The following is a 288358-nucleotide window of genomic DNA, read 5'->3' on the forward strand; positions in this document are numbered from 1 at the left end:
CCTACGTGAACATGACTCTTCGTATTGCAAGAGTAACCATTTTAGTTATGCATTAAAACACTTAACGGTGCTTGGGTTTAACGATGCTTAGAATTCGACAGTCACTATATGTTGTTTTCTTTAATCCGAATAAGGCTACATTCTTAACATTTAGGTTTTACTATTTTTACTAAGTTCAGCAACTACTCAGAATGTGGTTAAAATCACTTTGGAAACACTTACTATTTTTAGCAGTGTGCTATTTTTAGTAAGTACTATTTTTAGTAGTGCTAATTTTGGCAGGGGTTCTGCAACTGAGCTCAGTGGTTATTTTTGGCAGGCTCTTGTGTTCGAACTCAAATGATTATTTTCGACAATGCAGTTCAGTGCCTTGGCCTCAGCTCATTTTGGCAGTATTCAATATTTGGAAGCAAAAGTATTTTTTAATACTTTATTATTTTCCCCTTGGCCTAGGCATAACTTGTGTATGACATAAAGGGGGTCAATTTGATATTTAAATTATCAACTTATAACCTAAGTCTGGATGCCCATGGAGGTATTTTTCATTAAAAAAAAGATTATGACTTTACATTATATATGTGTATTTGGGCGGCCACTTAAGGGAGAAATCCATTTGTTGCTAAATGAAATATTTTATTACTTGGGCGATTTGGTGAAGGAAGGAAACAAAATGTAAATTAAAGGAAATTTGAATGCCATTGTTTAATCCCATATTGGAGGGAGGAGAAGTTCGACTTGGGGAAAAATTTATAAATAAGAGTGTTGGGCTCTTGTTTTGGTTATCCAAGAACAATTTTATAATGAAATGTTGTTGAAATGCAGAGTGAAAGCTTCGGGGAACGCTTACCTCCTAGCCATAGCTTGATTTCTTGCTTGCAATACAACAACTAGTCGAGCCAGAGACTGCTCTTCATTCAGAGGAGTGGATTGAAGATAATTTTTCAAATTTATGTATTAGATTTCTGATTTTTGGGAGTGTTGTAGTGTGTTTCTAGGTTTCAGTTTTCCAGTGTAGCTAAAGCGTGTTTTTGTTTGTATCTCCTTGTGTGTACGTCAGATCATTTTGGGTATTCGCTCATTCATCGCCTATGTCATGGGCAATTCATCTTGTAAGTTTTCATTGGTTTTCTTGGAGTATTGGATTTTATTATGCAAGTCAAAGTTTTCTATTGTAAAGGCCTTATACTGGGAGTGCTTTGGGTTGTGTGCCATGGGTTTGGGCATTGTTAGCTGATGTCTTTCATTTCCATCCTCATCGCCATCATTATATCTCTCATTTGCATTTGTTTGGAGGTGATTATGTCAAGTGTGGAAAAAGATGAGTAAATTTGTGAGTTCCTAGCTTGCTAATTTATGCGATTTCAGCATGTTGGGAGTATATCAGATTTAGAAATTTGTCATTTTGGAGTGTCTTCTTGTGTGGAGTTGGTCATAGGGTGTGTGGGTTCTTCGGTGTGGAGAGAAAGTGATCTTGGTAATTGTTTGTAACTGTTGGTTCTTCATTCTTATCTTCTATGATTCATATTGTAATGCTAGTAGTAGTACTAACAATATTTTCTTTGATCTCTCCTAGTCCCACTGCATAAGTGGAAGAGGTTGGCCTTGCCACCTAGTTTGGATAGTGATTCTAATAATTTTGTAATCCATGTTTGCATTGTAAAGTTGATTAGTAGTACTAACAACTATATATTTGGGTTGTTCTTTGGCCCATTGCATAAGTGGAAGAGGCTGGCTTGTCGCCTTCTTATCTATTGTAACAATGTCCTCCCGTTGAATAAGAAGTTGAGTAGATTGTACTCCCATTTTCAATCCTCCCGTTGAATAAATGGTTGAGTTGATTTCTATTCCATTTCTAGTCCTCTCGCTGCATAAGACGTCGAGTGATTGTTGTTCTTTAGTTTGTAATATTTTAATTGGTTGGTTGCACTGCCATACTGTTGTAGTAGTTCTTACACTTGCTGGATAAGCGAAAGGGGTTGGCTTGCCGCCCAGTATTGTATTTCAGATTTCATTTCCAGCAGTTATTTGAGCTAACGATCCCCTTGACACTGTATGCTCTCACCCTCCCATATTGGACTCCCAGTGATCAGAAAGTGAAAGGGTTACTTTCAACATTTTCTTTATGTGCAAGTTTGATTATTCTAACCTTAACGGGTGAATCTTGTTGTGTTAAAAAATAAATAAATTGAGGGGGATATTACAATAGACTGTTCCTGCAGCCACTGCAAACTGAGTAGAATCCCATTTGTTGATCATGGATAAAGTCCTGTCTTTCTTAGTCATTTCTTAGAAGTTAGTTAGTTTTCCTTTCAAGCATTTCAGTTACTTATTTTCAGCATTTTTCTTCGGCAACATTTCATTTCCAGCAATAGGAAAGGTGGTTGTTTTGGTCTTTCTAGTGCATATACTTTGCAAACCCATTTCAAGTATATGCCTTGGGTTGAAAACTAAATACATCTTCATGATGAAAGATAATTACTTAGTTGGATGTCCAATCCCTGAGGTATGATTTCAAGGTCTAATTGTTGAACCATTAAGAAGGTCAGTCACCATACAAACTCCTCACTCTTCATAAGGAGGTAGTGGCACGTTCTTGTTTCTTGTTACATTTAAGGAGAAGAATATCCAACACTAATTATTGGCACAACTGCATGTTCGCTAGGGACCTCCTAAAAAAAAAATTCCTCTTCATAGAATGTGACTCTTGCAAGTGGCGAGTCACAATATAAATAGAGTGTCAATTTCTCCATTTCCACGTTATATCTCTATTGAGGTGGTATGCCTCATCTTTCTAATCCCTTTTTACAACCTCTTTGACATATTTTTTCATGCACTCTACCTCTAAATGTTATTTGTAACACCATTTGTAAAATGATCATGAACATGATATAGCCAAATACTCCATTTCACATACATGATAACATGTATAGGGACATTGATATTATGTATGTTGTATGTGAATAAATCATGGATAATCGAGATAAAGACCAATTGTGTAATGCCCACCAAAATACCCCAGAGAAATATAGCTAAAAACACGCTAATTCAATTTTTTTTAAACAATACAACACATAACATCACTTAAGAAATGCAGTGAGCACACAACAACAATTAAGTGTTATGAACATAGAATAATTCACTCAAGCTATTCAAACAATTATGCAAGCAGAATACAATAAATCAATACTACTAACTCCCTAGGGTATCTCAACAACATTACTTAATCTACCTACATAAGAAATAAACATTTACTTTCTTCTAGATTAATACCTCATAATATTAATCATTATACACACATAGGTACATCATAGAAATACCTAATACCCATGATATGCAGCCTACCTAATCTTCCATTTAATATGAGATTCTATCTTTTAATGCATAGCTATTTCCCTTTTTCTCTTAGGTTCATTTTATATACCAAGTCCAAATGTTCCTATTACCATTAACCAACCTTCGACTATGAACATCACCATCCATATATGAAGACTAACCCTTTCATTACATTAACATAATTTCCATTTACAATTAACTTCTACATAATCATTTATAATTCTATTCTCCTAGCATACTTTTTACTTCATCGTGATTCCAAAAGCACATATTGCAATACTCACAAAGTCTCCTTAAACATTTAACCCATAGCTCGTTTAGTACTCATAAAATATCTTACACTGTATCAATTAACCAACAATCATCTCATTACAAATCAGGTAACTACATGAATTCATCTCAACACAAACTATGATACAATATCCTAATTCCATAACCACTAATAGCATCCACCAAATGGAGATATAATTCTTAAACTATAACACATGATACATTCTAATCCTTTCCTAAAAGACAAGAACTCATTTAATCGTCTTCCATACACTTACTAGTAATTTCCATTAATAAGATTAGTAATTCATTCATTAAGAATATCCATACAATATTTCATAAGGAACCTTCAACTGCATCCCAAACATTATAAGATTTTCAATTCAATCATTAGGTCACTGTCTACGAAGTATGATACTAGAATTTCAAATTATTTAATCACAACTCATAAACATGTCCTAAAATATCTTCCAACATTACTCAAAACTCATACATCCTATCAAGACATAACATTTCTTCTACTTAAATCATTAGTTAAAGACATCATTTCAAATCTAATACCATTATCATAACATTTACCCGATTTACTTTTAACATGGCTCATCAAGAATACAAAATACATCATTTCATTTTAAACAACAATACTTATCCACATCTCATGCATCTATTTCATTTAATATAAATATGTTACAATATAGCTCAAGTTCATCATTACAATCACATACCGTAACCAAAAGCTATCACTATAACTAGAACAACATAATCATTTCTCATAAGCATGATTTCTTTTACAACCATTACATAAGAATTTCATTACATAAATCACACCATCATTTACATTCTTGCTGCAATTATTATCCATGAACTATCTAAAGAAGCATCTTCATCCACGCAAGAAGAATCCAAAAATAGGAACATCCCAATGGTTTAAAAGCACCAACCACCCGACCATGTGGAACCAAAGGAACCACCCTCCGTGCTAGGAGATGACACAAGGTCCCATCACACACTCTACATCTAGGCTGACACTCAAAACCAAAGAGACTAACCAACAAGGACTCTCAAGCAAAAACTCACACAGAGCCACAAGAATAAACTCTCAGAGGCATAAAACTCATAAGGACATAAATGCATCCAATAAGCATATTCATAAATCACAAAGGGGGAATGCATGTAGGAGTGGAGTGTCATCACATGCCATCCTCATAACATAATAACACAAGGCACTAGCCTGATGGACATGTGGAGCCATCTCAACCTATGAGAGACCAAGGGAGATTAGCTTTCCGTCTTCACGACCTTCTCATGCTTATCCTAAAACATCCTCCCTAGGACATAAGTCGTTAGGCTCAAAACTATTCATTATCTTGTTTAAATGAGTTATAATTTTTCCATCCCAATTAATTCATTATCAATGTTATCACTTGTTTACAAATCATCGAAAACTCCAATGTGCCCTGGCGGTCTAGACTTCATGCATCCTTACAAGGAACCTCATGCAAGCCTATCTCTCATGACCCCGGTCATCACAAGGAAGCCCACTCCCCCTAACATGGCCCAACAACACATCACAAGAGGCTCTATCAACATAAATACATGAAAATAATACTCAATGCAGTCAATAACTTCCACACATACTCTCACAACATATGCAAGGCTACAACAACATCAATATAACAAAATGAGCCTCTTTTCTAGCAATAAACAAAGGCATATCAAGCCATTAAATTTGCTGCCATTAATGAAAGTAAAACCACAGCAAGGCCAACTCACTTGCTGCCCCAAAACAACAACACTTCCAACACACCAACCATAGCACATCAATATGGATGAAAGCACAATTCTTTCCCCAATAACATAGGAAGGTAAATATGCTTGAAACCAACAAAATACATCAAATAAAATCAGATATAAAACTAGAAATCATCAAAACCCTCAACAATGCCTCTTGTACAAGAATTAATCCGGAAAGTACCACACAATCAAGCAACTAGCAAATGAAGGCCTATTTATCAAAAATAAAAACAAAACAAAACAAAACCAAGCAAAACCATGCTCCAATCAAAATATTTCAAAAATATTATATTCCATACCTACCTTCCCAAAGTTCAAGAAAATAAAATATATTTTCTACCTACCATAGACTTCTAGCCAATCAATTCCAAGGGTAGGTAAAATAAATTAAACCATTGCCTTGGGGTGAAAATAACTTTTAAATAAAAGAATACAAATTACCCCCTTTTAAATTACTTAATGGGTAAAATAATATTACCCAATAAATAAAAATCCACTTCAACATTAAATAAATAATAAACACTTGAAGGCCAATATTAAATCAATACTCCATGCACAACACAGACTCAGAAAGACACAGAAGGCTTTCAGTAAACCCAGAAATACAAATATTTCCCACAAACTATAGAATAAAACCTTACATCAAATTTATGCCTTCATATATTTCTTTCCTCACTATACAAATTTTAGATTCATTTCCCCAAGCTCACACATTCAATCTGCAAACACAGAGCATACAGGAAACTGTAAAATAAAATATAAAAAGGTAGAATACATCTCCAACCTGCAACCTGTGTTATGGAAGAAGCTGAAGAAGAGATTCCACCAGCCAAACCAAATCCAACCCAAGCTCTAGCCAAAATCCAAGAGAGAAGAAAACCAAAACCAAGAAGAAAACTTGCTGGAGAAAATTTTCCAGAGAGGAACCAACCCACGAAAAACTTCACGGAAAAGAAAATAAAAAGACAAACATTAACCAAAAACCCTGCCTCAATCTCAGCCAATCAAAATATTCCAATCTATAATATATTTTACCAACCCCACCACAATATAATTTTACCTCTCTTTTTAAATTCAACCAATAAGAGAAGAGGGTAGGTGAGGTAAATATAAATCATGCTTTTACAATTTGGTGGGAATGTTTTATCATTTTATTATTTATACAACCCACTTAATATAAAAGTCAAACTAATAAATAAAACATGAGCCACAATTAAATAAATCAAATGGGGAAATTAAATAAAATAAACCAAAGGCTCATAAATGAATTAATGAACTAGATAAATATTAAAAGGCAAATAAATATTAAACCACAGGCAATTAAATAAATAAATAAATACCAATAAAGGTCAAATCACAAATAAATATAAAACACATCATAAGCTAAACAATAAAAATTAAATAAATATTAAATCATCATTAAAATAAATAAACAAAATATCAAATAATCAAATAACCAAAAAGGAAAGAATCCAATAAATTAAATTAAACATTAGATAACCAAATAATCAAATCGCTATTAATCAAAATAATTAAAATAAACATCATTAATTATTTAATCTCGCATCAATAATCAAATAGTCAATCTCAACATAAAAGGAATAATCAGCCAATACTAACATACTCACAACACAGAAGAAACCCAACTTACTAACTATCATGACAACTTGCGCTAAGACTGACGACTCGTAGTGAACAACTTAGATCTAGAGTATGTGAGGGGAAATTGTGCCAACTCCGAATCACATACCATTGGGATTTAAAGACACACTCAGACCTGTGGAGCCAGGTGGAGTCGATGTCAGGTACCTGCAAATCCTGCATCCACAAAGCAACGATACGACACACACACACACACACACACATATTAATATTATAACAGACAAGGGTTAGAGAATTGCAACAACACATCCCGCTCGCAATGAGTGATGTGGAATTGTATCCCGAAGATAGTCATACAACAATCAAACGCACCATAAGATGAACTCATCATAGATAATCATTAAATATGGTTAGTACATAAAAACATCATCAAGTGCATGATTAGTATAATTCACAATTATAGTAAGGCATGTAAAATCCATCAACAATTATGCTCATCAAATCACATGATCAATATAAAATTTCGATAGTCAATCACATAATAAGCATATAGTGTTTAATAAATCACATGATCATTAATGATAGTATCAACATCCTATAAATCATCTGAAATAGCCTATGCCCAATAGTGCCTATCATGCATGAATTAAAAGTCAACTCTAGTCAAAACAAGTCAAGTTGAGGGTGGACACTACAAATTGTTTTTGCAACACATAGATCTACCAAATACTAGAAAAAACACAAGACCCTTCTACGACTCTAGGTTCAACAACATAGTCAATACATGGATAAAAATGCTCCAACAAAGAAAATAACTAAGATTTCTTCACCAAAAACCATAGCTACCTAGTGTAACACGTGTAAAAAATTACTTCAAACTATAGATTTCTTATAATTTTCACTCAATTTTTGGATATATTACAAAATTGTTCAAGGAAATCCTTGAAAAGTGGAGGCCTAAGAATAATAAATTCATGAGAGCTTCAACAATTGACTCACACAATGCATGGAAAAAAATGATGATCCAAAATAGCATTGGTTTAGAGGTTGGATCTACTAATTTTGGAGCAAAAACACTCGTTAAGAGATTGGATATGTCTGCCTATAGACAAGGCTCAAATGTGCAATCTATCTTTAGAGAAAATACTAATCTTAGTTAAAAATTGCAAAGAAAAGGGTTAGGTGGTAAAGGTTTGCAAATAAATAAAATAAAAAGAGATGATGCACCAAAACAATAGATGAATTGGATATCTATGGTGTTCAACCATCTATTTATTCAAAACATAACTATTAGTAAAGCTAGTTTAACCCATTTTGTTTGAGGGCTATAAGCAAACAACCAATATACACAAAACAACAAGACAATATTAATCATTAATCTAGAGGACAATCCAACAAATGAGATTAAATAACATGTTTTTTATTGTAAGGGTACAACAGGTTTTAAAGAGGCCCTAAAGCCTTCAAAACAAATGTCAACTAGCACAAAATCCAAATAACAATAAAATTGCAACCAAACCACCTCACTACAACAACACCCCGTAAAATAACCAATTTGCTTATTCGCTTAAACAATAGTTACATATTAGAAACAAGCTACACAAAATCCAAAGGCATTGAAGGAACAACACTAACACAATCCCCAAAAGAACCAAGTTCAATAGAAGAATAAACTCTATTGACAGAATAAGGTGTTGACTCAACACTAACTAAATAGGGAACCTCCCTTATAGTTATCCCATTATGATTTGGAGGACCTCAACAGTCCCACAATCCTTAGAGATTAAATAACATGTTGACCTAAATGGAACTCCTTATTAGATCACTTGCCCCACACTCATATAAAAGGATAAGTATTCCATTAGATTATAAGGAGTCCACTACAGATAATAAGAATCGTAACTGTCGTGCCTGTGAAGTGTATATCTGCAGCTGTAACACAAAACACTCAATAGATCATTACAAGCATGGTTAGCAAATTTAAAACAAATAAAGATAAAACCATGGCTAATTGATCTATTGCCTCCTAATAAATGCGAGTGTAGATTTGCTCTCAGATCTAGATAAGCAAATTCCAGTGACTTGACTACATCCAGATGGAGGATTTAAGATGATAATGATGCATTTAAGCTAGAAAAGATAATGATTAAGCTACATGATTCAACAATTTATGCTAGAAAATAAGCTAGATCTAAGAATGCAATTGCCTATAATAACAATGCTTTAAATGATATGCTAAGATCAATATTATGCCTATAGTAACAATGCTTGAAAATGCAAATGAGATGGCATCATTATTACTCCAAAATGGGGTCTATTTATAGGATTTCCAAGGCCATGGGTGAGTTGGCAAGAATCAATGGTCAAGATTAAGTCTGAAGATATCAATGGTGAAATTGGAGGAGGTTGGAAAAGAGGTTGGATGAAAGGGAACATTTGCCATCTCTATGGTGACAAGTGTCAAGAAGCTTCTAGAAAGGTTGGATGAAAGGGATCATTTGTCATCTATATGGTGACAAGTGTCAAGAAGCTTTGCTCATGAGAGAGCAAGTGTCTAAGGAAAGGGGACATATGGCCCAAGAATGCCATGTGTCTCAAGGAGAGTAGGTTTAATTAAACCCAGGGTTAGATGAAATGGAGTTAGGTTTAGAAGGGGTTAGGTTAGGTGGTTAGAAGTTAGGAGGCATGTGGGTAAATTTGAATTTAAAATTCAAATAAGACTAATTAATTCTCAACAACTCATAAATTGATTTGTTTTAATTAATTAGAAGATTAGAAGAATTAATTGAAGATGGAGGGAGAATTAATTAATTTGAATTAATTAATCAAAGGAGATTATGAAAATGAACTTATTAAATAAATCCTTAGATTTATTAATAAGTAGATGAAAGGGGGAATTTAATCAAATTGCTTAGTGAATTCAATTAAATTGGGGAGGGGGATTAATTAAATAATTGCTTATTTAATTAATTATCTTCAGACCATTTTTAGGTGTATACATTTTGCCCCTCTTTGAAGCGAGGTGTGATGACGCGTTGATTCAAAGAATAATCTCATTTTGATGATGATATTGGTTCGATAGAATGCCCCAACTCTTGATTGATAAATTGCGATATGATGATGCCCCCTCGGGAGATCAATTGAGATAATTGATCTTTGGAGTTTTTGGATATTTGTGAAATTGATATCCCGATTAGAAATGATTTGATGTCTGCAACTATGGTTGATGAAAATGCGAGTTCTATAATCATGGTGATGTGGTTCTTGATTATTGATAAAGATTGATTGATTTGATTGATAAGATTTGAGATTTAGTTTGGTTTCAGGAATGACACCTCCTATATAAGATAAAGATGATCAAAGCGTCTGGTTTCAGGAACAATATATCCTGTATAAGACATGATCTGAATGTCTAGTTTTAGGAAATATACATCCTTTATAAGACATGTGAGAATCGATTTAGATGTGAGTGATTGATAGAATTGATAAGATTGATTGGATAAAGAACTGATAGTTTGTTTATATCAAGTTGCAAAAAGATTTAGATATGCTGATGTTGGTTCTGTTGAGAGGGTAGCATAAGATTTTCACTGGGTCGACAATATCTGGAGGAATAGGAGTCATTAGTCTGGTTGCGTATACACTTATGATGATACCTTGATGATTCCTGCGATAGATTTAACCTTGGATAAAAGGAGCATGCGAGATCCCATGCAAGAATGAAATGCAAGCTAAATGCAAATGAAAATGCAAAGCTATGATCGGACCAGTCACTGGATTATTGCATTTTGTCATCATTGAGCTTTCTAAATGTGGGAAGTGAGTGCAAACATCGATGGTATAATTAAACCATGATGACTTGAGCACTGCTTTCTTGGATTTTGATATGGCAAGTTAACACAAGCATCGAGGTATAATTGAACCAAGATGACTTAAGTGTTTCTTTCGTAAAATAGGTAGTATTAATCATTTCAATACGCAAATCAAAAATATCTTCAATGATACTCCGATGATCATGTCCCGAGAAAAATTTGCACATATTAATGATTAATTTTCAGACAACAAACAAGAAAAATATCATGTTCCTTCCTTGTTCCTCTAGTCAAAGACATCCTGGAGTCACTCAGAAATAATGATAGTGAAAATTAAGATAAAAAAAAGTTGAACAATCATGCTAAAATCATTATCCAAAAGATATCATCCATGCGTTTAGACTGACTTTGTGATAGTTTGATGGTTGATAATATGATCTCATGTTCAATGTTGGATATGTCTCAGTTTTTGCTTGATGAGGGTTGTCTAACCGTTTGTTCTACTTGTTTGATTAAGCTCAAAATGATCAAGAGTTTTTCCCTTAGCTAAGTGCAGGATTTTGCCCCAAGCCTAGAACAAATTCGTTATGATATACCCAATGATCCAAACCATGGCAAGAGAAAGGCTTCATGATGGATAATGAATGCAAGTGGAAAGATACATGAACTAATAGATGGAAGAGCTAGCGGACAAATAGCGCCTGTTTGCCAGGTTCTCACCATCTGTTTTTATTGCACTTTTTCTCATATTTGATTTTTTTTGTTTGGATTTTCTGCTTTTTACTTTTTTTTTATTTTTCTCTGCTTTTTCACTGTTTTTGATTTTTTTCTGCTTTTTCAAACATAAAATTTCTTCAAATGCATGCTATTGATGGGTTCTTCAATCTGATCTTCGTCCTATGTTGATAGCTGATATGCTCTTGATCCAAATATTGTTGTGACCACAAACAGACCTAATCAGTTTGGTTCAAACTTTCCTTTCTTTTCTCAATCTACCTGGTTGCGTGGATTTTCTTTTAGTACTAGTTCCCCTACTTGAAAGACTCGTGGTTTGACCCTGTGATTATAGCTCCGACACATTCTTTGCTGATATACCTTTAAATGATCAAAGACATTTTGTCTTCATTCATGGATCAATTCTAACTCTTGTAATCTAGATACTTGTTGTTCTTCATCTGGGATGAGACCTTTAATGATACTCGTAGAGAAGGTATCTCTACTTCTATTGGCAGTATTTCTTCTGATCCATAAACAAGAGAGAAAGGTGTGGCACCTGTTGGTGTGCGGATACTGGTACGATAGGCCCATAGAGCAGGGTTTAATTTAATATGCCAATCTCTTCCAACATCATTCATTGTCTTTTTGAGGATTTTCAGAATAGTTTTGTTTGATGCTTCTGCTTGCCCATTTCCCTGTGGATAGTAGGGTGTGGAGAATCTGTGTTGGATCTTGGATTTCTCAAATAGCTCTTGTACATCCTGATTCTTGAACGGTCGCCCATTATCAGTGATAATGGTCATTGGTATTCCATAGCGACAGATGATGTAGTTTAAGTTAAATGCAACAATTTGTTTTCCTGTGATGTTTGTGAGAGGTACTGCCTCAATCCATTTTGTAAAATATTCAGTAGCTACAAGGATGAATTTGTGACCATTAGATGAAGAAGGATTTATCTTTCCTACGAGATCAAGACCCCATTGACAAAAAGGCCAAGATGTTGCTAAAGCATGAAGTTCTTGTGCTAGTGCATGAATCAAATTCCCATGGATCTAACATTGTTTGCATGTTCTAGCTATCTGAAAAGAATCTCGTTCCATAGTCGGCCAATAATAGCCCAAGCGTATGAGTTTTTTCGAAAGGGTAAGACCACTTGAATGAGTGCCACAAATCTCATTATGGACTTCATGTAAGGCCTTCTTAGATTCTTCATATTCGAGACATCTTAAAAGAGTACCGTCTAGCCCTCGTTTAAACAGGGTATCCACGACAAGAGTAAAATGGGAAGATTGGCGAATAAAGTTTCTCTTTTGGTTTTTTGATAAGTTGGGAGGTAAGGTGTTATCTTTCAGGTATGTGTAAGTTTGACCATAGCGGGAGGAATCATGCCCAACAAGATGACAGATAGTTTGGGAATCAGGACAATTATGAGCAGGGTGAAACAACTCTTCTACCAGGAATTCATAACGCTGTTGATTTTCTTGTGTCTGAAGTAGAGAAGCAAGTGTAGCCATGGTGTCTGCTGCTTTGTTGTCATTCCTTGGAATCTGCTAAAAAGTTATTTCTACAAAGTATTTCTTGATATCATCAACCATCTTTTTATAAGGCATCAAATTTTCATCCTTTGTTTGATAGTCATCATTAATTTGATTGATGACAAGCTGAGAGTCTCCAAAGACTTGAAGTTGTGTAATGTTCCATTCTATAGCCATTTTGATACCTGTTACCAAAGCTTCATATTTTGCGGTGTTGTTGGTGCATGAAAAGCTTAATATGTATGCTTTTGGGATTGTATGACCTTGTGGTGTGATGAATATAATACCTGCTCCTGATCCGTGCTGTGTTCCATTATTGATGCTTGCTCCTAGACTAATATTCGAGTGATGTATTGTAAGATATGGATCGAACCCTGGAGTGTTTGTATATGAACAAGTAAGATTGATTTGCCATCTTTTGAAGGGTTCCAAATATTTCTGTCTTGCTAGTTTTGATAGAGAGATTGCTGGATGTAGATCATTTGTGCCAATGATAATTGCCTCTGCTAGTTCTATTAGGATAGATGACCTCTTTTGATAGAATTCAAGTAAGGTGTCAAATCTCCTATCCTCCGATGCCTCGAGGAGGTTTTCACCATTAGATGTGTCCTTTATTTTTACTTTTTCCCGATCTAATGTTGCTAAGAAATGGTTTTCAGCATTAGACTTGATATTGTTTTCTTTATTTTCATTTTTATGACTAGGAGATTTAACACCCACTTGACATGAAGATACGTTAGCGGAATCCCTGGTGAAAGTTGCGGGTTTCATTTCATTAAGATATAAGGATATGGCCTGGTCATTTGGTAAGGTATCAATGGCAGTATGTCCTTCATTTTCCCAGTCCATAGGTTCAAGAGGGATTATGTTGAATTATGTCAAAGGTATTAGGGGACATGATAGAGATGTCAAAGATTTCAATATGTATTTCCTTGTCTAGAACGATACTCTCGTCAGAATGACCTCACATAAGAAACTCCTGATCATCCTCGGCTAATTCCATGTCAGCCGAATGTGATTCTGATTCAAGTAGGATAGTTCCTAACGTTTGTCTTGCATACGTGTGAATTATATCGACTTCTACATCTTCTTCTTCCCTTTCAATTTCAAGTTGCTCTTGTTTATTTTTCCATGATAGCAAATATTCTCCGGTCCCTCGGTCTCTTAGCTGACTTTGTTTTTCCATGTTTGACAAAATTGATGCAAATGATTGTTCTTTGGATTGTGTGCTTGAAGATGTTGCCTCTCTGTTATGTGAAACTATGACCTCTTGAGCTGATTTCAGATTATTACAACACTGTAATGGATTTGAGTCTGCTGATATTGTGATTTCTTATCCATTGTATGAAAATTTTAAGCACTGATGAAATGTTGATGTAATAGCTTGTATGTCCTGTATCCATGGTCTTCCCAATAGTATGTTGTATGATAAGTCCAAGTCTAGAACTTGGCATGCTATGTCTTTTTGCAAAACTAGTTAGGTTGCCAAAAAAGCTCATAAACAAACCCGGATTAGTGTTAATAATGATCGGATTAAAACCTGAAAAACCCTAAAATACAGTCTATTTAAGAAAAACAGAAGCATAAAGTCGTACGACACGCTTTACCAACTCGTACGACAAAACTTTAGATCTCATGTGAAATAAGAAGCAGGTTCGTACAACATAGAAATGAGCTAATACGAGTAAAGAATGATCATTGTGCCAAATCACAAAGAAGTTCGTACGAGTCAACAAAGGAGCTCGTATGAGTTTGTGGTTCTAGCTCGATCAGAAATGAAGGTTGATGAAGCTTGTGAGGCCAAAAATGATAATTCCGACCCCACAGTGGGCGGCAAAATGTCGTGCATATGAAGTGTATATCTGCAGCTGCAACACAAAACACTCAATAGATCATTACAAGCATGGTTAGCAAATTTAAAACAAATAAAGATAAAACCATGGCTAATCGATCTATTGCCTCCTAATAAATGCGAGTGTAGATTTGCTCTCAGATTAGAACAAGCAAATTCCAGTGACTTGACTACATCTAGATGGAGGATTTAAGATGATAATGATGCATTTAAGCTAAAAAAGATAATGATTAAGCTACATGATTCAACAATTTATGCTAGAAAATAAGCTAGATCTAAGAATGCAATTGCCTATAATAACAATGCTTTAAATGATATGCTAAGATCAATATTATGCCTATAATAACAATGCTTGGAAATGCAAATGAGATGGGATCATTATTGCTCCAAAATGGGGTCTATTTATAGGATTTCCAAGGCCATGGGTGAGGTGGCAGGAATCAACGGTCAAGATTAAGTCTGAAGATATCAATGGTGAAATTGGAGGAGGTTGGAAAAGAGGTTGGATGAAAGGGAACATTTGCCATCTCTATGGTGACAAGTGTCAAGAAGCTTCTAGAAAGGTTGGATGAAAGGGAACATTTGTCATCTCTATGGTGACAAGTGTCAAGAAGCTTTGCTCATGAGAGAGCAAGTGTCTAAGGAAAGGGGACATGTGGCCCAAGAATGCCATGTGTCTCAAGGAGAGAAGGTTTAATTAAACCTAGGGTTAGATGAAATGGAGCTAGGTTTAGAAGGGGTTAGGTTAGGTGGTTAGAAGCTGGGAGGCATGTGGGTAAATTTGAATTTAAAGTTCAAATAAGACTAATTAATTCTCAATAACTCATAAATTGATTTGTTTTAATTAATTAGAAGATTAGAAGAATTAATTGAAGATGGAGGGAGAATTAATTAATTTGAATTAATTAATCAAAGGGGATTATGAAAATGAACTTATTAAATAAATCCTTAGATTTATTAATAAGTAGATGAAAGGGGGAATTTAATCAAATTGCTTAGTGAATTCAATTAAATTGGGGAGGGGGATTAATTAAATAATTGCTTATTTAATTAATTATCTTCAAACCATGTTTAGGTGTATACAGTAACATATTGAACTCCATGGTATTTTAATAATTTAACGAATTTTATTAGAATATGAAAAATAGTTCAAAATCTACTCCAAGATTTGCACTATTGACATCTTTGATTTAGTCAAGTAGTTGTAAATACCAAAAAATATACAACTTTTTATTTTAAATAACATTATCACATACCATCTATAGAAAATGCACTTCTTTGCAACTACTTCGACGTGTAAAAGCAACATTTACTTTCCAATTTTATCATAATTGATTGAAATGTGAAAGTAAAGCAATTAGTATGACAAATGGTGTTGTTAACTAAATACATGAGACAAAGAGATAGACCGAATTGTAGTGCCTAGTACCCTTGCATGCGATGCTATTTTATTATCATTATAAGTAGTAGATCAATTTATCCTAGTAGTTACACAAGATCTTTTGACACTTTCCTTTTCTATTCATGAAGTTCACCATTTTTACAATGATAAACCATGCATATGGATGTGTTTAAGTTGGGCAACATGAGGGATTGAAAGATATGTTTATGATTGAGGTAGTATCATTTGGTCAAGAGACATAATATATGGTTTTAGGTAGTTTCAGAAGTAGAAGATTCTTCACAATCCTCTTTATGCTATTAGATTTTTACTTGATCTAAGTTTCATACAAAATCATGGTTGGATAATGCAATTTCTACAAAATGGACAACCCATAAGAATATAGTTTAACTAAATAAAGAGGACTAAATAATTAAAGAAGAAATGCCAACATATATTAATTGAGTATATAATCTTTTTTTTTTATAGGTAATAGGCTGTAGCCGAATAATTTTATTAATTAAAATATTTTTACATCCCAGTTCAATGTGGGCACTGGTAGAAAAGAAACAGGTAAAGAAAACCTTTGGTCTTGCCCAAGGAAATTCTTCCTAGTAAGACTAACAAATAATACATGAGCTACTCTAGGCTTTATTGCCTAACAGTGGCACAAATACTACATGGTTTTACTGAGGAGTTTTCTCCCCTAGTACAACATTATAAATACATATATTACATTGTATTCTGCCTTAAATACTTCTTTTATTACAGAAGTAGATGCTTCTCTGCCAACCTTTAATTTCCATTCCTTCGACTTCACCTTTCATGTTTTTTCGACCGTCCTCGAGTAAACCCCCAAGCGACTCATACTCACACACACACACACACACACTCAGTATACACATAAGAACATAGCCATAGATAATAAAACCAACCTATAATCCTATTAGGATCAGCTAAGTTGCTAATAATAGTTAGAATGACTAGTTATATAAGGAGGTTGTGTCATCCCTTGTTAATACAAACGACTATCCTCTATACCCTTGTTTGAATATTTGTCTATATTGCTCTCAATTTTACTAGTTTTTCTACGACTACCCTGCTCTCCCAGATCTTGATCTTTCCAAGGATTTGAGATTCTCACTAGGCACCCTCATTACATAATGGTGTTCCCATCTGCCCCCATATTTGCTAGTTCATATGCACGGGAGTTGCCCTCTCTATATATGTGTTTAAATATTGTCTTCTTGAATGACTGGACTAAGTATAGGGCTCTTGTTAGTATTGCATTAAGCCTTCAGATTGACATAGATCCTTTTCTTAAAGCATTAATCACAATTGCAGAATCGCCTTCAATGGCTAGTTTCTCCACCTTCATATCTTTACATATGAGAAGCCCTTCCACAAGAGCCATCAACTCAGCCATGTTATTAGTATCAATACCAATTGATTTTACAAATCTTGCCACCTCTGTTCCATTTGAATTATGAAGACAACATCCTATGCCTTCTTGACCTGGGTTACCACATGATGCACCATCGAAGTTGAGCTTGAACAACCCTTTCTTAGGAGGCTGCCACATACATTATTCTCTCTTTCATTTATTTTCCTCAGCTCTAGGCCCTACATAGGGGGGAATCTTAAGCCCAATACATCTGCCTCTCATCTTCTCATCCCAGTAAGTCATATTGGCCATCATTTTTTGTTGATTCATAATCTTACTGTTCACAATTTTAGTGATGGCAACCTCAATTTTATTTGTTAGTTGTACCCATCTCATCTTCTTATCCTTGAATACACATCTATTATGTTCCTTCCATAGCTCCCATATAATAATAGAGGGTGCTACTATCCATAGACTACCATACAAACAACTCTTTTTTATGACAAGCCAGGCTTGGAACATACTCAAGATGGAATTCGTCAAAGCTAAGCCCCATCCCAACTTGTTGCAAAGCCACATCCAACATTGGTTAGAGAACTTACAAGTTAGTAATATATAATCTACATCCTCCTCTTCCTCTTCACATAGCAGGCATATGCTTGGGCCCTCATAACCCATTTTTTTGAACTTGTCAGCTATTAGAATCATGTTTTGTAAAGTCAACCATGAAAACATGTCGACCTTAGGTGAACAATTCTTATCCCAACAAAATTCCAACGGGATATTAGTCTTGGGCCTTAACTGTCTTCTAACAAGGTAGTTACACCCATCCTTAGTGTTGCAGTCTCTAGATTTCGAGCCATCCCAAACCAGTCTATCAACCTAGAGTGAAAGGTAATATTCCTATTTCCAAGGACCCTAGTGATCTCTTCTTTTTCCCTGTCTGGGATGTTAATGTTAGATAAGAATTTCCATCTCCATCCTTTAGTGATTTCCCCATCCACTAATTCAATGTAATCCTTAACATGTTTGCCCCATAGAGTTTCCAAGAGGGTTTTAGAGGTTTCAAAGTTGGAAAGTCTCTCTATAGCTGTATAACCACCCCAAGAGTCTGGCCAAAATAGGGCATGTTCTCCATTGCCAAGGTTCCAAGTTAATTTCTTAGTAATATTAATTCTGCATTCTAACATAAAGTTCCATACACGCGAGCCTCTTGGGGGGGATGCAGTCCTAAAAATACTAGTTGAATCATTGTTATTCAGGTATTTGTGGCTTAGGATTTTAGCCCATTTTAAATGAGGGTTTTTGTACATTCTCCATATTAATTTAGCTCCTAAAGCTTTACTATGTTCCTTAATACTTTTTATTCCAACACCCCCTTCCTCCTTGGGCCTACAAACCTTATCTCATGGTAATAATGAGATTTTCTTTTTTCCCCTTGCTCCTTGCCAGAATAAGATTCTTAGGTGTTTGTTCAGTTCCTCCTTCTTTGCCATAAGGAGATTCATGCAAGACAATTGATAGATTGGCATGTCAGATAGTACTGATTTTAACATAGTTGCTCTACCTATAGAGGAGAGCCATATACCTTTCCAAAATTTTGTTCTATTCTTTATTCGAGACACCATCTGATCCCATAATTTTGTGGCTCTACAACCTTTATCTAGGGGCAGACCCAGGTATTTGCATAGCAGATTGCCTTTTTTAAAGTTCAGAATATTGCATATTGCATTTTCCGTGTTCAAATCCGTATAAAAGAAAAAAAATTATGATTTTTCCTTGCTAATTTCCTATCCTGAGGCCTTAGTGTAGAAGTCAAGAATATTTTTAAATGCTTGTGTGCTTCTTGTCTACCTCCTTGGCCATATAGCATGGTATCATCAACAAATTGTTGGTGCGTGGTAGGGGCTAACTCACTAGTTATTTTCATACCCTTAACAATATTCATTTATCTAGCTTTTGTTATAGTTCTACCCAAAGATTTTGCCATAATAATGAGTAAGCAAGGAGATATGGGATCTTCCTGTCTCAATCCTCTAGATATGCTAAAAAAACCTTCTGGGGTGCCATTTACAAGGATTGACATTTTTGGAGTGGAAATACATTCAAATATTAGGTTGATCCATTGTCTAGCGAAGCCAAAGGATTTCAAACATTTGCAAATGAAGTACCATTCTACCCTATCACATGCCTTCTTGATGTCTAACTTAATTAGCATGCTCAAATCACCATTCTGTTGAATAGAATGAATAACTTCTTGGGATATGATAACCCCATCATATATAGACCTCCCAGGGACAAAGCCCATTTTCTCTTCACTAATTAAGGAAGGGAGCACCTTTTGAATTCTATTTGCCATGGTCTTAGTGAGTAATTTATAAATGGTATTACATAGTGCTATTGGCCTAAAATCATCAAAACTTTCTACTTTATCTTTCTTGGGTATAAGGGCTAAGAAAGTATTATTAATTTCCTTTAGCAAGCTTCCTGAGTTCCTCACCCCTTCTAGAGCCTCTGTCATCTCATCACCTATGAAATGCCAACATTTCTGGAAGAAGGAAGTTGGGAACCCATCCGGTCCTGGAGCCTTGTATGGGTTCATTTGCATTAGTGCTGCTTCAACCTCAGCTTCAGAAAATCTAGCCATCAAACTCTTGTTCTGATCTTTCGATATAATCTTCGAGATACTTGCTAGAATTGTGTTCTGATTGCCCAAATTAGAGCCCTCCCAGTTATTTAGAATATTCTCAAAATAACTAACAACCTCATCTGCTATCTGAATAGGGTCCTCTATACTAATACCATAACAGTTTTTTATCTTAGTTATTCTATTAATAGTTCTCCTCTGTTTAGAGCTATTATGGAAGAATTTTGCGTTCTTATCCCCCGCATTTAGCCAAGTTTTTCTAGACTTTTAATGCCAAAAAAATTCTTCCTTAGCTAAGATATCTTCATATTCAACTAATAACCCCTTTTCTCTAAGATAGAGTGTCTCATCTATTCCATTTTCAATTACCACATTATTAACCCTTTCTAATTCTTCTTCTAATTTTATCTTTAACTCAAAGATGTTACCGAAGTGATTTTTATTCCATGTTAACAATTTGTTTTTTACTATCTTTAGTTTGCTAACTACCCTTGATAACTTGGACCCTGAAATATCTGCATCCTTCCACCATTGCTCTATTAACTCTAATACTTTATCATCTTTCAACCACATTTGTTCAAACTTGAAAGAGCATCTTTTGGGCTTAGTATCTTCTTTGATGGTTAGTTGGACTGGATAATGATCCGATCTAGATACAGGGATAATTTCCATAGATAGGGTATAAGGGAATTTAATCAGACTTCCTTTAAGAAAGAATCTATCTAATTTATCTGTTATGTTACTAAAACCTCTCCTCCTACTATTCCATGTGAATCAGACTCTAGCAGTTTTAATTTCCATAAAATTATTTTTATTGATCCGGTCCTTAAAATTAGTGGCCGATTGAGATACTTTTCGGCTCCCTCCCCATTTCTCTATATGATTAGTTATGGCATTAAAGTCCCCTCCTAAAATACAAATCTGGTTTGGGATTGCTAGCAGATATTGATCTATTTCGCTCCAAACCCTTCTTTTGTCCCTATTCTGTGTTGGTCCATAAACATTTATCAAGAGGAGCTGCAAGTTATTCTTAATGCTCCTCACCCATCCACTCATCCAATTTTCTTGATATCTATCTTTAGTGAAAGAGACACATCTAGGGTCCCATTCACTGCAAGACCCCCAGAGGCTCTCATTGTCGAGGAGCCTACCAATTCCATGACACCTATTCTTTTCCTAAATGTATCAATGTCCCATGTGTTAAGTTTAGTTTCTTGTATCATTATGATGTCTGATTTAGTTGTTGTGATGCAACACTTTATGATACGCTACTTGTTAGGGGCATTCATGCCCCTAACGTTCCAAGTTAAGAGCTTCATGGCTCGTTGGGAAGACCTTCCCCTTCCCTGCATAAAACATAGAAGTCAGTTTAGTCGGGCCCTCTACTCACCCATATATAATTCTCAGTTCAGATAGGGATTTTCTCTCTTTCTTCTTTTGTTGCTTGGCACAGTCAGGGGTTGCTTTCCCTAATTCAATTTGTGCAATTCCTAGGGTTTCAACAACTCCTTCATTTTCCTTATTATTTATTTCTAACATCATCTCTGCTTCATCTATCTTGTCTTGATCATCATCCCCTAGTTCCATAATTTTTGCAATTAGCAACTATTTTTGCAGAGCCATTTCGTCCTCATCAACAATTTCCTCCACAAACCTATCCATAACTGATTAACTCATTGCATATTTGGTTCATTGCCAGATTAATGTTATTCTCATCCTTCTCACCTCTCTCAGACATAGATTCCTTAATTGTCCTGTCTAGTGAAACCCTTTCTTTAACCTTATCCCCTTCTTCTGAAGGCATCTGGTTATTGAATGTTATGGGTATCTTTTTAATAGTAGTGTGTCCCCATTCAATACATTCACCGACTGCTCATGAGCCTGTAGTGTTCTTTGGTCAATTTGTTCTGCAGTTCTTGCTACCTCTTCTATTAGCAATGGGATTTTATTTTCCAAAGCAAGGGGCGTTTCCATATCCTCTTCCCTTGCTTCAGTCACTTGCGAGACCTCATTGTTAATGATTGTCACATTTCCTTCTATAGGGGTCAATAGTACAAAAGCTTTTTTTGCAAAATTTCACTCACAATCTCCCCTTCTTCTATCTCAGTTGGTCTACAAGGAGGATTGCTAGCAACTTCTTGCTCAGATTGATGATCGTTTACATTGGAGCTCCCCATCGACATGTTAGAGCTACTATTGACACCATTTTCCTTTATGGGAGACACATAGGTTGGGCTCTTACTTTTATTGACAGAGGAGTTGCTTAGTCTATATGCAATGTTATCAGATACAAGACCATTATAAAATTCAAAGTCAATGCAGTATCTAACATTTGTTGTAACAAACTCTATGGTTTTTAATTGAGTTAAATTAATGTCTATGTTAACTAGCATTTTTAAATCTGAAGTGCGTGTCCAATATTTTTCTAGGCCTACAAAAGCTCCTAGTTTATCTCCAATTTAAAATAATATTTGAGAATGCATAAGCTTAACATGTAGGTTTCTTAATCTTATCCATTTTGATATCTTCTGAAACTTATGTGAGTAAGGGTTAAAATTCGGTTCCCAATCAAAGAATATAAAGTTATAGCTCTGATAAAAAACACAGTCCCCAACTAGAAGTTCATGTTCTAAGGCTTCCTTTCCGCAATCAATAAAAAGGAAATCATTAGGGAGGATAGTAATAATTACCTGGCCTGTGCATGTTTGTTCCAACCAACTTGCAATTGATTCAACAGGTTGTCCATTCCCGCAACACTTGGCAAAAAGACCAAATTTCCTGCAATGGTCCCTCAAACCCTTGGCATATTTTTCTTCTCTGATTACCAGATTGGAATGGTTTCCATCGCTTAAAGGCCTAGGGTTTGCTTCTTTTGCTCTATTCTGCCAAACGCGTGCATCAAACATATATATCCTATTGAATTGTCTCGCCTGGTGATTAAACATATGCCAAGGCTCATGATTCCTGAATTTTTCATGTGATATGGGAATTGCATTTCCCCTAATTTGATCCGCTCAGCTATCATGGCGCCCTGATATATGATTTCTATCGGGATTCAGTTGACCTAACCCTCTCCATATTTTATTCTCGGGTTGGGTATATGGCAAAGGTAGGTTTGAGGAAGAAGCACCACCAAGGTTTCACTGCTCTCCTAGGGGAATCAAATTGGCTCCAAAGACACACCTAGAGATCATTGAAGGGATGGGAACTGTTGGCATTATAACAGACAAAGAGAGATTGTTGGCATTTCAATAAGGATATTGAGAAGGTTGTTGATGATCATGGATATAACTGATTAAGGATGTTTTATTGTCTTAATATTATTATTTTGTCATTGATGTCAAGAAATTGATTTTCCAATTCAGTATGATGTTGCCATATCTTGAGAAGTATGATTTGATGAGTATAAAGATGTTGGTAAAAGACACAGAAAGAATATGATAAATAAGGGGAGGAATAAGTTATTCAATGGGCAACTATTATCGAGTTAGACAATGATGAGATCATGATGTTTAGATTGTTTTGATATCATACATATGTTATTGATCGTAAGGTTAATACTACACTATGTTACCGAGCAAAGAACCTAGTCGGTAAACCCTAAGGAACCTAATCGGTAAACCCTAAGGTTATCGCTATCGGTTAATAAAGGCAGAATGTCTACCGAGTGAAGTTTAGTATTTACCGAGTTGCAACAGAGTGCATTAAATGATTACATGCATTATTTAATGAAGGAAGTTGATGAGCTAGCTATGATTAAATGATTGGTATGCCGTGAATGAAGTTTGTTAAAGAATCTATGGCAAAGGAAAATCGATAGGAAGATCTACAGCTCAGATTGAACCGCAATACCCTAGCACAAGTTCCAAGAAATGTATGCAAGTTCCAAGGCGGGGTAAAACGTTTTCAGATCGAAGGATACATTGAACCTGGTCAAAGTTTGAAAATCTGATGGCTATGATTGATCATGGGAAATGTGATCAAGGAGATTAAGCGGTTAGCTATTGTTTATAAATAAGGAACTGTTGATAAACAATGTATGCGAGCAAGTGTATGCACATGGATGCTACATAGTGATTACTGAACACAGAAGCTTGAAGACCTGTTTTGAATAACAAAGTATAGAGCCCAGCAGATGGACAAGATTAGTTCTATGTCTATATTGTATTGAGCAAATAAGAATCCGCTTTAGCATTTTAGATGTGAAGTTGTAGATAGATTTTTATTACTGTTATTTGTGAAGTGACAGAAAATCTCTTAACCGAGTGGACTTAACAGTCTTATTTGTAAAACCCTCTAACAAGGTGACATTCTGATTGAATGTTTGAAATCCTTTAACAAGGTCACTTCTAACAAGGTGAAAATCCTAACAGATCTGAGGGAAATCCCTTAACCGAGTCACATCTAGCAATGTGTTTGTAATCTTTAACAGGATTTGCTTTTAACCGAACATATTCTAGAAGAGTATATTTCTTAGTGGGTCCGAAATCCCACAATGGTTTTTCCCTATTTGGGTTTTCACGTTAAATCTAATGTTATGAGTGTTATGATGTTTATATGTTTTGGTTATATTACTGAAGTATATGTTACCGAGGTTGAATCTGTTGTTTTTATGGAAGATTAAGTTTGTATAATTCACCCCCCCGCTCTCATCTTATTAGCTTGGCATCTGTACTTATCTTTAAGTATCAGAACTATCAGGGAACAATCCACACTCGGTTGCCCAGATTTCTTCTCACAAAATTTTCATCCCTGCCATTTTGATTAACCCTAGCTTGAGCGAGCATTGCCCTTCGTTCTTTTCTGCCCCTAACAACCTGCCATCCATGGATATTTTGCCCTTTATAACCAAATCCAGAGTGTAGATTCTGAGGCCGCAATTTCCTCTTGGAGTTATCCAATGCAGAATGGAGGTTCCCATGATTTACCCCCAAGGCAAAAGGAGGATGACGACCCAAAATCTCAAATATATTTGCAATGTCCAACACTACTTTGAGCAAGATCTCTCGACTGAGCTTGACAGGAAGCCTTTCTCTGTTTTTCTGCAATTTTTTGCAAGTTGCGAGCCATGTTTTTTTTGGCTTAAGAGTTTTTTAAAGACATCCCATCCTAATTGAGTATATAATCTTGTTCATTAAAACACTATTTGATTGGATGAAATTTGAACATGAAATATTGTATGAGTCAGACATCATTATGAAGCTTTATCATCCATATTCATGATTAAAATTTTAAATATGTTATCTTATAGTATTTGAATTAGAATTATTATTATATTTAATCTTAAAATGTTAATATCTTTTTACTTTCATTTTATATAAATAGATATCTAATATCTACATGTGAATGAAATTGAACGTCTTAGACTAAGTAGCAAAAAAAAATGTGGATGATCTTTGTGTCTATACATTCAAATCTTCATTTTGGCTTTGTTGGATGTGAGACTACAATAGCTCAATAGATTACATCAAACATAGCGAGAGATATTAAAAAATAATTAATAATTCATCATATTTTTTATATTACATCTTAAAAAAATTAATTTTAAACTACTTGTATAATTACAAACAATTATCATAACACAATTTTATTTCATTTTAAAATTAAATGCTTTAAATAACTGTACAGTGATATATGATTTATTGTTTCTTGCATTTTCATTATCTTGATTATAACAACATAGACAATAGCACAGGGATACTCTTTTGGTTGTAATGAAGCTTGCTTTAATTTTGCGGCCACACTTCCAACATATACTAGGACTAGGAGATCAATGAGTCTCTACTGCTGCAACAATATGTTATTAACTACAATATATAATTTAAGGCAACTCAACGCTATACATTGATAATCATTACATTTATACTGGAAATTGCTCATGCCGAGATTCTGCAACACTCCTTACAGCTGCTTTGCCTTTGGAAGCAGCTAAACCAGCTAACTTTTTTATTAAACCAAAATCTCTAGTGGCCATTGCTGTTTTACTAAATATGGCATCAGACAAGACTACTGCTGAAACTCCCATTCTGATATACAAATTCATCGTCTCTGTAAAGAAAGCCAAGAATGAATTTATGAATATCTCAAATGCAAATGCGTAATTCACGGACCAACAAGTTTGCAGTCAAAGTAAACACTACATAATAAATCCATAGGATTGCTTCTGACCCTACAACGGATCTACACTGGGCATATGATAGAGACAAATGATACCAAATTCAAAGCATAGCGAGAATGACAAATCGGCCTGCAATATATAGCATGAAAAAGAAAATAATAATATTACAACCATTAAATTACTGACAGAACTTTGTAAATAATATGAAACAGAGCACATTTATCATAAAATTCTAGTCAAGGATAGAATCGTTTCAAACTTTCCGAAGTAGTCACTTTAAGTTAAGGGTTGAGTGGGAAAAGTACAAGACATTACAAACAGAATTAATCGACTTTTCGTTAAATGATTTGTGTAAAAGTCTATAAGTAGCTCCAGCATCTTGAATAATTAAAATTTTTCCGCTGGCTGTGTTTGAAATGAAATTTTTGGAATCCTAATAAGAGAAAGAAAGACATTGTGTTACAATGTCTACAATGGATCATATTAGATCAGTGTATCTGAAAAGTTCATCTAATTACGAATGGAGCAATAAAGGGTAGAAAAGAACCCTAGAAGCTGAAAACGGGAATGGGCCTAGATCTTAGCACAAGAATCAGAGGTACACTGAAGATGGGAAGAACCTAGAAACTGAATACAAGTGTACTTTAAATAGCCAAGCGAGGGGAGGACCCCATTTATAAGAAAAAGAAGCCAATGAAGATCAAAGATTAGTATGGGGGTAGAAAATTGCCCCACATGTATGTATCCATGCTGGAAGTACGAGTGTTTCCAAAACCATTATCAACCAGCACTACAGATGATCGATGTAAGATCTAATAATATTCATGGTAGAATCTCCCGAGCTAAGGGTTTTGATAGGGCAATTGTAGGAAGAACCAAGACTCTTCTGAGACCTCTCCTGACATACAATGCTGACGAATCTCCCCAAACTGGAGTTCAAACTTGTGATACATGCATATCTCAGAACTAGAAATCCCATGGTGAAAGAAATGTGGATTTACAAACATTGAAGAGACAAGTTGTTGAAGAGATGTAATGGAAATGTATCAAAAATCTCTTGCACTCTAAAAAGTAGGACATATCCCTTGGAAATATATGATTGAGAAGCAGGCTTCTAAAATGAGATATCAACCAATAATTGAATTCTACAATTAGTATATGTTGTAATGTTCAAGGTTCCTTTAAAAAAGAGTCGATACCTGAATAAAAAATGCTCAGAGATCTTCAAAATTAGCCTTAGTTTTATGAAGGTTGACTTCATGTTGGGAAATAATGCAAGAGTGAAGACGTCTAACTGTCTTTGCAAAATATCAGGTGAATGAGTAAGGCACCCGTCATAAACAAACAAGAACATAATGTTAAGAATATGATGCAGCATACAACCATTATCGAACACACCTATGTTGATCCCTTTACCAAACTTGCATGCTCTTTTCTTCAGTGTTCCACGGAAATGCGTTTCCCCCCTCCAAGCCCAAGTCCCCCCATCCCCGAAGCCCATCCCCGCGTCCCCCCATCTCCCCATCCCCAACGGCCGTGGAACACTGCTTTTCTTATTAAAATTTGTCACATTGGGAGAGTTAAGAGTGTTTTAAGTCACATACTTATTTGTTTGACTAATCAATAAGAACTTACTAAGCTAAACATACCAAACATTGTACGATCCAATTCAGTTCACTAACCTTTTAGCTCCTCATTGATAGGTTTTTGCAAAAACCTCAAATCAACGTGCTACATTCTTCCACTTCCTCTTTCATGGGCAACAACTCAAACCTGTTCCCATCGTTGGACCAATGACTGCACTTCTATTGAACAACCAATGTATTCCCAACATGTGGCATGTATCTATTGCTACCATATCAGACACTACATCATAGCAATTTCCAATATGGAGATTCACCCTACACTACTTATTCACAAGTACTTGATTACTTTTCTACGACCATGTAACCATTACCGATTTGGTGTGTGTTACATTCCAAACCCAACTTCTGCACCATCAACAATCAACTTGCAATAGTTACCTCATGATTTGTACTTAGTTACCACTACTGCATCATCAACAATCAACTTGCAATAGTTACCTCATGATTTGTACTTGATTCTAAAAGTACTTCTTTGTTGCCAAGGACCATCATTCTTCTTTGGTTTCAAAGACACTCTACACAAATTCAAATTCTTACCTTCCTCCACTTGAAAATATAAATAATGTTCGCCTTCTGCTTCAGCTACATGATCTATCATCTAGCCTCTTCTATTTTTCTTTCACCTTCCAGACATCTGAATGCCTTCTAGCCATACAAGCATTCTCTAGAATTTCCTTCAAGCTTTCAGCCACTACTTCTTGCTCTGTATCCTCATCCTCCATAAGAAAAATAGTGATCACCTCTGTGATTGTACCATGAAAAGCTTGATTCATCTTTTTCTTGTTTCCCAAATTCTCTGTCTTCCATCACTTTCCTTCCACCTCTATGGTCTCCGACTCTGTTCCACCTTGACTTCTTAACTTCTAATCTACCTTAAAAGTGCGTTTCTATTCTGCTTCTATAGATTGCACTTTAAGCGTACCAAATTAATCTTGAGTGGAAATCTTAAGGAAATTTATACACCTAGCAAATTTCTCTTCATCATCTTCTACATTACCTGCTGATACGGCTAACTAATAAAATATCTTGTTGCAATCCTTTGTAGCTTTGTGAACAAACCCAAATGATAATACAAAAGAAAAGAAATTCCCTACAACTTTCTAAACATCTTACTCTAAGTTTTATCTTATATTTTCTCTTTCTAGTACTTCCTAACTACATATGAACACACCAAAGAGATGCATGACCTTTCAACTTGGCATATGAAAACTTTACTCTCTTCAGGTCATCTATTTCCTCATAATCAAATTAATTTTAAAAATCTGTAATCCAATTTATCAAATCTTCAAGATCAACTTCTAGAAATTTAGGAGTATCAATCTTTGATGTACATTCCAGTTTAGAAATGGCATTGCTAATATTTATGATGGTGGGATGGTCAAGGGTTGGATAGGTTTTAGCATTCAATAAAAATTTTCTCCAAGCTTAGTGTCTTATAGGGTTGTACTTTGTATTCCTCACTCTTGTACAAGTTAAGGTTTTTATCTCATGTGAAGAACCCAACTAAATTTTTTGTGTTTTTGATAATTGTTCAATGAAATGACAGTTGAGGCAGCAATGCATAAACAGATTTTACATTTTACAAGAACAATAAAGGTTTACAGTATACTTTTCAGTGGTAACCAGGTTAGAAAGAATTCTGAATTTTACGATAAAATCATTAATTGACCAGCTATAAGTATTTGGTGATACCAATATATTGAACTAGAAATGAATATAAAATGCTGACCTTTAAACCTAATACAATGTGCTAGAAAAATTCTTGATATTATAATATTTGTTGCATATATTCTCCTTCATTCCCATAGGTTGGGTGGCCTCCTTAAAGAGCTAAAATTATTGAGGAGTCTTCACCTGTTTGCAGCGACCGCCTTGAAAATAAATCCCCTCCCTTCAATCACCACTCCTTATATTATAGTGCTTCCTTTTTGACGTCTCATGCCACCTCTTATGCTTTTGGAGGAGCAGCTGATGTAAGCAGCCAGCAAGGTATTGCTGCAGTGACCCTTTTTCCTCCACCTTCCCTCCACTTTAGACTCCTAAACCCCCACGTCACCTTCCACTTTGAGGATGCCACTTTTGATAGCAAGGCTAGGATTGTCGAATCCCACTAGCATTAGGAAACTCACCAATTATTTTCTTTTTACCTTTTAATCACTAAAAGGAGGTGCAGCTAGGTTGGCCCCACTGAATATCATTCCCAACTCCACTATTTCCATTTACATAGTTCCCACGCTCTCCTTAAATATATAGAGCAGCCTCACAAACTAAGAAGAGGTGCGCCCTAGTTTTGAGGATGCTACAGCTCATTTAGGGCTCATTACTCTCCCATAAAAAAACCATCTGGTTTCATAAATTGCTCCTGTAAATACGCTATTATTACACAGTTGAAATTGATAAATTTATGATACCTGAATAACACTCCAATTTTGAATATTTATTTGCTCTACAAATCCTTTTGATGTATCTTTGTAATCTCCAATATCAAACACACTTACGAATCCTAAATGAATCTACTAAAGAATTGGCTAGGAAGGATTTCATCCCTCAAACCTATTTCGCCATAGGTTTTTCATCCTAGCGTAGAAGAAAAACAATTGTTCACTCTCCAAACTGAAGTTTTTGAAATGAAAATGTCAAGAATACCCTTTCTGGTACAAGGAACCTATTACTCCGTGCAAATTTTGGTTTGTTCTTTAGTCTTTTATGTTGTCTTTCATGTTGTAATAAGTGGACCAACCATTTGGGACTTAATGAAGTCTAGGTTAATTTGTCCAAGCTTTTGTTGTGTTCAGGATGTTGATATCCTAGAAATATGTAATGTTGATGTTGTTCACAGGTGCACTACTCTAAAAATAGAGTCATCATGTAATAAGGGTGTAATGCAATGTTTTAGGTCTCCTAGAATGCATAGAGGGCCTTTGGAGCCTTGGAGTACACTTGAATGCAAGGTTGCATCCTAAGGATCAAAAAGATGTAAAATGCTAAGCAACATTTGCAACATTGCAAAAAGTTGCACTTTATGTTGTTGGCGGTGAAGAAGTTGGTTCTAACCAACTGAATCATGATGTTAAAAGCAAAAGACAACATCATTGTACAGGTTAGAAGAGTTTGGAATGCAGAGCAAGTTTTGTTTGTGAGGAAAAAAACCTTGTTTTGACACCGCTTTCACTGTTTTCCTTGTTTTTTGCTGTGTTGTACGGTCCAGTACGGACTTGTCAGAGGAACCTACCTGCAGGGCATGAAGGACTGGTGAATCTACTTTCCATCAAGGTAGATTTCAAGGTTTGATTGTGTCTAGTTGCAGAGATTCAAACCATTCTCTGTGAACTAGGTATAAAACCCTTGTAGGCTAGGGTTTAAGCAATAAATGGCTCTAACCTGAGAACCCACTGATGGCATCGGTTGAAATCCAGTGGAATGCTAGGTTAGGGTCTGTAAATATGTTTAGTGTAGGTTTTTTGGCTTTGCAGACCTTTTTGGTGGTTTTACAATGATACCCTAGGCTCACAGCTAGGAGTTGGTGAGACTAGGACAGCAGAAGATGTGCGTTTTCAGAGAACACATGGATTGGTAGAGAAAAAGTTGATACATGTTTGGAGACCCCATTGAATGCCCTTTAAGAATCCATGATTAGTTTGTGCAGAGGTTTTGACTAGTAAAGCTTTCTAAGGCCAAGTTTGCAAGTCACCCGAGTAGCCTTAAAACCCTTAAAAATAGGACAGTTCTAGAAACCTCATGTGTACGGAGAACCCAGATGCCATTCTGCAATAGTGTATGTAACTAGGAAAAGGGTACTCATAAATGTAATTTGTTTGGGGCCTTGTGTGGGTAGATGTGAACTTAAGCCCTAAAAACAATAAAAAGAGGCCTAATTGAATTAGGTCTGTTTGGAGCCCGATATAGACAAAGTGAGCTTGAGAAGGCTTGACAATGGGTTTAAAGGTGATCAAACCCTTAGAAGACACCAAAGACACTGTGTCAACTTCATTTACACTCATGGAACAAGTTTGTGATTAAAGATCCCTTGCAGAGGTTGTTGGAGCGTTGGGAAGGTGTGATAAGGATTGAGGTGGAATCCTCAATAGGAAGCGTTGTTGTAAAACATTTGTGGCTATACCTTGGAGGCAAGCTAAAGTGGATTAATTCTTGGAGGTCTAACTACCAGTACCCTTACCAAGTACCATTGTATGGGCTTGAGGAGTTAGAAGGTTGGAGAGAACAAGAAAGACAACTAGGTGACTAAGAGTAACTCCAAGAATCTCTGCATCACTTTCCCTTCTCAATTCTCCTTTTTATAGGCAATAATAGGGCTCTCAAAGCTAAGGAATGGATTCAGGAAAGTCAAGACATCCTTAAGACACTTAAGGATAATATTTAAAGTGCCCCAAATCAACAGAAGATATATGCAGATAGGCACAAAGTTGAGAGAATTTTTGAGGTGGGTGACATGGTTTTCTTGCACCTTCACCCTATAGGTAGTCTTCCTTGAAAAAGAGTGAGTGGGGTAGAGAAGTTGAATCCTCGCTTCTATGGCCGTTACAAGATTATTCAAAGAGTGGGAGAAGTAGTTTATGAACTTGAGCTGCTGAAGAACAAAAGGATTCATAATGTGTTCCATATTTCATGCCTTGAAAAGGCACCAGGATAGCATATATCAACGTCACTTGAGCTTCCACCATTGGATGAGAAGGGAAAATTGGTTCTAGTTACTGAGGAGATTCTGGATGCAGGGAGAGGAGATTGAGAGGCAAAGTGATTAAGGAGTATCTAATTAGATGGAGAGACTTGCCCATTGAGGATGCCACATGGGAAGGTGAACAGATTTTTCGGCATCCTAATCTTCAATTGCTTGAGGGCAAGCAATTTTGAGAAGGGAAAAATGTAATGTCCGCTTCCATGGAGTGGCCCAGGACATCACTTAGCCCATTTTATTCCCATAGGCTAGGGTCTAGCAATAAGGGAATAGTTTAAATTAGAGAAACAGGACTCGCCTGGACTCGCCCAGACTCGGCGAGTCCGAGTCCGAGTCAGGCCTGCCGAGTCCCAGGGGCTCGGACTCGGACTCGTTCGAGTTTGGCGAGTAAACTCGCCAGACTCGCCGAGTTGGCGAGTTTGGCCCAAACTCGCCAAACTCGGCGAGTCCCGAGCCCTAGACTCGGCCGACGTTGGCATAAGTTAAAACACAAAAAAAAATTAGTTTGCAAAGTTTTTTAAATCCATTTTTTAATGTTAATTGTCTTCTAGCCCTAAAAGTGACTTTCATTTCATTCACTTGCAAAAAAAGGAAGAGTAAAGTGAGTTGGGAAGAAAAACGAGGGTGCATAGAAGAAAAACCAGCAAGGAGGAAGCTCAAGTTTTCTTCAATTTGTCACATTGGAGTTGCATTGTGTTTCGATTTGGTGCATCAAGAGTTGGATAGGAAGAGTTTGCAGCTCATTTCAAGCTTGTTGTAAGAGGTAAGATTGTTTTTTTGACCATTATTTTGTTTCTTGTATGCAAAAATTCCATTTTCTATTCATTTATTTTGAAAGTTTTACATTTTCTTGTATGCAAGATCTTTTGTATGTTTGTAATTTGTATGTAGCATGTAGTATGTAGTTGTACTATGTAGGGTTGTATGTAGGGTTTGTAAATTTTTTTTTTTTAAAAGTAGGGTTTGACAAACCCTACAATTTTTTTTTTAAAATTTTACAAACCCTACTTTAGTTTTTTTGAATGTATGTATTAATTTTATTTTATATTTGTAATGTTTTATTGCAGCAAACTTCACTTTATTATTTGCCTCAACTTCAAGTTTCCCAAAACTATCCTAAAATGTCTACTTCAGCTTCTAGACCCGCCATTAGAAAGGACCTTGCTTGGAAATATCATGAGGATTTTCTAGGGCAAGGAAAGGGGCAAACAAAATGTATGTTTTGCAAAACAATATTCCATGGAGGTATATATAGGCTGAAATACCATATTGCTGGTGTGCGTGGACATGATGCCGAACCATGCCTAAAAGCAGTCCCTGAGGCCGTACGTGATTGTTATGTAATGGTTGAGGAGATTGAAAGAAAAAAGAAACAAAAGGAGGATCGAGCGGCCATTGGGAGAGAGACATTTTTAGGAAGAGGGACACAGTTAGGTTGTGTTGGAGGCCCTTCTTCCTTACCTCCATATCGTCCCACTCAGTTTGCTACTGTTGGTGCTTCCGTTTCTGCTTCTGCTTCTATAAGTGGCAGTGGCACCGCCACTTCTCATGCTCCTACTTGTTGGTTGAAAATTTTGTACACTTGGGGGAAATATACAAAATTGTGGTTACAACCACAGCACACGAGTAAAAACTCTCCTAATTAAGGGAAGGCTCCCCCTATCTAACTAAAACTGAAATAAAACAGGATGGGACAGTAGTCTTCCTTCTTTCTTTAAGAAAGACAATATCCTTTTCTCTTCACAGAAAAGGATAGCGATTGAAAATGAACAGCAGTAACTACTCTTAAGTGAAATGAGAGAAAGGAAATGAAGTTTCCTGAAAGCGCAAAGACTTCCGTCACTTCCTTCGGGACGGGACAGCAATATCAAGCTCAAAGACTTGACTATTGGAAGTCCTATCTACCCTTTGCTATACTAAATTTTACAACGAATAAAAGACAACAGCTCAAAGACTGGAATAATTTATTCTTTTAACACAAAGACAAGAACTAATGCAAGCTCAAAGACTTGCTGCTATTTCTTATCAAACAGTAATTTTTCCTCAAGAATAGACGCAAGCTCAAAGACTTGCCGCTCCTTCTAGAGATTTTCCTATTTTAATTAATCTTCTTTACTAGCAGCTCAAAGACTTCAAATCAGATTGGACTAAGCTCCTTTAGAAACACTTTGCATAGAAGAAATAAAAAGATTCAAACTCAAACATGTAGCTCAAAGACTCAAAACTTGAGTAATCCTTCTTTCTTATTCTTCAAAACCTTCAATTCACATACATAAGCTCAAAGACTTCTTGCTATAAATTTGACAGAGTTTTTGCTTGCTTTCCAAAAGATATATTTACAATGGACCTCTCAAGAATTTATAGAAGAGGAGTCTCGAGAAAAAGGTGGGAGGATCCTAACTAACTTGAGAGATTCTCTCAACCACCAAGACTCATTCAATAAATAACTGAGACTTCATTAATTAACTAAGAGTTACTCTAACTAACTAAGACTTATTCCAACTACAGTCCTAATCGGACACGACTTGTAGTTGCCTTACAAGTAATTACAAAAGTACAAGTAATGTGTAACTTGTATTTTACAAAAATTACTTTTACATGTAACTTGTCAAAACGAAATTACAACTAAAAATTACAAAAGAGGGAAAATTCAACTAAGTGTTGAAAAACACTTAAGTTGCCTTTTGTGAAGACACGAATCTTTGAAATTTTCTGATGCTCACTTGTAGTTCCTCGGGATTCGGTTCATGGGTGTTCTTAGCAACAACCATAGTCTTCACAATAGTGTCGTGACAGCGGAGGAGCGCAGAATTGTCTTTATCCAGGATAGACTGGATATCATGCAAAAAGGCTTGGTGTTTAATCAATGCTTGAATTGAAGCTGCCGAGAATTGTTCGCTCCTCCATTCATTATGAATCCTCATTTGTAAATCAGCAAGAACTTCTTCTTCTGGAATCAGCTCTCCATCCTGACTTACTATATTGTATGAGGCCCTTTCACAATGTGAGACAATACCTCGATAGACTTCATCCCGGAATCTCCTTGCATCACTGATCTCCTCAATGAGGGATTTAAGAACAAGGGTTTTGTTTTCCATGAGTTCCTCAAATTCCAAGTACATGACTCTGGAAGAGATGATGGCGTGCTCCTGCAGAATACTCAGCTGTTGTTGGGGCATAGTACGCCAGATTGCCAGACTTTTCTCAACACTTTCTAGATTCTTTTTGAAAGTGTTAGAAGTCTGATCCAGTTTCTCCTCAATGGTTTCCAACTTAGACATTATTTGAAAAATGTCTTTTACCACTTGCACACATTGATCATGAAGCTGATCAACCCAGGAATCCAGTGCTTGTACTTTCTGAGCAGCTCTTTCCACTCCACGAATCGATTCTTGGGAACCAGAAGAACCTATACAGTTACTCCCTTCAGCAGCAGGTTTTGTGATTTTATGGATGGCTGCCATGAACTGTCGGTTCTCTTCTTCTAGCTTGTCTTTCTTTGCAATAAGATCGTCACACGTTTGCACTAGTGAAGCAACAGAAAACTGAGCATCATGTTTAATGACCTCATGTGTTTGCTTGCCCAATTCTACCCTTGTAACCTTATAATCACCAGCTGGCATTTCATCAAGTGGTTTATCTGTAATAGGTTCCACAATTTCAGCTACTTTCATCTTGTTGCTATCAACAGTTACCCTAGAGATAGTCTTTGCCTTCTTAGCAACTTTTGATCTGGACTGTTTGAGTTGCTGGTAATCAAAGGCATCAGGTGAGATCTCCTGCTTCTTTCTTTTCGGGGTGAAAGAACTAAGCCATGGAGGCAAAGTCATCAACTCACTTCCAGTAGCAGCCGTAGGCAAAGGAGAAGTAGTTTCTGTTTGAATTACCGTGGTCACCCTGGGAGGAATATCTGTTTGAATAGCGACCACGGTTTGCTCAGTTACCAATGGGCATGAAGATTGTCTCATGAATTCTTCAAAACCAGAAGTGGAAGTATCAATTTCTGATAACTAAATGCAAGTGGGATTATCTTCAGGAACTTTCAACACACTTTCTCGTTGTTGATCAGGAGAAGGCTCGTATGCTGAAATGGGAACTGCATTCTGAGGAGACTCATCAATGAGCAGATCAGGAGGAGAAAGAGGCGTCTCAATGGAAACTGGAGGAATGACCTCATTAGGCATGTCTGAAACTGGAGACTTAGGCGCATCATCAGATTGCTGCCCCTCTTCTGGATTATCCAGATTGATCACCCGAACATGGAACCGTGATTTCTCCTTCCCACGAGTAGTTGTCTCCTCAGGAGGAAGCACTACTGCACGACTAACTCGTAACTTGATCCTTGTGCCTGAAGATGAAGCACCCTCCTTATTATCAATCTGAATCTCAGACTTCCGTCCAAGAGGCCCTGGAGAATCATCTTCTTTACCAACATTGATTTTGATAAGTCTAACAGCATTACTTTTCAGCCATGCGTTAGTGTTGGCCAAGATAGGCTGAAATCTGTCAAGGATGGAGACGCACTCCTTGTGTGACCATTGGATCAAAGGAAGTGGAGCTTCCTCAACCCTTCGTGAAGTGTATTCAGGATCAAGTATATGCCCGTCATCGATCATCCCTTGTGGGATATCTGCCAAGTTCAAGTCAACAATTTGCTCAACAGTGAGCCTGCAATAATCCTTCTTCAGAACTTCGGCTTCTGTGCGGAGATCTGCCCAGATGTCTTCAATGCGATGAACATGCACAAAGGATTTCTTGATCTTCTTCTTCATACTTCTATAATCAAAATCAGCTCTAGGTTTGAACCTCTTAAGCTTGATTTCCTGCAATTCAACCTCCATGGCCTTAGCCTTCACAGATGTGACAAGGGAGTATCGACCAATTTTCAATGGATTTGTGCTGGAGATCCCCATCCCAACCTTGTGTCTAGCAGACTGAAGAGTATGAATAGCCATAATCTGTCTTCCCAACTCCATAAGAATTATCTTATCGGTTGGATATCTTGGAAGCATTTATGGTTGTCCATCATAGCACCCAATCCTTATGTAGGTGAAGGTGGGAAATTGCAGGAATAAACACCCATCCTCAGACACCTTGACCCATGCCTCATCTGATACTCTTTTATTTCTGAGATCCATGTCAAACTGACACATGAAATATCCAAAGAATGCATCTTGGACTCTTCTGAAATGCAGTCTGCTAGGTTTCAAAGGCAACTGGTCATAATATTCCCAAACTGGTATAAGCGAGCGATCACCCTTGGTAGAAAGACCTGGAAAGTGTCTAAGTGACGCTGCTAAATATACCAAATAAGAATTCATGAAGGTGGTCATAGTGGTAGGAACTGCTGCAAGTTGTTCGCACAAAGCATCGCTGATGATTTCACCCCATGAAATGTGATGCGACTGCCGTATGAACATGATGAATTGATACATCCACGGCTCAAAGACATTGGAGTGCTCAAGGCCCAACATTCTGCTGAGAAGAGTGATGGTGTCTCCTATCTCCCACTTGAAATCACAAGGGTACAACTTTGCCCATCTTGAGAAGGAAGGACGTGGCTCTTGAATCCACCTATTGATGTGTCGCTTGCAATCTTTTTCCCTTTTCACATAATACTCTGCTGCACTTTCTTTGGTGATTTCCATATAAACAGGTGCAGGAGGTGTTTTGAAGACCTTCTCGATTGTATCCGCATCAAGACGAATTATAGCTTCACCATCATTATTTTTAATGACTCTTGACTCTTTGTCAAAATGATGGGCGCATGCGAGAACAAATTCAGGTTCTAGGGCAGCCACTGGGAAAGAAGATGCATGATGGATATGGCTGTCCAACAGCCGCTGCAAGTTGTTATCCTGTGGATCTTCTACCCTGTGAATGAATTCTGCCATATCAACGTGCCCTATTTCTGTGTCCCTGATGCGATCCAATGGAGAAGATACCTGGGAAGGTGTAACCTCATTCTGGTATTTGTCATATTTGTATTTCATTTTCTTTGGAGTTGGCGATGCCGGCAAATCTGACATTGATTGTGAACCTGGAATGCTCTGATGAAGACTTAAAAGAGTTAAAGCCACATCATAATCAGCTGCAAATATCATTCTTTCTTTTTCAAATGGGTAAAACTTTGATCTCTAAATTTCAAGGTTTTGTGAGAGGAAGAGGGGAGATATGTAGAAATGGGAAAATCTTGACTTTGACCAATTTCGGATCTTGGGAGAATTTTCGCAAGTATACAAGTTGGAAAGTACATACATGCAATCGGGGTTTTAAAACCCGAATACACGTACACTTGTAAATTCGAAAATGGAGAAATGGACGAAAAATGGGATTTTGACTTGCGGGAAATGATGGAAATGGAAAGTACGGATATGGAGAACGCGAATGGATAGAAACGGGAATATCCGGGAAAGTCATTTTCATGAAAATGGGAAGATCTTTTCAACATGTAATCCGGTTTTTAGAACCCGAATTTGCAAGGGAGGTGTATTTCACACTTTATAAGGTTGGAATTTTAACCAAAAATGATTAAAATCCTTAACCGTAGGGGAAGAACAAGAATTTCCAGCGAACTTGTAATCGAGATTAAAAATCCCGAATACAAGTTTAAGATGGATTTTTAGGAAGAATAATGCGATTCAACAATTGCATTTCAAAGGGGAAGATTTCTTTCATGAAAACCAATTTTTAGGGGAAGAACATCACATGCCAAAAATGCAACTAATAACGAAAAATGAAGAAAACAAGAAAATAATAAAAAGAAGAGAAGAAAGGAAGAACATACCTTTATTAAAAATGCAAAATGTTTCTCCAACAATGCAATACTTCTTGAGATGAAGAAGCAAAACCGGACTATCAAACCCTTAACACGTTTTTTGTAAAAATGCCCCAAATATGGCAGCAATCTTAAACTTGGAGGAGCAAAATGCCAATGAAAGTGTGCATTTCAAGTTTATTGGAGCAAAACGCCTTAGGCATTTGTTGGAGCAATGACGCCTTAGGCATTTGTTGGAGCAATGACGCCAAAGGTATTTGTTGGAGGCAATGACGCCAAAGTTTTAAAAACGCGGCCAAAGAGAATCACGTTTTTGCAAAAAACGTGGTATTCAATGCACCATTAATGGATCATTAAATGTCTTGAAACCTATCCCATACTCCACGCCTAAGTGGGAGAGGGCAAAACGCCTTAGGAGATTGCAGGTTTATGGAGTGAAAAACGCCCAAAATGTGGATTGGATAAACCACGTTTTTGCTGATTTAGCTCCAAAAACCAGTAATAACAAACTCTAAATGGCGAAAAGTGTGTTTGAAAATGCTTGAGAATAGGATAGAATCCTAAACGCCTTGCATCTCTAGCAAATCTCCCCAAAAAATCGCTTTGACATCTTCAACAAATCCATTTTCCTTGCAAATCGGGTTTTAGGAGACAAACAACAAGTTCGATTTACCCAAAAACATGCAAATCGGGTTTTAAGGAGAAAATGACAAGTTTTATTTTCACTTTTTCCATTTACAAGCCAAAATCGGGTTTTAAAATACAAATGACAAGTTTAATTTATCACTTTTTCACTCATCAAGCCAAAATCGGGTTTTTTTGGACAAATGACAAGTTTAAAATTTTCAAAAATGCACTTCTATGTCAAAATCGGGTTTTAAAAGACAAACTGCAAGTTTAAAAATACTTGTAAAAGGGAAATAAAATCCCTACAACAAGTTAAAAACACTTGCACATATGTAATGGGGATTTAAAATCCCTATTACATGCGAAAACCATTAAAGTAGGGGTTTTTTGAACAAACTGCAAGTTTACTTGCAGTTGAGCCAAAAAACCCCTATTTTAACTAAAAATGACCAAAAAACAATAAAAAGATAAAAACATTTAAAGGGGAAACTTAAAATAAATTACAAGTGACATATTTGAAACAAAAGTGCACATGTAATTGATCAAAAATTCCCCTACAAAGACCAAAACAATGAATATCATTAAAACTTGCAGTTTGAAGAAAATTCTCCACCTGCAGTCTGGGTTTTAAAACCCGAAATTGAAGGAAAGGCATAGCAAACGAACCCAGAATTGGACGAAATTCGAAACGTAGTTCGAGAATGGACTGAGGATCAAGCCAGTCCAAGGATTAGTTGAAATTCTGCCTTGGGAAGCATGCCATAGAGTAAAAATTTCAATTTTTTCATAAAAATTTCACTGTAGTGGTCCTTCATTTTTGAAAACAAAAATGAGGACAACACTACCACTAGTAGTTGTAGTGGGAATGTTACCATTGGACCTAGGATTCGTAAATCTAAGTTGGATTCCTTCTTTGTGCCTCGCACTACTCCTGGGTCCCAACCGTCGCTTGAGGGCATGGATTGGAACAAGGAGGTCCATGATGCTGCTAAAATGGCAGTTGGCAGGTTTTGGAGCTACAACTGTATTCCATTCTTTGTAGCTAGGTGAATGTTTTACTAACTTTTATGTTTGATAACTTTGATTTTTTTAATTTTTATACTTAACTTATCTCATTGAATTTTTATACTTAACTTATCTCATTGAGTTTCTTTGCGACAGGTCTCCTTATTGGCAACAAATGGTTGATGCCATTACCATATGCGGGGCGGGGTTCAAAGCCCCTAGTGAGAGTGATTTGAGGGGACCCATTTTGTCTCAAATGGTGGATGATGTGAAAAAGGATTTAGATGAACAACGCCACATATGGAGCACTAAAGGTTGCACCATCATGACTGATGGTTGGATGGATAGGAGAAATAGAACTCTCCTTAATTTTCTTGTTTCTTCCGCAGGTGATTGATTAATTTTAGTTTCATATAGTCTTTAATTTTTTATTTTTTATCTAATGGTTTATTGAATGATCATTGACCTAGCTTTATTTTTTTATTTCAGGGGGCACCGTTTTCATCAAGTCCATTGATGCCTCCACCCGTTGCAAGAATGCCACCTACCTATGTGAGCAGATAGAGGAGGTGATTGAAGATGTGGGTGAGGAGAACGTGGTACAGGTGGTGATTGACAATGCAGCAAATTATGTTGCTGCGGGTAAACTTTTGATTACAAACTAATTTTGTTTGCAAATTAATTACTATCTTGTAGTTTGTACCTCCATTAATTACAATTTACAATGCAACAAATTATGTTGCTACAGGTAGACTATTGATGGAGAGGCACCCATCTATAGTTTGGACTCCATGTGCTGCTCATTGCATTGACCTCATGTTGGAGGATATTGGAAAAATCCCATGGGTCAAGAGATGTGTAGAAAGGGCAAGAAATGTCTGCAAATTTGTATATAATCATTCATGGGTGTTGGCTCTTATGAGACAATACATAGAGCAGAAGGAGTTGCATCGTCCAGGAATCACAAGATTTGCCACAAACTTCCTCACATTGCAGTCCATGCTTAGGTCTAAGTCTGCCTTGAGATGTATGATTGTTGGTGAGGAGTGGTCTTCCTCATCCTATGCTACCACCCCTGCAGGGATAGAGATGGCAGACTGCATTTTTGATGAGCAAGGCTTTTGGGTCCCTTGTGATGAGATAGTGAAGGTAATTTTTTTATAAATTCTACAATTTAATTTCATGTTTTATAACTTATTATATGTATTCTCTTATTTGCTCATTTTTCTAAATTACACAATATTTTCAATTTTGCAGTTTGTTAAGCCCTTGGTGGTTTTGTTGCGAGTTGCGGATGGGATAAGCTCGCAATGGGCTATATATATGAGGGCATGGATAGGGCGAAGGAGGCCATCAGATTCGTCTATGGAGCAGATGAGAGCAAGTATGGTCCCATTTGGGAGATCATTGATAGGAGATGGCATCATCAGCTTCATAGGCCCATCCATGCGGCAGCCTATTATCTGAATCCGGCATTTCGTTTTATCCCTTCTTTCAAGGCTGATGCGGAGGTCCTTAATGGGCTATATGCAATCATGGAGAAGATGGGACCTGCTGGTACTTCTCAGATAGACCTTTTTTGAGAGCTACAGATGTTCTCAGATGCACAAGGGGAGACCTTCTCTCGTCCTGTCGCCAAAGACAATAGGACAACTATGATGCCAGGTAAAAATAAATTGTTAGGCTTAATTTTAGTTTTATTCAATACTATATTGTAACTTGTTAAATGAGTTCATGAGTGAGACTGATTTTATTTATTTTTCTCATTTCAAACTCAGATCATTGGTGGAACTTTTTTGGCCCAGAGACACCAAATATTCAGAAGTTGGCCATTCGCATCTTGAGCCAACCATGCAGCGCATCAGGTTGTGAGCGCAATTGGAGTATGTTTGAGCACATACACTCCAAGAGGCGCAATAGATTATCTATGGAGAAGATAAATGATCTCGTCTTTGTTCACTACAACCTCTGCCTGAGAATGAGAAAGAATGCAACAGTTGACATGTCTCCTATCATTCTAGATGAGGTTGATCTTGAAGCAGAGTGGGCCAATGAGAATCAGACAGCTCCTGGGACTCCTACAGCTGTATTTAGTGATGATGACATTGATTGGATCGACCAGGTAGATATAGAGGCTGAGGCTGTAGCCATGGTAGAGGAGGAGCAAAGAGCACGAGCAGAGACAGGAAATACTGAGACTCAGAGTGACACAGCTGTTCCTGATGTTGGTGAGCATGACACAGTCGTTCCTGATGTTGGTGAGCATGGCATGGTGTCACGGGGAGCGACTATGGCTGCTGAATCATCCAGGACCTACTTTAAACGCCTTCGCAAGGGGCCAAGGTGAGAGGGTGCACGGCCCTCTGAGCCATAGGCTTGTACACTTGTAGTTGTATTTAGTATTTACTATTTACCTTTGGTATTTGTATAAAACATTTGATGATGATGATATGATGACATGGATTTTTTATTCCATGAGTTTTGTAATATTGTATACATTTGACAATATTTATATATCTATGTTTGTTATTTTCTTCAGCTACAATTTGCGTTTATGCTTATGTGATTGATGTATACTTGTGTATGTAATCAAATGAGCCGAGTTTAATGATGTTTTTGTGTCTTTAAGGTGTATTCAATAAAGGGTGTTTGAAACAAGTTTTAAATCTTTAAAAATCTCTAAATTTCTTGAGTTTTTCACTTTCCCGAGTCCAGTCGAGTCTGGAGCCAAGACTGGAGCCGAGTCTGACGCCGAGTCCTGAGTCCGAGTCTGAGTCCCGTTTCTTTGGTTTAAATTAATTATTTAATATTATTCAATAAAGTACATATATGGGTAATGTTATTTAATTTAATTTAATAAAGTGACGTAGGTGAAATATTAAGTCACTTTACTATTTGGACTTTAATGAAGTATTTAGGCACGAATTGAAAGGTTTTCAAGAATGTTCCTTGGGATGTTATAAAAGAGCACTGTGGAGCTCATTTTATTTGTGCTTGGATTATTTCTTTTAATTTGTAATTTGGAGAGCTTCCTGAGGAGCTACAAACCGTAGGATGAAAATCATAAGGGATACTAGTTTCGGTAGTTCAAGGTTCTACCCTAGCTGGTGTTGGAGAAAAAACACAGATTTTTCACTGCACTTCAACAATAGGATTTTGAAATTTGTGAAACTTTTTAAAAAGGCAAATTTCAGATTTTATTTCTTTGGAGAGTCACAAGGAAGAGATATTGGATGCCATTATTTTCTCTTCCTGGCTGGGTGCTTAAGAAGTTAAAAAAATCATTTGAAAATGGGATGCCACGTATTGAGGAATGCTTATAACTTTCGGACAAGGATACCTTGGACGACATGGTGAAGGAAGATTTGGTTACTGTGATTGGGTATTAAGCTTTGTGGTGGCGTATGAAGACTCTAGAGTGGTGATTTATTCCTTATGCTGGTTGCTCAACACTATATACTGCTGGATGTTAAGGCAAGATTGATTGAAGGTTTGAAGAAGCAAGAAATCATCATTCTAGCAACCCATTTCTCCTTTGTTCCAGACGTGGTACACCTTCATGCTAGCTGTGGGGCTTTTACATATAAAAAATTTGTTATTTTTCAGGCTGTAAGTATTATGGTCTGAACATTAAGTATTTTATACCAGGAAAGGAGGTGATTGAAAGGTTGCTGAGCAGTAGCAGGCTCGTGTGGACTGTGGTCACTCATATTTTCTGATAAAGACTGCTATTTGAAGGTTTGCAGATTATAGAAGATATTCTGGGATCATAACTTGTCTGAAAATCAAGTCTATACTGGATGGTTGGAGGTCCTCGTGGTTAAACCAAATCCCTAGACTGCTGTATCTGTTGACACAGGAAATCAGTTTGATATCTCTGTAAATTTGTAGCAGAAATCTAAATAAAGAGATTTACTGTTATTTCTGTTATGCAAGTTATTTGTTCTTTGTATGTTTATGATTTTGTATGCAAAGAATTTACAATATAAACATGCCCAAACAATTATCATACTCATTGCAAAAATTAGAAACTATAAAAACCATTGGTCTGATATTTCCGATAAGAAAGAAAAGCAAGAAAATTTGGGTCAGTTTTGGATTTGGGATTTTAAATGTTACTAGGAAGTTAATGAGTGTAAGGATATCAACTAGTTATATAAAGATAATGAAAGGTCCTATGTTTTTACATCAAGTGTCAAATACTATAATCCCATTGATGAACATTGCCAAACACTCCACAAAAAAAACCTAATATTAAAACATCGGAGTTTGAATTGTACCTATTGTTCTTAAAGAATGTTGCATAAAGGAGAAACTGCCATCTTAAAAGTTCATAAAGGTGTAGAAATTTTACCTAGGAAAGAGACATTCAAGGTTCCACAAATTTCTATTGTATATTAGGCTTATCTCTCAGGATACTAAAAATTGTGGACCACAAATATGCATGTCATATTACTTTATTCTCATCTCTAAGTAACTACAGCACTGTTATGTTTTGAATACTTACAGCTTACAAAGCATTGTGTAATCAATACTTTTCCAGAATAAAAAACTTACCTACACAGAAATGTCAAGAAAAAACCAATCACTTACTACCGATTGGAATACAAACCCATTGTAATTCCCTGAGATGCAACCATAGGAATATGATGGAAAGGTCTTCTCAGTGTTTGTATATATCGTTCACCACCTAGAACTGTTACAGGATAGATCTGGGCATAATACCAAATCCACAAGGCCAATATTAAGTGCCATAAGTCATAAATTAAAAATAATAAGAGGCATTCGAAATACCAATAGCAACCAAAAAAAGCATTCCTATTTAATATTATTGTCTTAACCATGATAATATAAGATTTTGCAGCATAGGCATCATACTGGAAAATTAAAAACACCAGGCTTTTCTGTATGTAAGCTACTTGAAAATGAGCTCAAACATGTATTATGTGTGTTTCTCTAACTTGGGCAATTGTTTGGCTACTGATTTATGCAAACTGTGTGTATTTTCAAGATTACAAATAGAAAATTACAGACAAAATGCAGAAAATTTGTTCTGCAACAATATCATGTTCAAATATTTGCAATAATTTTCCAAAATCATGAAAGATCATTTCAGTTTTAAAAAATTGTCTAAAATAATTTGACCATACTATAACTCTAGCAAAACATCATACATTTCTGTCAATATTTTGTACAGAATTTAATTTTATTAAGGAATGCAAGAATAAGTCTCATAGAAATAGAAAAAGAAAGACATAAAAAAGACACTAGAATGTGCAACAACCAAATATTATATTGCATAACATTCAAGTGGCAGTTATATCCAGTGAAATGAACCGATCTAATTTTCCTTATATTTTTGCCAAGTATTTGATAAAATACCTTAAGCTAATGCTGTGATTTTTTTATTGTTTACCCTCTTGGATGTTAATTTCATCAGTTTATAGATAGATTGCCCATTACAAGATTTAAGAAATTACATGAAAATTTCATAAGGAATCCCAGTAATATATTTATTATTCACATAACATCAATTGTCATATTAAATGTCAATATAGAGATAGCAATTGCTACAATTTACTATTAAATTAACAATCAGGCAGTTATGGAAACGCTCAAAAGAAAGAGGATGGTAATTTTTCTAATAGGAATACTCTAAAAGGTTCTGTCTAAAACTAAAATCTTTTAACAATCTACAATATAATCATATAGTGTGACAACAAAAATAAATCACTAACAGAAAGCATACGGTGACAAAGAAGGAGACCTTAATAATTCTAGCACCAAAAGCATGAGCATTGAGTACCTGCACAATTGAATAGGTTACTTGCAGAAACAGAAAATTCAAACTTCTGATAGCTAGTCCTTTGGAATTTAGATACATAATTGGAAAGACTGTAAAAACAAGACATTCTCCAATGCATACTAAGACTACAATTTGCAACATAAACTCTTAAGAATAATGAAAATAATCAAGAAAACAATTATCTAGTGTTTGTTTCAAGGAAAAACTAATATTAGAGTAAGTCATCACCTCAGTTGGTGTCATTGCACCTGGGATGTATAAAATACACGTGTCTTTGAAAACCTCCAAAATATCCTGCGGATGTCAAAATTGTAACCAATTGCTCTTAATGTTGGCAAAAAATTATTGAATATAATAAAAACTAAAATATCTGAAGTCTTATCTTTACTACGAATACTGTAAGGAGTATTTACTATTTACCACTTATAATTCAATCATCTCAAAATCATACAATATTAATTTAGTATTATCTTCTAGGTTTTGCACTAATTCAATCATCTCAATCTAGACAATTGTAAGCTTTGATAAAGAGAACGGAATATATTTGGAAAACAAGTATTGCATTATTTAGATTACAAGCAAAATCAGCTCAATCTTTCTCTCACCTGTTGTGATTTCAAACAGGTGCTATGCATGTTGAAAACCATGTACCCACAGCAAATTGACCCTAGGACCGCCTCTCACTATGCTAGGTTATCTACCACCAAGCTATCAGTCATTCATGGGTTCTCTTTTCCCAAGTATTCATTGACCAAGTAACACCCAGCCTAAATCACACCAACTTGAGCTTAAATAGCTTGCCTTCGATACCATGTTGAGAAGGCATGGACTAGCTGGAACTCAAACCTAGGACCTCCATCAGCAACAGTAGGTTGTTCTCATGGAGCCACCAACCCCTCACATGTTCTGTTTTTCATAAAGTGTTTACTGACCTTCAAAAAATTGTAAGCATTTTATAGCTGAAATGGCAAATAAATGGTCCAAATAACATGGACAAAGCCAAAAGATGACACAAAATCATGAAGAAACCTCATGAAAGGGCTAGAAAGCCACTTCAGGAAGAACATAGAAAGAAATGACTTTTGTTTAAGCAAATATCATAGTCTAGCATATAAAAGTATTAGACAAATCATAGAAAAGACACAAATAGCATCCTTCACTAGAAATTTAGGCCCACTTGATATACAACAATACAGCAATTTTGGAGAAGTAGCAAGCACCATGCAACTTATATATAAGCTCATATATTTGTGAAATTGGATACCTATTCTTGATGTTTTTCTTATTAAGAGCCCTATAATCAATACACATTCTCATTGTTCCATCCTTCTTTTTAACCAAAAACTATTGAACATGCAAAGGACTCTTGGCCTAATTTGTCCCATCTCTAGCAATTCCTTGACAAAGTGGGCTCTTAAAGTTGTCACTGCATCTTGTTGAGCACCAAGTAAAGTGTCTAACTGAGGAGTGATTAAACTCCTCAATTCTCCCACTTTGTCTATTAACCGCTCCTTCTCAGCACTCAAGCTCCTCATCTTATCTGTTAGATTCATGATTTGGGCTTCTAAATTGCTAGCAAAAACTGAAAGAGGGGCAAAAGATTTTGAAATTGTAGTTCTACACCCTTAAGATCTGTCGGGACATCAAAGTTGTCACTACATCTTGTTGAGCACCAAGTAAAGTGTCTAACCGAGGAGTGATTAAACTCCTCAATTCTCCCACTTTGTCTATTAACCGCTCCTTCTCAACACTCAAGCTTCTCATCTTATCTGTTAGATTCATGATTTGGGCTTCTAAATTGCTAGCCATAGATTAATACCCAAACTAATCTAATTCATGATGCATTTTCCATTAGAAGATAACGGTGGAGAAGTCTCTCTTAAGAGGGTGGAGAGACTTATCAAACATGACCAGGAAGTGAAAATTGACTTCCTCGGAGCCATAGTAGTTTGGGTATTAATCTATGGCTTGAACATTAGGATCCACCCCATATTGTTTACACTATTTAGAGCGGATATTTAGATGATTCAATTTTCACATCCATTTTCAAAAGAGTTTCTTTGGCATAAATCCAATTGCCTGTAGTGCCGACTGCAATGTTGGCAACACGTAGCATGCAAACATCGTGTGTTGCACCGGCTCGTGTTGACCCGCCCACTGGTGGTAGATCCCTCTTTTTCTCTCTCTTTCGTTATGTGTTTATTACCCTTGAAGTGTTCTTTCTTGCAATGGCACGTCTATAGAACGTCAAATGATATGGATAAAGTCTCTTGATATGTGAACGTATAGGAGATAGAATACTTGTGTCTTTTGGGATGCCTGTATGTGGTGGTGATAACTATTTTGGCACCCTCCTCAAGCTCTATGGCATGCTCAATGCCTCTATCTAGAGGCCTCCCAAGAGGTATGCTACTAAATACTTTGTTGTGCTTGGACAACAAAGCTTCAACATCAAAATGGTGACTCTTCTTCTGCTGCTCCATATTTGTAGGCATAACAATGCATTCCACTACCTACTCTACCTGGTCATGTTTGATAAGTCTCTCCACCCTCTTAAGAGAGAATACTTATTGCCCACCATTAGACATACCACTAAGCAAAAAATTCTCATCTCCTACTTAAAATTTCATCTCCATGGTTTGCAGGTTCATATTAAATTCTACAATATATTGAAGCCATTGGATACCAAGAACCACATATGTATCTCCTATGCTCACCACATAGAAGTCATCTCTGAGCTCATACTCACCCAGCTAAATGCTTAAGTTTGAAATCTTTATGATACATGTGAGGGTGAATCTATCAGCAATCATCACTTTGAATCCATCACAATCCTCCGTTTTGAGCCCTCTCCTAGCCACAACTCCCTCATCAATAAAATTGTGTAGCACTTGTATCAATGAGTGTGACTATCTGTAATATTCCCTTTAATTTTTTTCAAATTATTTCAAGTTTACAATCAACACAAACACCCGTTAGGGTTAGAAAATGAAATCCCAATACTACTGAAAGTAACCCTTTCCACCTTTTGATCACCGAGAGCTCAATCTAGGAGGGTGAGAGCATACAGTGTTGCAGGGATCGTTAAATGCAAGAAACTGAAATTGATTACAATAATTGGGTGGCAAGCTAGCGCCTTCCACTTTTCAGTGAGATAATGAGAATACTGAAAGATCACTTGGCGGTAAACCAGCCAAGGACAAGCCAAGAACTGAAGAAGCAATCACTTAACAGCTTATCCAACGGGAGGACAAGAAATTAATTACAAATCAACTCTACCGATTATACAGTGGGAGGACAGTATTACAATATTCAAAGTAGGCGGCAAAGCCAACCTCTTCCACTTATGTAGTGGATCTAAGAGCAATAATCCAAAGAGATAGCGGTTAGTACTACTAACCGGCATTACAATGCATAATATGGATTACAAACTAAGAGAAATCACTATCCAAAGATAGGCGGAAAGCCCGCCTCTTCCACTTATGTAGTGGGACTAAGTGTAGACAAAAGACTTTTTGTTAGTACTACTAACCAGCATTACATGATAGATATAAATGAAGAACCAAGAGCTGATACAAGTCCAACAACTGCAAATTACATCAAATATTCACTCCCAAACCAAAATAGGCAAACACCCCCAAGAAAACTCTATACTCTTGTTGGTTGAAAATTTTGTACACTTGGGGAAATATACAAAATTGTGGTTTCAACCACAGCACATGAGTAAAACTCTCCTAATTAAGGGAAGGCTCCCCCTATCTAACTACAATTTTGAAAATAAAATAGGATGGGACAACAATCTTTCTTCTTCTTTCAAGAAAGACAATATCCTTTTCTCTTCACAGAAAAGGATAGCAATTGAATATAAACAGCAATAACCACTTTCAAATGAAATGAGAGAAAGGAAATGAAGTTTCTTGAAAGCACAAAGACTTCCGTCACTTCCTTTGGGACGAGACGACAATATCAAGCTCAAAGACTTGATTATGTGAAGTCCTATCTACCCTTTTCTACACTAATGCTATAAAGAACAAATTATAACAGCTCAAAGACTGGGATATCTTATTCTTTTCTACTTTAAACAATGGGAAGTAGTGTAAGCACAAAGACTTACAGCTATTTCTCATAGAATCTAGACCTAAATTCTCTTAAGAACAAGTGAAAGCACAAAGACTTGCAACTTTTCTCAACAAAATATTCATTTTAATCTATATTAAACTCAACTACTTGCAGCACAAAGACTACAAATCAGATGTGATTAAGCTCTTTAGGAACACTTGCAAGAAAGATAATATGGAATACTAACTCAAGAATGTAGCACAAAGACTCAAAGCTTGAACAATTTCCTTCTATTTATTTCAATTCTTGAATTTACACATGAAAGCTCAAAGACTTTTTTGCTTGCTTTCCCAAAAGATAAAAATTACAATAGACCCCTCAAGTATTTATAGAAGAGGAGTCTTAAGAAAAAGGTGGGAGGATCCTAACTAACTTGAGAGATTCTCTCAACCACCAAGACTTATTCAATAACTAACTAAGACTTATTCCAACTACAGTCTTAATTGAACACAACTTGTAGTTGCCTTGCATGTAATTACAAAAGTGCAAGTCATGTGTAACTTGCATTTTACAAAAAAAAATTTTACATGTAACTTGTCAAAACAAAATTACAACTAAAGATTACAAAAGCGGGAAAATACAACTAAGTGTTGAAAAACACTTAAGTTGCATTATGTGAAGACACAAATCCTTTAAATTTTTGGATGTTCGTTTGTAGTTCCTCGGGATTCGGTTCATGGGTGTTCTTGGCAACAACCATGGTCTTCACAATAGTGTCATGACACCGGAGGAGTGCAGAGTTGTTTTTATCTAGGATAGACTGGATTTCATGCAAAAAGGCTTGGTGTTTCATCAATAGCTGAATTGAAGCGGCCAAGAATTGTTCACTCCTCCATTCATTATGAATCCTCATCTGTAAATCAGCAAGAACTTCTTCTTCTGGAATAAGCTCTCCATCCTGACTTACTATGTTGCAAGAGGCCCTTTCACAATGCGAGACAATATCTTGGAAAACTTCACCCCAGAATCTCTTTGCATCACCGATCTCCTCAATGAGGGATTTAAGAACAAGGGCTTTGTTTTCCAGGAGCTCTTCAAATTCCAAGTACATGACCTTGGAAGAGATGATGGCATGCTCCTATAAAACACTCAGCTGTTGTTGGAGCATGGTACGCCAGATTGTCAAACTTTCTTCAACACTTTCCAGATTCTTTTTGAAAGCATTAGAGGTCTGATCCAGTTTCTCCTCAATGGTCTCTAACTTAGACATCATCTGAAAAATGTCTTTCATTACCCGTGCACATAGATCATGAAGCTGATCAACCCAGGAATCCAGTGCTTGTACTTTCTGAGCAGCCCTTTCCACTCCATGAATTGATTCTTGGGAACCAGAAGAACCTATGGAGTTACTCCCTTCAGCAGCAGGTTTTGTGATTTTATGAACGGCTGCAATAAGTTGTCGGTTTTCATCTTCTAGCTTTTCTTTCTTTGCTAGAAGCTCATCACACCTTTGCACCAACGAAGCAACAAAAAATTGAGCATCATGTTTAATGACCTCATGCGTCTGTTTGCCCAACTCTATCCGTGTAATCTTATAATCAGCAACTGACATTTCCTCAAGTGGCTTATCTGTAATAGGTTCCACAATTTCGGCTACCTTCATCTTGTTGCTATCAACAGTTACTCTGGAGATAGTCTTGGCCTTCTTAGCAACTTTGGATCTGGACTGTTTCAGTTGCTGATAGTCAAAGGCATCAAGTGAGATTTCTTGCTTCTTCCTTTTCGGAGTAAAAGAACTAAGCCATGGAGGCAAAGTCATCAACTCCCCTTCAGTAGCAGTTGTAGGCAAAGGAGAAGCAGTTTCTGTTTGAATCATCGTGGTCATCCTAGGAGGAATATTTGTTTGGACAGCGACCACGTTTTGCTCAATTACCAATGGGCATGAAGATTGCCTCATGAATTCTTCGGACAGTGGAAGTATCAATTTCTGACAGTTGGATGCAAGTAGGAATATCCTCAGGAACTTCCGACACACTTTCTTGTTGATGATCAGGAGATGGCTCGTATGCTGAAATGGGAATAGCATTCTGAGGAGATTCATCCACAAGCAAATTAGGAGGAGAAAGAGGTGTCTCAATGGCAATTGGAGGAATGATCTCATGAGGCGAGTCTAAAACTGGAGACTTAGGAGCATCATAAGATTGCTGCCCTTCTTTTGGATTATCCAGATCGATCACCTGAACATGAAATCGTGATTTTTCCTTCCCACGAACTGTCGTCTCCTCAGGAGGAAGCACTACTATCCGACTTACTCGCAACTTGATCCTTGTGCCCGAAGATGATGCACCTTCCTTGTTGTCAACCTGAATCTCAGACTTACGTCCAAGAGGCCCCGTAGAATCATCTTCTTTTCCAACCTTGATTTTTATAAGTCTATACGCATTATTTTTCAACCATGTGTTAGTGTTAGCCAAGATAGGCTGAAATCTCTCAAGGATTGATATGCACTCTTTGTGCGACCATTGGATCAAAGGAAGTGGAGCTTCCTCAACCCTCCTCGAAATGTATTCAGGATCAAGTATGTGCCCATCATCAATCATCCCTTGTGGGATATCCACCAAGTTCAAATCAACAATTTGCTCAATAGTGAGCCTGCAGTAATCCATCTTCAGAACTTCGGTTTCTGTGCGGAGATCTGCCCAGATGTCCTCAATGCGATGCACATGCACAAAGGATTTCTTGATCTTCTCCTTCATACCCCTGTAATCAAATTCAGCTCTAGGTTTAAACTTTTTGAGCTTGATTTCCTGCAATTCAGTCTCCATGGCCTTATCTTTCACAAACGTGACAAGGGAATACCGACCAATTTTCAGTGGATTTGTGGTAGAGATCCCCATTCCAACCTTGTGTCTAGCCTACTGAAAAGTGTGGACAGCCACGATCTGTCTTCCCAACTCCATAAGAATGATCTTATCAGTTGGGTATCTAGGAAGCATATATGGTTGACCACCAAAGCATCCAATTCTCATATAGGTGAAGGTGGGAAATTGTAGAAACAAACATCCATATTCGCACACCCTTTTCCATGCCTCATCTGATACTCTTTTGTTCTTCAGAGTTCTGTCAAACTGACACATGAAATATCCAAAGAATGCATCTTGAACTCTTCTGAAATGCAATCTGTTGGGTCTCAACGGCAACTGGTCATAATATTCCCAAACTGGTATAAGTGAGCGATCACCCTTGGTAGAAAGACCTGGAAAGTGTCTAAGTGATGCTGCCAAGTATACCAAATACGAATTCATGAAGAAAGTCATGGTGGTAGGGACTACTGCAAGTTGTTCACACAAGACATCGCTGATGACTTCTCCCCATGAAATGTGATGAGACTGCCTTATGAACATGATGAATTGGTACATCCATGGCTCAAAGACATTAGAATACTTCGCCCACCTTGAGAAGGAGGCTCGTGGCTCTTGGATCCACCTGTTGATGTGTTGCTTGCAATCTTTTTCCCTCTTCACGTAATACTCTGCTGCACTTTCTTTGGAGATTTCCATGTAAACAGGTGCAGGAGGCATTCTGAAGACCTTCTCAATCATATCTGCATCAAGACGGATTATAGCTTCGCCATCATCATTTTTTATGACTCTTGACTCTTTGTCAAAATGATGGGTGCAGGCGAGAACAAACTCAAGTTCTCGGGCAGCCACCGGGAAAGAAGATGCATGATGGATATGGCTGTCCAACAACCGCTGCAAGTTATTATCTTGTGGATCTTCCACCCTCTTGTCAAATTCCGACATATCCACGTGCCCTATTTCCGTATTTCTGATACGATCTAAAGGGGAAGAAACTTGGGAAGGTGCTACCTCGTTCTGATATTTGTCATATTTGTACTTCATCTTTTTTGAAACTGGAGATGCCGACAAATCTGACATTGATTGTGAACCTGGAATACTGTGATGAAGACTTAAAAGAGTTAAGGCAACATCATAGTCAGCTGCAAATATCATTCTTCCTTCTTCAAATGGGAATTCAAATGGGAAAAACTTCGATTCTTGAACTTCACGATTTTGTGGGAGGAAGAGGGGAAATATATATAAATGGGAAAATCTTGACTTTGACCAATTTCGGATCTTGGGGAAATTTTTGCAAGTATACAAGTTGGAAAGAACATACATGCAATCGGGGTTTTAAAACCCGAATGCAAGTACACTTGTAAATTTGCAAATGGAGAAATGGATGGAAAATGAGAATTTGACTTGCGGAAAATGAAAAGTACGGAGATGGGAAACATAAATGGATAGAAATGGGAAAATCCGGGAATGTCATTTTCATGAAAATGGGAAGAACTTTTCAACATGTAATCTGGTTTTTAAAACCCGAATTTGAAAGGGGGGGGGGGGGGTATTTTACACTTTTCAACTTGGAATTTTGGTTAAATTCATTAACCGTAAGGGAAGAACAAGAATTTCCAGCGAACTTGTAATCGGGATTAGAAATCCTGAATACAAGTAAAGAGGGAATATGGGAAGAACAATGCAATTCAAAAATTGCATACCAAGGGGAAGATCTCTCTCACAAAAACCGATTTTTTTGGGGAAGAACAACATATTTTCAAAAATGCAACTAAGAAGGAAAACAAAGAAAGCAAGAAAATAATAAAATGAAGGAAAGAAAGAAAAGAGAACATACCTTTCTTCAAACTGAAAATGCTTCTCCAAAAATGCAATCAAACTTGGAATGAAGAAGAATATCCAATAAATAGAAGCAAACCGCAATCCCCAAACCCTTGCCACTTTTTTGGAAAAACGTTTTTAGCTGCAAAAACGTGGTTATAGATGCAAGAAAATAGGGCCAAATCCTTAGGGAAATACCATGTATGAAAGTGTCAAAGCCAAACGCCCAAGGAGGAGATGAAGAAATGGTATTAAATCCTTCCAATACGCAGCCAAAGGTGGGTCACGTGGAAAAAACATGGCAACAAATGCTTCTTAAATGGCTCATTAAATGACTGAAAATTTATCACAAAGTCCACGCCTAGGTAAGAGAGGTAAAAACGAACTAGGAGATTGCAGCTTCATGAAGTCTTGATCCCCCAAAATGTGGCATTTTGGAAACACGTGGTTGTTGATTTGGACCAAAAAACCAGTAAATGCAAACCCCAAATGGCGTGATAAGTGTTTTCAAATGCATAAGAATAGGGTGAAATCCAAAACGCCTCTCCTTCCTAGAAGATCTCCACAAAAATCGCTTGAAAACTTCAACAAATTTGCTTCCAACTGAAAATCGGGTTTTTTGGAGACAAGAACAAGTTCGAATTTGCACATATATGTGAAAATCGGGTTTTAGAGAAGATATGACAAGTTCGAATTTGCACTTTTTCACTTACAAAGCCAAATTCGAGTTTTTGGGAATGAATTGCAAGTTTAAAATTGTCAAAAATGCACTTTGTGTAAAATCGGGTTTTTTAGACCAAAGTGCAAGTTTAAAATTGTCACTTTTTCACTTGCAAGGCAAAATCGGGATTTTTGGAGAGAGATGCAAGTTTTACTCACTTGTAAAGGGGAAATAAAACCCCTACAACAAGTTATAACTTACTTGCACATATGTAATAGGGGTTTAAAATCCCTATTACATGTAAAAAACCATTAAAGTAGGGGTTTTTGGAGAGAACTACAAGTTTACTTGCAACTTAACCAAAAAATCTCTATTTTAACTAAAAAAGCCAAAAAACAATAAAAATAATAAAAACAACAAAGGGGAAATTTAAAACAAATTACAAGTATTCATCTTTTAATAAAAATGCAAATGTAATAAGCTAAAAATTTCCCTACAAAGAGCAAAACAATGGACATCATTAAAACTTGCAGTTTGAAGAAAATTCTCCACCTGCAGTCGGGATTTTAAAACCTGAAATTGAAGGAAAGACATAGCAAACGAACCCAGAATGCGATGAAATTCGAAACGTAGTTCGAGGATGGACTGAGGATTAAGCTAGTCCAAGGATTAGTTGAAATTCTGCCTCGGGAAGCATGCCATAGAGTAAAGATTTTCATTTTTTCACAAAACTTTTATGTAATGGTCCTTCACTTTTGGAAACAAAAATGAGGACAACAATTGGCTCTGACTGGGGAATTCTTTCATTTATCCTTCAAGATTGTGAAAGAAAAGAATCCAGAACTCTAAGTGCCTTCCTCTTATCCATTGGGTCACAGAGTCAAACAAAACAAAAACAAACAAACAAAAGACGAAAAATAAACAAGAAAAAGACATTATTTACAAGAAGTTACCTCGAATCCTTATTCAAAGTAATGCTTCAAATGTTGACCATTATAAGGCAGCGCAAATGGTGTACCATCATGATAAGCCAAGATAAAACTATCTTCTCCAGCAACACGGTGAATAGTGAAGGGTCCTCGCCAAAGAGAATCAAATTTGCCATGTAAACCTTTCGGTTCCCTTCGCTTATCCCAAAGCAAAACACGATCACCAACTTGGAATCCTCTTTGCTTTGATTTCTTATCAAAAAGAACTTTGACTTGTTGCTGATGCTGAGCAATTCGGTCCACTACTTGTGTTCTTTGTTCTTCGAGCTGAGAAAGATACATGATCCTTTTGTCTAAAGCATTCTCATAAGTTTGATCTTCAATCGCTTTAGCCAACTTGAGAGCAGGAAGTTCCAAAGTGATGGGTATTTCTGCATTGATCCCATAAAGAAGCTGAAATGGTGACATACCAATAGCCCTTTTGGGTGTAATTTTGTCCGCCCATAAAGCATCAAAAAGAGCCTTATGCCAGGACCTTTGATTTTCCTCCACAAGCTTGCGAATAATAGTAATCAAGTTTTTGTTACTTGATTCCGCCTGACCATTACCTTGGGGATAATAATCAGATGAATAAGTTAACAAAATACTATATTCAAAGCAAAATTGTGAAATTTCAGAGGAAGAAAAGGTGGCTGCATTGTCAGTCACAATTTTGAATGGAACACCAAATCTAGAAATGATATTCTCCTTGAGGAAACTGCATACTATCTCAGAAGTAGCGTTCTTTACCGGTATTGCTTCCACCCACTTGGTGAAATAATCCGTAGCAGTAAGGACATACGAATGACCTGCACTTGAAGAAGGATTGATCACCCCAATGAAGTCAATGCCCCATTGTCGGAAAGGCTCTTCAACAATAACCGGCTTCAATGGTAACGCTGCAAGCTTTGGTTTGCCTACAAACTGCTGGCAATGTATACATTTACGCACCCATCGGAAAGCATCTTGAAAGAGCGTAGGCCAATAATACTTAGCTCTCAAAATTTTGTGAGCAGTCACTGGTGCAGAAAAATGTCCTCCACAAGCCTTGTCATGGAAAGCTTCCAGCAATTTAGTTTGTTGTGCTTTGTCAACACAACGGAGGAAAGTACCATCAATTGCTCTTTTGTACAAACCAGTATCCCATAATACAAAGTTCGCAGCTTTCAGCTTGATACTTCTTTTTTCCTTGAATGACAAATGTTGTGGACATTCACCATAAGTCAAGAAAAATGCTATAATAGAGTACAATTCATCAGTAGTACTGACAAACAACACCTTGGGAAGATCTTCAGAATCATCTAATTCTCACTCCTCTGGAATACCTTCCGCCATCAGCTGACAGAGTCTTCTTCCTCGAACAAGCTTTGTAGGCTTAATCTCCAAGTCATACTCTTGGATTTTAGCAATCCAATTCCCTCTTTTCGTGCCAAACTCCTATTGTGTTAAGATAGATTTGGGTGATGTATCAGGAACTAACACAACTGTATGAGAATTCAGGATGTAAAAACGGAAGTTCTTGACTTCTTTAACAACCGCATAAGCATTCTTCTCAATAGAGGAATACTTGAGTTCATGAGACTTTAAAGGACAACTCATGAAAGCAATAGGAGATTCAATCCCTTCTGAATTTTTCTGCATCAGAATAGCCGACATAGTATGCTCGGAAGCATAACTATACATGATGAACTCCTTGGTGTAGTTGGGGCATACCAATACGGGTGCATGAGCAATTGCATCTTTGATTTCATTGAATGCTGCTTTTCCTTCAGAATTCCAATGGAAAGCAAACTTTCCTTTCATCATATCCACAATATGACAAGTCTTTTCTGCAAAGTCAAGAATGAATCTTCACAGAAAATTTACCTTAACAAAAAAGGAATGAACATCAGTCTTATTGGATGGCAAAGGCAGATTCTGAATAGATTTAACTCTTTCAGGATCAACTGTTATTCCTTCCTTGGAAACAATATGACCAAGGAGTTTTCCCTCAGTCACCCCAAAAACTGACTTCTTGGGATTAAGGGAGATGTCGTGCTTGCGACATCTTTCAAGAACATCTTGTAAGTGAAAAAGATGATTCTCACGGTCTTTAGAAAAAACAGTGAGATCATCAAGATACACTACAATATATCCTCCAACAGTACCATGGAAAGCCAAGTCCATAGCTTGTTGGAAAGTAGCCCCTACATTGATCAACCCAAAAGGCATTCTGCGGTATGCAAATGTACCCCATGGAGTAGTAAATGCAGTCTTATGTTGATCAGGTTCACTAACCTCAATCTGATTATATCCTGAAAATCCATCTAGCATAGATAGCATTTTGGAACCTGTCACCGTTTGCAAAACTTGATCCATGATTGGCAATGGATAATTACCCTTGAGTGTTAGCTGATTAAGATTTCTGAAATCAACACAGATACGTATTTCTCCATTCTTCTTACGCACCGGCACTATGTTTTCCAACCATGTTGAATAATGGATGGGAAAGATAATCTGAGCATCAAGCATTTTTTGAACTTCAGAAAGAATGGTACCTGAAATCTTCGGATTATACTGGCGATGCTTCTGTCTGAAAGTGAGGGGAATATCATGCTGCACTTCCTTGGATTGAAAGGATTTTAGATCATTGTATGAATATGCACAAACTCTTGCCACGTTTTTGAAAAACGTCTTTAGCAGAAAATCGTGGCACAAAATGCAAACTTGGAAGCACAAGAAGAGGTCAAATCTTCCTCAAACCCCAACGCCTTAGCATGGGAAGCAAAAACGATTCATCTTGTTAAAGATTTGTGGCATTAAACCCTTCCAATTTGCAGCCAAAGGAATCACGTGGAGGAAAAACATGGTATTCAATGCATCTTTGATGGATCATTAAATAGCTCAAATCTTATCCCAAACTCCACGCCTAGGTAAGATAGTTCAAAACGATTTAGAAGAATGCAGCTTCAATAAGTTCTAATCCCCCACAATGTGGCATTTTGGAAACACATTTTTGCTGATTTGGGGCAAAAAACCAGTCAATGTAACCTCCATTTGGCATGAAAGGTGTCCATGAATGCATGAAAATAGGGTAAAAACAAAAACGCCTTTCCTTCCTAGAAAATCTCCACAAAAAATTGCTTTGAATTCTTCAAAAACCGTTTTTTATTTTGCAATTCGGGTTTTTGGAAGACAAGTGCAAGTTCGATTTTGCATAACAAGTGAAAATCGGGTTTTTTGGAGCAAATGACAAGTTCTAATTTTCACTTTTCCCTTACAAAGCCAAAATCGGGTTTTTTGGAGCAAACTACAAGTTTTATTTTTACTTTTTCACTTGCCAAGCCAAAATCGGGATTTTTTGGACAAATGACAAGTTTAAAATTGTCAAAAATGCACTTGCAAGGCAAAATCGGGTTTTTTGGAGAGGAATACAAGTTTTAATTACTTGTAAAAGGGAAATAAAATCCCTACAACAAGTTAGAAATACTTGCACATACGTAATGGGGATTTAAAATCCCTATTACATGCAAAAACCATTAAAGTAGGTTTTTTTGACCAAACTGCAAGTTTACTTGTAATTGGGTGAAAAAATCCCTATTTTAACTAAACAAGACCAAAAAACAATTTAAAAAAAACAAAGAAAGGAAGGGAAATTTAAAACAAATTGCAAGTAACATTTTTTAATAAAAATGCACATGTAATAAGCTAAAATTCCCCTACAACAACCAAAACAATGAATATCATTAAAACTTGCAGTTTGAAGAAAATTCTCCACCTGCAGTCGGGGTTTTAAAACCCGAAATTGAAGGAAAGACATAGCAAATGAACCCAGAATTTGATGAAATTCGAAACGCAGTTCGAGAATGGACTGAGGATTAAGCCAGTCCAAGGATTAGTCAAAATTCTGCCTCAGGAAGCGTGCCATAGAGTAAAATTTTTCATTTTTTCACAAAAATTTCATATAGTGGTCCTTCATTTTTGGAAACAAAAATGAGGACAACAGGCCTATCCGGAGGTCCAATCATAATAATAGTTTACCCACAGACTCATGATTGTTCCCATGTTATCCCAAAGTGCTAGGTATTAATACCTTAGTTTTCGGGTGCACTTTTGGGCCTTAACAGTTTTGGCACGCCCGGTGGGACCTTTTCCTTAAGGTTAGAGATTTTTATTGTTTTAATTGATATATTTGTATATCTGGCGACTCTGTTTGTGAAAAAGAGTGGAAAAGATCAATGTTTTTCATATTTTATGAGACAGATCCAGACTTGGAGCTCAAGTTCTTTTGAGTATTTGCAGCTAGAGCCTCCTAAGAGAAGAGGAAGAACACTTGCAAGGGCTCAGCCTTTGAACCGTTTTCAGTTATCAACAGCTGATTTTCAAGTGTACAGAAGGAGAGAAAGACCATCCAAAGGAAAGGAAATCAGGCATTCAGCAAGTCCAACTTGCAGATCAGCAGCATTTGATCCTCAAATTTCAGTAACAAGAATCTCAGCTCCTTGAGTACCGTATGATGATGACACCATGATAGAGATATTGCACTTGATTATTGACAGCTTTCAGAGCCTTGATGACATCAGCAGTGATCCATTTGCTAGGAGATTTACAATACTGGATATCTGTGCAAAGATCAAAGTAAGTAACCTCCTCTTAGATCTAGGATTGCAAGGTCTGATCCACGATATGTTTCATCATTTTTTGGTCATGATAAAGGAGCACCATGATAATAAGATTTTCCCTGCCATGGAGAGTATTATGATTTCAAGTATTGAGGAGATGGATGTATATCCCAACCTATCATATCTATGCTATGGGCTATTCATAATCAAGAATGCATCCCTTCTATTGCGGCATGTAGATTGGTCAATAATTTATTCAAGCATTGTGAAGAAAAATTGAAGTCTCAATTGCACAAGGCTAAGGAGGTTGGTGACGACAATAAGAGTGATGAGGAAGATGAAGAGCCACATGAGGATATGCAAGAATCTTCTACTACACCTACAAGTGGAGAAAACCCAAGCCTACATGACAACAACACGATTGAATAGGGTACTTGTATGGAGCCTACCAAGCCAACATTGACCAATCAACTTGATGGAAATGCCGACTCTATCAGTGATCCCTCAAATGAGCAGGCTCTACCTGTGGTTAATCAGCCTCATAAAGATGCAAACTCTACCAATGATCCGTTGCAGGAGCAATCTCTATTGTTGGTGAAATATGGAGTTTACCCTTTGGCTAGGCATGAGGCGTGCATGATTTCCATCTCATCGTATGAGGGTCTTCCTCATGAAAATAACAAGTTGTACCTAAGCTACAAGATTCTAGAAGAGATGGATGGACATGATAGCATGAAGGCATTGGATCTGATCACCTATGAGTTTTATGTTTGGCTTCAATGGGATCCTGGTGACTCCATACATGGCAACGATTATACCAAAATGGAGCAGCAGAAGCCTGATGGAGATTTACTCTTGTCGCCTACATCCAAGTGCGTGTACGTGATCATGATGTAGCATGGAGATTTCAATGGATATAGCTACCAACGTTTGTGCATGGTTTGGGATCCTGGAGTTTGCGAATTGCTTGACAAGCAATCTCTGGGCGGCGAGGATTTGTAATGTCCCGAACTAAATTAAATAACTTAATAATATTAATTGTTTGTATGGCCCCGAAATTTAATTGTAATACCTTTCGGGCCCTTTTTATTTAGTTATTTTTATTTTGGCCGTGTCGGCGCATTTTGTAATCCTTCGGGAAGTTTCCTTGAAGCCATATAAATGACTGAGTTAGTCATTGTCATAGGTATGCGAATTTAGTAATTTTCTTTGTATGTCCGAATTCCTGTTGGAGTTCTGTTGTCTACCATTTCGGGGGTGAAAGATCCTTCCTACTTGGTATCTGCAGTTTCGGTGGGAGTAATTCCCCACCCTATTTTGCTCTACTCTTAGTTCAACATTATTGTAATCTAGAGTACCTATCCTATCAATCTGAAATGCTACTATTATTTCCTCTTGTCGTGGTTATTCTTGCTCCAAAACTATTGTTCGTTCATCATTTCCTCTTGCATTTACGAATCTCTATCCCGACGCAATACACCATCTCCATGGCTTGAACTATATTACTTTCTGGCAATCATATTATCGACGAAGGCAAAAACGTAGTGGAAGAGTGTGCGGGTGTAAGGTACGCGGAAGGAGAGAAGCCACCATACGGTTGACCTTGTCACCGTATGGCCACCCAGCCACTGTACGGGTGTCCCTCCACAGTACGGCAGATTAGTCCTTCAAAACCGTACAGGTCCGAAACATTACATGGTCAGGACTTTCAAACTTCAAACAACCTCTGCTCAAGCGACCAAACACAAGACAAAGGGACAAGTTGGATGATGGGGGACTTCCAAAAATTCAGAACCCCACGACAAGTTTAGGAAATGCGAAGGAAGGGCAACATGGTTCGAAAACACACAAAAGCCGCGACTTGGGGCATAATTTAATTTTCAAGGATAACAGGATTCCAATACCCCTTTGAATCAAAATGTGTCGGTTTGTGTGTTGTTTGAACTTTTAAAACCCGTTGCTCACTCCATTAAATTGTTTCTTATCACAACTAATGGACATAATATCTTAATTTTAAAAGATTTCCCTTTTGTTGCTACTGCAGCAAACAACTAGGGCACAAGGTGGCTGACTCCTATTCAAATTCATATCTTCGTTACGACCTTTTTGTCCTCGAATTTGGTAGAAAAAATTGGGTTCTCCAACTGAAGAATTTACGTAGACAGGCCATGGGATTTGTTTTTTCTGATAATTCATCCCCTCCTCAAACTACTCATTCAAGTGAGGGACATGAAGCTGAAGTGACTATATCCGAATTACAAATACCAACCATTACCATTGTTCCAAATCATTCTATAAATTATGGGGAAGGGTTTCTCAAGGGTGTTCAATGTATGAACATGAAGGATGCTGATTTGGAAGGTTTTAGAGGCATGCATTAGTTAGGGAAGGAGAATTTCAGCTAGGTTCCACAAAAATCCTCACTATTGCTCAATCAAAATGCAAGAAGAGAAAATCTAATTGTATGCTCACGATTAAACATAGTGGGAGGAGAAAAGAGGTTGAAAGATTGGGAATGGAAGCTCGAGATTCAATGGATGTCAAAACTCAATGGACTATGGAGGCCCTTCAATCCATAAAAATAAGGAAGACTTCTGCCCGCTTCTAGCCTCTTTTTTGAAGAAGGATCTTGTTGAGGTTTTGCTTTGTTAGAATAGCTGATGATGTGGGTGGCGGCTAGTTTTGTTATGTCTCTCTAGTCCTTTTTTCACATGTTGGGGGACTGTATTATAAATGTAAGATGGCACTTTTTCATTTTTTTGTGGGTAATGGATCCAATAGTTTCAAGGACAAATCAACAAGCTCAATGATAAAGATGAAATATTCCCCTTAATTTTTTTCAATTTTTTCCAATTACAAGCACCACAAGCACCCGTTAGGATTAGAAAATGATAATTAGAAACACTGCTGAAAGTAACCCTTCCACTTTCTGATCACCAAGAGCCCAATGTGGGAAGGTGAGATCATACGGTGATAAGGGGATCATTAGCTCAATGATCAGCTGGAAATTACAATGTAAGTACAATATTGGGCGGCAAGCCAACCCCTTTCGCTTATCCAGCGGGTGATAGAACTTCCACAACAGTTTGGCGGTGCAACCAACCAATTACAAGATTACAAGGAAATGAAAAGAGCAACAATCACTCTCCCACTTATCCAGTGGGAGGATTGAAAATGGAATTTCAATCTACTCAACCGCTTATTCAGCGGGAGGATAGTGTTACAATAATAAAAGAAAAGCGGCAAGCCAGCCTCTTTCACTTATTCAGTGGGTCCTAAGCAACAATCCAGAAATAGATAGTTGTTAGTACTACTAATCAGCTTTACAATGCATAATATGGATTTTCTAATTATGAGATATCACTGTCCAAAGATAGGCGGCAAAGTAGCCTCTTCCACTTATTCAGTGGGACTAAGAGTAATCAAGAAACTTGTTGTTAGTACTACTAACTAGCATTACAAGATGAATATGAATGGTACATCAAGTGCTGATAACAAGTCCAACAACTCTAAATAATAAGATATACACTCCCAAAACCAATATAGACCTACCACACCAAAAACACCCTCCACACTAACAATTTCAGAATCTGATATGCAAACAACTCACTAGGAAAACGCAGACCAACAACTACAAAACTCACAAATTTACTCATAACTCTATCCACACTCAACAGAATAACCCCCAAACAGATGCAAATGAAAGATATGAGATAGGTGATTAAGATAGCCCCAAAAAAATGCATCAAACACCCACAAATGATTTTTTGCATGCATCCCAAGGTAGCCCAACATAGTACGGCTAGGGAAAAAATTCGACTTGCATTATAAAAATGAAGGCACAAAGTTAAGCACTACAAACTTACAAGAATGATCGCCTAGGACATAGGAAGAGAACGAACCACTACCCAGAATGAGCTGACACCCGGACAGAGAGTTATGAACAAAAACAAGCTACAACCACACCAAACCAGCAACTTGAAACACACTTACAACACTCAAAAAAATCAGAAAACTCGAACACACACTTGCAATGAATCCATCCATTCTTCTGAGTGAAGAACAATCCCAAATCTCACTAGTCGCTATCTTTCAAGTGAGAGGCGAAACATACAGTCTAGGAGGTAAGCATTCCTTGAAGCATTCCAACAACATTTTGATAGCACTTCGTTATAATTTTCATGGATACCAAAAAATAAGAGCCAAGGTGCATATTTATAACTTTCTCCCCAAGTTGAACTTCCTTTCCCTCCAATATGGGATTAAACATTCACATTCAAATCTCCTTTAATTTGTATTCATTTCATTTCATTTCACTTCCTCCACAAATCACCCAAGGGATAATAATATTTCATTTAGAAACCAAAGTATTTTCTCCCTATAGTGGCTGCCGCACATAGACAATATTAAGTCAATGCAAAGATATAATTTTAATGAGAAAATACCTCAAAAGGGACATCCAACCCAACATTAAGAAATAAATAATTTGAGCACCAAATTGACCCCCCCTTAATGTCATACCCAAGTTATGCCTAGGCCAAAATGAGTTGAGGCCAAGCTACTGAATTCCATTGCCAAAAATAGTCATTTGAGTTCGAACACAAGATCCTGCCAAAAATAGCCACTGAGTTGGGCTGCAGAACTCTTGCAAAAAATAGCACTGCTAAAAATAGTACTTATTATAAATAGCATACTACTAAAAATAGTAAGTGTTTCCAAAGTTGATTTTAACCCCAATTTGAGCAGCTACCGTACTTACTAAAAATAGTAAGTCCAAAAAAGGTCTTCAGATTGATTTGCATGTTATACCATCGCGAAGCTCTCAGAAAACTCGGAAAAACCTAGAGAAATAAGCTGTCTTCGGCACTTACTAAAAATAGTAAGTTTACCAAACTTTGTTGCTTGCTATGCATGTACCATCATCGCGAAGATTTCCGAAAACCTAGAAGGAATCCGGAACCCAAACTGACGAACTCCAACATGCAAGCCTTTGAAAATGCTGAAACATCTTGCCAGAGGTAGGAAACCCTCATTTCTGCTTCTGACTAGCCTACGGGTCTTCGAAATAGGCTAACAGACAACTAAACTGATTACTGCTGAGGAGGTGACATTACAAAAGAGTTATTCAATTAACCAAGAAAAGTTGTGATAAGGGTGGGGAAATTTTGGGTTAGAGTTGGTTTTAGGAAAAAATCAGTGAAACCATCACAAAAATCAGAAAAACCATCACAAAAATCAGAAAAAACATCACAAAAACCAGAAAAAGAAAAAATAATCAGAAACCCTTTTTCGGACCAAAAAACAATGATTTTTATAAAAATCATGATTAAATGGCAATTATTTCTTGATTAAATCACCAAAAAAGGTTGAATTTTAGGTTGAACAATTGAATAAAAAAATTGTGAATTTTAGAATGATAAAAATTGGCAAGGGTGCAAGTGGCTATTACTATTAGGATAAATTTGTGACATTTGCTACTATTAGAGCCTTGTCAAAACTCTATCAATACTGGTTCCTAGACCATTCATTCTATTTCCTAAATGAGTATTTTATGATAGAAATTTACTAAAATAACCATCAAGGTTAAAGTACTAGTGCTATTACCAAGTGAATATTATTTGTATAAGTTGTACCCTATCATATACATATGCACAGATCCTTTGTGATTTAAATGCTTGCACAATAACACTAATTTTGGATTTCTTCAAAAGAGGCAACGAGAATCTTTGGAGAACATACACTGACTAGTGCAGGGCTCATGAGGAATTTAGCTCCGGCCAATTCAGCACTTTTTGCATCTTCACATGTTAATACAGTACCAGCCTGTCAATAAAACCCATCCATGGATGAACCATGCATCATATTAGCTATCTGAAAACAATTGCAGTTTACTACAACTCATCATATAAAAACATCAACAGAAATGTTTCATCTAAAATATACAAATATGCCCCATAAGAAATTAGTTATTAGGAACCCAACCATTAATACAACAGAGATAATGTTACCATTTTCCATTACAAATACAAATTTCTGCATAGAATACATCAAATGCAACTATGAACTAGGCCCATAGAAAGATATGGAGAATAAGGAACCCGCCTTCAAATAAGACCAAAAGTTGATGAATAACTACTTTCTACAACAAAACCATCAAAATCTTCCTTGACACTTAATAGACCTATACACTTGTTGCAAGGCATGACACTATAAGATTGATAATATTAGTAGCAGCACAGAAAAGATGGGAAATATACTAGATACATGTGAAGAGTGCACATTTTACAAGATACATGTGAAGTGCACATTTTACTAGATACATTGAAGAGGAAGCTGTTGACGTGTCTAAAGTTGTATCGCTACAACTCTATCCGGCCAATGCAGAATAGAATTTACTCGCTGAGTATCCTATCCTCTCTTGTATAATTAGGAAAATAGGTAAGGACATCCACAGGACATCAGATATGGGAGATTGAGCAGAACGAGGCAAGGAGTGAAGGACAAAGTGAAGAATAGGTTGAGACAAGCATTGCTAGATAAGACAAAAAAGAAGCAATATATCAGCTAGTTCAAACCTTTATTTATTTCTGTTGTTGACAGTGCAGCATTCAAACTTGTGACAAGAGCTTAGGACTTTTGAGTGGGGCATGGGTCTGCTGATTTTCTTCAAAGTGTCATTCATTAATATAAGTTACTGTGCATTACACAAAATATGTTGACTATCGAACAACTGAACTAGCATGTCATTTTCAGACTTTCACTAGCAAAATCGCTGAATAAATAAGGTCATAATTATATCAGATCTTTGCATGATTCTTTCAGTCGATATTCAGCAATTAGAAAAAAGATTGAAGCTTTTCTCCTATTAAGGTTCAAGTTCAGAGTTTATTTGTCATTTCAGCTATTCAATAGAAATTTGTTTGGCATTTATGTTTCATCATGCAAAACAAACTGAGGAACCAAACAATTTGAAATATAAAACTTCACAAACTAGTATTCTCCCATAAAGTATGCAAGTTGTTTGACAAAATTATTATGTGTGGAAAGGTAAAAATTTATAGCAATCAAAGTAGGACTTTACATTTTATGAGTCCATGATCTCAAACATTTCATTCTGGTTTTGACAAGTAGTTGTATTAAGGTGCAAATAAAATATTTTAATTAATTTTAAGCAACCTTAGTAAAATAATTATAAATAAGTAATTAATACCCCCTTTTTGTGGAAACTAATGAAACGCATTGGAATCAAAATTTGACTGCACTAAAGTGATCCCAATGATTACAAATGAGATATGAAGCCAACCGGTTGACTCGTTATAAATAGACGCCCTCACCAAAATTCTAGAGAACACACCAAGAACAAAAATCATCTCAAAAGTGGCATAAGTGTCCTCCAAACTAACTGATCTCACTAGCGACACCAATAACTCCTCTGACAAAACATATGCCCACCAAAAAGGACAAAGTCAATTGCAATGCAAGAGAACCCTAAAATGAGGACATTATGTTCCTCCCTCCCCAAAACAGAGTGACCTGAGGCTGACCTCTCATAGAAAGTCTTTTTCTTTATATGAAAAAAGCCTATGAAATATCCCACCCTCTGTGGATATTTAATATTCTGATTTTTTGTCATTTTTTAATTTTTTCTAATTTCTAGTTTTTTTGATATTTTTTGCATGTAATGGAAATACAAGAAATAATAATGAAAATATTGAAAATACAATGCCTGGACCTTTTCATAAATAATCACCCCACAAAGTAGAGTTAAATGTGTGCTTAAATCTAGAATGATTACATACCCAATTTGTGTGCTCTGTTTGGTACAAAGGATCAGCAAGGGATAGCACTTTTTGAAATTATTTTAACTTCAGCCAATAATCAGCTGTGACAACAAATCTATACAGCCTAGGGTTTAAACTAAAAATCTGCGATTTTGTTACCCTAATTTTGATCCAAATCTGCTTTGATTTGAATCTAGAAATTCTATGTTGGGTCCTTGAGATGAATCAGCTAGCCCTTGAATTGGTACGACCAGCAAAATGAATGCTTAACTCCACTAATCTGCAATTCATCCTCTTCCAATCTGCCCTCTGTTTTCCTCCTATATGCTGATAAAAAAATTATTAGACTGAATTCCAATGAAGCACGATGTATTGTCCCCATTTCCTAGGCCTGTATTTTTCGCACAGATTAGCCTATTAATAGGGGTTCCCGTAGGCTAATACAGTGGATAGGGGACCCATTCAGGGGGTTAGGTGACTTTGGAAAGATCTATGAGGCATTTTCTGAGCTCAGAGCTAGTTTCCTATTTTTGAGGAAGGGACTAACAGTTCACTCGGAGCTTGTGGAGCATAGCAGGAGACACTATGAGCATTGGAGAGATCTACGAGGCATTTTCTGAGCTCAAAGCTAGTTTCCTATTGTTTATGAAGGGACTAACAGTTCACTCGGAGCTTGTGGAGCATAGCAGGAGACACTATGAGCATTTTCAGTTGTTTAAGGATTGTCTCCTATTTTTTAAGGAGGTTCCTAATTTTTAGGAGCAGATTGGTAGTTCACCTATTGACCTTCCAAAGGTCCGGATTGGCAAGGCACTAGAGAAGTAATTTCAAGTGACCAAAGACAATTCCATATTTTTTAGGGGAAACTAGGATTTGGCCCACTACATCCAGACATCACCCTAGGTACCAGTGGCATCATTAGATTTCAGTTGGAGGTGGTTAGGGGTTGGTTCCAAACTAAATTTGGGATATTAAAATAATAACTTTAATATTTCAATTTAATTAAATAATGTGTATTTTAATAATGTCATTTATATTATTATAATAATAAAGTGGTTTAGTGAAGGGGACCACCTTGGGGAATGTGCTTCCTAGTAAGCACAAAGTTGTTTTTAAATGCACATTATAGTAAATTAAAAAAATGAATGCTCGTGAACGGGTTTGAACCAAATTAGAGAGCATCTTTGAAGCACATTAAAAAGAATATTACATAAGATACCAAGGAACCCTAAAAAGGGTATGTGCAAGATGAGAAAAGTATAAAGAGACTTTCAAGTTGAATTTTGCCATTATTCATATGTCATTTTTTCAGCTTGGCATCTCTCATTTTGGAGCTCTGGAGCAAGGGTTTCAGCAGTTGGATTGTGGAGACAAAAACCTTCAGAGTTTGAGGGCCTATAGAAGTACAATACCTTGCAAGGGTCTGATTTATGGTCTTTTTCAGTGTAATCAGCAAAGAGAAAACACACAAAACAGGTTGCAGCAGGGAAGAATCAGTAAATTATTGCAGATCCAGTCAGTTTTGGACATTTTATCAGCTTGGCAACCCATTTCCAGCCCAGCCGTACCTTCCAGGAAGAATTACTGCAAACCCTAGTTGGGATGTGGGGTTTTGAGGCATAATTAGGGGCTGGTCAGAATTGATTTAGGTCTGATATTGCAAATCAGACATTAGGGACGCTGTCAATGTAAAGAAATCAGGCCCAGCTATTAATTCATTGGCTGCTACAGTTAATAATCAGACCTGTGCCTGAATGTATGGGTATGTAACTCTATGGGAGCAAATAAAATATCAAGATTGTCTTTCCTTGAATTTACATTTCGTTTAATTTATTTCCAGCATTATATTTTATTGTCAGTCTCCATTGCATACCAAAACAGAAGCATAAACTCCCAAAAAAAAATCAGAAAAAAAACCAGCAAACACAAAAAAATCAGAAAACCATTAAAACGAAAAAAGATCAGCAAACTTAGAAAACCAGATAAGCAGATTGGGATGGCTTATTACACACAAGCACAACCCTTGGAATGGATTTATCGGCAGGGTATTCTTGGGTGATCTTTCACACCTGCAAATACCATTCCTCTTGAGGGATTTTGTCCTCAAAAAGTGATTGCTCTCAGCACAACCAACAAAACCTTCTCAGTTTTCCTCATAAATTTGCAAACAAGAATGAATTAATGAGCTCTCAAGAGCCCTTTTATAACCTTCTAAAAAAACCACAACTTGAAGGAAATGAAATGCACTTTTCTAATTTCATTTCATCTCAATTAATCATTTAATGTAGTTGGCACCCCAATAAAGGCTTAATAAATGACTTTATAATCATTAAAATAACTTATGCAATTAATACTCCTTATATCCCCTTAATATAAAGTCATTAATTTAATTAAAATTATTAAAGTTGAAATTTTAATATATTAAAATAAATCATTAACTCCAATAAATGCCAATATCGGAACATTTAATTAATTCTGTCAACTACCTAGTAAGTATGGGTAACCTCCAACTGTCCAGATGACTTACTATTAATAGTAATTATGGGGACCAAATGCTCAAAAGACTTGCTAAAAATATTATGTACAAACGGAGACTGAAAGACCTCTAGAAAGCAAACCACAAAAGAACTGAATCTCTAAGATGGAGAGTGTTGATGAGGAAATTCAGCACTTCCATCAACACAGAATAGAATGCACAAAGTCTATCCTATTCTCTCTTGGATAAGGGAACCTTGTATGCTTTTGACCGTCCAAACAAAGTAACCTCAATATTTCTAAAGTCAGAGCATGACTAAGCTTAGGAAAACTCAGGGCTAATGTGATTTGCTAGTAATCACAAAGGGACTTATGCCTATTCTTTGGATGGATTTTTAGGACAATTGCTTCAAACAACCTTCTAAATCTAAGGGCCTTATGAGCATTAGGTTTTCAATATATATGATGCTTTGTGAGATACTTCCACGACTGATTTTAAAAGAAATAGCAAAAGGGTAAGGGTTCAAGGAGTCAATCTAAGCCTAAATAAAACAATTTCCAAAACATTAGAGAAAACCCTTAAAAACCAAACCCAACTTTGCCAGTATAACAGAACTAAGCACAAGTTGGTACAATCTTCAAATGATTAAACAAATTTTCAGATTACCACAATATATATATTGAACTCAAAACAACAAGCAATCCTATACATGCATTCAGCAATTGAACTAAAGCTCTTAAAAGTTAAAACTAACCATACACAAAAATCAACATTCAGCTAATCACCAATGGTATGAATAGGGTTTCATCAATTACTAGCTTAGAAATCATTCCATACTAACATGCTTAAGGAAAACAAATAAATTAAATAAGGGAGAACCATAAACTCACAAGAAATAAAACATTGATTACTTTGCCAATAATTTATGTATTGATTTCAACAAAGCTTCTACAACAATTTTGAAAACTTCTTACAAAAATGAAAGAGGGCTTGCCCCTTTTATAGATTTTAGGAACTAGATGAATGGCCAAGATTTAATCCATTCAATGGCTCATATTCATCCCCTAAGGACTACACCATAACCATTTAAGAGTTCACATCAAATCTTAACTAACTTTCAACTACTTTCAATTAATCTCATCAAAAAGGGAAAAGTGCACAGGGCGCAAGATACAAAAAGATAAACTTTTAGTTGATAAAATAACTAACATTGGGCACTGTATTTTTATCTCTATTTTAGCCCAAAATAGATATTTCCTTTATAATTAAAATTCCTATTCATCCTTCGAAAAAAATTTCCATATGCCTCAGCTTGTTGTTCGCTCTGCTTGCACATGTTCCTGGAACTTTATCATGATTGATCTTAGTTTCTAATCAGAGGGCACAAGAATGCTATTGAACCTGTATCTATTGGCCTCTATTTTGTTATCCACCTTCATTTCGTTGTTCCAATCTACCTTGTTTGTGTCATATGTGCACATTAAAACACACAATCTACTAGCAGTTTCCATATCACCCTTGGAAAATGGGATCCTTTTGTGTAACAGCTGATTATTCCAAACAGTCCTCAACATGTCAATGTTCATCTATGGGTTCCTATCACCAATCATTTCTTCCAAGAGTATGGAGCAACTTTCCTTAACATACTCAATGGAATCTTTACACCCTTTGCACTTGCGGTCAATAGTGACAACATCTCTTTTAAATGTCAGTGACTAATACCACTCCATGATGGTGCCGAATTCATGTGGCTCTATGATCTACTTGCCGATGGGAATTTTAGTGAAGGTCTTGACTAAGGCAGTCAAAAGAGGAAGTGCGACATTGATGGACTTGTTGAATTTGTCATAACAGTCCCAAAGATACTCTATCGATTGGAGATATTGGTCCATTCCTTCCTGTAGTACCATAAACTCCTTAAGCACGTCACTCCCTTTTGCAGTCAATTTTTTGAACCATGCCTTTGTTATTTTGGCACAATCCCTTATCTCTTCGACAATTTAGTTGTCGTTCTTTGTGCAAGTGCTATGGGAGGGGCCTAAGATTCTTTCACCTGTTGCAGTGGCCTAAGCAAATGATCAATGTACCTCTTAGCTTGTTCAGCGCGGGCCTTGTACATTTCCTTATCTTTCGTTTCTTTCTTCACCCTTCTAAGTATTGCATCAGAAGAGTCCCTTAACTCCTCAACCTCTTGCTCCCTTGCTGCCTTCCCCATGTCTAATGATAAGATCTTGTAATCTACGAGGGTGAGCTCTCTAGCTAATTTGTCTAAAGGCAGAACAACAACATGCACAACCCGATTTTTCTCTGCATCTCTAGTTATCGGCGAGTAGGTCTTGGGGTTCTTCCTTTCCTTAGTCTTGAGCTGTCCTACCCTTGTGACTAAGTCATCAAGACTTAGAGATGATGGTCTTGTTGTTCCTTTCTCTCCGATTCGGGTTTGCAACCATGTGGGAGGTGCTGATTGACCAGTGGTGACCATAATCTCTTTCCCTTGCTCTTCAAAAACCTTAACTAGTCCAATGTTTATATTCTCTTCCTTATCCGTGGAAGGAGGTTGATTTTCAGTAGTGTCTTGATCCCTTTCTCCAATTGAACTCTCACCAATTTCGTGCAAGAGTCCTTGGTGCATCCCAATGATGCAAGAGCATCCCCGGTTCTTGGCAATCTTGCATCAACCAAAAATATTTCCTTTTTATTTTGTAGTTTCAGCATTTCATTATGCATTTTCTGGCATTGGCTCACCAGATCTTGAGGAGTTGGATTTTGCTTGAGGACTTGATCATCTACCTTATTCCCAAACCGCGAAGCATTTGGATCATTTTCCGCCAAGTTATCGCTACCGGTTTCCGAGACAGTTTTCTGGTACCGGTTGCCTGGACCTATTTGCATTAGTGATCTACCGAATCACTTCCATAGCTTGCAAGCCCTGAGCGTTGATTTTGATGTTCCTTGGCGTGTGGCAGACCTTTCCTTTGATCTAAACTTCATCCTTTGGATTTTCTAGAGGAATTTCTTTGGCGGAGGCTGATCTTGTTGTTTTTAAACGTTAGGTCTTGTTCTTCAGCATTTGATCCCTTTTTGGGCTGATCGAATCCCTTGGATCATATCAATCATTGTAATTAAGCATTAGAATGCAGATCGAAGGTGGTAGACAGAACATAGAGGCTAGATCTTACGATTTAAGGTCTCGATTGTGACCTGTTCTATAATTGAGCATGTTTTAGTAGGCCAGTGAGCCGTTTTCTGTAACCCGGATGTTAACGATTGATTGAGATGTTTTCATGATATAATTCATTATGTTCTGCATTGCCTCCATCATATCCTTGTGTTTCCATTGTGTTTACTCTTGCTGACCGGTTCGGATTGATCTCTTTGAGGTCCCTCGTAACCAGTGACTGCACCAAGTGGTATCAGAGCGAGCTTTAGTTCTGGAAATTGCGTTCACCTGAGAATTGTGTTGTAGGGTGGCAGATTGTGGATCCAACCTGCAGCTGCAGAGGACTGGCGTGAAGATGGCACGAACACGAAATAGGAATGGTGGAGCGCGTGAGAATGCAGACCCAGTTGTGATGGAAATGTTGAGAGGAATTGCAACCCAGTTGGAAGTCGTGGAGACAACACAGAGAAGAGGCCGACATATTGAAGATGTGAGTGAAGATGAAGGAGAAGAAGCCCCGACAGAACAAGTAAACCCACCGGCAATTGATCCGGATGAAGAAAGATTCTTAAGGGTTTTGAGTAGGGCGAATACTAAACCACATTTTACCCCCCCGGAATATCATGGAAAGTTGGATTCGGATGAATTGATGGATTGGATCTCGGAGATGGAGAAATATTTTGATTTTGAGAACACCGCAGAAGAAAGAAAGGTGAAGTATGCTTGTACCCGGTTGAAAGGACATGCATCTCTTTGGTGGGAGCATTTGCAGGTTGATAGACAGAGAAGAGGTAAAGAGAAGATCAAACATGGGATCGGATGGTTGCTAAGTTGAAATCAAAATTAATGCCAGCTGATTATCAAGTGAATCTGTTCCGGAAGTTGCAGAATTTGAAGTAGAAGGAATCTAGTGTAAAGGAGTATACCGAAGTATTCTACAAGTTGAATATCAGATTTAGACATATTGATGATGAAGTTGAACAAGTTGCAAGATATTGGAATGGATTGTGGATGTCTATACAAGATGAACTCAGTTTGATCAAATTGCAGAGTGTTGAAGAGGCTTATCAGTATGCCCTAAAAGCAGAAGAGAAGTTGAACAAAAGAAATGAGCAGAGACAAAGAGGTAGAGGTGGAAGGTTTTCCGGAGGAAGATCTCAAGGAGGAAGAGGAACCTGTACGGATCAGAACAAGGACAAGGAAGTAAGCAAAGAAGGTAATTCATACGGAATGGATGATAGAAATTTCTAACGGAGAAGAGAACCTGATGGTTACCGGAATGAAAATTTTGGAAAAGATGATAGAAGACAAGATAAGAGAGTGTTTAGAGAAACTTGCTATAAGTGTGGAGGAGAAGGACATCAAGCTTTCGAATGTAAGAAGACAGAGAACACTAGGAGGACAATAGTGGTGGAAGAAAGCCCCACCGGATCAGCTAACAAATCAGAACTTGGAGAACTGTTGATGATGAGGAGAGTTTTGTGTCATACCGGAGGAGATGAAGAGCCCTTGCAGAGGAGGAATTTGTCTAAGACCAGATGTAAAGTATCCAGTAAGTGCTGTAAAGTTGTTATTGATAGTGGTAGTTCAAATAACCTTGTTTCAGAAGAGATGGTGCCTAAGTTGAATTTGGAAAGATTGAAACACCCTAAGCCTTATCAAATAGCATGGATTCAGGATGAACATAAGTTGTTGGTAAGTGAGCACTGTTTGGTGAAATTGAAAATTGGGAATTATCGTGATGAACTCTTGTGTGCTGTTATGCCTATGGATATTTATCACCTTTTGTTGGGTAGACCTTGGCAGTTTGATAGACCGGCAATACATGATGGGAGAAAGAATACATACACTATTGTGGCCAATGGGATGAAACAAACCTTGTTGCCCTTGGAGGAGCCTTTGAAGAGTGAAGTCTGTACGAATGCTAGACTTTGTTTGGTGGATGGAAGGAAATTCCTGGATGGAATGAGACATGAGAATGTGTGTTTTTCCTTAGTTCCTAAGAAGACTGAGAATCCGGAGCATGAAGAAGAACAGCCGGAAGAGATAAAAGAGTTGCTGACAGAGTATGAAGACATCATATCAATTAATGTGCCTGATGGATTACCACTTGTGAGAAGTATCAGTCATTGCATGGACCTGATTCCCGGAGCTAGTTTGCCTAACAAAGCTGCACATCGGATGACACTGGCAGAGAATGAAGAGTTGAATAGACAAGTGCAGGAGCTGTTGAAGAAAGGTTTGATCAGAGAAAGTTTGAGTCCTTGTGCAGTACTAGCAGTATTAGCACCTAAGAAGAATGGAGAATGGAGGATGCGTACCGATTCCAGAGCAATGTGAAATACCGGTTTTCTTTGCCTAGGATGGATGACATAATGGACTGTTTGAGTGGAGCCAAATACTTTACAAAGATAGACTTGAAGAGTTGATATCATCAGAACAGAATCAGAGAAGGAGAAGAGGGATGTACAATGGAGGACTTAGAGTAGTATCTTTGAAGAGGATGGAGAGGTTGATCCACCATAACCAAGTGGAGCGGGCAGCGAAGTGTTTGATATTGCCTTCAGATACACTTGAAGATAAGAGGGGCTACTCTACAGACATTCAAGCTTTGATCACGGAGAGGAGTAAGACTCCTGGGGATCCACTCCTTGGTAAACCTGCAAAGTCCATGTTTATGCCTTCCAATCCACTTGAAGAGAAGAGGAGTTATCTTGAAGACATCCAGGCTTTCATAACCAAGAGGAGTAAGGTGTTTGAGAACCCACCTCCTGGTAGACCTCTTGAAAGAGGTACAGAACACATCATTGAGCTTGAAGAAGGAGCTAAGCCTGTTATGACTACTCCCTATTGGTACCCCAAGAAGTAGAAGGATGAAATAGAAAAAGCTATTAAGGAGCTTCTTGACATGGGTTATATTCGGCCAAGCAAAATCCCTATTGCTTCGGCTGTGGTTTTGGTGAAAAAGAAGGATGGGACCATGCGCATGTGCGTGGACTATCGAGCTCTGAATCAGAAAACCATCAAGAATCGGTACCCAATTCCGATAATTGATGAGCTACATCGAGCCGTGTTCTTCTCAAAGATAGATCTCAGTTCGGGCTACCACCAAATCAGGATGAGGGCGTCAGATGTGGAGAAGACTACTTTCAGATGCCACTTTGGGCGTTTTGAGTTCCTAGTCATGCCCTTTTGCTTGACTAACGCCCCGGCCACATTCCAGTCATGCATGAACAAAATCTTCTAGAAACAGTTGAGGAACTTTGTGCTCATATTCTTTGATGACATACTCATATTCAGCAAGTCTTGGAAGGAGCACTTACAACACTTGGATGAAGTGTTGAGCATACTGGAATCCGAATCCCTGTTTGCAAAGGATTCCAAATGTGAATTTGGAATGGAAGAATTGCTCTACCTTGGTCACATTATCAATGCAGGAGGTGTAAAGGTAGACCCTAAAAAGATCAGAGCTATCATTGATTGGCCTCCTCCGGAGAACATAACACACTTGAAGGGATTCTTGGGTCTTTGTGGTTTTTACCGTAGGTTTGTGAAGGGATACTCTCAGTTGACTGCCCCCCTCACAGATATTACAAGGAAAAGAGCTTTTGAGTGGTCAGAAAAGGCACAGGCAGTATTTGATTGGTTTAACGAGATCATGAGCTCGTGCCCTATTTTGGCTCTACCTGATTTCACTAAGCCATTCGAGCTACAGTGTGATGCTTCTGGTGAAGGCGTTGGTGCAGTCCTCATGCAAGACAAGCACCTTATTGTCTTTGAAAGCAGAAAATTAAGAGGAACGGAAAGCTTGTATTCCATCTATGACAAAGAGATGCTTGCCATCATGCATGCTCTTGCGAAGTTCAAGCAGTATCTAGTGGGGAGTAAGTTTGTGGTTAAGACTGGTCACAACAGTCTTAAACATTTCATGCACCAAAGGAATTTGAATGAGAGGCAATAGAAGTGGGTGAGTAAGCTACAAGCTTACGACTTTGATATCGAGCATGTCAAAGGAAAAAATAACATTATGGCTGATGCTCTGTCCCGAAGGCCCCACTTGAGCTCACTGTGTGAGCTTACTGCTGATTGGAGGGAGTTGTTGCTTGCTGAATATGCCAAAAATCAGTTTGTAACCAGCACTGTAGAGGGTACTTTTCATCATGAAAAGTACAAATTGATTGAAGGGTTGATTCTATACAAGGGAAGGATCTTTATTGTGGCTGAATCTAAGCTTAAGGAGAAGATTTTGAAGACTTTCCATGACATTCCCCTTGTTGGTCACCAAGATTACTTCAAGACTTACAGGTAGATCTAAGAGAGATTTTCTTGGAAGGGGTTGAAAAATGATGTCTTGAGGTACATTAAAGAGTGTCATACATGTCAGAGAAACAAAGATGAGCACACTCTGCCAGCTGGTTTGTTACAACCCTTGCCCATTCCTAGTCAAAAATGGGAAAGTGTATCCATGGACTTCATCACTGGGTTGCCATGGGCTCAGGGGAAGGATTGTATATATGTGGTGGTGGATAGACTAACTAAGTTTGCTCACTTTATCGCCATCACCAGCTCATTTACAGCAGCTCAAGTTGCTGAGGTGTTCTTTCGGGAGGTGTTCAGGTTATGTGGATTGCCAAAGAACATTGTGAGTGATAGGGACAACAAGTTCCTAAGTGCTATGTGGTACTGTGCTCACTCCAAGCACAAGTTATCACCCACAAACTAATGGGCCGACTGAGATAGTGAATAAGTGGTTGGAAGGATATCTCAGAAACTACGTCTCAAAGTAGCAGAATGCATGGGTGAGATGGCTTCACCTAGGGGAGTATTGCTACAACTCCTCCTATCACATGTCCATCCAAAAGTCACCATTCATGGTACTATATGGTTATGAAGCTCCTAGCTTCGCTAACTTAATATTTGGTGATAGCAGAACCCCTCAGGCGAAGGATATGATGCAACAGAGTCAGGATATTTCGAGGTCCTTGAGGGACAATCTCCAGCATGCATAGAATCAGCCGAAGTTGTATGCTGATCAGCAACGGGTTGAGCGCACCTTTGAGGTGGGCGACATGGTCTATTTGAGGCTCCAGCCCTACAGATAGTCTTGTTGACATTGCGAAAATCGTATCGCTACAACTCTCTATCGGCCAACACAGAATAGAATTTTGTGGTTGAGTATCTTATCCTCTCTTGTGTAAGGAAATCCCTAATGCTGTTTTAGTTGATCAAAGGGGACAACCTCAAGGTTCCAAATGTCAGTTCTTGACTGCGGGATAATTCAGTGGTTCAATGTGTTTTGCTAGGAACACAAGGGGCCTTACGTTTTGCAACAGGTTGGTCTGCATCCTAAGATGCTGCGTTTCTAAAGCTGGGGAATAAAAGAAAACGGGAAGGGTTTAGGAGACCTACAATTAACAAGACTGGTATGCGGGTAGATGGATTCGACATAACCAATCCCTGCTTGGCCAGAATAACTCACAACCTCACAAGAAACGTGCAATCTTCAAGGGAGACTTAGAAGTTTTTCAGACTGCAGGTGCATACCTAAGCACCCAATTCTGGTGCAACTCCGATGGACACCTGCAATTGAACTAAACACAATTTTAAAGGCTCAGAGTAACCATACAAAGGAATACACAATCAGCATATCCCCAATGGTATGAACCCGAATCCATCAAATACCTGCACACCAAAAAGGATCTATCTAACCTGTTGAAGGAAACCATGCAAATAGAATAAAACCAAGATGAAAAACACCAAATCAATGTCCATATATTGATTTCAGCTGCTATTATAACAATTTCTGCAACAGTTCTACTGTATTCCTAACTACTAAAATCTAACAAGAATCTAACAATCTAACCCTTTATAATGAGAGGCATCCTGCCTTTTATAGATTTTACAATTTGAATCGATGGTCAGGATTGACTGCATCCAACAGCTGCAATCTGCCTTCTAGAACCTGGCAGTTTAACCCATGCCTATTCAATTCTCAATTATCCCCCCAACCATATTCTCAACTACCTACCACTGTTTGTGTAATGTCCCCTTTTCTAGGTGACATAAGATGAGTAGGGGTTGACCTACCATTCGAGTTCCCGTAGGTCAATGACATGGTTAGGGGACTCATTCTGAGGGTCATGGAGCTTTGCAGGGGCTCTGTGAGCCATTTTGGTCCTTCAAACAACAGTTCCTATTTTTTAGGGAGAACTGACAGTTGATTGAATGACCACCTGGGGGACCAAAGAGTAGAGCAAGATCCTTTTGAGTAGTTATAGGTGTTTGGAGTGAGGTTCCTACTTTTTAGGGCGATTCCCTACTTTTTAGGAGGTTGTGGCAGTTTCCATATTTGAGGTTCCACGGGACCATACCATGGTTTCAATTTCAAGAAGATTGGGTGTGTTTCCTAGTTTCTAGGAGTATCCCTAGATTTTAGGGATGGGACTGCCAGTTGGCCCATCTTGTCCGGCATCAGTCACAGACAGGTGACGAAGTCAGATTCATGTTTGGTTGGTTATTTTGGGCTATTATTGGATCTATGGAAATATTTTAATATATTTAAATATTTCCTAAGTTAGCGATTAAATAAATTAAAATAAGGCTATGTATATAGCCATTTCGAAGTAATAAGGGGTTTTTGGTTTCATCTGGTTTGATATGCCTATGTGTTATAGCTCGTTGGAAAGGTCTTGAACTTTGCTACATGATTCTCACCTCCTGGAGTCTTTTTGGATGCTTGAAGTTATTTATTCGCAATAAAGTGATATTTTTATATAGTTTGACGCCATAATTGGGAAAGTGTCACTTTAATTATAAAGCGCAAGCTTTATTATTCTGTAGGGTTCAACTTGCAAAGGGAAAGGAGTTATAAGGAGATGAAAACCTAATTGATAGCATCTTTGATCATTTTGAAACTTGCGAATTTGGGAATTGCTCTGGAAGAGTGATTTTGGTCTGGGACGTAAACCCCAGGTCTGAGTTTGCTGGGACGTAGCCCTCAGCAGGAGTTGACAGTGGATTTATCCAGGATTGCACAGAGATTGTCAGAGGTAGAAGACACATCTTCTTGTCCTGAAGATTCAGCATGCATATTGGGGGTTTCAACAGGGTGGCTGGTCTATTTCAGCTAGCACGTGATTTGCAGCAGCTTCCACGCCTCCTTTGCAACCACGCCTTGTTTGTATGTTGGCTTGAAGGGTTGTATTCAGCTTATTTGGTCTTCCTTGTTTGTTGCCAGTAATATTCCTCCATCTGGCATCAATCCAGATTGAGAATAGCTCCAAATAAATGTATGGATTCTTGCTGAATACAAAACTAGGTTATTTGCCTGGTATGATTTGTAGTATTTTCAGATTGCTTAAATGTTCTTACATATGAACATTGTTTACTGTTTTATTTCACAGTTGTTGCTATTTATCAATTACTTTACTTATAACATCAAAACCCAAAAAGAAACAATCCCTTTCTGCAACTTTTGTCTATTCTATAAGATCACCGGAAAATTACAAAAATATAGTATGTTTAATTAAGAATTTACAGTAGCAACAACAAAAGGATCCATTTGGGATCTTTCAGTTTGTTATCAATTCAAGTCTATCTGGTAGTTGGACATAACTGACCTATGTCCCCTCACTTTGAATTCATTAGGTGGGGCCCACATGCAGTCTTTTACAATAAAATAATTCAGTTTTTAAACTGATTTTCAGGAATTACTTCCAGCCTTGCATTTCTGACTTTGCACATTTTGAGTGTTCTTTTGCTTGTTGGTCTTGAGGGTAGATTTCAACTTGTCCGGTGGTGGCGCGTTTCCCTGTGTTTCGTCATTTTGGTTCTACGTACAGCATCTTTGCTTTCCTAGATTTGATCGCAATCAGGTCTACACTTTGAGTTTTGCGTTTTAGGTGGCCGCATTAGCTCGTCGATTCTGCAAACAACCAATTTCGACCTAAATTAATCACTTTGAAAAACTAAATAAATTAATTTAACAAATATTAAATTTAACTTTATATCCCTTGTTGAAGAGAACTCGGCCTCTTTAAGCATTTTGAAAGTTCGGCCTCTTTTATGAAATGCACACCGCACTCTATTTTATTTTATGAAATTCGCGATTAAGTTTTGCAATTTTAATAAAATCATCAAATTTTAAAATGCCCCCCTCCTAAGTTGTAATTTCGGCCACTTTGCCTAGAATGGGCGACTTTGTCTTAAACTTCCCTTTTACTTTATGAAATTCGGGGCCTTTTAATAAAAATGTGTGATTTGGCATTTCAAGTTTATTTTAAATGAACCCCTTATTCTATGTTCTCTCCCCTTTATACGCCCCTTTGCAAAACATAAATCGGGCCCTTTAGCAAAATATGTGATTTTACTCTCTGATTTAAAATGCCCCCTTAAGTGAAATTCGAGCCCTTTGACAATTTGGTGCAACTTTGGATGAATTTAGTCTTCCACCTCACTTTCGGCCTATGAAGGCGAAATGTGTGACTTAGCCTTTTTCGGCTTATTTGGGAGATTTGGGCGAATTAGAACTTTTGTTTCATATTCGGTTTGTGAAGACCTTTTGCGCTAATTCAGACTTTTGTTTCATTTTCGGGTATTGAAGTTAAAATGCGAGATTTTGAACTTTCGGTTAAATGGCTCCATTCACACGACTTGAGATTTCATTTTAGCGATTTGGACTTTCGGCATAATGAGGCGATATTGTGAGTTTTGGTGAATTTCGGATTCTAGCTTTTGAGCCGATTTTGGTGAACTTGGCATTTTTTTTCCTTTTCGGCTTGTTCAGCCTCAAGGCACGACTTGATTCCCCTTTATCATTTTTGGCTTGGGGGGCGAATTTGAAAGTTTAACCTCTTTTTTAAGATTTTCGAGGCAAATGGGCCATTTTGCGCAATCTAGGTATTTGAATGATTTTCGGCCTCATTAGCTCAACTGCGCAAATTTGATGCTTTGTTTATTTTTGCCCATTTCGGCATGTGTGCTTCCCTTGCAAACTTGGGCATTGTGATAGAAGGGGTGATTTGTAAACTTTGTTATTCCTTTGAAAAAATCCTGAAATTCGGCCATTCGAGCCGAAATGTGCGACTTGGGGCTTCATTTCTCCTTTCCAAGTAATTTCGGGCCGATAGAAGAAAATCTGTGATTTTCTGAAGGCGTTTTGACTATTTTGAAACTTGGCACTTCACACAATATGCGTGATTTTTTCTTTTGTTTGCAAACCCGCGATTTTGGCTCGAAATGTGTGATTTCCCTTTCTGCAAATCTCTAGATTTTCTATTTGTCTTAAACGTCCAACCCTTTAAGCTTGCAAACTCAGGATTTTGAGTGCATTCACGCGAATTCGTTTTGGGATAGATTGGGCCTTTGGAGATGATCCACAAAAACCTCTTCACATCTCTCGAGCAGACTGGAACTACGAGGTCCCTTGTGACGCAAGGGTGTGTGTGCAATGAGCACAACAAGTCTACTCTCAAGAAAAGTGGAGTTGAGAAATTGAAGCGACGATTTTATGGGCCCTTCAGAGTTAACAAGAGGATTGGAGAAGTGGCCTATGAGTTGGAACTTCCGGCGAGCAGCAAGATTCATAATGTATTTCATGTCTCTCGCCTTAAGAAGGCTCTTGGGCATAATGTTGTTGCTTCAACAGAGTTACCTCCACTTGATGAGGGAGAGTTCGTCTTGATTCCTAAAGCTATCCTTGATGTCAGGGAGCGTTCCTTGAGGAAAAGGGCGATCATGAAGTACTTGATCAAGTGGAAGAATTTGCCAGCTGAGGATGCTACATGGGAAAATGATGAAATTTTACTACATCCAGCCTTTCAGTTGCTTGAGCACAAGCAATTTTGGGGAGGGCGGACTGTAATGTCCCCTTCTAGCCAGTGACCATTCCTGGTGAGGAATAGCCTATTCAGGAAGCCTGTAAGCTATTTTTGGCAAAATTAGGGTTTCCAACTCCCGAGTGGTTTTTAAGTAGGAAGCAGTTGGAATTTGGGATCTCTGTTAGTGGAGTCTTTTTGGGTTTTCAGAGAGCTACTCAGTGATATGACATGCATTTAGTTCTGAGAGAATTTATGAACTTACTATTTTTAGTAAGTTGGTGTTAGCTAACCAGATTTTTAGGGTTTTCTGGATTTTTCGTGCTCTCTCACAAGGTTCCACAAGCATGTCTTTTGGTGATGATTTCATGACTTACTATTTTTAGTAAGTATCAGTTCAAGTAGTTCTATTTTTAGCAGGGCAATTCAGAGCTCTAGTTCAGCCCAGCTAGTGGTTCAGCACTTCGGTCCTCAATTCATCTGGTTTTGATCAGTATGAGGGTGTAGAACGATTTATTAAATATTAACATGACATTCCAAGGTTAATATTTAATTATTTTTTGGACGACTTTGGGAAATAGAAGTTTATTTTATTCAAGTGATTTTATTAATTTTCCCTATGTCAGTGGCATAAGAGAAGTCGAGCTTATTTCATGAGCATTATTATATGTTTCTTTTTGCAAGTTTTGTCCTAGACAAAGTTCGAACTTGCCTAAGTGGAGGGGGACACCATTTTGAGGGGACATATTTAATAAAATTCAAATGTTTTTGGGCGCCCTTGGAGTGCAATGAAGCGACATGTAATTTGGGTGTATATGGTGTGCATTTGCATTTGAATTTGGTGGGGCAAAAAGTTATAAATAAGAGCCTTGGGCTCTCATTTTGATCATCTGAAGAATTCACATTGTTATGCTATCGAAATGGAGATCAAATCTGAGCTTCGGAGTTGAGGCTTCCTAGCTTGCACGGTTTCGTACTTGCAATATAGTACCTAGTTGGTGGGTGTGTTGAGAGAGGATTTTGGTGTGAGGAATTTCAATTTCTAGAGTTTTGGTGAGTTTTCAGTGTTGCTGGTCCAATTCCGGAGAGGCTGGTATTTATATCAGACATGTTGTTTTTATGTTGTAGCTTGAAATCAGTTATAGTTTATGATTGTATGTTTGTAGTATTTTGTAATGCCCCGCCAGGAAACCCCGAAGGGATAAGCCAAAATAACACAAGAATGGAGTGCAAAATTTTTTTTTTAAAGTTACAACACATAAGATGCAACAAGATACCAAAGATTCAGATAACATAGCGGAAGACATTAACGACAATCTCCTAAAGAGTTTCCCAACGAGATTACTTAAATTTTCACAATACACTTTACACACACAATTAATCCAAAAGCTGAATATCTTAATAACGAGATAATTCACAATCAGGATAATTTCTTTCAAAGGATGGAAATATAAATCACAAGCAAGATTCATCATTTAAGATCCATTCATAAACTTCATTCAATCTTTTCATTTTAAAATTACAACCCATACATCTACCTTTTCTAATACACTAGGATTTCATCATGACATAAGAGATCTTTCCAAGCACATCTAAATTTCTTAACAACAACTGAGTATAATTCGTTACTCTAAGTTACATTCATTCATATACCAACTTATTGCATTTAAAGGACGATTTCACACATGCATTACGATAAATCGCATCTCAACCAAATATGCATTCGATCCACATGGCATTCAAGATAGAACTGAGTATAAGCATTAACAGTTAATTCCATTTATCCACTTAACCATTCAACATAAATTAATCATACATGAAAAGCTGAATAAAGAGACATAAGAGAATGCATCACATAACACCATACTGATCTCGGAGTTCACCCCTAAAGGGCTACATCTCCGGGTCTGCTCAACTGCAAGACCCCCTCGGATAAATAATAAGGTTAAGAGTACAAAAGGTTACACCATACAAACCAGCCATCAAGGCGATACATAAATAATATACAGATGACCACATCGGTCCATAATACATAAACGATCCTTACAAGGAACAGGATCCAGCTGAACATAATCAAGCTAATGACATAAGAGTCCATGAGAGCATCCATAAAACTGATCCATCACCACCCAAGGGTCTAACATGAAACTGATACTCACAAGGGCAGCGACAAAGGACGACTCACAAAGGTACTCAAAGCAGGACAAAACGACAACATACTAGCGAACGTAGGGACAAGTGTCATCACACAACCTGGTATGGATACCATGGCAAGTCTTCATAGGTCCCGGCCCATACACTGGTAACCCTGGCAACCTAATCCGAACTTCCGGCCCATCCAAGCCTCATGTGGACCCACACATCCTCTCGTGAAGACAAGGAAGGTAGTTTGCCATTTCAGGCCTTCTCACAGCATGCCGAATCTATGATAGCATTCGTCCCATGTGTGAGGCACATTATCTTATTTAGAGATTATTTTCTAATCTACTTAGGTTATCACTTATTAGACTCACTTTCGATGGGTTACCCAGCAGCCACTTTGGGCGCGGCCCCCAGTCGAAAGCCACTTTCCCATACGACACTAGACTAACTCAGACGAACTCAAACCACGGAATACACATGGTAAGATGAACGGAGTTCAAGAAGATACAAACATCAGGTCAAACACGACTCAAGGGTAATCACTTACTGACGGTACTCTAACTAGAGACCTGACAACTAAGGTTAACCACGAATCATCATTCGACTCACTCAAGAGGATATGACCAATAATGACAACATCACAATACAACAGTCAACTCGGAAATCGAGGACTAAAACGGGAACACCAAATCATCCTTACAACAGGGTCCTTTAGACAAGCAAAACATGCCATTTCATAATTAAAGGCGAATACAGAAATTAAACTCGCAATGCAGTAATCAGAAAAGACAATATTTTCTCAAATTGATTTAATCATTAAACGACGATCAAGTTTTCTACAAGATCCAATCAGATTACAGTTATCTATCTCATCAAGGGATAAGTCGTTCTTGGTTTTCTAACTCCTAAGGTTCAAGCATCGAACAGGCAAATTAAGCCAGGAGGAGTTTTAACCAATTCATATTATTAAATCTCAGACAACCGTTAACCAACTCAAATAAGGTATTTAATCTCCCAATCAAAACGTCATTACATACTGGTCTAAAATCAGTCTCTACAGATTCATAATTTCAATTCCAGTTACATAATACGGATTATGGAATTAAAGATAAAGAAATTCAGTTGTAGATACTCATTTCCAATGCACATGATATAAACTTATTAATCTAAGATTGGACCAAAATATAGCCAATTAGATTCAATGACGAAATTATCAATTTTAGAACTTAACCACAAAAGTACATAAGCCACAAAATGAGTTTGGATAATAACTAACTTATAAATTTTCATTATAGAATTACTTAATATCCAAATTTACATTGATCCAAATATTGCCTCTTAATCATGATTATGAGCAATTAAAAAAACTTAACATAAAAAAATAACTTTTGTCAACATGATACTAAAATTCATATGCATTTTTTTTTAATACAAAAAAAATACATAAAAAAAAAACGATATTATAAACTATGTTATCTTTTATACAAAAAAACGCATAAAAGAAAACTAATTTAAAAAAAAACATTTTACCAAGGCTGGGCGGGCCGTGCCCAACCCTAGCCACAGGCACAGGGGATGCTTGTGGGCGGCGCTCACGGTGGCGCCCGCAGGTGCCGCGGCGCCCTGCGGCCACCGCCGTGAGCCGCAGCCGAGCGGTTGGCAAACGAAAAGGGGCGCGTGGGGAGAGAGGGGTGGAGGGCGGGTGGAGCTCCGCTCCCCGCCTCCAAACCCCAACCACTGATTGTTATCTTTTAAAAAACCCAACACGCACGGTGGTACGAATATATGCATTTCGATTCAATACACAGTTAAGAAATAAGCACAAACGCCCAGTGCGATGAAAAAAAAATAAATGTTTTCTTTTCCATTAAAACACAGTTCGGCATTTAATATTATTTTGCTAATTAAAAACCACACACAGTTCGGTTACATTCTCAGAATGAAAATTTAATAAAAAACACATTTGATTCAAACGCCCAGGGGTTTCAAATGCCCAAACCCAAGAGGAATTAACAGCACCTCTAAATCACTTCCAGCCAAGCTGGTAATTTCCCAAATCGATCCAAAAAAACATGGCATTCGAAGGAGAATTTAAAACCAAGATAAAATCTACATTTTCATTTTAAACCAAAAACTAAAAAAAAGAGTTGGATCCTACCTGATCTCGCAATCCTGGCAAGATCGGTTGAAGAATCTCAATCTCAGCTGCCAAAGCCTCCAATTTTCCATCTCCAATCCAAACCTTCCAAAAATGTCCATCCTCTCCAAATTTCCCAAATTGGGTTATATGGAAGAGTTGACCCAAAATTTCCATTTTTTGGAATAAAAACTTTTATTTAAAAATAATACTCAAATTAATACTTTTCTAGCTATTACAATAATTTAAATTGCTTTAACAATTCAAAATTCGATTTCTCATATCAGATCAATTTAACCTTTCAAATTAGCAATCTAACGAAATACAATTAACTCTATGGCGATAACATATAAAACTTCCTTTTCAACAGCATATATAAAATGCATTAAATATTCAAAACAGTCATTAAATCGAATCTACTCCCAATTAAAAACAGGCAATTCATTAACAACGAAAATCGCATAACGAAAGCCAGATTAATTTAATCCATTAATCCTCAATGCACAAACGCATATATTTAATCAAGAAATTACTAAGGACTAATTCATCAATTAACCAAACACACCAGGCACGCAAACCGAGGAAGCCAACCAAACAGACGACTCGCAAACCCAAACCAACAGGGATTACCGGCGACGACTGGCGATGCTCACTAGAGCACGACGAAGGTCAACTAGGGTCTCACGACCACCTAATCCGACTCTAGGGATTAACAAGGGTACACTCAAACCTGCAAAACCAGGTGACGACGAACCTCGCACTCATGCGACTTCGTACCTGAAATCTCCTGCAACAAAAGATCATACATGCATACATTTATAAAATCTAATGAAATCATTAGTCCGATACTAACATCACGAAATAGGTACACTGAATAACCTGCATACAACTAGTGTGAGAACCACATCAATAGCTATGCGTTAAATCAAACATCTGATTGTAACATCATATTACGATTAACTAATTAAGATTAAACCAAGGTTAGAGATCGATTACGGTAGGGGTACTACATATTTCATTGTAATCATCTTTGTATCATTGGTTAGTAGTACTAACCTCTTATTTGAACTTGAAGTGCTCATTGTAATCCCCACTGCTTAAGTGGAAGAGGCTGGTTGGGCCGCCTTGGTGCTTGTAATTTCAGTATGTACATCTGTCCTCCCACTAAATAAGTGGTTGAGTGATATTGTCCTCCCGCTGAAATATGCGGTAGTGATTAGTTTTATGTATTATCCTCCTGCTGAAATACGTTGTAGAGTGATTGTGTTAAGTTTCTTGTTGTTTTCCTTGGCTGGTTTGCCGCTCGTGCATTGTAATTTTCAGTTGGTTTTTGGTGCTAACGATCCCCGGAACACCGTATGCTCTCACCCTCCCAGATTGGGCTCTCGGTGAACAAAAGGTGGAAGGGTTCCCTTCAGTTGCTTTGGATTGTTTCTCTAACCTTAACGGGTTATTGTGTTTGATCTGTTAATCTTATTGCAAAAATAAATAAAAAATTTAAGGGGAATATTACAATAATCCACACACATGCGCATGGTCCCATCCTCCTTCACCAGAACTACAGCCGAAGCAAAAGGGCTCTTGCTCGGCCGAATGTAACCCATGTCAAAAAACTCCTTAATGGCTTTCTCAATTTCATCCTTCTACTTCTTGGGGTATCGATAAGGAGTAGTCATGATAGGCTTAGCTCCTTCTTCTAACTCAATAATGTGTTCAGTACCTCACTCAGGAGGTCTACCAGGAGGTGGATTCTCAAACACCTTACTCCTCTATGTAATCAAAGCTTGAATGTCATCAGGATAACTTCTATTCTCTTCAAGTGAATTAGATGGCATGATCATGCACTCAAGAGATTTACCAAGAGGGGGTTTCCCAAAAATCTTACTCTTTTTTGTGATTAAAGATTGTATGTCTGCAGAGTAGCTTCCTTTTTCTTCAAGTGGACTTGATGGCATTATCAAACACTCTACTGCCCACTCCACTTGGTTATGGATGATCAGCCTCCATCCTCTTCAAGGATACAATTCGACGGCCTCCATTAGACATCCCTCTCAATACTACCCTCTTTCCTTCAAACATGAATTTTAACTCCATGGTTTGCAAGTTAAGGGTGATCTCTCCAAGAGATCACAGCCACTAAATGCCAAGGACCACATCATTAGTCCCTCCAATGTTGACAATGTAGAAGTCATCCTTGACTTCATAGTTACCCAGCTTCATTGACATGATTGAAACCATCCTTTTGCAACAAATGGTTGATCCATCAATCACCATGACCTTGAAGTCTTCAACATCATCAGTGATAAGACCTCTCTTTGCAACAATTCTAGCATCAATGAAGTTGTGAGTTGCTCCGGTATCAATTAGAGCAACAAGTTGATGCTCTCCCAAGGCTCCTCGGACTCTGAATGATTCATTCTTATGAAAGCTTGAGAGTTTGGCAACTATACCCCTATCTTCATGGTCACTTTCAGGCCCTTTTGGAGCCTCTTCATACTCACTTCCCTTCGAATCAAGCTGTTGTTCTGAATTTTAGAAAATCTCATCCATCAGTTGAATATGCCTCCATTTGACGAGCATTACTCTTCCCATGGCATCTATGACCCGGAACCCAAGGTTATTTGCAGGAATAGCACAAATTCTTTCTCCAAAGCTCTTGACGGAGCTCATCATCCATTCGGGAAGGAAACTTCTTAGGCTGATTAAAAAATTTCTTCTTGTCTTTACGAAATGAGAAAGGCTTTGACTAAAATTTGGACTTAGGGGCAGCCAACTCCATGCTCCTAGCCTTCTTGATTGCTTCAGCCAAGGTGGGCGGGTCAAAGGCTTTTACCCAACCTTTCAATGGTTCTTCAAGTCCCTCGATGAATAGGACCACTAACCTCTTCATAGAAATACTACTAACCATAACTAAAAGACTTTGAAACTCAATTATGAAAGTATCCAAAGTTGCTGATTGAGTTGTGCAAGCTCTCTAAACTTCACCTCCGGATCCTTGGTATCAAATCTTTCAATCAACTTGTTGGTGAATTCCCGCATAGGTATTGATCAAGTTATGGCCAAGGGTGACCAACCCATGGTACCACCACTCATGAGCAGCTCCATCCAAGTGCAAGGTGGCGAACTTGATGGCCTCTTCTTCGGGCATAGGCCTCAAGGACAAATAATTGTCCAACTTTTTCACCCACGCTCTAGTTGTGCTCTTACTGCTTCCATCAAAATGCGCTAGAGTAACCTTCCCAAGAGCTTGTTGATAGTCTCTTGGAGTGGAGTATCAATTGTCATACCTTCCTTCACTCCTCTTCTTCTGATTCATGTACTGGTCAAGAGACAAGACATTTCGAATCTCTTGGGCAAGTCTTGCATACTCCACAAAACTAGCCTGGATCTCATCAACCACAGGGACTTCTACTTCAGGAGGTGGTGTTTCCTTTGGAAGGAAAACTGGTTGCAAAGGCCTTGACACTGATCCAACAGGCATTCCACCATTGTTGCTACTATTGTTGATGCCATTCCCATTTCCACCTGAATTGTTGGAAGTGTTGGCATTATTTCCACTAGTATTTTGATTCTGGTCTTGACTATGCCCTCCTCCAACATTATGTCTAAAAGTGGCTATCATCTGGGACATCATGTCCATCATAGTATCAAAATTTTCTCCATTTTCTCCATAGCCACAATTGCATCATTCTGACCGAATATTCTCTCTCTCCCATTGAATCCACAAAATCTACTTAATCAACTTCCTTATCTCTATTTCTCAAAACCTCTGAAAAGGTTTCCTCTACTGGCACTGATGGTATCTGATACTGCTACCTTCTTTGTTCACAATTGTAGTATCTGATATCTCTGTCACTCATGGAATCCCTGTTGTCACGCAGACTGGCAGGATGTGTGGCTCTGATACCACTGAAATATCCCCCTTAATTTTTTCCCAATTTTTCCTACAATTACATTCAACACAACACTTGTTATGGTTAGGAAATGAAAACCAAATGCTGTTGAAAGCAACCCTCCACTTTTTGATCACCGAGAGCCCAATCTGGGAGGGTGAGAGCATACAGTGTTGAGGGGATCGTTAGGTGCTTGAAAACTAAAATCGATTACAAATTTGGGCGGCAAGCCAGCCCCTTCCACTTTTCAGTGGGATAGAAAACCGGAAGACTTGGCGGTAAACCAGCCAAGGAGAAACACCAACACACAAACAAATCAACTCTACCGCAGTATTTCAGCGAGAGGACGGAACTCACTTCCTGATTACAAACATAGAAGGCAGCCAAGCCATCCTCTTCCACTTGTGCAGTGGGAATTACAAATAAGATCCAAATAGTGCTAGCTAATGGTACTACCATTTAGCTTTACAATGAATCATTCTGAAAAATGGCAGCTAATATGAAATATAAGCTATTACAAACATAGAACTGAAGGAGAAGCACGAGAACAAGGAAAAGCTTTGCAAGAGAGTAAAAACCTGTAATGTCCCCTTCTCCGCAGTGATTAGTTTTGTTGGCCGTTAGCCTAGTTTGGAGGCCCGTAGGCTAGTCGGGGGCAGAAATTAGGGTTTCCTATTTTCTAGGAGGATTCTTTGGTGATTTCAGGGGCTATATGTGGGAGTTTGATAGTTTGGATTCTGGATTCCTTCTGGTTTTTCAGAGAGCTTCAAGATGGTTCGACATGCATCTGCATCAGGTGACTTTTTACAAACTTACTATTTTTAGTAAGTACGACGATTGCTCAGAATGTGGTTAAAATCACTTTGGAAAAACTTACTATTTTTAACAGTATGCTATTTTTAGTAAGTACTATTTTTAGCAGTTCTATTTTTAGCAGGATGTCAGCAGGCTTGTTCAGACGGCTATTTCCGACAGGTTAGTTTGAGCAGTTGGTCTTCCCTCATTTTTTGGTGCTATTCTTGGCAAGGGATCCTCAGCTCAGTTCAGTGACTATTTCTGGCAGGGCAATTCTCTCAACTTGTTTCCCCATATCCTTGGAGCTTGTTTTGGCAGGTTCAGTATTTGATGAAAAATGGTGTTTTAAATTAAATTATAACTTAAGGCAAAGGTTGGACGATTTATTTAAAAGGGGTTGTTTAAGTTATATTGATATATAAGTCATTTCCTTAATTATATACTGGGTGATTTATTGTTGAGGAAAAATACTTTATAAAGTGAAATATTAATACGGCAAGATGGACGCCTTATGGAGAAATAAGTTAATTTTATAATATATTTCACTTATCTACCTTGGATGCCACATTATGATTTTATTGTCATTTTTATAAAGAATATTTGCTCCTATGAGAAGGTCGATTTGGAGAAAGGAGAAATGAAATGTAATTTCAAAATAATGTGAAGTGAATGTGCATTTGGATTTGGCGTTCATTTGGAGAGATTGTGAATTTGAATTTGAGCCCTCAAAATCTATAAATGAGAGTGTTGGGCTTCTCATTTGGTATCAAATGAATTTGCATCATTATGCTGCCGAATTGGCGATTGAAAAATCTGAGCTTCAAAGTGTGGCTTCCTAGCTAAGTCTCAATTTCGTACTTGCAAGATAGTACCTAGCTGTGTTCATGTATTCCCAATGCTGTTGGTGAGTGAGTTGCAAACTGTGGAGTGTTTTGATTGAGATTGGAGTTCTTTCTGGTTGCTGGTCGCGGGACTGCCGAAAGTGTATTTTGCTCGCACCTCTTGGCCAGGCGATTCCATCATTCTAGGTACCGGCTCATCCTTCCTTCCTACCACTGGCGATGCATATTGTCAGTTTTTAGCATCTTATTTTGAGTGTGGATTTTTATATTGAAAATCGAACTTCCCAGGTTAGGCGTGGGGTTTAGTTAATGAATTGGGAAGCGTGCAAAATAAATATGGGTGTTTCGATGGCTTTCCTTGGGTTTGTTCTCATTGTGGCGGGTATAGTAATTGTTTAGAACAGATTTTGGGTGAATTGGGTGAGTAATGAGAGAGTTATGAGCATTTTAGTGAATCCACAGGCTGCTGGTTTTGCAATTCTAGCCTGCAGATTTTTGATGTTAGCAGAAATTTCATGTTTTTAATTAGATGTTCAGCATTACTCTCTTCTCACATTATCTTGATTATTGTAAGGTTAAGTAGTAGTACTACTAACCAATTCTGCCTTGTAAATCTCACCCCGCTGAAAAGTGGAAGAGGCTAGCTTGCCGCCTATTTTCAAGTAAATTGTAATTCAGTCCTCCCACTGCATAAGTGGTCGAGTGATGTCTGATTGTAATGGTCCTTCCGTTGCATAAGTGGTTGAGTTGAGTTTGTTTTGTAATTTCAGTCCTCCCGCTGAAATATTGCGGTCGAGTGATTTGTGCCTTGTGTGTTTCTCTTGGCTGGTTCACCGCCAAGTTTCTTGCATTCCCGCTGGATAAGCGGAAGGGGCTGGCTTGCCGCCCAGTATTGTATTTCATTTCATCTTTCAGTAGTTTGAGATCTAACGATCCCCTATTCACTGTATGCTCTCACCTTCCCACATTGGGCACTTGGTGATCAGAAAGTGGAAGGGTTGCAATCTTCAGCAAGTTTTCAGTTTATGCTTTCTAACCTTAATGGGTTATTTGTTGTGGATGATTGTTATTGGCCTAAACAAAAAACAAAAAAAACTGGGATACTACAAAACCACAATACCGAACTGCTCTTACAGAGAACGGCTTGCTACAACTCCACCAATCTGCCACCGCGAACCACAACAAACTAAGGAAAGCCACACCAACAAAGCACAAACAACACCGAAGATTTGCACACACCCAAAAACCAGAATCACTGAAATCTCCCACACAAAGCACACCAAACACGTCCAGCAACAAACACCAAAAGGTACGGCCAGGTACGGCCTGCAATGAAAGTACGGCCTGTAAGGTAAGTACGGCCAACAATGAAAGTATGGCATGCAAGGTAAGTATGACCAACAATGAAATCCACACTCTTCACCAAAAATCGTGCCCTCCAAAGGAAGAAGACACCACACACTCAGCTCTCCAACAAACGCTACCCATAAGAATCAAACCAAGCAATCCAAAATTGAACCACAGCTAGGAGTGATGTCTCACTTGAAACTGCAAAACGCCCTAGGAGGTTTTCACCCTCGAAAAAGTCTAGAGTCAATCCGACAACATAACAGTATAAGTTTTCAAAAGATATCCAAATGAGAGCCCAAGCTCTTATTTATAACATTTGCTCACTGAAATTCAAATTCAACACCTGCAAATTCGCCCACATTACATGACATTTCATTTCACCCAAATGAGCATTGCATTTCATTTCATTACACCAGCATATGACCACCCAAGATGTATTTTTTTCTCTCCTAGACAAGTTCGAACTTGTCCAAGGTCCACAAGTAATATTTCAAAATACTTTTCCCTTTTTCGACCCCTGACTTAGGAGAAATAATAAAATCTTATGAATAGAATATTTTTCCCTCTTTCCTAAGTCGTCCTCTTTCCTAAGTTGTCCAAATTAATAATTGAATATTAAACTTGGGACAAAGTATTAATATTTAATAAACCATTTTGCAAACCAAATGTCATAGAAATATTAACTTAAGTCATTTTAATGATAAATGACCAAGTCCATTAAACTACATTTTGAACTTAACTATGCCTGCTTGAAATAGAACTGAGTCACTGAGCCATCAGCCATCACATAACTGCCAAAAATAGCCGGTGTTGCCAGACTAGACTGAAACCCTAAAAATTTCCACACTTACTAAAAAAAGGAAATGACTCCCGACTCCGTTAGGGCACAAACTGGGATCAACTATTACTTACTAAAAATAGTAAGTCCATTGAAGAGTAGTCAGAAGAAGTTGCATGTCATATTGTCAGAAAATCTTGAAAAACCCAAAAAAATGTGCTACTCAGACCCTAATTACTAAAAATAGTAAGTATGCAAACCTCAACTGAACGCAATGCTTGTACCATCACTGCGAAGCTCTCTGAAAACCAAAAAACTCCACAATCAGAAATCCCAGACTCCAAATGCTTCCCACTCAAAATCCTCCCGGAAGATGGAATCCCTAATTCTGCCAAAAATAGCCTACGAGCCTCCTAAATAGGCTATTTTCCACCAAGAGTGATCACTGACTGGAAGGGGACATTACATTGGCACCCCCATGAAGGCTTAATAAATGACTTTATAATCAATAAAATAACTTATACAATTAATACTCTTTATATTGTCTTAATATAAAATCATTAATTTAGTTATTATTAGTAAAGTCGAAACTTTCATAAATTAATATTAATCATTAACTCCAATAAATGCCAATATCGGAACATTTAATTAATTTTTCCAACTACCCAATAATAGCCGTGGTACCCTCCAACCGTCCAAATGACACTATAAATAGTATGGGGACCAAAAGCTCAAGATACTAAAAATAGCATGTACAAACGAAGCTTGAAAGACCTCTAGAAGGCAACCCACAAAAAAACTGAATCTCTGAGATGGAGAGCACTGAAATAAACAACCCAAGGGTCAACCTAAAAGCCCTGAATCACCCACAAAGGGTGCTCTAAACACCACATTAGCCTATGGGGACCACTAATAATAAGCTAACCTTTGAAAATAACCAATGCTTGGGAAGGCACAAAAATGGGGGCATTACAACCTAGCATGTAGAGATTCATTCATGGGAGTTGTATTACAATAAATTAATAAAAAACCTAAATATAGTGGAAATGGCAAAATTTTAGAATGTCCCTTTTGCATGACATTCAATCAAGATGCTAGGTCCTATGCATTATAGTTTTCTACTAGTTTAGTACTGCAATGGCCCATCATACTATCAATCACTAATTCTTTATACTTGTGTATTGCTATTCAGTATGCATGAAATGTCCCCCTTAGTTTTTATTTTTATTTTTAACACAACAAGATTCACCTATTAAGGTTAGGATAATCAAAAACTTGCACTGAAAGGAAATTCTGAAAGTAAGCAATCACTCAACCACTTGTTCAACAGGAGGACTGAATTAAGTAAATGACAATCACTAGACCACTTTTCAATGAGAGGACTAGGAATAACAAAACTATCACTCAACCACTTATTCAACGAAAGGACAGGAGAACAATAAAAAATAGAAATAGGCGGCATAGCTAGCCTCTATAACCAAACTATCACTCAACCACTTATTCAGTGGGAGGACCAGAGTACAATATGAAATAGAGATAGTCGGCAAAGCCATCCTCTTCCACTTATTCAGTGGGCATTGAAGTTGTTGTTAGTACTATTAATCAACATTACAATAAGCAACATGAATTGCAAATCAAGAGGTATTGCTATCCAACAACTGCAAATGATGTCCAATGTTATTCTCAAGTTTCAAGATACCCTCCACCAAAGAAACAACCCCCCAAACTCCAAACACTAAATCTGATATACTTAACCGGCAAACTGAAAAATATAGACCGGCAACATAAAAACTCACTAAAATGCTCATAACTCCTCCAAAACTCGACAGATAGGCTTGAAATCAATGTTGAAGAAGGCTAGAGAGGAGACGCCAAAACCCAAACCCCTAACAAGCAGCAAATATCACCTAACATTTCTTGCACGCTTCCCAATGCAAACACAAGCATGGTACTGCTTGGGATAGAGGGCGAACTTCACTATAAAATTCAAATCTCCATTAAAACCTCTGAAAATTTGCAAAAAGGATCGCCTAGGCCACAGGAAAACATAGAGAGAATACCCAGAAGCAACAAAAACCCTCTTGAAGACATGATTGAATTTCACTTTCAGCACCCTGGAAGTTCACAAACACCCCAAATATCAGAAAACTGAAAAAGCCTTGCTAAAATCCATCTCCATATAGCTCAATCTATTCCCCTGGATGAGAAATAGAGTCTCCAATCAGCTATGTGCTATCTCTCAAGCATGAAACTGACACAAGCTTGGAAGCTCTCAACTCCGAAACACAAGTTTAGCACAAATTCGGCAACACTTCGTTACAAAATATTCATGGATGCCCAAATGAGGAGTAGAGCCCTGTATTTATAGAAAAGATCTCCTCAAATTCAAATTCAACTCCCTCCAAATTGACATGAAATCAAATCAAATCAAATGCCAACTTGGACGCCCAAGGCAAAATAATATTTGACTTTAGTTTAAGTCACATATTCCTCCAAAGGGGATGCCAACTTAAACAATTGTTTACACATTTTTAAGAATAACATATTTAATTATATATCTCCTAAGTGGACATCTAGCCTTAAGTCTTAAAAATAATTTATCACCAAGTCGACCCCTTAAGTCATAACATAAGTCACACGCCTAGGCCATGGGGAAACATTTAAAAAATATTAAAAAATACTTTTTCAATATACTGAGCAATTGCCATAGTGAGCCGAAGGCCAAAAGTACTGAAAACTGCATTGCCAAAAATAGCCTCTGAACTAGACCATTGAAATCTGCCAAAAATAGCACTGTCAAAAATAGTACTTACTATAAATAGCATACTGCTAAAAATAGTGTCTCCACAGTGATTTTAACCACATTTTGAGCAGCTGTCGTGACTTACTAAAAATAGTAAGTCCGGAAAAGTCCCCAGATTCAGTTGCATGTCACACCATCGCGAGGATCTCTGAAAACCCAGAAAAATAAGTTGTCCTCTCCCCCACTTACTAAAAAATAGTAAGTTTACCAAATTCCACTGATTGCTACGCATATACCGTCATTGCAAAGCTTTCTGACAAGGATGTAAATATCGTTTAAAAATAGGCTAAATCGCGATTTATCGCGATTCAAAAAGGAAAACAATTTAATCGCCTTTAAAATCGCGGCCGATTTTTTCTAAAAAATCACGAACTTTTGATAGTTTAAATCGCGAGTAGAGCATAAAAAATCGCATGTCGAAAAGCAGATTTGGTGTTAATGTGTTATCTTCGTGCAACCCTAAAAAAGTGAATATCTTTTAACGCCCGATAAAGTCCACGTATTGGTTTTTTAGCGCGCGCGAGTCTTCACGCGACGGTGGCTGAAGGAAACAATAGTTACAGACTTACAGGTGTGCGAATTGGTTTTTACCTTTTAGCGCTCATTTGTCTTCATGGGAGTCTTCTGGCAAATTTGCAGTCTGAGTCAAGATTCGACGGGACAGGTAAGAGCACGAATTTCTCTATCATAGTTAATATTTATTATTTAAACTCTATCTAAGTCTGCGATTCTGCCTGCCAGAACTAGAGACCCTTGATTAAATGTAATTCTTAATCTGTATTGTGTTGTATATAATTTTTATGGCCAAGAGCTTCATTCATAATGTAACAATAGTTACAAACTTACAATACTGCCCAAATTTTGTAGGAATTGTGTGCTTCCTGTATGAATTTGTAAATAATTCATACAGAAAGCACATAATTCCTACAAAATTTGGGCAGTATTGTTACAAACTTACAATCAGTGTACGAATTATGTACAAATTCGTAAATAAAAATAGAGATTTTGTAACATAATGTGCTTTTTGGGCAGTATCTGTCCAAAAAGCACATGGAAAATATAACAATCAGCAAATACTGCCCAAAAAGCACATTATGTTAACAGAAGAGAAAAAATTAGAAGAAGAAAACACACAACTACAAATACAATCTCCTCCTTTCTTTCTTATTTATTGATCCATAAATATAACAACAATCAACAATCAACAATCAACAAAGTATATTTATTGATCCATGTTTGGTCTCTTTTGCTAGGTGTCTTTCGAATTTTTATAAAAGATAATGGCTTCTGCAACTAGAGGTGGTACAAGTAGAGGTGGTGGTCGAAAGAGGGATCCTATGTGGAAACATGGCACACCAGAGGTGTAGTGGCAAGAGAGGTTATTTGTAACCATTGCACGAAAACTATGACCGGTGGCATATGCCGACTCAAAATTCACCTTGCACAAATTAGTGGACAAAATATTACGGTATGTGACAATTGTCCTGAAGAGGTTCAAAGGGAGGCAAAATCAAGGCTTTCAGAATTTGAGCAAAAGAAGGTAGAAAAAAAAGAGGACAGCAGAGGCAATGGCAACCCCAACGAGGAATATCAATTCTACAGAGTCAAAAAATATTGGGGTGGGCAGCAATACATCTGGTTTTTTCATTCCTCGTAACACTCCTGGTGCACAACCTGGATTGTTAGGTAATTCATGGAATAAGGAAGTGCATCAACAGACAAGAGCGAAAGTGGCTAGATTTTGGTTTTACAACAATATTTCATTTAGTATGTTGTCCTCATTTTTGTTTTAAACAATGATGGACCATTACATAAAAAATTTGTCAAAAAATGAAAATTTTACTCTATGGCACGCTTCCTAAGGCAGAATTTTGCTTCACCCTTGGACTGGCTTAATCCTCAGTCCATCCTCAAACCACGTTTCAAATTTCATCGTATTATGGGTTCGTTCGCTATGTTTTTCCTTCAATTTCGGATTTTTTCTCCCTGACTGCAGGTGGGAAATTTTCCTTAAGTTGCAAGTTTTAATGTTTTCCTTTGTTTTAGTCTTTGTAGGGAAATTTTTAGCTAATTACAAGCGCACTTTTTGAAATTAGAACTTGTAACTTACTTTTTATTTCCCCCTTGATGCTTTTTGGCTTTTTAGGTCATAGTAGGAATTTTTTGGATAAGTTACAAGTTAATTTTAACTTGCAAATTTAAAAAAGTCACTTGTAATTCTTTTATAAAGTTCCTATTTTAATGTTTTTCACTTGTAATGGGGATTTTATTCCCCTATTACATGTGTTTAGTTATTATAGCTTGTTGAGGGGATTTTATTTTCCCCTTACAGGTTATTATAACTTGTCTTTCTCTCTCAAAAACCCGATTTTGCCTGGAGTGGAGATAAAGTGACATTTTAAACTTGCAATTAAGTTTTAAAAACCGGATTTGCTCAATGAATGAAAATAAAGGCATTTTAAACTTGCTAAAGGGTTTTAAAAACCCGATTTTACCTTGTAGAATGAAAAGTGACATTTTAAACTTGCAATATGAAGAGAGAAACACGATTTTCATTATTGCATGTAAAAAAGAAACTTGTTACATCTCTCCAAGAACCCGACCAGCCAAGAAGGCGAATTTGTTGAAGTTTTCAAGCAAATTTTGTGGACGAATTTAGGAGGTAAGAGGCGTTTTGGATTGTCTCCTATTTTCATGAATTTATGAACACGTCCCACGCCATTTGGAGGTTCAAATCGTTAGGTTTTAATGATATAAACAGCAAAAAACGTGTTTATTAATGCCACGATTTTCTTTGAAATTTGTCACAATTTCAACACTCTCCTAAATCATTTTTGCTTCCTTCACCTAGGCGTGGGGTTTGGATAGAGATTTGACCCATTTTTCTTGCATCTTGAAACACGTTTTTGCTGTTATTCTCCAAATCCGAGTTTGGAAAAACGTGGCACGGGTTTTGGAATCTATTTCTATTTAAAGGATTGTCTTCTTCATTCAAAGATTGTTTCATCTCTTGAAGAGGCATTTTGGATTGAAGCAAGGTATGTTTTCTTTTCTTCTTGTTCCATTTTCTTGTCTTTTTTTTTGCATTCTAGTTGTAAATTTGTATATATGTTGGTTTTGCCCTAAAATCGGTTTTTGTGAGAGAGATTTTCCCCTTTGCAAAGCAATTTGTGAATTGCATTGTTCTTCCCTGTTTTCCCTCTTTACTTGTATTCGGGATTTTAAATCCCGATTACAAGTAGGATGAAAATAACTGATCTTCCCTTATGGTTATAAGATTTTAACTATGTTGCACGGAGACGCATCTCCACCCCCCTAGGACGCGTCTCCAATACTGAGACACGTCTCTCGTGTCCAAAACATCTCTAGAGACGTTTTACTTTGCAGGAGACGCCAGTCAAACGAATCCCGCCGAATCCTGCCGAAAGCAGAAAAAAAAAACCCTAAAAAGCGTGTTTTTTCACGAAAACAAAAACCAAAAAAACCTAAAAATTCGCGGTCAACGGAAAATAGATGACGTGAGACACAGGCAAACACAAAAAACCTAGACGTGACAGAAAAACACAGGAAAAACGTGGCGCGACACAAAAAATCGCACGAGGCAAAAACGCGATGGAAATACACGAAAAACTCGCGCGACCCAGGGAAGAAATTCGCAACGTAGGCGAGCAGGTGAGGGCAGGGAAATTGCAACGCACGCAAGGGCATCTGGTCCACGGGAAAGGTATGTTCGATTTTTATTTTATTTTTTTCGATTCATGTTATTCATATTTTCGATTCATTTTTTAAAATATTTTTTGATTTTCGATTCATATCTGGTCCATGGGAATGTGTGAAACAAAGCAAAATTTTATAATATTTGATAGAAGTTTAGAACAGGTTAATACTTAATAATAAATATAAAATATTTAATCCTATGTTAATGTTTTTTTATTTTTCAGTTTTGGTTAATAGACTCAATATTTTAATTTATTAACAGTATGAACTTCATACTGTTAATAAACTAAAATATCTAGTTTATGTTAATTTAGTAAATTAAATTTACTGTTGCTAAATTAAAATTTTAACAACAATAAATTAACAGTAAATCAACAGTAAACAGTAAATTAACTGTAAATTTTAATAACGGTAATTTTAAATTTAACAACAGTAAATTTAATTTACAAAATTAAGTTAATTAACATAAACTGGATATTTTAATTTATTAACAGTATGAACTTCATACTGTTAATAAATTAAATGTTCAGTTTATTAAAAAAATTAATTTAACAACAGTAAACTGACAGTTAATAATTTAATAAAATAACAGTTAATATTGTGATGTTCCAGTTTATTAACAGTATGAGTATCACTGTATCTTAAATTTATTAACAATATTTTAAATTTAAGATACTGTTAAATTGTTAATAAATCTAACAAATGTCAAAATTTAAATTGACTCAAATCTCTAATATTTTTTTATTTTATTCAGTGATTAAATTTTCTGTCAAATCTGATTTATTTTATTTTATTTTCCATGTAGAATGTCGGGTGGAGGAAGGCAAGGCTTGTACCCACTATGGAAGTATGTTGACCGAGTTCTGGGACCAAAAGGAACAGGTGGAACAGCCACTATCTGTTGTAAACTTTGTCCACTGCATTGGAAATGCACCTACACTAGGGTGAGAGCTCATTTCCTTCACCAACCAGGAAACGGTGTTGAAGGTTGTCAAAATGAGTCGGATCGATATGATGCTGTGAGGGAACAAGAAAGGGCTGATGGTAAAGTTTCTATGCGAAGCTCTCATGCTTCAACAACAGGGGCAACTACTGTAGCTGGAAGTTTTAATAGAGACTCGGAGGTAGATATAACTTCTAGAGATGAAACAAGTGAACATGCTCACAAAAGATCACATTGGTAGCTCAAACCCCATTGGAAGATTGTTTGATGTGCAAAGTCAAAAAGCAGTTGATGCGGCGATTGCACGATTTTTCTATGCAAATGGAATACCATTTAATGTTGCTCACTCACCTTTCTATGGAGAGATGGTCCAAGCGATCAACAATGCACTAGCAGGCTATAAACCACCTAGATATACAAAACTTCACACTACTCTAGTTGATAAAGAAAAAAGTCGATTAGAGGAACAAACTGCACCATTGAAAAAAGTGTGGGCTACAAAAGGATGTAGTATTGTGATGGATGGGTGGACGGATGCTAGGAATCCTCCACTACTTAATATCATAGTAACATGTAGCAAAGGGCCTTATTTTTTGAAGGCAATAGATTGTTCAGGGGAAGAAAAAAATGCAGAATTTCTTCATAACCAATTATGTGACAGCATTGAGGAGGTGGGGACATCACATGTAGTCCAAGTTGTTACTGATGTTGCCCATGTTTGTAAAGCAACAGGCATGTTGGTGCAAAAAAAGTACAGGCAGATATTTTGGACACCATGTTGTGTGCATTCGTTGAATAATGCACTCAAAGATATTGGCAAGTTCCAATGGATTACAGATCTCAGAGAGAAGGGCAGGAAAATATAAATGTTCATATGTAACCATCACCACACACAAGCCATTTATCGTAAATTTGCCAAGGTGGAACTTCTCAAACCTGTTGATACACGTTTTGAATCTTACTTCATTCTTCTTGACCGCTTTTGTGAAGTCAAAGGAGCTTTGTGTTCCACAATTGTTAGTGATGCATGGGCAGCTTGGAAGCAATCTACATCAGATATTGCAGTTGAGGTGAGAGGTATGGTCCTTGATCAGCATTTTTGGGCTGATATTAAGTTTGTTGTGGACTTTAATAAGCCCATATGTGAGGTGATCAGATTTGCAGATTCAGACATGGCATGTTTGGGAGAGGTTTATGAAGCAATAGATTCTATGTGTGAAAGAGTCAAGAAGATAGCAGATGCAAAAGATATTTCTCTATATCCTTTGATAGAGGAAAAGTTACATGGAAGGTGGAACAAACTTAACACACCTCTTCATTGTGCTGCCTATGCCCTTAATCCTAAATGGTATGACATAGAAGTGACCAAAAAGAGGGCTCCAAATCACGATAGAGAGGTAATGAAGGGATTTTGGGCAGCGGTTAAAAAATTTATGGCCAAGGTGAGGATGCTTCAGTTTTGAGGACTCAATGGAATAAGTTTTCTCATGGGTGAGATGATTTTGGTTCCGTGGAAGCTATATATGATATGAGAGCAAAGAAAGACCCTATAGAGTGGTGGTGGAACCATGGAAGTGAAGCCCTTGAATTGCAATCATTTGCAATACAATTGCTCTCACAAGTAGCCAACTCTTCATCTTGTGAGAGAAATTGGAGTACTTATGGGTTCACTCATTCCCTAAAGAGGAACCGATTAGGATCAAAGAAAGAAGAGAACCTGGTGTACATTCATAGCTCACTTCGTCTTCTCTCTCGTGTAGACCCTGGATACAATGAGGGTCCTTCAGCAAAATGGGATCAAATTTCACCTGATGGAGAAGCTGCAGCCATTTTGGATGAAGTGGTTGAAGCAGATGGACTAGCTGATTTACCCCCTGTTATTCTACCATCAGAGGAACTTGAACTTGAGAGTGATGACTATTTGGATAGCCTCATAGATGAGGACCTTGATTATGATGTGGGTGATCATGGCATAGAAGAGTAGATGATAGATATAAGTTTTCTAATTTTTGTTTTCAGCTTTTTGTTTGCGTATCACTGTATCAGCTTGCTACTTATCAAGCTATTTAGTACTTTGAATTTTCAATATGTAATCACTAATCAGTTTGAAACTTTGATACAATGATTGTAAGACATTTCGATTTGACTCGTTTCACATTTATGTACCTAAACTTCGAAGTTAATAATGTTGAATGTTAATTGAAATTCTTGCTTCGAAAGTTCAATGTCATTACATTTTCCGATTTTCTATAAATTATTAAATTATATTAAAAAAAAATTGGCATCTCCAAGTACCCCTGTCTCCTATTTTGAAAAAATAGTCCTACCCGTACCAGTACCAGTCTCCGACATCTCCAATTACCCCCGTACCCGTACCAGTACCAGTCTCCGACATCTCCAAGTACCCCCATACCCGTGCAACCTTGGATTATAACCATCTTTTGTTGAAATTCCAAGTTGCAAAGATGAAAAATACCCATTCTTCCAAAATCAAGTTTTTAGAACCGGATTGCATGTTGAAAGTTCTTCCCATTTTCTTGAAAATGACATCCCCAAAATATTTCCATTTTTATCCATACTCATTGCCTATATCCACGCATTCCATTCACGTCATTTCGCGCATGTCCAAATCTCATTTTTCACTCATTTCTCCATTTTCCGTTTTACAAGTATACTTGTATTCGGGTTTTAAAAATCCGATTGCATGTTTGTTCTTCCCCACTTGTATACTTGTAAAACTTTCCCCAAGATCCGAAATTGGTCAAAGTCAAGTTTCCAGCATTCCCACTTATTTCCCATCTTTCTCTCACAAAGTTGTGAAGTGCAAGGGCTGGAGTTCTTCCCATTTGAAGAAGGAAAAATGTTAGTTGCAGATGATTATGATGTTGCTTTAACACTTTTAAGTCTTCATCACAACATACCAGGTTGTTTTTCGATGTCAGATTTACCATCATCTCCCATTCCAAAGAAGATGAAGTATAAATATGACAAGTACCAGATTGAAGTTTCGCCTTCACAGGTTTCCTCTCCTTTGGATCATATCAAGGATACGGAGATAGGGCATGTTGACATGTCAGAATTCATTAAGAGGGCGGAGGATCCGCAGGATAGTAATATGTAGCGGTTGTTGGACAGCCACATTCATCATGCATCTTCTTTTCCAGTGGCTTCCCTAGAACTTGAATTTGTTCTCGCTTGTGCTCACAACTTCGACAAGGAGACGAGAACCATTAGAAATGATGATGGTGAAGCAATAATCCGCCTTGATGCGGATATTATTGAGAAAATCTTCAGAATACCACCAACACCTGTTTATATGGAAATTTCAAAGGATAGTGCAGCTGAGTACTATGTCAAGAGGGAAAAGGACTGCAAACATCATATTAACAGGTGGATTCATGAGCCACGAGCCGCCTTCACGAGACGAGCTAAGTTGTACCGTTGTGACTTTAAGTGGGAAATTGGAGACATCATTACTCTCCTCAGCAGGATGATGGGTCTTGAACACTCTAATGTTTTTGAACCTTGGATGTATCAGTTTATCATATTCATAAGGCAGTCCCATCATATATCATGGGGAGATATTTTCAGTGATGCTTTGTGCGAGCAACTTGCAACAGTCCCTACTACCATGACTTTCTACATGAATTCATACTTAGTGTATTTGGCAGCATCACTCAAACATTTCCCTGGTCTTTCTACCAAGGGTGATCGCTCGCTTATACCTGTGTGGGAATACTATGATCAACTACCTTTGAGACCCAGCAGATTACATTTCAGAATGGTTCAAGATGCATTCTTTGATTACTTCATGTGTCAGTTTGACAAGACTCTAAAGAACAGAAGGGTGTCAGATGAAGCATGGGAAAGAGTGAATGAGTATGGGTGCTTGTTCCTTCAATTCCCGACTTTCACTTATGTAAGAGTCGGATGCTACAGTGGGCAGTCATACATGCTTCCTAGATACTCGACCGATAAGATCATTCTTATGGAGTTGGGAAGACAGATCATGGTTGTGCAATCTCATCAATCTGTCAAACATAAGGTTGGGATGGGAATTTCTACAACTAACCCATTGAAGATTGGCCGGTATTCTCTTGTCACATCCGTCAAAGCCAAAGCTATGGAGACTAAGATGTAGGAGATTAAACTCAAAAGATTTAAGTCGAGGGTTGATTTTGACTACCGAGGTATGAAGGAAAAGATCAAAAAATCCTTCGTACATGTGCATCGCATTGAGGATATCTGGGTAGATCTCTGTACAGAAATGGAGGTTCTCGAGATGGACTACTGCAGGCTTACTGTTGAGCAGGTTAGTGATATGAACCTGGTGGACATTCCGCAAGGGATGATTGATGATGGGAATGTGCTTGATCCAAAGTTTGTCTCACGAAGGGTTGAGGAAGCCGCACTTCCTTTAATCCAATGGTCACATAAAGAATGCACTTTCATTCTTGAAAGATTTCAGCCTATCTTAGCTAACACCAACACTTGGCTCAAAGGTAATGCTGTTAGACTCATCAAGATCAAGGTTGGAAAAGAAGATGACTCTACAGGGCCTCTTGGACGTAAGTCTGAGATTCAAATTGACAACAAGGAAGGTGCATCATCTTCAGGCACTAGGATCAAATTACGGGTTAGTCGGGCAATAGTGCTTCCTCCTGAGGAGGCGACAGTTCGTGGAAAAGAAAAGTCCCAAATTCACATTCATGTGATTGATCCCAATAATCCGGAGGAAGGACAACAATCTGACGATGCTCCTAAGTCACTGGCTTTGGAGTCACCTCATGAGATTCCCTCCTCAGTTTTAATGGAGCTGCCTCTATCTCCTCCTGACATAATAGTGGAGGAGTCTCCTCAAAATGTCGTTCCTATTTCAGCAGTTGAGCCACCTCTTGATCATCAACAAAAGAGTTTGTTGGAAATCGGATACTCCTACATGTATCGATTTGTCAGAGATTGATACCTCTACTTCCAACTTTGAAGAGTTTATGAAACAATCTTCATGCCCTTTGGTTACCGAGCAAACCATGGTTGCCATCCAAACAGATACTCCTCCCAGGGTGACCACGGTTGTTCAAACAGAAACTGCTTCTCCTTCATCTTCGGTAGCTACTAGAGGAGAACTAGTCGTTTACCTCCATGGCTTAGTTTTTTTACCCCAAAGAAGAAGAAGCAGGAAATCTCTCTTGATGTCTTTGATTATCAGCAACTCAAGCAGTCTGGGCCCAAGGTTGCTAAAAAAGCCAAGACGATCTCAAGAGTAACTGTTGACAACAACAAGATGAAAATGGCAGAAATTGTTGAGCCCCTTGCAAATAAGCCGCACGAAGAAATGCAAGCTGCTGATTATAGGGTTACAAGGATAGAATTGGGTAAACAAACACATGAAGTGGTCAAGCATGATGCCCAGCAATCCGTAGCTTCATTAGTACAGCAGTATGATGAACTTCTAGCAAAGAAAGACAAGCTAGAAGAGGAGAATAGGCAACTTGTTGCAGCTGTTCATAAAATTACAAAACCTGCTGGTGAAGGGAGTAATCCTACAAGTTCTTCTAGTTCACAAGAATCAATTCGGGGAGTTGAAAGAGATGCTCAGAAAGTGCAAGCGTTGGATTGTTGGGTGGATCAACTCCATGATCTATGTGCACAAGTGCCGAAAGACATTTTCCAAATGATGGTTAAGTTGCAAACCATTGAAGAAAAATTAAATCATACCTCCAAGACTTTCAAACAGAATTTGGAAAGGGTTGAAGGTAGCTTGACAATTTTGCGCACAATACCTCGACAACAATTGAGTGTTCTTCAAAAGCATGCCATTATTCCTTCCAGGGTCATGTATTTGGAATTTGAAGAACTTCTAGAGAACAAAGCCCTTGTTCTCAAATCCCTCATTGAGGAGATTGATGATGCAATGAGATTGCGAGTTGAAGCATTCCAAGGTGTTGTTTCTCATTGTGAGAAGGCTTCTTGCAATATAATGAGTCAGAATGCAAAGTTGATACCAAAAGAAGAAGTGCTCGCAGATCTACAGATGAGGATTCATAATGAGTGGAGGAGCGAGCAATTTTCAGCTGCCTCAATTCAGGTTTTGATGAAACATCAAATCTTTTTGCACGAAATCCAATCCACTTTGGAGAAGAACGACTCTATGCTTCTTTAATGCCATGACACCATCGTGAAGACCATGGTTGTTGCCAAGAACACCCACAAACCGAATCCTGCTGAGCTACGAATGATCATCCCGAAATTCAAAGGATTCATGTCTTCACATGCTGCAACTTAAGTGTTTTGTTTTCAACACTTAGTTGCATTTTTCCAAAATTGTAATCTCTTAGTTGTAGTTTTTCTTTTGACAAGTTACATGTAAAAACATTTTTGTAAATTGCAAGTCAAGTCTTTACTCGCACTTTTGTAATTACATGTAAAGCAACTACAAGTTGTGTTCAGTTAGGACTGTAGTTGGAATAAGTCATAGTTAGTTATTGAATAAGTCTTGGTGGTTGAGAGAATCTCTCAAGTTAGTTAGAATCCTCCCACCTTTTTCTCAAGACACCTCTTCTATAAATACTTGAGGGGGTCTATTGTAATCTTTATCTTTTAGAAAGCAAGCAAAAACTCTGCCAAATTTGCAGCAAAGAAGTCTTTGAACTTTCATGTATGAATTTAAGAATTGAAAGAAATAGAAGAAAATTGCTCAAGCTTTGAGTCTTTGTGCTACATTCTTGAGTTTGTGTTCCATATTATCTTTCTTGCAAGTGTTTCTTTAAGAGCTTAATCGAATTTAATTTGCAGTCTTTGTGCTACAAGTATTGGAGATTAATTTAGTTAAAGTAGAAGTTCTATTGAGAAAAAGTTGTAAGACTTTGTGCTTGCACTTGATCTTAAGAGAGTATAGAAGTAGATTTTGTAAGAAATAGTTGTGAGTCTTTGAGCTCTTACTAGTTCTTACTCTTTCATGTAAAAGGAAATAAGTTCTTTCAGACTTTGTGATGTTATAATTTGTTCTTAATATCGTTAGAATAGAAAATGGTAGATAGGACTTCACATAATCAAGACTTTGAGCTTGATATTGCTGTCCCATCCCAAAGGAAGTGACAGAAGTCTTCGAGCTTTCAGGAAACTTCATTTCCTTTCTCTCATTTCATTCCAAAAAGTTGTTACTGCTGTTTTATGTTAAATTGCTATCACTTTTCTGTGAAGAGAAAAGGATATTGGCTTTCTTGAAAAGAGAAGAAAGACCGTTGTCCCATCCTATTTTAGTTTTAATTTGTAGATAGATAGGGGGAGGCTTCCCTTAATTAGGAGAGTTTTACTCACACACTGTGGTTGAAACCACAATTTTGTATATTTCCCCAAGTATACAAAATTTTCAACCAACATAGTATTATTGAGAGTCCATATTGGGAGCAAATGGTCAGTGGATTGACCATTTCTGGTAAGGGGTTCAAGTCCCCTAGTCGTTATGAGTTGAGTAGGCCATTATTGCAGAATGAGGTCCAAAACACACATCAGCTAGTGGAACAACAAAGGAGGAATTCGGAAAGGAATGGCTGCACCATTTTATCTGATGGGTGGAGGGATAGTAGGAATAGGACACTCATAAACTTTCTAGTTGCTTCAGGGGGACAGGTGGTATTTTTAAAATCAATTGATGCCTCAGATCAAGTGAAGAATGCAGAAACCTTGTGCAACATGTTGGATGAGGTCGTGACCAAAGTGGGAGTGCAGATTGTTGTTCAAGTTGTGACCGATAATGCAGCTGCATATGTGGCAGTCGGTAAACTTCTACAGGCTAGGCATCCGTCATTATTTTGGAGCCCTTGTGCTGCTCATTGCCTTGATTTACTCCTCGAGGACATAGGGAAACTTGGGTGAAGAAAGTGGTTGAAGATGGAAGGGAAATTTCAAATTTAACTACTTGGGTAAAGTATTTTTCTTTTTTCCCCTCATTATTATGTGTATATTTAGGTGGAAATCACTGCCATGAAAATCTATAATAGTTTTTGTTTTGTTCATGGAGTTTCCATCAAGGTTTTAATTTGAATAATGTTTTTGGTATTTGCGAGTTCAGATTCTTAATAAGAAAAGCTTACAGAAACTCATTGAATTATTCTCAAGAATTTTTATTTATAGAAATCTTGCACATGCTTCCAAGTGTGAATTGTTCTCTGCATATGCTAACATGTCTCCAAACACAATATGGCTGGTACGTAAGTCTCCTAATCAGCTGTTGCAAAACAACTGATTATCCACAGGCCAACTAAACTACTAGGCAGCGAACTCTGCATTCTCACCTTGCCAACCATTATCCCACCGCACCTGCTGAATCTCTACTTTATTCCTTTCTTTATCAGGATATGTTGTTGTACATTTAGGGCATGCATATAAGAAAAAATACTTCGTAAATACACAAAGACATCAGATGACTTGAATTCACACTGCTAATGGACCCCCACATGATGTATTTCTAAATACAATAACTAGCAAATTAGCCAAATCGAGGCCCAGACACTCACCATTGACATCTTGGCTTGAGACTATGTGAGTCTTAGAGACTTGCAAACTCTCAAAAATATTAATTAGAGTTAGAGCATCTCCTCATTTTGCTTAAAAAGTTCATATTTATTTCCATAACTCAGCAGAGCACTGCCACAACAATAAATTATGCACACATACGAATTAGTTATTCCATATTTTTTACATCTTACAAGTTCAAAGTAGATAAAAGGGAGGTTGAACTATAAATTACCCCAATCACAGCTGAGGGATACTCAAGCACAAGTTTTGCTATCACCTGCACTACATCCAGAGATCGTAAGTTAATTGTAAAATAAAATAAGTCCACTGTATAAACAAATAAGATGAATCCCTAGTCTAAACAGAAAGTTCTTCACTAAATACAAAAACCAACCTGCAATGCATTAGGTGTGGTCATCGTTATCTCCAACTGTTAGTGTGCACTCCACAAAACAGAATTCAAACAGTCAGATTCCATCAAATGCAAAGATAATAATGAAAAATGAAAAATAAAATCTTAAACAGAAGAACACAAACTCAGAACACAGATGGACTGATTTGATGGACACAACTTGAAAATTATTTATGGCTATAAAATAGATTAGTCATTAGACAATTAATCAGATTAGCTTGAACCATTTTTTGAAACAAATGACCCACTTATATTGGTGGATGTGAATTGTAGTGCTTCTTATCTCACAAAATGAGGCTCCCTTGATCTGAACAGGATTTAGAAACCTTTGAATACAATCTCTAAATATTTGAGATGGAGAAAGTGATTCAAACATGGCTTAGACCTTGGCAGCAGTAATATCTTGTGTGCTTCTAAAGTTCTATGTTGTTCTCCTCGTTTCCCCTCCCATGCATGGAAAGTATTTTCAAGCAGGAGATCTGTATCTGGAGTAACTACAGGAAGTAAGGTGGTATTGGTCTTGATGGAGTAATTTCCTAGCAGCTTTTCCTCAAGAAGACAAGCAAGCTGCCTTACAAGAAGATATTCAATTCTACTGATCCTGCAAATTGGTTTAACACAGATATCATGGACCATGGTAGCATTAATCACCAAAAATAGTGATTACTTGCTACTCAACAAAGTTGGCCAAGCCAGGCTTCAGTCAAACCTGGGGTTAATGGCCATAAGCTCACAGATTTTTGGTGGATTATTCAAAAGATTTTTCCTTTTTTAATATAATTATTTTTGTGGATTTGGCCTAATTTTCATATTAAATTAAAAAAATTATTGCACAAAAGTAGACAAACAATTGCAAAATCAGAGATTGGAAGGGAATTGACAATCTATGCAGGATGAATCAGGAAACATCCCCCTACACTAGGGTAAATTCATACAACATTTTCCATGGTTTTGCATATACTAGCAGAAATCGCTGATTATCCCAATTAATCACCACTTACCCCCCTTGCCAGTCTTATATTTTCAAAATTACACAATTTTAATTTAATTAAACCTATTTTTATCAGTTTTATAGCAATTTTTTGTCCCAGAAAATTAGGGTTTCCGGTTTTCAATATTTTTCCTAACTCTAGCCCTAACCCAAACCCAATTTTTTCCTAATTAAATCCCAATTAACTGAACAAGCTTTATCTTTTGGTTTGCAAATTTATTTCTACGAAATATTTTTGCTATGGTTTTGCACATTACTTCTATATAACAGCCACACAACAGACACAAATAGTTTATTTTAGATTACTTTTCTTAGTTTATAAATTTAAAGTTTCCTCCCTAATTAGTTTAGGTGCCTAAGTTAATGAAAACAAGTAATACAATATCCCGCAATTGCACCAAAACTTACTAACTTTAAAGCTAAGTTGTCGGATTGGGTACGTGTATGTGGTTACAATACGCTAGTATGGCAGATTTTTTGGGGGGGCTAGGTACATTCCAGATGCATCCATACAAAAAACATTATGTATGTATGTATGCATGTATGCATGCATGCATGCATTTATGTATGTATGTATGTATGTACATATACGTATATATATATATATATATATATGGCAGCATATGATTACTGTTTTGTGCCTTATCCTGGGTGACCATATAATCTGATTTCTGTCACACTGCTATAGAAGGGTGTCAAGGTTTTCAAAGGATTAATCAAGCTGGAGTATATGATTCGGGTGAATATTTTGCCATCAGTCTATACTGCCATATAAGGTGCAGTCCAGCTATAAGGGTTTGTAGTGATGATCAGAATCCCTTTAAATATTTGGCACAGTCATGACAGTATTTGATATTCATCGGTTAACATTATTATTTGTGCAGCGCATACATGCTCCACATTTTGTAACAGAGAATTATTGTATTGGGCTTTTCAATTGGCAGTGATATTCTATTTTTGTTATCTCTAATTCAGTATTTGCAGTTGAATATTACATTTGATCATTATCAGTCATCTTCCTGTGTGTATCAGACTGTACAAGTTGTTTATCATATTGTTGCTTAACATGGATGTCAGGATTTGATAAATATCACTACTTCAGTATTGATCATTCGCTGTGAGTTAAGTAATATTGCTCTAGCAGCATATTGAAGGACTTCAGTTTGATTAGAGTTTTATAAGGATGTTATTTTGCTGATTAGCATTAATATTAGTAGGGTTTGACATCACATTTGGTATTTACTCGTCATTTTAGCTTGTACATGTTTGGCATATTGCATTTAGCCCTATGATTCCCAACTGGGGACAATACAATTCTAGCCCTATCCCTTATATTTTTATTTTCATCTTTACTTAGCCTATGCCAAAAAAAAAAAATAGTTTAGGTAAAGCATTAGGGCATTTACATTTTTAGATTGTTGGGTCGCAGAGGTAAGTGATGTGTTGTAAACATTATATATTACAATTTATTTGTGATAATTTAATAATTATTATCACTCAATTTTTTGAAAGCGGGAAATTTAAATCTATGAAAATGGGGAATGACTAATACATAAAAATCACTATCAGTATTGTTTTTTTTTACTATTTAATTTATTAAATATCGTCCATCTTGCTTTTCATGTGCAAAAAGCATACCAGATAGAGGATCGACTGAATCATACCACAGAAATACCTTCATCCAGTGCCATGCGTGCTGTCTCTAGTGCCAGTCCTGGACTGAAATTATAGAAACGGCACTTTTAGTTGCTACTAGTATACCCACTAAAAGACCACTTTCCTAGAAACATAGAGTATTAAACTAAAAAAAGACAACAAAAGACTGACAAAATAAGAATTATACAGCATAAAGTCCCAAGTATAATGGGCTTTATGTTTGGACTTGCACCATTATCATACCAATCCATTAAAACTATCAAAATCATATAAAATAGTTAAATTTTTAATATTTCACTGCTAAAATTTCTGCATAAAATCAACTATACTCTTTTTTTTTTCTATTCCACATTAAGATAATTAATCATTTTAACTGAGATTACAAGTCTTATTTGAGATCCAAATGGTACAAAATCAACAACAAGAAGATTATTCTATATTTCTATATAGTGACAGTCAATCTACACTTAGTTCAATATTCCAAACAATGTTTACAAGCCCAAATGTTTCACAATTAATTTTCTGGGAAACTCATATTAAGGATCAATTTGAAGGACTGTAATGAGTAAGTGTTCATGTTGATATACGAATTTATTTCATATAAAGGTTTCATATGGTTATTTTTGTTTGGATAAGTTGCTAAATGAATGTCTTCTTTCTTCGGTACCAATTTTCCTTATGATATATGGTGGTTGTAGATAAAATATTCTGTGATTTTCAATTTTTTCTTTTCAAAATAAATGTCCATCCATATTTGCTCTTGTAAATCCAAATAACAAGCAACAAGCAGTTAATTTCAAATTTTCTAGGGATTATTCCAATTTCTTAAACTCAAGCAAGAAAGAGTTTTCCAAATGCCCACTAAACAGAAGAATTCATGTTAGGATTTTTGGTAAATTTAAATACTAATTGGTATATGTGAATAAAAGAATCTTATTGATTTTACTTGATTAATATTCAGTCTCCCTTGTCCCCATGCACTCAAAATAAATTAGATATCCCTGACCCAGATGAATTGACATCCCTCTTAGAGTGACTTTTGTAAGCTACCATTGCAAGGGGATTAATGAACATGCAGGAGACCAAAACTTCTATGCTCTTGACATCAGAAAAAAAAAGCAAACAATATGATGAAAATGGAGAGCTTAATTTTTCTTTTAAACAAAGCACCAATCTTAACATTGAATTCCTACTAGAAGCAGAAGATGACTCATATATTAATTATATTAATTTTCCACAATCCATGAATCGATTGAAGATTGCTTCTGGATTCGATTGTGTGTTAGTTTTTGCATCAATGTTTTGGATCACACTCTGTGATCCATCATCAAGATTAAGTAATGCTAGCAGAGTAAAACTGAATCACAGAGTGTGATATGAAATGTGATACAAAAAACTAACACAATCGAATCCAGAAGGAATATTTAATTCACTCGTAGATTATCAATGAATAATATGAACAAAAACTCCAAAAAGCTAATAATATGAACCCAAGCACCGAACTTCAGATTCAAACGATACCTCTTTTGAAAAAAACTGCAATTTATCATTGGCAAAAGAGAGGGCCTGATGGGTATAAGGGGGGTTTGAAGCATATCACAGAGAAAGAAGAAAGTAACGCATGTAGAAAAAAAATTGTTAGGCAAAAGGGAAGCAATTCGCACAAGAAAACAAATCACACAAGGGAGGAGAAACATCGTGCAAAGCACAAAAGAATATTGCGCTAGGGGAAAGGAAGTATATCGCTGAGCCAAGAAGAAAAGACATCCCATTGTGCAAAGAAGGAAAAACATCGCACAAGTGGAAGAAAAGAGAGCCATCTCTGAAAAAAGAATAAAAAGAAAGGGAGACATCGTACAAGATGAGAGATAAATCGTGCTAGGAGAAAGGTGGGTTGTGCAAGGAAGAAAAGGAAAACGTTGTGCAAAGATACGAGGATAGCATGTTTTCATCATTCCAACGTCAATAACACCATCACCAAGTTCATTCCCTTCATTGTTAATCATGGAGTTGGTCTGAGATTATAAGGGTTTCTTATTGTGATGCTACCTATAGTTGTTTTATCATAACCCTAGAATAGGGACGTCATCATGCATTCCCTCCAAAACCTCATTCAAATGCATTACCCAAGTCAAAACCAATCTAAGAAACTGTTAAGGCCCAAAAGTGCACCCAAAAACTAAGTCCTTAAAACTCAGCACTTTGGGATAACATGGGAACAATCATAAGTTTGTGGGTAAACTACTGGGATGATTGGACCTCCGGATAGGCTGGTTCCTAATAATGATGGATCAACTATTCTAATAAAACTTTTGGAAAAGGGAGAAGGTAAAATAAAGATGGAAAGAAAACTAATAACTTAAGAAGAGTGATACACCAAATTGATCTGAAAAATGATAGAAAAACTTTCTAAAATCACCTATTTTACTCAAAAGCACCTCTGATTTATATCACAAAAATGATTTATGCAAAGGATCGTAACTCAGAAAATTGAAAGGAAAAATGACTTTTCTCAAACAATTAACTGATAAATCCAAATGCATAACCTGTGATTCATGCAGGAGACAGAAATTCCAATAGGTTATTCAATCAATAACACAATATAAAAATGACTCTCAATCACACATCAAATAATAAGCTCAGAAATATAAGGTATAAACTGATATTTTATTGAATTTTCCGTCAAGAAACTGTAAATGTGAGTTACAAGAAGAATTCTCTGCCAGGCTTGAGAATAATAATCCAGAACCCCCCCCTGAAATGAAACCTTTTTTCCCTTTATACAAAAAGGCCTTCCAAAGGCAAGGATAAGATGACTCTAAGTCAACTGAAAGTGAACTGGAGTGATTTCCATCTCAAAAGATCTTAAAATCCGAGCAGAGAAGGAAAACCACCAAAAAAGGCTTCAAATTTTGCATAAATGTGTGAAATCTGGCCCAAACTCTTGGTCAACTGAAGGTTGACCCATGTGACAGTCAAAATCAAGCTTCAACTACTGGAGAACTGGCATAAACTCATGTATAACTGCACCTTAAGCCCAAATCCGACCCCAAACTCATGAGATAACTCCATCCTCTTTGAGTTCAATATTTTTCTTCCATATGCATATTGGGAATAAATTTTTTAGACACAATTATAATAAATACTAATTGGATTAATAATTTATCCAATTAGAATATTCATTTTACAATTTTCAATGTGTCTATGGGTGAAAAGTATTGAATTCAAAAAGGGCTCCAAAGATGCAAAAATAATAATTTCCTCGTAAGGATATGATGATAGGAAATTTCTTTTTATATGTAAAACTAATTAATTTTAATAATTAGTTATTATGTTAATGTTGCTAGAAGTTTATTTTAGTCAACATTAATATAATAATTAATTATTAAAATTAATCACATCTTTGATTTTTAATAAGTCTTTTGAAAGACTTAAGGGTTTTAAAGCCTCCCCACAGCTAGGCATGACATCTCATAAGTGGGAGTCTAGGGACTCAACCACTATGCATTAGTTGCATTGTTAAAAATAAAATAAAATCCCACAAAAAATGGGAAAAGGCGAGATAAGGGAATATAGGTGGCTAGTAAAACCTAATCTTTATCATTTATTCTTGCATTTTCATCGTTGTGGAAGAGTTTACGCCGTCGTGCTAGGGTTTGAACAGGGAGATGGGAATGCAAACTGCGAGCTAATTCTCCTCCTTTGGCAGTTGTCCACGGCTTCAACCGGTTTTTCCAATTTCGAATTTGCAGGGGTTGCTTTATAAACCGTGGCATTCTTTCAATTGCGAAATCGGAAAAAGGTATTTTCGAGCTGCACTTTTTGAAGAAATCTCTGCAATTTTTTGCCATTTTCTGTCTTAAAATCTCGGCAATGTATAATAGATTCATGAACTTTGCTTGACTTTTTAAAGTTTTCGTGCAAGAAACTGCGTTGATGGGTTTTCTGCATAAGAAAGATCATACAAAACTGCATGTCCATTTGCACCGTAGCATCCAGGGCTGTCATGGAATAAGTCTTTCATGTATTTTCTGCTGCACAATCAATTTGAGTTCGGGGTATTGTATATAGCTTCTAGATAAGCATCTCCACAGTGTTCTGTGTTGTTATTCCATAATGCAATAAACTTTGCTTCAAAAAGATTCCATGTTTCTTGTATGCATCTGAGAATCCGCTGTTTATAGTCTTCACGCTCATTTGCATATCTGCTATGTCCATCTTGTGAAAAATATGCTAGAATTAAGTTCCCAAGAAAGGCACTTATGTCAAAACCGATAGGTCCATAGAAGGCAAATTCTGGATCTATAACTGAGTTGAGTCAGTTGTTACCATAATTGATCCAGTATGTAAGTCTCCATGAATAAGTGCTCGTGTTCTTTCACAAAACCTTGATTTCAATTCAGTAATTTCTAGCTTCAACTGATTATCTTCCCGTACAGCCTTAATATCTTCATCAAGGTAAGGAGAAATCCAACGACTAATTGGGGATATCATATAGGGATCTGAAAATATAACCCACTCTATAAGCCTACACATCTCCACATTGTTTGCAGAATCGAGCAACTGCAGCCTTGTGCTCTGTAGTAAAAAAAAATACAGAAGAGAGGTGTGGCAAAGAATTTTGAAAATATAATCTGGCATATGCTCTTTCAGAATAGAAACCTCAAAATATGCACGTTTCCTTTTAAGCCTAGCCCTCAAGCCTGTATGTATCTGAGAATCCACTATTTATGAAGTAGTAGCGGAAAGTCCAATCATCAAAATAATGGAGGTAGTCTTCCCAGCACCATTGGGACCAAGCATATCAAAACACTCTTCTCTGAACAGTCATATAGTTTCTATGAGCTAGGCTCAACCCTTGTGGGAGCCTCATTTAATCCCACTCATACATGAAACCTGAAATCTGCAGTTTTTAATTTAACCTGTTTCTGCACATTAAACAAACATAATTAGAAAAAACATTGATTCTCCAACGCAATGAGAATGATCTTTCCTTTCTGTTTTCTTTGATGCTTATTTTTCTATCAAAAAGGATCATAATTGAATAGTATAAATGCATAGGCATGGTTAGCAGATAATCAGTCATTGCTTGGATCCCTTGGATCTAACACATGCTTCTTTTCACTTTTTCAGGACCAGGAGACAATTGGAGGCTAAAAGACACCGGGGATGCAGACCTACACCAGCAGAAATAGACTTATGCCAGCCATATACCCCCAGGCAATGGCCGGTTCCCTTCTCATCTTTTCCTATGCATTTGTACTATTTAATTTTTGTATTTTCTCCTTTGCATAGGAAAATAAAGATCACTCTCACAGTCTTGTGTGAGAGAAACATTTATTCAGTAGATTACTTTCTCTTAATATTTCCCATTGTATAAAAATGAAATATAATAAATTGAAAACAATTGAAAGATTTGGAATTTTCTTTATGTAATTGTAATCTTTTACCTGGCACTTGAATTTTCCACTAAATTGCAATCAATATGAAAATTCAGTAACAGAAACAAAATCAATCCAAGAGGGAGTCATCTTGTCATCTCTAAAATTCGATGGTTGCATAAAAATCAGAAATAGGGCTTAATCTTGAAAAGTTTCCTACCCCCGAATTTCTCCCCAAAGTTCCCATTGTGATAAAAATTGAATTCACCTTAATCCAAGATGTGATCCTGGCCTCGAATTTGACACCAATGGTCCTTGTCTGTTTGAACTTAATGCTTGGATGTTCAAGTTTGTTATGCACTACATGCAAAACATAACCTATGCAATATATATATATATATATATATGTTTACCTATTTTGACGGCTAACCCCATGCTTAGTCCCAAGAAAATCAATCGTAATTCACGTCTATGTGTGCAAGGTAGATGCCTTTTGAGGTAGCAGGCACATCCAAGGCACCCAAAGCAAGTACACCTAAGGCGCCCAAAGCACAAGATCATCACAAATTAAGCAAGCTGAAATACAAGTACCAGGGGGTGCTACGGGAATCGGAGATCCAAAGCAAGTGTGAGAATGTAGGAGATACTGATTTTGGATATATAGATATTCAACAGTTCAAAGAAAGGATGTACAGTCCCAACCCAACGTGGAAAGCGCAGATGATGGTCCAAAGTGGCGTCACACAGACTGCTGGTTTTCCTCAAGCCGTTTAGAACTACGAGCTGATTGTGGAATGCAGCAAACACTGCATACCCTTCTCAAGGATAGTCTTCGTTAATGAGATGACCATTGCTGATTTCATGTCTCAAGCTATTGTGGAGACATTTGGCATTCCAATTTATAAGGATATGACAACTGTACACATGGAGGAGGCACAAGGACTTTTCAATCAGGATCCGACCAAATGTAAGAGTAAAATGAATGACAATTGGTATAAGGATAGCAAGCCTCATCATACCAGAATACCAAAGAAGATCTACAGGAGTGAATTTAATGAAGAATTTGGGAACATGGTCACTCTCCTTAGTAGGGTCATGGTGTTGCCACAATCAAACATGTTTGAGGAGTGGATGTTCTACTACACAAAGGAGGTCTTTAGAAGCAAAGTTATGATAGATTAGGCCCAAATTATAAGTGACAACATCCATGAGCAGCTTGTAAACTTGGTTGAAAGGAAGGTATTCACCATGTCGTCCTATGTAGTCTTTATTTTTGCTCAGCAATTCAGATACAAGGGCTAATCTGTTTAGATGAGGTGGAAAATGGAGAACGACAAATTAAGGTGCAAGAATGCTATCCCTAGCTCCATTTTCATATCATTGGCCAGAGGGAAACAAACAATGCAACTTACTCAGTAGGACAATAAGAAAGGGTAAATGATGCATTCACTATGCGCATCGTCAGGATAATGCAATAAGGATTGCGGCAGAGGTTGTCAAAGCAAGCGATCACATTGGTCAAACAATACAGAGCATGGTTTATTCAGTTCCCCATATTCTCTTAATTTAGAATTTTTGGATTTGAAGGCTCCCCATACAAGCTGCCCAAATATCCTTCAAATAAATTGATCCTCTTAGAGATAAATGTTGTCATTTTATGAAATCCTTGGTTCATCAATGAGAACAGATTAGAGATATGTTCCATGGATCAGCGCTGCCCCAATTTATCAGGGATAAAGCCAATGGTCAAGAAGTGTTAAGGGTTGTCTTGTCGGGTGCCAAGTTCCTAGCCTTTTCCTTCATGACCCCGGAATCCCAGAACCCCAAGGTTCCAAGCCTTTTCCTTCATGACCCCGGAATCCCAAAACCCCCAAGTTCCAAGCCTTTTTCTTCATGATCCCAGAATCTCAGAACCCCAGGTTCCAAGCCGTTTCCTTCATGACCCCAGAATCCCGGAAACCCCAAGTTCCAAGCCTTTTCCTTCATGACCCTGAAATCTCGAAACCCCTAGGTTCCAAGCCTTTTCCTTAATGACCCCAAAATCCCCCAAGATCCAAGCCTTTTCCTTCATGACCCAAGAATCCCGGAACCCCCAAGTTCCAAGCCTTTTTCTTCATGACCCCAAAATCTTGAAACCCCCAAGTTCCCGACTCCTCTCCCCTTGTAGTAGGACCTAATGTCCAACTTCTACAACTTGTGACACTTCCAACCCCTGCGACTTGTCTACTTTCATTCATGGAGCTACAGGGGTGCGATTAATGCTTTTTGCAAGATTACCATCAAGTGGAATCCAAGGCCATGCTTATTTATGGTTACTTGATGGCCTTCATGTCAAACCCGCATGCTCTAACTTTGGAATGTAAGGTAATCCACCTTTGTAATGTCCCATTCTAAGTAGTAATCAGCTTAGCTGGCCGTTAGCCTATTTCGAAGACCCGTAGGATAGTCGGAAGAAGAAATTGGGGTTTCCTACCTCTGGGAGGATGTTTCAGCATTTTCGAAGGCTTGCTTGTTGGAGTTTGTCAGTTTGGGTTATGGATTCCTTCTGGGTTTTCAGAAAGCTTTGCAATGAGGGTACATGCACAACAAGCAATGGAGTTCAACTGACTTACTATTTTTAGTAAGTGGAGGCGGAAGCAACTAAATTCTTTGGGCTTTTCTAGGTTTTCTGAGAGCTCTGCAATGGTATAACATGCAAATCAATCTAAAGACCTTTTTAGGACTTACTATTTTTAGTAAGTTTGGCAACTGCTCAGAATGTGGTAAAAATCACCTTGGAAACACTTATTATTTTTAGCAGTATGCTATTTATAGTCAATGTTGGCAGTGCTATTTTTAGCAGGGGTTCGGCAACTCAGCTCAATGACTACTTTCTGCAATGCAGTTTAGTACCTTAGCCTCAGTTCATTTTGGCAGTATTCAGTATTTGGAAGAGGAAGTATTTTTTTAATACTTTATTTTTCTCCATGGCCTAGGCGAAATTTGAACATGACTTCAAGGGGTTGACATTGTGTTAATGATTAAATTATAACTCAAGGCAAATTGGGCGATTTTCTAAGTAAGTTGCCTTAGTTACATTATTATTTGCAAATCATTGTTGGGTGCCCACTTTACACTTTATTTTATGAAACTTATATTTATCAAAAAGGGCGATTAAGGGTGAATGTGAGTTGGGCGAACTTGTGCAAGGAAATGAAATGAAATGCAACGCCTAATGAGGGTGAAATGAAATGGCATTTGGTTTGGGCGCATTTGGAGAGCATTTGAATTTGAATTTAGATGGCAAAAAGTTATAAATACAAGCCTTGGGCTCTCATTTTGGTATCCATTCTTGCTATGATAACGAAGCGCTATTGAAATACTGTCAGACTCTTGCTTCGAGGGATGCATACCTCCTAGTGCTTTCAGTTTCATGTTTGAGAGATAGAGCCTAACTAAATCTGTGACTGTTTCTCATTCAAAGGAGCAGATTGGGCTCAATGAAGATGAAGTTTTTATGGATTTCTGATTTTGGGAGTGTTGTTAGTGTGTTTCCAAGTTGTTGTTTTCTAGTGTAGCTGAAGCGTGTTTTCATTCGTAGCTCCTTGTGTGTGTGTCAGCTCATTCTGGGTGTTTGCTTGTTCAATTCCTATGACTAGGGTGATTCATCCTAAAAGTTTTCGTTGATTATCTTAGAGTATTGGATTTAATATTGCAAATCGAATTTCTGTTGTAGACGCCCTATGTTGGGAGGTGTTTGGATTGCGTGTTATGCTGATTATGAATTGTTAGTGTCATTTTCTCAGTTTTGCCTTAGTCGTTGTATGTCTTGAGTCTTTTTGGGTGTGTTTGGAGCAGAGAAACGAGACTCGCCCGAAATCGCCCAAACTCGGCGAGTCCGAGTCCGAGTCAGGCCAAACGAGTCCCCGGGGCTCGAACTCGGACTCGGCTGAGTCTGGAGAGTAAACTCGCCAGACTCGCCGAGTTGGCGATTTTGGCCCAAAATCGCCAAACTCGGCGAGTCCCGAGCCCTGGACTCGGCCGGCGTTGGCACAACTAAAAAGTCAAAAAAAAAATAGTTTGGAAAGTTTTTTTAAATCCGTTTTTTAATGTTAAATGTCTTCTAGCCCTAAAAGTGACTTTCATTTCATTCACTTGCAAAAAAAGGAAGAGTAAAGTGAGTTGTGAAGAAAAACAAGGGTGCATAGAAGAAAAACCAGCAACGAGGAAGCTCAAGTTTTCTTCAATTTGTCACATTGGAGCTGCATTGTGTTTCGATTTGGTGCATCAAGAGTTGGATAGGAAGAGTTTGCAGCTCATTTCAAGCTTGTTGTAAGAGGTAAGATTGTTTTTTTTAACATTATTTTGTTTCTTATATGCAAAAATTCCATTTTCTATTCATTTATTTTGAAAGTTTTACATTTTCTTGTATGCAAGATCTTTTGTATGTTTGTAATTTGTATGTAGCATGTAGTATGTAGTTATACTATGTAGGGTTGTATGTAGGGTTTGTAAATTTTATTTTTTTAAAATTGTAGGGTTTGACAAACCCTACAATTTTTTAAAAAAAAAATTTACAAACCCTACTTTAGTTTTTTTGAATGTATGTATTAATTTTATTTTGTATTTGTAATGTTTTATTGCAGCAAACTTCACTTTATTATTTGCCTCAACTTCAACTTTCACAAAACTATCCTAAAATGTCTACTTCAGCTTCTAGAACCCCCATGAGAAAGGACCCTGCTTGGAAATATCATGAGGATTTTCCAGGGCAAGGAAAGGGGCAAACAAAATGTATGTTTTGCAAAACAATATTCCATGGAGGTATATATAGGCTGAAATACCATATTGCTGGTGTGCGTGGACATGATGCCGAACCATGCCTAAAAGCAGTCTCTGAGGCCATACGTGATTGTTATGTAATGGTTGAGGAGATTGAAAGAAAAAAGAAACAAAAGGAGGATCGAGCGGTCATTGGGAGAGAGACAGTTTTAGGAAGAGGGACACAGTTAGGTAGTGTTGGAGGCCCTTCTTCCTTACCTCCATGTCGTCCCACTCAGTTTGCTACTGCTGGTGCTTCCATTTCTGCTTCTGCTTCTATAAGTGGCAGTGCCACCGCCACTTCTCATGCTCCTACCACTAGTAGTTGTAGTGGAAATGTTACCATTGGACCTAGGATTCGTAAATCTAGGTTGGATTCCTTCTTTGTGCCTCGCACTATTCCTGGGTCCCAACCGTCACTTGAGGGCATGGGTTGGAACAAGGAGGTCCATGATGCTGCTAAAATGGCAATTGGCAGGTTTTGGAGCTACAGCTATATTCCATTCTTTCTAGCCAAGTGAATGTTTTACTAACTTTTATGTTTGATAACTTTGATTGTTTTAATTTTTATACTTAACTTATCTCATTGAATTTTTATACTTAACTTATCTCATTGAGTTTCTTTGCGACAAGTCTCCTTATTGGCAACAAATGGTTGATGCCATTACCATATGCGGGGCGGGGTTCAAAGCCCCTAGTGAGGGTGATTTGAGGGGACCCATTTTGTCTCAAATGGTGGATGATGTGAAAAAGGATTTAGATGAACAACGCCACATATGGAGCACTAAAGGTTGCACCATCATGACTGATGGTTGGACGGATAGGAGAAATAGAACTCTCCTTAATTTTCTTGTTTCTTTCGCAGGTGATTGATCAATTTTAGTTTCATATAGTCTTTAATTTTTTATTTTTTATCTAATGGTTTATTGAATGATCATTGACCTAGCTTTATTTTTTTATTTCAAGGGGCACCGTTTTCATCAAGTCCATTGATGCCTCCGCCCATTGCAAGAATGCCACCTACCTATGTGAGCAGATAGAGGAGGTGATTGAAGATGTGGGTGAGGAGAACGTGGTACAGGTGGTGACCGACAATGCAGCAAATTATGTTGCTGCGGGTAAACTTTTGATTACAAACTAATTTTGTTTGCAAATCAATTACTATCTTGTAGTTTGTACCTCCATTAATTACAATTTACAATGCAACAAATTATGTTGCTGCAGGTAGACTATTGATGGAGAGGCACCCATCTATAGTTTGGACTCCATGTGCTGCTCATTGCATTGACCTCATGTTGGAGGATATTGGAAAAATCCCATGGGTCAAGAGATGTGTAGAAAGGGCAAGAAATGTCTGCAAATTTGTATATAATCATTCATGGGTGTTGGCTCTTATGAGACAATACACAGAGCAGAAGGAGTTGCATCGTCCAGGAATCACAAGATTTGCCACAAACTTCCTCACATTGCAGTCCATGCTTAGGTCTAAGCCTGCCTTGAGACGTATGATTGTTGGTGAGGAGTGGTCTTCCTCATCCTATGCTACCACCCCTGCAGGGATAGAGATGGCAGACTGCATTTTTTATGAGCAAGGCTTTTGGGTCCCTTGTGATGAGATAGTGAAGGTAATTTTTTCATAAATTCTACAATTTAGCTTCATGTTTTATAACTTATTATATGTATTCTCTTATTTGCTCATTTTTCTAAATTACACAATATTTTCAATTTTGCAGTTTGTTAAGCCCTTGGTGGTTTTGTTGCGAGTTGCGGATGGAGATAAGCCCGCAATGCGCTATATATATGAGGGCATGGATAGGGCGAAGGAGGCCATCAGATTCGTCTATGGAGCAAATGAGAGCAAGTATGGTCCCATTTGGGAGATCATTGATAGGAGATGGCATCATCAGCTACATAAGCCCATCCATGCGGCAGCCTATTATCTGAATCTGGCATTCCGTTTTATCCCTTCTTTCAAGGCTGATGCGGAGGTCCTTAATGGGCTATATGCAATCATGGAGAAGATGGGACCTGCTGGTACTTCTCAGATAGACCTTTTTCGAGAGCTACAGATGTTCTCAGATGCACAAGGGGAGACCTTCTCTCGTCCTGTCGCCAAAGACGGTAGGACAACTATGATGCCAGGTAAAAATAAATTGTTAGGCTTAATTTTAGTTTTATTCAATACTATATTGTAACTTGTTAAATGAGTTCATGAGTGAGACTAATTTTATTTATTTTTCTCATTTCAAACTTAGATCATTGGTGAAACTTTTTTGGCCCAGAGACACCAAATGTTCAGAAGTTGGCCATTCGTATCTTGAGCCAACCATGCAGCGCATCAGGTTGTGAGCGCAATTGGAGTATGTTTGAGCACATACACTCCAAGAGGCGCAATAGATTATCTGTGGAGAAGATGAATGATCTCGTCTTTGTTCACTACAACCTCCACCTGAGAATGAGAAAGAATGCAACAGTTGACATGTCTCCTATCATTCTAGATGAGGTTGATCTTGAAGCAGAGTGGGCCAATGAGAATCAGACAACTCCTGGGACTCCTACAGTTGTATTTAGTGATGATGACATTGATTGGATCGACCAGGTAGATATAGAGGCTGAGGCTGTAGCCATGGCAGAGGAGGAGCAGAGAGCACAAGCAGAGACAGGAAATTACTGAGACTCAGAGTGACACAGCTGTTCCTGATGTTGGTGAGCATGACACAGCCATTCCTGATGTTGCTGAGCATGGCATGGTGCCACGGGGAGCAACTATGGCTGTTGAATCATCCAGGACCTACTTTAAATGCCTTCGCAGGGGACCAGGGCGAGGGGGTGCACGGCCCTCTCAACCATAGGCTTGTACACTTGTAGTTGTATTTACTATTTACCTTTGGTATTTGTATGAAACATTTGATGATGATCATATGATGACATGGATTTTTTATTCCATGAGTTTTGTAATATTGTATACATTTGACAATATTTATATATCTATGTTTCTTATTTTCTTCAGCTACAATTTGCGTTTATGCTTATGTGATTGATGTATACTTGTGTATGTAAACAAATGAGCCGAGTTTAATGATGTTTTTGTGTCTTTAAGGTGTATTCAATAAAGGGTGTCTGAAACAAGTTTTAAATCTTTAAAAATCTCTAAATTTCTTGAGTTTTTCACTTTCTCGAGTCCAGCCGAGTCTGGAGCCGAGTCTGACGCCGAGTCCCGAGTCCAAGTCCGAGTCGGCCTTGCCGAGTCCGAGCCGAGTCCAAGTCTCGTTTCTTTGGTTTGGAGCGAGATAAAAGTGTTTTGTGGGGGTTTTATGTTGTTGGTCTGCATTTCTAGCCTGGTGTTCATTTATATCAAATTCAGTTTTTTAGAGATTGAAGTTGGTTTTAAGGTGTCTGAATTTATTGGTGTGGTGAGAAGGGTCTTGGTAATGAGTTGCAGTTGTTGGTCTGGTTATTTGCACTTGAATATCCATTATGATTCATTTTGTAATGCTGGTTAGTAGTACTAACAGCAATTTCTATTGATTTCTCTTAGTCCCACTACATAAGTGGAAGAGGTTGGCTTTGCCGCCTAACTTTGGACAGTGATTTCTAGTAATTCTAAAAATCCATGATTTGCATTGTAAAGCTAATTAGTAGTACTAACAGCTATCTATTTGGATTGTTGCTCATAGTCCACTGCATAAGTGGAAAAGGCTGGCCTTGCCTCCTTTCTTATTTATTGTAACGCTATCCTCTCGCTAAATAAGCAGTTGAGTTGATTGTAATTCCATTTTCAGTCCTCCCACTAAATAAGTGGTAGAGTGATTGTTGTTACTTTCAGTTTTGTAATCTTCTAATTGGCTGGTTGCACCGCCATACTGCTATAGAAGGTCTTACACCCGTTGGATTAGCGGAAGGGGTTGGCTTGCTACCCAGTATTGTAATTGAGTTATCATTTCCAGCAATTTATTGAGCTACGATCCCCTTGACACCGTATGCTCTCACCCTCCCACATTGGGCTCTTGGTGATCAAAAAGTGAAAGGGTTACTTTCAGCAGTGTTGATTTTTCATTATCTAACCCTAATGGGTGTTGGTGTTGGTTGTGAATTGTGAAAAAAATAAAAAAATAAATTAAGGGGCATATTTTAGTGGTATCGGAGCTGGTTATCCTACCAGCCTGTGTAGTCAGAGTTCCATGAGTGATAGAGACATCAGATACTACAACAAAGAGCAGAAAAGACAACGGTATCAGATTCCGACTGTTCCAGTAGAAAAAGACCTTTTCTGAGGTTTTTAGAAACAGAGAAAGCAGTTGATTCGCCAGATTCAATTGATAACATGGCAGAAAGAACATCAGATTCTAATGGGGCCATAGAGAGAGCTGGAAAAAAGTTTGATACCATGTTGGACGTGATGTCCCAGTTGTTGGCAAAACTAGATCAGAATGCTGGTGGAATTCCTAATCAACCCACTAATGGAAATAATGCTAGCACCTCTAATAACTCTAGAGGAAATGGGAATGGAAGCAACCAGAGTAGAAACAATGGTGGAACTCCTGTTGGGTTTGTTTCAAGACCTTTGCAACCCGTCTTCCTTCCAAAGGAAGCACCGCCACCTGAAGTGGAGGTTCCAATGGCCGATGAGATAAGGGCTAGATACATGGAGTATGCCTCTCTTCCAGCGGAGATTCAAAACATCTTCACCCTTGACCAAAACATGAACCAGAAGAAGAGAAGGGATGAGCGATATGACAACCATTATTCCGCTCCGAGAGACTATCAACAAGCTCTTGGAAAGGTGACTCTAGCTCATTTTGATGGGAGCAATAAGTGTTCGGCTAGAGCATGGGTTCAAAAGTTGGACAACTATTTGTCCTTGAGGCCAATGCTAGAGGAAGATGCTATCAAGTTTGCTACCTTGCACTTGGATGGAGCTGCTCACGAGTGGTGGTATCATGGGTTGGTCACCCTTGGCCATAGCTCAATTAACACCTATAATGAGTTCACCAACAAGCTCATTGAAAGATTTGATACTAAATATCCTGAGGTGAAATTTCGAGAGCTTGCACAACTAAAGCAGCAGGGCTCTTTGGACACCTACATAACTGAGTTTCAAAGCCTTTCAGTTATGGTTACTAGTATTTCTGAGAAGAGGCTAGTAGTTCTATTCACTGAAGAACATGATGAACCCTTGAAAGGATGGGTTAAAGCCTTTGATCCACCCACTTTGGCTGAAGCAATCAAAAAATCAAAGAGCATGGAGTTGGCTGCCCCTAAGCCAAAATTTCAGCCCCTTTCTCCTGTCGAAAAGATAAGAAGAGATTTTCCAATCAGTCCAAGAAGTTACCTCCTCGGATGGATGATGAGCTCCGCCAACAGCTCTGAAGGAAGAATTTATGTTACTCATGCAAAGAACCATGGGCCCCGGGTCATAGGTTGTTGGTTGAAAATTTTGTACACTTAGGGGAACTATACAAAATTGTGGTTTCAACCACAGCACACGAGTAAAAACTCTCCTAATTAAGGGAAGGCTCCCCCTATCTAACTAAAACTGAAATAAAAACAGGATGGGACAGCAGTCTTCCTTCTTTTTTAAGAAAGACAATATCCTTTTCTCTTCACAGAAAAAGATAGCGATTGAATATGAACAGCAGTAATTACTTTCAAGTGAAATGAGAGAAAGGAAATGAAGTTTCCTGAAAGCGCAAAGACTTCCGTCACTTCCTTCGGGACGGGACAGCAATATCAAGCTCAAAGACTTGACTATTGGAAGTCCTATCTACCCTTTGCTATACTAAAATTTACAACGAATAAAAGATAACAGCTCAAAGACTGGAATAATCTATTCTTTCAACATAAAGACAAGAAATAATGCGAGCTCAAAGACTTGCTGCTATTTCTTATCAAACAATAATTTTCCTCAAGAATGGACGCAAGCTCAAAGACTTGCTGCTCCTTCAAGAGAGTTTCCTATTCTAATTAATCTTCTCTACTTGCAGCTCAAAGACTTCAAATCAGATTGGACTAAGCTCCTTTAGAAACACTTTGCATAGAAGAAATAAAAAGATTCAAACTCAAACATGTAGCTCAAAGACTCAAAACTTGAGTAATCCTTCTTTATTATTCTTCCAAAACCTTCAATTCACATTCATAAGCTCAAAGACTTCTTGCTGTAAATTTGGCAGAGTTTTTGCTTGTTTTCAAAAAGATAAAAATTACAATGGACCTCTCAAGTATTTATAGAATAGGAGCCTTGAGAAAAAGGTGGGAGGATCCTAACTAACTTGAGAGATTCTCTCAACCACCAAGACTCATTCAATAAATAACTGAGACTTCATTAACTAACTAAGAGTTATTCTAACTAACTACAGTCCTAATCGGACACAACTTGTTGTTAACTTACATGTAATTACAAAAGTACAAGTAATGTGTAACTTGCATTTTACATAAACTACTTTTACATGTATCTTGTTAAAACAAAATTACAACTAAGAAATTACAAAAAGAGAGAAGATTCAACTAAGTGCTGAAAAACACTTAAGTTGAATTTTGTGAAGACATGAATCCTTGAAACTTCCGGATGCTTGCTTGTAGTTCCTCGGGATTCGGTTCATGAGTGTTCTTAGCAACTACCATAGTCTTCACAATAGTGTCGTGGCAGCGGAGAAGCGCGGAATTGTCTTTATCCAAGATGGACTGAATCTCATGCAAGAAGGCTTGGTGTTTCATCAATGTTTGAATTGAAACTGCTGAGAATTGTTCACTTCTCCATTCACTGTGAATCCTCATCTGTAAATCTGCAAGAACCTCTTCTTCTGGAATTAGCTCTCCATCCTGACTTACTATGTTGCAAGAGACCCTTTCACAATGTGAAACAATACCTTGATAAATTTCATCCCGGAATTTCCTTGCATCGCTGATCTCTTCGATGAGGGATTTAAGAACAAGAGTTTTATTTTCCATGAGTTCCTCGAATTCCAAGTACATGACCCTGGAAGAAATGATGGCGTGATCCTGCAGGATATTGAGCTGTTGTTGGGGCATGGTACGCCAGATTGCCAGACTTTTCTCAACACTTTCCAAATTCTTTTTGAAAGTGTTAGAAGTCTGATCCAATTTCTCCTCAATGGTTTCCAGCTTAGACATTATTTGAAAAATGTCTTTTATAACTTGCACGCATTGATCATGAAGCTGATCAACCCAGGAATCCAGTGCTTGTACTTTCTGAGCAGCTCTTTCCACTCCACGAATCGATTCTTGTGAACCAGAAGAACCAATAGAGTTACTCCCTTCGGCAGCAGGTTTTGTGATTTTATGGATGGCTGTCATGAGCTGTCGATTTTCTTCTTCTAGCTTGTTTTTCTTAGCAAGAAGATCGTCACATCTTTGCACTAGTGAAGCAACAGAAAACTGAGCATCATGTTTAATAACCTCATGTGTTTGCTTGCCCAATTCTACCTTTGTAACCCTATAATCAGCAGCTGACATTTCCTCAAGTGGTTTATCCGCAATAGGTTCCACAATTTCAGCTACCTTCATCTTGTTGCTATCAACAGTTACCCTGGAAATGGTCTTCGCCTTCTTAGCAACTTTGGATCTGGACTGTTTGAGTTGCTGGTAGTCGAAGGCATCAGGTGAGATCTCTTGCTTCTTTCTTTTCGGGGTGAAAGAACTAAGCCATGGAGGCAAAGTCATCAACTCACTTCCTGTAGCAGCTGTAGCCAAAGGAGAAGCAGTTTCTGTTTGAATCACTGTGGTCGCCCTGGGAGGAATATCTGTTTGAATAGCAACTATGTTTTGCTCAGTTACCAACGGACATGAAGATTGCCTCATGAATTCTTCAAAACCAGAAGTGGAAGTGTCAATTTCTGATAACTGAATGCAAATGGGAATATCTTCAGGAACTTTCAACATACTTTCTCGCTGTTGATCAGGAGAAGGCTCGTATGCTGAAATTGGAACTGCATTCTGAGGAGACTCATCAATGAGCAAATCAGGAGGAGAAAGAGGCGTCTCAATGGAAACTGGAGGAATGACCTCGTGAGGCGTGTCTAGAACTGGAGACCTAGGCGCATCATCAGATTGCTGCCCCTCTTCTGGATTATCCAGATCAACCACCTGAACATGGAACCGCGATTTCTCCTTCCCACGAGTAGTTGTTTCTTCAGGTGGAAGCACTACTGCACGACTAACTCCTAGTTTGATCCTTGTGCTTGAAGATGAAGCACCCTCCTTATTATCAATCTGGATCTCAGACTTCCGTCCAAGAGGCCCTGTAGAATCATCTTCCTTCCCAACCTTGATTTTGATAAGTCTAACAGCATTGCTTTTCAACCATGCGTTAGTGTTGGCCAAGATGGGCTGAAATCTGTCAAGAATGGAGACGCACTCTTTATGTGACCATTGAATCAAAGGAAGTGGAGCTTCCTCAACCCTCCGTGAAATGTATTCAGGATCAAGTATACGCCCGTCATCAATCATCCCTTGTGGGATATCTGCCAAGTTCAAGTCAACAATTTGCTCAACAGTGAGCCTGCAGTAATCCATCTTCAGGACTTCAGCTTCTGTGCGGAGATCTGCCCAGATGTCTTCAATGCGATGAACATGTACAAAGGATTTCTTGATCTTTTCCTTCATACCTCTATAATCAAAATCAGCCCTAGGTTTGAACCTCTTAAGCTTGATTTCCTGCAATTCAACCTCCATGGCCTTAGCCTTCACAGATGTGACAAGGGAGTATCGACCAATTTTCAATGGATTTGTGCTGGAGATTCCCATTCCGACCTTGTGTCTAGCAGACTGAAGAGTATGAACAGCCATAATTTGTCTTCCCAACTCCATAAGAATTATCCTATCGGTCGGGTATCTTGGAAGCATGTATGGTTGTCCATCATAGCACCCAATCCTCATGTAGGTGAAGGTGGGAAATTGCAGGAATAAGCAGCCATACTCAGATACCTTGACCCATGCTTCATCTGACACTCGTTTATTTCGGAGATCCATGTCAAACTGACACATAAAATATCCAAAGAATGCGTCTTGGACTCTTCTGAAATGCAGTCTGCTAGGTTTCAAGGGCAGCTGGTCATAATATTCCCAAACTGGTATGAGCGAGCGATCACCCTTGGTAGAAAGACCTGGAAAGTGTCTAAGTGATGCTGCTAAATATACCAAATAAGAATTCATAAAGAAGGTCATAGTGGTAGGAACTGCTGCAAGTTGTTCGCACAAAGCATCGCTGATGATTTCACCCCATGAAATGTGATGCGACTGCCGTATGAACATGATGAATTGATACATCCATGGCTCAAAGACATTAGAGTGCTCAAGGCCAAACATTCTGCTGAGAAGAGTGATGGTGTCTCCTATCTCCCACTTGAAATCACAACGGTACAACTTTGCCCATCTTGAGAAGGAAGGACGTGGCTCATGAATCCACTTATTGATGTGGCGCTTGCAATCTTTTTCTCTTTTCACATAATACTCTGCTGCACTTTCTTTGGTGATTTCCATATAAACAGGTGCAGGAGGTATTTTGAAGACCTTCTCGATCGTATCCGCATCAAGACGAATTATGGCTTCACCATCATCATTTTTTATGACTCTTGACTCTTTGTCAAAATGATGGGCGCATGCAAGAATAAATTCAGGTTCTAGGGCAGCCACTGGGAAAGAAGACGCATGATGGATATGGCTGTCCAACAGCCGCTGCAAGTTGTTATCCTGTGGATCTTCTACCCTGTGAATGAATTCCGCCATATCAACGTGCCCTATTTCTGTATCCCTGATACGATCCAATGGAGAAGATACCTGGGAAGGTGCAATCTCATTCTGGTATTTGTCATATTTGTATTTCATTTTCTTTGGAGTTGGCGATGCCGGCAAATCTGACATTGATTGCGAACCTGGAATGCTGTGATGAAGACTTAAAAGGGTTAAGGCCACATCATAATCAGCTGCAAATATCATTTTTTTCTTTTTTCAAATGGGTAAAACTTTGACCTCTGAATTTCACGGTTTTGTGAGAAGAAGAGGGAAGACATGTAGAAATGGGAAAATCTTGACTTTGACCAATTTCGGATCTTGGGGGAATTTTCGCAAGTATACAAGTTGGAAAGTACATACATGTAATCGGGATTTTAAAACCCGAATACAAGTATACTTGTAAATTCGAAAATGGAGAAACGGATGGAAAATGGGGTTTTGACTTGCGGGAAATGATGGAAATGAAAAGTGCGGATATGGGGAGCGTGGATGGATAGAAATGGGAATATCCGGGATAGTCATTTTCATGAAAATGGGAAGATCTTTTCAACATGTAATCCGGTTTTCAAAACCCGAATTTGCAAGAGAGGGGTATTTCACATTTTTCAAGCCTGGAAATTTAACCAAAAATGATTAAATCTCTCAACCGTAGGGGAAGAACAAGAATTTCCAGCGAACTTGTAATCGAGATTAAAAATCTCGAATACAAGTTAAGATAGAATTTTGAGAAGAATAGTGCAATTTAACAATTGCATTTTAGAGGGAAGATTTGTTTCATGAAAACCAATTTTAAGGGAAGAACAACACATTCAATGAACGTAACAAGAAACGAAAAATGAAGAAGACATGAAAATAATAAAAAGAAGAGAAGAAAGGAAGAACATACCTTGATTGGAAAATCAAAATGCTTCTCCAACAATGCAATACTTCTTGAGATGAAGAAGCAAATCTGAACTATTAAACCCTTATCACGTTTTTGTGAAAATGCCCCCAAAAATGGCAGCAATCTTAAACTTGCAAGAGTAAAATGCCAATGAAAGTGTTCCTTTCGGGTTTGTTGAAGCAAAATGATCAAGGTATTTGCTGGAATAATAACACCAAACGTGTTTGAAGAGATATTAATGCCAACGGATCAAACACGCAGCCAAGAGAGAGTCACGTTTTTGTAAAAACGTGGCATTCATCGCATATTGCACATTCAATGCACCATTAAATGGTGCGAAACCTTTCTTACCCTCCACGCCTTAGGAAGAAAGGCCAAAACGATTTAGGAGTGTGGGCAACATTGAAGATTTAACCGCTCAAATCGTGGCATTCATGAGGCACGTAAAAAAAAAAAAAACGCAGTTGCTGTTTCTTAGGGTAAAAACCAGCGGATTTGTCTTTGAAATGGCATGATAGATGTCAAAAAATGCAAGAAGATAGGATGCAAACTCAAAACGCCCCCATCATCCAACGATTCATCCACGAATTTCGCCTTGAAAAAGTCCAAAATCGCTTCATCCTTGCATTTCGGGTTTTGAAAAATGAATGACAAGTTCGATTTTCTTCAAAAGGAAGCAAATCGGGTTTTAGAAATAAAATGACAAGTTTAAAATTTCACTTTTCACTCATTAAGCCAAAATCGGGGTTTTTTTGGACAAATGACAAGTTTAAAAAAAAGTCAAAAATGAACTTTATGCTAAAATCGGGTTTTGAAAAACAAACTGCAAGTTTTTAAAAATACTTGTAAGGGGGAAATAAAATCCCTACAACAAGTATTAAACACTTGCACACATGTAATGGGGATTTAAAATCCCTATTACATGTAAAACCCATTAAAGTAGGGGTTTTTTGGACAAACTGCATGTTTACTTGCAGTTGAGCTAAAAAAACCCCTATTTTAACTAAAAAAATGACCAAAAAACAATAAAAAGATAAAAACATTGAATGGGAAACTTAAAATAAATTACAAGTGACATATTTGAAATAAAAAATGCATATGTAAGTGATCAAAAATTCCCCTACAAAGACCACAACAATGGATATCATTAAAACTTGCAGTTTGGAGAAAATTCTCCACCTGCAGTCTGGGTTTTAAAACCCGAATTTGAAGGAAAGGCATAGCAAACGAACTCAGAATTAGACGAAATTCGAAACGTAGTTCGAGAACGGACTGAGGATTAAGCCAGTCCAAGGATTAGTCATAATTCTGCCTCGGGAAGCGTGCCATAGAGTAAAATTTTTCATTTTTTCACAAAAACACCATGGTAGTAGTCCTTCATTTTTGGAAACAAAAAATGAGGACAACATAGGTGTCATGGAAAGGGCAATGCACGTCAAATGGAGGCCCATTCAGTTGATGGATCAGATTCTGAAATTTCAGAATAGCAGAATGATATGGAGGAGAGTGAGTATGAAGAGACTCCAAAAGGGCCTGAAAGTGATCAAGAAGATAGAGGTGTAGTTGCTCAACTATCTAGCATTCATAAAAATGAGTCATTCAGAGTTTGGGGAGTGCTTGGAGAACACCGGGTTATTGCCCTTATTGATACTGGAGCAACTCACAATTTTATTGATGAAAGGATTGTTGCAAAGAGAGGCTTGATAACTGAGGAGGTTGATGGATTCAAAGTTATGGTAGTTGATGGTTCAACTATCTCTTGCAACCGAATGGTTTCAAACATGTCTCTGAAGTTGGGAAATTATGAAGTCAAAGATGACTTCTTTGTGGTGAGTATCGGAGGAACTGATGATGTTGTTCTTGGCATTCAGTGGCTGCGATCTCTTGGTGAGATCACTCTCAATTTGCAAACAATGGAGCTGAAGTCTATGTCCGAACGAAAGAGAGTAGTGTTAAGAGGGATGTCTAATGGAGGCCCTCGAATTGTATCATTGAAAAGGATGGAGCGGCTGATCCATCATGACCAAGTGGAGTGGGCAGCAGAATGCATGATCATGCCATCCAATCTATAAAATTCATTACTAGGACTAACTGTGAGTAGATATGTTTGCCTAGATTATACAGAAATATAGCATTAAATTTAGCCGGTTGATTATTGAAATGCCTATGGATTCCATTTAATACCATAGCCCATGCAACCCCAAATTAACTTTCAGATTTGATGACATAGCATTTATTGACAATCATTATACAACATACAATAGAGTGTTTCACAATGCACCTGTTAATTTGCAGAGGCATTCACGTGGTTCACGTGGTTATCAGTTGTCTGGTAGTCTTCGGGTATCAGTTTTTTTGATCACAAATTTGCGTATGTCGTTGGAGGACTTCCTGTGCAAAGTAACCATCAAACTCAGGATTCCGCATATGTTATTGTTGGTGCGGGGAACTCACCACCGTCGCGTTCCTATCTCCATTTATGTAAACGCTGTCAACGTGATTTCCTCGTGGCAGATGGATTGGCTGACGAAACACCGTCCAAACTCCTTGTGCGTTAATCCTTAGCAACCTTGCGGAGCAACTAATCCCTCTTCTTCAAGCCGTCAACTCTACGCCATACAATCACCATACTACGATTAATACCATACCGCGATTGACACCATACGCCATACAATCATACTGCGATTACTTCCATACTGCGACTAACGCCATTCTGCTATTGATGCCATACACCATTCGGCTACCCGATATTGGGTTAAAGAGCACGGTGGGTGTGGTCTCCCGTTTGAGAGTGCAGAAAGAATGTGGATGTCGTCACACGCCGTCACACGGTATTCACAGACCTGCGTGTTACAATACTTTGCCAATGAACAGCACACATACACTTTGCGTGGTCACCATGTTCGTGTTCTACAAGAGTCCTTAGACGTTCCACGCGGAAGAGGAATTGTAGCCTGTGTGCAGTATTTTACCCGGATCTACCACCACCAATGTCGTTAATCTTCCTCTCTGCAATTTCCTTCCAATGCTCACACTAGTCTATTACTCCTTGGTTCTTTATTTCGATTCCGATAGGCCAGTTATTGGCTGGCGAAAGGAATTTATTCATCAAATGTTGATATCACGCAGATAATCAACCTTCACTTCCAGGTCTAGTTGTAATAAAAATCTCATACCTCTCCTTATTTGCCAATCCTTATTTAAAGTATAAAAGCGGGTAAAGTTCCCGTAGGAAAACCAACTCCCGCAAGATTAAATAATTAAATAATTAAATAATAGTTAAGCAGAGTATTTAGGCAAACTAATATTTAATTTTAATCTTTAATAAAAAATCAAAGAACTCTTATTATAATATATTAGTCAACATTAGAACTAATATAAAATAAGGGAAGTTCACTTTATTCATAATTAATACCAAATAGTATTAATTTGACGAGGACATCACAATCTCCCCTGCCTCGTGTTGCTTGCCCTCAAGCAACTCCAAAACTCTTTCATTTTCCCAGGTGGCATCATCTTGAGGCAGTTTTTTCCATTTGATGAAATATTCCCTGATAGTTTTGTTCTGCAATTGCCTGTCCCGTGTGTCCAAAATTACTTCTGGAATCATTTCTAGCTTTCCTTCATCATTCAAAGGAGGTAAATCTTCGAAAACTGACACCTGCTGCCCCAAAGCTTTCTTGAGACAAGATACATGAAATACATTGTGTATCTTGCAATCCACTAGTAAATCAAGTTCATAGGCTACTGCACCAATCTTCCGAACTACCTGATATGGACCATAAAACCGAGGTTTTAATTTTTCTGACCCACTACGTTTGAGAGAAGATTGCCGATAAGGTTGCAACCTGAGAAATACCAAATCTCCCACTTCGAAATGGCGTTCAACTCGCTTTTTATCTGCATAGAGTTTCTGTTGATTCTGAGCACATTGCAAATTCTCCTTAAGAGCTGACAGAATTTCTTGGTTTTCTTGAAGCCAATCACAAGATTTGGGTACATTGCTCTGCTCAAAAGCAAGGTCAAGAAAAGAGAGTACATCATAGCCATATAATGCTTTGAAAGGAGACATACCAATTGACATATGAAAAGTAGTGTTATAGCAATATTCACCCAAATATAACCACCGAACCCAAGCCTTCTGATGACCAGCTACATAGTTACGAAGGTAACCTTCGATCCATTTGTTCACTATTTTCGTCTATCCATCGGTTTGTGGATGATAGCTGGTACTATGATTCAACTCTATACCTGCCAATCTGAAAAGCTCCCCCCAAAATATACTCAAAAATCTACTATCCCTATCACTGGTTATAGTCTTTGGTAAACCATGTAAACGGAAGATCTCTCTGAAAAATAACTCTGCAATCTGAACTGCTGTAAATTCTATAGTGATAGAAAAGAAGTGCACAAATTTAGTTAATCTATCAACCACAACAAAAATACAATCTTTACCTTGGGATCTTTGTAAACCTATGATAAAATCCATTGATATACTTTCCCATTTCTGATCTGGTATAGGTAGTGGCTATAATAACCCTGCAGGGTAAGTTTGCTCTGCTTTATTTTGCTGACAAGTGGTGCATTCCTTGATATAGCGTAGAACATCGTTTTTTAATCCTTTCCAAGTGAACCTTTCTCTTACCTGTCGATACGTTTTGAAGTATCCAGGATGCCCTGCTAGAGGTATATCATGCATAGCTTGGAGGATTTTTGCTTTCAACATCGAACCTGGAATTAAATAAATCCTGTCCTTGTAATAAATAACATCATTAACAACTTTATATTTGTCATCTTGTATATTACCATCTAGCAAATCACATGCAAAAGAATCCTTTGAATATTCAACTAGCAATAAAGATTTCCAATCAGCTGTTACTACAGAGAACGCATTGATTTGAGGCCTTCTAGATAAAGCATCTGCGACAATATTATTTTTACCCTTTACATATTCAATCTCAAAATCATAAGCTTGGATCTTACTGATCCATTTCTGTTACCTGTCATTTAAATCTTTTGTCTCAAGAAATACCTCAGACTGTTATGGTCAGTTTTCACCACAAATCTGCTACCAACCAAATATTCTCTAAATTTTGTCAATGCATGCATGATTGCCAACATTTCTTTATCATAGATAGAAAACAATTTCTCAAGTTTATTAAGTTTCCTGCTTTCATAGACTATAGGATGTTTGTTTTGCATTAAAACTGCCCCTATTCCATCACCAGAAGCATCACATTCCAACACAAAAGGCTGATTAAAATCTGGAAGAACAAGTACTGGGCAAGAACTCATTACCTCTTTGAGTTTCTCAAACACCTGTTGAGCTTCCTCAGTCCATCGGAAAGCCCTCTTTTTGGTAAGATCTATCAAGGGTGCCCCAAGCTGTGAAAAACCTCTGACAAACCTCCTATAATAACTACATAAACCAAAGAATCCTCTTAATTCTATAAGATTCCGTGGTGGTGGCCAATCCAAGATGGCTTTTATCTTTTCTCGATGAACCTGTACCCCTGTTGCACTGATCATATGCCCTAAATACAAAATTTCAATCATTCCAAATTCACATTTAGAAGCCTTTGCATATAGTGATTGAGATTCCATAATACCAAGAACTATGTCAATATGTTTCAAATGCTCTTCCCAAATTTTGCTATAAATCAATATATCATCAAAGAACACTAGCAAAAATTTCCTTAGCTATTTGTTAAAGATATGATTCATACAGGACTGAAATGTTGCCGGAGCATTTGTTAGACCAAACGGCATAACCAAGAATTCATAATGACCATAATGACAGCGGAAAGCAGTTTTATGAATGTCTTGTTCTCTTAACTTAATCTGATGATACCCTAATCTCAAATCAATTTTAGAAAAATAAACAGCACCATGCAATTCATCTAACAATTCATCAATTCGAGGAATTGAATACCTGTTTTTGATTGTTTTCTTGTTAAGAGCTTTGTAATCAATACACATACGAAGAGTTCAATCCTTCTTTTTTACCAACACTACAGATGATGCAAAAGGACTAGAACTAGGTCTGATATGCCCCATATCCAATAATTCCTTAATTGCTTTTTCTATTTCATCCCTGAATATTTTAGGGTGTCTATAAGGAGTTGTGATAACTGGTTTTGCACCTCCGTCTAATTCAATAGTATGTTCAAATCCTCTATCAGGTGGGACTCCTAGAGGAATATCACTAAAAACCAGATGATGTGAATCTAATACTTTTAATAAATCATCTTGCTAAGATTTAGATTCAAAGCCTAATACCTTGTTGGAGATTAAACATTAAGCTGACCATGCCACATCTCCATGTCTGAAAAATAGCCTCCATTCTTTTAGCACTTACGATCTTGGGACCACTGTTAGACATACCACGAAGGACTACCTTCTTATCATCAATTTTAAAAGAGAAATCCATTCTTTTAAAACTCTGTGTATATTCATCTAATGTTTCCATCCACTGTATGCCCAAAACAACATTAGTGTCAGCCAAATCAATCACATCAAAATCATTAGTAACAGTATAATTGCCAAGGGTAATATTCAATTTAGGAACTTTATGAGTACTAGATAAATTAGTTCCACCTGCTACTCTAACATCAAATCCCTCATGTTTTTCAGTCTGCAAACCACGTCTTTCCACAAGTGTTGCATCTATAAAATTATGTGTAGAACCACTATCAAGCATAACAATCACACGTTGTCCATTCAAAACTCCTATGACTCTGAAAATATTATAATGGGGAGTTCCTGTCATAGATTCTATTACTCCTCCTTGTTTAGTACCTGTTTTTGTCTCTGTGTTCTGTGATGCTTGTTCTATGTTAGGATCAACATTTTCTTCATCCTCACTGTCAGACATAACCTCAATATAATGAATTTTTCCCTTCCCTAAACATCTATGTCCAGGCTGCCATGCTTCCCTACAACTGAAACATAGTTTTTTCCTTCTGAGCTCTTCCCTTTCTTCTTTATCTAACCTGTTTTTAGGGAAATTATAATTATTGAGAGGTTGTTTGTCTTTTTCTGGTTTAGGAGGTGGTCCTTTATTAAAAGTTTTTCCTTTTGAAGATGGTTCTAATTCTCTTGCTCTTTTGACAGTTGTTTGTAAGGTAAGAGGGTTTAAGGACTTAACCCAACCTTTGAGGGAATCAGACAATCCATCTATAAATATTACAATATTGTGTCTTTCTGAAATTTCAGTAACTAAGACTGCCAATTTTTCAAATTCAGAAATATATTGCTCAACAATTCGAGTTTGCTTAAGTCGAGTCAAATCCTTAAGATGTAATTCAGGATCTTTAGAATCAAACCTATCAATAAGTTTCTCAGTGAACCCAACATAAGTACCTATCAAATTATGACCCAAGGTTATTTGCCCATGATGCCACCATTCATGTGCTACACTATCAAGATGTAATGCAACATATTTAATTGCCTCCTCTTCCAACATAGGGTTTAATTATGTGTCTAATTTTTGCACCCATGCCCGAGCAGTTGTTTTACCTGTTCCATTAAAATAAGGAATGGACATTTTCCCAATTTTCCTTTGCAATTCACTGTTGTTTCCTCACTATCCTCTTGGCTTATGTTTCATTCTGACATCTAAATATTCTCTAAATGTCATTGTTGATCTGAATTCTTCTCCAGAACCTAACCAATCCTGATGTATTTCTTCCTGTATTTCTCTTATTGTTGGTTCATTTTCAGGTGGCTGGTTTCTAGCAGTAAATGTAGGCATAAAAGGTCTAGCTATTCCTATTCTTTCTGGCTGATTATTGACAGACTGTTCATCTCTACCCCCATTGTTTCCCCCATTATTTTGATGTTGATTATTTTGTCTTCCATTATTTTGGTACTGGTTTATATTATTAGCCATAAATTGGGTCATCAAGTTGGACATTTTGTTAACATTATCTTGCATATCTTGCTGACTTCTCATTAATGCAGCCAATAGGTCCCTATTGTTATCCGGATCCCCCATGTTGGTTTCAAAAATAAACTCCTCGTCAATTTCGGTGTGGCTATCCTCAATTTCAAACGGAATAGATGAACTACTCTGTGCTAAAGGAGAGTTTTGAAATCTGTTTTGACGGGCCCTAGTGCTTCGGAAATTATAATTTCCCTGGTGCATACTCAACTGTGCATTAAGTTTTCATAAAGTTCAACACCCTACAGGCTGGCAGGATTCAAGTGCTCTGATACCACTGTAAAATTCCTTACTAGGACTGACTGTGAGTAGATATGTTTGCCCAGATTATACAGAAATATAGCATTAAATTTAGCCGGTTGATTATTGAAATGCCTATGGATTCCATTTAATACCATAGCCCATGCAACCCCAAATTAACTTTCAGATTTGATGACATAGCATTTATTGACAATCATTATACAACATACAATAGAGTGTTTCACAATGCACCTGTTAATTTGCAGATGCATTCACGTGGTTCACATGGTTATCGACTATTTGGTAGTCTTCGGGTATCAGTTTTTTTAATCACAGATTTGTGTATGTCGTTGGAGGACTTCCTGTGCAGAGTAACCATCCAACTCAGGATTCCGCATATGTTATTGCTGGTGCAGGGAACTCACCACCGTCGCGTTCCTATCTCCATATATGTAAACACTGTCAACGTGATTTCCTCATGGCAGATGGATTGGCTGACGAAACACCGTCCAAACTCCTTGTGCGTTAATCCTTAGCAACCTTGCGGAGCAACTAATCCCTCTTCTTCAAGTCGTCAACTCTACGCCATACAATCACCATACTGCGATTAATACCATACTGTGATTGACGCCATACGCCATACAATCATACTGTGATTACTTCCATACTGCGACTAACGCCATTCTGCTATTGATGCCATACACCATTCGGCTACCCGATATCGGGTTAAAGAGCACGGTGGGTGTGGTCTCCCGTTTGAGAGTGCGGAAAGAATGTGGATGCCGTCAGACGGTATTCGCAGACCTGCGTGTTACAATACTTTGCCAATGAACAGCACACATATACTTTGCGTGGTCACCATGTTCGTGTTCTACAAGAGACCTTAGACGTTCCACGCGGAAGAGGAATTGTAGCCTGCGTGCAGTATTTTACCCGGATCTACCACCACCAATGCCGTTAATCTTCCTCTCTGCAATTTCCTTCCAATGCTCACGCTAGTATATTACTCTTTGGTTCTTTATTTCGATTCCAATAGGCCAGTTATTGGCTGGCGAAAGGAATTTATTCATCAAATGTTGATATCATGCAGATAATCAACCTTCACTTCCAGGTCTTGTTGTAATAAAAATCTCATACCTCTCCTTATTTGCCAATCCTTATTTAAAGTATAAAAGTGGGTAAAATTCCAATAGGAAAACCAACTCCCACAAGATTAAATAATTAAATAATAATTAAGCAAAGTATTTAGGCAAACTAATATTTAACTTTAATCTTTATTGAAAAATCAAAGAACTCTTATTATTATATATTAGTCAACATTAGAACTAATATAAAATAAGGGAAGTTCACTTTATTCATAATTAATACCAAATAGTATTAATTTGACGGGGACATCACACAATCCACTTGATGAAAAGAGAAACTATCCTTCTGACATTCAAGCATTGATCACCAAAAGGAGTAAGGTCTTTGAAATTTCGCCCCCTAGAAGACCTCCTAAGAGAGGGATTGAGCATATTATTGAGTTAGAAGAAGGAGCTAAGCCGGTCATCAATATTCCACCGATACCCAAAGAAGCAGAAGGATGAGATAGAGAAAGCAATAAAGGAGCTTTTGGATATGGGATACATTAGGTTGAGTAAGAGTCCTTTTCCTTCAGCAGTGGTGCTAGTAAAGATGAAGGATGGGACCATACGTATGTGCGTGGATTACCGAGCTCTCAATCAAAAGACCATCAAAAACCGGTATCCTATTCGTAGGATTGATGAGATCATTGATGAGCTACATGAAGTTGTTTACTTTTCAAAGATTGATCTTAAATCCGGCTATCATCAGGTTAGGATGAGGGAATCAGACATTGAGAAGACAGCCTTCAAATGCCACTTTGGGCATTTTGAGTTTTTAGTCATGCCCTTTGGCTTGACTAATGCACCTGCCACCTTCCAATCCTACATGAACAGGATCTTTTAGAAGCAGTTGAGGAAGTTTGTGCTAATCTTCTTTGATGACATCCTCATTTTTAGTAAGTCTTGGAAGGAGCATCTGCAAGTTGCAACACTTGGATGAAGTAATCAGTATTCTAGAGTCTGAGTCATTGTTTGCTAAGGAGTCTAAGTGCGATTTTGGGATGAAGGAGTTACTTTACCTTGGCCAGATCATCAGTGCAAATGGAGTTAAATTTGATCCTGAGAAGATCAAGGCAATAGTTGATTGGCCTCCACCTGAGAACTTGACACATTTGAAAGAGTTCTTGGGTCTATGTGGCTTTTATAGGAGGTTTGTGAAGGGTTATTCTCAGATGGCTGCCCCCCTCACAGATCTCACTAAGAAAGGAGCTTTTGTATGGTCAGAAAAGGTACAAGGATTTTTTGACAAGTTTAAAGAGATCATGAGCACGTGCCTTGTTTTGGCTCTACTTGATTTCTCCAAGCCTTTTGAGCTTCAATGTGATGGATCAGGAGAAGGTGTCAGTGTTGTATTGAAGCAAGACAAGCATCTAATTGCGTTCGAAAGTAGAAAATTGAGAGGAGCTGAGAAGACATACTCCATCTATGACAAGGAGATGCTTGCAATCATGCTCGCATTGGCCAAGTTTAGGCAATACTTGGTGGGGAGCAAATTTGTAGTCAAAACAGATCATAATAGTCTCAAACACTTTATGCATCAGAAGGATCTAAATGAAAGGCAACAGAAGTGGGTAAGTAAGCTACAAGATTACGATTTTGATATTGAATATTGTTAGAATATTTAATCTTTACTTAGCTTAAGTTTATTTGTATTTAGTTTAGGATATTCCTTTGGAATTCCTACATGTAATTTGTCCTCTAGTACATGTGTGAGGACAAGTCATTTCTTTTATTTTCCTTTATTAAGGAATATTAGATTTCCTCCATAAGAGGATGTGGACACATGGCACACACATTTTATGAATGGTGGCATTCATAGATTTGGGAGTTACTTTGTAATTCCTCTCCTCATCTCTATTTAAGAGATGTCTCCTCTCTCATTTCTTCTTAATGACAATATTGTAAAGAGCTTCTTGCTCTCTCTCTCTCTCTCATTTTAGGCATTGCCTCATTCATAATATCACAAGGGGTTTTTCTTTGCTTTTCCCCTTTCAAAAGTTCTTGTGCCTCCTTCTTCACATTTGGGTGATTGCTCCAAGGTTTTTGCTTTTCTCTTGGTAACATTTACTTCATCAATAAACTTTCTTGGATTTTATTTTTCTTTCCTTGCTCTTGTATTTCCTTTCATGGTATCAGAGCAGGTTTCTAATCCTTGTTTTAAGTTGACATTGATGAAGGTTACCATTCTGTGGAGTTCACCTTGTTGGAGGCATTCTTGAGAGGAGAAGAAGTTCTTTTTCTAATATTTTCTATTGTGCAGGTTTTGGTTTCAGATTTTAACCTTTTTTTCAAACTTGTTAACAAGTTTGCCTGCAGGTTTAATCTTCTATTCTAGTTTTTTTTATTAAAAAAAAGGGGCTTTGGAAGGCTTGCCGCCAAAGTTTCTTCTTTCTAGTTTAAATTTGTGTCTTTGGAAGGCTTGCCGCCAAAGTTTCTGGTTTTTTTTTAGTGTGAATAGTTTGGAAGGTTTACCGCCAAACTCAGCCTCCTTAATCTATTTGGTCGGCTTGCCGCCAAATCTGATTTATTATTACATTGCATTCTCTATCTCTTCTGGTTTGAGTTTTGGTTTTGGAAGGCTTGCCACCAAAACTTTAACATCATTAAGTTGTATCTTTGTTTTGTTTATAGGTTTCTTTAAAAAAAAAAAATCTCAATAAATTCTATGATATTATTGTTTTGCTAAGTTCTCATAATTTGTTTCTTTGAGAGGAAAGATTTAAGTTTTTTAATAGTTGTTCTTATCAGAATAACCATAATCTTTAGCTTTGATATCTGTGTATTCTTATATCTCCATTATATTTTGCCTCTTTTGTTTATATTTTTATTACAGATCTAATTTGTAGAACATACATTGATCTTAATTTTTATTTTTATTACAAATCTAATTTGATCTTAATTTTTGTTTGAGTAGTGTGGTCATACATTACAACTACATCTGTTATATTACCAAACTGCTCAAAATACTTTCTGAAGTCATCCTCAGTAACAGTTGGAGCTAATCCACCCACAAAAATCTTCTTAGTTCTAGGGCCTGCCGTATTGCTGGTCCTCTGTGCAGTCTGTTGTTCATCCCTTGGCTCAACTTTTTTGGCCTCAACATTTCTACCATCAATGGTATGTTTCTCCTGAATAACGCGATCTGCACAAGTTGATTCTCTGAATATATCATACCAAATCTGCTCTTACAGTCATAGGGTTTTTTAGTGAGAGAGGCTCGAACTCTCAACCTCAGGTTTCGGTAAGGTTGGTATGCGCCATTTCCACAAGCTTAAGAATCACTACTTTTGCCCCATCGTTAATATCGACAAGCTTTGGTCTCTTGTCCCCGAGCACATCAAGGCGAAGGCCACCACCTCAATATTCTCTTAGTAGCGACGCTTCTGCTCCCCCTCCCCCTCGCAACATTTTCACCGTCGATACTCTGTGCTTCTTGCTCGCTTTTCCATTCACTCCTTGCATTGATGCCCCTATGTTGTTCTGCAACCTTGGATTCTAACTGCTTCGCATATGTTGATAGAGCTTGATATTCTCTCTCATTAGACAAGTTAGTAATCGAAGAAACACTTTCCTCCATCCCACTGCCATTGTTCTGGAGCCCTGCATGTGGGTTTGAGTTCCTAGGCTCACTGACTGTAAATTCCCTGCAAGAAATCATTTGTTTAAACGTCTCTGTTCTCTTTGTTCCATATTCTCTGCAAAGTAACGTCTCTGTTCTCTTTGCACACCTCTACCAATCTGTTTGTCTTCCTTTCACGTCTCTGTACTCTGTGCCATATGTTTGGTAACTTCATAATCTTCAAATAAAATAAGTATAAGTTTCAGTTAATTTTAACACTCGTATTAAAAAATTTTCATATATAAACTTTTAATATATCTAACATTCACGTATTAAATTTTTTTTTAATATATTAAAGTTTATAAAGTTAAATAGTTTTTTCAATGTTTTTTAAAAAAGTAAAGTTTTTAAAAGTATTTTTTTAAATAATTTTTTTTTACAATATAAAGTTTTTATTTTAGAATTTAAAATTTAAATTTGTTATTGAATCTTTAAAAATAACATTTCTTGATTAATTTTTTAAAAAAAAAAAAAATTAAAATTTGGTTCAATTTTTTAATTAAGGACGTTATTTTTCCTCTTTTAATCAACAGGGATAATTTTTTATTTTTTCTATCATGTCTACATTAATTCCGGAAATTAAATTAAATAGTTCCAATTATCATTCTTGGAAAACATATATCTCGTTTATTTTTCGTTTCAAACACCTTTTGGATGTTGCGACTGATAAAACCTTTGAACCCGCTACAACTGCTCCTCAAGCCGACCTAGATAGATGGAAGGCTCAAAATGAGGAAGCACTTGGTTTAATTGGTATTTCAATGGTTTCTGATTTGTATGTTTTAATTGGAAATTGTACAAAAGCACATGAAGCTTGGGAAATTTTAAAAACAACTTATGATAGCTCAAATGAATCCCGAAAAATTCAACTTCAAGATCAACTTGAAGATCTAAGGTATACGGATTTTAAAACTATGGATGAATTCTTATTAAAGTTTGATTCTGTTAATAGTCAATTAACTGGTTTAGGAGTTACTCTAGCTGATTTACGTTTAATTCATCTTATTCTTAAAAAATGTCTTCCTCGTCAATTTCAACAATTTATTACGAATATTCATGCTCAACTTGCTATTCCTAGCTTAGCTACTCAATTAACATATGATATTTTTCGTAATTTATTGCGTCAAGAGGAAGCTAAATTAATTCAATTTGGTACTCTTAAAAGTAGTGAACATGCTTTTATGTCTAAAAATCAAAATTATAATAATAATTTTAGATCCAATAATAATAAACATAATCATAATCATAATAATAATCATAATAATAATCACAAATCTTCTAATTATCAATCTCATTCTAAATCCTATCATAACAATTCTCATAATAATAATCATAATAATACGTACAATAATCAAAGGAATAATTCTCAAACAAGACCCCATTGCACATATTGTGGGAAAGATGGACATATTACTAATAATTGTTTTAAGAAAAAAAAATGGTAAAAAGCCCATGAATCAAAATAATCAAAATAATCAACATAAACCTCATTATAAGAAAGGTAATAATAATGGTAATTCACCTCGTCATGCATTTACATGTACTTATAATGTTTCTCAACCACTTGAGTGGATTATTGATTCTGGTGCATCTCAACATGTTACTTCTCATAAAGAATGTTTTGAATCTTTGCATCCCGATACTTCTAATATTCCTGTTCAATTAGCTAATAATCATAGTTGTAAAGTTGAAGCTATTGGTGATGTGAATGTTCCTAATGGGAAATTACATGATGTTCTTTATGTTCCTGAATTAAAATCAAATTTGATTTCAGTTCCTAAACTTTGTCAAGATTATAAGATTAACTTTTATAGGGGCATATGTTATATCATTGATCCAAACACTAATCATGTTATTGCTACTGCTAAAATGGATAGTGATAACTTATTCAAGTTCTATGAATTTGCTCCTCCAAAGTATTCTTTGCTTACTACTGTTGATTTTACTATATGGCATGAAAGACTTGGCCATCTCAATTCTGATTATATTTCATTGATGCAAAAAGCAAATATGGTTGATGGATTGCCTAGTATTGTTCCTTCTCAAATTGTTTGCAATGGTTGCATGAGTGGTAAGATGCATAGGGAACCCTTTCCTCATGGTCAATCTTGGAGGGCATACACTAAATTGCATCTAGTTCATAGTGATCTCTTGGGTCCCATGGAGAATCCCTCCATCCAAGGTTCAAGGTATGCACTTACCTTTGTTGATGATTTTTCAAGGAGAACATGGATATATTTCCTTCATAGTAAGGATCAAGTGCTTGATGTGTTTACTGAATTTCATATGTTTGTAGAAAGGCAATCTGGTTCTAAAATTAAGATTCTTCGTACTGACAATGGAAGAGAATATGTCAATAATGCATTTAATGCTTATTTGAAATCGTTTGGAATTAAACATGAGCTTACTGTTCCTTATACACCACAACAAAATGGTGTGGCAGAACGGAAGCATAGGACAATTGTTGAGATGGCTAGATGTTTATTGCATGCTAAAAATATGGATTACAAGTTTTGGGCTGAAGCTATGGCTTGTGCAACCTATTTAATTAATAGAACACCTACCAAAGCCTTAAAGGATAAAACTCCTGAAGAAGCTTGGTCTGGTAGAAAGCCCAATTTGCAGAATTTAAGAATTTTTGGTTCCATAGCTTATGTTCACAAACCTAAGGAGAAAAGAAAAAAATTAGATGCTAAATCTTCTCCTTTTATTTTTGTTGGTTATGATGAAAATACTAAAGGTTATAGAGTTTACAATCCTATTACTAACAAGGTAAAAGTTGCAAGAGATGTTTGTATTGCAGAAAAAGGCATTCATGATTGTTCTAAAGTGGAGGATGATGAACTTGGTCAAACCAAAGTTGTGCTTGTGGAGGACCAACCTCCTTCTCCTAACCCTACTCCTAATGCATCTCTTTCTATTCCTTCTAGTGATAGTGATGATGACAATAATAACTCTACTCCTCATGACTCTTCTTCTAGTGATGAATCCATTACTTCTAAAAGAAGACCTAAATGGTTCAAATCCTTAATTCAAGATAGTGATGAATACTTAGCTAGAATGGATAGACTTCAATCTAGAAGAGTTAATTATTGTAATTATGCTTTAATGACTACTATTATGAATTCTAATGATCCTAAAACATTTGATCAAGCTAAAAATCAACCACATTGGCAAAAAGCAATGAAGGAAGAATATGATACTTTAACTTCTAACCAAACTTGGGATTTAGTTCCCTTGCCTCATGGTAAAAATCTTGTTTCTTGCAAGTGGCTTTATAAAACTAAATTGAATGCTAATAATCAAGTTAGTAAATTTAAAGCTAGATTAGTTGCTAGAGGTTTTTCTCAAATTGAAGGCTTAGATTATACTGAAACTTTTGCTCCTGTTGCTAAAATGCCTACAATTAAACTTGTGCTTGCTTTAGCTTCTAGAATGAATTGGCCTATTCACCAAATGGATGTTAAAAGTGCTTTTCTTAATGGTGATTTACATGAGGAAATTTATATGTCTCAACCTCCTGGTTTTATTAAAGAAGGTAACGCACACTTAGTTTGTAAATTAAAGAAATCAATTTATGGATTAAAGCAATCTCCTAGGGAGTGGTATTCAAAGATTAATGCATTCTTTCTTTCTCAAGGCTTTATTAGAAGTAAAAATGATCCTAACTTGTATATTAAACATAGTGAAGATGATATTATAATTATTATCTTGTATGTAGATGATTTGATTCTTACTTCAAGTTCCAATACTTTGATTTCTGATATTAAGTTTCAACTTAATCAAAAATTTCAAATGACTGATTTAGGTCTTTTACATTATTTCTTAGGAATGCAAATTTGGCAAACCTCTAAAGGAATTTTCTTATCTCAAAGTAAATATGCTCAAGATCTTATAGATAAGTTTAACATGAATGATGCTCACCATGTTTCAATTCCTATTGAATTAGGCACTAAGTTAATGCTTGATATGCAAACTCCTCTTGTTGATCCTACTTTGTATAGACAATTTGTTGGAAGTTTAAATTATTTAACTCTTACTAGGCCAGATATTGCTTATAGTGTTGGTTTGGTTTCAAGATTCATGTCTAAACCTCAACAAACACACTTTAAAGTTGCTAAAAGAATTTTAAGATATATTAAAGGAACTATTAATGTAGGTTTGTTTTATGATGCAAATTCTGATTTTACTTTAAAAGGTTTTACTGATTCCGATCTAGGTGGAGATCCCAATGATGGGAAATCTACTTGTGGTTATTGTTTTTTTGTTGGTTCAGGAGCAATTTCTTGGAATAGTAAAAAGCAACAATCTACCTCTCTTGGATCCACTGAAGCTGAGTACAAAGGATGCACTAATGCTTCCAAAGAAGTCTTGTGGCTTAGAAGACTACTTGAAGATTTGGGTCTACCTCAACACGAACCAACTCAATTGTATTGTGACAACCAAAGTGCCATTGCCTTGGCTAAAAATCCAGTTTTCCATGCAAGGACAAAACACATTGCTCTCCAACACCACTTTATTAGAGAACAAATTGAAGACAAGCAAGTTTCACTCCTCTATTGCAAGGGGGAAGACCAAGTTGCAGATATTTCGACCAAGCCACTTTGTAAAGAAAAGTTCCAATTTCATTGTAAAAATCTTGGATTACAACCCATTGAAGGGTTTGATGTAAGCTCCCCAAGTAAAGCTTAAGGGGGGGTGTTAGAATATTTAATCTTTACTTAGCTTAGGTTTATTTGTATTTAGTTTAGGATATTCCTTTGGAATTCCTACATGTAATTTGTCCTCTAGTACATGTGTGAGGACAAGTCATTTCTTTTATTTTCCTTTATTAAGGAATATTAGATTTCCTCCATAAGAGGATGTGGACACATGGCACACACATTTTATGAATGGTGGCATTCATAGATTTGGGAGTTACTTTGTAACTCCTCTCCTCATCTCTATTTAAGAGATGTCTCCTCTCTCATTTCTTCTTAATGACAATATTGTAAAGAGCTTCTTGCTCTCTCTCTCTCTCTCATTTTAGGCATTGCCTCATTCATAATATCACAAGGGGTTTTTCTTTGCTTTTCCCCTTTCAAAAGTTCTTGTGCCTCCTTCTTCACATTTGGGTGATTGCTCCAAGGTTTTTGCTTTTCTCTTGGTAACATTTACTTCATCAATAAACTTTCTTGGATTTTATTTTTCTTTCCTTGCTCTTGTATTTCCTTTCAAATATGTCAAACGAAAAAACAACATCGTAGCTAATGCACTATCAAGAAGACCCCATTTGAGCTCACTATGCGAGCTTACTGCTGATTGGATGGACTTGTTGCTTGCTGATTATGCCAAAAAACAGTTTGCAACTAGCATTATTGAGGGTACTTTTCATGATGAAAAGTACAAGGTGGTTGATGGGTTGATCCTTCACAAGGGTCGAATCTTTTTGTTGCCTGAATCTCAGCTCAAGAAGAAGATTCTACAGACTTTTCATGACATTCCTCTTGCTGGTCATCAAGGATATTTCAAGACCTATAAGAAGATTCTTGAGAGGTTCTCCTGGAAGGGCTTGAAACATGAAGTGTTGAGCTATATCAAGGAGTGTCACACTTGCCAGATGAACAAGAATGAGCATACTCACCCTGTTGGGTTATTGCAACCTCTACCTATTCCCAATCAAAAATGGGAAAGTATCTCGATGGATTTCATCACCGGGTTGCCCAGAGCTAATGGCAAAGATTGCATTTACGTGGTGGTGGATAGATTGACTAAGTTTGCTCATTTTTTCGCCATTACCAGCTCATTTACAGAAGCTCAGGTTGTTGATGTGTTCTTTCACGAGGTGTTTAGATTGCATGGACTGCCCAAGAACATTGTAAGTGATAGGGACAACAAGTTCCTAAGCACTTTTTGGTAAGAGGTTTTCAGATTGTGTGGCACAGTGCTTACTCCAAGCACGAGTTATCACCCACAGACTGATGGGCAAACGGAGATTGTGAACAAATGGTTGGAAGGCTATCTCAAAAACTATGTCTCCAAGCAGCAGAAAGCATGGGTGAGATGGCTACATTTGGGGGAATATTGCTACAACTCCTCATATGACATGTCCATCAAGATGTCACCTTTCATAGCACTGTATGGTTACGAAGCTCCCATCTTTGCTGATTTGATGTTTGGTGATAGCAATGTTGTCCTCATTTTTGTTTCCAAAAATGAAGGACCACTACATAAAAAATTTGTGAAAAAATGAAAAAATTTACTCTGTGGCACGCTTCTCGAGGTAGAATTTCGACTAATCCTTGGACTGGCTTAATCCTTAGTCCATCCTCGAACTACATTTCGAATTTCGTCGAATTCTGGATTCGTTTGCTATGTCTTTCCTTCAATTTCGGGTTTTAAAACCCCGACTGCAGGTGGAGAATTTTCTTCAAACTGCAAGTTTTAATGATATTCATTGTTTTGGTCTTTGTGGGAATTTTTGGCTTATTACATGTGCACTTTTATTCAAGGATGAATACTTGTAATTTCTTTTAAATTTCCCTTTTATTGTTTTTATCTTTTTCATTGTTTTTGGTCTTGTTTAGTTAAAATAGGGATTTTTTGGCTAAATTACAAGTAAACTTGCAGTTTGGTCTAAAAACCCCTACTTTAATGGTTTTTACATGTAATAGGGATTTTAAATCCCCATTACATATGTGCAAGCAAGTATAACTTGTTGTAGGGATTTTATTTCCCTTTTACAAGTTTTTAAAACTTGTATTTCTCTCCAAAAAACCCGATTTTGCCTTGCAAGTGTATTTTTGACAATTTTAAACTTGCAGTTTGGTCTAAAAAAGCCGATTTTGCCCTAGTAAATGAAAAAGTGAATTTTAAACTTGCTATTGTCTAAAAAATCCCGATTTTGACTAAATATGAGGAAAAAGTGAAATTAGAACTTGTCATTTGTTCCCAAAAACCCGATTTTCACATGTTTATGCAAAATCGAACTTGCACTTGTCTTCCAAAAACCCGAATTGCAAGAAAAAACGGTTTTTGAAGAATTCAAAGCAAATTTTTGTGGAGATCTTCAAGGAAGGAGAGGCGTTTTGGTTTCTACCCTATTCCTATGCATTTGAAACCACTTGTCACGCCATATGGAGGTTGCATTTACTGGTTTTTCGCATTAAATCAGCAACCACGTTTTTTTTGTTTTTTTTTAATGCCACATTTTGGTTGATCAAAAACCTCCATCAAGCTGCAATCTCCTAGTTCGATTCTACCTCTTTCACCTAGGCATGGAGTTTGGGATAAGTTTCAAGCTATTTAATGAGCCATCTAAGATGCAATAGTTGCCACGTTTTTCACCACGTGACCCTCCTTTGGCTGCGTTTTGAAAGGATTTGACGCCATTTCATCATCTCCTCCTTAGGCGTTTTGCTTTAACTCTCTTGGGTGTGCTCTCTCATTGGCATTTTGGTCCTCCAAATTTGGGATTGCTGCCATGTTTTTCAATTTGTGGCATTTTTGCAAAAACATGATAAGGGTTTGGCATTGCGGATTGCTTCTATTTATTGGTTTTTCTTCTTCTTTCCAAAGATTGGTTGCATTTTTGGAGAAGCATTTTCAGTTTGAAAAGGTATGTTCTCTTTCCTTTCTTTCCTTCTTTTTGTTAAATTCTTGTTTTCTTAGTTTTCTTTCCTAGTTGCATTTTTGCAAATGTGTTGTTCTTCCCCCAAAAATCAGTTTTTGTGAGAGAAATCTTCCCTTGGTATGCAATTTTTGAATTGCATTGTTCTTCCCAAAATTCCCTCTTTACTTGTATTCGGAATTTTTAATCCCGATTACAAGTTCGCTGGAAATTCTCGTTCTTTCCCCTACGGTTAAGGAATTTAACCATTTTTTGTTAAAATTCCAAGTTGAAAAGTGTGAAATACCCCTCTTTCAAATTCGGGTTTTAAAAACTGGATTACATGTTGAAGAGTTTTTCCCATTTTCATGAAAATGACTTTCCCGGATTTTCCCATTTCTATTCCACATATCCGTACTTTCCATCTCCGTCATTTTCCATCCATTTCTCTATTTGCAATTTTACAAGTGTACTTGCATTCGGGTTTTAAAACCCCGATTGCATGTATGTTCTTTCCAACTTGTATACTTGCGAAAATTTCCCCAAGATCCGAAATTGCTCAAAGTCAAGATTTTCCCATTTCCATATATTTCCCCTCTTCCTCTCACAAAATCGTGAAGTTCTAGAATCAAAGTTTTACCCATTTGGAGAAGGAAGAATGATATTTGCAGCTAACTATGATGTTGCCTTAACTCTTTTAAGTCTTCATCACAGCATTCCAGGTTCACAATCAATGTCAGATTTGTCGGCATCTCCAGCTCCAAAGAAGATGAAATATAGATATGACAAATATCAGAATGAGGTAGCACCTTCCCAGGTTTCTTCTCCTTTGGATCGCATCAAAGACACGGAGATAGGGCACGTTGATATGTCAGAATTTGTTAAGAGGGTAGAAAATCCACAGGATAATAACTTGCAACAGCTGTTGGACAGCCATATCCATCATGCATCATCTTTCCCGGTGGCTGCCCTAGAACCTAAGTTCGTTCTTGCCTGCGCCCATCATTTTGACAAAGAGTCAAGAGTCATCAAAAATGATGATGGCGAAGCTATAATCCGTCTTGATGCAGATATGATCGAGAAGGTTTTCAAAATACCTCCTGCACCTGTTTATATGGAAATTTCCAAAGAAAGTGCAGCGAAGTATTATGTGAAGAGGGAAAAAGATTGCAAGCGACACATCAATAGGTGGATCCAAGAGCCACGAGCCTCCTTCTCAAGGTGGGCGAAGTTGTACCGCTGCGATTTCAAATGGGAGATAGGAGACACCATCACTCTTCTTAGCAGGATGATGGGCCTTGAGCATTCCAATGTCGTTGAGCCATGGATGTACCAGTTCATCATGTTCATACGGCAGTCTCATCACATTTCATGGGCACAAGTCATCAGCGATGCCTTGTGCGAACAACTTGCAGCAGTTCCTACCACCATGACCTTCTTCAAGAATTCATATTTGGTATACTTGGCAGCATCACTCAGACACTTTCCAGGTCTTTCTACCAAGGGTGATCGCTCACTTATACCAGTTTGGGAATATTATGACCAGTTGCCATTGAGACCCAGCAGACTGCATTTCAGAAGAGTCCAAGATGCATTCTTCGGATATTTCATGTGTCAGTTTGATAGAAATCTCAAGAACAAGAGAGTATCAGATGAGGCATGGGATAAGGTGTGCGAGTATGGATGTTTGTTTCTGCAATTTCCCACCTTCACCTATATGAGGATCGGATGCTATGGTGGTCAGCCATACATGCTTCCCAGATACCCAACTAATAAGATCATTCTTATGGAGTTGGGAAGACAGATCATGGCTGTCCACACTTTTCAGTCTGCTAAGCACAAGGTTGGAATGGGGATGTCTACCACAAACCCATTGAAAATTGGTCGATATTCCCTTGTCACATCTGTGAAGGCTAAAGCTATGGAGACTGAATTGCAGGAAATCAAGCTCAAAAGGTTTAAACCTAGAGCTGATTTTGATTATGGGGGTATGAAGGAGAAGATCAAGAAATCCTTTGTGCATGTACATCGCATTGAAGACATCTGAGTAGATCTCCGCACGGAAGCCGAAGTTCTGAAGATGGATTACTGCAGGCTCACTGTTGAGCAAATTGTTGATTTGAACTTGGCGGATATCCCACAAGGGATGATTGATGACGGGCATATACTTGATCCTAAATACATTTCACGAAGGGTTGAGGAAGCTCCACTTCTTGATCCAATGGTCACACAAGGAGTGCATATCCATCCTTGATAGATTTCAGCCTATCTTAGCTAACACCAACGCATGACTGAAAAGTAATGCTGTTAGACTTATAAAAATCAAGGTTGGTAAAGAAGATGATTCTACGAGGCCTCTTGGACGTAAGTCTGAGATTCAGATTCACAACAAGGAGGGTGCTTCATCTTCGAGCACAAGGATCAAGTTGCAAGTTAGTCGTGCAGTAGTGCTTCCTCCTGAAGAGACAACAGTTCGTGGAAAGGAAAAATCACGATTCCATGTTCAGGTGATCGATCTGGATAATCCAGAAGAGGGGCAGCAATCTGATGATGCTCCCAAGTCTCCAGTTTCAGACTCGCCTCATGAGATCATTCCACCAGTTTCCATTGAGACGCCTCTTTCTCCTCCCGATTTGATTGTGGATGAGTCTCCTCATAATGCAATTCCCATTTCAGCATACGAGCCATCTCCTGATAATCAACAAGAGAGTGTGTTGAAAGTTCCTGAGGATATTCCTACCTGCATCCAGTTATCAGAAATTGATACTTCCACTTCTAGTTTTGAAGAATTCATGAGGCAATCTTCATGGCCATTGGTAACTGAGCAAACCGTCGTCGCTCTCCAAACAAATATTCCTCCCAGGATGACCACGGTGATTCAAACAGAAATTGCTTCTCCTTTGCCTACGAATGCTACTGGAGGGGAGTTGATGACTTTGCCTCCATGGCTTAGTTCTTTTACTCCGAAAAGCAAGAAGCAAAAAATCTCACCTGATGCCTTTGATTACCAGCAACTGAAACAGTCCAGATCCAAAGTTGCTAAGAAGGCCAAGACTATCTCCAGAGTAACTGTTGACAACAACAAGATGAAGGTAGCTGAAGTTGTGGAACCTATTGCAGATAACCCACTTGAAGAAATGTTAGCTACCGATTATAAGGTTACAAGGATAGAGTTGGGAAAACAGACGCACGAGGTCATTAAACATGATGCTCAATTTTTTGTTGCTTCATTGGTGCAAAGGTGTGATGAGCTTCTAGCAAAGAAAGACAAGCTAGAAGAGGAAAACCGACAGCTTATAGCAGCCATTCATAAAATTACAAAACCTGTTGCTGAAGGGAGTAACTCCATAGGTTCTTCTGGTTCCCAAGAATCAATTCGTGGAGTGGAAAGGGTTGTTCAGAAGGTACAAGCACTAGATCCCTGGGTTGATCAACTTCATGATCTATGTGCACAGGTAATGAAAAACATTTTTCAGATGATGTCTAAGTTGGAGACTGTTGAGGAGAAACTGGATCAGACTTCTAATACTTTCAAAAAGAATCTGGAAAGTGTTGAAGAAAGTTTGACAATCTGGCGTACTATGCCCCAACAACAGCTGAGTGTTCTACAGGAGCATGCCATCATCTCTTCCAGGGTCATGTACTTGGAATTTGAAGAACTCCTGGAAAACAAGACCCGTGTTGATAAATCCCTCATTGAAGAGATCGGTGATGCAAAGAGATTCCGGGGTGAAGTTTTCCGAGATATTGTCTCACATTGTGAAAGGGCCTCTTGCAACATAGTAAGTCAGGATGGAGAGTTGATTCCAGAAGAAGAAGTTCTTGCTGATTTACAAATGAGGATTCATAATGAATGGAGGAGCGAACAATTCACGACTGCTTCAATTCAGACATTGATGAAACACCAAGCCTTTCTGCATGAAATCCAGTCTATCCTGGATAAAAACAATTCCGCGCTCCTTCGCTGTCACGACACTATTGTGAAGACCATGGTTGTTGCCAAGAACACCCATGAACCGAATCCCGAGGAACTACAAACGAGCATCCAGAAGTTTCAAGGATTTGTGTCTTCACAAAATTCAACTTAAGTGTTTTTCAACACTTAGTTGAATTTTCCCTCTTTTGTAATCTTTAGTTGTAATTTTGTTTTGACAAGTTACAAGTAAAAGTATTTTTTTTGTAAAAAACAAGTTACACATTACTTGCGCTTTTGTAATTACATATAAGGCAACTACAAGTTGTGTCTGATTAGGACTGTAGTTGGAATAAGTCTTAGTTAATTGGAATAACTCTTAGTTAGTTAATGAAGTCTTAGTTAGTTATCGAATAAGTCTTGGTGGTTGAGAGAATCTCTCAAGTTAGTTGGGATCCTCCCACCTTTTTCTCAAGGCTCCTCTTCTATAAATACTTGAGGGGTCTATTGTAATTTTTATCTTTTTGGAAAGCAAGCAAAAACTCTGCCAAATTTACAGCAAGAAGTCTTTGAGCTTATGTATGTGAATTGAAAGTTTTTGGAGAATAATAAAAAAAGATTACTCAAGTTTTGAGTCTTTGAGCTACATGTTTGAGTTTGAATCTTTTTTATTTCTTCCATGCAAAGTGTTTCTAAAAGGAGCTTAGTCTAATCTGATTTGAAGTCTTTGAGCTACAAGTAGAGAAGATTAATTAAAATAGGAAAATCTCTAGAAAGAGCAGCAAGTCTTTGAGCTTGCATCTATTCTTGAGGAAAAGTTATTGTTTGATAAGAAATAGCAGCAAGTCTTTGAGCTTGCATTAGTTCTTGTCTTTGTGTTGAAAGAATAGATTATTCCAGTCTTTGAGCTGTTGTCTTTTATTCGTTGTAAATTTTAGTATAGCAAAGGGTAGATAGAACTTCACATAATCAAGTCTTTGAGCTTGATATTGCTGTCCCGTCCCGAAGGAAGTGACGGAAGTCTTTGCGCTTTCAGGAAACTTCATTTCCTTTCTCTTATTTCACTTGAAAGTGGTTACTGTTGTTCATATTCAATCGCTATCCTTTTCTGTGAAGAGAAAAGGATATTGTCTTTCTTGAAAAAAGAAGAAAGATTGTTGTCCCATCCTATTTTATTTCCAAAGTTGTAGTTAGATAGGGGGAGCCTTCCCTTAATTAGGAGAGTTTTTACTCGTGTGCTATGGTTGAAACCACAATTTTGTATATTTCCCCAAGTGTACAAAATTTTCAACCAACAAGCAAAGCCCCTCAAGCTAGGGACATGGTGCAGGAGTGTCGGGATATTCTGAAGGCTTTGAAGAACAACCTCCAGATTGCGCATAATCAACAGAAGTTGTACGCTGATCAGCAGCGTGTAGAGCATTCATTCAAGGTTGGAGACGTGTTCCATCTTAGACTTTAGCCTTTCAGACAGTCTACTCTCAAGAAGAGTGGAGCAGAAAAACTCAAGCCATGTTTCTATGGGCCATTCAAAGTCATCGAGAGAGTTGGTGTAGTGGCTTACGAGTTGGAGCTACCAGCAAGTAGCAAGGTGCATAATGTTTTCCACGTCTCATGCCTCAAGAAAGTGCTTGGACACAATGTTGTGGTCTCTTCAAATTTACCTCCCTTGGATGAGGAAGGATAGCTGGTATTCATTCTAGATGAGATCATTGATTCACGAGAACGCTCTTTGAGGACAATCAAAGAGTATTTGGTGACGTGGAAGAACTTACCTGTGGAGGATGCTACATGGGAGAATGAGGAGATTTTGTAGCATCTAGACTTGCGGTTCCTTGAGGACAAGCAATCTTGGGGAGGGCGGACTGTAATGTCACCTTCTCAGCAGTAATCAACATAGCTAACCATTAGCCTATTTTGAAGACCCATAGGCTAGTCAAAAGCAAAAATTAGGGTTTCCTACCTCTGAGAGGATGTTTCAGCATTTTCAAAGGCTTGCTTGTTGGAGTTTGTCAGTTTGGGTTCTGGATTCCTTCTGGGTTTTCAGAAAGCTTCGCAATGAGGGTACATGCATAGCAAGCAATGGAGTTCGATTGACTTACTATTTTTAGTAAGTGGAGGCGGAAGCGGCTAAATTCTCTGGATTTTTCTGGATTTTCTAAGAGCCCTATGATGGTATAGCATGCAAATCAATCTGAAGACCTTTTCGAGACTTGCTATTTTTAGTAAGTTCGGCAACTGCTAAGAATGTGGTAAAAATCACCTTGGAAACACTTATTATTTTTAGAAGTATGCTATTTATAGTCAGTTCTATTTTTAGCAAGGGTTCGGCAGCTCAACTCAATGACTATTTTCTGCAATGCACTTCAGTACCTTGGCCTCAATTCATTTTGGCAGTATTCAGTATTTGGAAGAGGAAGTATTTTTTTAATACTTTATTTTTCTCCATTGCCTAGGCGAAATTTGTACATGACTTCAAGGGGTCAACATTGTGTTAATGATTAAATTATAACTCAAAGCAAATTGGGCGATTTTCTAAGTAAGTTGCCTTAGTTACATTATTATTTGCAAATCATTGTTGGGTGCCCACTTTACACTTTATTTTATGAAACTTATATTTATCAAAAAGGGCGATTAAGGGTGAATGTGAGTTGGGCGAACTTGTGCAAGGAAATGAAATGAAATGCAACGCCTAATGAGGGTGAAATGAAATGGCATTTGGTTTAGACGCATTTGGAGAGCATTGAAATTTGAATTTGGTTGGCAAAAAGTTATAAATACAGGCCTTGGGCTCTCATTTTGGTATCCATTCTTGCTATGATAACGAAGTATTCTCGAAATACTGTCAGACTCTTGCTTCGAGGGATGCATACCTCCTAGTGCTTTCAGTTTCATGCTTGAGAGATAGCACCTAGCTAAATCTGTGACTGTTTCTCATCCAGAGGAGCAAATTGGGCTCAACGAAGATGAAGTTTTTATGGATTTCTGATTTTAGGAGTGTTGTTAGAGTGTTTCCAAGTTGTTATTTTCTAGTGTAGTTGAAGCGTGTTTTTGTTTGTAGCTCTTTGTGTGTGTGTCAACTCATTCTGGGTGTTTGCTTGTTCAATTCCTATGCCTTGGGTGATTCACCCTATAAGTTTTCGTTGATTATGTTGGAGTATTGGATTTAATATTGCAAATCGAACTTTCTGCTGTAGACGCCCTATGCTGGGAGGTGTTTGGATTGCGTGTTATGCTGATTATGAATTGTTAGTGTCATTTTCTCAATTTTGCCTTAGTCGTTGTATGTCTTGAGTCTTTTTGGGTGTGTTTGGAGTTTGTTCGGGTGTGTTTGGAGCGAAATAGAAGTGTTTTGTGGGGGTTTTATGTTGTTGGTCTGCATTTCCAGACTGGTTTTCATTTATATCAGATTCAGTTTTTTAGAGATTGAAGTTGATTTTAAGGTGTGTGAGTACATTGGTGTGGTGAGAAGGGTCTTGGTAATGAGTTGTAGTTGTTGGTTTGGTTATTAGCACTTGAATATCCATTATGATTCATTTTGTAATGCTGGTTAATAGTACTAATAGCAATTTCTATTGATTTCTCTTAGTCCCATTGCATAAGTGGAAGAGGCTGGCTTTGCCGCCTAGCACTGGACAATGATTTCTAGTAATTCTGAAAAATCTATGATTTGAATTGTAAAGCTGATTAGTAGTACTAATAGCTATCTATTTGGATTATTGCTCTTAGTCCCATTGCATAAGTGGAAGAGGTTGGCCTTGCCGTCCTTTTTATTTATTGTAACGTTGTCCTCCCGCTGAATAAGCGGTTGAGTTGATTGTGATTCCATTTTCATTCCTCCCACTGAATAAGTGGTCGAGTGATTGTTGTTACTTTCAGTTTTGTAATCTTCTAATTGGCTGGTTGCACCGCCATACTGTTGTAGAAGTTCTTACACCCGCTGGATAAGAAGAAGGGGTTGGCTTGCCGCCCAGTATTGTAATTGAGTTATCATTTCCAGCAGTTTTTTGAGCTAACAATCCCCTTAACAGCGTATGCTCTCACCCTCCCACATTGGGTTCTCGGTGATCAAAAAGTGAAAGGGTTACTTTCAGCAGTGTTGATTTTTCATTATCTAACCCTAACGAGTGTTGGTAATGGTTGTGAATTGTGAAAAAAATCAAAAAAAAAAAAATAAGGGGCATATTTGAACCTTCTACAAGTACTTTTCTTCTTGGGATTGCCTTGTCAGGGTATGGTAAGGTTGCTTGCAAGCACACCATTTCAGGTCTATGCACTTCCATGTCTTCCTTGATTGACATTCCTTTGTGCACACCAAGGTCAAGGCTTCCTCTCCTTGACAATTGGTCTCTCCTCTGCAACCAATTTGCTATATATAGGCTGTTAAGCCTCATCGTAAAGGGCTTTCTCCCTACTAGCTTGAGCTACACTCCGCTCGTTTACTTCTTTTAAAGATTTGTATATTTTCTTGCAAATCTGCAACTGTAAGTTCGACAATTGGTGTAATGTCCCCTTCCTTGTGATGATGCATTTAGTGGTCCATTGGCCTATTCCGAAGACCTGTAGGCAATGTGGAAAGAAGAAATTAGGGTTTCCATCTTCTTTGGAGTTCTGATCAAGCTTGTCAGGGGTGGAATGTGGACTTACTATTTTTAGTAAGTTAGGGTTTGGTTGTCTGGATGGTGCAGTGTTACTAAGCTCACCAAGCTCTTTCTTTGGGTGCGAAGATCACAATTTTCGTACCAGTATTTCATGACTTACTATTTTTTGTAAGTGGCAGTTTGGGCGATTCTATTTTTGGCAGTCCTGGATATAGTCCTAATCCAACGCAATTCAGTGATCCTCATTGCTCAGCCTCATCTTGGATTTTGTTGATAATCAGTATTGGAATTATAAGCGATTTAATTAAATATTATTTCCTTATCTTAAGGTTTAATATTTAATTATTTTATTACTAATTGATGATATGGGGAATTGTGCATAATGTGATTTTCTTCCTAAGTCTGCCTTGGCGAATTATTTGATGATTGAATGGAGACTTTATTTTATACATAAAAGTTTATTTTATGCCAAAATCGTGGTCCTCTCCTAGGCGCAATTTTTTACTTAGGAAGTGGGCGCCATACTTGGGTCCACTTGAAACGAAATGCAATTTGAAAGAGGTGAATTTGGAGGCAATTTCATTTGAATTCCAGACTTGAAAAACTATATATACAGGTGTTTGGCTCCTCATTTGATCATCCAGAGAAAATATATCGTTATGCTGTCGGAATGACTCCAGACTTCTTCGAGGGTGAAAACCTCCTAGATATTTCTTTCCAGTTTCGAGTGTGAGATATCACTCCTAGCTGTGGTTCGAATTGGTGAACTACTTGGTGTACTTGGGATTTCATTGGGTGTGTTTTTGAAGAGTTGTGTGCTGCTGCGTTTTTTGGAGTTGCTGGTGTGTGTTGGCTGGAAGTGTGTTTTGTTCGTAGCTATCTGCATGTTGGGTGCATTGTTCTGGGTGAAGGCTCATAAGAAGCGTATTGGAGAGACAATAGTTCTTCTACATTGGCGTGGCATTTGGGGAACTCTCCAATTTATGATTGCAAATCGAAATATTCAGCTAAATTGCCATTTCCAGATTTGTATTGGGTTGCGTGCATCACTCATGTGGCTCTCAAGTTGGTGTTTTAAGGTATTGAACTGATCGCCTAAGTTATGCTATTCATTTGCATTTTGTTTGACGTGATTTCATTCAGTTTTGAGAAAGTTACGAGCATTTTAGTGGATTTGGGTGTGGCTGGTTCTGCATTTTATTGACTCTGATTTCAGAACAGCAAGTAGTGATTTTGTTGTGTGGATTTGATATTGAATACTTGAGATATGTACTTAACTCTATCTTCTCTCGCATCTCTATCTTTGTAAGATTGTTTCAGTAGTACTGATCAATCATTCTAGTTGCATTATATGGTATTTCCCACTGAACAAGTGGAAGAGGATGGCTTAGCCACCTTCATGTTTTGTAATTCAGCTTTGTCCTCCCACTGAGAAAGTGGTTGGGTGATATTGTCCTCCCGCTGAAATATGTGTTTGGGTGATAGTTTTTATGTATAAGTCCTCCCGCTGCATAAGCGGAAGAGTGATTTTGTTCTAGTTATGCTCTTGTTCCCTTGGTTGGTTTACCGCCAAGTTCTTGGTCTTCATCCCGCTGAAAAGTGGAAGGGGATGGCTTGCCGCCCAGTATTGTACTTGCATTGTAATTTCTAGCAGATCAATGAGCTAACGAACCCCTTATCACCATATGCTCTCACCTTCCCACATTGGGCTCTTGGTGATCAGAAAGTGGAAGGGTTACTTCCAGCAGTATTGAGATTATATTTCCTGACTTTAACGGGTGCATTGTAGTATTTGTTGTGTTTAAAATCCAAAAACATTAGTGGGAATATTACAATTGGCTTGAGAATGAATTGAAATTATCATTATTACCTCTCTTCAACTTATGCATGTTGTGTATGTTTCCTTACCTTCATTATAAGTGCATGTTTTGTGGCTTTCTCTCATGTATATGTTGTGTTAACTTGATTCTGAGTGTGACTTGTGGGAAATCTTCTCCCCTTTAACATTCAACAAATTCTAACCTCCATACATGCGGTTGGGGTCATTCATGCAACAGAAGTTTGTGCATCTCCACAGTGTTTCAATTGATTATTTGTGTCATTTCGAGATGGGGAGAGGAACATCTCTCATCTTGGTGCATCACCTCCTTTCATTTTTAGCATTTCCTTCTCCCCTTTTCCTCTGCAAGCTATTAGGATAGGTTTAGAAGTAGAATTTGAAGTGTTGAGTTGGTTCAACACCTGCACTTGGATTGAGAGGGAAGTAAGCCTTATCTGAAGATTCAATCCCATTGCGCAAGGTCCCACACTTTGGGGCTGTTTCCATGTTTCACAAGATTGCTAAGTTGATAGCTTAGCAAGGGTGCAAACATTTATGACAACAGTTTCTACCACGCCCGGTGGGACAGATTTTCAACTTACATGCTAAGGATTCAATGTTGTTCTTAGTATCTCGGCCTTTGGAAGGCAATCATCATTCAAGCTCTTGGCAACTCTGCTCACAAATCCAATCTCTTGTTCATGACCTATTGTTGATTTCATGCCCAAAATTCATACAAGGGCATCTTTTAGAGGTAATTTCCAATTTTCAAAACTCTCATTTTCAAGTTCTAGAAGACGGAGAGGTAGACCTTCATTGTCACCAATCAGGAGTGTTAAGGTTGTAAGCATTCCATCACCCAAGTCTTGTTCTACCCCTCCATTTACAAGGCCATTACAGTCTAGGGCTCCCACCACCCATATCAATAGACCATTGTTTCAAATGGCTAGAAATCAGATTTGTGTTACTTTCAATGGGGGAAGTCCTCTCGTTTTATCTCAAAGAAATGATATACCAGTGGCTCATTAAAGAGTATACCCTATTTCACTAGTGAAACAACTACTACTCCCATATAGTACATTCAAGACATTGTAAAATCTGCTCTGCCCATAATGTCATCGAGGATGGTGTTGTTGTTAGGCTCTTGGCCACTTCCTTGAAAGGAACTTGAAAGGAAAAGCTTTGCAGTGGTATAGAGGGTTACCACCTAACTCCATTCATAATTGGGATGAATTAGGGGAAAAATTATGTCACCGTTTTGAAGACAAAAGTGATAACCTCTCCCTAGTTGAACAACTAACTACAATCAAGAGGGCACCTCATGAATTCATGGGAGACTTCAATTTTAGATTCCAAAAGACATGGGATAGAATCCCTACTCTAGTAAAGCCATCTCCCAATCATGCCTTCTTTTCTTATCTAAGAGCTCTCAATAGTGATGTAGTCGTCGTGATACAATCAATGGGCAGAAATTTGTAGTGTCCCTTGTGAAATTTGCCTTAAGACTTTCAATTTATGTTGTCCGACATTTCGTCAAACACTTGGCATGCAGTCTCTTTTCAACATATAGTTGATCCTACTTCTGATTTCTTCCTCATAAGTTGACCAAATGCATGAAATAAAGACAACTTCTAGTCTGAATGATTAACAAATGAATAATGTGATTGACTGAAACGAAAGTGCAATCTCAAATCATCTATAATGAACAAGGACCATATATTGGCATTTCATCGAACAGTTGACGTGTAGCCTTGACACCTTTCCAAATTACTGAAATACTCAGCTTGATATGCAATGCAAAGCTTCTATTGATTTCAATGTTCACCTCATTTCTAATTATACAAGACTCTCAAATGCACTGACTTGTAATGACTGAATACAGAGATGTATATCAGATTTTTTAGGATGCCATAATTGTCCTAAGACTTAGACGTTCATAACAGCAAACTTCAAACTGAAGAGAAATATTTTTTCTGAACATATATATGTCTGATTTCTACATAGTTTGCATTGAGACTTCATATACATCACCCAGAATTAGAAAGAGGTGTTCTTACTAAACATTTCAAACATTTATCACGCAATATACATACAATGTGTAGACCTGGAAGTAGTGAATTGACTGAAATACCCACGTGGCTGCCAATACAGGTTGCTAACAGCAATTGATCGGCTTCTAAAGATTGTGCCTCCAACAATCTGAAAATAGCTTTTCAAACCCCTTTGAATTTCTGTAGATCAACTCTTCTAAAATGCATTAGTACTGTAGCATTTACTATTCACGAGTCCTGTAGCGATTTACTAGTCACAAGTATTGTAGCGATTTAGTATTCACAAGTACTGTAGCGATTTAGTATTCATGCCACCTTCAATCTGCATCATAGCTTCTTATTTGAACCAAAACTTCTACCATTAAGTTCAGCAGCAAACTCTAAAGATGAGTTCAATTCTCATGGAAAGTTGGGATTTCGTCCAACCTTCAAATTCCAAGGGATTTCGTCCTTAGAACAATCCAGTCACTGATTTCCAGCAACAATGGAGAAACAACTTCAATGAAATAATCTCATAATATGCTCTTGAAGGAAGACAAGGTTTGTTTATAAAGACTCCTCAAATTCCAAATCAATCTCCACGCTCAATGTGGGATAAATCCTCCTTAAGACTCGCTTTCCCATAAAGACATATTAATAACATTTAAAATGTTATTTCATTAAGACTTAGGGAAAACATTTAATATTTCATTAAGATTTGCATTCATAATTAATTCCTCAAATGGCCCCCTTTCATGATGAATTGACCCTCAAGTTATAACATTAAGTTATAACTTATATTATCACCTTTTAAAAATAATTATCATTTAGGCCAATTAAACATTAATAACTTCTCGAATATTCATTACTTTTCAATCCTGTCTAAACCAGAGGGTCAATAACTGCATCTGACTGCCTTACTAAAAATAGTAAGGGTCCCTCTCAAACAACCACTAACTTACTATAAATAGTCAGTGTGTGGAACAGAGTCAAACGAAGGCCAAACTAAACCAAACGAAAAAACAATCCTGAACACTTCTGACCTCCGGAATGAAAATAAGCCTCCCGCACTACCAACTGGGACCCTCTAACCGTCAGTCTCAGCCTACGAAGGCCAATAATAGGCTAATCCAACCATAAACCATATCATCCCAAAAAGGGGACATTACAAACTTCTCTACCAGATGCATATGACAGCCATAAAGGCAAAAAATTGTTTGATACAAGCTGGGGAGATAGCCCCAAGGCCGCCAATGCCTCTATTCCCAGAGGTTCCTACTCGACCGCCTACCTTGGCTCCTACTCCCATGGCACCCACAAGCCATCCATCCACATCCACTTCATCCTCAAATGAGCTCCACGAGGTCAAGGCTCTATTGCAGAACTTTGGCAATGAGTTGGTGACACTAAAGAGGCAACAAGCTCAGCATAGCAAGCCTTATCAAGCACAAAATTAGAATTACCAGTAGAATAGGCCACCTTTTCAAGCGCAAAACCAATGGAGTAATGCTAGGCCCTTGAATAGTTTGAATCCTATAGCTGTAAATAACTCAAAGGCAATAGTTCCAATGCAAAACAATCTCGCCCAAGATAAAGATTGGTGTCAACCATGAAATCAGCAACACAACCAAGGTGCATGCCAAAATGGAGAGTTTGTCCAAGCTCTAGTAGTGCAAAACGAGCCAAACACCTTTGGCCAGCAATATGATCCAATCGACCAAGTGTTGGCAATCAGGCTCACATACAAAGAGATTCTACTTTTGTCAATTGGCAAGAGGTATAATTTTGTGGTATAAACCAAACAAATGGTGACCCTATGCTACAATACACAAGGTCAGAAAGGAAAGCGGTAGAAGGTGCCTCACCTTCAATAGCAGCTCATTCAAAGGAGCAAGAGGCAAGAGGAGGCCCAGGTATCCTCAAGAACAAAGGTAGACCTTGTAGCTCCAAAGGGGCCTTCAAAATCAGCTAGTGTTCCTTTCAATCTTGTTGACCAAATGAAGAAAGCCAATCTCAATGTCACGATGTGAGAGGCCCTTTCCATCCCATCTCAAAAGGATTTGGTTAAGGAAGCATTGAAGGGCGTCAACGAATCAAGCGATGAGGCAGCGGTCAACAGGAAGACAGTCTCCACCAATTTAGTACAACCCAAGGAGGAAGAAGTTTCAAGATCAATAAGTCTCCCCCCTTCTATCTCTCTTTAATCATAGGAGATAACTTATGCATGATAGATTCAGGAGTTTGCAGCTCAGCCATGCCTAAGAAGGTAGCTGATCTTCTTGGCATAGAATATGAACCTGTGACTAAGGATGTAAAGATTGTTTGATGTTCTATAAGCATTTACTATTAGTTTTCCATCCTTTTTTATTTCACATCTTTTAAGAAGAAATGTCACGGTGTGCCCTTGATCACAAAACTGACTTACACTTAGCAGATTTTGTTTCAGCCCCTTAACATAAAGAACATTTTCCATTTTTGTTTTACTATGATCCAAACTAAGAGTCCCTTTTCCTTTTATTTCTTCTTTGAATTATCACCAAATCTAACTATTTCTTCATCTATTGGTTCAAGAGAAATGAATTTGCTCTTGTCACTTGTCATATGTCTCGAACATCCTCTATCAACATACCACCTATCCTTTTTGTTTTGAGCATGTAGGGCTGTTTGCACAAACAAGGATTTATCTTCTTCTTCCTTCTCTTGTTTCTTCCTTTTCCTACTTCTTTTTCCAAGTCATTATTGACTCCTCTTTTCTTTTGATAGGGACATCCCCTTTCTTATTTTCTCTTGGAGGTTTAGCAAAGATGGTTATGCAAAAAGGGGCTAAATGACCAAAATTGTTGCACTTGTAACACATAATATCATGATCCATTAGAGGGGAAAATGAATTAGAATTCCTTTGAGTGAAGCTAGGAATATTCCTTGACTGACTCCTACAATTTATTGCTTTGTGACCAAACTTATAACATGAGAAACAATATCCATTAAAAGAATAATAAAGCCTAGGCATATATGGTTGTCTTTGATAAAGAGGCTTTCTCCAATTGTCCTTGTTTGCCTTTGAAGGTGGATTAGTTCTTTGTGAAATTGAGTCATTCTTCTTGACTTCCTCCTTATTCCTGTCCTTGGTTGAATTCATGTGAGCCTTGCTATAACTTCTTGGCTTGCCTTCAACTACTTCTCTTGACAAATCCATACTCTTTGAACTTGTAACTTATGCTGATTGATCTTCCATAAAGCCAAGACCAGTTTTATTGAGTGGAGGTCTTTGTGAATTGATTAGCTTATCTAGTTTCTTGTTGCTTTTATCAAATTTATGGTATTTTTCAAACTTGTAATCTCCCCTTGTCCGCAGTGATTAGTTCAGTGGTCCATTGGCCTATTCCGAAGACCCGTAGGCTATGTGGAAGAGAGAATTAGGGTTTCCAACCTTTGTGAAGTTCTGCACGAGCTTTTTAGGGTTTGTCAGGAGGGAATTCTTCAATTCTGCTTATGGTTTCCTTCTGGGTTTTCCATGAACTCCAGGGTGGCATAACATGCATTTGATTTTTTGGTGAAGTCAGAACTTACTATTTTTAGTAAGTTAGGGTTTGGTTGTTTGGTTGATGCAGTTCTACTGAGCTTTCCAAGCTCTTTCTTTGGGTGTGAAGATTATGTTTTTCGGAGTAGTATTTCTTGACTTACTATTTTTAGTAAGTGGCTGTGTTGAGCATTTCTATTTTTAGCAGTCTCGAACAGGGTCCTGACTCAGCACAGTTCAATGGTCTTCATCGCACAGCTTCATCCTTGATTTTGATATTAATCAATATTGGAGTTATAAGTTATTTAATTAAATATTAATTCCTTATCCTAAGGTTGCTATTTAATTATTTTTTATTACTGATTAATTGTTTTATGGGGCAACTTAGGAAAAATATCTATCTGCCAGCAATATTGTTATTTTCCTAAGTCAATGGCATTAAAAAAGGTGGCGTTGAGAAAGATGAAATATTTCATGTTTTTATTATTTTAAATCGCAAAGTTGTCACCTAGGAAAAAGTTCGAACTTTTCCTAGGGAATTTGGGAAAATTAACGCCATGTCTAGGGGAGGCTATGACATGAAATGAAATTGAATTTCAATGGTTTTGGGTGCCATTTGCATTTGAATTTTAGAGGGAAAATCTATAAATACAGGTACTTGGCCTCTCATATGGTATCAAATGAATTTGCATCGTTATGCTGCCGAATTGGTGATTGAAAAATCTGAGCTTCGAAGTGTGGCTTCCTAGCTAAGTCTCAGTTTCGTACTTGCAAGATAGTACCTAGCTGTGTTCATGTATTCCCAGTGCTATTGGTGAGTGAGTTGCAGATTGTGGAGTGTTTTGATTGAGATTGGAGTGTTTTCTGGTTGCTGGTCGCGGGACTGCTGAAAGTGTATTTTGCTCACACCTCTTGGCCAAGCGATTCCATCATTCTAGGTACCGGCTCATCCTTCCTTCCTACCACTGGCGATGCATATTGTAAGTTTGTAGCATCTTATTTTGAGTGTGGATTTTTATATTGAAAATCGAACTTCCTAGGTTAGGCGTTAGGTTTAGTGAATGCATTGGGAAGCGTGCAAAATAAATATGGGTGTTTCGATGGCTTTCCTTGGGTTTATTTTCATTGTGGCGGGTATAGCAATTGTTTAGAACAGATTTTGGGTGAATTGGGTGAGTAATGAGAGAGTTATGAGCGTTTTAGTGAATCCATAGGCTGCTGGTTTTGCAATTCCAGCCTGCAAATTTTTGATGTTAGCAGAAATTTCATGTTCTTATTTGGATGTTCAGCATTACTCTCTTCCCACATTATCTTGATTATTGTAAGGTTAAGTAGTAGTACTACTAACCAATTCTGGCTTGTAACTCTCACCCTGCTGAAAAGTGGAAGAGGTTGGCTTGCCGCCTATTTTCAAGTAAATTGTAATTCAGTCCTCCCACTGCATAAGTGGTCGAGTGATGTCTGAGTGTAATGGTCCTCCCGCTGCATAAGCGGTTGAGTTGAGATTGTTTTGTAATTTCAATCCCGCTGAAATATCGCGGTTGAGTGATTTGTGCCTTTGTATGTTTCTCTTGGTTGGTTCACCGCCAAGTTTCTTGCATTCCCGCTGGATAAGCGGAAGGGGCTGGCTTGCCGACCAAGCATTGTATTGTTTCTAGTTATTTGAAGCTAACGATCCCCTCAACACCGTATGCTCTCACCTTCCCACATTGGGCACTTGGTGATCAAAAAGTGGAAGGGTTGCATTTTCCAGCAAGTTTTCAATTTATGCTTTCTAACCTTAACGGGTTATCTATTTGTGGATGATTATTATTGGCCTAAAAAACAAAAAAAAATAACTGGAATACTACAAAACTCCTTTAAGGTGACAATTTCTAACTCTAGATTGTTGCAATCCACTTCTTTTGCTTTGATCTGATCCTTCATTACTTTCTCAATACGTTTTGCTTCTTCTAATTGGATTTTCAGATCTTCAATAATCTTGTTTGATCTTTCAAGGGTTTCAGAAACTTCTTGAAATTCCATCTTGTGTTTTGAGATTTTCATTTTAAGTTTTTCATTTTGTTTGTATGCATAGTGAAGTTCTTCCTCAAGATCACCTTCCTCTTCTTCATTCCATGCCTCATTTGGATCTTCTTCTTCTTTATTTTTATCTTCCATTGCCATAAAAAGTATTTCTCCTTCAACACTGCTTGAACAATCATCACTGCTTTCTTCTGATGAGCTGCTACCTTTCTTTGAATAAAAATCCTTCTTATGTTTTTGGAAGTTCTTCTTTTGGCTATGCTTGTAATTATTCTTTCCTTTCTTCTTTGCATATGTTTCTTTTTCATCTTCACTACTGCCACTATCATTTTTAGAACATTTGGAAGCATAATGTCTGACTTTGCCACAATTGAAACATTTAAAAGGAAACTTTCCTTTATATTTCCCATTGCCTTATTTAAACTTTCTCATGAAATAGGCTTCTACTTCATCTGATTCACTACTTGAACTCTCGCTTGGTGCATATTTTTTGCTTTTTCCCTTTTTTTATGCTTTAAAAAATACCTCTTTTTGTGATGGTTTATCTTCAATCCTCATTTCGTAAGTAGTGAAAATCCGATGCAGTTCATCCTTTTTTAATTGATCTAGGTCCTTCATTTCTTCAATTGTTGATACTTTGGAATCAAACCTCAATGGTAAGGATATTAAGATCTTTTGAACAATTACATCTTCTTCAATATAAGGTCTAGTCCTTTGATAGTATTCACAATCTCATTAACACGAAGTAGATAAGAGGCTATGTTTTCATCTTCTCTCATTTTAATACTTACAAATTTTCTTCGGTATGTTTGTAGCTTTTCCTTCTTTACTTTATCATCTCCTTCATATATGTTCTTCAATTTATTCCATATTTCCTTTGCTGACTTGCAATGCATAACTTTTGTGAATTCAGAATCTGCTAGCCCACGTAAGATTGCATGTTTAGCTTTCGCATTGTTTTCACTTTTCTTCTTACTAGCTTGATCCGTTGGAGGAGTTGGAGGAGTTGGAGGAGTTGTATAAACATCCACCACAAATTGCCAAATATCAAAACCAAGAGCATTTAAGTAGGCTTCCATTCTAATGCTCCCAAAGGCGAAGTTTGTTCCATCAAATAGTTGTGCCTTGTTTGAGGAGAAACTATTTCCTTCTACTCCATTCATTTGTGCTCTTATGGATCTTCCTTCAAGTAGTCAAGCTATGATCAAAGGAACATACCAATTGAAGAGCACTCAAATATACTGAGAGGGGAGGGTGAATCAGTATATTAAGGAATTTCAATTTCTTTCACAACTTAACAAATATAAATCTTATTCAATATATATACAAGATAGACAAATAAGAACACCAAGACACAAATTTTACGTGGAAACCTCAATTGGAAAAACCATGGCAATAAATGCTTATAAAATGTATATCTCTTTTACAAAGTTCATGTTTGCCACGTACGGTAAACGATTAAACGCAGAAAGTAAATGCACATAACATAATGGAAATATATTAAACAACCAGTCTCTGTATTAATTCAACAGTCCATGTACATCAAGTGCTTATAACATTACATCTGATACGACTATTATGATGCCACTACGAAGGAAAGGTACGCAATATATAATACCCGAAGGGGTGCGACCAACCGTCGCGTCCAATTGCCCTTCGGAACGACTAACTAACTGACCGCCGTAACTCATTATTACCGACGACAACATAAACATAATATGACAACATAACATAATGATTATTCCCGACAACAGTTCATAGGCACCAACCCCTAAATTGATTTGTGAGCAACAACCCACCGGAAGCACCAACTCCCACTACTGAATGTAGGCACCAACCTACAAGATATGAAGCACGAACTTCACCCACACCAACCTCTACACAAATTCTTATTATGGATCGTTTCACCAATCTGCTACAAATACTGTCACAAATCTGCAATAAGATTCTGATCAATCACTTATCATAATCTGAATATATACCTGCAAATGATCTCGTCACTGTCTTCTCCTTAATTCTAAGATAATTCTCCTCTTTAAATCTGCTGATAAGTTTCTTACTGTCACCCAACAATCTGCACTTATGCCTTAAACATTCCTGTGTATTATGATTGCTCTTTAAACATACACAGAATTACTCTCCACTTTCTAAATTATTTTGTCAACATTTTTCTCTCACTTTTATTCCAATTTTAATTGCATCTCTCTTTTATGCCTTTCATATGTTCTTTCACAAAAGCTATGTCTGTTTGTAACAATCATTGAAAGGTTGCAACTTCTCTTAATCAAATTTAGCTTTTGAAACAAAATCTCTATAATCAAACTTTTTGAGTGAATGACTAAAACAAATCGTGCCTTACCTTTAAATGGCATCGCACATTTTTATCTTGTAATCGCATCTTTTATTTTTGTTAATATCTTTAAGCATATCATATTACTCCTTTTGATAATTCTTATTATCTATCTTTGCCACGTTTCTGAATATTCCTTCCTTAATAATCAATACCTTTTTTTAATTACTACCTTATCAATCTTTTGCGTAGGATTATTTTGTCTTTTAGCGGGTGGCTCTAAGTAGGTGTGCCCCACAAATATTGTTTTATTCTTCCCTTTTTTTCGTTGCCTTTAGGAAACAAACTCCGCTTTTTAAATTACTTTTGTCTTTTGTGCCTTTGTTCTTTTATTCCAACAGCTGTCCCCCTGTCTCATTCTGATTTTGTCTTATGTGGCATTACTTTTTGTCTTATGTGCTGCACACAAAAGCTTTTGTTTTATCTGATATTTGTCTTCAATCACGAATACAAATCACTGCTTTTTCATTGATTCTAATTGTCTTAACTTAGTTTGCTACCTGCTTTGAATATACTAATCACTGTTATGTCACTGCTTTTGATTTGTGTAAGTACTGCTATATTGCAATATTTAATATGGTCTTTGCTATAGTGTTGCCTTTCTATGATGAGATCTCTTCAATTATCTTTAATGCCAAACCTGCCTATGAAATCAATGAAAACATCTCAACAGTAACTTGTTGATATCTTTGGTCTGGATGTGGTCTGGAGTAGTGCAGTAACAGTGGATTAGTTCAGTGGTCATGCAGATGGTTGGAGATTCATTGTAGTCACCTTGAATGGTATATAAAGTTGTAATATAGCTTTTCTGGAGCTTTGGAGATAATCTTAGTGGTCTGCAGTTGGTGTTGGTTAAGTGTGACTATTCCAGTGAACAGTTTGTCAGAGTTCGTTCAGATTTTGGTCTGCATTATGGCGCATATGTTTCATCACTTCTTGCGGTCAGAGTACGATGTTGACAGATGCAAATGCATGATATATTCCAGTTTTCAGATTCTCATTTGGTCTACAGTTGGAGTTACGTCAATTTGAGTCAACTTTGTACGGTGACAAAGTGGCAATGTATAGGAATGTGTCGCATTCCTCTACCTTCAAGTATTTTGATGATGCGGTTCAATGTTTTGGATTTGTTGATATCAAGTGATGCTATGTTGAGCATCTGCAAGTGTTTTGGGTGGTCCACATTGTAATTTGAGTAAGTTGAGTTGGTGTGCCTTAACTGTTTTATCTTTTGGAGTCGACCTAATTGATGATATTTTGATTGTGAATGGTCTATAAAGGATGAAATCATTTTGGAGAGTAATGTATGAGTTTTGTGTACTGTGTGAAGTATATGTGAAGTTTTGCAAAGGTTTGCAAGTACAGTAGAATAGTAATGAAGACAGTTTTCAATGTTTTCATAGTGGAAGACAACCACTATGAAGACTTATTTCACTAAAACATAGAGGCCAATATTGATTAAGAAATAAGGAATTTTTTCACTATCTAAGAAGCAAGATGGAGATTTACATGTCAAGGTGAAATGGATCAAATATTATTTCTCAAAAAAGCAAGGATGCATGTGTTTGCAATCATACTCATAGAGGACAGGATCATTGGCACCACATTAATTGAGCTATTTAAGTTATAGCTAAGATGCATTGTTAAAGCAGAATAACGTAGCAATAACAACAATGACATGTACCTTGAATCTAACATACAAGGAAGCTAGATGAAAACCATGACTACTAAGATACCTAATACACAAATAGCTCGATTGGCAACCTTGATTTTCAAAGAATAATTGTGAATAAAAGCTCAAAGATGGAACTTCAAAGGATCAAGTTAGATCTATTGAAAGCAATGAAACAAATTGAAGGAGACATCAAGAGGGCTAAAGGAAACATAAAAGCAACAATAAAACTCACTGGAAAAGAAAACCCAAAATTGTGATGGACAAGAACCAACCATTAGAAGAGAATTAGAAAATGGAAGCTAGAGCATTGCTTACAAACAAGCTAAAGACCTAAGGAAGTACACAACAATGACAAATAGAACCTAAAAAGAGGCAAGAAAGAGGATGGAAATGATAAAAAAGAGGGTCCTTCTAGGAGAGAACATATGTGGAAAATTGGCTATGTGGAAGCACTTGTGGGGACAAAAGCTATTGCTGAGCAAAACGCTCTCATTAAATTAGAAAAAGGGGTGAACATAGCTACAAACTCTAAGGGCAATTCGTGTAATGTCCCCATTTTAGCCAGTTAACAAATGATGCATCGTTAGCCAATTTTGCCTTGATCCCGAGGGCTAACCAGGACTTTACAGGGATCAGTGAGGGATTTGGCCTAAGCAATTTCAGTTTCAGGCCAATTGGAGGTGTTTGGACAAGGCTTCCAGATACTTACTATTTATAGTAAATCAGCAGTGACTCAGTGGCCAGAAAAATTTGAAGCATTATATAATGCCAGTATTTATGGTGATCATTATTTGTCATCAGATTTGCAAATTTAATGAGCCATTAATTAATTGGGCAATTAAATTTAAGTTTCTATAGTTAAATTTCAATATTTAACTTTATTGATTAATTAATGTTGGGACCAATGTTTACAGGGAAAAATTGAAAGTTCCCTTTCAATGAGGAGACATAAGGGGATATTATTATTTTATTATAACATTCTTTTATCCCGCATTATAGTGTATTGGGAAATGAGCCCAAATGGAGTTATAAGATCTTTAAATGCTGATTGAGTTATCTTGGAAATTGTTTTTCTTGGAGTTGGAGTTTTCCTGGAGATTATCTCTGGAATCTTTTTCAGGCATTCGAGGACGTAATCCCTCATATGTGACATTTCCTACACCTGTGAGAGACCAGGTCTGGGAAATTAAAAAACAAATTAGCATTGGAATGGATTGATGGATGTGGATACTTACAGTTAAGACTGAATGCTCAGTTTTGGGGGAAATCGCAGTTCATGTGACAGGCAGTCACTGTAGTTTACAGCGCTGAAGTATATCGCAGATTTTAATGGTATAAATCTGAGTTGGGAATCGAACTGTGGGGGTTACAAATCAGTATTCTGTGTTTGGACAGGCTGTACGAACTTCACCAGTGCTGGATCCATGTTGTGACTGTTTTGAATCATTAGCTGGGCACGAACTTGTGGAGGAATGAGAGTAAGAGTGTATTTGGCGTGAGATTTTCAGACCTGCAGCAACTGAGAATCATATTGGGCAGCGATTTGGGAAACCTGTCTTCAACGCAGGGCTGTGCATTGCTTCAGCAGCTGTACAGGAGGCACTGTAATGTTAGACTGAATGTTTTCACTGCTACTTCGGTAACAGCAGCCAAGGGTATGAATAGAAAACTTGTGTTAGACATTGTGGTGTTGGTTTTTTATGAATAAATGTGAGTTTGGAACAGATTGTATTGCAAGGAGTAACTTATATTGTTGTGTGTAATCTCTACTCTTTAATGTTGCTTCCCAATTTCATTGCATGTTGAATGTTTGCAATCCTCCTAACAAGCTATCACAAGGCTTTAGAGCTAACCTAGTTTACCAAGTGTTTGATTTAATGACAAACAAATCATCTTGAGAACACAGTCAGTTGGGACAGAGATCTTTAAAGTGGCAACCAGTGGGCATGCCAATTGTTTGACAAAATTCCTAAGGCACACGAACATAGAGATAAGGCTGAGACAGGGGGGTTTATTAATGTGAAGTTTCTTTTGAGATAATAGACGATTTCTTGTTGAAAATTGTGATGATGATTGGTTTTAAATTCTGAGAATTAAATGACAACAGTTGTATGAGTTCATTGTAAGATTTTGTTGCATGCATACTCTGGCTATAAAACAATAATCATCAATGCACGTAACAAACAGAGCATGCTAGCAAACTGTTTGACAGAATTACTGAGTTGAAGTGGACAAAATTAGCCAGAACACGGGGGTATCTTACAATTCGACAAAAGCCAAATAGGTGTGAGAATCCAAGAAATAGTTAGTCGTGTAGGAAAAGGAGATTGAACATAAGCTCAAAGAATTGGTAAACTAAGCACAAAAGTCATATGAAGGAATAAGACCAAAATGCCTAGTGTTGAGAAGTAAAGCAAGAACACAAGAATATTTGGATGACAACAAAGGCAATCCAAATGCATAAGGGAAGAGTGAAGTCTTTCACTTAGGAAGCGACACTGGTACTGTAGGAATTATTTGATACTTTCTACCACCTACCAGAATTAAATGCACCTTCTAGAACTGTCGGTAAAATAGATGAGTCTAGAAAAATCTTAGTCAATGAAAGAAAATTCAAAAAACTGCTCCATCCTTCTGAAGACCTTTATAAAAGGGGGGCAAATGTAAACCATTTTACATAAGTTAATAAAATTCTTGGTTGTGCAGCAACATATCATATATCATTCTATATTTGGTTTTGCCTCTGCCCACTTTCATTGTGTTATCAGAGCCAGGTTAAGGGAATTGCAAAAGCTCGAAAAGGACCAGTGTAATACTGAGATCGCAAGTGCTGTGTTTATCAAAGCCAATTTCAAGGGCACAAGTAAGAGGAGCAGAGTTGTGGAAGTTTAGATTGCTGTCCAAAGTCTGAACTAGATGCAGCAAAAAGAGATTTTGCCAGAATAAAGTTAAGAGATCGTGGGATTCAAAAAGTCTTGCATTAGTAAACTAAAGCAGAAAAGACAAAAGGGCTCTAACCCAGCACTGAAGAAGAGCACCAAAGGTAAAGAGGCAGTCCCAAGAAAGCTAAAAGATGGTAGTTTTGGCTGCAGCTGTTAATGTTAAGGTCAGAAAAAGGAGAATGCTATTAACCGTCAGAGATCTGAAGAAACCACCCAAAAAGATTTTGGAGACAGAGTAATATTGTTTCAAGGTGAAGCTGCTGATTTGTTTTAAGTCACTAGGAATCAGTTACTGCTGTTGAAAGAGAAACCACTGTTTGAAAAGATTGCTGAAAAGACTTTTTCAGCTGTAGCTGAAGACAAAAAGAAGGGGACAGTTCAATATATTAAAGGAGAAGTCTAAGAAAATGGTAAAAGGACTATCCCCAATTAAAGAGCCATTAAATTCATGTGAAATTTGTATTTTGTCTAAACAAAATAGAGAAAATTTTCCAAAAGGAATGTCATATAGGGCTTTGGCACCTTTAGAACTTGTGCATACAGATATATGTCGTCCAATCCAAACACCATCATTAGGGAGAAGCATTTAGTTTTTAACATCCATTGATGAATTTAGTAGGAAGACATGGGTTTATTTCTTTAAAAATAAATCAAAAGCATTCAGAAAGTTCAAAGAATTCAAAGCATTGGTTGAGAAACAAAGTGGCCTATTTATCTAGGTATTAAGATCTGATAGATGAGGTGAATACAAATCAAATGAGTTCTTGGATTATTGCAAGAACCATGGAATAAAAAAGCAGTGCACTACAAGCTATACACCTCAGCAGAATGGTGTTGCAGAAAGGAGGAATATGACAATAATGGAAATGGCAAGAAGCATGTTGAAAGACAAGAATTTATCTAATGAAGATTGGGCCAAAGCAGTAGCTTGTGCAGTTTACATCTTAAATAGGTGTCCAACAAAAAGTGTGACAAACAAGGTTCCACAACAAGCATGGAGTGACAAGTATCATAGTGTATCTCATGTTAAAATATTTGGACATGTTACATTTGTGTATATGCCAAAGGAAACAAGAAGAAAATTGGATGATAGAGGAGAAAAATGTATCTTTATTGGTTATTGTGAACAATCTAAAGCTTATAGGTTGTTTAATCCTGTCACTAAGAAAGTCATTACTAGTAGAGATGTTGATTCAAAGAAGAAGAAGCTTGGGATGGAAGTATAGACAAAACAATTTCAACAACAACACCTCATAATAAAGAAGAAGATAAAGATCAAGAAGGTCAAGGAGATCAATCAAGCATACAAGAGGACACTTCAAGAAGTCCACAAGGAGACAATTCACAAAGAGAGTAATGATTCTAATCCTACACTTGCATCATTGAGATCAAGAGTTAAAAGAAAGAAAACTAGAAGTTTACAAGAAACTTATAATCAAGGAGATGGAATAGAATTGCAATTAAACTTTGCTTTATTTGCTCATGATCCTACATATTTTGAGGATGCAATTAAAGAAGAACATTGGATTAAAGCAATGAATGAAGAAATGGCGTCTAGAGAAAAGAATGGCACATGGGAGTTAGTAGATTTTCCTAAGGGAAAAGAATGCATAGGTGTGAAATGGCTTTACAAGAATAAGTTTAAATGCAAATGAAGATGTAGAAAAGTGTACATCAAGGTTAGTAGCCAAGGGATTTGCACAACAATATGGGGTTGATTACAACGCAACATTTGCACCCATAGCAAGACTTAATACCATTGGAATGGTATTAGCTATTGCAACTCAAAACATTTGGAAGGTCTAGCAAATGGATGTCAAATCAGCATTCTTATTCTAGAAGAAGAAGTTTATGTGCAACAGCCACTGGAATACAAGGTAAAAGGATATGAAGACAAGGTATACAAGTTGAAAAAGGCACTCTATGGGTTGAAGCAAGCACCAAGAGAATGGTATAGCAAAATAGATTCATATATGATGAATAATGATTCAGCAGAAGCAGGAGTGAACCTACACTATACACAAAGGTCAACAAGCAAGGTCAGATTCTAATTGTTTGTTTATATGTTGATGATTTGATCTTCACAAGAAATTTATCTATAGACATGTTTAAAACAATAATGAAAAATGAATTTGAGATGACAAATTTAGGATTAATGAGATATTCCCTAGGAATTGAAGTAATACAAAGTGATAATATGATTTTCATTTGTCAAAGTAAATATACAAAGGATGTATTGAAGAGATGTAGGATGATAAATTGCAATCCAGCATCTACGCCTGTAGCAACAGGAACAAAACTCCACAGAGTGTTGGTGTTTTCAATTGATTGCCTAAGAATTTCCAATGAAATCACCAGTTTCAATCTACAAATCCTTAGATTAGTGGCCAACGAACGATATTTCAACCAAAAGGTTGAAAGATCTTCTCTTTAGGCTCTGCGGGACCTAGGTGGGTGTACCTTGCAATATTTAAAAACTTTGCACAACTATTGATGAATATTGTTTTTGTGCAGATAACTCTCAATAGATCTTAACCACAATGCATATATTTAACCTTGAATTCACTATCCATGGTTATTTAACACTAATTTGCACACTTGAGAGTGATTTCTACTCTAATCCTACTCCTACGAATAGAAAAGGGAAATAGACTTGATATGAATGAATTGGTATCTGAATTCTAACCAGATTACCAAAGATGCATTATACATGTGTGTCTGTATCTCATTTCAAACTCTACTTAATGATCACCATTACACTCCCTAATTCACTGAAATACACTGACAGAATTTAATCATTTCACATTCACAATAAAATTGCAAAGATAAATTACACTATCCTTGATAGAAGTAACTCATATGAATTAAAGAAACACAAAATGGGTGACAATTTGAAATGGGTTTTTCATTGATTCTTTTCAAAAGTAGTGAATACAATCCATGAGATGCTAAATTACTCAAACTCAGACTCTTATTTTACCCACCCAATTACAATATTTCAAAACCCCTTACAAGTGACTTTGAATTCCCTTTTATAGAAAATGAAGGGAGCAAACAAGCTTCAAATCACTTGTACACATGTCAAAATTTGATTTAATTACAATAGAATATACCTAAAGTATCTTTACATTGCATAGAAGACAAAAAATATTTGCACTGTTTAAGGGGAAGTGCAAATATAACCGAATTCTTGTTCAAATGCTGCTGATTTGACTTATTGTAGTAGCATGCTGAGGTGTTGCATCCTTGATTACTTTGCTGATGACAAAATTTGTTGCTGCTGACATGGATTGTGCTGAAGTGGAGACTGTATAAAACTGAGAAAAAGAGAAAACAAGTGACATATGATAATTGGCCTTATGAAATGACCAAGGCATTGAAATCCAGTCGATCGATGGATCTACATTTCAATGAACAACTAGCTCCCCTAAATCTGTATGAGGCGCCGGTGATCTGTTGATCTAGCAAGGTCCTCATAGACATAGCTGAGTTGTACTTGAAATGTAGTATGTTCCTCCTTCCATGGTGTTTTTCTCTCACTCTTCTTCAATGGTGCAGTACTTTTGGTACCATTGTGCGATCTGAAAATTAGATGGCCATTTGAATCCTTGTATTTCTTGCACTCTGGCTGCAGTTTCCCTACACTTATTATCTATAACATTCTTCACCTTCGCAATGAACTTCCCATGCATGATATTAGTTGCAATGATTTTATCAATTACAGTATGATATGTTGACACCTGCAACTGATCACCATCATCAATCTTTAAGAGAGCTATATGAATCATCTCATCAAACTCCATCTTCCATTTCTCCAAAGATTTGATCTCTTCATCCTTGTCTAACAGTTCCGGAGTAGTCCAGTGTTGAAGCACATGAAATGATTCAACTTTGTCCTTGATTTCTTGCTCCTTCCCTTCCAGATATTGAATTTCCTTTACCAACATATTGAAAATTTTACTAGTTGCCATAATTATGGCAGGAGTTGTTGGTAGGTTCCATGTGACCATACTTAAATCTCTAAGAATGTTGGATTGTGGTTGCCATGTGTCACACAAGGGCTTCAAAATTTCCACAAAACTCCTACATTGTTGCACAGCCCGTGAAAGAGTTTGATAAGAATTATAGTCTTCGTCTAACTTATTCAAAATTGCTCTGAACAATGTAGAATTGTTCCCTTCATCACATCTAAGGCTCTGTCTTTTGCCATTGTCCTAGCCTCTGATAACAACTCATCTTTCATCTTCAATTCCTTCTCAGCAGCTTTCAATTGCTCTCTCATCTATTCAAATTCTTGTGAAGAAGAAGAAACAGCATCTCTTGTTGAAGAAGAAGGTTGATCCTCAATTACTATGTCCTGTGGTAGGGGGGGAAGTGCTTTGATTCCTAAAACATGTTTCATTCTAGCATTTTCTTTGGACAACTTATTGTATGCCTCATTAATCTCAAATCTTTCTGCTACTAGCCTTCCCAACATTTTTTGTTGTTGCTCTGCTACGTCTCAAGCAAACATGGCAAAGTGCATGGTGATTGTTGTTGCTTCTACAGCAATAGCATCCTTCAGAGTTCTGATTACACCACCATCAACTGTTATCTCTTCAACTCCAATCAACAATTGTGGTTTCCTTGTTCTAGGGGTTGTGGCCCACTAAGACAATACCTTACGAGTTGGATGGTAACCTGTTCCACTAACAACCCTTTCATTATTGCATTCTGCAACAAACATAGGATCTTGTTGCTGTTTTATTAGATCTAACAAAAATATTTCTTCCAGATTCCAAGAGGGAATCAATAACATGTCACTTTCCTTGACCATCTTTCTTGCCTCTTCAAGTGTCACATGGTCAAGGTTCAACTCATCAAAGGTTACCAATTCATTTTGTTCTATGCCCTTTGACTGTCCTTCCATCCTCAACCACAAGCCCTTGAACTTTGGAGTTTTAATAAATTCATCATCCAACAAGAATTTTGCAAAGGCTATCACCCGCTCATCATCTATTTGATCAAATGGAATAGGTGCTCCTACATTTATCCTATCTTGTGGCTCATTTTCTGAAAGATGTTGCCTTGGAGGAGTTCTTAGAGGTTGGTCAACCTCTTCATCAGTGGCTAAACCTTGCAACAGACAAGCAACTTCTTCAGTATCACCAGTTTGCTCTAATCTTTCATATGACACAATTGGTGCTGCCAATCTTTGCGGTGATTGCTCTTGTGTTGTTGGCTCATCAGGCAATACACTCTCTCTTCTTCTAGCCATCAGCTCTTCCAACCTTGGGGGCTCATATAAAAAAGCCTCTTCCTCCTAAGAAGGTACATTGGCAGACTCTTCCTCAATCCCATGTGGCACCTATTATGGTATTTGTTCTAGCACTAGTGCTTTTGCCACAAACTTTTCTTCCACCATTGGTCTTTTGCCTTTTGATGCGGCGCTTCTAGTGTAAATTCTCTCAAAATTTCTAATCATAAGCTCAATCCTTTTGACTTCACTCTTCTCTTTAGGATAAAAGCCTAAGAATTTTGGATCCTATTTCTTCCTTTTTGTTTCAATATTTAACAAAATTGCCCATTTCTTCCTTCTTTGTACAACTCTCCTGAATCATAACAATTTCTTATCACATCCTCTGCATAGCACAATTCATGAAGGTAATGTTGTGCGTTTTGCACACACACCTCGCCCTTGACGGGGACCCCCAAGTTGCCCTTGTAAAGGAGAGAAAGCCTTGCCTTGTTCATCTTCGTGCCTTCATAAACTCGTGAAAGCCCAAACACCTGAGTTTACAAGTCTACTATTAGACATCTAAACTCAAAGCAAAAATTGCTCAGAAAGATCAAAATGCCCGACTGGCAAGTTAGGCGTTAAGTATCAAAACCCGAAGTTTGTTCTAAACCAGAACCAAGAAGCCTGAAATTCGCACAAAACGTAGAAACTCACGAATTTCACAAGAATGAAATGGGTGTTTAAGAAGTTAGAAAAGCAAAATCTCATATGTATGTTGAGATACCCGAGCTTGTAAGTCTGTTGAAAGGACGAACAAAATAAAGGAAATCACCCAAATTCACTCAAAAACCCTAAAATCACAGAGTGAAGGGCGTTCGAGATGCAAAATCGCGTTTTTCACCCAAAATACCCCAGCATCATCAAAAGCCTAAGTGGCACCCGAGTTTGGTGAGACATCTGAGAAAGTTTGGCGAAGAGACAGAGTCACGTGTTTTCAAGCACAAGAGAGAAGGCGCAAAATCATGCAGAACTCCCTAAATACCCAAGTTTTCTTTGAAACCAAGTGAAAATTGCATGTCAAATGCCTTCGCGAAATCGCACAGAACCTCTAATATGGCCGAAAATGTAAAATTGTGAGGGCACTTGGTGGAAAATCGCGGATCTCAAGCCTAAATGCCCAAAGTTCGATTCAAAGGCAAAGACCAAAGTCGATCATTTCTCCTATAAAGCCCGAGTTTCATTCAATGATATGGGGTGTTAAACTTGGTAAAACAAAATCGCGCAATTTGCCCAAAATTTGTGAATTTCCTTGAGAAAGAAGGCGTTTAAAATGAACCTAAGCTCGCCACATAAAGTTTGTTGTTTTAAATTGAAATGGCCGAATCTCATTTCATGTCAAAGTTTGACATTTTTAAAAATATAGTAAAAATCGCCCAAAGATTGTAAAGAGCCGAGTTTTGCCAAGGAGTCAACCGAGTGAAAGTCACACATTTTAATCTTAAAACCTTAATTTTGCGAAGAGAGATTTATATTGTTTTAATAGCAAACATCTTTCATCTTCGCTGAACCAAAGCCCGACGTTGCCTTAAAAATTTAATATTTGTTAAATTAATTTATTTAATTTTTCATAATGATTGATTCAGGTCAAAATTGGTTGTTTGCAAATCATGATCGACGTTGAGAAGCGAAAATGCAGGAGCGCAGGATCAAAGCGACAACCCCAAGCACTGCCAATGCAGAACGCACCATAGAGCATGAAACAAAGTACGGGGAAACGCGCCAACACCTGAACTGCAAATTGGAGCCCCAGCAAGATTGAAGACAAAAAGAACACTCAGAATGCTACAAGTTTATGCATTCTCAGAAACACATAGCTGAAATTAATTCCAGAAAGTCTGTTTGCAAAACTGAATTGTTTAATGTAAAGAATTGCCTATGGACCCCGTCTAATGAATTTAAAACAAAGGGGCACAAGACAGTTATTTCCAACTACCGGATTGACCTGAATTGATGCCAAACAGTTGTAGGTAGTTGGGAAAGTGGTTGGGTAGATAACTGATGAGTTAATAGGCATGGGTTAAAGCTACCAAGTTCTGGAAGGCAAATCAAGACTGTTGGATGCTAAAAGGCAGGATGCCTCTCATTGTAAAAGGTTAGAGTTTTTGTAGAAGGTTAGATTTTAGTAGTTAGACTATTAGGAGTAGAATAGAACTACTACAGAAATTGTTGTAATGGCAGCTGAAGCAAATATATGAACATTGAAACATGGTGTTTGTTGTCTTTGTTTTCTTCTATTTGCATGGTTTCTCTTCAGTTAGTTAATTAGAGTGCAGGGATTTTAATGGTGAAGTGTGGACGGGTATTTGATGCATTTCAGGTTCATACCATTGGGGACCTGTTGATTGTAGGTCACCGTGCATGGTTAGTCTGAACCCAAAACTGTGCTTAGTTCAACTGTAGGTATTTGTTTTAGGTTGCGCCAGAATTGGGTGCCTAGATGAATCCCCATAGTCTGAAAATCCATTTATCCTTTGGATCTTGCACCGTTCTTGTCGAGTTGTGAGGGTGTCTCTGGTGAAACAATAACTGGTTTATCGAAATCTATCTACCTGTTGCATCAACTGTTATCATCACTGTCATTAGGTCTCCTAAACCCTTCTCTTTTGTTTTTTTATTTTCCGAGCTTGAGAATCACAACATCGTTAGATGTAGACCAACTTGTTGCAAATGTAAGGCCCCTTATGCTCCCAGCAAAACACATCAAACAACTGAGTTATCCTGCAGTCATGAACTGACAATTGGAACCTTGAGGTCGTCCCCGTTGATCAATTAAAAATAGCAGTAGGGATCCCTTATTTCAAAAGAGGATAGAATACTCAGCAAAACATTATATTCTGCGTTGACCGGATAGAGTTGTAGCAATACGATTTTAGCCATGTCAATAGGTAATATCCCCTGTTCAAATGTACTTCTTTTAACCAGTTCATAAATTCCTCAAGATCATAATTTCTCCTTAGTCTGAGCTTCAAAGAATATATGTTGTTCAAATGATTTTGCACTTGTTCCATGGTCTCAACACCAATAGAGAAGTCATAATATCTTACACACCAAGGAAGAAAAGTACCTTTTCTTTGTTTCTCCATACATGCCTTTTCTCTCCACATGAATTGCCACATACACTCTAGAAAAGCCAATCTGGGGAAACATATACTGGCAATCGATGTGGTGCCTGAGGGCACCCATAGATCCTAATAGTGGTATAATCAAAGAAAAAGAACTAGTCACCATGATTATATTCATCGGCTTCATCAATCCTTTCTGCTTTAGGCCTCATCAATTGCATAAATCTTTTTGGCAGCCTATCTAAAGCATAACCACACCATGTGACCACTTTGACAACAAAACATTCATGAAAAGTTAAATAGTCACCTGTTTCACATTAACTGTCCCATAAATAGCACCATCTCTGTACAGGCAATGCCTTTCCCTCATTATCAAAGAATTTCAGCTTCATCTTATCATTCCACTCATACTTATGTTGATACAAGATTAGGTGACACAAGAGAGAGTAATACTTGAAAACAATTATTCTACCATCCTCTCACCATAATAAGTCCTTGATGAATCTCCTCCTCAATGTAGGAAGCAAAATCATACTCAAGGTTGACATACTTATGCTGAATTCTCATTTCCATCATCATCATTCCAACTGGCATGGTAATTTCAAGATCCTTTCCTAGAACTTGGCATAGGGCATAGTATATTTTAACAAAATAGTTTTCGAACTTTGTGAGCAAGACAGGCTCCTTCTCTGAATCAAATATGATTGACATTATCTTGTCCCAGTCCTTCTTTCTGAAGAGAGGCACTTCATCTGCTCCGAGAGTCCTTCGCCTCTCATAATCCCCTTGAAACTTTTCCAAGTTTATCTCGGTTAAAGCCTGCCTGCTCAAACCAAAGCATTAAACAATTGCCATCCAATTTACATCAAATGGGCTTATTTCTTCTCTGGTATAAATAAGACAAGATATACCATCCAAATATAGGAAGGTCAACATTCCCACATTGTGCACAATTGTCTTTAAACTCTCTCCTATCCCTCCAATATGTGTTTGATTTAAGAAGAATATTGAATATATCTTAGTAATATGATCTTCTATCTTCCTTTTCTTCAGTAGCCTCTACTAAACTGGCCATGGGTTTTTCCTCTGTGTGAGTTGGTTCTTTCTTCTTGCAAGGGACCTTGGGCTTTTTAGGTATTGGTTCTTGTGACCTAGAAGCAGGGTCTTTTCTCCAACAAAAAACCCTAGGCTTTTTTGGCTTAGCTTCAACCTAAATTGCACTAGGTTCTTGTGGGATTTCAATCTCTTTGGGCACAACTTATTTCTTTTTCTTAGGCATTTTGGATGTCATGTCCCCTCTTTAGTTTGTCTAGTAAAGACATGTGAGTTAGCCTATTATGGGGGTCTCGTAGGCTGGCAGTGGTGGATAGAGACTCACACAAGGTATTCAATATCCTGAGTTGGTGTTTCAAGCAATTTGTGGGCCATTGGGAGTAGTTCCTTGATTTTAGGGAGATTCCCTACTTTTTAGGAAGTTGTGGCAGTTTCCATATTTGAGGTTCCACGGGACCATACCATGGTTTCAGTTTCAGGAAGATTGGGTGTGTTCCTAGTTTCTAGGAGCATCCCTAGATTTTAGGGATGGGACTAATAGTTGGCCCATCTTATTCGGCATCAGTCACAGACAGATGACAAAGTCAGATTCATGTTTGGTTGGTTATTTTGGGCTATTATTGGATCTATGGAAATATTTTAATATATTTAAATATTTCCTAAGTTAGCGATTAAATGAAATAAAATAAGGCTTTGTATATAGCCATTTCGGAGTAATAAGGCGTTTTTGGCTTCATCTGGTTTGATATGCCTATGTGTTATAGCTCGTTGGAAAGGTCTTGAACTTTGCTACATGATTCTCACCTCCCAGAGTCTTTTTGGATGCTTGAAGCTATTTATTCGCAATAAAGTGATATTTTTCTATAGTTTGACGCCATAATTGGGAAAGTGTCACTTTAATTATAAGGCGCTTTATTATTCTTTAGGGTTCGACTTGCAAAGGGAAAGGAGTTATAAGGAGATGAAAACCTAATTGATAGCATCTTTTTTCATTTTGAAACTTGCGAATTTGGGAATTGCTCTGGAAGAGTGATTTTGGTCTAGGACGTAAACCCCAGGTCTGAACTTGTTGGGACGTAGCCCTCAGTAGGAGTTGACAGTGGATTTATCCAGGATTGCACAGATATTGTCAGAGGTAGAAGACACATCTTCTTGGCCTGAAGATTCAGCGTGCATATTGGGGGTTTCAACAGGGCGGCTGGTCTATTTCAGCTGGCACGTGATTTGCAGCAGCTTCCACGCCTCCTTTGCAACCACGCCTTGTTTGTATGTTGGCTTGAAGGGTTGTATTCAGCTTATTTGGTCTTCCTTGTTCGTTGCCAGTAATATTCCTCCATCTGGCATCAATCCAGATTGAGAACAGCTCCAAATAAATGTATGGATTCTTGCTGAATACAAAACTAGGTTATTTGCCTGGTATGATTTGCAGTATTTTCAGATTGCTTAAGTGTTCTTACATATGACCATTGTTTACTGTTTAATTTCACAGTTGTTGCTATTTATCAATTACTTTACTTATAACATCAAAACCCAAAAAGAAACAATCCCTTTCTACAACTTCTGTCTATTCTATAAGATCACCGGAAAATTAAAAAAATATAGTATGTTTAATTAAGAATTTACAGCAGCAACAGCAAAAGGATCCATTTGGGATCTTTCAGTGGTATCAGAGCTATTTGCCTGCCACCCTGTGGGGTTAAGCTTTTTTTTTCTATGCATCCGGGAAGAAGTGACATATACAGATATTATACTCACAGAAGAGCTCAGTACGAGCGTGAGTGTGGAAGAGAACAGGAACCTATTATGGCAAATGAACAGGTGGGCGTCGGAGTAAATCAAGCTAAGGAAGACAGACAAGAGAGAGAGCTGATGAGGACCCTCATCACTACCCAGCCCAGGATTGTTCAGACCTTAGACAGAATACAGGTTACCCTAGAGCGGTTGGAAGTGGATAGACACAGAGGCAGACAGAGTAGATCAGTGTCTGTGGCTGGAAGCCAGCATAGTCATGGATCTCATACATCAGCTGGGAGCTCTCATCATTCCCCTAGGCGTGAGAGACATCATACACCAGTTAGGGATAGACCATTGCTTCCTCGATTTATACCAGGTGAGCAACCGGTACAAGTAGAGCCACCAGAGGTGGAATTTCAGGATTCAGTCAGGGCAGCTACAGCTGAGTGGAGAGCCCTACCCTCAGAGGTTAGGGATGCTTTTCCTTTTCCTCAATATTGTGCACAGCGTAGAGATACCGCCAGGTTCAGAGGAGACCGGGGCTATAGGCCTCAGCAGCAAAACTATGACCTCAGTAGAGCTATTGGGAAGATCACATTGGCTACATTTGATGGGACTAGTGGTACGAGTGCACGAGCATGGGTGCACAAGCTAGATATATATCTATCACTGAGACCCATGCCTGAGCGTGATGCTATTCAGTTTGTTGTCTTGCATTTAGATGGGGTTGCCTATAACTGGTGGCACCACGGGTTGGTCACCCAGGACCACGCCATGGTCCACTCCTATGCAGAGTTCACTAAGCGCCTCATTTCTAGGTTTGACCGTAAGGACACAGAGCTCTATTATAGGGAGTTGGCACATCTGAGACAGACTGGGCATGCAGAGGCATATGTTAATGAGTTCCAGCATATTGCAATTATGGTACTTGATATGCCTCAGAGGCACAGTGTGATGTTATTCATTGAGGGACTACAGGACAGGCTTAAGGGATGGGTACGTGCTTTCAAGCCGGCCACTCTTAAGGACGCCATAGATGTGACATTGAGACTGGACACCACTCCTACTTATCAGACAAATAAGAAGCCGTTTAGGGACTCACGGCCTCCACAAAAGGCCAATACCTCACAGTTTAGAGATGGACAGACAGCTAGACCTCCCAGAATGGACCAAGAGACACGGAATGATCTGAGAAGGAGGAAACTATGCTTCTCCTACAAAGAGCATTGGGAGACCGGGCACCGTTGTATGGGCAAGGGCAAGGTTCTTTTGATTGAGGTAACATCCGAGTTTGGGAATGAGGAGATACCAAACACTGACACTTAGGACAGTACGGAGGAGACTAGGCAAGAGCAGCCGCAGTTGGAGATAGACATCCTTGAGCCTTTGGCGGCAACCAAAGTGAATATGGCCACCCTTTCCAATTATCCTAGATTTCATGCCTTTCGGTTGAAAGATACAGTGCAGGGCCAGCGAGTCATGAGCTTAGTAGATACAGGGGCCACGCACAACTTTATTGATCAGAAGTTGGTTGACAGGCGTGGGTTACAGTCTGAGGTGTTTGATGGTTTTGGAGTGAAGGTTGCGGATGGTGCAGTTTTGGGCTGTACTAAGTGGATTCCACAGCTTAGCATTCAGATGGGGGATTATACCTTGACAGATGACTTCTATGTGCTACCCTTGGAGGACTATGATGTGATTTTGGGCATGCACTGGTTACAGGGTATTGGGAGATATATTATTGATCACCATCGCATGCAGTTAGAGTTCCTATCTGGAGGGAAGAAGGTCATTTTGAGGGCAGCTTCAGATGGTGGGCCTAAAGAGGTGTCTTCGCACAGGATGGAGTCTATCATCAGACATGATGATGTGATTTGGGCTACACATTGTTTTGTGAAGTCCAAGACACCTACACCTCAGGATGGCAGGGCATTTCATGTTGATATTCAGACGATTATGGACCGGCATGGCAGAGTTTTTGGTGACATACCTCCTTGTGTACCTCCGGATAGAGGGTTTGAGCATGGGATAGAGATAGAGGACAGAGCTAAGCTAGTAATTACCACTCCATATCGTCATCCTAGAGCATATAAGGATGAGATTGAGAAGACTATTCATGAGTTGTTGGACATGGGCTTCATTGGCCCTAGCTCTAGTCCCTTTGCTTCTTCTGTGATGCTTGTGAAGAAGGAGGATGGGACACTGCGGATGTGTATAGATTACAGGGCATTGAACAAGAAGACAATCAAGAACAAATATCCTATTCCACGCATTGATGAGTTGTTGGATGAGCTTCATGGAGCAATCTACTTCTCCAAGATTGATCTTCGTTCAGGCTATCATCAGATTCGTGTACGAGCTGAGGACGTACACAAGACTGCCTTCCGCTGTCATTATGGGCATTATGAGTTCTTGGTGATGCCTTTTGGCCTTACCAATGCACCGGCTACTTTTCAGTCATGCATGAACCATATCTTCAACAAGCAGTTGAGGAAATCGGTTCTAGTATTTTTTGATGATATACTGATTTACAGCCGTACATGGGAGGATCATATCAGGCACCTTGAGGAGGTACTTAGCATTATGGAGAGTCTGTCTCTATTTGCTAAGTTGTCCAAATGTGAATTTGGACTTACAAAGATCTTATATTTGGGGCATGTGATCAGTGCTGACGGAGTGAAAGTGGATGAGGAGAAGATTCAGGCAATCCGAGATTGGCCCTCCCCTAGGAATATCACCGAGTTACATGGATTCCTTGGCTTATGTGCTTATTACAGGAGGTTCGTGAGAGGTTTTTCACAGTTAGCAGCACCTTTGACCGATCTCATGAAGAAGGGGGCTTTCAGATGGACAGAACAGGCACAAGCGGTCTTTGACAGTCTCAAGGAGGTTATGAGCACTTGCCCAGTCTTGGCACTCCCTGACTTCTCGCAGCCATTTGTACTTGAGTGTGATGCTTCAGGCGTGGGCATAGGGGTGGTTTTGATGCAAAACAGACATCCCATTGTTTACGAGAGTAGGAAGCTGCGAGATAATGAGAGGTTGTATTCTACATATGATAAGGAAATGTTGGCCATTATGCATGCATTAGCCAAATTCAGACAGTATCTTGTTGGCAAGAAATTCGTGGTAAGAACTGACCACAACAGTCTGAAATATTTCCTTGATCAGACAGAGCTCAATGGTCGTCAGCAAAAATGGGTAAGCAAGATTCAGGCTTATGATTTTGACATCGAATTCATTAAAGGAAAGAATAATACTGTTGTTGATGCACTTTCTAGAAGACCATCACTTGCTGCCCTATGCTCATTAAGTGAGATTTCAGCAGATTGGAAGTCTCAACTTTTAGTTGAGTATTCCAAAGATCAGCATGCTTGTGAGGTCATAGATGGATTGGTACTGGATGACAAGTACAGTGTGGTTGATGATGTCATCTACTACAAAAGCAGGGTATATCTTGTTCCTGGTTCTCAGTTGAAGGAACCGATTTTGCATGCTTACCATGATACTCCTACAGCAGGACACCCAGGGTATGGTAAGACTTACAGGGCAGTTCGGGAGAGATTCTCCTGGAAGGATCTCAAAGATGATGTCCTACGTCATGTCCGCGAGTGTATGACTTGTCAGCAGAATAAGTCGGAGCATACTTTCCCTGCTGGGTTGTTGCAGCCCTTACCTATACCGGAACAGAAGTGGACAAGGATCTCTATGGATTTCATTACAGGTCTTCCTCGGGTTCAGGGGAAAGATTGTATCTATGTCGTGGTGGACAGGTTACCTAAGTATGCCCACTTCTTTTCGATTGCAGTTGATTTCACAGCAGCTCAGGTAGTCACGCTATTTTTCAGAGAGGTGTTTAGGCTCCATGGTCTCTCCAAGACCATAGTGAGCGACAGGGATAGCAGGTTCATGAGTTCTTTCTGGCAAGAACTTTTCAGGCTCGCAAGCACGGAGTTGACACCCAGCACTAACTACCACCCCCAGACAGATGGGCAGACCGAGATAGTTAATAAGTGGGTTGAGGGGTATTTGCACAACTATGTGTCAAGACAACAGAAGGCATGGGTGTGTTGGTTGTACTTGGGCGAGTATTGTTATAATACTACACACCATATGTCTATTGGTATGACTCCTTTCAGAGCCCTCTATGGCTACGATGCACTATCTTTTGTGGATTTGGTTGTAGGTGATAGCAGGGCTCCTTTGGTGCAGGATTGGTTACAGGAGAACCAGGATATTATGAGATCTCTCAGGGAGAATTTGCAGCATGCACAGAATCAGCAAAAAATCTACGCTGATCGACAAAGGACTGAGAGGGCATTTGAGGTGGATGACATGGTTTTCCTACATCTGCAGCCTTACCGGCAAAGCACCCTTAAAAGGGGTGGGGCTGAGAAGCTCAAGCCTCGGTTTTACGAGCCATACAGGGTACTCAGGCGTGTTCGAGAGGTTGCCTATGAGATTGAGTTACTACCTGACAGTCGGATTCATAATGTGTTCCACGTGTCCTATCTGAAAAAGGCACTGGGGCAACATATTGTAGCATCCCCTGATCTACCTCCCTTGGATGAGGAAGGTAAGTTGACTTTGGTTCCTGAGGAGATCATGGAGGTGAGGGAACGCCGGCTGAAAAGAAGGGTAATTCGGGAGTACTTGGTCCGCTGGAGGAGTCTCCCTATAGAGGACGCCACTTGGGAGGGAGAGGCTATTTTGCAACATCCAGCATTGCAGTTGCTTGTGGGCAAGCATCTCCGAGAGGGGAGGACTGTCATGTCCCATCTTTAGTTTGTCTAGTAAAGACCTGTGAGTTAGCCTATTATGGGGGTCTCGTAGGCTGGCAATGGTGGATAGAGACTCACACAGGGTATTCAATATCCGGAGTTGGTGTTTCAGGCAGTTTGTGGGCCGTTGGGAGCAGTTCCTTGATTTTAGGGAGATTCCCTACTTTTTAGGAGGTTGTGGTAGTTTCCATATTTGAGGTTCCACGGGACCATACCATGGTTTCAGTTTCAGGAAGATTGGGTGTGTTTCCTAGTTTCTAGGAGCATCCCTAGATTTTAGGGATGGGACTACCAGTTGGCCCATCTTGTTCGGCATCAGTAACAGACAAGTGACAAAGTCAGATTCATGTTTGGTTGGTTATTTTGGGCTATTATTGGATATTTCCTAAGTTAGCGATTAAATAAATTAAAATAAGGCTATGTATATAGCCATTTCGGAGTAATAAGGGGTTTTTGGCTTCATCTAGTTTGATATGCCTATGTGTTATAGCTCGTTGGAAAGGTCTTGAACTTTGCTACATGATTCTCACCTCTCGGAGTCTTTTTGGATGCTTGAAGCTATTTATTCGCAATAAAGTGATATTTTTCTATAATTTGACGCCATAATTGGGAAAGTGTCACTTTAATTATAAAGCGCAAGCTTTATTATTCTTTAGGGTTCAACTTGCAAAGGGAAAGGATTTATAAGGAGATGAAAACCTAATTGATAGCATCTTTTTTCATTTTGAAACTTGCGAATTTGGGAATTGCTCTGGAAGAGTGATTTTGGTCTGGGACGTAAACCCCACGTCTGAACTTGCTGGGACGTAGCCCTCAGCAGGAGTTGACAGTGGATTTATCCAGGATTGCACAAAGATTGTCAGAGGTAGAAGACACATCTTCTTGGCCTAAAGATTCAGCATGCATATTGGGGGTTTCAACAGGGCGGCTGGTCTATTTCAGCTGGCACGTGATTTGCAACAGCTTCCACGCCTCCTTTGCAACCACGCCTTGTTTGTATGTTGGCTTGAAGGGTTGTATTCAGCTTATTTGGTCTTCCTTGTTCGTTGCCAGTAATATTCCTCCATCTGGCATCAATCCAGATTGAGAACAGCTCCAAATAAATGTATGGATTCTTGCTCAATACAAAACTAGGTTATTTGCCTAGTATGATTTGCAGTATTTTCAGATTGCTTAAGTGTTCTTACATATGAACATTGTTTACTGTTTAATTTCACAATTGTTGCTATTTATCAATTGCTTATAACATCAAAACCCAAAAAGAAACAATCTCTTTCTGCAACTTCTGTCTATTCTATAAGATCACCGGAAAATTACAAAAATATAGTATGTTTAATTAAGAATTTACAGCAGCAACAGCAAAAGGATCCATTTTACAGCAGCAACAGCAAAAGGATCCATTTGGGATCTTTCATTGGAAGTTTGAATGAACTAGAGTTTCACTCTGATCCTATTCTACTCTAGAATTACAGAGCACGAAGTGAGGAAAGCAACAATAGTTTTACCACAATTACAAAACAAGAAGGATTAATGCACTTACTAATTTGATTGCTTTTCTGAAATCCTTAGCAGCTTGGTCACATAAAATCTGCAACACTCCTCTTCTCTTTGAAATTCTTGAAGGCAAATAAGAAACAATGCCTTAATCTTTGAATTTATTTTGGTCGAATTGCACTTCAATTAAGGTCTTGTCATCAATTTTTTAACTCATGCCAACAATCCGAATTTAGTAGCCATGTGCACCTTTGAATTTGAGTCATAGATGATGCAGCATGTACATTGTGGACGGCTCAGATTAGTCACATTTGTTTGACTTTGGCCAAGTATACAATCACCTTCCCATGTGCCAATCCGACCTCATCCATATATGGGCCAATTAGGTTGCACCTAGACCATTGTGGTAGCACCACATCACCAACATTCGGGCCCATGTACTGGCACAAAGACCACCCCGCATCCCCACGGCTCATCTCCATGCCAACTCATTCCTCCCGCAAAGGTGCGGGGTAAATCTAACACTTTTATTCATCTGCTTTATGTTACCCCACATACCCAGAGGTCTCAAACTACCTTCGCCTTTATCCCCGTGGGGGCATAGGGTAAAACTTCAACCTTGTCACTCTTTGTTTTGTATAACCCTGCATTCCCGCAGGTGTCACCTTGCATTCGCTTTCATCCATGCGGGGGTGTGGGGTGAAGGATAACATATGCACACTGCTACCCTGCGTGCCCACATTTACTTCTAACTCATAGCCATTAGACCCACGAGGGCACGAGGAAGAAACTATTTAATCAAACCTATGCAACACATGGAAAATAAAATGACTTAACGAAGGGGGATGGGGTCATGACGCTAGGACTTATTAACTATTATATCAATCTAAACATTAGACAATATAAACAAGACTTGCTGGTAAATGAATTAAGACCTAACTCAAAGAGGCCAATTACCAAACGTTTCCATGGGCTCAAGTTACGACCAAAAGCCAATGGTGACTTATCAAACCAGTCAACCAAGAAATACAACAAAAGGTATAGGAAGCCAATAAGGACCTAGGGGTTTTACACATGATCAAATTTTTACAACCCTAGCAACATTTAGAAGCAAATTTTGACACTCCTAACATAGAGAAGATAAAGGGTTTAATTTTGATACACTATATTCAAAAAAATTGTTGGAAGTTTGATGTATCTCACTACAACTAAGCCAGATATTATGTATGGAGTTAGTTTGATATCTAGATTCATGGACTCGCCTAAGAATTCACATTGGCAAGCTAGAAAAAGAATATTAAGGTACATTGCAAGGACTATGGATTATAGGATATTGAATTCCACAACAAATGATTTTAAGTTGATTGGATATACAAATAGTGACTTTGCAAGGAATATAGATGATCGAAAAAGCACGTCTGGATATACATTCCACCTTGGAACAAGAATCGTGGAATGGCCATCAAAGAAACAACCTATAGTGACAATTTCATCCATGGAAGCAAAATATGTAGCAGGAACATCAACAACGTGTGAAGCAGTGTGAATGCAAAGAATTTTGATAGATTAATGCATGATCAAAAGGAGCCAACAACAATCTATTGTGACAATAAGTTTGCTATTGCATTATCAAAGAATCATGTCTTTCATAAAAGGAGCAAGCACATTGATACTATATATCACTTTATTCAAGAATAAGTAAATGAGGGGGGAAATCACTCTCGAGCATTGTAGATCTGAAGATCAATTGGCATACATATTCAAAGGCCTTAGCAAAAGAGCAATTTGAATATTTAAGAGACAAATTGGGTATTGTATATATTGATGTAATTAGTGGTAGAAATTAAGGGGAAGGTAGGAATTATCTGGTAATTTCTACCACCTAAGAGAATTAAATGCACCATCTAAAACGGTCGGTAAAATAGATGAGTCCAAAAAAATCTTAGTCGATGAAAGAAAATTCAAAAAAACTGCTCCATCCTTCTTAAGACCTCTATAAAAGGGGGGCAAATGTAAACCATTTTATATAATAAAATTCACTAGAGAAACCACCCATATGCCAAAGATTCAAATCTACTATTACATAGCAAGATTCACAAGGCAAGTGTCAACATGAGAGGATCTTATTATGTTGATTGCAAAACACTAGCTTGGAGGATGCTTATAAATAGCCACGTATAGGTCATTTGCATGATGAGTTTTTTTGGAGACTATACAAAAGACAACTTTTTTGCAAGGCACCATTGGAGACCATGAGTTAGTCTATAGGTCTATAGTAGGATACGAGTTGGGATAAACTACCAATCAGAAACAACATTATAAGCCTAAGAGCAAGGGGCAAAGAAACATTATAAGGCATTGTAATTAGTAACCATGAATACCGATATGTACTCATGCCAAATGAATATGATATAATGGCAATGTTCTAATATTGTCTCTTGTACTTTTAAGATATGTATGTTCTTTATTGACCACTAATCTCTACTTAGATAGCCATATGAAGACCTAGATCTCGGCGATAAGGTGGGACCACTAGCTACAACAATTACCGATGCTAGGTTAACTAGATGAGAACCAAAACTACTATAAATCAAGCACATATAGTCATTAATTTTATTCACTAGAGAAACCACTTAGCTTGTTAGTATGTTACAACATTGGCAAAGCTTTCAACAAGTATTATACCTTGTGACCAATTTATTTTAGAGCTTCCTAACCCCTTCAATTTGTTTGTGCATTTTATCAATTATGATCTTTTGCATGGGTCCTTAGAAATAACTATGGAATAAGTAGCTCACATGGGCACAGCGCCAAGAATACGTTACGCACACATTCTTGGGTCCTGCTAGGTCAAATCTCATGTCTCCAAACTTGTTAGTTTCTCATGGCCTTCTAGGAATCAACCTTGCGACTTGCTTACTGCACTTGGATGACCTATCAAACCATCTACACGTCTGAGAGCTTTGTCTTAAAGAGAATTCAGGTTTTTCCATTCACACATGCTCATACTACGTGACGTTGTAACTTTCCCAATTTAATATAACCATGATCATTGATGATGATTATGGTTGTAACTAAGATGATCGTCGTAGTCTTTTATCTATGAAATCTATTTGAAGTTTTAACTAAAAATCTTTACAAATTCAAGTCTGAAGACGATATTGAAGTTGAAAACTGAAAAAGTAGAAAGAAGTACCTATTTGCTCGAAGGCAGGCTACGACACCACATTTCTGTATTGTTCTTATTGTTGAACTTTGTTCTCCATGGCAACTGCACGTGATGGAGATGGAACTAATACTAGCAGTCCTATACTTGTTCCTCATACAAGTCCTAGTCCTAGTCCTGGTCCTGGTCCTGGTCCTCCTCCCCCTTCCTGCAGCTGCCCAAGAATGAAGCTGCACTTGGCATGCCCAACGACCTGCAGCTAGACCTCCCATGTCTCCTTATCCACGTACAAGTATACAAACCGTTACCCGCCAATATGCATTTATAAATAAAATTCCAAACCATCTGGGCTTAACAGGTGGGAAGATCCATCCCACGGCCTTAATCTCCGCTCTACTTTTAGCAAGGAGTGGACGCCACGTATCACTTCAGTATTTACTCGTTTTATATTTTAAGTAGATGTTTTTAATTATAAATTGATTGATACATATTATTGCATTCTCTCTTCTTCTTCTTTTTTCTCTCTCTCCATGTTTTTATTGGTGATTATGGATCATAGATTTTGATTCGAAATGTTGGCCATAAAAATATCTCTATACTTAAATACAGAAAAATAAATAATTAGATTATAATGTATTGTGGAAATTTCATGTTTCTAATCAAATCTAACTAGTTAATGCATTCATCATTAAGAATATAAACTAATAAGAAAATAATTAAAACAAGGGACGTAGATCTCATAAGTTCCCCATTAGTGTGCTTAGTATGAAGTGGAAAAAAGTAAAGATGAAGAGAGATAGGGAGAGAGATAGAGAGGAAGAGGAAAAGGGATAAAAAAAAAAAAAGATAAGATAGATAAGTATATAAAGAGAGGAAGAGATAAATATAGAGGGAGAAAGAGAGATATATGTGGTATTATAATATAAGTTGTAGTCACATAAATCTGTCCACTTAATTAAATGAATATTTAGTATTTATTTGATTATTTAACCATCAATCAATAATTAATTAAATTAATATTTAATTAATTCATCTTAACCCTCTTCTCTTATTAATTAAATAAATTATTCAATTTATTTGATTTAATTCACTTAACCAAATTCAGACCATTAATTAAATAAATAAATCATATTTGTTTAATTAAATTTTTTCTCACATTTAAATCCCCCAAAATCTCATCTCTCACATTTAAATAAATTAACATTTATTTAAATCACCTTTGTCCTCCACCCACTTGCATTTTCCTACAAATGCAAGTTGCACAACTATTTTAAATAAATTAAAATCCTATTTATCCTCACCCACTTGAAACCTTTAATGGTTTCCCTTAAAGTCTTCAAACTTAATGGCTTTCTTCTAGAATCTTCTCAAGCCTTTAATGGTGTCCCTTAAAGTCTTCAAACTTAATGGCTTCCTTCTAGAGTCTTCTCAAGTCTTTAATGGTTTTCTTAAAGTCCTCAAACTTAATGGCTTCATTCTAGAGTCTTCTCAAGCCTTTAATGGTTTTCCTCAAAGTCTTCAAGCATTTAATGCTTTATCTTCCTTTTTCTCATGTAAATAAATTAAGGTTTATTTAAATAAAATCCAAAATTCATATTCACATTTAAATAAATTAATATTTATTTAAATATCTATCCAAATGCAAATTACACCATTTAATTGAAATAAATGATTTTATTTCAATTGAATATCCCAAAATTCCTCCCACTTGCATTCTCCTACAAAATCCACTTGCATGCCTAAATCCCTTCTAGATTCTTCTAACTTCTTCTAATCAGCCTAATCCTATCCTAATCATTGTCACATTCCTAAATAAAAGGAAGTCGCTTCTCAAAAACCTCCAAAGTCTTCAATAATCATTAAAGGTTTTATATCTTCAAATGGTTAACCTCTAAAGTCTTCCAAACCATTAAAGGCTCTTACATAACCATTTATGGTTAACTCACCTTTTTACCTTTGGTTAGAGACTTTCCTCTAACTTAACCATCCTTTTGACTCATAGGTCTCTTCAAAGCATTTATTTTTTTGACTAAGGTAACCATTTAACCCTTGCACATTCATTTATCCTTTGGATAAAAAGAATATCCATTAACCTAACCCTAACCCAACCCCCTAAGGTAACCATCATGTCCCCTCAAGCATTCAATGCTTCTTATATCTCCTCTCAAGCCTCCTCATGGTGACACTTGTCAACATGGGATTGGGTTGAAAATCTCACATGGATTGAATATTTTTCAATCCTAACCCTTGTTAAGATTGCTCAATCTTAATCCTTCATTTCCCAATTTCTTCTATAAATAGAACCCTTCTCCTCAAACAAAGGAGGAAGCATTAGAGTATTGTTGTTATACTGGTATTAGCATAGAGCTTTTTCATAGCATCACTATCTACACTTGCATAGCATTTGTTTATCACATCCAACCATCGTGAATCTCCATATGGCATCCATGGCTAGTGCTAAAAGCTGAAAGCTACACTAATTTGAAACTTGGAGAGGAGAGGGACAAAGGAGAAGGAGCTAAGAGTATGTTAAAAGGTATTTGGAGATGTCTTGTGGTATTTACTTCCATAGTTAAATCCTTTATCATGTTTTTAGTGTCTCTTTTGATATGCTGCTTAAATTAGTTTTTGGTTGATTAACACTAACGTTTGTCTTTGTTTCTTTGTTTTTGTGTGTTATACGACCACAGGCTTTTGTCTAACCTTGCCCCATTTCGCAGAGCATCATAAGGATACATAGATTGGGAGAGCTAGCATGAGAGAGATAGGTAGAGAGGGAGATGGGAGATAAGAGAAAATTTGTGTTATCAAATTTTAATTTAAAGTATTGAAATTTCTTCAATATTTGAAATTACCATATTTTAATTAAAATATTCTTGTGGGTGAAAAGATTTATTTTTAATTGTTGAAAATGAGTGTTACTAGATTATAACTAAATATTGGTGTTAATGGATATTAGTTTAAGATTAGCAATTACTATAAATTTATTACAATTAATTTTGAATGTTTAAAATTTTAATTCAACTAATAAAAAAATTAATTGCAAAAATTATATAATTTGCTGATTAAGTTATGATGTCATATATATCTTAGAAGCTTTGTCAATAGATAAAAAAGTTAGAAAGTGAAAAACCCTAAAACCTTATTAACAATTTTCTTGGTTCATATGTTTAGAGAGTGGGGGAGACCTAGAATGAGAGAGAGTAGAAGAGAGAGGAGAGAAGTTAGTGTTATCAAATTTTAATTTTAGGTATTGAATTGAATTGAAATTCCTTTTTAATATTTAAAAATAAATATTGCCAAATTTTAATTAGAATATTTTTGTGGTTCAAAAGATATGTTTTTAATTGTTGAAAATGAGTGTTACCAGAATATAAATAAACAAGTGCTACATTGTAGCATAGTTCCTATCATACTTCGCAGGTCAATTTTGTTGGGAGAGAGAAAATTGAATGTTGTTCCATGATTAAGAATTTCATTTTGAAAAATCAACATTTTGATTTTGAGGCATCTTTGGGCTTTTGAGGTTTTGAGGCATTTTTGCACTTTTGAGTTCCAATGCATTTGTTGAAAAAGCCTATATCCATGAGTGATATAAAGGGAAGAATAGTTGTTCATGTCGCGGCCTCTAAGGAAAATATGGTTTATGTCTTTGAAGAGTTAATACTTATAATACATTTTAATTTCGTTTGTTCATATTAAGTATGAAACATCAGTTAAATATTTGTCATTGGTAGCTTAAATTTTCAATTTGAAAAACATGGAAGAATATTATTGAATTAGATAACTCTTCACTATAAAAATAGATTGATTTCTTCCATATATTTCATTTACTTAAGATAAGCATTTTTTCTCTATTCTAGTTAGGACTAAGACCCTACATGTTAAAATGATAGGATGACCATTATGGGAAGGTTATCTTATCTTAGGAAAATAATGTTTATTGAAAAAATTCTTTGTACTCTAATAATGTAATGGTTACCCTTGATATGGTTATTGAAACTATTATTAGAATTAATAGAGGTGTCACAAATAACTTGGAATTATTTTTTGGCAAACATGAGATAACATTAAGCATTAGTTTGTTATTTTGGAATCAAAATAAGATAACATTAAGCATTAGTTTGTTGTTTCTGAATTCAATTGTGTAATATTTATTTTCAAGTCATTCTTTTTACATTTAACATGTAATTTTTCAGTAGCCAAAGGAAATTTGCAATGTGAGACCTTTTACCCCATTCTTATTGGATCACTAAATCTATTTAGGGAATGAATTTAACAAGGTAGTTCTTCTAACTATATTATTTTGATCACCTCATAAATTCTTAATGAACCAAGGTACAAATTCTTATTTCTGAATTCAATTGTGTAATATTTATTTTCAAATCATTCTTTTTACATTTAACGTGTAATTTTTAGAAGTCAAAGAAATTCGCAATGTGAGACCTTTTACACCATTCTTATTGGATCACTAAATCTATTTAGGGAATGAATTTAACAAGGCAGTTCTTCTAACTATATTATTTTGATCACCTCATAAATTCTTAATGAACCAAGGTACAAATTCTTAATATTCCCAATCAAAGATTAGATTTGTTGGTTGCTTCGCTTAACATAGTAGCACAATTCTTATCACTGCTCTATGTTAACTCTTGAATCTTCTCAACTGTTCAACACACTTCCTAAGTTTCTTTTATCAAAAGAAGCTAGTTGTTTATTCAGTAAAATAACATAGCTATGAACAACAAAATTTGCTAGTCATGTTGTCCTGCTAGATTCAGCTATAGTATGCTTTTTGCAGTCCATACAAAAAGGGGAATATAAAATGGAAGACTATTTGCAAACTAACGCTTGAAAGGTGAAGAAAGATCAAGTCCATCAAAGACGCAAGTACATATTCACGTATTAAGAAATCCTCATAGTACAGAATGACCTCAAAGATCCTCATAGTACAGAGTGGTCTCAAAGATAGGAAGAAGTCTGGAAAATATGATTCTGAAATTGAAGCTGCAGGCACATGCCAGTTTTATTGCCAACACTCTACTCTGTGTTCTGAGATTGCATCCCATTTTGAAGATAAAACGCTAGTCTACTATTTACCACAACTTCGTCTCCTTCCTCCTCTTTAATTTTCTGTCATATACTACAAATCACCAAATACAAAGATTTGTCAATTTTGGTTGCAAACAAAATCATGTCACTAGTTTCTTCAATGAAATAAATTCATGGTAATACATTTTATTTTATTCATCAATACTGTGCAAAATTGCAGAATGCTACATTATGCTACGAATGGTAATTCGAATTGTTTGAATGTGCAAAACCAAAATCTATTAAATATTTAAATATGCATAAAAAATGCAGCAACCTATATTCTGTTATTACTAAAATTACAGACAAATTTATTGCAATGGCAATTTCATTTCAAGACTGTACCGTTCATTTTTACTTTACCCTAAACCCTATGCCATATACGGTCAATAGAAATTTCTAAACCCCACGACATTTGTCTTCATTTTAAACCCTAAGCACTAAGGTTTATGCTACAACCCTTTGTCATTGTGGATGAAGTTTCTATTAGTCCGCTGAGCCCTACTCGTTAGCTACAAACCAAATCCTAAACTCATTTTCTTTCATTTCCACCGTAGTTAGAAAATCCTAAACATCCGTGAATCAAATGCCGTGCAATTTTCAAGAGTAAATTTAAAGAATAAATTTATGTTGTCTTTCAAGGTATTTTAATTTTAAACACTAAAACCTGCATCAATTTCCGTTGAATTTAAAATCTGAATAATAACATCCTAGATGCAAAATGACAATTGGTATTGTCTGATATAATGTTAAATATTGAAATTGTATAAAATTAGCAAACTCATTGCAAATCCTACAACCCTTGCAGAAAATTTTCAATTTAAATTCTGTCATTTATGGTTTATAGCAAACCCTAAACCAAAATCACTGCTTAAGCATTAAACCCTAATAATCTGATTACATTCTATTAGTTTGTATGTTAAATCCAAAACTTGATTTCTTAGCTTTCATTCTAAATTTCAAAATCCCAAATCACAGTCAGAAATTCAATAACAAAAGCACAAAATTACTTCTTAAAAAAAAATATTAGAGCCCAAAGCTTGGCAAGGTATTACATGAACATGGAAACTTCAGAACAGATGAACAAATCAACAGGTTCAAACGGCTCACTCATAAAGCAACAAAATGGTGTGGGCTTTGTTCTATCCTTTCTACCTGCACTCGCAATTCATTTCAAATTCAATAGCAAAAAAATGGCGAAGCATTGAAAGGACACGAGGGTTTTAGAAATTCATCTTTATTGACACTTTACATTGTTGGTGTAACATTTTTATGAAAGTTTCTAAAAACCTTTCAAAAAATGCTTTATGTGCATATCCTGCAATCGCTACAATCCATGAGACTACGTCTCTTTGAGGCATTCTGTCAAATATTTCATGTGCGTTGTCTATGCTTCCACATTTACATACTCATCTACCAGGGCAATTGTAACTACATCTAAAAACAATTTGTATCCTTTATGCTTTGATGGATATCCATACCATGTTCCCAAGCTCCCATTTTGGCATAGGCATGGAGGATGGTGGCAAAGGTTGTGGAATTTGGCTTGATACCTGTTTATTATATTTTCTTGAAAGTTTCTGAAGCATTCTCAACAAATCCATTTTGTGCATATCCTAAAATCATTGCAGTCCACGAGGACACATCTTTTTTAGGCATTTTGTCAAACAGTTCATGTACCCTATCTATTCCTCTACATTTTGCATACATATTTAAGCCAACAGTTCCAACTATAATATCCGAACATATTTCAGGATTGCAGGTAAGGGTTCTCAATCTCCAAGGCCAGATGGCTCTGCCAGTCCAAGCCATTACCCAACTCAGCCAAAGTTGTGGAAATTCTTTTAGGTTGTTAAACTAGTTCAAATTTTTATCTTTTTTGTAACGAAGAGGTTATAGGCTGCCTTGCATAACAATACTTTTCATGGAGGCTTTCACACAAAAGGAATGTTTTCTATCTTAAATTCGTCAAAACCAACTGCGCAACTTATTCACTATTGCCTCGAGCAGTGCATTTTGTTCTATGGTTGATTTTTGCAGTGGTTATTTGGAGTTAGTATGTCCATTATTGCTGAAATTGTGCTGCATACGACAACATAACATAGGCATTTCAATCAGTAGCAATTTGGTTCACAAAAACCCCCTGCTAAACCTATAAAAAGTAAGCCCTTCCCATAATCCCAGTCGATCAGGCATTCATATTACAAAACTGTAATTTTATGCTTTGAAATAACAGAGTAACAAAAAACAAACAAATATACTTCATTACTATTTAAAAATCTGCAACCTACAAATGAACTTACTAAAGAGTAAAAATGATATATTCAGGCATCATTCTGAAAGAACCCAAGAATTTCAAATGATATTACCCTTTTCCTCTCATGATGATAAAAAGTTTGTGAATGTCTCTTCACAGCCCTGTAGATATACCCTCTTTTAGACTTGTATTCCAATCCGATAGAAAGTGCCTTTGTATCTTGTTAAACATAAATATTAGATACAAGGTAAAAAAAAATTCATTTTTGCCCCATTTCTTGACATGTATGCAAGAATGTGGAAATATAGATAATGCACCTGGACAGTTTGCATGATTGGGCTGGGAGTGCTTTTAACTTCTGGAGGAGAAATAGGAAAGCAAATAAATTATGTCTTGCGAAACGAGAATGTTAGCCGGCCAGTGGAGCAATGCTTGGAGAGAAGTGTGTTCTCTCACATCGAATATTACAAGCCTTTCCTGACATTCTGCAACCTAAACAGAGCCAATAACACAATGCCAAAAAAAATTGAATTAATATTTTTGTTAAAGAATATGCAGTTTCATTGATGCAAGTAGGAAGGAAAAACAAATCTTGAAAAAAGCTCAAATCTGATTGGTTGTAATCACCAGTTAATGTTCAAATAAGTTTGTTTAAATGCAGTAATAACACACTTAGAAATCATATTTTTATTTTTTAGGATTTCTGCATTTAGATGTTCTACAACTCTAATTTAATTTTAAAAATAAATTTACACTAATATATAATAATATTTCTACTTCCAACACATGTAAAAACAAATAATTATAAACTGGCAATTGCAACTTGGTGTGTGCAATAAGTATGCCGAAAAGGTTTAAAAGGTCAATTAGGATTTATTTTGTTTTATTAGTCTAAATTTTTTTTTTGGTATACAAAAAGATAGGGATAGAACACCCGTGAATCAAAATTTTCAACTGAAAATTGGTAGAAGCAAAACCGCTTGAGTCGTGCTATTATCACCCTGATGCCTTCGGATGGAATGTGAGATGTTACGTTCTTTTCAACAGAGCATTTACCTTCTCGGAAGGGATACTAGGTCCCGACAAGAAGAAAAGTTGCCTCTAAACTAGAAGAGGAGTTCGAGCCTTCATGCCCAGGATCAGAGAAAGTGGAAGGGGAAACCTAAGGGGAAACATAATATGTTGGGGAGGGGTTGCAACTTCCATGCAGTCACAAAGATGACTGGCTGCCACTCCCCACCCAAACAAATCCTTCTTTCAATCCTCTGCGGGCTCCTTCTTCGAACCCCCTGCCATCCAATGGCAGAGTAGAAGCAGAGGATGTGCCATGCGTGGCCTTTCTTTATAAGAAAAGGCTTTCACACCCCCTCTGGAAATCCATCTCACTTTCACAACCCCTCTAACAATAAACAAACTCACACAGGAGAAAAACACCCATCCAGTATCACAGAGCACACAACAACTCCATGCACGACCTTGCTCAAACATCATCTTCCTTGTTGAGGAAAGAACCACTCTCAGAAAATGAAAAGGTTTCTTTTATCTTCTACCAATTAAGTCACCACCCCATTGTATTTATAGTAAAAAACACTTCATCTGGTGATGCTCATTCACGTGAAAAATCATCATTTTGGTGCTTTCAACTCACCCTGCCAGCTATGGATTCTAGAAATCATGTCGATCAAATCCACTGCATCCTGCTAAGGTTCATCTTATGTGAACGATTGTGTTCTGATTTTATTCTTCTTTGATGTACAAATTCTACTTCAAAATCCTTGACAACACCTTTGATTTCTCAGAGAAATCCATGATCTCCCATCTCTAACTCAAAAGCTATCAAATCCTTTCATGTCTCTTAAAATGTCATCCTTGCTTGTCTATTCAACCCCGACTCAGTAAAAACCTTCAAAATAGTCCCTCAGGAATGAGTCGACATCCAAGTGTCCCGACTTGTCTCTATCTTGTTCCATGTTGACAAGCTTGCATTATGTTTGTTCTAACTTTCCCATGCGAGTGACAAATAATACCTTTGATTATCTTTTTAAAATCAATTTGAAATTATGTCGTAGATCCTACCCAACCTAGCGAATCAAATGATCACTAATGGTCAATCTGGCATTAACCTTCCATTGTGGCTTGTGGACCCATCAAATATGTGGTGTAGCAATGCCATGTTAACTCCTGACCTAACACTGTCAACAACCCCACTATCGATCTTCTTGGTCAGCCCGGGACACGTGGCATCATCTCGTGATGCTGCAGTCCATAAACTTCTTGCATCTTCCTTCTCAAGGTTATGAGAGTCGTTGGATCTGTTCACACTTTACCTTGCGACCACAATGCCATCCAATCTTTTCAAATTAAAAGTCGAGCCTCTTTTCGCCCAGATTATAACATCATTGTCTATTGAAACATGTGCAAATTGATGGAACCATTAGTAGTCCGATCTTTACCTCTTGAGAACCGGTAATATGAGAATTTTGAATAGTCAAACCACCGGCTCACCCTTCTCCATCGAGGACACGTGGCATCATCTCATGATGCCGCGATCCTTATCTTCCTTGCATTTTCATCCGCAGGGCTATGCGAACCGTAGGATCTATTCGCGATTTAACATACGATCACTGACAAAATACATAAGACTTTAGACTTTAAAATTTAGGAAAATTTAGGCGCTAGCAGAAAATACTAAAAGGGAACTGCCTAGGGTAATTTTGTGTGCAACTTAGGAAAAACCATAAAGAGACCGCTTGAACACAACTTAATGCTTAGGAAAAACAAATTGCCCCGCCAACGGTAACCGACCCTTGGCTTTAAGTGGAAAAAAGGTAACACTGAAATATAACAAGCTTAGGGTCTTTTATAAGACTTTATCAAAATGCATAGAACCCTAAAACCCTAAATCTCTAAAGGCAAGAACAGAGAACAAAGTAATTCTGAATAATCAGAAAATCATCAAGGCATAAAAATCTTTTGGATCGTCATTTTTGGGACTATCAACTTGCTTCTCTTTCGCAATGACAGGGAGTTCTTTGATTAATGTATTATAATTCTTCCATGTGACTTCTATCTCTTTAGCTTCACTCCCTTTCCTTTGTGAAGCAGCCAGGAGAACCTCCTTTAGTTGTTGCCCTTTAAGAATCCAAGTAACTTTAATGGGCAAAAAGAATGAAAGAATGGAATCTAAATTAATGTCAATTTTTGCTAGGGAGGAATAACTGGCATAAACCTCCTCTAATCTATCCTTGACTCTGTCAGATACCTTCACAATTGTCAAAATTGTATCTCTCCCGATTTCAAAATATGTCTCGGAGGCTTCTTCCTTAGCCACCTGAAGCTCTCTAGTAGCCCTTTCCAATTCCTCATGCCTTATTCCCCCTGGGGTCCTTGCCTCTTCTTTATTCGTTTTCTCCTTTAGTTTACAATTCTCAACGAATAATAAATTATAATCGTGATACCGCTTGGCCAAAGTATCCCTCAAAGGAATATGTTTTGCTTCTAAGTCCTGGACTACCAAGTGAACAAATTATGTTGCATGGGTAGTTAGAGAAACAACCTCTTCTGTTGTGGTGTCACTGGATGCCATTAGGATTGCTTCTCCCCATTGCTGCTCTAGACCAAAAGGAACAATTGGCCTATTTACACTTGATCCCTAGCCCAAACTACAAAGGCTTTTATATTTACATTAACTCTGGACCCATAGTTTTCATATTCTTCCACATACTTTGGGTCATCCTGCCTAACAACTTGGTCTAACAAAAATATTTTCACGTGATCCCATCCAGGAACTAGAATCATGCCACTATTGGCCACCATTTCTATGGCTTCCTCGAGGGTGCATTGAATGTTATTGGGGTCAATATTTACTTCTTCCCCCAAAGCTGCATTTCTTAGTTTTTCTTTAAGCCAAAAAGACTTAAACTCCGAGGAATTCACAAAATTGTCATCTGACATGAATTCCCTTGCAGCAACCGCCCTTTCATCGTCCACTTCCTCAACCAGAATAACCCTTGGGACCAGAGATCTATCATTTTCATCCAATTGCTCAACATGTGCCTCTTCATGGAAAAAATCCTTTAGAGGGGAAGGATGGGGGCACATTTGGATCATCGGTCTCAAGGATATCAACAAAATCTAAGATCCTAGTATTACCTTTCTCCACCCTTCTGATCTCTCCCACCACTGGTGCTTTACCCTTGGTGCTTGACCTTGAAGCCTATGGCTGCCCCTCTCCTTTAATGACAACTCCCTCCTTGTAAAATGTAGGGATGTCGATGATAGGATGTTCCTATAGCTTATGTCCCTGTTCTCCCACCACCGACCCTATACCCTTAGCTGATGTCTTTGAAGACTCAGGTTGCACCTCTTCCTTGATGACCACCCCCTTCTTGGAAAATATGGAGATGTCTGCAATAGGACGTTCTTCAAATTTATGCCCTTTTGCTTTGGTCTCTCTCCTTTCCATTTCATCTTTGATGATCTTATTTGCAGACTGGAGAAGGATAATCATCCTTGCAATATCAAATTGGAACTCTGTTTTGAGTAGCCCTGTGTAGTTCTTATCTTCTTCCATCCTCTCCTTTTCAATTTTCTTCAGTGTGTCCCATTTTTTCTTTCTTTGGATGGCTTCCCTGGGAAAAGCATTCCTCAACAAATCTTCAATTTCATAGAATTGATGATGATAGTTCCTATCCTTGAACTTATTTAGCCTTAAGTCCCCTATATACCCCTCAGGGTCATAATTCTTGGCAATTCCCACCTTGAATATATAGTTTCTGACCAAAAAATCATGGATCTTTTCCAAGTTATCACAACCAATTTCAAATTCTCTGAATACAGTGGCTTTAGAGAGATGCCTCCCCTTCCTCTCTGAGATTTGATCCTTGTCAACCCACATCATTTGCCACATGAATTCTACGAATGCAACCCTAGGAGAAACAAAAATGGGCAACCTGTGGGGAGCCTTTTCAAAACCATAGCACCTAGTGATGGTGCAGTCCTGATAGAAAAAGAAGTCTCCAAATTTGTGGCTGGAATCCCCCTTTGCATATTGTACATTTGGAGCTCTGCATGCCTGAATTCTCAACATTTTAACTATATGTCCGGGCAGCCTCGACAATTCAACGCTCAACATACCCAAAATCTTCTTGACAAAATAATCAGAGAATTAACAATAGCCTCCAAACCGAGAGCCCTTGTCCCACACTTGTGCCAATCTCTGAACTAAGCATGGAAACCCTGTTTGTGGATCCAACATCCTGATATTCAGCTTTGGGGACCAGACTAACCTATGCTGATACAAAAGGAGATGGCACACCAAAGAATAGTGCTTGAAATTCAATGCAGTCTTTTCATCTTTTGCTTTAACCAGACTCTCACATAACTTGGTCTCAAGAATGGTTGCAAAGTCAAAAAGCACATTGGTAGCCGGGTGCTGAATGAATACTGCTAGCATCATGTAATCCACTGACAACAATGTGAGCCTGCAATCCTCTCCCAAGACCTGGCATAGGGCATAATATGTTCTTATAAAATATGTTTCAAATTTGTCTAGTGCAAATGGCTCTATCTGAGATGGCATAATGTAGCTGGGGTTGAACTTGGAGAGCTTTCTTAAAAACATTGGCAAATATTCTCTTCTTATCCTTCCCTTGTTCTTTTCATACATTTTCAACAAGGCCTGCCTGTTGATCCCCTTGATGGTTGTCCCATCCAGCTCAAAACATTATGTGATAGCTTTCTGAGATATGTCCAAAATAACTTGCCCCTGGAGGTTTCAGACAGTGAGGCTTGGGGTGTCAAACTAATTGGCCAATTCCCTAATCATCATTGGCTCCACAAACACATTTAGGACCACCAGCTTCCCTATGTTTAGCTTATGTGGGTTGCAGATTGGGCTTGGTTGGTCTCTATTTCCATAGAAGGCATGAAAAACATCCCACCCCCTGTGCCCTATGATGGCATCTCTGCACCCAGCCGCCTTGTCTCCCCATCTTATCTTTGTCGACTCTAATGTGCTCGAGTCGGGGAACAACTCCACCAAATCTTGGCTAGAACCCAGGTTTCTCTAGTTTGCTTCCGGGCTGATTCCTCTAATCTTATCACAATGTCCCTCTCAACCTCAGCAGCTGTTTTGGGAGGCTCAGCTAAGGCAATTGTTTCTTCATGGGCCTATGGGATTTCTTCTGCAACAGAGGTAGACTCAACCTTCTTTTTGGGAGGGGTCTTCTTCTTCACCTCCTTTCTATTTGGTGTTTCTTTTTCCTTCTCTACCACCTCAGTTGGCTTCTCTGCAACTTCCTCCTTCTCAGTCACTCGAGAGGTCTGTTGTACGGGTACTTCCTCTACGGAAGCCTTTGCCTCGCCATCTTTATTTGATTTTCTCTTCTTGGGAGTCAGCTTTCTTGCCTTTGGGGCTGGGGTTTCCTCTGCAACAGAGGTAGACTCTGCCTTCTTTTTGGGAGGGGTCTTCTTCTTCACATCCTTTTTTTTATAGTGTTTCCTCCTCTGATCCCTCCGACACATCAATTATCACCTTCCTCAAACCCCTCTTCCTTTTGGCTTGCTTTGGGGGAGCACTAGCCTCACCCTCCTTAGTTTGGGCAGGAACTGCTTCAAGGTTGGGCTTAGGGTTTGATTCTATAGCGAGGGTATCTTGTAGCTCTTGCAACAGGGCAACCATGCTTATAGGAATGATCGAGGTAATTTTTGGGTCACTAGAACTGACTTCAGCTTCCTGGGATTTCTCAGTAATGGGGCTAGCGACTTTCTCAATCGGGGAGGACATGACTAAACTTGTAGAGAGCATAAAATAAAACCTAGGGCTCAGAAAACACTTGCAATTCCTGCAGGTACTTCAACTAAAAACACACATAGAAAAAGTTTGAATTGCACTTACTAGTTTGTTGCTCATGATTGGACGCCTTTGAACTAGTTGAATTCGCCATCTGCTAGCTCTATAAATTCTCTTTGATCGCCTGAATGCTTCGCAAAGATGAATGTGGTAGAGTTCTTTCTTTTATTGTGACGCCATTTAATTCCTCTGTGCGAAGCAAAGTGGTCGTTGGCTCAAAAGTTTGAATTTCCACCGTTGATGATCAATCAAACGATCATGATCATCCCTTGACTCCCTCTAGACTGTTGAGTTGCCGCCATCCTCTTTCGCCACCTGAATGTCGTGTGAATCACCAAGCAGGGCAATAAAAGCCTTGAAATCACCATGTTTACTTATCCCGTGTGATCTTTTGCAACTTTACTCACTGCTCCGATATAAAATTTCACTATCTTCGGCTTTTTTTTTTTTTTTTTAAATCTCGGGGCTCTTCTCTCTATCTTTCGCATCTCTTCTGGATAAAATTTACATTGAGTTTCATTCTTTTCTTATCCCGACCAAAGCTTTTTCTTTCTTTTATTTATTCTCACTGGAACCTAAAATCCAGTCGCCACTACACCTTGTGCCTCCCGGGATAACATTTCACTTCTCCTTCATTTGTTATTTTTATCCCAGGGGAATAGAAGGGTTAAAGAAATGGGGCCCAAGATAAGAAAGTAGAGTAAAACAAAGAGAAAAATCTTATCCTGTGGGGATCATAATGATACATGATGAGTCAATAACATGACGAGTCATAACAAATGGTGCCAATAACATGACGTGTCGATAAATCAACGATTCAATAAATCGATGAGTCAATAACATGACGAGTCAATAACATGACAAGTCAATAAAATGACAGGTCAATAACATGATGTGTCAATAATATGACGAGTCAATAACATGATAGGTCAATAACATGACATGCCAATAACTCGACGAGTCAATAACTAGTCAATAACATGACATGTCAATAACTCGATGAGTCAATAACATGACGAGTCAATAATATGACGGGTCAATAACATGACATTTCAATAACTCGACGAGTCAATAACATGATGAGTCAATAACATGACAAGTCAATAACATGATGTGTCAATAACATGATGTGTCAATAACATGACGAGTCAATAACATGAAGGGTCAATAACATGACATTTCAATAACTCGACGAGTCAATAAGATGACGTGTCATAAGGGTCTCCAGTATGTTGCCCAGAATAAGAAAATAATGGAGGAAATAAGGAAAATTTATCCTGGGGAGCGAAGAACAACATCCAAAGGTCGTCTAGGATAAATCTTACTGAGAGATCACGAAGAAGGAAAGTTGCCCCGAGGAAGTCTCTAGCCAGTCCCCATAGGCCCCGGGATAATTTTACAAAAGAATGAGGAATGCTTTCCTTGCCCTAGGTGGCTTTTCAAATTCAAAGACTATGCTCCGGGATAAGAAAATATAAAGGAAAGGGTTATCCCGTGGGGTTCAAAGAAAAGGGAAAGAAGAGCCCAGGATAAAAATATAAAGCCATTGGCACAGAGGAAAATACCCCTGATCAAGTAGCGAAGTATTTTAAATGATCCCAAGATAACGGTAAAAAGAAAATCTAAGCGGAGAATTATCCCGAAGGAAGAAAATATACATGGAGTTAGCTTCAATGTGTTGATGTTCAGGATAAGGAAAAGGAATAACAAACAGAGAAAGCCTTATCCCAGAAGACCACAAAGACTAAAAGAAAATGGCCTGGGATAACGAAGCGAAGGAAATACAAAGGAAAGATTATCCCGGGAGGCTAAGAGGAGCATCATTTGAGGCTCCGGGGTAAAAATAACGAAGAAAGACAAGGCAAGAGTTATCTTGGGGGACGAAGGGTGTAGTGTTAAGTAAGTATAAGTGAAAAAGATGAAAGCAATGCTCTGAGATAAAAGAACAGTGATTTCCAAAGTAATTCTTATCCCGAAAGGATGCGATAGATAGAGAAGAGGGGATCGAGATAAGAAACAAAGATAGAAATGATGAAAATTTATCCTAGACCAATGAGCAAAGGTGAAAAGTGACGCCCGGGATAAGGAAACAAGGTGATTTCAGAACCTTTATTTCCCCACGTGGTGATTGACACGACGTAAAAAAGCAGAGATGACAATTTGGTGAATTCCCCAGAGTTTGTCTTTTTGGATTAAAGAAAAACTAACAAATGCAGCTCTGGGGGAAGAAGTAAATATTGACCCCAATAAAATGACGAGTTAATAACATGATGGGTCAATAACATGACGTTTCAATAACATGACAAGCCAATAACATGACATGTCAATAACTCGATGATTCAATAACATTCGTTTCCTGTGATTTGGTTTTAAATTGGAGGAGATCTAACATTTTTTGTCAAAATTGTTAAAACCTTGATCTAGGGTAAACAACGACATTTAAAATCTGTATCTTTCATGTTTTTTGGCTAATAAGCCCACCAATGGGCGCAAACTTGTATTATGTTGTCTTCTATCATTGTCTTAAAATTGCAGGGTTGTTACAAACAGATTCCACGTGGATTTGAAGAGATTTGATGATTGTTCTGTCTCTTAGAGAGAAAGAGCAGTGTTGAGAGGGTTTGGTGTCAGCGGTGTGTCGGATGATCATTGTGTGTGGATGCTCTGCATCATGATGTAATATAAAAAGGCAGTAAAAATATCCATGAAAGATGTTTAAATTCCCTAAATACGATAAACATTTAAAATGTAAATATAAATCAACTCAATCTGATGCATTGAATATAGTAACCGTTCAAGGTGTTTAAATGAACTCAATCAGATTTGGTACTAGTGAAGATGTGTAAATGTAATCTATCATATTTGTTTTTAACAACAATTGAAAATGTTCAAATCAAAACAAATTGTTTTATTGAAAATAAGCATACAGAAAACCAGTTAAGGTGTTCAAAAGAACTCAATTTGATTTATTCAAAATTACCATTGAATGCATTTAAATGAAATCAATTTGTTATGTTGAAAATAACCATTCAATTTGTTTAAATTAACTTCAATGTGATTTACATAGAATAACCATACATGATACAATAAACATGGGATTCATTGAAATATAACATTCCCATATCAATTCAAAATGTCTTTTTATTTTTTGGCAAATAGTCTGCATCATTTCTGACGTCTTACTGAAGAGAAGCCAACCATATAATCTAAAACAGTTTTATAGAAGAACAAGCATCTTATGAAGGCAAACAACAACTAATTAATAATTTTTTTTAGTCCCCCACTCCTCGCGGTAATAGGAGGCACACCCTTTTCATCAACTTCATCGCTTGCCAGACCAACTGCCTCCTTGAACCTCTGTTTCTAGTGTTCAATGTTTGTCTCACATGCATCCAACATGTTCTTAAAGTGGTTAGCTAAAAATTTGTTTTGTTTCATTATCGCCTCACGCGCTACCTCTACTTTCTTCGTTAGCATCTGTTGTTTACGCACCTCCATCTCCAACTCAACATTCCTATCGGTCAACTCCATGATATTCTTCATCAGTTCACTCCATCTCCTTTCTAGTTCAATAACCTTCTCCTTAGGCCTTTCACTTTCAGCCTTGGTAATTTGGACCTTGTCCATTAGCAGTTGTACATGAAGGGCGTCAAACTTCATATTGGCCATGCAATGAGGGCTTTGGTGATCCTTCGACTCTGGCAAGGGGGGTGTTGCTTTTGTTATCGTCTTCCCTAAACTGTGAGAGGTGAGAACATTGGAGGCCCCATGCTCGGATGCTTCTTTTATTGTCGTCTTCCCTAAATCGTGAGAGGTGAGAACATTGGAGGCCCCATGCTTGGGTGTTGCTTTTGTTGTCGTCCCTCCTTTCCCATCAAAGATGCAAACATCCGAGGCCCTGAGCTTGGGTGAACTCTTTGCAGGATTTCCATCCACCTCAAGATGTGTTTAAATGACCTTTATTTTGCTTGCCCGTGCTTTTCCCATTGTTATCCCTGCAAACATTAACACAAGATGGCATATTCGTAGACAACAAAGAAAGAAAATGTAAAAGACAATGAAAGATGCATGAAATAAAAGTGTAGACGAACATGAAATGACCAAGTTTGTCTTCCATTTTTGTCTGAAAATGAGAAACTACAGTTTTGAACTAAAGATGTGATGCTCAGTGGCCCAACAATCGGGGTTGCAGCTACTCTGCCTCCAAAATCATAAAATAGTACATCACGTTATTGACATTTCGCAAAATCACAGCACTTAAACACAAAGTCAACAGACAATAATGCGCAAAAAGGTCAATAACATGATGTACGATTTTAACATTTTGGATGTAGAATAGTTGTCGGTGGGAGGGGGCAGTGGGTGCCATGTTACCTTGCAATTGGGAATGCACTTCTGCGGAAACTGGCTCCATCACTCACTGTTCCTCCACATGTTGTTTTCAATCAACTCATTAAAATCTTTTTCACGAAAGTTTTGTGTTGGTTATTTTGTGTGTTTATATTGTTAATTTGAATTTTTAATTTGTTTAAGATGGTATGTTTAAAAAACAGTCAATAAGAAAAGTTTATTCAATTGTTATAACATACAACAGAAAGAGGACATGTTCGACAATTACAACAAACAAAATCATCATACACTTGGACAAAAGAAGAGACATGAAAAACATGACAGTAACATATATGAAAACAGATTTTTTGTTGTAGTGTCGTAAATTGTACACCCTTGCTAGGGTGGTACAATTTCACACTTAGGTTAGCACCCGCCTTAGTGTGTCTTGCATCTTGCATTTCTAATTTGCCTTTAAGCATTTAATTAATTAATTTAATTAAATCTAAAGTCATGTTTCATCACTTTACATGTTATAAAGTTGGGCGCTTTACCCTAAGCATGCCCCTTTCTATTTTATTTCTTCAATAAATCATTTAATCATAAACCCTAATTATGTCTTATTTCGACCATTTAGGCCTGATTTCACATATCAAAACATCTCAAAATCAGCTATAACTTTGGGATGCACTCTAATATCATCATATCTAACGGCTCCAAAAATTTGGTGAAAATTTGGTCAGACCGTAGAGGGAATGCACATGGTCCTCGACTTTTTCCCCAAAATTTTGGGAGCATAATCCTATGATATAATAATGCTTAACCCCAAAAGATCAGTGGGAAATTCAAATCCTAGGTCGGCCTAAACATGAAATTAAGATCTAGGGTTTCATACTTAAGAGCTCTCTTTCTTCATTTGAAGGGGTCTTCTTCTAAGAATCTAAGAGCAGGTTTTTGGAGCATAAGATCCTTCTTTGCAGTGAAACAGTAGATCTTTGAAGTCTTCAACAACATTCAATATTCATCCATAAAACATCCATCATTTCATCAATTGGGGGCTTTTGAAGATGTAGAAGAACAAGAGGAGATCACCGACTGATGATTGGCTTGTACCTCTCCCTTGGGGTTGGGTATGATTTCATGTTGTTTTCATGTCTTTGCATAAGCTTAAATTTGATTCATATTCATGATTTAGATCACTTTTGATTGTGGATTTAGAGCATTTACTTTGTCAATTATAAGCAATTAGGGTTTACTCTTTAGGGTTGCTTTAGATTGTTTGCTTTCATTTTAGGATCTTGCATGTACACAAGGTTCTTGCACACACATTTTTAGTACTTTATCGGCTATTTATGGAGGTGGAAATCACCAACACAGGGGTTTGACTAAGGAAAAACCCTACATAGCCACCCCAAACCCTGTTTTCCAGCTTTAGGTACAGGTTCGGATTCGAGCGTCGCTGGAAGTTTCGGGACTGAAAGAGCACACAGGGGCAATTCTTGGTTGCAGATCTTAGCAAAAACCCTAAGGACAGGGGTGTGACGCTCTGGTCTTACCTAGGACAGTGGTGTGGTGCCATGATCCTGCCCTCTGTCAACAGGATTTGGCAGAACAATGTCTTGCAGGCTCCAAAATCCATCTAGTCAGTTGCAGCTCCATAATTGCAGAATCAGGACAGTGGCGTGGCACCCTAGTCCCAGACATTTTTGCAAGATTTCAGACATAGATGCACCTCTGATTTTGCCTTCTAATTTTTACTTTTCAGCAGTATATCAGTTATCCTTTGATCTGCATTCTCATATTAGGGTTTGCCTGCTTACTTGCATTCTAGGTTAGATTGCATTTTTGCATCATTCCTCTCTCTCGTTTACAACAAAGGAATAGAAAACCTAAGAGGTAATCCACATCTCTCTCTTTCTCATAAGAAGTATCTGAAGTGTGTTACCTCCCTAGACTCTTTTGTATTCCATGAGTGTGTATGAGAGTGGGATTAGGGTTTCCATACTTAGTCTCACTTTTTCCCCTACACATCTTTGGTGAACCCGACATGAATCCAATTTCATTTTAATTGCATTGCATTGTTAGATCTAGATCTAGATCATTTCATTTTCTTTCAAAACATTAAAATAAAAAAGATAGATTTCTTTCATTTTCCTTGCATTGTGTGTTTAAGTTTCATGCAATTTTCATTTCAAAATGTCAAATTTATGTTTGCGAGATGTTCATGCTTTTGATGATGTATGCAATTTTGTTGATTATGAGTTTAGTAAGGATGAATTAGATGAAGCTCTAGATGAGTTTTTGAACCCTAAGCCTTCTAAACCCTCATTTTGCCAAAAATTAATCAACCTTGTTACTATGCCATTTCGTGGTGATGAGAAAGATAAGTTGAATTATTCCTCTCGTGGGTACATTCCTATCAACTCCTCCACTAGATCTAGCAACCTGGTTGACTCCCATGATTCCCTCTATGATGTTATGTCTCCTTTTGAGTCCAAAGATAAGCCTTTCAATCACTATGATAATGCTTTATTGGATGATGCCCTTGATGACTTTATGTCTTTTCCTAAACTTTCAAACAAGAATAATGCATCTAAAAGGTTAATCAATATGATCAATGTGAATGAACATAGAAAACCACTTTTTGTTGTCCAAGGTGCTTGTCCTTCTCCAACTCCACCTCTTCCTAATCAACCTCTTTTCACAGTTCAAGGTGGATATAGTCATGATTCCTTTAGCACTCCAAACAAACCTATCATTACGGTTCAAGGAAGGAATCCCACTAAGAGTTCTTATAGCTATGCTAGACAACTAACTAAGGAGAGTTATAATGCAGTTGCCCATACCTATAACACAAAAAACAATAGGCAACCTAATCCTCCTCTGGTTGTTCCAACTTCTCTACCTGATCCTCAAGCCATTCTTCCTCAAGCACCTCGTATTTCACAAACTCTTGGTAAGGAATATGATCTTGTTGAACAATTTAAAGCTACTCCTGCCAAGATATCCCTTTGGGATTTGATTCAAACTTCCTTGAATAATCATGGAATGCTACAAGATGCCTTTAAAACAATGAATGTCCCATCCACAGTGACATCCAATAATTTGGCTTCCTTGATTAACTCTATTACAACAAACAAGGCTCAAACTGTGTTTACACAAGTTGAACTACCCTCTAGTGAAATTCAACAATAATATGATACCTTAATTGTTGTGGTTATTATAAATGATAGTGCGATAAGACGAACACTAGTGGACAATGGTTCTGGCCTTTATGTTTGTAGCATTAACTTGTTGCGTAGGATCAATATTGATACATCTCTTATTAAGCTCAATTCTCTCACCATCCGTGGCTTTGATAATGTTGTTAAATCTACATTAGGTATCATCACCTTGCTTGTTAAGGTAGGTCTTGTTACCCACACCTATCCATGTCATGTCTGGAGAATTGACATACAACTTGTTTCTAGGGAGACCATGGATTCATAGCATGCAAGTTGTTCCCTCTACATTGCATAGTCAAATTAACTTTATTTACAACAATACAACATATACCTTTCTAGGTGACACAAGATTCCAAGCTTGTTTACAAACATCAAGTTCTAAATCCTCTTCAATCAATTCTTCCCCAACTATCTTAGATAATTCCTCTAAAGCTTCTACTCCAATTAGTGTGACCACTTCATCAAACCCATCACCTATATCTGAGTCATTTCCCAATACTTCCTCAAGTGGATCTAAGGTTATTGAGGAAGAGTCTTCTCAACCCAACTATGATTGAGAACACTTTCTCTCCTGAAAAAGGTTCTTGCAGAAGATGATTGGGGATCCCTTGATTTCAATCCTACTTTTGTAGGGGAATACAAAATTACCCCTAGAGAACCTAAGGTCGAAAAGAAGAAAGAAGAAAGAAGAAAGAAGAAGAAGAACCTAAAAAGCAATCTACTTTGTATGGGCCATTGAGTAATAACTTTGTGGCGGCTTCTCAGACTTCATCTCCCTTAATTTATTGTCTAGAGGATTTTGATTCTTCACTTTTTGAAAATCCTCCTTCTTCTTCAGAAATGACTAACCTTTATGGTCCTGGTTTTCACATCTTAGCTAGGTGTGGATATAATGAAAATGGTTGTGGTTCTCAAGAACAAGGGATTAAGGTTCCCTTGGAAAACAACTTTCGTGATATGACATTTGGGCTTGGTTATGATCCTTTCAAGCGTACTAAAGCCTCTAAGAGACCATCTATTAGTGTTAATATCATTTATGCTTCTCTCTCACTAAAATATCCAAAATATATTGACTATGACCCTTCTTGTGTCTTTGCTTTGGATGTTTTTTCTACTGATGATTCCTTAGCTGAATTCTTGGGAGCTTATGACAACCTTCCTCATTATCACCATAATCACAATTTTCCCTCTTGTCTAAATGCGGAAGCTTACTTTGGGAAAGAAAGAAATAACGATGAAATAGTTATAGAATTTCCTCAATTAAAAGATTCTCCTGAGCAAAGCAATCTCCTAATAAATGACACCATAGATATTAAGATGGATCCTTGTGTTGAAGATAAAATCCTCAAGATAGGGAAATGTCTTGACGAAGAAGAGCAAAAACAGTATGCCGAGTTGTTACATGAATTCCCTGAGATCTTTGCTTGGATATATTTTGACATGCCTGGTGTAGATCCTAAGATTGTCACTCATAACATTGTCCTAATTCCTGATGCTAAACCTGTGAAGCAAAAGATTCAAAAGATTCACCCTAAAGTGGCATTACTTGTTAAAGCTAAGATTGAAAAATTGTTGGATGTTGGATTCATTCGTCCTATCAATTATTTCCCATGGATTTCAAACATTGTGGTTGTGGCTAAGGCTGAAAATAAGATTAGGATACGTACGGATTTTCGTGATTTAAACAAGGCCTCTTTAAAGGATGACTTTCCTCTACCGAATATCGATATGATAGTGGATTCAGTAGTAGGGCATGCTTTATTATCCTTTATGGATGGTTTCCAAGGATATAATCAAATCTTCATTAATCCTCAAGATCAATATAAAAATGCTTTTACCACCCCTTGGGGTATGTTTTTCTTGGACTGTGATGCCCTTTGGATTGAAAAACACAAGCACAACCTATCAGTGTGCTATGAATCTCATCTTCCATGACTATATGCATAAAACCATAGAAGATTACGTTGATGACATCCTAGGAAAATCTATTCTTCGTACAGATCATGTTAAGATCCTTCGTCAAATCTTTGAGAGAATTCGTAAGTATAACATGCGTTTGAATCCCCGAAAATGTGTTTTGGGTGTGGATAGTGGAAAACTATTAGGATTCATAGCTTCACATCATGGCATTGAGGTGAGTACAAAGAAGATAGATTCTATTGTTAACATGCCACCTCGTAAGAATGTCTCCCAACTAAAAAGTTTTCAAGGAAAGATCCAAGCTATTCGTAGGTTTGTTTCTCAACTGGTGGATCATACCTTTCCCTTCACACAATTTCTTAAAAAGAATATCACTTTCTAATGGAATGAGGATTGTTGTCAATCATTTGAAGACATAAAAACCTATTTGGCCAATCCTTCTATTCTTCAACCTGTTGATCCTACTAAGCATTTCCTTTTGTACACTATTGCTTCCCCTCAAGCTCTTGCAACCCTATTGGCACAATGTGATAAGGATGGTAGAGAATGCCTAGTTTATTACATAAGCCGCACTCTACTTGGTTACAAAGTCCGATATTATGCAATAGAAAGATAGTGCCTTGCTTTAGTCTTTGCAACCCAAAAGTTGAGGCATTATCTCTAGAATGTTGAGGTCCATGTTATCATTAAATTCGATCCTCTTAAACATCTTTTCTCCAAAACTGACCTTTCCAGATGCTTAGCTAAGTGGGTTATGATGTTGACCAAGTTTGACCTTAAGTTTGTCTCACAAAAGGCAATAAAGGGTCAAGCGTTGATTGACCACTTAGTTGATGCTCCTTCACCCTTCCCCCTACCTAATCCAGAGTCCTTTCCTGATGAATACATTTTTTCCACTGAGGTTGATGAGACTTGGGAATTGTACTTTGATGGCTCTAAGTGTCGTACAGGATCGGGGGCAGGGGTGGTCTTAATCTCTCCTAAAAAGAATCCTATTCCTTTATCATATCGTCTCAATTTCTTATGTACCAACAACATTGCTGAATATGAGGCTCTTATAGCTAGAATTAAAGCACCCTTGGCGTTGAATGTGAAACATCTATATATTTATGGAGATTCTCAACTAATCATAAGACAAGTGATAGGAGTTTATCAAGCTAAGCAAGACAAATTATCAGAATATAGAGATCTAGTTGTATCCTTGTTGCAAAAATTTGACTTATACCATGGAGCATGTTCCTCGAAAAGATAATCAACATGTTGATGCGATGGCATGTGTTGCCTCTCTGGTGTCTCTAGAGAACCCCTTGGTAGATCTTAAATTCACTATTCACAACCTCGCTACCCTGGCTATTGCTGACAATCATAGTGATGTGGCATATTGTTGCATTATAGATTCTGATGAATGGTACTCGCATATCGTGAGATATTTGAGTGATGGTACCTTTCCTGATTGCGCGAATAGGAATACCAGGGCTAGGATTCACAAATTGGTTGCTAGATGCATTATAGTTTCTAATGTTCTTTATAGGAGGGGTTATAATGGTCTTCTCCTTTGATGCCTAAACAAGGCTGAAATCCCTATTGATCTTGAGGAAGCACATTTAGGTGCTTCTAGGAGGCATTTTGGGGGTATATCTTTACTTCAGAGATTGCTCTGAATGGGATATTATTGGCAAACCATGGAAAATGATTCCTTTGCGCTTGTTAAAAAATGTCATCAGTGTCAGCAACATAGCAATTTGATCCATGGCCTTGCCCAAGAACTTCGATCTCAAGTGGCATCTTGGCCCTTTTCTACACAGGGTTTGGATCTCATTGGTAAAATATCTCCTCCTTCATCTCAAGGACATACCTTCATCTTAACTGCCATTGATTACTTTACAAATTGGGTGGAAGTTGTTCCTCTTCAATCTACTACCACTGAAGTAATTTGTCAATTCATTTTGGAAAACATTATTTCCCAATTCGGGATACCTTCTACCTTAGTTTCGGATAATGGAATGTCATTCAAAAATAAGGATGTGAAGAAGTTTCTCGAGAAATATCATATTCAACATAAATTTTATACACCTTATTATCCTCAATCAAATGCTCAACTTGAGTGTACGTGTTGTTATGGGTTGTACTGCTTATAATCTTGTTTACGGTGCTGATGCCATTATGCCTTTGGAGTTAGAAATTCCTTCTTTAAGAGTTTCTCTTAGGGGTATAGTGGATGATGATTCCTATAGAGAGAAAAGACTTCAACAACTTGAGATTCTTGATAAACAACGTGTAAATGCCCTCGAGCATATTCAAGCATATCATAAAACTTTGCAACAAAGCTACAATGATAAAGTTATTCAATGTTCCTTCTCGGTAGGTGATTTAGTCCTTTACGAGAATCAGCGCAACATGAATGCCTTACCCGAGGAGAAAGGAAAATTCAGCCCTAATTGGCTTGGACCATACATTGTTGTCGAGGTCTATGGATCAGGTGCTTACAAGATAGCAGATGTGGAAGGTAAGCCTCTCAAGGAGCCCATAAATGCTATGCACCTTCGTAGATACTATGCCCAATTCTCTCTCTCTCTCTCTCTCTCTCTCTAGTCTACTTTCAGTTCTCTCTGTATATCTTTTATTTCTTCAAAATTGGGTAATATGTTAGCATGTATTCATTAAAGTATGTAGGATTAAATGATGTTATATTGTTTGGTCTACATTACTTCATTCTTGAAAAGCATGTTTCTTTACTTTATTGTTTGTCTTGGATTCTTTTATGTAAATTGTAATAGATTTATATTTCATATGTGCTGGCGTGTTATACAATTTCTTCTGTGTTAAGTAGAATTATATGATGTGGCATTTAATTAGAGTTAATTAAATCTCATTAGTCATATGGTTCTTAGTCTTAATACATTCTTCTTTTACATCGTCAAAGTAGCATTTAATTAAATACTTACCTATTTAATTAAATCACACATGTATCAATTTAATCATGAAGCATTGAGAAATCAGTCACATGGAAATCAAATTAGACATAAATGTTCATAACTAAATATGTTACTTATAATCTAAGCAATGTATATATTGTTTAATCATTAAAATAACATATCCATGAGTATCATAATATATACATCAATACAACAAGATAATCTCCTATCCCCAGGACTAGTAGCTGGAGGATGGTGGCTATATGCCCCCTCTTGATCTGGGCATGGGGGTGGCCACATGGGGGTGTATCGTAATATGGACCGTGGATGACTTCGCGAGGAGCTCCCACGATCCCTCTCCATCATAATCCCATGGTATGTGGTTGCCTTTGTCTATGATGCGGCTAGGTCACACTATGTCTGTCATAATATCTCTCGTAGGACCTCCATCTTCATTCGAATAGGGGAGAAAGGTCCACATGTTGTCTTTCACTCCTCTGGGATCTGTGCAATATATGTGAGGAACTAGGAATGTGTGTAGTCACGATGAGGTCTGTCATTGCATTCTGAATAAGAGAACACCACTCCTAGACAATAGCTACAATAAAGAGAGAAATTTTTATCAGTAACATTCTATATCATCAAATCTAAACAAGTAAGATACATATGTTAATCAATAATAGGACACCTTACCTGGATCTCCCTCTTGCTAGTAGGGATCCTGGAAAGAGACCACTTGAGACTGGGACCCGCTAGGCTCTCGACGCTCGTACTATCTCTGTATAGTGGGTATGGTCCAATGGGGACTAGGATCAGGACCCCTTATAGGGTTCTTCTTCATGTGTAATGGGAGGCTCGGTGGATCTAGGGCTATGGTATCCTCCCCGAAGTTATGAGGAACTGCATCTGACTCATCCTCCTCCTCAATCTCCTCCTCCTTGTCCTCCTCTTCCTCCTCCTTGTCCTCCTCCTCCTCATCCTCCTCCTCCTCCTCTCCATCCTCCTCATCATCTCCATCTTGATCTCCCTCTCCGGTGTTAGGATCATCTCCGTCTCCACCCGCCTCTTGCTCTCTTGTGTCTTCAACCTGATCATCTGAGCCCTCCACAAATGTATCAGATCCCTCCTCATCGTATGTCTGTCTCCATGGTATGGGGTTCCCTCTAGAGAAGTCTACTGGGAAGATGGCTCCAGGGTATGTCCTCCCCCACCATGTGATGTATCGCTGATGCGCGCTCGAATCATCTCTATAGTCTGTCGCAATGTCCTAATCAGACCCGTCCGAATGTCGATCTCATCACTAGTAGGCCTAGGAATGGCTCCTAGCCTTGGCAACACGTATGAGTGTCGGATGTACACAGACACATTAGTAGGAATACACTTCTTGAACCCAAACTGCCACCATAATCAGTCGAAGTAGAAGGGAACGACTATGTGGCTGTAACGCCCCTTTAGTAGACGGTTCCTTTGCAAGTTGAATAACTGCCTATGTATCCCTACCCACATGTACATCCTAAGGTAGGGTCTTCATATGACTCTGCCCGTTGTCAATCTCTCTAAGCTCAACCTCCAATGCAGGAGATCACCGAATCACTTCTCGCAGGTAAGTGGATAAGCAAATACCCCAGGCTGCTCTAGGACTAAGTCTATAGGGGCTCCAACAGGCCTCGTGCAGGTAATATGCTCAAACATCTACACCTGTAGTAGCGTGCATGTCATCAGGTTGCATCCCTGCCCAAATACATACTCCCCAAGGTTGTGATAGATATACACAAGCATGCTCCGACCCCAAGAGTATTCCCTCCTATGTATCTCCATCACTCAGATAGTATAGATGAGTCCTCCATGCATGTGTGTGTCGTGACCATTAGGGCACACGACTAATGCAAGGGTCGCGATCATGAGTCGCCTCACTAATGGAACCTCGTCGGTAGGGTGTAGGAACTAGCTGACCATGATACAACCCCTCATCTCATTGAGTATCACTCTCCCCACAACATACACCTTCTCTCTCCTATAATCCTCCTTGGTATGATCAAATTGATATCTCACAGTCTCCCCCCTGATAGGAACGCGCAGGATGCGATATACATCCTCAAGGGTGACCGTCATCTCCCCCACATGTAACAAGAATGTTGAGGTGTCTGCATCCCACCTCTCCATCAGTGTCATCAACATCACAAAATGGAATCCGATGGTCAACATAGTCATCACATACCACAAGCCCATTGTATGTAGCAACACCCTCTCCCCTGCTGTCAGCCTTGGGATCTGCTCCCGAAGGCTCCAAAAGGTGAGCCTGACAATATGCTCATGGATGTATGGTAGTGTTTGCAAAAAGCGAAGCATCCTATCATCAGTAATTGATCATCATCATTATCATCTAATCAATGCATTCAGTCTATCTATTCTAACATTTAATCGCCTGATCCTGAGTCGCCACTGGTCACCTCGAACAGGGACCAGTGCGCCCTAAGTGGACCAGGGTGCCCTACTGGGACCAAGGTGCCCTAGGAGGACCAGGGTGCCCCTTGGGACCAGGGTGCCCTAGGACCCCAAGGTGCCCGAAGAGGGGGGCCCAGACCCGATCTTGGTGATGACATCATCAGTGAAGGCATACAAAAATCAAGAGAGAGTCAATAGAAGGTCAACTCACATTGTTGAGTGGTCGGTCGACTAGTACGAACTGGCACAAGATCTCCATCCTCGTAGGTTGCTCAGGTCGGCGTTGAGGCATGATGGCTAATATGTGGGCTCCTCTGCAATGAATAGTTCCAAAAAGTCAAAAACTGACAAATGAAGGCGTCACTTTCATATTTATGCGTTATGAACATTTTCACTTTATGTTTTTAAGTTAAAACCCTAATTTCTACACTTTTTCTTCAATCTATCATATCTTGAGATAGGAAGCACTGATTCTCGCACCGTCAGTGGCATTGGAATCGTGAGTTTTCCCTCTCGCTTTGCATTAGTTCCATAACATGCTTGGATGAGTAATCAAACCTTATTGCGAAATTGCTTCATCAATCTCTTTATCACATTTCGTTGTGGTAAACATGATACCCTGTTTCACCTCACTAATAAGCAAGCCGAAACAGTGGGGCATATAGCTACCCACAAATTTCATCACCTTCCTTAGTAAGCATTAGGTGATTTTGTGATCTAACATATGGTTTTGTAGGGTGTGGTTCCTAATTGTGTATAGCAGATACCGTTGGGGGCTTCATCCGACAACTTATGGTTATATCCTTTTTCAAAAGATGTTTACTTTTCTATATTTTAGCTTGCATATGCACATAGTGTCATATGAGCGCTAAAAGGGGGGTAAATGTAGTGTCATAAATTGTACACCCTTGCTAGGGTGGTACAATTTCACACTTAGGTCAGCATCCACCTTAGTGTGTCTTGCATCTTGCATTTCTAATTCCCCTTTAAGAATTTAATTAATTAATTTAATTAAATCTAAAGTCATGTTTCATCACTTTACATGTTATAAAGTTGGGCCCTTTACCGTAAGTGTGCCCCTTTCTATTTTATTCCTTCAATAAATCATTTAATCATAAACCCTAATTATGTCTTATTTCAAGTGTTTAGGCTCGATTTCGCATATCAAAACATCTTGAAATCAGCTGTAACTTTGGGATGCACTCTAATATCATCATATCTAACGACCCCAAAAATTTGGTGAAAAGTTCATCGGACCATGCATGACTGCACATGGTCCTCGACTTTTTCCCTAAAATTTCAGGAGCATAATCCTATGATATAATAATGCTTAACCCCAAAAGATCAGTGGGAAATTCAAATCCTAGGTCGGCCTAAACATGAAATTAAGATCTAGAGTTTCATACTTAAGAGCTTTCTTTCTTCATTTGAAGGGGTCTTCTTCTAAGAATCTATGAGCAAGTTTTTGGAGCATAAGAGCATTCTTTGCAGTGAAAGACTAGATCTTTGAAGTCTTCAACAACATTCAATATTCATCCAACAATCATCATTTCATCAATTGGGGGATTTTGAAGATGTAGAAGAACAATAGGAGATCACCGACTGATGATTGGCTTGTACCTATCCCTTGGGGTTGGGTATGGTTTCATGTTGTTTTCATGTCTTTGCATAAGCTTAAATTTGATTCATATTCATACTTTATATCACTCTGCATTGTGGATTTAGAGCATTTACTTTCTCAATTATAAGCAATTAGGGTTTACTCTTTAGGATTGCTCTAGATTGTTTGCTTTCATTTTAGGATCTTGCATGTACACAAGGTTCTTTCACACACATTTTGAGTAATTTATCGGCTATTTATGGAGGTGGAAATCACCAACACAAGGGTTTGACTAAGGCAAAACCCTACATAGCCACCCTAAACCCTTTTTTCAGCTTCAGGTACAGGTTCGGATCCGAGCATCGTTGGAAGTTTTAGGACCGGAAGAGCACACATGGACAATTCTTGGTTGCAGATATCAGCAAAATCCCTAAGGACATGGGTGTGGCACCCTGGTCCTACCCAGGAAAGTGGCGTGGTTCCATGGTCCTACCCTTGGTCAGCAGGATTTGGTAGAACAATGTCTTGCAGGCTTCAAAATCCATCTTGTTAGTTGCAGCTCTAGAATTGCAAAATGAGGATAGTGGTGTGGCACCTTGGTCCCAGACATTTCTGCTCAGATTTAAGACACAGGTGTACCATTAATTTTTCCTTCTGATCTGTACTTTTCAGAAGTATATTAGTTATCCTTTGATCTGCATTCTTAGACTAGGGTTTGCTTGCTTACTTGCATTCTAGGTTAGATTGCATTTTTGCATCATCCCTCTCTCTCATTTGCAGCAAAGGAATAGAAAACCTACGAGGTAATCCATGACTCTCTCTTTCTCATAAGAAGTAGCCGAAGTGCATTACCTCCCTAGGATCTTTTGTATTCCATGAGTGTGCATTAGAGTGGGATTAGGGTTTCCATACTTAGTCTCACTTTTTCCCTACACAATAGCAACACAGAGAAATTTGTGAAGTATGATAAATTGAGAAAAAAACTATGTTGCATTATATTACAAGACGAATTAGGATGCGGCACCATGGTATCCCCTGGGATGCATTACAATATACACATAAACAATGAAAAAATAACCAAATAATTATTCACATGTAGGCACAAACAAAGAATAAATGTGAGAATAATTGTTCACAGATACACACAATGTTTAAACAAATTTTAGCTTCCAAGCAACTGAGATAGGGTGCAAATGGTTTATGAAGAGTATTCTTCCACTAGAGTATCTGGCTATAATTATTACTATCTATTGTCTGAGCTTTCAAGCTTCTATTTTGAGTCCCATAAGGGGGACAAACACATCAAAAATATACTTATCGCCTCCTCTGCCTATTTTGCGCAACGGAGTTGACACCAAAGTAGAAGAATTGACGCTTCTTTGGGTTCTTATGTAACTCAGGAGGGGTGATGACAATTTTTTCATAGCCTCACACTTGTCTGTCTGATCGCAGGATTGCATTTAATATCCTGATTTTCTGGCTCGACAGTTTCGACAACTATAACCTACCACATAAAAAGCGACATCAAATGGCTGCTACTAATATTATTGCATCAAAAAAGTTAAATGGTCGCATGAGAGAACAGAGGAAAGGATCTTGCAATCTTATCGCAGATGGGACATATATGAGGTCTTTGATATCCCACACCTCCCACAAATTAAGGGAGTCTAATAATGAATTGGAGAAGGAATGTGTATAAGGCAGCAAGGCATTGCCATTAAAGACATCCACGATTCATAATTTAGCACAACCTCGTTGGAGCGGATTGTCGTGACATTGCACACCCCTCCCAACCCCATTAGCAATACCTTCACCAACAAATTTCCCATCGATTTGAAGGTGCACTTCATCTCCAACAGCAAGAGCGTGCTCGTCTTCATCGATATAGTCTTCCTCATCTTGCACAGCTGGCTACATGAGTAATGTATCCATGTGCTAATGTAAATAACATTTTTGTATAGCTGACCATCAACATAACTAAATCAATTCATGTCAGTGCAATAGAATAATACCGAAATAGGTGACTAACACACATTATCCCCTTCATCCCCATTGCGGTTTGTAGTTGCAAAGTCACTGTCGTTTTTCGTGGAACATTTCTTCCAATCAATGTTTCCTTTTCCGACAGTATGTTGCAAAAGAGCACAAATTCGAAAGGAATTTAACTACATAATTAAATCATATGAAACCATATTGGGGAAAATTGGTTGCAAAACTGCCCGTCAAGAACACATAAATTCGAAAACACGAATTTTTTTCAAAAATTAGAGATCCTTGATCAAGATGGGCAGATTTAGCAGCGACTTTTTTTTTTGGAAAATTTTCAGAAAAGTGAGTAACACGAGATTTATAACTCCTTTTGCAACCGGTTTAGCCGCGTAAAACTGCATGTATTACCTGTTGATGTTTGCTTCTATCCTCTAGTGTCTGCCCCAAATCAGGAGACTCCCCTGCATTATTCTCGTCTCTGGGTGCACTCAACTTTTCGTTCATCATCTCCTTCTGTCGCTTCGTCCTAATGGACGTTCGAGGTTTGCGGGATACTTTTTCTAGCCCACTACATATAGTGTCAGCCAGACCTCCGGACAACTGCGAGCTCCCTCCCCTAACCCCATCAACATTAGCCTAACATCATAGGGATGAAACAATCAACGTAGAAGACTATGGAGTACAAAGAATAATATGCAATGCAAACACATATATGAACAAACATTCACCTTTGATGATAAATATTTGACCTCAACTGAAGTCAGCCTTTTTTTGTGGCAGCCTTTGTCTTCTTTTGCCTCCCCAACGAAGAAGGTGCATGGTCGTTGAGTCACACATTTGTTGTAGGCAGTGCATACAATCCCATATTCACTTCAATATTGCCTTCGCTGTTACAAACCACCTGCCCAACAACTTAGGATAGCTCAATTATGCATACTTTGGAAAATTACATCCATTATAGTGAAGTATAAAATAAAACAATCACTAGGAATTACCTCTCTTCCAAGTTTCTTTCTTTCCATTAACTGTAAAACCTTCTTCAATCTCTCCTCCTTCAATGGAGTGCTATTGTACACCCACATTGCTTCGTTTATCTCTTCCTTTCCTTCGACATGAAGCTCATCAAAAAATTTCATCCCATAATCTCTGCACACCCGATCAGTGACACGCTTTTTTTGCATATTGTATCATACTGTCATATGGTACTCCATATCACCGACCTTATTCACGTATCTTTGTGTTGTATCTATGCAACGCTGGCTACATTTATTGGTAGCACGTGATGCACGACCACATCTTAGGGCCTCCAATAATGAGAGGTTGTGCACTGACAATCTATGCAGGTTCAACCTTCCCAGATCCCAAAATCTGCGACCTCCATTATATGAACATTCATCGAAGAGACAAAAGTAGAACATCCTGCCATCGACATATTCTCTTTTGTGGTCAGAATTTTGTTGCACAGACCGTACACGACAAAACATCACGTTCAATTTTGCTGGAATAAAGTATTATAGAGATGATACGAAATATAATAACAAATAGTACACCTCAATACTGCCCCCTCATTGTCCCTATTCATGACCATCAACACCCTGCCCTTCGTTGTCCTTGGTCATAGCCTCGTAATCGCTATGGACGTCCTCTTTCTCGTGCTATCACCACGATAATCAACCATATTCTCGCACTCCTCTACATTCCCAATGACCTCATCTTCCCCACCAATAGACACGTTATCATGATGTTGTTGAATAAAAAAGAAGACATCAGTGCTTTTAACTCCATAAAGTAGTATATTTTTACACTTATGAAGCCCTACTTCTAGTAATCACAACATACACATGTGGAAATAAATTGTAATACAAATAAGAGACATGATTACCAATATGACCGTGCAGTCAGGTTGAAGACCACCTGACGATGGCTTCAAAATCAAACAACCAACTAGCGCCTGCTTCATATTTGAAGCCGCAGCTCCCTCCTGAGTATACAAATTCAACCTCCCAATCACAAGACTTAAAAAGGATGACAAAATCAAGAAAAAGTACATGTTGTCTCATCGATCGAATCTGTTGCACTTACATGCAAGCAGGTGTCATATGGCACAACCAACCGAGCAATGCGGCCAACTCTTGGTATGTCATCCAGTTCAGAGAGAGGTTAAGCAATAGAAGTAGCTTCTTTGAACATAGCTTTGAACGCATGTGACATCTTTAATCTGAAAAAGGAACAAAGATCCAATTTATGTCGAAAGACACTATCAATTGTAGACAGCTAAGAATGTCATGTTCATATAAATAAATATTTTATTTATTTAATTATTATATCCTAAGTATTGTAATAATCATAAATTTTAAATGGCTTGTCCTTTCCAGCAGCGTGGCTTTTAGCTATTTTAAAGAAATGAGGTTGCATTTATTGGTCTGTCTTGTCTAAGCTAAGTTGACAACACAGAGATGGTTCTAAATATGTTGGCATTCTAATCCCGGCTCACATAGAAGGTTGTAATCGAGTGCTTTAGATTTGGTATTTGATTTTCAGAGCTTCGGATAGAGAGTTGCAGAGATTTAAACTAGATTCCCGATGTGTTCTAGATGTTCATCGGCCTTATATAGAGAACAGGTTGAAGAGGATGAGATCATACACGTTTTTTATAGTGCAGAAGCCAAAGAGAGGGCATAGAAGATGGGGAACTTTGTAGGGCTCAGTTGCTAGAACTGTGAGGAGCTTCTGGAAGTCCAGATCAGAGACCTTTTTTGTCATAGAAGAATATATATATATGATGCAATCCATGGCATTGTGGAAGTCTCTTTGAACGTAGATAGGCACTGGTGCGATGGGTTTATATATGAGGTTGTGTTGGTTCCTCTAGTGGACATATTAGAGTCAAGGAAAAGGTGTGTCAAGCTAATGGAGGGATTTGTGAAAGGAGTTAATGGAGATGCTGTGACAGAAGCCATTTTCGAGTTGCACGAAAGGGTTGAAGAGAGTGTCCTGAAAGTATACTTCAACGCTGAAAATTATTTCTCCTCGGATTTGGATGAAGGTAGTGAATTAGGTGGGTCTGAAGAAAGCAACAAGGAGGATTCAGAGGATAGTGAGAAAGAGAGGGTAAGAAGAGAGAAGAGGGAAAGGGAGGTTGAGAGGGAGAGGATAAGAAATTTTGGGGAGGAGGCATGGGAAGTGCTCAAATGTGTAGTGATGAATGCCAACCTGGCTCCTTTTCATAGGCTCACAAACTCAGATGATTGGTAGATTTCGGAGGCATCTACATAAAAATCTCTTCAATTTGGTTGAGTATGCAGTGTTGATCCTCCAATTCATGTGAGGTTAGGAACTATTTGAATGCAGATGTTCGTGTGGGTTTTAAAATGTAGCGGCTAAGGCCTGAATGCAAAGTATTGATGATAGAATTTGTAAATTGTGTTATGTAAGTTTGTCTTAGAAGGTTGTGTAGTGAATGATAGTGAGGTTGATTGTGTGTTTAAGTATGTTTGTGTCTAGTTAGGGAAGGATGGCAGGTATTTCAAACTGCTAGTATGAGTCAAGTTGAAATATGTAATCTCTTTTTTGAAGCAATATAGGGAGCTATCCCTATTATAGATAGCACTTATCTCAAAAAAAATAAAATTATAAATTTTAATTTATATAATTAAATTCATTTTTCCTCTTCTAAGCCTTTCATCATTCAAATAAATATTTTATTTTATTTCAATCATCATTTCCGTAAATGAAATAAATATTTTATTTATTAAATTGCTCCCACTTCCTCTATTAAATAAATAAATTTTTATTTGGACAATTAAATCATTTACTTTTCAGTCTATGACACATGACATTTATCTCTTAATCTTCATCTACCCGACCCCTTCATTATTTTATTATTTCTTCTACATGCCAGCTTATTATTTAATCATTTTGTATATGTACCCTTTAATCCTAGCCAACCATCTTAATTCTATCCATCCATTTTCTAAAAGGTCTTGTATATAACAAGATTATTTCATCTTCATCAATCTTAATACACAATTTAGCAATCTTCCAATCTAGCATTGGAGCCAACTCTATGCATTCTAGCATATTTTTTTTGCATCCGTCATATTTCATAGATTCATTGACCATAGATTCTTATGCATGTGCTTTTCAGAGCATCATTTTTTGAACACAAGGTCTTTGGTGATATCAGTGCAATGGAGTATATTTTACTATATGCGTGTATTGCTTAGTTCATTTGTCTTTGCATTGTGTGGGTATTGCAAGTTCTCTATTGACGATGATCAAGTAAGTCCATATCTTGTCTCCTAAAATTTTCAGATATATTTTTCTCTATACACCTTAATAACACTGCACGTTGAAGACAAAGGTCAGAATGGCAACACAACCGGTTATTCGCACATTGCAAAATGAGGCCCACAAATGCCTATGTTATATATGACCAACAAGTGATGACCCTCCTAAGTATTTGTATGCCTGCCATTTAAGATCATCATTAACAGTAATAAGGAATGGTTTCGTTGCATTTGCAATAAATAATGGATTATGATCCATCAGGCATCTTCTCAAAAAGGGTGCATGTGATGTCCCCATCCAAATTATAATACAGTCACTATACTTTGTTAATGATCGATAAAAAAACATACAAAACACTAATAATCATTCCATCACAATCTACTACGTAGCGATTCAGTTTCTCCCTCTTTGACGCTAATTTTTTTAGTCGATAAATAGCTGGATAGGCCAGCACCTTGTATTGTTGTGTAGGAAAAAATTACAGGAATCAGAGGTGTCTATATGCTGTTAAAACCTCTGTCAAAGCAAAAATGCCCACATACTCCTCATGTAGCATGTATCTTGTTTATTATAAAATTTTAGCAGAGGTGTCTAATATCATTATCGCTTTGTCACATACATGATAAAACAAACAACAAGAAACCATAGCATTTTGCCTACTCAAAGTGAGCATAGGGAACAAAAAGAGAGCTAGTATGCTCCATATCTACTATTAACCGCTTAAAGTCCAAAGATTACAAAAAAAATTCTAAAACCAAACAAGAAGAAACAATAATAGATCTAAACACAGGGAAAGAGAGGGCCAACATCATTCCTCGATGCCGGAGGAGTCAGATATAGCTTCATGCACCATTTGTGCAACATGAGCTTCCACTATCACTAGGAAATTCATTCTGCAGTTCACATGGGTCGGACCAGCAAGAATTTCTTCAATGAGCCTCATATCCTCCGGTATCCATATTTCACCTAGGCCCAGACCCGAATTGTTTCCCTCCTCGATCTGACCATCCTCGGTCACACCAATATCTTGCCTCCCCTGAAGATTTTCATCATGAACAAACTGCCCTGTGTCAAATAAATCTGGGTGTGTCATACAGTTTGCCACATAAAGCAGGAAATTCAAATTGCGTTGTCTTTCCAGCCTGTTCCGGTTGAAATCCTCCAGTTCCATGGTCTGAATTAACTAGAACTTCCTAACTTCACTCTCTCCCTCACGCAACATGTAATATTGATTAGCCATGGGGATACGTTTCTAATCATCAATGTTGTCCAACAACGAGTCAATTTCCCCAAAACAACAATGGCAAAAAATCTTCGGGTACAATAGCTTCATTTTGGGTTTCCTGACCCCCATTTTGATGCACAGAGCAAAAACATAGAGGAGATATTTGTGTTCACTCGGTATCTATGCTTGGCATGGATAAATTCCTATCCTAGCACCTTTTTGACAGCATGAAGAACCAGAGGATGATTTGACTCTAAAACCATCAGCAAACAATTGTTCAAAATATTCCCAAGAAAAGACATTTGTTGCTTTGTGGATTCTAGCAGAACAAGAGTGTCCATCATGATAGCGTTCAAACTCAAAAAACACACTTTAACGGTAATTAATGCCAACAAAGAGAACCAATTCATTATTGGAAATACATGTCTCTTTTGAAATAAGTATATATTCTAAAGATTCTATCTCTTACTTGCTATGGGGATATTATTAATAGCCTGGTATGAACGATTCAATGTAGAAAAATAGAGAACAAGGATGATAGGAAGATAAGGAGGGCTCGATCATGGATCTCCACCAACAACATGCATACAATATCCCCTCATCTCCTGCCGCACTCCACATATCATTTCAAATATGTATTGGAATGTCAAAAACACATGGTACTCTTCCGTTGAGGAACATTGCTAATCTATATTTACGCAAACAGTCAGATATATGTAAACTCTCTTATCCAAATGAATATCATATATATGGAACAACTATTGCAATGCACACATCATCTCCATGAATTCAGATATAAGGTTCATGTAACTAACATTGGTTTCATGAGGCCAATTTCCATAATTAACATTTCTACGAATTTCAAAACGGGGAATAATATCTTATTATCTAAGATGCACATGTACAAAAAAGACTATAAGGCAACACACAACTGCATTGATCATTTTCTTCATTCACTAATGCATTAAGCTAAGGACCATCAATACTAACTGATAAAATACATGAATTTTATTCAAACATTTCTACCGAATGAAAGAATAATATGCATCAATATGTATTAAAAAAAACCTCTTATAAGAAATTACATGAGTGCTGAACATTATTAATAAGGAGACAATATAGTGCAAGTAGTATCAAAGCACGTAGAGAGAGCAAAAACCTGGAATTTTTGGACGTTTCAGTGGACTTCTCAATCATCCTTCAAAATGAACAACCTGCATGGATAACTAGTGTTAGTGGTAGTCTACAGTGGGAAGTAAATGCAATTCAAGACACATATCTAATGAACCTACATGTTCAAATCTGAAATTTCATTTAACATTCAATATAAACTAACACTAAGTAATGCATATCGCCAAAATTATATGTGTCAGTTAGCCATAGTGCCAGAGGTATGACGAAGATAGCGTACAAATGCGTTTGGTATAAGTGCTTAAAACATAATACAAATCTAATGTGTCCTAATAAGATAGCATTGAAAAAGACAAATATTATTAGTCCATGAACAATGAATACAACGAATAATAAAAAAAGTAAACACAAACATAACAAGACCACAACTATCTCTATGAAACCCATCTTGGGTTTTCCTTCCCCACTTGCAATGAAGCCAGTCATTTGCCCTTGCAATCATGCAAGCTTGTGCATTGAAAATCTATCCACATTCAGCTTCACCAGATCCCATAATTTACAGACTCCTCAATTTCCAGTCGCAACCCTGATGGTTTGCAAAAGACCGATTGTTTGTTATAGGCACCCAAAAATCCGACGACTTGACAAACGGTGTGGATGTTTTTTTATGCCGAGTCCAAGTCATTAGGGCCCACGCGATGTCCACATCGGCACTGCCCATGCAATGGATATTCTTCCCTTCCAAGTTAATGGCTTTGCATGTTATTGAGCACACAATATGAAGAGATAAACATTAAATGCGTTGTTATTCAGCTAACCCTAACAAATTCAAGTCTCCAAGTTATTGTCCCCAATTACCTGTGTGTTATAGTATGATATCAGTCATGGGAGACAATTACTTTCCCACCCGCCCAACAAAGTTGTAGACACCTAAAAATGTCTCATTGATCATGTACTAATTATTCCTCTAATTAGTTATATAATTCTTTAATTCTTTAATTAAGTTAATTAATCTTATTTTTCTAATTTCATATTTCCTCATCATCTTACTAATTATTCTATTTTCTATTTCTATCATCATTTAATCATTTTAACCATTTTCTAAATATTAATTAAATATTTATTATTTAATTAATTCAGATTAATTCCCCAATTTAAATAATCTTTATTATTTAAATAAATTACTAATTATTCCATTTCTATCTCCAATCATCTAATCATTTAACCCTTTTCTAAATATTAATTAAATATTTATTATTTAATTAATTATGATTTAATCCTTTAAATTAAATAATCTTTATTATTTAATTAAATTCAATTTCTAAATAATTAAATAGTTTCTTTAAATTATTTAATTAACTAATTAATTCTTCAATTCCTATTCCCCAAATTTTAATTTCATTTAATTTCTTATTTCTTCTAATTTCTTCCAAATTCAATTACATGTGCATGATTTCAAAAACCAAATTGAAAATCAAAGTCAAGTTCTAAATATATTCAAATGCTAAACTGAATTAATAAATTCAATTATTTGAATAAATCTCATGCAAAGATTAAATTGAAAATCTAAGTCTAAATGCAAGCACATGCTAAATTAATTAATTAAATCATTATCTCTCCAATCTCTATTTCTATCTTTCAGTTAGCTTTTTCTAAATTAAGCTTTCTTTGTCATCCTCTTTATTTCCTCCAATCATTCTTTTTCTTCCTTCAGTCAGCTTTTTCTCAATCAGTTGACTCAATTAATCTATTCAATCTATTGAGTTCCACTCCTACAATCAACAGTTCAACTATCAATTTTCATGTGAGCTCACCTAAGTTCTACCTCTTGATCAACCTGTTCCACCTTTCAATCAATCTTCTCCAATTTTCTATAAATTGAACATTCAATCTCCATTTTCAATAATCACGAACTTCGAATCTTTGTGTCACTTGCAAGTTACCAGCGCAATATCTGAGAGCCATCATACCACAGAGAAGAGAAGAGCAATGGAAGCGATATGCAATCTTGGAATAGGGAGTTTGATTTGATTTGATTTATAATTCTTATTTCTTGATATTGCATTATTTCATTGTCTTGTTTGTTAGATTCTTTGATTAGATAGGGATTCATGATTTCCCTTTGATTTCTAATTGATTATTGTTATTAAGATGAATTTTACATGCATACATTTTGGTGAACCCGACGTGAATCACAACTAACTTACCTTCTCTGTTCTCTGTGTAATTTTTGCAGGTCACACAAATTTTTGCATATTTTTTAACAGATTTTGCACAGATTTCGAGAATAGATATTCCATCACGCACTCACGATTACATTGTCCTGCAATCGCATAGACAGCATCACGCATTCGACCCCTCGGGGTCATGCATTAGCTCTGACAGGGTTACACAATCGCCCTGTTCAGATCACACAATCACACTTTTTGGATCACGCATTCGTAGGTTTAATTGCTGTCCAATTTTTTCTTCTGTCTGTTATTTCATCTATCTAATTCTGTCTCAAATTGGGTTAATCTGGGCTCAAATTGCTTTTATTTCATGATTTGATTATAACATTTTATGACAAGAAAAGTACAATTCAAGATTTCAGGTGCAAGAAGGACGAAACAACAAAGGAGAGAAGTCAAACGCTATCAAAAAGTTCTCAAGGTAGAAAAATTGATACAGGATTCAGAAGAGCAACTGGCCTTTGATAGATATAATAGCTTAGTTCTTTCTTATCAAGTTAAATACGATCTAATCAATATTGAATGGATGATGACAAATTTGGCTAGGGATTCTCAATTGGTTTTGCAGATTCCTGATCGGGTTTAGGTTTCTTATATTTTTTAGTTTTTAACTTTTGTTGTTGTCTGCATGTCTGTCACGCAATCGACCTGTTAGTGCTACACAATCGATCAAATATCATCACACATTCAGTTGGTCAGAATTACGCATTCCTTCTGTCAGGTTCACGCATTCGATCTGTAAGTATCACGCAATCAAACAGGTATTGTTACGCATTCGCTTATGTCAAGTTTTGAGTTTCTATTTTCTGTTAAGTTTGATTTTACTACTAATCTTCTGTTTACAGCCTGTGGCGGATTTGCAGAGAGGATTAGATTAGTATTTTTTTCACGCATCACCTCACACTTCATTTTTTGGTGCTTAAAATCAACAACAGTTAAAATGGACATGCATGGATAATTTCACACTTCGTTGTTGGTGCTTAAAATGAACATGGGCTAAAATTGACATGCATGCATCTCACACTTGGTTTTTTGGTGCTTAAAATCAACAAATGGTTAAAATTGACATGTATGCCTTCATATTTCAATTTGGTGTTTAAAATAGACATGCACATGCGTATCTAACACCTAAATTTGGGCTATAAAATGAACGTGAATCAAGCTGCATTAGATTAAATCATTTTTCTTTTTCTTAAGGTAAAGAATTTTTATTGTGTCTAGGGTGGACCTACTATTGCACTAACTGACTTTCCACCCACCTTCGGGGTCTTGGGAGAAAGGAGGAAGGTGACAACGACATCCAAATTTTTATTTTATTCTACGTAGTGAGGGGTTTTTCGAGCTACTATATAAATATACTGGTCAGGTGGCTAGAGTGTTGACTGAATTCGACGTATGTGGGGGCCTTCCCTGCACCGATAATCTCAACTAAAGTCTTAAGTGGCTTGCTTTGAGAATCCATCGTTGGATCAGGACCCCTCGAAACCTAATACTACGAACCAATTTAGTTGCCAAAAATCCTACATTCAGTGATTCTAGGAGTGCGGATCATACCCCATATATACCCTTCATGTACCTTACACTATGATATAGAAATCCCTCAGCTATAAGATCTTCGAATCTTTGGGGTAAGAGAGACTGGCATGCCCGAGAAGTGTGTGCTGTGGAGTGGAACCAGTGCTGCCAGATTCTCTATCTGTTCATTTTGTCTCGGTATTTCATAAGGGCCTCATTGAATGGTGTCCACTATCCAACCTAAGATTGTATTCTGTGCTTTTTTATGTATTGTTGTGCTAGACCAGTATTGAGTAGTCCCTTGGGCTATTTCAGGACCTATCCCACGTGTCTCCGAATTTTCTGAGATTGTATGAAAATTGAGTCAGTCTACTATACATATCTACCAGCAATTGTTCTCAGATTTGGAAAACTACAAAACATTGTCCCACACAAGAAGTTACAGAAAACAAAGTCCATTTTGAAACCAAAACTCAAAAGTCCTTACATACTTGTGACCCTAGGCAGTATTTTACATAGTCCTTGCATAGTCCCACTTATGTCCTCATTATCGTCCTACGTCTTTTGCATAGTCCCACTTACGTCCTCATTATCGTCCTACATCTTTTGCATAGTCCCACTTACATCCTCATTATCATCCTACGTCTTTTGGCATAGTCCCACTTACGTCGTCATCATCGTCCTAAGTATTTTGCATTATCATCCATATTAGTTACATAGTCCTACATTATCATATATGTCGCCATATATACCTCATATACGTCTACGTTCATTGTCAGTTATAGATTCATAGCATGTGTCTTCATGGGTCTCCCAGGTGATGGTTTGCTCCCCTTTGAGCAACCTAATCTAGTTCCAAATGACAGTCAACGAGAAATCATTGATGGTCGAGCTAACTTAGCTTGGGACTGAAGAAGAAGCGCACCTCAATATATAGGAGTCATACACGAGATAAACATTGAGTCTAAGATTTCCTATAGAATTGATAGAGAGATATAGGCTGAACAACTTAGTCAAGAAATGGAAAGAATTGCATTAGAGAAATCTAGAAATGCTCAAAAGGTCTCATGTCAAAATCCTGAATAGAGAGTCTAGTATAGCCTTGCATACCTCATATTTACATCTACATTCTAGTGTTAAGTCGTCGTCTTGCATAGAACCACCCTCATATAAGCAATTTTAGATGCCCGTCACAAGGTCGCAAAAAGCGAAAGGAATAATGGACCCGAACAACACACAGTCTGTAAACCCTACTTGGAATATGGACATGTCAATGGTCAACACTCAGGTACACAGACAATGTCCACCCTAAATGAATTACAACAACATTTGACAAAGGAAGAAATTGAGTCTGCACAACAAGACCCACATGTCCTCATGATCCTAGATGCACTTATACATAGCGATAGGGACAAATATCTTTCATTGTTAATACAAAATGGGGCAAAACTACCTGAGGATTTTGACGTCACAAAAATATTACCACCAGGAAAAACTTAGGTCAAGATAACAGTCAAACACCACCCTTGACACAAATACAAGCAACGACCTCCAATTTTCCTCAAAATGTACCTATCCAAACAAATGTCAATGCAAATGCAAACTTTCAAACAAGTGTGTCATCCTCGATGATCAATGCTAGTATACCATCACAAAGCATACCGATAATATCAAGTGTCTTAGCACCTATTCAAACACAAGCAACAAGTGCAACGCAACCTCCAGTTTCCTATTCTATGGGATCCACATATAGTCATCAAAATGCAAATCTAGGTCTTGCCAATACAACAAGTACAACTCAACCAAACATGGGTTCGCATATCACCTATTTCACAGTACCTAGCGGAATGCACAACACACAAGGTTATAATCTTGGTACCTTCCAACAACCTTCTAGTTATGCAACCACAAATCCTTTTGTGGGACATACACAAACACAAGGTATACCTTTGACACAAACATATGTTCTAACACAACAAATACATAATTTACAATAACAAATGACGACCATGCAAACTGGTAATGATAAAAAGAGCTACACAATGCAGGACTTATGTCCTTATCCATTCGATCACACATTATACATGCCACCTTTCCCACAACATTTTGAAATGCCTAAATTTGATAGATATCGAGGGAAGGGTGATCCTAGAGATCATATCAGAGAATTTTTTACGGCATGTATAGAGGTTGCCTTAGAAGATACTTATCTAATGATACTATTTCCTAAAAGTCTGGGAGGGCCGACTTTAGAGTGGTTTTCACATTTACCACCAACCATCACATCATGGGGAGAATTAGCTGAATAATTTATTGCAAACTTCTCGCACAACATTGACACCTTGGTTACTTTGATGGACTTATATGCCGCTAAACAATATGAGAATGAAAGATTTGCATCCTTCATACAACGATGGAGGGCTCTCTATAGGAGGTGCAAGACAATTATCCTAGAAACAGAGCAAGTGGATATGTTCACAAAAAATTTAATTCCTAAAATTAAATATCCGATACAAATGTTGTTTAACCACATTCAAACAAATCACGGAAAAGGCTCTCAAATATGAGAAGGGACTAGTAGAACAAGGTCTTATTAAGTATGGCAACACCAACAACAATGACAAATTTAAGTTTTGGTCAAAAAACAAAAATGTGACCAATGATGGTATTGTAGACGCCAGAACGATAAACAGAACTCAACCTATTTTATGTTTGGGAACAAGTCATTCATCTAATCCATATATAGGGAATAACACAACCTCAGCAAATGTAAATGCCACACAAAGCATGAACACAAGATACCCCAGGGTAAATGCTCCAAGAAGAAATTACACACCTCTAGGAGAACCTATTGAGTCCGCACTCAAAAAGTTAATACAAACAAACATGATCACATTACCTGAAGTAAGAATGTATGAACTAGGTCCTTTCAAACCCACATGGTGGAATGATAATGATTTCTGCGATTATCATCGGACTAAAGGTCACAAAATAGCAAGTTGCTACAAATTAAAAAAACTTGGTCCAAGATATGATAGACCAAGGGGACATCACAATTGATACCGATAAAACCTCAACAAACACAAATCATATGATTTTTAAGGATCCTTTTGTTAAGAATGACAAAGGGAAAGCTACCACATCAGGTACCCAAGACAATACAACTAACTACACAAAGGTATCAAACGACCACACTATTCATGCCATTAGCTCAGGAGATATAGCAAACAATGATTCACAAGAAACACTTGATCAAGATGACCAATATCAAGACACTCATAGAGATGATAACCAAATTTGCATGATATCAGAGGCACTAAAGTACGATGATGATAGAAATCATTAACTCAGAGATTGGGGGCATGATCAACTATCTCACTCAGGTTGGTTTGAAGATGAACTCATAGAACACATTATGGATGTCAAACATACACATAAAGACTATGAAGAGGGATTTAACATAAATCTTGATAAAACAGCCTATGATATAGATAAATCTTGTACGTCAAATGATACAGTCACTAAAATCACCATAACTCCTAGAGATAGAGACTATGCAGTGGTTACTCGCAGATCAAAGGCAACTTTACAAGGAATACCACAAAATCAACCACCAGTAGTAGGGACTTACAATGTTGTTGAGAAACTTAAGAAAAATTTGGCACAAATATCATTATTCAAACTATTGTGTATTTCGCCCACTCATAGAGCTATACTGGACAAAGCACTTCAAGATTCAGTAGTGGACAAAGATATAGATGAAAATGCCTTCCGGTCTATGGTGGGAAATCTGACACAAGGCACACGTATTGCATTCACAGAACAAGATATTCCTAGTGATAGACTGCTTCATAACAACCCACTACATCTGGAAGCTTACATTCATAAGAGAAGAATCAAAAGAGTACTCATAGATGGGGGAGCTGGTCTCAACATTTGTACTTTAAAGCTGGTCAAAGCACTAGGATATTCTGAACGTCATATTGATTCTTCCAAGAGGATAAATATCAAGGCTTACGATGATGAAGAACGTCCATCAAAAGGCATTGTAACATTACCTGTACAAGTAGGACCTATAACGAAAGAGGTCACTTTTCAAGTCTTGGACAGAGAGCTGGGATATAATATGTTATTGGGCCGCCCATGGATCCACACCATGCAAGCAGTACCATCCACATTTCATCAGTGTGTCGAATTCCCGTACAATGGTATTGAAATCACCATAAAGGGTGAACCAAATCCATTCCAACATTGCAATTACCTGAAAGACAGTATGGATAATCAAGTACCTATCAATCAGGCCGCACCTCTCACTACACAACTGGAAACATTACAGATCACAGAAATAAAAAAGGAAATGCCTACAACATCCTCCTTACAAATAAAAGATATGGGTTGTGGAGAGTACTCTATTGCAAATACTCTAAGTGGGAGACAATTGTCTCTTTCTCCTAAGTCCTTTGGGAAACCTCACACTACAGTGTAAAAATAGGACAAAGGAAAAGAAATTGTCAGATACACAGACTCATGCTCTTTCATTAGATGGGGTGACTTACAAGAAGAATCCCTGAACGAAGATGTTAACCATTGGATATATAGAGAAGAAGATCATATGAAAATGCCCAGAATACCCATAGATCAGTATGGCAATGGATTCAAAATGCTCCAGAGACATGGATATGATGGTACCACGGGCCTTGGGTTGCAGAAACAAGGAAGACTAGAACCAGTTGTTCCTAATGATAATCCAGGGAATCAAGGATTGGGATATAAGCATGTACAACATATCACAGAAGCAAGACATCATACCCTTGATATTCTAAATCGACCAAGCAAACCGTCAGACTACATATCACAATGAGATTTGTACACGCAGGTGATTGCATCTTCATCTCAAACAAGTAATCAAGTACCCACATCACCTAGTGCAGAATCAGATGGAGAAGACATGAGACAACTCCTGCAAGAACCTACCATTGAGTTACAAAATGATGCAGTTGTTGACACAACAATATAGGCTAATGTGGCAACAAATGTAGGGTTACCACCACCACCCAAATCCCATCTGCGGTTATTGTCACTACTTCTACCACGAGAAACAACTTAGACTCAACCTAAATAAACAGATGAAGAAAGATTGCAAAGGCTTATACCAGGCTTAAGAAGGGTAACTAATGTCCAAAGAAGACCAGTCAATCTACAATAGAATCAGAGACAGGAACAAGAAGAAATGAGTGATGATAGCTCATATGATGAAACATATATTGAAAGTGAGACAGACTCTCATGACTACAAATTCTTATCACTCCATGATTCTAGCCCACCACAAAGTGTAAAATCAAGGTATCAAATAAAGCTTATACAGGATGAAGATACACAAAGTCAGTCAAACAATCAAGTCTTCATGTTATCAAAGTCTACTAAAGAAGAGAGTAATGATTTACCCCATTACATTCACACTTGATTGAATGGGGCAAGAAGGAAAACCAACACTGGATTGGTTGGAAAACGATGAAGCAATTTCAGAATTTCTAGGAGTCAGAGAGGGATTACCACAAGGTGATCATAAAGCAGGGTTTGTTATAGACCTGAATAGAATGACATACTTTGGAGAAGAAAGTACTTCTACAACAGAAGATAAGGATCAAACTACCCATAATGACAAGAGAGACTTGGGTAATCTTCCTATGGAAAGAGAAAGTTCAACATTACTTACAAAGTAAATAGAAGAAGTAAACATAGCAGAAGGGGAGGTTGTACATAACATCCATTTGGCAAAATCACTAAGCAAAGAAGAAAAAGACAGATTCATTCATTTTTTCAAACAAAGACCTATAAAATTTGCTTGGTCCTATTTAGACATGCCAGGTTTAGACTCTGAATTAGTGTTGCATCACTTACCTTTGATACCGGGAGTTAAACCTTACAAGCAAAAATTGAGAAAAATGCATCCAAGTATCGCATTACTGGTTAAAATAGAACTACAAAAGTTGTTGGATGTAGGTTTTATTAGACCTATTGACTATGGAGAATGGATATCCAACCTGGTACCTATGACTAAGCCCACAAGAGGCATAAGAATCTGTACTGATTTTCAGGATCTAAATAAAGCTTGTCCTAAGGATGACTTCCCGCTACCTAATATCGATATGATAGTTGACCTAACAGCTGGAAATGAGATGCTATCCTTAATGGATGGTTTTTCAGGATACAACCAGATTAAAATTGCACCAAAAGATCAACATAAAACGGCCTTTACATGCCCATGGGGAACATACTGCTGGAATGTGATGCCATTTGGTCTCAAAAATGCCGGAGCAACATACCAAAGAGCCATGACAACATTGTTTCATGACATGATCCATAACATATGAAAGATTATGTGGATGACATATTGGCTAAATCACAAACAAGAGAAAGTCACCTTGCAGTTCTTACACAGATATTTGATCGGTTGGAACAGTATAATGTCAGATTAAACTCGAAGAAGTGTGTGTTTGGCGTAACAACGGGTAAACTATTAGGGTTTATAGTGTCAAGCAGAGGAATTGAAATAGACCCTACCAAGGTCAAGGCAATCATTGATATGCAACCTCCATCAACACTTAAACAACTCAGAGGGTTACAAGGAAGACTGCAATCCATAAGGAGATTCATAGCACAGTTGGCAGATAAGTGTCACCCATTCCAGCATTTACTCAGGAAAGGAGTTACTTTTAAATGGACAAAACAATGTCAAGAAGCTTTCCAAGCTCTGAAAGATTATCTTTTGAACACACCAGTGTTAATATCTCCTACTCTAGGAAAACCTCTATTGTTATACATATCAGCAACAAACTCAGCTCTAGGAGCTCTATTGGCACAACATGACAAAAATGGAAAAGAAAGAGCCATTTATTATATAAGTAGGACTCTGATCGGCTATGAGCTTAATTATACCCCTATAGAGAGAGCATTCTTAGCAGTAATCTTTGCATCCCAAAAGCTTAGACATTACATGTTGAGTCATAAGGTACAACTCATTGCACACTTTGACCCACTCAAGTACCTATTGAGCAGAGCAACATTGACTGGGCAATTGGCTAAGTGGGTTATGATCCTGAGAGAGTTTGATATAGAATACATAGACATAAAGCCATCAGAGGAAAAATTATAGCAGATCAATTAGCAGAAGATCCTTTACAGGACAATCACCCATTGCTGATAGACTTTCCAGACAAATCCGTGTTTACATTAACTGCCTCAGTAATGTGGAAATTATACTTTGATGGGTCATATACAAGTCATGGATCTAGAGTAGGGATTCTCTTCATTACTCCTCAAGGGGATGTTATACCTAAGTCATTTAGGATCAATTTCCAATGCACGAACAATATAGTTGAATATGAAGCTCTCCTCATAGGGCTTCGTACAGCTGTACAATGGAGAATACAAGAGTTACAGGTCTATGGTGATTCACAGTTGATTGTTAACTAGGTCAATGATGATTACAACATGAAGGATGACAAACTCATGCCTTATAAGAAGTTGGTCGAAGATTACAAGGAGCACTTTAGCAAAATTACCTTCGAATAGATCCCAAGGATACAAAACAAGGCAGCAGATGCAATGGCTACCATAGGATCTCTTCTGAATATGCCTGCTAACAAAACTTAGTTTGAGTTCATCATAGAATAGTTGATGCTACTGGCATATGAGACTCCCCTATCAGAATATGTATGTGCAATTGTGGGTCCAAAATCACCTTGGTACAATGAAATATATACATATTTACATACTCAATACATATCACCGGATCTGTCCAGGAATCAAAAGAAGACATTTATTCGTCAGGCATCTAGATACACCATTATAGCTGATACTTTGTATAGAAAGGGTTTCGATGGAACTCTTCTCCGATGTCTAGATGAAAATGAAGCACATATTGCTTTAAAAGAAGTCCATGATGGAATCTGTGGGGCTCACCAAAGCGGTCCGCCATTGTCAAAGAAATTGTTGAGAACAGGTTATTACTGGCCAACTATGGAAAAGGACGCTTACAAGTATGTACAGAAGTGTAAACAATGCCAAATGCATGGAGACCTCATTCATGCACCAACACAAGATCTTCAACCCATTACATCACCATGGCCATTTTCACAATGGGGATTAGATCTAGTGGGTAAAATCAACCCTACTTCTTCCAATGGGCACAAGTTTATCTTGACAGCCACTGAGTACTTTACCAAATGGGTTGAGGCAATTCCTCTAACATACACTACTAGAAAGCAGATATCAAAATTCATGCTCAACTACATTATATGTAGATACAGAGTTCCAATGTGCTTTGTTACAGATAATGGACGTCCATTTAAAAACCAGGAAGTGAAAGAGTTGTGTGACAAATTTCACATACAACAGAGATTTGCCACACCATATTATCCACAAAGTAATGGACAAGAAGAGGCTACAAATAAAACAATATTGAAAATTCTTAAGAAAGTAGTCACCAACACAGGACGGGACTGACATCTCCAATTAAATCCTGCTCTTTGACCTTACAGAATAGGAGTACGCACACCTACAAGAGAAACACCATATTCCTTGGCCTATGCGACAGAAGCGATACTCCCCATTGAGATAGAAATATCATCTCTAAGAGTCTCCTTACAGAACATCATATTAGAGGAAGACTACAGGGTAGCAAGGTTACAAGAACTCGAAACCCTTGATGAAAAAAGACAAACAACGTTTAACCATCTACAAGGATATCAAAACAGACTGAGACAGAGTTATAATAAACGGGTCCACCTACAAACTTTTCAAGTAGGAGATCTAGTACTTAAAGAGAATCAAAGGAACCTAGCGGAACGAGAAAGGCCAGGGAAATTCGAACCTAACTGGCTAGGTCCTTTCATTATAACAAAGGTCATAGGCAATGGAGCATATAATTTGGCTACATGGAGTGAGATCCACTGTCTGACCCTATGAATAGCATGCACCTTAAGCAATATTATACCTAAGGGCTATGTAGTTTAGGTTTTACTTTCTGCATTGCATATAATATCATTTAAAACACTGCATTACATATAGTTTCTTTTTTAAATGCATCACATTCTCAAAAGTTTTGGCAATTACATATAGCATCATCAATAAAACAAGGCAACTGTTCAAGTTTATCATCTGTTTGCATTCAAGAGAAGAAAGGATCATTTCCTTTCTTAGATATTCAGACATGAAGTCTTTGAGATCCTAAGGTCATTCATTTTCAACATTACCTTGTGACGACGCTTTACTTATGGTTGGGTAGTGATTTCACTATTTGAGACTTGTTAACCCACAATCTATCAATTGCTATATCTCAAACATATTAAGAAGATCTCTAATTCATTCTAGACACTTAGTTGATCATATGACTAGTGAAAAATCTAAAATTCTACTTCAGCGCCGCTTTAATTGTCACACCCAAGTAGGTTTCATTACTTACAAGTCAAGGCAAGAAAAAAGAAAAGAAAAAAAAAGCTTTGCCAAATATCCATCTTAAGGCGAAAAAAACAATGATATATAACTGAAATATCATGTATACAAATGCGATAAAAGCTTGACTATGGGAACATACAAGTAACTCCATCAGGGCTATGAACACTTACTGGCAATGGAGCAATATTTGAGACATTACAGTCTATAACCTCATTGGAGCTCTCAAGGCTTGCTGGCAGCGAGGCTCTATTCGGGATGCTTTTGAAGTTAGAATAAACCATGTAGCTAGTCATATAGGATTCTAAGGATCTTTAGTGAACACAAGAGCAGGAATTAACTCATCTGCACACACATGGGAAAAAGAAGATCAAAGTTTCAAGAACCAATGGGGAAGTTTTCCGCGTCTCCATTTGTAAATCCTAGTCACTAAGTGTGTTGAGATGAATGTTCCAAGGGACCTTAGGGATCGATTGACCACTTATCTATGAAATGTTTTGCACCTCCATTTCAATTGATGTATTACAAATGCTACAATAAACATAGTCAACCTTGTTCGAATAGGAAATGCATCTTCATCTTGAATATTGCATTCACATAGGTCATGTCAAAAATTCATTGTCTCCACATGAATTCTGCATATCATCATGTCATACAGGTCTGCACATTGGGGGCATAACTGAAAAAATCCAAAAAATCATATAGTCCCAAAAAAATCCCAAAAATCGTATAAAGTCCTAAAAAAATCCAAAAAAAATCCAAAAAAAAAAAAATCCAAAAACACTGAAAAAAACTCAAAATTCAAAAACAATGAAAAAACTCAAAATCCAAAAACAGTGAAAATAAAAAATCAATCAAAAACATTCAAATATTGATCTACATAATCCAAAAACATCGAAAAAGCTCTTGGAAAAGAACTAAAAATTGAAAATCAATCAATCAAAAAAACTTGTAATAAAATGTCTTGTGAGAAACAAATACCCTAGCAGATATCCAGCAAACACTTCACATGAAGTTAACAAAGGATAGGACTATCCAGTCAAACATCTCCAATCAACTGATCAAACTATCTTATCAATCGTATCATATCCATATCAATGTGATCATTATCTTGTCTTAAACAAAAGAGGATAGACTCGAAATCAGACAAGTCAGTCTTATATGGGGTCCACAACTTTCTGAGATCAGACATTATCAACCATCACATCAAGCAACTGAGAATGAAGGCACAAGGTCAGTACAACTGCTGAATTTTGTCTGGGTCAGTCTTTATCTTTTTATCATTTGGTGACAGATATTGTTCCTATGCTACTCAAGGATGTCCACAAGTGACAAGAGGAGTTATGATGGGCATTATCTTTTTCTTTGTTTGCTGTTTGTAGTGTGAACTGATGAAATTCTAGCGAAATTGCTCTAGTGGGTGTCTGTGATGGGAGCTTCCAACTATTGGATGCTACACATACCTCAACCCCTAGCGTAATTACCAGAATGGAGGGTTCACTCCTTGTCTGCTATGTGTTTGTTTCTACAATGAGATATCTTTGGATATTGGTTCCTTATACCCTGATGTGCTAAGCTTCATTGTTCAATAATAAGGCTTAGTGATGAATATATTTTGACGCAATAAAATATGTGACACAGGTTCGTGATTCCTTCAAATTTCATTCTCATCTCATTTGCTTATTGATAGTTTGTTGATTTCTCATCTTCTTTCTAAATCGTGTTCTTTCTAACATTATTTCTATCATCAATTTTTCTTTCTATCATCTAACTAACATTTCTTCAAGGTGTATCTGAGTTAAAATTGGTTCAACCATTATCATACAAAAAAAAGCATTCATTATAAGTTCCATTGCATTCATAATAATTTCATAAAACATTCATTTTAAGTTCCATTGCATTCATAATAATTTCATAAAACATTCATTATATATTCCATTGCATTCATAATACATTCCATTACATTCATTAGCACCATTAATACATAAATGAACTACCATTGCATAGAATCAAATAGATATGCATCATACAACTCATAGCATCATATAAGCATACATGGAAAACAAAACATAAATAGATCACTATCAAAACTCGTATATCATATATATATAACTCAAAAATGATAATGTGTGAATACAATAAATAAGCCCGAAGGCTCAGATAACATGATCAACCAACACTGCCTCTGTCAACGAGTGGATCCTGTCCACTAGATCCTGCCCCAAGATGTCGAGGTGGTCCCATAACGCCACCACTGCTAGTCCATCGTGAAGTAGATCTACTTGATCTCCTCCCCATAAATGCACTAAATCTAGGCTCTCTCTGACCCTCAGGGATGGCTCGCTCATATGCCTGTCTATAATAAATAACCTCTTGTGCAGTAGTGAAATACCTATCTGCCTGGTCACACGCATCTGTACTTGGTCTAAAAAGCTGATCAAAGGCATCCATGGTAATTTGACATCTCTGCAGTGCCTCATTTCTCTCCCTCTGGAGACGATCTCTCCCAGCCTCAAGGGCACCATAATCTGCACGATAAGTCTCTCGCTCGATATCCCGTCTAGCGACCTCATCCTCCAAACTCTGGACCCACGCTCTAAGAGTCTGCAACTCATCCTCCTCACCAACCTGTCCTCTCCCACCCTCTGCACTAGGTACATCCTCTAGCTCTGACATATCCTCATCATCACCTCCATCCTCGCTACTCGATGACTCAGAAGAATCATCGCTATCCTCACTGCTAATAGACTCGATGTCTCCACTAATGTCTACATCCTCATCTCCCTCATTTCCCTCATCTCCTCCCTCATCATCCTCACCTCCTCTCTCAGCTCCACCCTCTCCTCCTCCTTTGGCTCTCTCCCCTGCATCTATCCTCAACCGTTGTCTAGGATGGCAAATCTGCTATGCTGTAATCAGAACAACAAGATCAATCAAAGGCACTGGCCTATGCCTAGCAAACCATGCATCATTATCCATCATTGTCCTTGGATCCACTGCACCTCTACCCCAACCCCAGAGTAATGGTTGCAGAGAATCAAACTCAGCAGAAGCAACATGTGTCTGTATGCAAACACCCCAATCAGATACCTCCCGCGATACAAGAGCAAAATAAGAAATAACCACTGGTGTAACCTGTACCTCACTGAACTGTCTCAGAACCTGCCCTGGAAGATACATCTCCATAATCTGCTGGGTCTGAAAGGTCCTACCAATAAGATATCTCTGCTATCGGCATAAAGGCAAGTGTACTGCATCATCCTCCCAACCGGGGCAATCTAAGTATGGTCTCCAAATAAAATGCTGCAATATGTCAAACTGATGTCTCTAATACAAGGTATTACCTGAACCCCTGTGTCTAATACCTGTTGTGTACCTGAAAGCATAAGGCTCACCAGGCTGCAAATCAACATGAATAACAGGCCTCAAAATAGAAATGTGCTCCCATGCCCATGTCTGGAGCAAAGTAACACCACAACTGATAGAACGGTATCCAAGATACACAATACCATGCATCTGATAGTACAACATGGCTAGTAGACAAGGACCCCACGCATACAATCAATGATGAACAATCATATCATGGAGAACTCTACCCCATCCAACGGGAAACCCATGACCTCGTCTGTCAGGTATCAGTAAACCACTGACAACACCGCATAATACAATAGTCAAGTCATCGTAGTCTAATCGGGCCCAAGGGATGTCATAACGGCCACTGATCTGCAAGTCCTGTATCTCACACTCGAAAAGTGCACATAGTCCAACAATGCCATCATCATGGTCATATACAACTCTCTCACCATGAATAGGAATATGGAGTATACGCCATACATCCTCTAAGGTGATGGATGCCTCACCAGTCGACAGATGGAAAGAATAAGTCTCAGAGTGTCGCCCCTCCATCAAAGCTGTAATCATGGCCCTGTTGGCCGTAACCTCTGGAAAATGTAAAACATGATATAGACCAAGCTGTCGGATATGCTCGATCTCCTCATCCGGTAAGTCAGCTCGAAGATCAAGTCCACTAGGTCTGCTCTATCAGCAGTATAACACTCCAATGTTCTCCTGCAATGAGAAAATGTCCAAAATATCATATATCGGATCCCGAAAAACTTAAATATTTTCAAACACGACAAAAAATTACATTTACAACGAATGCGTGATAGTTATGACTAATGCGGAACAATTATGACTCTTGCGTGATGTTTGATGCTAATGTGTAATGATATGAGCTCTTGCGTAACAATAAACACTTATGCATAAATCTATACATGAATGTGGCATGTTTAAAGCTAATGTGTAACACTTAAGACGCATGTGTAACAATAAAAGTGTTTGCGACACATTAAAAACGAATGCGTAAACATCGACAAGCGATTGCGTGACACAGTACAATAATTGATCATGAATTTTTTTTTTTTTTAAACAGGGATAAATCAAGAATTTTTTTGGAAAAATACCATGCCGCCAGTCCCAGGAGGTCTCTGATATGAACGTACTCGGTCAGACAGGTGCAATCGAGCTCTATAACCAGCCATGGCGATCAAATATTCAGAATAAAGCACAAAAATTGTAGAGAAACCAAGGAATTCCCAAATTGCAAATGAGAAAATGAAAACCTAAAAATCTCTATTTATATCACAAAATTAGGGTTTTTTGACACCTCAACGCCCGTGGTCCCCGCCAGCTTCAAACACCTTGTAGCCTACTCAAACGATCTTGAAATCGCATGAAATTTTACATGCTTGCTCATTAAACTGATATTGAAAACATGGTCTCAATTTTAGAATTTTCCGGCCACCTTTTCCGAGGGGGCATATTTACACTATACAGCAGTACCGAGGCATACTGGGGCAGAATTTTTCGTTTTCTTTGAAACAATGTCATTCCGACTTTGTCTCAAAAAGGGGCAAATGTAGACACCTAAAAATGTCTCATTGATCATGTACTAATTATTCCTCTAATTAGTTAAATAATTATTTAATTATTTAATTAAGTTAATTAATCTTATTTTTCTAATTTCATATTTCCTCATCATCTTACTAATTATTCTATTTTCTATTTCTATCATCATTTAATCATTTTAACCATTTTCTAAATATTAATTATTTAATTAATTCAGATTAATTCCCCAATTTAAATAATCTTTATTATTTAAATAAATTACTAATTATTCCATTTCTATCTCCAATCATCTAATCATTTAACCCTTTTCTAAATATTAATTAAATATTTATTATTTAATTAATTATGATTTAATCCTTTAAATTAAATAATCTTTATTATTTAATTAAATTCAATTTCTAAATAATTAAATAGTTTCTTTAAATTATTTAATTAACTAATTAATTCTTCAATTCCAAATCCCCAAATTTTAATTTCATTTAATTTCTTATTTCTTCTAATTTCTTCCAAATTCAATTTCATGTGCATGATTTCAAAAACCAAATTGAAAATCAAAGTCAAGTTCTAAATATATTCAAATGCTAAACTGAATTAATAAATTTAATTATTTTAATAAATCTCATGCAAAGATTAAATTGAAAATCTAAGTCTAAATGCAAGCACATGCTAAATTAATTAATTAAATCATTATCTCTCCAATCTCTATTTCTATCTTTCAGTTAGCTTTTTCTAAATTAAGCTTTCTTTGTCATCGTCTTTATTTCCTCCAATCATTCTTTTTCTTCCTTCAGTCAGCTTTTTCTCAATCAGTTGACTCAATTAATCTATTCAATCTATTGAGTTCCACTCCTACAATCAACAGTTCAACTATCAATTTTCATGTGAGCTCACCTGAGTTTCACCTCTTGATCAACCTGTTCCACCTTTCAATCAATCTTCTCCAATTTTCTATAAATTGAACATTCAATCTCCATTTTCAATAATCACGAACTTCGAATCTTTGTGTCACTTGCAGGTTACCAGCGCAATATCTGAGAGCCATCATACCACAGAGAAGAGAAGAGCAATGGAAGTGATATGCAATCTTGGAATAGGGAGTTTGATTTGATTTGATTTATAATTCTTATTTCTTGATATTGCATTATTTCATTGTCTTGTTTGTTAGATTCTTTGATTAGATAGGAATTCGTGATTTCTCTTTGATTTCTAATTGATTATTGTTATTAAGATGAATTTTACATGCATACAAAAGCACTATGCGGTCTCCTGGCGATTTGATCGATTGCGTGTTATACGCCCCTCCAAACCAGGCAACATGACATGTTGTGTGGATGTCCTTTCTGGCTAGTCCACGTCGCCACAACCCGTGCATGGGTCCACCTGCAACTGGGCATGGATATGCATGTATGTTATGCATGCCATCGGTACGACACTAATGTTTTGGAGACCAGATAGTGGCGTCGTCCGGGGCTAAAGTGGCTCCAAAACCGCACGTCAATAACACAAAAAAATTAATAATGCACAATTTTTGAAAAAGTACAGACCGCTAATTGTGATCGGCAGAATTGGCTGTGACTTTGATTTTTAAAATAATTTCGAAAAACTCAATAACATGAGTTTTATAACACCATATTCGATCTAATTATGTTGATCACAATCAACCATATCAAATCTTTTGACAAATTTCAGGTTATTGACTCTTCCTTCCTTTTTAGAGCCAGTTTAGCCAGGGAGTCCTTGGAATAAGTGGTAAGAAACTTCGTGTTATTGAATTTTCCAAAAATCACAGATAGTTGTTTGTGATAGGCAAAACAAGATATTTTTAATGTTCCTAATCATCCAATGATGCATATGTATGTGTCTATGTGTCTGTGTCATTCTCCATATATATAACATGCAACATATAATTGCCTATGCATATATGTATGTTAATGTCTGTGCATGTCTATGTGCATGACATATAGAGAGAGAATATCATATGCAAAACTGGCTGAGTAGAGAAACGAAACACTAAAAATACGAGTACCAATGGATTGAACATGAAGGTTAGACAATTGTTTTGGAGCACATAAGCAATGGTAAATACACATTATACGAGTAGCGGCGACAACAAGGGCAAACACACATTATACAAGCAATGGCAACAACAAGGGCAAACACAGGTGTGCATGATATATATAGACAAAGACTGAAAGATATACAATCACACAAATATACGCACATACATATGCATAATTGTATGACTACAGAAATAGAACACTAAAAAACATGACACGTTATACCAAGGTTACGAGGTAGAATGAATCATTTTTTGTGTCAAGCTTTAAGGTTTACTAAGTAGGTTGTTAATATGAGAGTTACTTGTTTGTGCCGATGAGGGATTTTGTTGCATAGGTGAGGAGGAGATCAATTTTTTTGATATTTATGTGTATATATGCATGTTTATGTGTGTGTGAGTGCATGATATATATAGAGAAAGAATGATAGACACATAAACACATATACACACAGACATATGCATGAACACGATTTTTTCTGTGGCATTTTGTTTCTTATGTAGCAAAAATTAAAGAACATAACTTTCATAACCAGCACAAGGATTGAAGAGAAATGTTTCATTTGTGTATATATGTATGTTTATGTGTGTGTGCATGATATATAGAGAGAGAATGACAGACATATACACACATATACACAAACAAATGCATAGTTGGTTGGCTAGAGGAACATAGCACTTACAAAAATGAGGCATTGCAACAATTTCAAAGTTATACAAAGCCAATATAACAAATAAAACAACATGTTGGGCCCTATCATCCAACCTTTCGACAAATAAAACAACATCGTTATATTTGGTTAGCACAAGAAAACAACAGACACTTTAAAAAAATTCTATTTTAACATACAGAAAACGAAAAAAATGGCATTTTATCTTTCACAGCTCCGCTCACTATGGAAAATTGGCACATGTGATTAGGCAAATATACACACCTTTATACTCTTCTTCACCCAAACACCAAACAAACATGCACGCTTGGCTTCCTCACACCTCCACTTCAATGCTGCAAATTACAAACAAAATTCACAGTGAACAAAGTAAATGCTAGAAAACAAAAGAATGTCATGTTATCCATTAGGGTTTCAACTACTTTCGCAGAACATGAAATTCACTGTGAACACGGTAAGGTAAATGTTAATTTTTTTTTAAAAGTCGTGTTATGTGTTATGGTTTAAACTATTTTCGCACAACTTGAGTGTTACTCGAAAAGATTTCGCACAACTTGAGTAATATACTCGTGTTATCTGTTAGGGTTTGAACTTACCGCTGTCACCAAACCCAAATCACCTATCTTGACACCTCCTACCCAGACATGCACTACAATACCTCCTCCCTGCACATGAAAAACATGTGTGTTAGCAGGTGATAACAATAATCGCATACAACTCGCCTTATTGTTGTGGCCAACTTTGTCCTCACCTTCACAAATACCTCCATTGGATACGTAGGTCCCTCGCTCTGTGATTCAACGGCTTCCTGATTCAATCAAGACATTCAACCTGAACGATCGAGATGATCTCGAAATCCCTTGCGACGCAATGTTCACGTCGCGCATGCAACATGCGTACGAAAATAATCCGAAAATTTCAAATGACCATGTTATTGACTCTTTCTACTGATTGGACATTATATTTTTTAATATAAATTTTCAGCATACGTGATGCAGCGCTCGTAACCGCGAGAGCAATGAGGTTTAAATTTTAGCTGTTTGCCTGTAACCGCAAGAAGGGCCGGCGAAGTGGTACCCGCGCGGAAGCTTTTCCATCGAAACAAAAACGGCAATATCGTCCACGTCATGGGACCCCAAGTTCCGTCCACATCAACGGTGGGTCCCAAGTTCCATCCACGTCAACGGTGGGTCCTGAGTATTGGGCTTGTAACGGGTACGATGTATTGTTGTATCATGCAAGGGCATAACCTTTTGGAGCCCGGATAGCTACAGCCGTTATCTGATAACTATGTAAACCACTGCATTCTAATCAGTGGTGTCATATCACATATTTCATGTGTATTCATGTGTACTGGCTAGGACCCACATTTTACATGCTTTCCCTATTTCACACATAATTTAGGGTTTCCATTTTCATTCTTTGCGAAATGGTGCTCCCAGTCTTCTCAAAAAATTCATGTTTTCCCAATATCGCAGCCTTTGGCTATACACCTGCAAATTGTATTAACTCACATGTGTTTTTTTAAAAGTTTTTTTACCAAATTCATTCTCTGCGCATCGTACTATCATTGCATCCTATGAGTTAGCATCTTTCAAATTGCTTAGGTGCTCGTACACAGCTCCAATGCTCCCATTTTGCACAGGTAAAGGGAATATTGGTAAAGCTTGGAAAACTTTGGCCTTATACTTACTAATTGCATTCGCGTGAAAGTTTGTAAAGCCTTTTCAACAAATTCATTTGGTGCACCTCCTGTAATTACTCCACATTCAACACAATCCCACCTACCATGATCGAGCTCATATAGTCTTCTGCACAAGATACGGCCTTAATGATAGGTGATGAAGCCCATATGATAATCGCCCATTCAAGATGCCTATATGGCGTGTTTTTTTGAATAATTTGTCTTTTATACGTGCCAATACTATTTGCAGCTTGAAAGTCTCTAAAGAATTTTAACATGTTTGTTTTGCATTTCGATGTAAAAAAATTTCACATGTTCTAACTATGTTTATCCATATTGTATACGGCATTTGCAACTACGTCATTGAATTCCATGTAAAAATTATGCATAATATGCAACTACGTCATTTAGATGTAAAAAAAATTCACATGGACTATCATAAAAAACGTTTTCAACATGTCCATTCTGAGCATATTATGCAGTCATTGAATTCCATGAAACTGCGTCTCTTTGACGCATTCTGGCAGATAGTCCATGCTGGTGCTTCCACATTTTGTGTTATGTCTCTCGGGGATTGACACACCACCTGCCAATTTGCATTTGCCTTGGAAACTTCTAAAAGCCTTTCACAAAATCATTATGTGCATATCTGGTGTCCACGGTAGTCATAAGACCACATTTTTTGAGGCATTTTTCAAACAGTTCACATGCCGTGTCTATGCTTCCACATATGTTTCTTCGAGGGCAATTGCAATTGCAACATATTATTTGTTAGTGTGACTTTGATAGATGTTCATACCCGAAAACAATGCTCTCGTTATATACAGACTCGCAATATCGCCATTGAATTAGGGTTTTCACCTTTGCTCCAGGCGAAATAGCGATAAGCTTTTCGCAGTATCGCACACAACTTAGGGTTCAACAAGATGGTAGGGTGATTTATTTCACTGCTTTTGAAATTTATTGTGAGCCAGGTCATTTTTCATTTTTCGGCAAAAATTTCATTCGTTAGAGGGACCCCAACTCTTTATAATTTTTGAATGGAGGGAAATAATAAAGACCCCCTTTTCCCTTTAAATATTTCAACCTTACGTCAATCAATTGTATTTAAAAATCTCTTAAATCATTTTGACAAATTCGTTTTTAGAATAGGCTATAATCACTGCAACCATGAGATAACATTTTCAAGATGTATTGTTTGTGCTTCCACATTTTCCAGACATGTGTCAATATCTTTTCCCATCGAGGAGCCATTGACTTATCAAACATGTTTAAATATTTGGCATGGGTCCACCATTGTGATTTAGCATTTTAAAACATACTCAGGAGATTATCTAGCTCCATGGGAAACCAAATGGTAGTGATGCAAATCAGCCAGGGACAATCATGATTCATGTCTTAGTGTAAAGTTCTTATTGGATTATCTCAAAGAAAATTTTATGTATCTTCCAGTTATTTCCTTCAATTTGTATCTTTGACTTTATCTTTGTGGGAGTCACATTTGATCCCACATACAGTCTAAACATATAATCCGCTACTTAATATGAATTTCAATTGACTTAGTGAATTTAAATCATAATATTGATTTAAATTATCAACTTTTGAAAAATGAAATATTCACCCTTGTGTGTATTATTTAAATCACAAAAAGATTTAAATCAAGCTCCAAAATGAAGTTGGGTCCCCTATGGGCCTAGCCCTAAAATTTTTTGTTTAGACATAATTTGCCAAATAATCCATTTGAATTGGTGACAAGAATAATTTAGAGTGAGTTCGAGAACATAAATTGAGTTTAAACATTGTTAGATGGTGATTTTTTGAATGTGTTAGGTTTCAGGGGCCCATCAAAACCCGTTTTCCCTTATTCAAAAACATTGTTAGATGGTGAATTTTGACTTCCTATGAAAATGACCAAACTAGGTTTTTAGCATCTGGAACCAACCTCGAAAACTGACCAAATCATACCATGAGATCACGAGAATTGGCAAGCATGTAGGCATTTGACCAAATATTGCAATGCAACAAACAACTTTAAGGAATTCATTATGAGGTGAGAGATTAATTTCTAAAGATGACCTCCAACTATTTTCTGAAAATTTAATTGATAAAACTGTAAATTGCTTTTGCTTTTGGTCTTGAAAACATGTCAAATTGATTGACGAAGTTTTGCAATCCGACACATGAGTACATTTTTATATAGAAAATCACGGGGACCAACCCGTTTGATGTGATATTTATCCAACTGGGAGATATAAATTTCCAAAGTGGGCCTTTGCCCAACCTTTAACTTTTTGGGCAGATAACAAACTAAAAAATTTCATTTGGTTTTGATTTTGAAAAAATATTAAATGGATTGTTGGGGCTCTAAAAGTTTGCACGAGAGTTCATTGTGATACAAACAATTGCATGGATCAATTGGTTTGATATGGAGGTTATTTGGATATGAAATATTAATGTTTGCAGAAGGCTACTTTTAACAAACTTTGCAATGTGTAGGGATCAAAAAGAATAAATTACAAATGGATTGGGTTTGGGAAAACACCAAACAAGGTCTTGGGACTTTACATATGGGTAGAGGGGTTCATTGTCATATTGACAATTGCACAAAATAGTTTATTTAGCTTGAAGGCTCATAGGTTCAAAAATAATAAATCCCAAAATGCTTGCCTGGGAAAACTTGCAATATGCAATAATATGGAACCCTAAAATTTGATATTTCAAATTGTGATTATATCTAGCTCTTGGGGCGCTAGATATGAACATACATACATCTCAATTAGAGGTGAACATGATGGAAGAGTGAATATACCTGCAAGTCATTAGATTTGAAGAGGCATTTTAGGGTTTTTACTGATTTTTTTCATTTAAAGAACGTTATATTTTGTAAAAATTAAGGGTTCCAACATCACCAACACTAGTCTCCTCGGTGTCTAAATCCTCCTCATTGGGCTTATTTAAATTCCCACCATCACCCTCCTTAGTATCATCTTTAAACTCGATAGTAGTCTGCTTCTGACCTTTTATGTCGCCTACATCATAAGAGGCAATCCTCCGTGACCATCTCCTTCCTCCAGTCCCGACATTAGGGTCCTCTTCCTCAATATATTTAGAACTAGAATTGTCAATGATAATTCTCTTTCTTTTTATTGAGGATTTGTTTTTACCCTTGGAGCATATGGTTTTTAGGTCTCTAATAGTGGAAATAGGGGGTGAGGAAAATGTTTGTTCTCTCTTCTATCTTAGAGAGGTATCACTTTGATAACAATTTTCATTGTGTCATTTTTAGTACCTTGATTTGATATTGAGAACCCATCCATGTCCCTCCAATGAAAGCCATAGATTATTACATGGAATAAAAATACAACAATTTGGTATATCATGATCATAAAATAATTATCCTTGTTCAATTATTATGTGTTTCATAATTTTAACAAATCCAATTTATTTATTTTTTTGTAAAAGGTCAAAACCTAAAATATTATATATTATATAAGGTATTGATTACATATAAAAAGAAGGAAAGCCAAAAAGAACAGAAATGTGTCAACCCTCAAAATAAATACCAAACACCCCATACATATATAGTATGCAAGATCCAAAATGAGGGGGAAATCTATCAACCCTCGACTTACAAAGAGAAACAAAACCCCATCAATATATACCATAAGATTTCTGAGAAAAATTCATTAAAATACTATGATGTGAAGAGATATTAACAACAACTGAAATATTCTACCATGCTATGAAATTATCTCCCATTGTAGGATTCTCTAGAATATGATACATTTGAAGGTAGGGAAAAAAACAAAGGGTACCCATGAGGATCTATTTCGGCATTCAAGATCTTGAAGGCTCACTGATGAAATTTCTATATTGATGAATCCATGAGTGTAATGGGCCTATTGATTCTACCTTCAAAAGATTGATCATGAAAATCAGAATTGACCTTGGGGTCCATTCTTCCTAAATCTCATTTCTATCTAGAAAGTCATCGATCAATGGAGGACCTGAGAAATATTATACTTTGCCAAAGCTGTCGAAACACCCTCCCAAGTGAACTGAGAAGGATGAATGAAGGTGTCAATAAGAAGCTTTGTTATTGCAACCATTTTGTGCCCAAAAAATTGTTGATAGCCCTTTCAATGCTACTACAGGGATAAAAGAAGACTAAAGACAATGTGAAGGGAGGAATATTACCCCTAGGTTGAACATCAACAAACTTACCCTGCAATAAAACTCCAAAATCCATACTGAAACAAAGATTGATACCACTTCTAATTCGGCCTTGATATTTAACACAGTTTGCACATGCGAATGATATGGTAGAAGTGTGTAATCCATCCTCCGTGAGGAGTAGAGAAGAAACACAAACAAAAAAAGGTCAATAGGTGCAATTTGTCACACAACCATGCTAGAATAAAATCTTCATGTCCTGCATACACATGAGGAGTTATGGGAAAAAACAGGGTAGTGTGGAGGACACTAGAGCATTGTACCAAACCATAATATCTACTTTGCAAACAATGTGCCAATCTCCCACATAAGTTTCTCACATCATGTTGAGAACAAGAGGATTGCAAAGGTAATCATTTCCCAAACTTGAATGAAATCAACACCATGAAGGGAGTTTAGTAAGGACAAGTACGACAGATGAGGAGTCACGAGTAAGATACAATTGCACAAGTACACACACAAATTAAGAATAAATGAGATGTTGTCACAGAAATTAAAGCTTGAATTTCCTTGTGTGGTAAGTCATTGAGTGACATTGGGAAGATCATCATTAAGCCTCCTTAACAAATCTGCATTTAATCATATTTCACAATCATGTCAAATATTTTCCCCTTGAGGAAGAAGGAAACCTTGGTTTGCCAGTAAGTCTACAAAATCCTTTGATTCCTTGAAGCAGTAAACAATATTCAAGTATTCAATGCAACTCAATTTATTTTTGGCTTCTTGGAAAATATAATCAATTCCCCAGTTTGGAGCCCCAAATCATTTAAGGGCTAGAATTGTGTTCATGAAATCCCCTTTTATAATCAAATTTTTCATATTTCGTAAGACTATCAGCTTGATTCCAAATAACAAAGCTAAAACCTTTGCTATATTATTTGTGATGTTAGGGATTCTTGCGAGACTTGCAATAATAACCCTGCCTACTTGGTCTCTAATATCACAACTAATAGTTGAAACTTTTGGATTTCCCTTGGAAGCGCCATCAAAGTTTAGCTTACAAAAATTCTCTTCCGTGATCATCTATCTAATTTATTTCCTATTGATTTTATTACTAGAATGATTGAGGAGACTTCCTTTGAAGGGCAAATTTAAAATAGTTCCATTCCTTTAGAATGTCGTTGTCCCAAGATTTGAAATGGGAATCTAGCTTCTTTTGTTTAACATTATATGCCTTCACCACCTCTGAGATTCAAAACTCAATGTTATTTATAACTAACTCTACATTGGGGGATTCCTTCTTGAATATTCTTCTATTTCTCTCCCACAAAATATTCCAAATTAGAATTATAGGGGCAACTTACCAAATGGACGCAAAAAAGGAGTCCACAAAAAGTTTAGGCCAAGCTTTAGAAACCAAGAGTAGATTTGAATGAAGGGGAGAATACCAATGGAGTTTGTGAAGTGGCCAATTCCAACACTTTTTAGCAAAGATGGAGTTGAGAATCAAATGATCCCTTGATTCTAAAGCTTCATCACACAAGACGCAGCTTAAAGTCTAAGCTATACCTAGATGAGACAATCTGTCACTTGTTAAGATTCGTCCTTTAGGAAAAAGCCAAGTGAAAGAACCTTCTTTTTGAACACCTACCCCATTCCAACAAAAAGAGAAACCTCTGCAATGGAGATCTACATCACTGTCAGCCACAACCTTATATCCTTGTTTCACCAGGTAAGAGCCTGATTTTGAGGGAGTCTGAACAAGTTTATCTTTGACATTCTTGAAATAAAATTTTTTATTCCTAATCTCTTAAGAAAGTCTTTTTTGTTTAAGAGGTGGAGCAGTAACACAAAAAATATCTTTCCATTGAACTTTGTAAAAACTATCTGAATAAGAAATTGAAAAGTAATCACTCACTTTTTTTTTCCCCAAAGAAGAAATTAAGTTTTCTTTAATTTCTTCTAGACACTCAATTGTGTCTAAAGGAGAGAAGCCATTCCATGAGTCTTCCTAGAAGTATGTTGTTTTCTCATCAATAACCAACCAAGTTAAATAAGGCAGAAAAAGAGATTTGCATCTAATTAAGAAATCCCACATCTGAGACCCCTAAGGTGGGTCAAGAGCAGTAAAAATTCTGTGAGGGTCATTGGAATCCAAGTACTTTCTATTATCTCTCAAAATTTTACCCTTGCTAAGTTGTAGAACTTAGCACTTTGAAGAAACATGAGATCTTTCCAGGTTCGTGGGTCACCCATATTGGAAAGAACCTCCGAAGAAGGTCGGCTTCCTAAATTGCACTCACTTAAAATAAACTACACTATTGACTTGCAGAGGAAAAGGGATAGAAAGAAACACAAACTAAAACTGGAAAAAATTGATAAAGGTGATGCACCAAAACACTAACTAGGACCTTTAAAATAGTCTGCACACACAGTTCAATCAATGATGAAGCTGACAAACACAACTCAATTCTATATGTTTCTTGCATAAATATTTCATAAGAAGGATTTGATGCTACTATTCCTAGAAGGAAAGATGCTTCTCACAACTAGACAATATTTGGACATCAACAAAACCTACAACCTGCAACATACATATTAATCTGCAAAAGGTGCTACAATGAGACATAACCACAAGGATTCAGATAATTTCACAAGTAGTTGCATCAATCAAACAAATGCATCAATAAATTTTCCATGGTATGATTCAATGGCATTATTTATGTCCTGGTTAGCATGAGGGAAATTCCTGAAGTTTTTCACCCACATTGCTAACCAAAAGACGAAAAAAAAGGAAGATGTCAACGAACAAACGAATGTGACAACTGTTGCAATGAAAGACTTAACAAGTTGGGGAGGGAAAATCTAAGGTAACGCAAAACTCACAAATTCGGCCATCTCAACACCATGTGTTGCAGAAGTAATCTAGAAAACGTTGCTGATCAGCGAATTCAACAAAGAAATTGTGCACTTTCTGAATAATGCACTCTTCACTTTCATGCGTTGCCATCATTATTTGCCCTAAACGGTGAAAAATATCCATTTCTCTTTCCTTTGTCGCATACTTGTAGACATTCTTCAACCATGCTTGTCGCACGTGCCAAATATAAAGTATCACACGACATTGAAAAACGGTCTTGTTTCAAAGTCAATGATTAATCGTGGGTAAGTGCACAAAGATGGTGGTCAAAAAGGGGGGTATAAGTGGACACTTTTTTTCTGAAATTAGGTGAACCTGAACTTAGAGGAAAAATTTGAAAGTCATCCACTCAAGATATGAAGATAATAAAAGAACAAATATTGTAGTACTCTGAATCTAGTTTCCAAACTACTAAACTTTTTCAAAATTGGATAAGATTAAGGGGGTCAAATCCTTCGCGCACGAAAAACTGACCCTATTTTTTTTCTTCTGAAAAACATAACATAGTGTCTGACGTGCGCATCAAAAAAGTCATAGTTAGATTCAGTATTTTGCCAAATCCTTTGGCATAAAGATAGTTAAGAGTGAGCACTAGAAGATGTGTATTTTTTTATAATTTTTTGTTGAGTATTTATTTTTTTATGATTTTTCCAATCAAGCACATCCTGAAAATTTGATACCTGTTCGTGCGCGAAGTATAAGTTGCACTAAACAAATTGAAAATACAATTTTTCTTTTAAATTGTAAAGAATCAAGTGCACTACAATAATATATAAAGTTTTTTAAATTTGGATATGTATATCAAAAGTTATTCAAAAAATGGTGCACCTATGTCTGTGAGAACTATGGAGACACTAGTAAAAGAAATTCAATAATAATATGTTATTGTTGTTCAAATTGAAAAAAAATTATATGGTTAGAAAGCTCAGAAGATGGGTGAAAATATGGTGGCAATTTTAGAAATACCCACTTTATGAAGTGTAAACCTAATGATGACAAAGTTGATAAACCAAGTTGATAAAATAAAACACGTCAAAAATGAGAGAAATGGAGGGAAATCAAACTTCCAATCCGTAGCTTTGTCATCCAGTCCTATTTCCAAGCCTAAAAAGTCAAAAGCGCGTACGGGGTACTTATGGTTTAAAAAGCGTGTACGGGGTATTTATAGTGTAAGAAGCGCGTACGCGCTATTGTATAATATGATATTCTATGTATAATGTGTATAATATGACATTGTATATATAATATGTTTATATACATATAATATATTAAACATATATATACACATGTAAGTGTATCGTCTCTCCCTCTCAAACGCATACAAGCTCTCTCTCTCTCTCTCTCTCTCTCTCTCTCTCTCTCTCTCTCTCTCTCTCACTCACTCTCTCTCTCTCTCTCTCTCCCTGCCTCCATACCCCATCCCTCTTTCTCTTCTTCTCTCCCTCCATACCCCACTGCAACTGTGTCTGCACTTCTATAGAAGTAAGTGAATTTATTTCTTATCTACAACTTCCTCTTTGATTTTTATCATGTATTCTCTCCCTCCCTCTACCTCTCCCTTCCCCCCATGCTCTCTCTCTCTCTCTCTCTCTCTCTCTCTCTCTCTCTCTCTCTCTCTCTCTCTCTCTCTCTCTCTCTCTCTATCTATCTATCTATCTTCCCTCTCCCCTCTCCTCTCTCTCTCTCTCTCTCTCTCTCTCTCTCTCTCTCTCTCTCTCTCTCTCTCTCTCTCTATCTTCCCTCCCCCCTCTTCCTACAACTTCCTCTTTGATTTTTATCATGTATTCTCTCCCTCCCTCTACCTCTTCCTTCCCCCCATGCCTCTCTCTCTCTCTCTCTCTCTCTCTCTCTCTCTCTCTCTCTCTCTCTCTCTCTCTCTCTCTCCTTCCCTCCCCCCTCTTCTCTCTCTCTCCCTCTACCTCTCCCTTCCCCCCATGTTCTCTCCCTCTCTCCCTCTCCCCTCTCATCTCCCTCTCCCCTCTCCCCTCTCCTCCCTCTCCCACCCCCCTCCTCTCTCTCTCTCTCTCTCTCTCTCTCTCTCTCTCTCTCTCTCTCTCTCTCTCTCTCTCTCTCTCTCTCTCTCTCTCTCTCTCTCTCCCCCCTCTTCTCTCCCTCTCTCCCTCCCTCTACCTCTCTGTTCCCCCCATGTTCTCTCCCTCTCTCCCTCTCCCCTCTCCTCTCCCTCTCTCCCTCTCTCTCCCTCTCCCCTCTCCTCTCCCTCTCTCTCTCTTGCCCCCCCTCTTCTCTCCCTCTCTCCCTCTCCCTTCCTCCATACCCCTTCCATAACTTTTTAAAGGCTTAGTAGTGCGTACAGGGTACTATTCCCATTATTCGATACCCTTGGATAACATTTTTAGGCTTAGTAGCACGTACGCGCTACTTATCAGCCGAGAATACCATTGGGCTTGCCAACATTTTATGGCCTAGTAGCGCGTATGCGGTTTATAGACATAGTTTTAGTTGCCCAAGAGCCTCAACGACCTCAAAAGAAGTTTTTGAGGTCGTTGAAGGCCCCACTGGAACTATGTTTGCACTTCTATCATTGTTGTATACATAAAAGTAAGTGAATTTTTTGTTTTTTGCATGATTTCAAATGATTGAATTGTTGTTTTTAGTAGTTTTTTGTTTTTGCATGGTTTCAAATGATTGAATTGTGATTGTTTAATAGTTTGATTCCAAAAAATAGTGATAAGATGCATACTTATGGTTATTTATTTATTTTTGAGCTTTTCTTTACATATATATGTAATATGATTCTATTTAGGTCAACCAATCTCAACCATGGGAAAGAACAAGCGAGGAATGATGGAACAACGAGAGGCTCAAAAGGAAAGACAAAGGCAACGTATGAAGAAATTGCGTGACATAAGAACAATGAGAGAAGAAGGTATGTCAACCTCAACATCTCAATTTGATTTACCAAACGAATATAATGCACCTAATGCAATTGAAGAAGAAACATTTGATAATTTACCATTTGAACCTAATGCAATTGAAGAAGATACCGCATTCATCGGAGTTTGTACAAGGATGCTTTAAAGTTTTCTATGATAGTTTAAGGGAAAGGAACATACGATACAACCGACACTTAATATGGTCAGATAATTGCATCGCACAATTCAAGAATGCAAGGATGTTTTATTGGCTGAAAAGGATGCATGTGACAAGCGGTGTACAACATTTTTGGAATTTCACTAAGGCTGGACATGGTAAGGGAGAGCACGATAGTGCAGGAGCATGTGTGAAAAGAGCCCTAGCTAAGGAAGAATTGAAGTACGAAGGTGGTGCTGAGTTGGTAGATGTAGAAATAATTGTGCGATGGTGTAATCTACAATGGGTCCAGGTAATCCAGGTATGTCATTGGTTCGTAGATATTTTTGGTTGATTACTAAATCTAACATTGAAAACTATCTAGATTGTTGTACAGTTGCAGGATCGAGTGACATGTACTCATTTATGAGTTCAAATTCAAGTTCACTAGTAATTTATAGGAGACAGATGGTATGTTTTTACTCTTCATGCATGTATTGTTTGTGGGAAGAATGTGAATCAGAAGAGTGGGTTGACAAATGGTCTTGTAGACCGTTGGTTCCCATTGATTCATATCAAATTCCCAAAGCACTACAATTGAGCCAGATGGAGACATCAGTGGATTTTGACCATGTATCCGACCTAGTGGATTCAGGTGATTTTTTGAGTTAATTTTTTTGCAAGTATTCTTTTTGGTTCATTTTGTTGTACATCATACTTTATTTTTGGTATTAATTAACACTTTATAAAATGCAGGTCATGTGTATGCAGTTGTTGCAGAAGAGAACAATAAAGAAGGAACATATTTCTATTTGTGTCATTGTGTTGAGCCTAAAAGAAAATTGACAACCACAATCATTGACGGAGAGGGTATTGAGTACCCAATAGGGTCAGTTGTTGTGATAGGAACATGGCTTCGGAGATACCCTATCAAGAATTCTGATGTTTGGTTGTTCGAGGACTTTGAAACACACAGATATATTCTTCATTTCTCTAACCTTGTTGTTGCAACAAATATTCATTTGATGAAGTATCGTGGTAGACCTCATAACAAGATTTTATGGAAAGTTCGTGAATCTGACCACGAGGCAATACTTGACACATTACGGGTTAGAGATGATCCTGAAGGCTCACTTGATTGATTCTACAGTTTAGAGTAGAATGATTTTGAGAATTTTGTATAAATCGTCGATGAATTGTTCTATATTCGTTTTTTGTATATATAAATGCCCATGAGCTAATTTTTACATGTTTAGGGGCATAATTTTGTATATTTAAGTGGCAATGAGCTGATTTGTACATATGTACATGCCAAATTTTGTATATTAAAATGGCGATGAGCTGAATCGCACATATTGTAATGCCAAATTTTGTATAAAAGCCCATGAGATGATTTGTATATTAAAATGGCGATGAGCTGAATCGCATATATTGTAATGCCAAATTTTGTATAAAAGCCCATGAGATTATTTGTAAGACAATTTTTTGTATAATCAAATAGCCAAGAGCTGATTTGACCATATTTAGAGGCAAATTTTTGAATAATATGTGACAATATTTTGTGACTATTTTGTGTGTCAATGTTTTGAGACTATGTTTTGAGCATATGTGATGTGTCCCTGGTCAATCATGAGCATTCTTGATTCTTGTATAATCATGGATAATTATTTGAGTCATTATCGGGTCATAGGGGTGATAGATTGAGACTAGATACAATTTGAGCAAAAATTGTTATTGTTGTCAAAAAAATTGTCAAAAAAGTTATCAAGCAACTTCTACATTGCATCGGTAGGGTATGACTCTCGACGTTCTGGTGCTTTGGGATGCACGACAGGGGCATGCCTAGTGTAAACATGCCAACTCGGACATGCTCGCGACGTCGGTTTGTGCACACGAGAAACATAATCAATTCTAGCCAATCTTGCAACTTTTCCTTGCAAGCAACTGATAGTTTTTTGAGCAGGCGAAAAAATGCTACTAATTGAAAATGGCTCCAAGTCGTCGAAAATCAAGATAGGCCATTGTAGAGGAGCCTCACGCAACCCCATGGGATCAAACAAATCGATCGTATGTGTCATGGATTGGAAGAAACAGATCGTCAATTTTTGACAATTTTTTGGACTCGGGGCACTTGAGAGATCTCACCGGTAGGGTATGACTCTTGACGTTCTAGTGCTTTGGGATGCATGATAGGGGAATTCCTAGCATAAACATGCCCACCCAGATGCGCTCGTGACGTCGGTTTATGCACATGAGGAACATAATCAATTCTAGCCAATCTTGCAACTTTTCCTTGCAAGCAACTGACGATGTTTTGAGCAGGCGAAAAAATGCTACTAATTGAAAATGGCTTCGAGTCGTCGAAAACCGAGATAGGCCATTGTAGAGGAGCCTCACACAACCCCACGAGATCAAACAGATCGAACGTATGTGTCATGGATTGGAAGAAACAGTTCGTCAAATTTTGACAATTTTTTGGACTCAGGGCACTTGAGAGATCTCACCGGTAGGGTATGACTCTCGACGTTCTGGTGCTTTGGGCTGCATGATAGGGGCATGCCTAGCGTAAACATTCCCACCTGAATGCGCTCGCGATGTTGGTTTGTGCACACGAGGAACATAAACAATTCTAGCCAATCTTGCAACTTTTCCTTGCAAGCAACTGACGGTTTTTTGAGCAGGCGAAAAAATGATACTAATTGAAAATGGCTCCGAGTCGTTGAAAACCGAGATAGACCATTGTAGAGGAGCCTCATGCGACCCCACGGGATCAAAAAGATCGACCGTATGTGTCGTGGATTGGAAGAAACAATCTGTCAAATTTTGACAATTTTTTGGACTCAGGGCACTTGAGAGATCTCACCGGTAGGGTATGACTCTCAACGTTCTGGTGCTTTGGGATGCACGAGAGGGGCATGCCTAGCGTAAACATGCCCACCTGGATGAGCTCGTGACGTCTGTTTGTGCACACGAGGAACATAATCAATTCTAGCCAATCTTGCAACTTTTCCTTGCAAGCAACTGACAATTTTTTGAGCAGGCGAAAAAATGCTACTAATTGAAAATGGCTTCGATTCATCGAAAAAAGAGATAGGCCATTGTAGAGGAGCCTCACGTGACCCCACAAGATCAAACAGATCAATCGTATGTGTCATGGATTGGAAGAAACAGTCCGTCAAATTTTGACAATTTTTTGGACTCAGGGCACTTGAGAGATCTCACCGGTAGAGTATGACTCTCGACGTTCTGGTGCTTTGGGATGCACGATAGGGGCATGCCTAGCGTAAACATGCCCACCCGGACGCGCTCGTGACGTCTGTTTGTGCACACGAGGAACATAATCAATTCTAGCCAATCTTGCAACTTTTCCTTGCAAGCAACTGACGGTTTTTTGAGCAGGCAAAAAAATGCTACTAATTGAAAATGGCTCTGAGTCATAAAAAATTGAGATAGGCCATTGTAGAGGAGCCTCACACAACCCCACGGGATCAAACAGATCAACCGTATGTGTCGTGGATTAGAAGAAACAGTCCGTCAAATTTTGATAATTTTTTGGACTCAGGGCACTTGAGAGATCACACCGGTAGGGTATGACTCGACGTTCTGGTGCTTTGGGATGCACAACAGGGGCATTCCTAGCATAAACCTGCCCACCCGAATGCACTCGCGACATCGGTTTGTGCACACGAGGAACAAAATTTGACCATTGCGAGCGTGAGGGTGCTCTCGCACCAAACACATTGTTGTTTAAATTCATATTGTCGATTTTTGTTGTTTATATTCATATTGTTAATTACATATGCAAATTTTCATTTAAATTTATAAAAGGGTAGCCACCAAATACAATGAATACACAATAATGAACTGAATACAAGGAGTTTTGTAGGGTTAATTCAACATTTTAGAAATTTTATCAAATCATATTCCACGATTGCAATGCTTTATATCATATATTTTTGTTGTTTATATTCATATTGTTGATTACATATGCAAATATTAATTTAAATTTATAAAAGGACAACCACAAAATACAACGAATACAAAATAATGAACTGATTACACATTTATTGGATCGAATATCGATATTTATATATATAAAAAAAGGCATGTCTGCCAAGTCAATACAAGTATTACAAAAATGTGGCATATGCCATGTCCAAATCGATATACAATAAAAATGTAGAATATATCTACATGTATTGGTCATTCTATGACCAAAACTAACAACACTATATGATCCTAAACTTATGGTGGATCATTAAAATCAAGTGTCTTCGGCGCAGTACGCAGCTCTGTAGATGGCTGCAAAACCACAATTCAAAAGCCAAGTTAGAATTCTTTTGTAGAAAATAGTTCACAATTAACATCATAACTATGCATTTAACTTTAATTCCTTTGCAATTGAAATGTAGATTACCTCATCGACTGATTCAGGAGCTAATGTCTTTGCTCTCCTCTCCTTGTCACTCTTAGGAGTTTTCTTGAAGACATACTTAAATTGATCCACGTTATGGTCATACCGCGAAGGAGTCTATTGTAGATTAAATGTACAATTAATATAATGTACTAACATAAGTATATCAAAAACACTTAAAAGCTATAATATAGAGAACAATGACGTACCTGTGCCTGAGATGCTTCTCCAATGGACTGAGGATGGCTCACCATCGATGTAGAAACTGACGCTATTACCTATACAAAAAATGTACAAAGATTAAATACAATTAATATAATGATAAGTATTGAAGGTTGAAAACAATTAATTTTACATATCAAACAAAAGTGTACCGGATCCTGAGATGCTTCTCCAGTGCAAGGAGGAGGGTTCGCCATTGACGAAATAGGTATGGATATTTCCTGTATGAAAAAATTATAAGATTATAATATATCACAAGTTCACATGTACGCGTGCATATAATCATGAAATCAAGAAAATAAAGTAGAGATACATACCTCTGCCCTCTCTTGATCCACGGGCGAATCAGATGCATTCAACATATCCACAAAGCTCAATGGCCGTTGTAAATGTAAAATAGACAAAAAACACTAATCAATCTACAAACCCCAACTAATACTTGATTTCAACATTTTCAAACAATTGTAAAACTAAAAATGTGTTCAATTACCTTCTTCACATGTTTTGGCGTCTTCGAGGAATTCTTTTTCTTAGGACGAGCCCTAGACGCGGAGGGGGTACCCTAAAAACACAAAATTAACATGAGATATTAGTACAGATAATAAATTAAACATAATTTTAAAAATCTAAAATGAAATGACTTGCATATTCCATCAAAACAATACATAAAAAGAGTTGTACAAAATATCATACCGTATAGCCTTGTAGGCCGAAATCGATCGCTAAGAGTGTGATGTCATCAATCTGGGACATTTCGTCCCCTGTCAACACCTACAAACCAAAAATTGGACCAAGCATTAAAGATAGTTAGTATATCTTGTATTTTTTTGAATTCAAAGTGTACTATTCTATTTTAACATGTTACAAAATTTATACCTCAGGCGTCGAAGTTGCAGCTGTGGTAACTGGGGGAGGTGTATGGGATACCGCTGCTGCATCCTGAAATGCATATTATTTGTCTCAATTTAAATTGATGTATAAATGAAAATTCATTTATGTAATTACAAAATTAAAGTGACTGATAAATAAAATATTATGAATTCAAATCAACACACCTGTGTCTGTGGCTCATGGGCAAACACCATGTCCATCAACTCATCTGTCAGCATGACATCCTCAACCGTGTGAGCCTGACATCTACAACCGCAAATCGTGCATAGATGATATGAGTATCCATCTGCACTGGCTACATCATCTATCCCCGAGCATATCCCCAAGCAACTGACACACATATGCTCGATGGGCTCTCTGTCGCCCTCTAACGACTCATCATCCAATATAATAGGGTGTGTTAATGATGTCCCATGCTGGATGATGGCACCAGTCAATGTTGTGGTCGCCTGAAGAGTGTGTAGCTCCATCGACTCTTTCAGCTCTAATGGGACAGCTTGATGCACCTTGGGTTTGGGTGCTATGGGGCGGCAACTCTCCGTGGCTAATCGCCTATGGGCTTGAGGTCTATCTTGGGCAGAGCCACCACCTCTACCATGAAACTCTCTCATGTCAAAATAATTTGGGCGCACATTGAGCACAAACTCACAATATATTTTTCTCAAAAAATATAATGGCACCTCATAATTATTACAAGGTGGATCATCAAAGACCATCCACCACCTCTGCCAAAAATGATTCTTCATCTGCACATTGGTACACCAATGTATGGGAAACCTCTTTGCATTAGGAGGTAATGACTGACCAGTTTTGGGGTCAACAAAAAGGGCACATATTTGTTGGTTAGAAATATTTTTGTTTTTAACTCCATCGTATGATAGCCCATTGGCATAGAATTGACGACACCTATCCCTAAAGCTTCCCCATTTGGTAATTTATGTGGAAACAACTATGACACCACTAGCTAATGTTTCTAGGCTAGTGGCGAGGGATTGATGATGGTCAAGTTCATAAGTTTTCAATTTTAGAATCAGTCTATTGATTTTGGATGTATTTTTCCCTAACTGATTTATTAATTCTTCCTGTGTTTCGGCTGTGCGGTCAAAAGGAGGAATTGGGGGTTGTTCTAGTGTGTTTTTAGGAGGTGCATTTGGTTGTTCTTGTGGGTTTTCAGGAGGTGCATTTGGTTGTTCTTGTTCTGGATTACAAGAATCTAGTTTTTGAAACAAAAAATGAAAAAACCTAATCAAAATTAATGAAATTAAATTCAAAATGTAAAAAAATTTGCATAAACCAGAAAGAAAGACAAAAATAAACAAAAACTAACCTTGATCCATAGCCTGGAGGACAAATTTAGCACCCCATTCACAGTTTAGGTTAGAAAATGGGAAAAAAACAAAGTAAAAAAAACGCTTTTTGGGTAAATGAGGACCCAGTTTTTTTTTAAAACTTTTTTTATCAGGCACCGCGTACGCGGTTTTACTAGGATTATTAGCGCGTACGTGCTAATTTTCCTAGGCGTAGCACGTACGTGCTCAGTTTCCTAAACCCAACGTGTACGTGCTACCTTTTCTAGGCTCGGGAAGAACAAACCTAAGCACGTACGCGGGAATTTGAAATTTTAAAACCGCGTACGCGCTGCCTGTTTTTCCAAGTTTTTTTTGGGTGGTGTCCACTTTTCTGACCACCATCTTTGTGCACACGCCCTCGTGCCTGATGAATATACAAAAAATGGTAGAGCAACATATCTTACTATTTGATCTGAAGTAGACTAACAATTAAAACATGCACGTATTGTATCGCTTGAATCTTTGCACTCGCATCATCTATGATGAATGCATTGATCCTCCAATCAGGCCTCTTTTCCTTTGTTCATCTCTGCAACTCCACCAACCACACCTCAAGGTCCTCGTTCTTGTTCCTCGATGTCACTACCCATGCAATGGGCACCCCCAATTGCTCATCATCAAACAGTAGCAACGAATACAATTGGTATAGTTTTCAGCAACAAACATGATAATTATTTCCATCTACAATTAAATGCAATGGGCAACTTCAAAATATGAGGAATACTCGTTACAAGGATTTTAAGGAGACTTGCCCTGTATTTATTCATTGCAAATGTGGAATCCATCGAGATGATTGACTCATGTGAGTGTCGAACAATCATGTCGAGCATCCAAGGCATTTGTATTCCTATAATGAAAGGTGTGTCAGGACCTTCTGGCTGCTAGAAAAAAAAAATTACCATCTTGCTTTTTCCATTTTAAGATACTTGTGGCATCGTTCGCATGCTTTCATGATGGATTGGAGTGGACCCTTGCCGCCACATTCATAACATCCTTCCGTGTTAGGAATGAATCTCTCTTCCTCAACATGCTACAAAATGCAGGATCATCAAGGTGTCTATCCATTATAGCATCGACACTGACGTCTATCGCCAACAAGCTCTCTATATACGCTTTGCATTCGTCGGACAAATTTGGTGCAATTTGTGAGTGCAACTCGATGTTGGTATCATGCAGACCATGAAAAAATACACCATTGTTGTCTACATGCAATGGTTGCTTGTATATCAAGATGGCCACGTCTGCCCTACTATATAACACCTTGACAGTGAAATGGCATGTACAACCTCATTTTTTTCGATACACACGATTCCACTTCAGAGGGGGCAACTTATTCCTAATGTCTTTTGATCTATAAGAATACCAATACCTTAAACATAAAAATTGTCATATTTTCAGCAAGAGTCAATATGTCATTAAGCATAGACAAAGCATCCCAAAGAATGTGACTACAAACCGGCTGTACATCTTTGTCGTATGGTTGTCATGCACACTTCTACTATCATCTTCAATATGCCTCTTTTGGACAAACTTGGTTTCAAAACCTTTAACCAATGATTTCCCCTTAAGGAATGCATCCAATCTAGCAAGTGGAATCTCCACACAAAAGTCTTTAGTTGAATCATCATCAACGTAAATTTTGGTCCACCAAATATCCCATGAAGAGAAGTGATGGGGACCTTCACCACCATCTTGCACTTCCAATCCCATATGTTGCCATTTTCGGTGAATCGACATCCTAGTGAACTACATATCAGCCAATATCGTTGAATTACACACCAATTGCCAAACAATTGCAAGTACACAGGGCATACAAATAGTCGGTTCATACTCAGAGTCATAGACACTGTAACAACTGTAAAGAACCAAATTTGGTCCATGGAAACATACAATAGGGATGCACATACAATGCAAACAAAAACCTCTCAAAATAATATTTAATTTTGATGTCGACATCATTGTGTTTGTGACTAATCACAAACCATTTATACACAAATAATTCATGCAAAGTCTTTCAGTTTATAAGAGGCTTGGGGGATAAAGCACGATGGACAATATAGTAAAAAAAGTACAATTTTCTCCTTATTTCACTATTTGCACTTAGATGTAAGTTAGATATTAATTCAATAATGAGATGTATGAATTCAATCTGTAGTGTGTATATTGAATTCACAGTGAGTGTATATAATGAACTGTTGTATGAATATGAATTGTTGTATGTTTATTCAGTATGCCACATAATACATAGATGATCCAATCTACAGAGTTCATGTATGTCAACGACTTCTTCATTAAGATAGACCGTTGTATTTAATTGACTTCCTCCAAGTTCGTGGTAATCAACTAACTTCTATATGTGCACGGACTGTAGTATATTTTTCTCTATCTTATTATATCTACCAACTACTATATATACTTGCCAATCCCTCCCACTTCGTAATAATTATGGATTGCTTATACACAGATTGCTATATATAAATTTTCTATATTATCACTATTACTTATCAACCTTCCAAGGGAAATGTACATTGCTAATATACATGTTCAACCGATAGCAAAGTATACAACATGACTCTAGATAACTGAAAGGCGTCTTATAACCTTAATCGGTCACAAATCGATTCATAACACAAATTATATTATAAGCAAAATGAAAACAATATGATCGGTTCTGTAGAACTAATAAACTAAATCAATCATGCGATAATAATCGATGATTAATACAATCTGTTTCATAACCAATATTAACAAATCATATTTAGTTGTTCATGAACCAACTCGAATATAAATGAACAAACCGAAAAGCAAATACTATCGATTATGTATAATCGGTGATAACAAACAAACATTAACATATCAGAATGCAAATGTTAACGTTGGGTATAAAAAATGTTATGATCAATAATCACGACAAGTACTTCGCTTCAATTTTGGTCAATAACATGCAGTCCAAAAAGGTGTTATAAAACGTGTATTATTGAGTTTTCCAAAAAAATTCAAAAACTCACATCCACAGCTAAATCTGGGTTGTAGCTACAGTGGTTCCCAAAAGGTGCGTCAATAACACACAAAGTCAATAACACAAAAATTCTCAAAAATTACAGATCGTTGATCATGACCATCAGATTTAGTTGTGGCTTTGATTTTTATCACGATTTGTAATTTTAAAAAAAATTCTGGTTATTGACTTTGCGTGTATTTCATGTTATTGACATACCTTTTTGGAGCCACTTTGCTTGTTATTTCGTGTTATTGACTTTGCATGTATTTTGTGTTATTGGCTTTGCGTGTTATTTCGTGTTATTGAGTTTGCGTGTATTTTGTGTTATTGCATTCATTTCTATGTTGACATCTTCTTCATTTTTTTCAATAATACCATTAACCAAATGGAAGAGGGGAATTTGGTTAATGACAACTGGTGCTCTAGTTCTGGTAGCCATTAGTTTGTTTCAATGATCCAAACGCGTTCCTTGCAAGTATTGTGTGATGAATAGCTTTTGAAAACAATGATTGAATTCAATTCTTTTATGTTAATACCAACCTATTAACTTAATTTTAACAGTAGTGGTAGAATCTTGTATGTGTTGGGTGAGGCGACCAGTGCATCTTATCAAAAGGAGTCTTAAGTGTACATGGAAATCAGAAACCCAAGAAAGATTCACAGACATGGGAACAGAGAAATGAAGAATACCAAGTAAAACAATATATCATGACAAACCATGTCATGGGGAGGTAGAGACATGAATTTGGAGATTGAGGTGGCGGTTTCTAGGAAGATAAGACAGCTCAAGGATGGCGGCAGATGCAGAGATAGCAGATAAACGAGATTCTATGTAAGATTTGCCCAAGATTCTTTAGATACAGGATTTGACATGCTATTGATTATTGAAGACTGTTTTAGTAGGATCTAGAAGCAACATGAGACTGTATTTGGAGACTTATTAGATAGATTTAGGCAATTTCTGGAGAAAGAAAACAAAAGAGTTGAGATAAAGGCATCGTTTGCAGGTATGGTTTGCATGAACTGTGAAGAGACATTGGAGCATCAATGTATAGTCCTTTTTAATATATATGAGGATATATATGAGGTGATTATGGAAATGGTTGATATATCGCTGAATTTGGAGAGACACTGGTGTGATGGGTTCATCTATGAGGTTGTGTTAGTGTCGTTGGTCGATATGTTGGAATCAAAGGAGAGGTGTGTCAAAATGTTGGGGGCTTTTGTGAAGGAAGAAAATGGGGATGTTGTGGCTGACGCCCTATGCAAACTACAAGATGGAGTCAAGGAGAGTATCTTGAAGTTTTACTTCAACCCCTTGAACTACTATTCCTTAGATTTAGAAGAGGAGTTGGAAGGGGATGAGGACTAGACAGAGGCAGTTGAGGATCAATTGGGTAATATGGATTCCAATGCACAGACTCTGAATAGAAGTGATGAGGAAAGGGAGGAAAGGATGAGGAGAGCCGCGAAGAGGAGGAAGAGGGATTTCGTCATGAAGGCATGGCCGATATTCAAAGATGGGGTGAGGAATGGAGATTTGACTGAGTTCAGGCAACTCATGAACTCTGAAGATTGGTGGTTGTCACAGGTATCCTCTGATAACCTGTTCAATCTGGGAGAACTGGCTTCTTAGTTGTTGCACTTTTTGATGAATGGGTAATGATGGTGGTTTTATTTGTTGTTGGCATGTTGATTGTAAATTGTGTCAGACCTATTTTGGGATAAGGATGTTGTTATTGTATGGGAAGATAGTTTGTTGAGTTGGGTCTTAGGAAGGTTAGAGAGTCTGCAATTTTTTGGGATGTTGCTATTATAAGTAAAGAAACTAAAAATCTATCTGTAAGTTTTTATGAAGTAATACAAGAAGCTATCCCCATTAAAGATAGCACTTACCAAAAAAAACAAAAAAACTTAATTTTAACAGATTATAAGATAAATACGTAAAAAATAATCCAAGCTGTACGCGGCATAAACAACGCTCGGTTCCCTATTTCCAATACTTTCTGGCATTTTTTGACCGTGGCCTATTCATTAAATTTGTAAATATCTAAATAAATGGACGCATGAGCATGGCTGCCTTACTCCAACAAGAACATAAATTACAGTACAATCTTTTTCTCACTTAATTTGATCTCATTACGAATATGTTAATTGAAATCGTGGGGCCAAAATTATTGACAGTCCGAGAATGAACTTTACTAAAGCAAGCACGTTTGGTGAGTGTTGGGGTCAAGGAAATTGGGTTCCCATTGAACAAGGCAGTCTAAATCTAGGATGCGTCTAAACTGGCTCCAAAATGGGGTTATGAAACTCGTATTATTGACTTTCAAAAAAGTCAATAACACGAGTTTTAGAACCCCATTTTGGAGCCAGTTTAGCCACAGCGGCGCGTCTAAACTAGCTCCAAAATGGGGTTATGAAATTCATGTTATTGACTTTTTTGAAAGTTAATAACACGAGTTTCATAACCCCATTTTGCAGCTAGTTTAGCCGCGACCGATTTGGACGTTGCTCTTGTCCACATTAAATCATTGAACATAGGAGAAACATTGCATAATCCTCATATTTGATCTATTACAATGTTTTCCAATTGTGTTCCTACTATAGAAATACAAAAAAGAAGCCACTAAAGACAATAAATTCTTTGAAACCAAACCTCTCTAACAGGGACTAAATTTTAAGAAGAATTTCCATGAGTTGCTTGCTTCGAATAACGATCGACTACAAACCCTCAAATAAAAAACAATAAAAAAATAGAAATAAATTTAAGGAAAGAAAGCAAAATGCAACGGACATCCAAAATATGAAAAGATAAATTTCAACTAAATACGAAAGGGAAAGAAACTTGAACGGTCGTGAAGAAGCTAATCACAACACTTTAATTTCTTTATATTTATCACTAAATTTAGCCATTTTCTACCAAAATTCAACCAAGAATAGATAAAAACTAGAGTCGACCATGAGAACGCATACCTTTCACAGATCCAAGTTACCCTAGCTTGCGTTGCTGCCGCCGCTCTTATAATCAACATTTTTAACTTCCTCTTCAAACCCTCCCCCTCCCGCTGCTCCTATAAAACGCGTCTAGTCTTTGATTTCCAACCCTCTGCAAGAAAAAGCCAAAGGAAAAACGTATGAATAGAAGTTGCAAAGGAAAATCGTATGAACACATAAAGAAAAGGAAAAATCTCGTGAACAATTCTCTTAGCATACCTAGCAGCTTCGACAACATCCAAGACTTCACCCACACTACCAATGTTGATCACGATCGTATAACGTGCCTTTAACCTTCCCAGATATCCGCTCTACTCCTATTTTTCTATTCCTTGCCTTGCAAGTTAATGGATTTGCATGTTATTGACGACAAATATATGACTGCTCTTTCTTGTGTTTCAAGTTAATGGCTTAGCATGTTATTAGCCATAACATATGAAGAGATATTAAATGCGTTGTTATTGACCTAACCTAACTCTCTAAGTTAATTTATTGCATGTTATAGTATGATATCAGTTGGGGGAACAACTATCTCCCAATACTTTCCCGCCCACCCAACAAAGCACTTTGCAGTCTCCTGGCGGTTTGATCGATTGCGTGTTATACGCCCCTC

The 288358-nt window shown here is 37.5% G+C and overlaps 1 protein-coding gene and 1 long non-coding RNA gene across 12 annotated transcripts; both read right to left on the minus strand.

Moving 5' to 3' along the window:
* Window positions 1–25898: 25898 nt before the first annotated feature.
* LOC131858732 (uncharacterized) lies at window positions 25899–203382 on the minus strand. Of its 11 annotated transcripts, none has more exons than XM_059212122.1 (9): window positions 202989–203382; window positions 116194–116248; window positions 113521–113556; window positions 113359–113403; window positions 67714–67797; window positions 47232–47297; window positions 46965–47003; window positions 45791–45909; window positions 25899–26375 (listed from the first exon to the last, which is right to left on the minus strand). In XM_059212122.1, coding segments are annotated over exons 1-9 (687 nt in total). In that variant the 5' UTR covers window positions 203231–203382; the 3' UTR covers window positions 25899–26374. The 11 variants fall into 11 exon arrangements, with proteins under 11 accessions (XP_059068105.1, XP_059068098.1, XP_059068099.1 ...); XM_059212115.1 differs by having other exon boundaries at window positions 45810–45909; window positions 202989–203379; XM_059212123.1 differs by having other exon boundaries at window positions 26240–26375; window positions 45755–45909.
* Window positions 203383–207830: 4448 nt separating this feature from the next.
* LOC131859651 (uncharacterized) lies at window positions 207831–210827 on the minus strand. Its single transcript, XR_009359268.1, has 3 exons — window positions 210624–210827; window positions 210419–210467; window positions 207831–208101 (listed from the first exon to the last, which is right to left on the minus strand). It is a non-coding gene; the product is annotated as an uncharacterized LOC131859651 (long non-coding RNA).
* Between the last annotated feature and the right edge of the window lie 77531 nt (window positions 210828–288358).

This window comes from Cryptomeria japonica, chromosome 10 (assembly GCF_030272615.1).
Source record: "Cryptomeria japonica chromosome 10, Sugi_1.0, whole genome shotgun sequence".
In the NCBI taxonomy this organism is placed as follows: Eukaryota; Viridiplantae; Streptophyta; class Pinopsida; order Cupressales; family Cupressaceae; genus Cryptomeria; species Cryptomeria japonica.

What these genes read in the sequence shown, in the direction of transcription:
- LOC131858732 (XM_059212115.1), bottom strand. Translation starts at nt 203,230, where the DNA reads ATGGGAGGTCTAGCTGCAGGTCGTTGGGCATGCCAAGTGCAGCTTCAT. An exon ending in TGGATGAAGGTATTTCTGTG is followed by an intron (nt 113,557 to 116,193) that starts GTATGATTCAGT and finishes GCACACTAACAG; the next exon opens with TTGGAGATAACGATGACCAC. An exon ending in ATCTCAGGGAATTACAATGG is followed by an intron (nt 26,376 to 45,809) that starts GTTTGTATTCCA and finishes CTTTCTTTACAG; the next exon opens with AGACGATGAATTTGTATATC.